Source organism: Balaenoptera physalus (genome assembly GCF_965194825.1).
Source record: "Balaenoptera physalus genome assembly, chromosome: 7".
NCBI classification, from domain to species: domain Eukaryota; kingdom Metazoa; phylum Chordata; class Mammalia; order Artiodactyla; family Balaenopteridae; genus Balaenoptera; species Balaenoptera physalus.
In genome coordinates, this window is record NC_138886.1 from 20359218 (window position 1) to 20625790 (window position 266573).

General features: G+C 49.3%; 4 protein-coding genes and 2 long non-coding RNA genes across 29 annotated transcripts; 2 read left to right on the forward strand and 4 right to left on the reverse strand.

Moving 5' to 3' along the window:
- Positions 1-622: 622 nt before the first annotated feature.
- On the reverse strand, positions 623-21182 carry LOC309664668. Its single transcript, XR_014265974.1, has 3 exons — positions 13271-21182; positions 10649-10677; positions 623-6652 (listed from the first exon to the last, which is right to left on the reverse strand). It is a non-coding gene; the product is annotated as an uncharacterized lncRNA (long non-coding RNA).
- An 11180-nt stretch (positions 21183-32362) lies between these two features.
- On the reverse strand, positions 32363-45118 carry LOC309664595. Its single transcript, XR_014265949.1, has 2 exons — positions 34969-45118; positions 32363-32560 (listed from the first exon to the last, which is right to left on the reverse strand). It is a non-coding gene; the product is annotated as an uncharacterized lncRNA (long non-coding RNA).
- Positions 45119-76198: 31080 nt separating this feature from the next.
- Positions 76199-206976, reverse strand: RGS3 (regulator of G protein signaling 3). Of its 14 annotated transcripts, none has more exons than XM_082470257.1 (23): positions 206714-206867; positions 190220-190270; positions 187502-187560; positions 186330-186424; positions 185288-185356; positions 177309-177369; positions 176042-176132; positions 175422-175477; positions 168876-168957; positions 168010-168115; positions 166879-167230; positions 165937-165976; positions 160921-161117; positions 158408-158491; positions 153027-153138; positions 146726-146769; positions 141038-141160; positions 92668-93636; positions 83334-83398; positions 79489-79590; positions 79061-79122; positions 78262-78428; positions 76199-77167 (listed from the first exon to the last, which is right to left on the reverse strand). In XM_082470257.1, exons 1-23 carry the CDS (start codon positions 206814-206816, stop codon positions 76982-76984), a joined length of 3276 nt encoding a protein of 1091 aa, XP_082326383.1. In that variant the 5' UTR covers positions 206817-206867; the 3' UTR covers positions 76199-76981. The 14 variants fall into 14 exon arrangements, with proteins under 14 accessions (XP_082326383.1, XP_082326390.1, XP_082326389.1 ...); XM_082470264.1 differs by lacking the exon at positions 206714-206867 and adding an exon at positions 205048-205206; XM_082470263.1 differs by lacking the exons at positions 186330-186424; positions 187502-187560 and having other exon boundaries at positions 206714-206976.
- Positions 206977-222318: 15342 nt separating this feature from the next.
- On the reverse strand, positions 222319-239114 carry LOC309664661 (uncharacterized protein C9orf43 homolog). 8 transcript variants are annotated; one of them, XM_082470312.1, is made up of 14 exons: positions 238876-239114; positions 236244-236443; positions 235990-236140; positions 232466-232523; positions 230762-230853; positions 229079-229145; positions 228168-228322; positions 227343-227493; positions 226901-226961; positions 226571-226629; positions 226253-226340; positions 223952-224031; positions 223204-223270; positions 222319-222991 (listed from the first exon to the last, which is right to left on the reverse strand). In XM_082470312.1, exons 2-14 carry the CDS (start codon positions 236392-236394, stop codon positions 222780-222782), a joined length of 1392 nt encoding a protein of 463 aa, XP_082326438.1. In that variant the 5' UTR covers positions 236395-236443; positions 238876-239114; the 3' UTR covers positions 222319-222779. The 8 variants fall into 8 exon arrangements, with proteins under 8 accessions (XP_082326438.1, XP_082326442.1, XP_082326441.1 ...); XM_082470316.1 differs by having other exon boundaries at positions 226280-226340; positions 238752-239114; XM_082470315.1 differs by having other exon boundaries at positions 223213-223270; positions 238752-239114.
- Positions 239115-239415: 301 nt separating this feature from the next.
- POLE3 (DNA polymerase epsilon 3, accessory subunit) lies at positions 239416-242105 on the forward strand. Its single transcript, XM_082470327.1, has 4 exons — positions 239416-239620; positions 239721-239806; positions 240158-240276; positions 240549-242105. The coding sequence occupies exons 1-4, from the start codon at positions 239555-239557 to the stop codon at positions 240719-240721; spliced, it is 444 nt and encodes a 147-aa protein (XP_082326453.1). The 5' UTR covers positions 239416-239554; the 3' UTR covers positions 240722-242105.
- Positions 242106-248405: 6300 nt separating this feature from the next.
- ALAD (aminolevulinate dehydratase) lies at positions 248406-258272 on the forward strand. Of its 4 annotated transcripts, XM_082470325.1 has the most exons (13): positions 248427-248547; positions 250817-250936; positions 253723-253913; positions 254851-254901; positions 255367-255463; positions 255833-255968; positions 256075-256158; positions 256259-256347; positions 256567-256622; positions 256710-256797; positions 256886-256972; positions 257338-257467; positions 258120-258272. In XM_082470325.1, the coding sequence occupies exons 3-13, from the start codon at positions 253801-253803 to the stop codon at positions 258176-258178; spliced, it is 990 nt and encodes a 329-aa protein (XP_082326451.1). In that variant the 5' UTR covers positions 248427-248547; positions 250817-250936; positions 253723-253800; the 3' UTR covers positions 258179-258272. The 4 variants fall into 4 exon arrangements, with proteins under 4 accessions (XP_082326448.1, XP_082326449.1, XP_082326451.1 ...); XM_082470322.1 differs by lacking the exon at positions 250817-250936 and having other exon boundaries at positions 248406-248547; XM_082470323.1 differs by lacking the exon at positions 250817-250936 and having other exon boundaries at positions 248413-248547; positions 253687-253913.
- The last annotated feature ends 8301 nt before the right edge of the window (positions 258273-266573 follow it).

Below are 266573 nucleotides of genomic sequence, written 5' to 3' on the forward strand. Positions count from 1 at the left end.
GATTCCAAGCTTGTGAAAGAGGGTGGGCATCTGGGTTTGGGAGCCAAGTCAGTTCACGTTGCTCACCCTGTAAATAAAGGCTGTTTCTGAGAACTTCTCCTCACACCCGCTTTTTTCCTTCCAACCGAGACCCCCGCGCAGTTAGCTCAGTGGATAGAATGAGCTCTGGGGTGTTGCACTCATACAACCATTTGACAATGTTTATTGATCACTATTCTGGGCCAGACCCTGTGCAGGCCCCTAGACAGACATAGAGACTAAAACACAATCCTTGCCACTCAAAACTCATGGTCTAGACTGGACTGGACACAGATAAGCAGGCGATACAAAGCATGCTTTGATGGGAGAAGAACAGGCTACTGTGGGAACCCGGAGGCTAATCCTGGCTCCACCACTCCTCAGCTGCGTGACCTTGATACAAGCAGCCCCTCTCTGAACCTCAGTTTCTACATCTGTAAAGTGAGGATGATAAAAGTACTTATCTCATTAAGTTATGGTGAAGATTGAATGGCGATCAAGTACATGTGTAAAACACATAGCACACAGAGCATTCGCTTATTAAATGCTACTTCTCTCCATCCACACTAAATTCTCCTCTCCATCCATACTAAATTCTTCTCTCGTCTTCAGACTCTGGAGAGGAAACTTGACGGCAACCCCCTGTTAAAGTCTGGATGCCTGCTGGGCTTTGAGGAAGATCATGAAATTTTATCTGTAGTCAATTCTAGAAAGGGTCCTAGAAACCAGCCATCCAAGCCTTCTTATTTTAGAGAAGAGGAAATTAGGGCCTAGAGAAGGGAGGGGATGGACCCGAGGTCACAAAGCGATCTGTGCTTGGTCTTCGAGATCCCAGCCTCTGCAGGGAGGAGGCTGCACTTGAATCCAAGGCTCCACTGCTTGCTGGTTTGGGCAAATTAGTTCAACTCTCCATGTCTCAGTACCCTCATCTATAAAATGGGCACAACAACAACCTTCTTCTTAGGGCTTATCGGAGGATTACATGAGCTGACTCCTGGTCCAATGCTCAGTCCACTATACCTAGAATTTACGTAGCTCAGAGTTTTAGGAAAGCAATTCTTCATTCTGAATCTGCACATTTTGCATCCAGAATTCATGGGTCAGGACGTGGCTCAAGCTCTTCCCAAATGTAAAGGCCTCTTGGTGGGAGCCTTGGGTGAGCAGAAATAAACTCCTATTCCAGGCGACTGAAGGGTAAATTGTGATCAAAGTAAGTAAAGAGCAAAGCAGTGCCACGTCCCCATCCCCATCCCCCGGCCCCCAATGACCCTTACTCAACATCATCTCAGTGAACATGGCTGGGTCATAATTTAAGAAAATAGATTGCGTCTTGATCACTGATAGTCCATTGCCTCTCTTGTCATGCCCAAGATGAATTATACTGGTTTAAGGTCAGAAACAAAATGCCAACAATTACATCAAAAAGTCAGATTAAATAAAAATAAAAACAAGCAAACATCAGAATAAGTTAGCATCTGGGTGAACTATTGTTAATCGTGGCCGCCCCTCAGCGTTTCCTCTTTTCTTTCAAAAATAGTCATATGCTCGGGAGCCTTTCAGGGGTCACCCAAATAGAAAAGAAATCCCCTGAGATTGGTTGCAGACTCCCATTTATCCATTTCTCTTTCCATATCACGATGGAAAATCACCAAGGCCACATGGAGATCTGTAATGATTTTTTGTACACTCGTGTAAACAAAAGAACATACAATTTTCCTTTTCTCCCCAGCAGAGTGTTCTATTTTTTTATTTTTCTAGTTCAGGGAAAATGCTGAGATCCTTTAGGGGGGTTGTTGAAATATCTTGAAATCAAAGACATAGTACTAAAGAAATATTTAGAGAAGAAAGAAGTGAGTTGAAGGGGCTGCTCTTTGTGGTGAAGCCAGGTTTATTTTATTATAAGGTTTCGATGTTCTCAGGAAGCAAGTGCATGAGGGAAGGGCTAAGTGGAAAATTCCAGAAAGAGAAGGATGCCAGGCTCTCATGGAGGTCAGGAGCCCCCACTTGAGGTTGTTAAGGCAGCCTATGTTCTTAAATGATTGGCTTATGGACTATTTTCAAGAATAGTAGTGGCTCACAAGCTGATCGCCTTGCAGCGTGGCAGGCCGTGTGAGGCCGTAGGAAGAACTCAGCTTTCAGCTCAGACAAGCTAAGGTCTCTGCCATCACTGGAAAGTGACCCTGGGCGAGCGGTTTCACCCCCGTGGGCCTCAGTTTCCTTGTCAGAAAAATGCCATGTTTATTATTGCAATAATGTTTGGGAAGCCCCTAGCACAGGGCCTGGGCCATAAAGTTAATGCTGTTGTCAACATTCTCTGACAAAAAGGCATCTCATTTGATCCTCCCAAACCTTCTGAGGTCCTCAGAGCTGGAATCCTTGTTCCTGCTTCCCAGATAAAGAGTTTCCTAAAAATCATTCACTTCTTAGTGATGAGCGTGGGTGTTGTGAAGGGACAGGCAGACCTGGGTCCCAGTCCCAGCTCCACCAAGTGATATCCACTGATGACATCGTGCAGGTGACTTTACATCTGTGAACCTCAGTTTCTCCCTCTGTGCTGCAACATATCTGCCCGGTGGCCTGCATGGAAAACACCCCTGGACATTGCAAGCTCTTAGAAGATTCTAGACACTAAACACAGTGCCTGTACTTCAGGGAACAGACTGGGGGATGTCAGAGCACCCAAGGATGTCCACAGAGGAGAGTGACACTGTAGGTTTCATCAAGAAAACAGACAACTTTCCCAAGCACCAGGATGTTGGCCTTTCCCCTAACAATCTCACTTCTCTTCCCATGTCCCAGTTTGCCTCTTTTCCCCAGGGACAGGCACAGTGGCTCCTATCGGCGGGGCTGGGCTTGGGGAGAGGTCACATGACCAATGTGGTTGGAGGTATGACATCTCCACAAGACTCCAGTCCCGGAGGCCCCGAGGAGGGCTTGGGAGCGCCCAGCAATCTTGATCTCAAGCATCTAAGTTCATCGGAGCCTCCCAAATCTCAGGCACTCTAAAGCCAGGTTTGGCCTTAAAAAAAAAAGAAAGAAAGAAAACATAAGATCAAGGGGAAAGGATGTGGAAGAGCACTGAGCAGTGAGTCAGGAGACCATGCTCCAGCACCAGCCCTGCCTGGGTGACCTTGAACATGGCCTCAGCTTCCCCATCTGTACCACAGGAGGTTGGACTGGGTTAGTGTTTCTCAAAGTCTATTTCACAGAACATCAGTTCTGCCAGTGCCCCGCAGAACAAGAGTTCCAGGGTCCGGTAACCCTGGACGACACCGCATGCCTTGTCCTCTTTGGGTGATGCCCCTTAGTATATTAAAGGCTCTGAGAAGTCCTGCAGAAAAGAAAACTCTTCAACCTTTTTACTAGACTATAATCCCCAAGCAGGGATTTTTGTCTGTTTTAGCTTTATTCACTGATGTGCTCCCAGGCCCTAGAACAATGGCATATAATAAGCATTCTATGAATGTTTGTTGGATCAATGAATAAGCGAACTTTCTTTAACCCAGCGGATCCCAAACTTATTTGCTCACAGAACCTTATTTTATTTCTCAGTGCACCCCTGACATCCCTGGAAGGTGGCCCTCTGAGGAACACGCTGACTGGAATTCTCAGACACATGAGTGGGCCCAGCCAAGATCAGCCCAGCCTGGCTTGGATCAGTTGAACTTCTGAGCTATCCCAGGAGTTCCCTGGTGGCCCAGTGGTTAAGACTCTGCGCTTCCAATGCAGGGGGCGCTGGTTCGATCCCTGCTGGTTCCTTTTTGTTTGTTTGTTTGTTTTGTAGCTTTATAAACATAGTTTTATAAAACAGCAGGTTTATAAAATGTAATTTTTCATGGTTGCTCTGGTTTCCCTGTAGGCCATAAACAAAGGGACCCCACTGGTTTGGAGCCAGAGAGAAAAAAATCAAGAGGCAATGCCATGATGTTTGCTGCAGGATGGCTGTGTACTTTGAAACCAGCATTCCGGGAAACCAGAAAAGTAACCAGCATTATCTTGGAGGTCTTCCAAGCATCAGGAGACACTCCAGGTGCCCCATCTCTCACGTCTAAGTGCCTCATTCTGTCAAGCCGTGTCCCACCCTGCCCAGCAGAGTAGAAAATTAAGACACTCACCAGAAGGGTTGGACTCTGCAATCCCCCACTGTTTCTTCCAAAAGGCCAAATGACTGACGGTTTTCTTTTAACCATCTGTACCTTAGTTCATCTCCGGGAAACTTTCTGTGTATGGCTCAGAGTAGGAGCTCAGAAAATGTGTCAAGTGAAGGAAGGGACAAAAGAATTGAGCACTGTGCCCTCCCCCAACCCCTCCCTCTCCCTCCCCCTCCCTCTCCCCACTGTTTTGTGACGCCCTCTTTTTCTACCATTCTCCCCTCCCCCTCCCTCTCAGGCACATGGAGAGACAGATGAGCCCCAGGCCCACAGCCGGCGCTTCCCCCATGCTTCTGGGAGCGAAATATGGCTCACTTACCAAACCAAGATTCATCAGGCCTCACCCTGTGCCCAGCTGTGAGCTACACGTAGGGGGTGAATTGGAACAGGACGCACCCCTGCCTCGGAAGAGCCCACAGTCTGGCAGGAACGCAGCTGTGGACAGATGATGACCACCCAGTGGTGAGGTCCTCAGTGGAGCGGGCGTGAGCAGAGGGGCAGCTGCAGGGGGTGAGCGGGGGCTGAGTGTAGACAGGCTGACCTAGTTCCCACTAATAGCCTTGAAAGAAAGACCTTCTTCTATCCACAGTGAAATCCTAGGGAAGGACTCTGATTGGCCCACTTTGGTTTATCGGCCCATCCCTGGGCCAGGGGAAGAGGCAGTGGTTTTCAAACTTGGCTACCTTCTAGAATCACCTGGGGCGTTCTTAAAAATCCCAGTGCTCAAGCCGCCCCCAGACCAATTAAACCCTAATGTCTAGGGATGCCCTACCCAAACCACATCAAGTAAGGAAGAGGCTGCTCCTGAAAGAAAGTTGCTGAGGGGCTGCTATCATCCAAGAAGGAAGGCTGGGGGGCCGGCTGCCACCCCAGCAGGAGACGGGTTCAGGAGCTGCTGTGATGATCAGTCGAGGCGACGGTGAGACTGGCAGGTCAGGGATGGAGAAGGGTGCTGGCCTCGGTTTCCCACCCTGCCAGGAGGGGGCCTGGCCATCTCTTCCTGCCTGGGAGGCGGCTGGGGTGGCGGCTGTGGCCCACACCTGGCTCTGCCGCAGTGTGGTGCGCGCACCTCACACTGTGTGCACCACGCTGCACGCAGTGGCCTCAGTCTCTCTGCCACAAATAAGGCTCTTCCAGCAAAGGCAGCCTAGGACCCGCACTGGGTCCAGCTGGGCCCAGCCCCCTCCAGTTTGGAGCAGTACCCAGTCTCTGGAAGAAAGAAACATGCATGTCTCTCTCTTACCACCCCAGGGAGTGGCCCAACTAAAATCTTAGATGAATGGAGACAGACTATTTGGAAAAACAGGACAGTGAAATAACCCAGCAAAGGTTTTGGGGGGAAAAAATTCAAAATTCTGTGTAATTAGAAGGTAATATTTATGCCAGTCATTAACAGAACAGCAATAATAGGTCAAGGCACCCAGGTTTCCTTTAATAGGGGTGAAAAAGGATGAAATCAGTAAACTGCCAGGCCTAAGGGGTGCTGGGCAGAGGGTCTGGCACTGCAGGTCTTGTCAACTTTGAGACACTGCAGGTTCCCATAAGGGCCCAGTCCTTATGGCACCAGCACTGGTATTTGGGGGAGTTCTGGAGTCTCTTGGCCCGGGCTTTTATAATCTTGCTGGACCAGAAGACAGATCCTTTTGCTTATGGGGAATAGCTGAGAGGTTGGGGGCCCTCTGCAGATGCAGATGGCGGCTGACACTGTTTGTTATTTAAATTAACCGTCAAGCGTCTTATTTTAATCCACCTGAAGGGGCATCTGAGGCGTGTTGTGATTAGCCCAAGGGAAACTGGGCAGAGGAAGCCTGTGTTGTTGGAGCGTTTGTCTTGTTTCTATCTAACAAGACCTAACAAGGTCATCCTTGTGTGGAAATCAAGAAACACCAATGGCTGCTTGGAGGGAACTTGCAGAGAAAACAATTGCCATGGTGACGAGTTTATGTACAGGAAAAGGGGTGCATTGCAGCCAATGAGCTCCCCTCCCAGTCTGTCTGTCTGCACCGTAAACACTAATCATACCTTCCAGCTCGGCAGCTCACACTTAATTTTTGTATCTTAATAAGTCTCAGCATTCAGATCAAGAGCCAGAATCTAGCGGCCTCCCTGGTGCCCGTTATCAGAGTTCTCTGGACAGTGGACGGTGAGCTGAGGCTTTGCAGATTCACTGTGGAAAGCCACAGACCTAATGCCGTCACCCACAGGGACCTAATGCATCAAAGGATGACCTTTTCGTTCCTTTGAGAGGCATTATGCCTTCCAAGAAATACGTGCGTCTCCCCAGAATGACACAGGATACGACCTACTCTTCAAAGATGCGAACTCATCCATTTGCTCATTATTCGTTCATTTACTGATGTATCTGTTTGACAACTAATTATGAGCACAGTCAACGAGGCAGGGCCAGTGGGGTGCGAGGACCCAGCAAGAAGTCAGGCAGGCTTGGTCCTTCCATCAGGACACCGACAGGTCAGCGGGGGAGCCTTAGAATGAACAAGTAATTACAACTGAGATAAACGTTGTGAAAGGCGAGCAAATCAATGGGCCGAGTAGGTAGACTGGAGGCAGGTGGTCAGGGTGTCCACCACTTTCCCCCTTCATACTCATCAATTTGTGGAGGTGCCATGCTGCTCTATAGTGCAAGGAAAGCAATGCAGCAAGCTTTTATTAGGCCCTGCTGTTTGCAATTGGTAGAAAGATACATGACAAATAAATAATTTTCCATCTTCAAGAGGCTCACAATTTCCCAAGCTGAGCAAAACATGTGTCCGGGGCTCTCGGAGGAGAAAAGAAATGATGCCCAGCCCTTGAAGGAGAAAAGTGTGGGCTCATCCACAACAGACAGGGTGGATCATGCTTTTGTATCAGTTTTGTTGTCTTTACACTTTCATCAGACTCAGGTGTGGGGAGCAAAGGCCCTCATCTCCTCACCCCCGGCACATTCTCACCATTGAACTGACCAGGACCCTGTCCACGGGTTCACGTTTCTGTTTTTTAAATTTTTTTCCTCCTTCATCCCTGATCCCCACTATCATCCCCCTTCCCCCATAGACATCCTTACTGATATGGTTGATATATATTCTTAAGTATGTACGAATCCTTGGGATGTCCCTGGTGGCGCAGTGGTTAAGAATCTGCCTGGCAATGCAGGGGACATGGGTTCGATCCCTGGGCGGGGCAGATCCCACATGCCGTGCACCAACCAAGCCCGCAAGCCACAACTACTGAAGCCTGCGCGCCCTAGTGACCATGCTCTGCAACAAGAGAAGCCACCGCAACAAGAGAAGCCCACACGCAGCAACCAAGACCCAACACAGCAAAAAACTTTTTAAAATAGATTAATTAATTTAAAAAAATATATATGTATGAATCCTTACAGAACATGTCATGCTGTTCTGTGTTTGTATATGCTTTTAATTAACATGACTAATTCTATGCTAAAGCTCTCAGTCTGATTCTTTTTTTCTTTTTTGTTCCACTCAGCACCAAAGTGTGTTCAGTGGTATGTAATAGTTGCTTCTAACTGTGCACAGTATCCCATGGTGAGAATCCACTGTGTTTTTCTCATCCACTTCCCCAGGGATGGACACCTGGGTGACCTCCAAAATCCCTGACCCTCCAAACTCTGCAGCCGTGGCACCTTATGCGGGTTCCCTTTTGTCCTATGTGATGTCTCTGGGACGGACATCCAGGAGTGGTCTTGCTGGATAAGTAATTTCCTTAAACGTGGACAGATGGCTTTCCAAAGGCCAGGGCCCTGTAGCCCAAATGGCGGCTCTGTGTGGACCAGAGGAGGGCACCCCCTCCAGGTAGATGCTGCCCCACCAACCTGCCGGCTGGCAGGAGGTATCTTGCGTGATTTGGAAGGGGATCTCCTTCCTCCAGGCACAGCCAGCCCTAGGCCATGGGCGTGGCTCGTCCTGGTGCACTGACTGGCCTTCGGGATGCCCTTGGTCTCTCAGCCAACTGCCCTTGTGCTGTGGTCCTCAGCGTTCCTGAGAATGGCTCCCAACTGCATCCCCTTCTCCCTGCATCCTTGGTGTCACCTACCTTTCTACGTGTCGCCCTTCTGAGGCTTAGAAGGTGGCTTCCATGTGTCTTATTTTCATGTGCATATCTTGGATTTTAGCACGTTTGTGCATCTCTTCATGAGCTTGTTGGCTATTTGTATTGAATTTACTGGGGGTTTTCCCCTATTGGTCAGAAGGAGTCTTTTGTACATTACAGGTAATAATCACTTTTTGTTTTAGACGTAATACAGACGTATTACGTAAGCCCAGCTTGGCATCTGTTTCCCTATTTTGTCTATGCTCTCCTCTGCTGAACAGGAGTCCTTAATTATGATAGTCAAATTTAACAATGTTTTGGCTCATTGTGCCTTTTTGGTCTTGGTTAGGAAGTCTTTTCTGACCCCACCCCCCAAATCAGAAACCTATTATCCCAATTTTCTTCCACTCCCTTTAGAGTTTTAAGCTTATGTCTTTAACCTATCTGGAGTCCAGCTTTTGTGTGGGGTAAGGCAGAATTAGCTTTCTTTTTCTCCCTAGAGCAGGCCAGTTTTCCAAACTCTGTCCTTTCCCCGTTGTCTTGTGGCACCTCTTTAGCAAAAACTATGATCAAGTCTGTGCCACTACCTACCAACTTTTCTATATCCTTTACAGCAGTGTTCTTATCACTGTGGCTCTATGGTCTGTCTTAACAGCTGATACGGCAGGTCCACACTTTAAAAACTGGAAACAGGAAAAGGGCAGCCCCGGTAGATAATAGCACACAAGCCAAGACCTGAAACCTTCTGCCCTGACACTTCACTACCCCAGCTGCTTCTTACCCTTCAGATCTTGACCAAAATGTCACCTCCTCAGAGAAATGGCCCTGTCCCCCTTATGTGAGAAGCCCTGTCATAGCACCCTATCACTCCCTATCATAGCACCTTCCTCATTCCATATGTAACACACACAACTTGTAATTTTAAATGAGCTTGCTTATTTACAGTCTGTTTCCCTCACCACTCAGCAAACTCTTCAACGACAGAAACTCAGTCCATCTTAAGCAGCACCCAGTATAAATGTCAGGCTCACAACCAGACTTAGTGTTTATTGGGTGCTTAGGCTCTGTGCTAAGCACTTTATGTGTATTGGCTTATGTACTACCCTTGCACGCACACACGCACACACACACACACCAGCCCTACGCAATAGAAGCTATTATTATCTTCATTTTATATGGAAGGAAAGTGGGGAACAGAGAAGTTAAGCAACTTGCCTAAGACCACACAGCTGCAAAGTAGATGAGCTTGGCTTTGAAGTCAAACAATCTGGCTCTAGAGTTCATGTTCACATCCACTGGCTAGACCACCTCTCCGTACACCACAGAGTGGTGTGCATGAATGGGAGAATGAATAAATGCAGGGGAGAAAGGGAAGGGTGGTCAGGTGATTACAACAGCATTAACAACCATACTTGATGCAGCTTCCTTTTCCCAGTTATTACGCTCCTACTGAGAGTTATTTTTTCTCTAAGATGATGATTTTCATAAATTATGGAAAATTCTTTGGCCATTGCTTTTTATGTTACGGCCTGGGGTGGAGCACAGGGGGGTGATGAATGACTTTTTAAATTCTCTCACATTGAATTCTCAAAGACAAGACCGCATGTAGAATCTATAATTAATTATTATTCACACTTAATATAGTTAGATAATGTGAACACATACTTTCCATTAATTTATGTGGCTGATTCCTCATCATTTTCCCATAGGTATAGTTCACTGATTTCTCAAGTTATTAAAAATTAAAATTCATATTAGGGAGTTAGAGGAGCCTGGTGTCCCTACACCTATTTTTAGTCTAAAGTCACAAGCTAGGTAGGGGGAGTTCATTGCAACTGCTTCCTTTGGACAATTCTAAACTAAAATGAGTGGATGCATTTATTCTTTGATTTGTTAATTCCTTAAATATTGAGGCATGATGACTTTGACAGTCTTGGGCCACGTGCCTGGGGTCTCTGTCCCCAGTGGGCTGACCACCTCCTGGGCTTGCTACCTCCTGGCTAGCCAGCTAGGTCCAAGAGGACGGGGGATGAGGCTGCCTGGTCTTGCCGGGGTGCAGGGCAGGAGGAGGTGACATCTCAGCTGGCCCATGAAGGAAGAGAAGGAGTTAGACATTGGAGAAGAGAGAGAAAGACATTCCAGGGCACAGAAACAGCACCTGCAAAGCATGGAAGACAAAAAAAAAAAAAAGGCAGGTTCAGCAGGTTCCAGAGGGCCAAATAGCTTGCAGGTTCCAGAGGGCCAAATAGCTTGCAGGGGGAGTGTGAACAAGGGGTGGTGGTGAGGAGTGCAGGAGAGAGGTAGGGGCAGAAGCCTCATAAGCAGAGTATTGAAAAGAAAGAGAGCAGATTGTCCTTTCCAGAAGCCTCGACACAGGATTCTGAAGACTCGTAGTTATCACAGGACCTTAAAGATCATTGAGACCAACTTACCCATTTTGAAGGCGAGGAAACAGGCCCACCTATTTAAACACGAAAACAAGAACTTTTCAGATCAACTAAATTCATTCCTGCCCAAATATCTGGGCTTAATACTGTGTGTATGGCAAGGGCGTTTACATTCCAACTCCTGGACACAACTCTTATAGGGGACTTGAGAGCACGTGTGACTTTGTGGAAAGCAGCCCAGGACCCTTCCCACTGCCCATGCCACCAGGAAGCTCTGCAGGCAGAACTTTTCAGATCAGAAAATCACAGGTGCTGCACTGGTAACAACATAACCAGAGCCACCCCTGATTTGCATATTCTGCATAACTTTGCATAAAGCATTGACAAGTCTCAGAGCCTGTAATATAAAACTAATTAGAGCAGCATCTTGCCCTGGTATCCAGACTTCACATCTAGGAGAAGGGGAGGGGTTATCTTTGCCCTCCTAACCACTCACTCAAGCGTAGCTATGGGGGCTGGTTTAGGATACTGAAGCGAGAAGCTGGGTTTGAACCCCTACTCTGCTACTTCCTATGTGTGTAACCTTGGACAAATCATCTCACCCTCTGAAACTCAGTAAGAAGGAGCCACCAATCTTAGATATACAGAGTGGGCAGAGTCACATGCATTTGTGTGCCCAACATGCCTGCCACAATGTCCAACACATATTCAACACTCAGCAAATATTTAGGCACATGAGTCTGATCCAAGTGCAGCAAAATTTCCTGCTAATATTCAATGCCAAAAAATTTTTATCTCACTTCTGAACTGATTCCTTGCCTAAATCTCCCAGAACAGGAAAATTTATCCCTTAAACAGAAGGGAAAGCCCAGGTCCCCAGAAAATGACTTTCCACCAAGGAGGTCATGGCATCAGACAACATTTGCACTGAATATAAAAATCTAACCCAATGAGAAAACTGAAGCCCAGGAGAGGGAAGTGAAAATCAAAGGCTAGGACCCAGGTTTCCCAACTTCCTGCTGGAGTTCCTGCAACTGCCCCCCGTGGACCTGGATTTAGGACATTTCCTCCTCTTTCGACAGGGTCCTTGGGATGCCAGCCCTGTACGGATAAATCTGGCTGGAGTTTCCAAAGATCAATGCTACTTTCGATATTCTTTCCCTGCGGCAAGCTCACGACATATTTTTTCACAAGTAATAATTAGCGACAGAAATATCTGACCTACTTACAACTCCACAAATACACGCATTTGGCGGCTTCCACATCAGCTCTGAGGCCATCATAAGCAGCCTGTTTGGGAATATCTTTTTTTAACCTGGTTAAATGACAATTTTACAGAGGGCAGTTTAGGATGCTAATTTCTGCCCACCTTACCTTGCAAGGCTGGCACTGCCCCCCTACAACCAATCTCCTCCCCATCGAGGTGGCATTCAGACCCCAAAGCTGGTGATTATTTTTATATTCTGTTCCCAACAGCAGAGGGGGATTGAGTTTCTGTCTTTGGAAAGACAGATTATGCATAGGTCTTTCCAGATTTCTAAAGCAATTTAGGTAATGAGGTTTTTGTTTTTGTTTTTGTTTTTAATGCTAAACCAAAAAGGAATAGTTTAGTAAATGTGCAATTGCATGATATTAGTTCCACCCTTGCATTTCCTAAACACAGCCCTTGAAGGTTTAGTCCGAGCCTTTTCCTCCCCCAGGAGAAGGCCCCTCCCTTTCCTTGGCCCTCACATGCTTTCCTGGGTTTTAAAACGTTCTTAACAAAATTGAACTAGATGGGATGTGTGGTCCTGGGACAGGCCAAGGGCATAGCTGAAGGACCTCGGTCAGAAGCCTGGGACATTCTGGAGCTGCCCGGCTGGAGGCTGTGGGCCCTTCTGACTGCCCTTCCCCGAAGCCCAGCACCACCAACTGTTGGAACTAGGTCTCAAGGTGACATTTGTGTAGTGCTGCCCTCTAGTGGAAGCATGGCTCAGGTTTGTGATGGTAGTGTGGGCTCCTTTGTTAAGTTTTGCCAGCACTGAATGAGTTACGGACTGCTGGGCCCTGGGGACACAGTGAATGAGATCTGTTCCCCCACAGGACAGTGTAAGAAGGGATGCCAGAGTGTCTGAAGCTAAATCGGATCCAGGATATGTGTAAGGAATGACTGGATGAAAGAATGCAGCACAGGGTGGGAGTTGGGGGACCTCATCTATCAGGAACATCAGAGCTGGGCTCCTGCAGGAGACGTATCTGAGCCCTATCTTATTAGTCAGCTCCAGGTAGAGATGGGGTGGGGAGGGGAAGGCCATTGCCACCAAGGGAGCAGCTTGTGTAAAGGCACAGGGGTCTGTGGAGAGCGTGGAGGGTTCAGGAAGCCACATGAAGTTCAAGGGCAGTGAGGGGAACTAAGGCTAGAGAGGAGGCCATGAGGAGATTAGGGAGAACTGTGAAGCCTATTAAGGAGCTCAGACTCTAACAGGAGGGCAATGGGGAGTGGATCAGTTGCTTTAAGAAGGGAGTCACCTGATTCAGTTTGGGTTTTTAAAAGACCGCTTTATAGGTTCCCAGTGCAAAGAACCATCTGGATGAAAAAGACAGGAAGACGCTTCACAGCTTTCCCACCCTCTATTCCCCGACCCAAGGCCTGTGCCAGCCAGGACTCTGGTAGCTGTCCTCTCTTACCTTCAGACGTTGCGCAGAAGTTGAAGAAAGAGGACAGGGTTGGCAACGATGTGGTGCTTCCCAGAGGACGAGTCCTGTGCAGGGCAGCAGTGGGAGGCATGAGAAAGTGCCCGTGGCAGTGGGGGGCAGCTGGGGGGCAGGGACAATTCTGCCATCCAACATCGCTCAGGATGATAGAGAAGCAGACAACAGAAGGGAGAAGAAGTCACAAAGAAACTATGTGAAAATTCGCTAGAAACAAGAAATTTGTGCGGAATTAAAGAAACCTCAGCTAAAACTGGAGTCGGGACAGGCCTGGGAGCTCTCACCCTGCAGTCATGCTTTGTCATTTACTCCAAACAGGAAGCCACCTATGCCTACATCTCCCACAGGAAGGTGTTGCCTACTTTACCACCAGCAGGAAGAAGAAAGCGCCTCTCTGCCCAAAGGTAGCCCAGCCAATCAGAGACCATAGTAGTCCAACCAATGAGAAACCTCCATGCTATGGACTCTCAGTTTCCTCCAGTGGAAACTTTGGTTATTACAGCCCCTCTCAACTCTCCCCTTTTCCCTATAAAAGCAAGTTCCCTGCCTCGTTCGCTGGATTTGCCTGTGGTCCGCCATAGTTCGCACCTCCCAGTTTACAATTCCTCTGGCTATTCCTGAATAAACTCCCATTTGTTAGTAAAATAACTGGCTAGGATATTATTAAAGTTGACAGCTGGTATCTACAAACATCAACTTGCCCTCCTGCTGAAGGACTGGAGGAGTAGATCACCAACCCAGTAAAAAGAGAGCAGATCTGTTTTCTGGCTTCACTTGAGGGTGAGCAAAAAGGAAAAAAAAACAAAACCCAAAAAACCCCAACATGGAAGTCATGAAAAAAACAATTGTACAGGAGATATGGGGCAGTGTCCAGGAGATGAATAAACCTCCAAAAATGACCCACTGCAAGTCATTTCAGACATCTTCCTAGAGCCTAAGAAGGCATGGAGCCTGCAGAAAGCAACAAGATGAGATACAGAAGGAGGTGGGTGAGACAAGGGAGTCGGCAAGGAAACTAGAAACACAATGGCAGGACCCAAGCCATACTGGTGGCAGTGAACATTGGAATTGATGCCACAGATAGTTGAGTTGGTGGTTCAGAGAAGAACACAGAAGAAAAAGACAAGTAAATAAAAATTACAATTGATAATATGATCATTTTAGAAAAATGGGGAAGAAGAGACAGCAGACAAATGAAAAAAAATGGTGTTCATGAGTGAGAAGCCAGAACAAATGAAACAAACTCTAGAATTAAAGAAGCAACACAAAGAAACTCTTCTGAGCTGCAAAAAGAACTGTGTGTACGGAGCAAAAGGACCCAGGACGTTGTAAGCAATGCTACAGCAAAATTTTCAAAGGAGGAAAAAAAAAAAAAAAAAAAAAAAGGAGAAATCCTAGAAAGTATCCAGGTAGAAAAGGCAACTTCGTAATGGGGACCAGGGGGAATGGGATGGAGACCAAACAGAATTGTCTATGCAATTCTAAATGTCCAAGTGATAGGAGCTAACATGTACCCAGATGGTGCTGCACTATAGACCTTGTTCTGTTCGTTATTTGTTCACTTAACCCTGTTTTAGAGATCCATTCCAACGTGCCGTCCGTCCCTCTCCTTGGTTGCTGCTGTTTGCCAATGGCATGCCAGAACGGGTGTCCTCCATGTTGCCTCATTCCTTCTCATAGGGATGGGCACCTGCAGTGCTTCCTATTTCCCCTTTTGTCCCAAAGCGTGCACTCCTGGATGAGATTTTCTCCAGGTTATAAATCAAGGAGTGGGGCTGCTGGTTTTAGATTGTTCTCCAGAACGGCCGTTCCATTTGTATAGATAACCCTCCACTGCTGATGCACCGTGGCTGTCTCCCACATTTGCTCCTACACTTGGTACCATCCAACTTGCTATCTTGCTCATCCGACGGGCAGTATTGTTTTTTTGTTTTTTGTTTTTAATTTATTGAAGTACAGTTGATTTACAATGTTGTGCCAGTCTCTGCTGTATGGCAAAGTGACTTGTTTTAATGCGCACTTCCTGGACTTCAAATGAATCTGAACACTCCTTCATACATTTATTTGTGAGCGATCCAGTTTCTCTACTGGAGAATCGCCTGGCCATCTCTCTGACTGGTTCGAGAATTGAAGTGGCCTCAGTCAGTCCTTTCAACCCAACCACCTCTTACATTTGCCTGGGATGCAGTCTTCCCATAACCTGTGTCTGCCGCTTTCCTGATGCCCACCTCTTGTGGAAAGGCCAGGACACAGCAGGAGTCACCAACTCAGAGTCACGTGGGGGCCGGATGACATAAATGACTCCAGGAAACCCGTGTAAGACAGGAACGCCCAGGGCACGGTTGGTCTTCGGCTTAAAAAAGACAACCACACAGTTGGTCCAAAGTACATTTCTCAGAGACAGGATAATTCAGTCTTAAATTGTATCCAGTGTAGACACCTAGAGGAGTCCCCACTCCAGGCGTGTGTATACCAGCAGGTAAAGCGATTATGAGCCTTTTTCTGGTTTACCTGTACTTTCAAAATTGTCTGTAATAAACCTAAATTACTTGTGTAATTTTTAAGAATTAAAAAAATCAAAATATTTTATTCAGGGTATACATCAAAGTGTCCTGCCTTCTTGCTCACTTGTTTTAGGTGGATTCATATCTGTCCCCTCCTCAGAAAGGCCTCTTTTAGGCCATGTACCTAAAACTGTGCCCTTGTCACTCTCTGTCCCCTCACCCTGCTATATTTTTCTTCATGTCCTCATCATTACCTGGCAGGATTTCACACATCTCTGTTGATTTGTTTACCCTCTGTCTCCCCTTCTGTAATGTAAGCCCCATGAAGGCAGGAATTCTGTCTGCGTCATTCATGACTCTATCCCAGCACCTTGGAACTGGTGCATAATGGGTGTTCAAATAAGATTTTTAAATTAATTCTTGGCCAAATATCAGAGAAGATGCCCTTCTTCTTGCCAGACTTTAAAAAGACCTAAATGCTTCTCTTTAAAAGGTAGTGAGAGACAGTTAACTCCAAGAGATAGACATCAGTTGAAAGGGGTTTTCCACAAAGTTCCTTCTATTACCTACTCAGAATCATATCAAATAGTCATCAGATGTTGCCAGCACTGACTTCTCAGCCCCCACTAGCGAGGTTTCTCTCACTGTTTCAAACGTTCACTTGCAAAGATCACCCCTCCCCCATTACAGCTTAAGTGTCTCCTCTTCCATGGAGGTGACAGACATAGGTCACATCCAATAACTTTTGCCTTTGGGGAGCATTTAGAGATGAGCATTTATTTCTGATAAAAATATCAGGAAGCAAGTAAGAACTTAGAGCAAGATAAAAAGATTGTGAAAAAAATCTCAGGCTTTTGTTCTCTCTCCTTGTTAAAACTTGGATCATTTGTCTCTTGGGGTGGGTAACAGTGTATCGAGCCCATCTTTTCCCCCTTCCTTCCTTCCCCCTCCCTCCCCTGCTCACCCAGCACTTGTCTGTTCCAGAGGCCACATGAGGTCCCCAGATCCGGAGATGAGCACAACAGTCTCTGCCCCCAAAGGGCTCACAGAGCAGCTGGGGGAGATGGGGTGAGGGGTGCCCTAAGCAGAGGGGAGAGCACCGTGGAGACCTGGAGGTGGGGGGCATGAAGAGGATTAGAGGGTAACGGGGAGAGTTGGGTCATCACCCCGCTCCAGGCCCCACTAATCACCCACAGCAATTGGCAAAAGCAAGTGCTCCAGGGTGGGCAAGGCTCTGGGGCAGCTGAGAGTTTCCCAGGACTGGGTCTCGGGGCTTCATAGGGACTGGAAACAGGGAAAGGCCTGAGCCTCCTATCTGCTGCTATCTGAGAAGTGGCCACAAGGTGGCAGCAGAGGCTCATTAGGGTCACCCATTCAGGTCTGAGTCCACAGATACCCAAGGAACCCTGGCATGGCGCTGTGGCCAGAGGAGGGGGTCAGAGTCAGGGTGTCAGAAGTGCATGTGTATGTGTCTGTGTGTGTGCGCGTGCACATATGTATACGTACAATGTCTGTGTATATATCGTGTGTGTGTGTGCTCACGTATGCATTGTGTGCACATGTGTGCATCTGTGTATACGTGTGTATACGTATGTGTGGGTGTGTGTATGTATATGAGTTCTTTTGTGTGTAGGCACACGTCTATATGTCTGTATGTGCATATGTGCGTGTGTGCCTGGTCACATATTTGAAGACGTTTTTTAGCAAAGGATCCTAAGTCAGTCTAGCAAGAATCCCCCTACCCTTGACGTCCAAGTCCTTGGCCTGCCTTTAGCAGAATCCTGTTAGGCCAGTTTAGCGAGCACCTCCCTACCCTTGAAGCCTGCTCTTAGTAACTTGCTGTCCACCGACCCCTCATTCTGCTCCTTGCTTAGGAGTCCCCAGCTGTCTTTGCTGCACTCAGAGTTGGGCTCAGTCTCTCTCCCCTACTGCAATAGTCTTGAACAAAGTCTTTACCATTTTAACAAGTGTCAGAATAATTTTTCTTTAATAAAGCAAGAGCAAAGAGTAGAGTGAGTGGGGGGAAATTGGAGGAAAGGAAGTCAGAGAGATGGGAGGAGGGGGCAGGCCAAGTCATCCCAAAACTCACCTTGGCTTCAGCCTCTGTGAGCCCTTCACCTCTCTCCCCTGGCTGTCCCTGCCCCTCTCACCTGGACGCCTGCAAGAGGCCCCACCTGGTCTCCCTCTTTCAGGGAGACCCCCAGCCCACCCTCCACTCTGCAGCCAGAGGCTCCTCCAAAGCCCAGACCTGACCCTGTCCTTCCCCTTGAGGGCCCCCAGCCAGCAGGCGGTCCAGCTCCTTGGCCTGGCGGGCAAGCTCTGAAGCTCAGAGCCTGTGGGCGGCTTCATGCTTCCTCCCTCTGAGCCTCAGCTCACCCCATTCCCTCTTGGAAATGTACATCTGAGTCCTACTCAGTTTTCTAGGCCCAGCCCAGCCCTCACCTCCTCCAAGAAGCCTTCCCTGTTCTCTGCACCTGAGCTCCTTACCTCATAGCTAAGCAGGGTTGGTTCTGCTCCCAGAGCCAGACCATCAGGCTCCCTGAGAGCAGGGACCATCCGCGACACCCTCTCTTCCCCACTCTTTCCAAGTCGTGGGTCAAGAGGCTACTCAGCCATCTTGGATGTTTTGGAGACAGAGGACTGGCCAGGATGGGCTCTTCTGATCCTTCTTGGCTGGGGTGGGAGGAGAGGGTGGCACTGGGTTTGTGGTCACCATCACTGAAGCCCTGGATGTCAAAACTCTCAGAGTTTGTGTAGCACAGTGTTAAGAAGATGGGCTCTGGAGCCAAAGTGCCTGGGTTCAAGTCCTGGTTCAGCCATTTAGCAGATAAGTGACCTTGGGCAAATTATCTAGCCTCTCTGTACTTTGTTTCCCCATCTGCAAAATGGGATAACAACAGGGTTGTTGTGAGAATAAAACAAATTAACACATATGTAAAGAACACTGACTTCGGCACGTGGCAGGGAGTTAGGGTTGTGCAGTTACGAGCTATGATCGTTACAACTGGGTTCAAATCCAGCAGCATCTCTGTGACCTTGGACAAGTCAGTTAACATCTGGGCCACCAACGTGCTGTCCACATACACACACAAATACACGCACGTATATGCACACGTGTACATAAACACATACACACACATACATGCATACACGTGTACACCCACACAGTTCTGTGTGTTTCTTTATTTACTGTCTTCCTTCCCCATCACAGACCTAAATGTAAGCTCCGTGAGGGAAGAAAGTTCAGCAGTGAGGCACCAGCTCCTAGCAAAGTGCCTGGCAAATAGTAGGTACTCAATAAATATTTTTCAAATAAACGAACAGACCTCCATCTCACAAGGCTGCAGTTAGGAATGCACACAACAAGGCAGGGAAAGCACGCAGACAGTTTCCTCCGCAGAGGGGAGGGTCTGGGACTGTAATCTTAGAGGTGGACACCAGGGCGGCGCAGCACAGGACCAAGTCACTTAGGCCACGCTTAACCCTTGCCAAGGGAGCTGGAAGACAGGGACCCTCCTGCAGCTCCTGGGAGGGGTGGGCTGGGCACCTTGAAACACCACCCTCCATCCCTCCATGCCCAGGCTGCCAGGGAGGCTCTCACAGGTCAGATCCACACACGTCACTCATTCCTTAGCCAAACCGATGGAATCACAGATTGTCACTTTCATAGAGCTCAGAGCCTAGTGGGGAGGCAGTCTCTGAACAAGTAATTAATTACTTTAATTAAAGTAATTAAAGCAAACAAGTGTGTGCTCTAAGGCTGCGAGCATGAAACACAATGCATGGAACACCGTGACCCTGTGTTTCAGGCTGAGATGTGATGGCCGAGCAAGAGTTAAGCAGGTGTCAAGGGACGGAGATGGTGAGAGCTCTCAGGCAAAAGGAATAACCTGTGCAAAGACCCTTAGGCAGGAATCCATTTAGTCTTTGGCCCAAAGAAAGGAAGAGACTCCCTGAGATCACACAATGAAAAGCAGAGCCAGGGCTGGAGCCCAGGCTTTCTGGCTCTCCGTCCAAGGCTCCTTCCCTCATCCCTGGTTTCCCTTCCAATAAGCTTCATCTCTGATGCAGCTGCAGCAGCAGCTGTGCTGGAAGCAGAGGAATTTTGGCCCTGATACTGCCTGACCCAACTTCCCCAGAATACGAGCTGATAAGAGATTTTAATTCTGATGTCTAGACTAAGACAATGACCAAATGTCCTACAGCAGATAGGGCTGATAAGAGCCTATATTTGGGGAAACGAGGCTGCCCTCTCTGTGATCATGTTTCAGGGGCCCTCGGCCAGGGCAAAGGGACAGCCGGGGGCTGCAGAACTGAGCTTGGAGGCTTCTAACAGGCTAAGAACACTGGCTGGGAGTCAGAGACGCTTGGGAAGGTCCAGTTAAGACTGACCTTCCTCTAGATGAACATTCCTGGGAGACTGAGCCGGGGACAGGGCAAACCAGTTTTATCAGAAGGGATAGATAAGGTTGTACTGGAAACAAAACAACTTCTACATCCAAGAGGCTTAAAACCACAAAGATGTATTTCTTGCTCATACAGAGTCCACCATAGGTGCAGCAGGACCTCAAGCTGGCTCAGCGTGGCCCCTGCGTTTCAACATGGGAAGAGAGCACAGGGAAAGAGGAGCGGCTGCAATTAAATGCCGCCACCTGGTGGTCACAGTGAGGCACGTGGCAAGGCCCAACCTCCAGAGGGCGGTCCTGCACAATCATCCCACGTGATCTGGTCTGAGCAGCACTCATGTCGGCTGCCCACCGTGGGATGGGCAGTCAGAGACACCTGCGAAGCCACCATGGGGCCAGCCCTCACTTAGCTGAGCATCCCAAAAAGGCCATGGACAACCTGCCATGGGCAGTCACGTCATTTACTGAGCTCTCGCTATCAGCCGAGTGCTCCCTGGGCACCATGATAACATTTAATCCCCATGACAATGCTGCAGGTAGGTACCAATATTCCCCCCCCCATTTTACAGATGAGGAAACTGAGGCACAGGCAGGTTTAAGCAATTTGGCCAAGGCCACACAGTATGTAAATGCCAGAGTAAGACTTCACACCCAGTCATCTAACCTTTGAAAAGGGGGATTTAAAAAGAGAGAAAAGGGGATTTTATGAGGAGCAGCTTCCATAATAAGTGAGATTTTGAGTGGTGGATGGGTGAAGAGGATATTTAAGACATTTTTCTGTCATGTAAGTCCTGCCTTTATGTCTCTTAGAGAGATTTCAGTAAAGATGTATGGCTTTTTGGTGACTTTCTTCTTTTATGATTATTTGCATTTTTTTAATTTCGAAACATTTCTAACCCACCAAATAGTTGCAAGCATACCCTTCATGGAGATCCACCAACTATTAACATCTTGCCATACCCAGGCCACCTCTCTCTCCTCCTCCTCCTCCTCCTCCTCTGTCTGTCTCTGTCTCTGTCTGTCTCTCTCTTTCTCTCCCTCTCCATAGGCACACACATCTCATGTTTGCCAAACCATCCAAAGGTAAGATGGGGCCTCATGATACTTCATCCCCAAACCCTTCACCGTGCCTCTCCCAGGAACAAGGGCACACTTCTCCTACACAACCCCACACCAAAGATAATCAACACTCTTTAGGCAAATCACCCAACACAACGTCCACACTCCCATTTGTTTATTTTTCCCGATCCAGGATCCAGTGAAGTGTTATGTGCGGCATTTGGCAGTTACGTTTCCCCAACTCTGTTCCTCATGGTTCTAGACCCTTTGAGGAACCCTGGCCAGATGTCCTGCAGAGTGTCCCACGAGGCTCCCAGGTCAGCTTCAGGCCAAATGTTTCCATCAAGGGCGGCACAGGCCGTCAGCCCATCTCACCACGGCCAGGGCCCAGCCTGAGGGCCCCCTGGAGGTGGTGACAGCCAGGCCCCTCCAGCATCAAAACACGCTCCCCTCTATCGTTAACAAGTAATCTTTGGGGGGATGCTTCAAGACTGTAAATATCCTGTTCCCCCAACAACTTTCACCCTGTGCTCTCAGCATGCCGCCATGGCTCCTGCCTGCCTCGCTTACTACATTGGAGGTTACACTATGTTAATTTCCTAATTCTTCAAGCAGACAGATAGAGCAGGCCTGGTCCTTTTGGATGTGGTGCCATCTGAGCCTGTCCCAGGCCACCCAGTGCTTTCCAGGTCACACTGAACGGCAGGAGGAAGGAGCGTATGCAGGCTGCTGCAGGGAAGGAGGCTGGCGCCAGCCCCAACTTCATGCCCAACTGGCCGTGGGGTCCGGGGGTGGCCCTAGGACCAGCAGCATCTCTCACCTGGGAGACTACCGGAAGCTCGGGTATCTGAGTCGGAATTTGCATTCCAGCGAGGCCCCTGGGGGATCCTTGTGCCTGTGGATGTCACGGAGCTCAGTCTCTTGGAGCTTCAGCCTTTCCAGGTGAGAGCAGCACTGCTCAAGTCTGGCCTTTTCAGAAAAGCAAAGTCTAATACCTGCCTGTGCAAGACGGTGATGATGGCAATGATGATGATGATGGTGATGATGACGGTGACAACAACTAACATATTTCTTTTTTTTTTTTTTAATTATTTACTTATTTATTTATTTTTGGCTGCATTGGGTCTTCATTGCTCGGGTGGGGGTTACTCTTCGTTGCAGTGCACAGGCTTCTCATTACAGTGGCTTCTCTTGTGGAGCATGGGCTCTAGGCTCATGGGCTTCAGTAGTTGTGGCACACAGGCTCAGTAGTTGTGGCACACAGGCTTAGTTGCTCCGCGGCATGTGGGATCTTCCTGGACCAGGGCTCGAACCCGTGTTGCCTGCATTGCAAGGCAGATTCTTAACCACTGCACCACCAGGGAAGTCCCCATATTTCTTTTTTTGTTAAACAACAAACGTCTGAGCTCATTTCTAAGGAACGGAAATGAGCTCAGGTATTTAACCAAGACTTCTGAATAGCATGTTTATAATAAATAAGAAGAGTGGAGGACTTTCTTCGTGGTGCAGTGTTTAAGAATCCACCTGCCAATGCAGGGGACACGGGTTCGAGCCCTGGTCCGGGAAGATCCCACATGCCGTGGAGCAACTAAGCCCGTGTGCCACAACTACTGAGCCTGTACTCTAGAGCCCACGGGCCACAACTACTGAGCCCACGTGCCACAACTACTGAAGCCCGCGCACCTAGAGCCCGTGCTCTGCAACAAGAGAAGCCCGCGCACCACAAGGGAGAGTAGCCCCGACTCGCCGCAGCTGGAGAGGGCCTGCGCACAGCAAAGAAGACCCAAAGCAGCCAAAAATAAAAATAAATAAATAATATATTTAAAAATACTTAAAAAATAAAAGAGTGGAATTTGATGGAGGAAGGGGTCTGAGGGGTATTAATCAGAAATTCCATTGGTTGGGTTGACTTGGGCGGTCCCAGGGCCACACAGTTTCTCCCTCAAGCTCCTCTTCTACAGAAGGAGAGTGAGACACGCACCAGCAGGAGGGTGGGGAGAGGGACAGAGCCAGGCAAGGCAAAGCCTGCCATTGCCTTGAAGTCTCCCCAGCTTGTGTTTTATCTTCAAAACGCGAGCCAAATTCTCCTTCTGTTCCATAATATATCCATGTTTGTTTCAACATGTTAAAAATGTTTTAAATTGCCATCAACAGAGAATATCCTTCCTACCCATCCCATGGCTTTGTCCCCCTCTGCCTGGTACAGCCCCAGGACCCAGCGGTTTGTGAAGGGTGTGAAGCAGGCAACTTAAGGTGACCTGCACACCTGCCTGAGGACCCACCCACGACTGCAGAAGGGAGCGGAGAGGCTCAGATTTGTCCAGAATCGCCGCTGGGTGAGATGATGTCGCTCCGCACAGCCCTCACCATGTCCAGTGCTTTCGTCTGCAAAGGTTTCACTTCAAACCGCACCCCCGCATTGGGTTTTATACAAACCCTGTAGGCCCTGCTGGTCAGGGATTATGATCATCCCCATTCTACGGATGAGAAAACTAAGACCGGGAGAAGGAAAACAACCCACCCAAGATTACCCGGCAAGTTACTGGCAGAAATGTTTCACAGACTCAGATGTCGTGACTTCCAGACCACTGAGTCTTCCTGCTGGCCTGTCCCTGGAGTCTGGGCCCTTCCCCCATGAGGGTCCAGCAGAAGAGCTGGCAGGGCCAGGAGCCCCTCTGGTGTTGCCAGGGGCAGAGAGAGGTCAGCTCCCACCTGCCTGGGCGAGGCAGCCACAGCCTCAGGGTAGGGGCGCTTCTGCCATGCGAGCCAGGTGAGCAGACGGGGAGGGCCTCAGAAAAAGGCAGCAGCAGAGGGGCACATTTCCAGGGCCTGCTGGATCTCCCCAGGCTCGGGAGCAGCCTGTGTACGGCTGCGGGGGGCGGGGAGGGCAGGCAAGACCTTGATAAGGAGTCAGGTCTCAGCCCAGGTGGGGGACGCTTTCTCACAGTCGGGGCTAACCTTGCCCAGGGAAGCCAGGAGCTATCCCAGCAGAGGCTGGCTGACCTCACTCTCCAAAGGGGATGCTGAGGGGGTTCCTGGGCCAGGCACCGTGTCGAGGCTCTGAAGCCCCTTCTGAGAGGAAGGTGAAGCCAGCTTCAATGCTGTGGCCCTTACCATCATTTTCAGTTTTTCCATGAGAGATGGTAGAGGACCCCAGAGCTGCTGTCCCCATGTGGCCTGGCAGAAGGTAGTGGGTCTCCTGAGGAGGAGATGACCACAGAACTAGAAACCAAGAAAATTCCATCCAACCCCACAGCGTTGCTTCACAGATGCTGTGTGTCATTGAGCAAGTCGCTTCACCACTCTGAACTCTCAATTCCCTTCCAGGGAGTGAGAATACTGCTCTTCCTATCTCAAAGCACTGATTTTGGAAGCTCACAAGAAATGAACAAGGGGCCAGATTTTCAAAATATACTCTCTGCTGCACAGAAGACCTTAGTTTACTCTTATCCCATTTTTCAGATGGAAAAAACTGAGGCCCAGAGAGGAGAAGCAGCTTGCTCAAGTTCACACAGCACATCAGAGAAAGTCTCAGGGTTTGAACCCAGGATTCCCATTCCCAGTTCAGAGCTGTCTCTCTCAAAAGACCCCAGGAACTGGGTCACTGAAGTAAGGCAAACACTCCTTCCCCTGGGGAGATGGGTCCGTTTGCCAGTAAGTGGTTAAGGAGCCCATTGTGGTCTTGGGGCAGGAGTTCACCTGACTGAACATGTGGACACTGGCTATCTTCCCCTTCCTAGAAGGTCAGGAGTGTCTCTTGTGTCACTCAGGCCACACAAGAAAGATGCCCACGAGTCCTTGCCACTGGAAGGCTGGGGACCCCAATCACCACCTTAAGTTGTATAGCATGTCAGAGTTCACAAAGGACTAGGTGACCTGGGGTAAATCCCTGCCCTGGACCTCAGTTTTCCCATCCGTAAGACACACCAGAGGTCGGGCTCCCTCTCTGATTACCTTTGGCTTAGAACACATAAATGAAGGCTTGATTTTGTTCTCAAACCGAACAGATTAAAATATTCGGCTCTGAGGCAGCTTCTTTCGGAGCCCAGCCCTCACCCAGCGCTAGCATCCCAGCAACCTCCCGGGTCCGAAGGCTCCCCTGGCAGTGGTCCAGAAGCGGCCCGGGCACATCTGCTTCCACTCAGCGTCCTACGCCTGCCGCTCTGCCGAGGACTTGGCCCATGGCTTCATGGCTCTCAGGGATTGGAGAGACGGTGGGACCCAATTAAGGAAGAGACAAAGGCCCCTGACAGGGTGGCCCTTCCAGTTCCCACAGGGCCCTCCCTGCCCTGGAGCAGCAGCCAGACCCAGGGGCCCACTGGGCGGTAGCTGAGTGACCAGAGGCTCAGCTAGTGGGGAAGAGGAGATGCTAAGAGGCCTTGGGTGGTTTACTCAGACACAGACCCTGCAGGGGCTAAGGGGCGGGGAGGGGGGACAAGAGCCAGAGGTCTGGTCCGGGCCCTGGGTGCTGGAGGGGAGACAGAGGGGCAGCTGGGGCCTGGTGGTGGACCAGGTCACTGGCTCCAGCCATAGACAGACCTGAATTCAAATCTGTACTTTGCAACCTCAGACACACTCCGACGTGCTCTGTTTCCCCATCTGTCAAATGGGTCTGAAATGCTACCAGCCACACAGTCATTGTGAGACTTGAATGAGCCAAGCTATGCAAAGTATCTTACACACTGTACATGCCAAGGAAACTGTAGTTACTATTTTACTACTATTATGGTAGCCCCCCTGCCCTTATCCGCAGGGGATAGGTTTCAAGACCCTAGTGGATGCCTGAAACCACAAATAGTACCGAACCCTATATATACTATGTTTTATCCTATGATAAAGTTTAATTTATAAGTTCGGCACAGTAAGAGATTAGCCACAGTACCTAATAATAAAATAGAACAATTATAACAACATACAGTAATAAAAGTTATGTGAATATGGTCTCTCTCTTTCAAAATATCTTATAAATTGAATACCTTTCCCATCTTCACCAAGCATGTATCATGCACTGTGGCCCTAATTTTACAGTTTGAGGTACACCAGCAAAACTGGCAAGAATTTCTTATTCCTTCTTCACAATTTCACGAATAGAAGATTAGTTCTTAGTAGATCTCAGCAACTTCAGCATATGATTTTTTTTTTCTTACTATGTTGAGAATTTTCACCTTTTTACTTACGGGAAGCAATTCACGGCTTCTTTGGCAGATCCAAATTGCCGGCGGCATCGCTACTCTTGAGGTTTGGGGCCATTATTACGTAAAATAAGAGTCTCTTGAATTCAAGCACTGTGATACCTCAGCAGCTGATCTGATAACCAAGAGGTGACTAACAGGCAGGTAAAGGGGTGATTCACGTCCCAGGCAGGACAAAGATGGACGGGGGTAGATTATTTCATCACGCTACTTAGAACAGTGTGCAACTTAAAACAGATGAATTGTTTCTTTCCGGAATTTCCATTTAATATTTTTGGACCGTGGTTGACCACAGGTAACTAAAACCGTGGAAAGCAAAACGGCAGATAAGGAGGGAATGCTACACTATTATTAACATTAATGTTGGAGAGAATGAAGAAGGTCCAGTTCAATATCTCACTTCCAATATGTTGCCCCAAATGGTGAGCTGGGCAGGCTTCCGAATGCCCCTATGGCTACAACGTAGAGGGACAGAGCTGGAAGTCCCATGGGGATTTGATGGGTTGAATCAGACCCGGGAGTCAGAGGCAGGCTTGGTCCTATGATGTCCCACCAAGCAGGCACTGCGGCCTCAAACCCACAGGGGACCAGGGCCCACAGGCTCTGACCTTCCAGTTCTGAAACTCCAGAGGTCCTCACTCCACAGAGTGGGTTTTTAAATCTATTTTAAGAATGAAGGGCAGTAGAGCAAGGCCTGTGAGTCCCTCGGGGCAGGATGACCTGCCCTTCTAAGCAAGGAGTGTGACTTTCCAGCCAGGGAGTGGCCACCAGTTCAGCCTGGCTTGTGAGCCTCATTTCGAACGCCAAGGGCAGCCTCGGCACCCAGGTTGAGTGTGGGAGCTGTTTTCTGTAAGGCCCCACTCCTGGGACTTGGCAACTCAGGGTAGGGGACTGACTGCCCCGAGGCAGTGCACGAATATTTGCGGAGCACTTACATTGTGCCAGGCCCTGGGCTGAGCCTGGGGCCACAAAGGGCACACAGACGTGGTCCCTGCTCCCCTGCCAGGCCATGGGAAACACACACACACGCGCACACACACACACACACGAGAAAGAATTACAGCTGAGGACTGTGAAGGAAGCAAACCAAGACTGTGACTGAGAAAAACTGGGGGACGACTGTTGCCCCCAGGATGGTCAGAGAAGACTTCTTCAAGGAGGAGATAGAGCGTGAGAAGGTACTAGGTAGAAAGAGGGGGCAGGGATGAAGATGCTCCCGCTTTTCTCCTTTGCAAGGTCCTGTGACCTTGCAGTTCTTCCCACTAAAGATGCAGAGTCTATTTCTCCACCCTTGAATCTGGGCTTGGCCATGGACTCGCTTTTCCAATAGGCTATTAGGAGACCTGACCTACACAGAGTCTTGAAAACATGCTTGCAGGAGTCTACCTTCCCTTGGACTCCTGCCTTCACCCCCAGCAAGCCTACTGGAGAGATGAGAGAGGCACATGGATGACAGCCAAGTTGTCTCAGCCATTGCAGCCAAGGCCAGGCTAGACCAGTCAACAGCCCTCGGATCACCCACATGTAAGGGACCCCAGCCAAGATCAGCAGGGCCACTATCCAACCCACCAGTGACCCAAGATGTATTAGTGGCCCCAACCAAGGTCAACCAAGCCCCAACCAGACCATCAGAGCTATTTGGCTGACTCACTGCCTCCTAAGAAATCATGAATGATTGTTGTTTTAAGTTACTAGGTTTGGGGATGGTTTGTTAACTGATACAGGGGGAGAGCATTCCAGACAACGCGAATGGCATTTAAAAAGGCTCAGAGGCAAGAAAGAGCTTCATGAGTTGAGAGAAACAAAAAAGAAGGCCAGCACAGTTGGAATGCAGTGAGGGACCAGATAGGAGAGAGAAAATGAGATCCAGGAGGTGGATGGAAGCCAGATCATGCAGGGCCTTGATAGGGGCTTGGATATTTTTCTAAGTAGAGAGGGAGCCAGTAGAAGGTTGTAAGAACATGGTAAACTTCTCTCTGGCTGTCCTGGGGAAATGAATTAGAAGGAACAACAGTGGAAGTGAAGAGGCCATTTATGGAAGGCTCCCCTTTGCAAAGCAGGGGCTGGTCACGCCAAGCCTGTGAAGTAGGCATTCGGGGTAAACTGAAGCCCAGGGAAGGGGCTAAAATGAGTGGGATGCAGCTTAGAAAGTGCTTAAAGGGAAATTTATAGCTTCAAATGTTTATATTAGAAGAAAGATAGGTTTCAAATCAATGATCTAAGCTTCTACTTGATGAAGCTTGAAAAAGAAGAACAAATAAACCCAAAGGAAGAAAAAGGGAGAGAATACTAGGGAACAGAAATCAATGAACCATAAGAGAAAAAACAATAGAATAGAATAAGTCAATAAGATCAAAAGATGTTTATTGGGGAAAAATTAATAAAATTAATAAACTTCTAACCAGATTGATCAAGAGCAAAAAGAAAGAAGACACAATTACCAATATCAAGAATGCAGAAGGAGCATCACTATAAATCCTAGCAGGACAATAGGGGACAATACAAACAGCATTATGTTAATAAATCTGAAAATTTAGATTAAATGGACAAATTTATTGAAGGACATAAATTACCAAAACTAACTCAAAAAAAAAAAAAATAGAAGATCTGAATAGTCCTATATCTATTAAAGAATTAGATTTGTAATTAAGTTTCACACAAATAAAACTCCAAACCCAAATGATTTCACTGGTGAATTCTATCAAATATTTAAAGCAGAAATAACACCAATCTTACACAAACTTTTTTAAAGAATATAGGAGGAGGAATTTCCCAGCTCATTTTGTGATACCCATCATTCCCATGATACCAAAATCAGAGACAATACAAGTTGAAAGAAGGAAAGAAAGAAAGAAAGAAAGAAAGAAAGAAAGAAAGAAAGAAAGAAAGAAAGAAAGAAAGAAAGAAAGAAAGAAAGGAAGAAAGAAAGAAAGAAAGGAAAAAGAAAAAGGGAGAGAGGAAGGGAGGGAGGGAGGAATTACAGAACAATATCCCTCATAAACAGAGAGGAAAAATCCTTTAAATTTTAGCAAATTGAACACAGCAATGCATAAAATGACCAAGTACATTTATCCCAGGAATGCAAAGGTGGTTTCACATTTGAAAATTAATTAATATTATCACAATATTGACAGAATAAAGGAGAAAAGCCACATGATTATCTCAATAAATTCAGATAAAAATGGACAAAATTCAATACTCATGCATAATTTAAAGCTCTCAGCAAACTAGAAATAGAAGGAAATTCTTCAATTTGATAAAGAATGTCTATTAAAAAAAAAAGCTAGGGCTAAAATCCTACTTAATGATGAAGATTGAATGCTTTCTCACTAAAACTGGGAACAAGTCAAGATGTTCACTCTTAACATTTTGATTCAGCATTGTACAGGAGGTTCTAACCAGTGCAATAAAGCAAGAAAAAAATAAAGTACATGCATGTTGGAAAGGAAGGAGCAAAACAATCTTTGCTGGGGAAAAAACCCCAATCCCATATACACAGAAAATCCCAAGGAACCTCATAAAAAGCTACTACAACTAATAAGTGAGTTTAAAAAGGTTGCAGGATACAAGGTCAATATTCACAGATAAATTGTATTTCTATATAATGGCAATGAACATCTTGAAGTTGAATTTATGAAAATGCCATTTACAATAGCATCAAAAAGATATCAAACACTTAGGGATATACTTAACAAAATATATGCAACACCTATATGAGAAAAACTATACAACATTGCTGACAGATATTAAGAAATTCCCAAAGAAATGGAGAGATATACCATATTCTTTGACTGAAAAATCTCATTGTTGTTAGAAGTGATCTACAGATTCCCCCCAAATTGAACTACAGATTCAGGGCAATTCCAAACAAAATCCCAGCAGCCTTTTTTATAGAAATTGACCAGGTGATTATAAAATGTATATGGAAAAGAAAAAAACCTAGAATAACTAAGATCATGTTGAAAAAGAAGAAGAAATTTGAAGGACTTAAACTTCCTGATTTCAAACCTATTATAACACTGTAGTAATTAAGACAGCATGCTACTGGCAAAATTGTTGACATAAAGATCAACGGAACAGAATAGAGTCCCAAAATAGACCCAAGCATATATGGTCAGTTGATTTTGATGAAAGTGCCAAGATAATTCAAGGAGGAATCAATATAAAAAATAAATGAACCTGAACTTTACCTCTTGCCATATACAAAAAATTGTAAAATAGATCATAGGCTGAGACATAAAAGCTAAAATTATAAAACTTCTAGAAGAAAATATGGGAGAAAATCTTTCAGCCTTGAATTAGGCAAGAATTTCTTATAAAGGACACAAAATGCACTAAATGTAAAAGAAAAAAAATTTTAATTGACCTTCATCAAAATTTAAACTTCTGCTCTTTAAAGACATTGTTAAGAAGTGAAAAGACTAGCCACAAACTAGGAGAAAATATTCACAATACAATATTCTGACAAAGAACCTGTATCCAGAATATATGAAGAAATCTTTCAAATCAATACTAAAAAGATAATCCAATTTTTAAAATTTAAGTTTGAATAGACACTCCACAAAAGAAGATACACAAATAACCAATAAGCACATATGATGCTTAATGTCATTTGTCATTAGAGAAATGTAAATACAAATGACAATGAAATTCTACTACACACTCACCAGAATGGCTAAAGTTAAAATTACTGACAATACCAAGTGCTGATGAAGATATGGAGCAACTAGAATTCTCATATATCACTGGTGAGGATATAAAATGATACTTTGAAAACAGGTTGGCAGCTGCTTATAAAGTTTAGCATGCATTTACTGCATCACCCAGCAATTCCACTCTGAGGTATTTATCTTAGAGAAGACTTGTATGTGAATGTTCATAGTAGCTTTACCTGTAATATCCCCAAATTGGAAATAATCCAAATGTCAGTCAACTGGTGACTGTATAAACAAACTGGTACATCCATGCAATAGAACACTGATCCACAGCCAAAAGAAGTGAACTACTCATATACACATGGGTGAATCTCAAAAATGTTACACTGAGTAAAAGAAGCCAGATACAAAATACTACACACTATATGATCCCATTTATATCAATCTCTGGAAAAGGCAAATCTAGTCTACTGTGACAGTAAGCAGATCAGTGTGGACTGAGGCCAGAGGTGGGAGGTATTGTCAGGAATAGGTCATGAGGAAACTTTTGGAAGTGACAGCAATGTTCTGTATCTTGATAGCGGTGGTGGTTACACAGATCTATATATCTGTCAAAACACATCAAAATATACATTTATGGATGCATTTTATTGCATGTAAGGTATATCTCAATAGTTACTTTTTAGAAGAGTTCTTTAAACAAAACATTTGTGGAAGGCAGGTAAGACTGAAGAGTTAGCAACATTTACTAATCATAATTACAGCATTTACTAAGGACCTACAATGTGCCAAGTACCATGGAAAGGCACTTTTGCAGTAAACAGAAACAGACCCTGCTTTCAAGGAGCTTGCAAAAAAGTTGTTACTGGGGAGGTTTGTGCCATAGAAGGTTAGATGGAGTCCTGACATATGTGGAAGTTGGTTCTAAGGTCAGCACATAAGGAGAACACTGGGAATAGTTAAAATCATCTTTTAAAAATCCTGTATGGGACTTCCCTGGCGACCCAGTGGTTGAGACTCCGTGTTTCCACTGCAGGGGGTGCGGGTTTGATCCCTAGCTGGGGAAGATCCTGCAGGCCACACTGTGTGGCCAAAAAGGAAAATTGGGACCCTCAGGGTGTCCTAAGTTTGAAAATCCTTTATGGAGGTGCCATGTTGGAGACCAATATCCTAGAACATCCTTGGTACATTCAACACAGCGAGCTCCCCTCTAGCATGAATTTGACTGTAGTTTCATTGGCTGAACTCAGGATGAGACAGCTGCCTTGCTGGGGCCTTGTGTTCAAGTTGTCTTGCATCCTCATTCTCCTCTTGTTCCAACTCTCTGGGACCTTTTAGATGATTTTGTGCAAGATGAGTATATCTTCCACTCCATTCAACAAGGAAGGAAGGCCTTGGGATGTAGAAATGAAGTGAAGTCAGAGTCCTTGCCCTGAGCAACACTTACAGCCTGGATGGGGAGATAGACACATAAACATCTATAATCCAGTGCTAAGTGCTGTGAAGGATGGATACAGAAAGTTCAGGGATGAACAGAGGGGTGTGTGTGTGTGTGTTTGTGTGTGTGTTAGTAGAACTTGAAAGGCTGATTCTATTTTTTTTTTAACATCTTTATTGGAGTATAATTGCTTTGCAATGGTGTGTTAAGTTTCTGCTGTATAACAAAGTGAATCAGCTATACATATACATATACCCATATCTCCTCCCTTTTGCATCTCCCTCCTGAAAGGCTGATTCTAAAATGTATATAGAAATTGAAAAGAGCAAGATACTCAAAGACTATATTGATATAAGTTGAATGAGTTGCTCTACCAGCTGTCAAGACTTATATAAAGATATAATACAGAAAAGTCAAGCTGTAGTAAAATGTGATGTTGGTACAAGAATGGACACACAGTCCAATGGGACAGAATCCAGAAACAGACCCACACATAGATGGACACTTGACTGAAGACAAAGGTGATGTGGTGAGGAAAGGACAGTGTTTACAATAAACGATGCTGTTTAGGGATTGCCATATGGAAGGAAAAAATGAACCTTGACCACTATCTCACATCATACCAAACAAAAAAATTCCATGTAGATTGCAGACCTAAATATGAAAAGCAACTATAAAACTTTGGAAAGATATTATGAGCCCAAGCTAGGGAAGGACTTCTCAAAAAGCACTAAACATAAAGGAAAAGTTTGATAAATTTGATACATTAAATTTTAAAATGTCTGACACCCCAGAAATGCAATTAAAGGAGTGAAAAGATAAACCTCAGGGTGGGAGAGGATATTTACAACATGTATCTGACAAAGAACCCATATCCAGAGTAAATTCCAACAATCGAATGAGAAAAAGAAAGGATAAATGACTTCAAAAGACACCTCCCCCAGAAAATCCAAATGGCTAATAACAATGAGAAAAGGTGTTCAAGCTTACTGGTAATGAGAGAAATGCAAATTTAAATCATGAGATGAAATAACATACCCACTAGATTGACAAAGATTAAAAATCTGGCAATAACAAGTGTTCACAAGGATGTGGAGCAATGGGAACTCTCATTCACTGCTACGAGAGGGTAAGTTGGTACAAACACTTTAGAAAACAGTTGGCATTGTTTCATACAATTGATGTAATGCATATCCTATGACCCAGCAATTCCAGTCCTAGGTATATAGCCTGAAATTTGAGTGCTCATGTGCTACAAAAGACAAAAAGGAAAGTTTATAGCAGCACAGTTAAAATGTCTATTGGCAGAAGAATGAATAAATAAATGATGTCATATGATAAAAAACTGTACTCAGAGAAAGTTAATGAACTGCAATTATACACCCCAATGTGGACGAGCTTTGCAAACATAATATTGAGCCAAAGAAGCCAAGCCCACACAAAAATATGTGCAGTATGATTCTGTGCACATGAAGTTCCAAAAAGTGGGCAAAATGAAACTCTGTGGTTTAGGAATGCCTTTGTAGAAACAAAACTATAAAATAAAGCAAGAAATGATCAAAACTTAAGGCCATGGCTAACTCTAGTGGGAAGAGAAAGGCACACAGGGAGTTCTGGTTGCTGATTATGTTCTATATCTCTACCTGGGTGGTAGTTAAGTGGGTGTTTGCTTTAAAATTATTTGTTAAACTGTACACATATTTTGTGCACTTTTCTATATGTATAAATATTCCAGAATAAACAAAGTAAGACAAGAAAGAAAGTGATGAGAAACATGCAGACAGGAGAGAAACAGTGCCTGAGGAAATCAGGGAAGACTTCATGGAAGAGCGGGTCCATTCAGCAGATGCATACAGAGAGTCCTCCACATACCAGACCCAAGATGACAAAAGTAAACGAAGACACACACTCCCTGCCCCCGTGGAATTTATATTACAGGGAGGGAGACAGACAGGAATCAAATAACACACTGTAAATGCTTAACTGACAGAACCCCTTGGGGATCTTGAGCATCTTTACCCTTTGAGGGTAAAGTCCAGGGGCCCTAGGTTCTGAAGAGTGAATATGGTTCGCTCGGGAATGGTGAGATCGGAGCGGGCAGCACCAGTGAAAGTTCTCAAGTGGGAGGAAGCTTGGCCCCAAAGAGCTGCTGAAAAGCTCGCGTGACCACGTGCAGAGAACCACTGAGGAAGTGGCATGAGATTAATAGCATGGAGAAATGGAAGAGGATATTGGAACTGGGCTTTGAGGGTGGATAGGAGTTCACCAGGCAGAAATGATAAAATCCTTAAAGACTGGGATTTTGCTACATACGCCTAGTACATAGATGTGCTCAGTAAATACATGCTGATTTCTCTTGGAAAGTAAAAAGTCAGCGAATAGAAGAAGAATTTAGAGGTTATAAAACTGGGGCCACTGACCTTGGCCTGGATAAATGGGGGTGCAGCAGTTGCAGGGCTGGGGGAGGGAGTTTTCTTAGCATCCTGCACTCTATCTCATCTGTCAGCAGCTTTAGTGGTCCATGAAATCACCAACAGAAGAAGGAGGGATCTGGAAAGGAAAACTTCGAGAGACAAGCCATCTGCACCTGGAAGCAGCTGACACACTGGCTGCCACCGACACCACGAAACTGGCTTGCACCGCCTCTTCCACACCCGTACCCTAAACCCCAGGGTCTCATGAGGGTGACAGCAGCAGGGCCTGGGGACACTGGAGCCAGACGCAATCAGAGAGAGCAGCTGCGGCTGCGGTAGCTTCAGGAATCTGGTTGTTAGTGGGCAGCTGAGGGAGCCTCGCTGTCTCCCCTGTGTTTACTTGGCTCCATTGAGGGGTTGGAAATTTGATCTCCGTGGGGACCAGGCTCTGGTCAGCCCCTGCCTAGAGTCTCTGACAGAGCCCTGGCCTCTCAGAGCTGCTCAGAAGACGTCCTGTTATCTGGGAAACTGAGACCAGAAAGCAAGCAGAGGCAAGAATTGCCCAATCATAACCGAATGATAGCAGCCCCCATAGATGGGGTGCTTATAACGTGCCAAGCACTGGGCCAACCCTTGCAAGGAAAGTATTTTTGTTTAACAGTTGGGGAAACTGAGCCTCAGAGAGGGCAAGTTACTTGTTCAGGGTCACACAGAGCTAGAGCTGGGCTGAGTCCAGATCTGCCCAATTCCAAAACCTGTGCCCCTAACCACCTTCCCATCCTGTCTCCAAGGGCAGTGTTCGCTATATGCCTGGGATGCTGGAAATCCAGGCGCTACAGCCAGGGGCTCCTGGAAGTTCTGCATCCACGGTGACCTCCCCTCCGTGAATAACCCTAGAGTTAGGGACATCTGTCCTCACCTAGCCTGACCACCTTCCCACAGAAAGCTTTGGTCTCCTGGTGACCTCTCCGATCCCACCTTCCTCGAGCCCCTGCACCCCTGCCTGGGCTTCTCACTGCCTTGAATGCCTCTGGAATGGGTCTGCAGACACCAAATTTCCAGTAGCAAGAATTCCTCCTCTGAACCAGCCATAGAGGGTAAACCCATGAGGATGGGGGCCGGCCTGTTGTCCCTAGGACCCCCACCATGGGGCACAGCACCTGGCACAGAGAAGGAATGAGAAGTGAATGCCCAGCTCGGGCATCTAGCATGGGAATATATGGCACATTGAAGAAAGGCAGTTCTGCTACTTAACAGCTGTGTGGCCCCAGCCATGGGATGCAACCTCTCTGAGCCCACTTCTCCCTCCACAAAATAGGGTTATTTTTTTCATTCATTCCATGATCTCGTGAATGCAAAGGGCTTAGCGCCCAGCAAGTGCTCGATAAATATTACATCCTGGATTTGAACTTTGATTTTTTTTTTTTTTTTTTTTTTTTTGGCTTTTGACTGGTTTTCAGACTCTTTCTTCTAGCAATGTGCTACAAGTTTCTGGGGAATAAGGACCATGTACCCATTGCCAAGACATCCAGCACAGTACCAGGAATATGGCCGATACTAAAACTCCATTGTTGATTTGAAAACTTACCTTTCCCATACATCTCCATTTGTGTGCAGTTTCTGTGGATTTCTCTAAGCCTTGTTAAACCTGTTTACAACTTCAGACTGAATCCCTCCCAGAGTAAACGATCCAAGTGACTGCTTTATCTGGTTGAACTAAGTGTCTAACCTTAATCCCTCCTGCTGTAATTCCAGCCCATTTTCTCACACTCTGTCCTGAGGTGGGAGCAGCTGTTCTTTTTCCCCTGGAGAGGTCACATGCCCTAAGCAGGAAGAAAGTGCCCCCCATCTCCACTCCCAACCTGGGAATGTTCCCGGTACCTTTCCTACCGGAAATTTCTGCACCGAATTGCTTTCCTTTTCTTTGATGCAATAATGCTTCTTTGGGCTAGTCATTCCCCAACCAGGCCTTTTAGGGGAATACTCCTGAGCCTTCCCAGCTTGGGGAATTCCAAGGATGTCAAGTCAGACATCCAGGACCCTCCCCACTGCCCAGGAGACTGGCCTAAGCCCCTTCTTGTCTGGATGGGGGAAGCGAAGGTACCCCAATGGGTTGGTGGCACAGCTGGTCCTGACTTACTGTCTCCTGCTCCCAGGCCTCTGGGCCCACCCGTGGGGCTCTCATGCCCACTGTCTCCTGAGGCAGTGTTCCCAGCCCAGGAGAACAGAAGGGTTACACTTTCTGCATAAAGAATGTCAGGGACACAGTGGTCACCAAGCCTCCAGCCCGCCCCTGTCATTCTTCCTGGAATTTTGTGCCCATATCCTGCACCTGCGACCCAGAGTGCAGACTATTCCTTGTGAGGTGACCACACCAGCAGGGCTGGCGCTCTTGGTGAAGAAAACAAAACAGTGTCAATTCATCGTGCATAAACACTCACACCACCTCCATATGTGTTAAGGGCAGTGGCCTCCTGGGTCTGCAGGCCTTCTTAGCACACCCTGGCTCTCAAACCTTGTGACTAGGCCTGGAAGCTCACCAGCAATTCCCACAACCCTTCCCAGAGCCTAAAACTGAGTCACAGCGTTGAGTCCTAGAGCCAGAAATCATCTGCGCTCCTGCCCAGAGCAGAAAACCCTCTTCCAGTGCCTATTGACAGGGAGCTCATGATCTATCAAGGCACCTCCCCTCACTGCTAGACAATCCCGGAGGCTGCCTGGAGGAAAACAAGGAGCAGGGCTATGGGGTCAGAGAGACCTGAGTCCAAACCCGGACTCCAGTGCTTGTTAGCTACGTGGCCTCAGGGAAAGTGGCTGCACCTCTCCGAGCCTACATTTCTCCATCTGTACAATGGGGAATAGAGCATTCGCCTCATGGAACTGATGTGAGAATTAAACGAGAGGACATACGGAAACCTGAATGTCAGCTGCCGTCTCCCTGCCCCTGGAGTTAACGGAGCAGTGACCATTGTCACAATAACCACTGATTCTACTGAGAAATGTATGCCGTGGACGGTGCTCTGTGCCTTATGTGGGTTACATAATGTAATCGATTTAGACCGATGAAATAATATAGGCCGGGATTTAGACCCAGGTAACCCAAACTGGGAACTGCTTATTTAACCACAGTAATACATGCCTCTTCAAACCTGCTGACGGTAAGCGTTCAGTAAATGCTAGTCATCATTAGGGCTATAATTACTGGATTGCCAGGCATCTTTCACTCCAGTCTAAAGCCCTCTCCAAGATTTCAGCATGAGGGTTTCACCTTCTTGTAGTCTCTCTGCTTCCAAACTTCTCAGAGTTGATTCAGTGTGGATCACTCAGTATCCCCAGAAGCACTCTCTCAGTTCCTTGGTGCCTCTACTGAGATGCGACACTCAGCCCCTTCCTCAGTGGCCAGGAAAAACTCATTCCCCCAAGGCATCTGTGGGTGTGCCCTAGATTTAACTGAAGATGGAACGTGGAAAAATGTTCAGACTGTGGAACACAACTTTATACTGGACATCTGACTTTGCCATTTTTAAGCATCCTTTTCTCCCCAACCCCACACCTCCAAGAATTTTTCCCTGTTCAGCTTGCATCATAGGGCTCCTGCCCTCAAGGGCCCAGCACTCCACACACGAGGGTCTCCTCTCTCCTCCGCCCCATCACACCCCCTCACCCTGCCCCCAACTCCAGTGTGTCAGGGATAGGAACTCTGCCGCCTCCAGCCCTTCATCCCAAACCTTCCCAGAGTCACCCCCATCAAGGGGCTTTCCAGTTAACTAGACCCCCCCCTCTTCCAGGGCAAGGGGGCCTTTGACGTGTCTTCATTCTTTGGCGCCATAACCATAATAGCGCAAGAAAATTCCTCCTCAGGTTAAGTAGCAACAAGCTTTTTTTTTCCAACAACGATCCCAAAATATCAAAAGTTCCAGACCTTGGAAGGTATCTTGCCTAGAATTCCTATGAGATACAACCAGCCCTCACTGCACGGGACAGTCCTGTGCAGAGCAGGACATTTACGATCCCCGGCTTTGCAGCACTATATGTCAATAACACCCCGTGTCCATCATTGTGACAACCAAAAATGCTCCCCCCACATTTCCAAAGCCCCCTAGCTCTCACTCATACTCACACACAAGCACACAAGCATGTAAACACACACCCACACACACACACAAACACACACACGCAGTGCAGAACTACGTCCCTCTTTTTTGGTGAAGGGTAACAGAATGTGCCACCCCAATATATGTCTCTTTGATATATCGATTATTGTGAGTTGTAGGCACTTAAAAACAGCAAATGCAAGGAAAGGCTTCCTCTGAACTCTCTTTATCTGCCTCCAGATAGATCCTCCAAAAGGAACTCAGTGGTCATCAATCTCCTCCCCTGGAGTGTCATCAACCAGGGGAATCGAATCTAGACACAGAAGAGACCAGACGTCGATGCCACACCCACACAAGCTTCATCACAAACCTAATTTATTGGCCTGTCTGCTCGCCGCATGACAGGCCAATAAACTGGGAGGCGAGGTGCTGAGGCAAGGAATAGCGACTTTATTCGGAAAGCCAGCAGACCAAGAAGATGGCGGACTAGTGCCCCCCCCAAAACCTTCTTATCAGCGTCTGGATGACAGTTTCTTTTCTAGAACAGAGAGGGTGAGGAGCTGAGGAAGTAAAGTAAAAAGGCCATTAGTTTTGCCTGGCTTGGCCAGCATTGGGGAGGGAATGTGTTCATTTCTTCTTTTCTGCAGCCATTTACAGGTGAGCAGGGTCAGATTGTGAGCTGAACAAAGGCTCTTTAGTTTAACATTCAGGCAGAGGGGCAGGGTTCCCTGAGGCAGGCCATTATGTGTGATTCTAATAACAAAAGCAAAGGTTAAAGTAAAAGAAACAGATCCAACATGGAGTCAGATTTTGCTCTTCCCTGTTACACTATCACGCTTCCCATCTATTCTTCTAGGAGCCCATTCATCTTTCCTAAAAATCATTTCCTCCACCCTAAGAGATCTGCATCCTCCCACCCCTTTCCCTATTAAGATGGTGCTTCAACCTGAATTCTAGGCCGTCTCAGGGAGTGACTCTTTCTGGCTATGGCCCATGTGTTCATGAGGGATACATGTTCATAAACTTCTATTTTTCTCTTGTTAATGTCTTTTATTACAGGGGTCTCAGCTAAGAACTCAGAAGGGTAGAGGGAACATTACTTTTGTCCCCTACATACACCTGGGCTCACAAGGCTGAGAGAGGCAGACAGCTCTGCCTGAGGTCACACAGTAAGCGAGGCCAGAACGCAGGACTCCTGCCTCCAGAAGGAGGGCCTGGCCCAGGAGTCCTTGCCCCCTCGCTGCACCACTGTGGAGGCTGAGGCCATTCTGCCCCCAGGCCGGGAGCGGGGCATGGGGTCCCTCATTTCCTCCTGCTCCAGATCTCTGCAAACCCAATTCCTTGGCCCCTCTGGAAGGGCCAGCAGGGTGCCAGGCAGACAGCAGCAGAGAAAACCTCAGCCTCTCACATGTTGAGGGCTCACGGGTACTGCCTGGCTCCCAGTAAACCAGAAACATCGACGTCAAGTGAGGTTAGCAGGGGCTCTGGCCTGAGGGAGGGGAAGCCGGCCAGACCTCACCCTGGCAGCTCTCAGAAGAGGCAGCCGTCCTCCCCACAGCCTGGACTCCCCCGTCCTCACCTCCCCGCCAGCCTGGCTGTGGGATTCCTGCTGTCGACTGCCTGGAGATGGAGGATGGGGGACAGATGCGGGGGGTTCCAGAATCCAAAAGCCAATACGTGCCAGCAAAGCTGTGCTTTCCAGATGTGAGGACCCACCAGGCTAAACACACAGCCCTGGCCCCGCCTAGAGACACAGACCTGGGGGATGGGGCGGAGGGTAGGCCCCAAAAGGGTGTGACTTTACTGCACCTCCTGCGGTGGTACCTCCACTCACCTCTGAATGAATCCTTGTGGTGACCCTGCCAGGTAGCCCACTGCATCCCCATTTCACAGATGAGGCTGGTCAGCCCAGACAGGGTGTCACAGAGACCCTCAGGTCTGCCACATACCTGCTGTGTGACAGAGGACATGTCCTCTAACTGCTCCAGGCTTCAGTTTCTCCTTTGGGATCATTAGGAGGGCAGTGCCTGCCTCTAGGATTATTCTGAGGCTAGATGGGCATTTACTTTTGTTAGTAGCTCCATGCCTGGCTCGAAGCGACTGCTGAAAATAATGCTATTGGAACTAGCAAGTTGAAGAAGTCAGACTGTGATGTAATTAAAAACACAACTTGAAAATAGGTAACGAATGAGAACCTACTGTATAGCACAGGGAACTCTACTCAATGCCCTGTGGTGACCTTTGGGAAGGGAATCTAAAAAAGAGTGGATATATATATACGTATAACTGACTTTCTTTGCTGTACAGCAGAAACTAACACAACATTGTAAAGCAACTATACTCCAATAAAAATTAATAAAAATATATATACCTCCAAAAAATCAATTTACATATAATGCAACCAAAAGTATAAAAGCTGATAATCACAAACCCTTAAAAACAAACAAACAAACAAAAAAAACACCCACAACTTGGGACTTCCCTGGTGGCACAGTTGTTAAGACTCCACGCTCCCAGTGCAGGGGGCCTAGGTTCAATCCCTGGTCAAGGAACTACATCCCACATGCATGCCGCAGCTAAGGAGCCCACGAGCTGCAACTAAGAAGCCCACAAGCTGCAACTAAGAAGCCCACGAGCTGCAACTAAGACCCAGAGCAACCAAAAAAAAAAAAACCCACAACTTGATTTTTGCATCTCACTCTCTTTAAAATGCAGTCAGTGGGATGACTCTGGGGAGGGGAAACTTTTCTGCTCAGTCTGAGGTAAGGACAGTCCTTCTGAGACAATCATGAGAATGCCCAGACCCATGTAGAATGTTCTGGTCCAGAAAAAGGGGCAGAGGTCAGCTTCTTCTCTCCCCAGCCCCGTACCACATAGTCCAGGCTGCCATTTCTACCCAGCCAGGCTTTGAGCAGTAGGGAAGGAAGAGAGTTAAAGGGAGGATGGGGAAAGTTCTGACCTCGCTGGTTCCATGGTGAGCTGGCTTGATGCTCTCTGAGCCTGAAGCCGTCTTTCTTGTGGGCAGATTCATGGGGGTGTCTGAGGCTCCCAGGGGGGCCAGTGCTCTCCCTCTGCCCTCCCACACAGAGCCCTCCCCCAGACCCCACCCTCTTCCAGAATATTCTCTTAGGCAGGTACTGGACGGGCTGCCTATCAGTTCTCCTTGCCCACATGGGCCTCAGGAAACACCCTCTGGGATGACGGTCATCCTCTCCCCTGACAGAGGCCCCTTGAGCTTCCTCCAGCCCCCAGTGTCCCCCACCTTCAGGGATCATGTGTCAAGCTCTCTTCATTAAGGTGACGGAGGTGGCAGGCCTCTCACACCCTGGGCCCCCTCGTAGCCCACCCCCCACACAAAAGCTTTCTTCAAAGAAATTTCCCACAGATCTTCTCTCCCCTTCCCTTTTCTCAATGTCTGACATTCAAGGGTCATGGCATTCTCTGTCATTTTCTTGCAAATTTCAGCGACCTTGCTCAGCCCATGAGGGCTTTGCTGTTGTCCAAACAGGGCTGAAGAGTGCCATTTTAGCATCGCTTCCACTCTGATTGCAACTGGCCAGGGAAGGAGGAAGGACTAAAGAGGACCTGGCTTTGTGGAGAGGAAAGTTTGGGTTTTTTTAGATGGTGGGTGGTGGGATTTTTAAATCCTATTTTAAATCGATAAAGTTATATATGTTCAGTGTAGAAAATTCAAACAAGCATAAAGAAAAATAATGAAAATTACCCCTCATTCCGCCCCCAGAGACAAATGCTGTAAAAATGTAAAGTCTTGTTTTCTGTTCACATATATGGCAGGATAATTTGTTTTTCCTTCTGCATTGCCTCTGCCCCCCTTCTCCATTGTAGGAGGTAGCTTGGTTACCATAGTATCCCTGGTGAGAGACCCGGGGAAGGTACTTTTTCAGAGCTGAGTGGCAGAGTTTCCTAAAGAGAATCTCTGCTTCCACCTTTTGAGGATGTCTGAGCTCAACGAGGAGTTCGAGGAGTTCGTCCTAAGCGTTCTTGGGGTATGGTGGGGGGAAGGTTGTGGCTTTAAGAACTGCGAGAAGGAAGGGGGAGGGAGAGGGGAGGGGAAGGGAGAGTAGAGAGGGAAGGGCTTCCCAATTGGGAAAGAGGCAGGGCCTGGAGGGGGTGGCTGTGAGGATGTCTAGGGAGGCTGAATCCCAGACACCCCCAACTTCCCCAACCCCCATCCCCAGGGAAGCGGGGGTTGGGGCCCTCTGGCTAGTGTGGACAGAGGGGAGAGGAAAGGAGCCCCCAAATGAGACTGAATTTCCCACTGGTCCACTTGAAAAATTGAGACAAACACGATATTTCTTACATATCTAAGTTTGTGGCTGTGTATCTGTACATGCTACCCTCTATCTTTCTCTAATAATTTTTAGAAATTGCGGTATATACTGACCATAGTAGATTCTGTAGCTAGACTAAGTACCCTGTGTTCTCCCTGTAATACATCATGAGTACTCTCCTCTACCATGGAATATACTCTTAATTTTTTGAGATATAATTCACATAACATAAAATGCACCATTTTAAGGGGTGCTATTCAGTGGTTTTTACTATATTCACCATGTTGTACAGCTATCGCCACTATCTCATTCCAGAACATTTCCATCATCCCAGAAAGAAACTGACCTATTAGTGGTTAGTCCCAATTCTCCCCTTTCCCCTGTCTCCTGACAACCACTAATCTACTTTCTATCTATGGACTTGCCATTCTGTATAAGTCATATAAATGGAATCATATAAATAGAATTATGTCTGGCTTCTTTCAGTTAGCATAATGTTTTCAAGTTTCATCCATGTTATAGCGTATAACAGTACTTCCTTTCTATGGCTGAATAGTGTTTTATCATAAGAATATGCCACATTTTGTTTGTCTCCTCATTAGCTGATCAACATTTGGGTTGTTTCCACTTCTGAGATATTATGAATAATGTTGCTATGAGCATCTGTATACTACAAAGTTTTGTCTGGACAAATGTTTTCATTTCTCCTGGATATATACGTAGGAGTAGAATCGCTGGGTTATGGTGATTCTATATTTAGCTTTTTGAGGAACTGCCAGGCTGTTTTCCACAGTGGCGACACCATTTTACATTCCCTTCAACAACGTATGAGGATTCCAATTTCTCCACATCCTCACCAACACTGGTTATTTTCCTTTTTTTTAAATTATAGCCGTTGTGGTTTTGATTTGCGTTTCCCTAATGACTAATAATGTTGGGTATGAATATGCTTTTAAACTGTGATTTTAGTGGCTGTGTAAATTCCATGGTACATTACTATAAGTATTTTTTAATTGGCTACTATTGAATATTCAAGTTGTTTCTATTTTTCTAATTCATGCAGATATATAAGCCTTTGTATATCATAATTATCTCTGACGCAATTTCATTCATTCATTCATTCAACAGCTATCTACTAAGCCAGGCCTATTTTAAGTGCTGTTGTAACGGTGCTGAACAAAACAGATCCAACGCCTGCCTTCCTGGAACATACAGTCTAGTGATTTGGTAAACAATCATACAAAGCAGTTTATCACTACAAAGACTGATGAGTATTATTAAGGAAAAGTTCAGGGGACACATGTGATAGGAGCGTGTCATTCAGAGCAGGAGGCCAGGCAAGGCCCGAGGAGGGGGAGTTAGCCAGGGGCTGGATGGAGGCAGGGAAGGGCATTCCAGGCAGAGGGAACAGCATGTGTGAATCCCTTGAGATGGGAAAAGGCTTTGCCTATTTCAGCAACTCACTGTAGACCTGAGTGGCTGGGTAGACACAAGGCAAGAGGGAAGAGGGTGTGAGTTGGAAGGGATCCAAGTGGAAGGAGGATGGACTGTACTGATTGACAGGCAGCTGTGGGATGGCTAAATATGGAGACAACTGTTTGGGCTCTGGATTTGTGTCCCAGTCCCAAGTCTCTCCCCCTCCACCTGCTGCTGCCATGGCACGGCCCACTGGGGAGGGATGCTGACTGGGGTGAGGGCTGGCCTGAGCAGGCTTCCTTCTCTCCCTGAGAGAAGGTGTGGTCATCTCGTGAGGATCGGGGTCAGCCAGGAGGGTCCAGCTCAGTGAGCAGCAGAGCCAGAGCTGAAGCTGAGCCGTAGATGAGCCGGTGGAGCGTGAGGAGGGCCAGGCCCGGAGCGGGCAGGCGGAGCAGCAGGTCCCGGCCAGCGGGAAGCCGAGGCGGGCATCCATGTGGCGTGACCTGGGCGCGGCTGGCAGTGGGGAGCCTGTAAGAGGCAGGGTAGGAGCTGAGGGCCCCCAACGGGGATGAAGCCTGGCCATGCCACGGCCCTACTAAAGGTCCTTCCAGGGCTCCGTACTGCTTGGTCATCTGTCCCCCACTAGACTGTGAGCTTTCTGAGGGCCCAGTGCTTTAGAATAAGTGAGCAGATGGGACTTTTGGCCCGGGACCCCAGACAACACTGACCTTTCCTAGAGAAGGACTGGGGGCCCTGAGGGGGACGGAGAAGGACGAAGGTCCAACGTAGTCTGCTCAGGGACCTCTTCGGCTCCTTGGCAAGGAGAACACTCAGAACTCAGAAAACCCTGTCCCCTCCCCTGACCCTCAGGGAGAGCCATGCCCAAGGAGGGGTGGCCACAGCCCCTGGCCGGAGACAAATCAAGAGATAAAGTTGGTGGCTGTGCTCTTTCCAACTTCCTCAAGTTCGATTCCGCGTTGGCCCAAAGTGGGTTTGGGGTGGGGAGGTGACCTTTAGAATTTGGGGAGTAGAGGCCTTTGGAACTTTGAGAATCTTGGAAACTTTAGAGCTTTCAGAATCTGTAGAAGTCTTAAAATCGTGGAAATTTTAGAACCTTTGGAATCTTAAAATCTGGAGCACTTTTAAGATCTTGGACTCTTGACATTCTGGAATGTAGAGGGATTTAAACTGGGGGGTTCTTCTTCTTTTTTCCTTTTTTTTTTCTTTTTGGCCATGCCACGCGGCTTGTGGGATCTTAGTTCCCTGACCAGGGATCAAACCTGGGCCCTCAGGAGTGAAAGCACGGAGTCCTAACCACTGGACCACCAGGGTGTTCCCAAGCTGGGGCGTTCTGCTCTTGGAGTGGAAAGTGTCTTTTTGGTGTAGGGATGGACACCCACCCGCAGACCTGGTCCCTCTCTTCCCAGCAGTCCTCGGAGCCCAGTGTTTCAAATATCCTGGTCTTGTGCAGCCAGGCTGAGTAACCCCCAGTTGCCCAGCCGCTTCTGTCACCTGCCATGTCCATTCCCAGCCTGAGCAGCTTACACATGGGCCACCACACACTACCCTGAGCCATCCTTCCACCTTGGCCAGGGCTGTCTGGGCCAAAGTGGGTGTTTGACCCAAGAGCAGCCAATCCTGAAGTTGGTAAGTGGCCGGAGAAGTGGTCAGTATGGTATAATAAAAAAGTTAATATTTGGTCTTAGTCTCTGCTTCCTAAATCCTAAATTTAGGACCCAGAGGTCCTAAATCCCTTGAAATTTATTGTCTTTTGTATGCTAATGAGAGGACCCATGGGGAGACCCTAGATAGGTTCAGGATGGGCTGGCTGTCCTCACACCCACTTCAGCCTCCTGGGAGGGGAGGGAGGCTGGAGATTGAATTCAATCACCAATGGCCAAGGATTAAATCTATCATGCCTATATAATGAAACTCGAAGAAAAACCTCCTAAACAACAGAGTTTGGAGAGCTTCTTGGTTGGTGAATAGATCGACTTGCTGGGAGGGTGGTGTGCCCTAAGAGGGCTGGATACTCTGTGAAATCCCACTCCCCTCCCCTGTCCCCGCCATATTTCGTCCTCTTCCAGTTGGCTGCTTCTGAGTTGTATCCTTTATAATAAACCGGTAATAGTAAAGCATGTTCCCGAGTTGTGTGAGTTGTTCTAGCAAATTATGGAACCTGAGAAGGGAGTTGTGAGAACCCCAGAATTCATAGCCTCAATCCCAGGTTGTCCCTGGGTCTCATGACCGGCATCTGAAATGGAGACAGTCTTGTGGGACTGAGCCCTAAACCTGTGGGGTCTGCACTAACTCGGCGAGTTAGTGTGAAATTGAATTGCTGGACACCCAGTTGGTGTCAAAGAATCAGAGCCTGTGTATGAGAGTCCATTTAATCCAGGGCCTGTCCTAGTGGGGACTTCCAAACCAATCAAGTCCTCTCGTAGGGGGACATTGAGTGTTAAGCTGAGAAGTTGGGAGTGAGAGCCAAAGCTGAATACACGAAGGAAAGAGGAACTCTGGGGCTGCAGAGGGTGTGCGCTCACGGGAGCCATAGGCAGGAGAAACCATGAGGAGGCAGAGGCCACAAAGAAACAGAAACCCTGAGACGGAGAGGATGCAGTAGGCGACAGTGGCCGGTGGAGGAAGAGGCAGAGAGGGGCTGAGAAGCCTCCACGGGCGGCCACCAGGGCAGGCTACTGCAGGAGACAAAGGACCCGGATCCAAACAACCCTCCAGTTCTCCAAAGAGCTTTCCAGACCCCAGAGCCCTGGCTGAGCTGCAGTGGAGACGCTGTTTTCCCCATTTCCTCGTGTACCCTGATTGCTGGAAGTGACCTGGCAGGGTCTCTGCTCTTTACATGCATCTCACGTTCCAGGCACGTGGGCCTCAGCCTGGCTCAGGAATCCCTGGCCCCATCTTGTAGAGAGGAAACTTGGAAGTGGGAGAAAGCTGTGGAAAAGCATGGAAAATCCTCAGCCCAAGCGGACGGGGCAGCTACCAAGAACAGGGGAGCTGGGTGGGCACAAAGGGAGGTGGCGGGTACAGCTCAGATGCAGGAGCCAAGAAGGCCAGATCTGACTCTGAATCACCAGAGGACCCTGAACAAATCCCACACCCCCTCTGGGCCTCAGTTTCCCCATCTGAAAAAGTAGGTGATTTCTACGCCCCATTCCAGCGTGAATGTTTGGTGAATTGGTGACACGAGAGGCAACAATCATCTTAAAAAAAAAAATCTGAATCTTAAAAACCCAATTAGGCAATAAATATTGTCATCATTTGCTTAAGAAACACAACACCGAAATTTAAGATGATCAATACAATTTTATTTTTTAAATCTGAAATGAAAAGCTGCACAAGACCAGGATATTTGAAACACTGGGCTCCGAGGACTGCTGGGAAGAGAGGGACCAGGTCTGCGGGTGGGTGTCCATCCCTACACCAAAAAGGCACTTTCCACTCCAAGATCAGAACGCCCCAGTTTGGGAACACCCTGGTGGTCCAGTGGTTAGGACTCCATGCTTTCACTCCTGAGGGCCCAGGTTTGATCGCTGGTCAGGGAACTAAGATCCCACAAGCCATGTGGCATGGCCAAAAAGAAAAAAAAAGGAAAGAAGAAGAAGAACCCCCAGTTTAAATCCCTCTACGTTCCAGAATGTCAAGAGTCCAAGATCTTAAAAGTGCTCCAGATTTTAAGATTCCAAAGGTTCTAAAATTTCCACGATTTTAAGACTTCTAAAGATTCTGAAAGCTCTTAAAGTTTCCAAGATTCTCAAAGTTCCAAAGGCCTCTACTCCCCAAATTCTAAAGGCCACCTCCCCACCCCAAACCCACTTTGGGCCAACGTGGAATCGAACTTGAGGAACTTGGAAAGAGCACGGCCACCAACTTTATCTCTTGATTTTTCTCCGGCCAGGGCTGTGGCCACCCCTCCTTGGGCATGGCTCTCCCTGAGGGTCAGGGGAGGGGACAGGGTTTTCTGAGTTCTGAGTGTTCTCCTTGACAAGGAGCCGAAGAGGTCCCTGAGCAGACTACGTTGGACCTTCGTCCTTCTCCGTCCCCCTCAGGGCCCCCAGTCCTTCTCTAGGAAAGGTCAGTGTTGTCTGGGGTCCCGGGCCAAAAGTCCCATCTGCTCACTTATTCTAAAGCACTGGGCCCTCAGAAAGCTCACAGTCTAGTGGGGGACAGATGACCAAGCAGTACGGAGCCCTGGAAGGACCTTTAGTAGGGCCGTGGCATGGCCAGGCTTCATCCCCGTTGGGGGCCCTCAGCTCCTACCCTGCCTCTTACAGGCTCCCCGCTGCCAGCCGCGCCCAGGTCACGCCACACGGATGCCCGCCTCGGCTTCCCGCTGGCCGGGACCTGCTGCTCCGCCTGCCCGCTCCGGGCCTGGCCCTCCTCACGCTCCACCGGCTCGTCTACGGCTCAGCTTCAGCTCTGGCTCTGCTGCTCACTGAGCTGGACCCTCCTGGCTGACCCCGATCCTCACGAGATGACCACACCTTCTCTCAGGGAGAGAAGGAAGCCTGCTCAGGCCAGCCCTCACCCCAGTCAGTATCGCTCCCCTGTGGGCCGTGCCATGGCAGCAGCAGGTGGAGGGGGAGAGACTTGGGACTGGGACACAAATCCAGAGCACAAATTTGACTGTATACCCCCCTGACTGTGAACTCTGAAAACTTCCGTTTCCTCCATATCAAGGGAGATTTTCCTTCCTACCTCTCAAAATTACAGAGAAATTGGACCCCTTACCTATTAGAGGACCCACTACTGCACTCCTCCCCTCCCCGAGGCCCCTCCCTGACCACACAGACTCCCCCTAACCCTGAGTAGTCTCCCCCAAGCAGCAGCACAGAAGGGGCAGGGCTGAGGGTCAGGGCCAGAGAGTCTGAGACAGGGTTTTTAACACAAGTGCTAATTGTGGGTCCCAGAACGGCCCTGCCTGGCTCCATTCATGAAAACACTATTTTTAGCCCAGGACTGGCTGCCTGCGGTCCCAGTGGGGGCGGCCAGGCCATGTGTCACATCTGAATGACCATGGACTCACTCTGACCAGGAAACAGGCCCACGGGGACCAGCTGCTGCATCCCAGGGCTGCCACCGCATCTGGAAGGAGGTCGATGTTCAGCAGGACTGGAAGTTTAAACCTTCTCACCCCCAAGAGTGTGGGTGCGGGGCGTGGAAGCAGGAACTAACACACCTGGAAAACTTACTAGTGCCAAGTGCTGCTCTGACTGTACGTGTATTGACCTATGTAATCCTTACTATGGGGTAGATACTATTATTATCCCCATTTTATAGATGAGGAAACTGAGGCTAGAGCCATTCATTTAACCTCCTTGAGCCCACATGGTAGTAGTGGGTGGAGCAGGGGGATTTGAAGCCAGGCTGTTGGGCTCCAGCACCCATGCTCTTGCTGTCCAGTCCCTTGGAATCTGGACCATGGGCAGTCTGTCAGCTACTGCCTCTAGGTCTCTCCGATTCAGGCTCCAGAGCCTAGCCCCACTCTTAGCCCACAGAGTTCTCTGGGATCACAGGGAACATCCAGTCCTACCCTCCTTTGGAGGTGAGGGAATTGAGGCCCAGAAAGGAGTCCAAGGTTATGGAGTCAGATGGCTCTAATTCCGAGGTCCAGACAATTCCTGCTGAATGATTCTGTGAGACAAGTTCACCTCATAACCTGCCCGACACCTCAGCCTATCCTTGGCTCCAGAACTCAGTACCTGTGCTCTTTCGAGCAGGGAGCCTGGGCTCTGGAAGCAGATTTGAGCCCTGCTCCTGACTTGCTGTGTGACCCTGGGCAAGTCACCTCACGTCTCTGAGCCTCAGCTTCCTCCCCTGTAAAATGGGAGCGATTGGGCTACCTTCCTAAGGCTGTGGGCTGGGTATAAGTTGCCTGAGGTTTCAATAAGTGTGAGTTTCCTTATCCTGGGCTTTTCAAATCATTAATTAATCTTTCCTGTGAACAAGATGCATGGTGTGCACTTGCCCAGGGCTACTTCTAGAAATGGAAGATGGTGGGATTGTAGACACTGTAACCAGCTGTTGGGGAGACATTTGGAGCAAATCATGCCATGCCGACATCTGCCTCGTCCTCAGATTCCCAGCAGAAGAGAATGTGGCAGAAGAGACAGGGGAGACATGGCCTGTCCATCCTCTGAACCAGTTGCCCAGATACGAAAGCAGAACAAGCATGGCAGAGTTCAAGTCCACCTTAGCCACATCCCCTCTAGGTGACCTTGGGTCAGTCTCTGCCTCTCCCAAGGTCTCAGTCTCCCAGATGCAGAGAGAGGCCAGGGTTCTGTCAGGGCCCTGGTTTTCTGTGACGTGACCGGAGCAAGCCCCCCTTTCAGGGTCTTGGGACCCTTGTGTTTCACCACCACTACCACACACACACACACACACACACACACACACACACACACAGATACCTCACACCCTGCATCTCTGCTCAAGGGATTTCCACAGCCTAGCTTCTGGGCTCACTCTGGACTTGCCCATGACCCACGTGAGCAGCTCCCCATGACGGGCTCAGTCTCTGAGTCCCATAGCCTACAAGCTCAGCTCCCCACAGGTGACTTTTTCCAGTTTTGAATCCTAGTTGCAAATCTCCTGGCCAGAGAACCTGAGTGGCCCAAGCGAGATCAAGTGGGACAGTGAGCTGCGTCATGTGTCACAGGCTAGGGGTGGAGCAGCTGCTCCAAAAACAGGGTGTGGCTAAGGAGGAAATCAAAGCATCTCTAATTCAGAAGCAAAACAAATACACCTGGAATGTAAATTCGTTACATGGAAAAATTTATCTACACGATCTCCTCATTTATCCAGAAAACTATCAGAGGCATCTGGAACTGGGCTTTAAATTACAAAGAAAAAACTACCCCCATCTCCCAGCTGCCAAAATAAAAGTAAAAAGTTCATGCCCTTAACTCATCTGAGAATCTTCTCATTTGTTGTTTATCAACTCTAACAATACAAACAATTTTAACACACATGGGTTATCGGTTTTCCACTAGAGGGCATCATCATGACCATGCTGTGAAGAAGAAATGTTTTAAAACATAAACATAAAAGCAAAACAAAACTTTTAAAAGCAAACACAGAGATTTAGCATCTTGGGTGACTTTTTGTGGCCCGGCCAAGCAACTGCACAATTTAGAAGGCCCTACAAGCATCATGCATACAATAGTTGAAGCTCACAGTGACAGCCCTTGGGCATCAAGAAAGAGTAAAATTATGTTCCCTCAATGGTTAACACACTGGAGCTGGATTACCCAGGTTCAAATCCTGACTTCCCCCCATCCTAGTTGTTTGACCTTGCCAATGTTTTTCAGTCTGAGCCTCTGTTTCCTCATCTGCAAAGTGAGAACAATACCAAAACTACCTTCTTCGGAGGATTATTGTGAAGCTTTACATTGTGGTAAATGTAAAGCTCTTGGAACAATGGTCAACACTAGCTAATATTAGTACTTTCATTGTATGGTCAGAAATTGTTAATGTGGACATATGTTCCTTGATACTAAATAAATGAAATTTTAAAAGCAAAAAAAAAAAAAATTTATGTTCCCTGACCTCCATTTAAGATGGTATAAATAGGTAACACATTGTGAAAGACTTCCATTTAATATAAAAAGAAAGGAAAATTTTTTTTTTTAGTTTTTCACAGAAGGGATAAACCTCATCTGGAAAATGCATTCTTATGGAATAATACAGTTATAATTGATGTATGACTCTACAAGGGTTTACAAGCCAATCCAATGAAAATAATAAATGGAACAATTTTGAAACCAAACTCTATAACTAGCAGCTAGAGTTTCATCATTGTAGGAATAAAGTGCTTTAACAGTGACTTTAGTTGGATGGAGGACCTCAGGGACCTTGCCAAGAGCTTGAAAGCAGATAATTTTCAGGAGCGATGTCCAGTGCCGAACCACTACATAATTTTACCCTCTCGCCTCAGGCGAGACCCTCGTACCTGGTTATAAGGGGGAAAAGGAGACCATGCAAAACTGTAGTGTGTTCAAATTTAAGACTTGGAGGGAAAATCCCTTGGGTCTTTGGGGCAGTGGGTCCCAAAAAGTAAGCACATTGAAATCAATTGGAAGCTCATAAAACTTTAGGACATCTGGGGGAGGAATCGTAAACACATTCTCTAAGTGATTCTGATGCATGTGGTCCGTGGACCACACGTTGAGAAACACTCCTCGTCCCACTTCACAGATGGGGAAGTCAAGGCCCAGAGAGGAAAAGAACTAAGACTTGAAGTCACACAGCAAGTCAGAAGCTGAGCTGGCCTCTGGCCTGTCCAGGGCTCCTTTCCACCAAATTCCGCCTGCCCACGGACTGCCTCCCAGGGCTGCTAACATTCCAAGGAAACTTGTAACAGGAAAGGAAATGTCAGCTGTGCCTGTTCCGATGTTCAAGCGCCCATTGTGACTCCAGGTTCTGCCAGACACAGCCCTCAGAGTTCGGGCAGCCAAGCTCCGTGAGACTGATTTTTCCAGATGGGATTGGGGATGGGATTACAAAAGCCAGCATTTATTTTTATTTCCCCAAGAAAATAAATCGGCAGTTTTGCTCCAAGAAAAGTGATCAGAGGAAGCAGTGTTCCCAGCCAGGAGGAGGTCCTGGACCCCGGCCAGCCCCTCGCAGCCTCCTCCAGTGCTGCCTTAACATCCTGAAGGTGTCTCGCATGGAGTCGGGGCCTCAGACAAAGCGCCTTTTGGGCTTCGGATTCAAGAACACTCTCCTGCCGACAGTGGTGGCTACAGGGCTCTGGAGGTGGAGGGTTACTTTCTTCCTGGGAACAAAAGGAATTTTCCCCAGCGTCTCCTATTACACCACCTCCACCCCCCCCAAAAAAAAATCTAAAAATGGAGGGTGGTGGAATAAGAGCTTGCTGCCAGGTACCACAGTTATGACAGTGGTTTTCAAAAGAGGACAATTTTGCTCTCTCCTGGGGGTGGGAAGGGACATTTGGCAATAGCTGGACACGTTTTTGGTTGTCACAGCTTGGGGGAGGTGAGTAACTGGCATCTAGTGGGTAGAGGCCAGAGACGCTGCTAAACATCCTACAACACATGGGACAACCACCCCTCACCTCTTGCCCGAAATGTCAATAGTGCTGAGGTTGGGAGACCTTGAACAATGGGCAAGTAGCTCAGGATGTTAGAAGTCTGGATGTGAGTCCAGGTTTGCCTCAAAATGCTGTGTGAGCTTGGGCAAGGCCCTGCCCTCTCTGGGCCTCAGACTCCCATCTGTACAAGGAAGAGGTAAAGAGGCCCCTCTCTGGGGCTCTCATAGTTTTGGTCATTCAGGACTTGGGAGACCAGGAGGCCTGAGACCACGGGTCTGCCTTCGGCAACTTAGACGTGGCTATGGGAGGATTGAGGGGGTCTACCCAAGCCCCCCCATGCCTGAGGGGTAGACAATCAGCTCCCCTGAGCCCCTCCTCCAAAGCGCAATATCTGGAACTCCTGCTCCACCAGAAACGGAAAAACCATTATCTGCAGATGACATCACTTTGCAAAAATGCAAGTAGTTGCCGAGCAGAGCTCCAGGGAAGGGGGGTGGGGCCGGGGGTGGGGGTGTGAGAAAGGACTCAGAGCGTGCCAACCACCAGCAGCGCTGGCATCCGGCAACTTCATGCATCTCAGGACACCCCCGGACAAGTTCCTCAACTTCTCTGGACTTCAGTCCTCCCATCTCTACAGTGAGAGACCAGACCTGGGTGTTGCCAGGAGCCCTTCCTGTTGGGAGAGTCCAAGACCCTGTGACTCTTCCAGCTCAAGTCTCAGGGGGCCTCTGGGCTGCAGGTGCACAAGGGAGTTCCCCATATCCACAGGAGCCCAGGGCTGGGGGCTGGAAGAAGAGGAAAGTGGCCACCCTGCCCAACTGGGCCACACAGAGGCCACGGCAGCCACCAAAGTGTTTGAAAACAGATTCTCTTCCTGCAGGACCGGGCACCTGTCTCACCCACCAACCCAATTTCTTTCTTGGTCTGGAGTTTGGTAGAACATCCTGAACCAGCAGAGTGCTGGAAATAGCAGTCCAGGGGAGCCTGCTTTATGCATGGATGAGAATGACCCACGATCCAGCATCTTTCCACCTGTGGGTCCCCGGGAGGTGAGGGAGCCGTTAAGAGCAGCTCTGATGAGCAGAGTGGGCTCGGCTACCCTGGAGGAGCCCAGGGACCACAGTCAGGAAGCCTGGGCTCTAGGCCCAGCCATGAGGACAGGGCCTCAGCTTCTTCTTCTGGACAAGGAGAAGTTTCATCCAGAGAGCCTGGAGGGTCTCTTTCAGCTCTAGGATTTGGTGGCTCCAGAACAAGCCCAGGTTACGACCCCACGTGGGGCAGAGCTCGGCAGAGCTGGGTGTCTTTAGCCGATGACAGTTCCCTTCCTGCTCCCACCTCCATCAAGAACAGAATCAACATTCAACCCTGTTGCTTTCTCAGTGGAAGAGGAAGGAGGGAGAAAGAGCCAGATCAGCCTTGGTCAAGCTCCAGGGAGGGTCTGGTACCTTGGCTGAAGGAGCACCCGTCCCCTAGTGCACTGAGCCCTGCTGGGAGGCAGTGCAGTCTAATGGTTAGAATACTCAGGCTGGCATCACCTAGACCAGGGCTCACATATTGGTGTGACAGCCTCCAAGCTGTGCCACACTTGACTCAGTTTCCTCAACTATAAAATGGAGTTAGCAATATATACCTCTTTGGGGTCGGTGGGGCAGTAACTCGGTTTGCCCTGCCCTTTGCCCCCTAGATTCATTCTCCCCTCTCCCCGCACTGTTCCCCAGGAGGCTGACCCCACCAGGCTAGAGATCCAAGAGGGGGAAGGAGGAGAGAGAAATCAGGGGATGTCCACGCTCCCTCTGCTGGGCCACAGTCCTGGCTGTGGCTGTGTCCCCCTCCCAGGATCACCACTCCTGTCCACACCTCCTGCTCTGGTGGGTTATGGTAACACGATGCCTGCCTCTTGCCCCTTCAGGCCTAACGGTGCTTCCGGCTTCCTGCTGTGGCTGGTCTCTGAGTTGTCACCATCCCCTACTGGGTCTTTTAACCTCTTGGCCACACTTCAGTAAAAAAATCCTTACATTATTCTCCCACGATGATATACAAATGCCCAACAAGCACATGAGAAGACGCTCCACATCACTAATCGTTAGAGAAAAGCAAATCAAAACCACAATGAGATAGCGCCTCACATCCTTTAGGATGGCCACTGTCAAAAAACAAAAACAGAAACAGAAAATAACAAGTGCTGGTGAGGATGTGGAGAAATTGGAAACTTTGTGCACTATTAAATGGGAATGTAAAACGGTACAGCCACTATGGAAAACAGTACGGTAGTTCCTCAAAAAATTCAAGATAGAATTACCATATGATCCAGCAATCCCACCTCTGGGTATATATCCCAAAGAATTGAAAGCAATTTCTCAGAGAAATATTTGTACAACCATGTTCATAGCAGCATTATTCACGGTAGCCAAAACGTGGAAGCATCCCAAGCGTCCATTCATGGATGAACAAATAAGGAAAATGTGGTGTATACATACAATGGAATATCATTCAGTCTTAAAAGGAAGGAAATTCGGACACGCATGGATGGACCTTGAAGACATCATGGTAAGTGAAATAAGCCAGTCACAAGAAGACAAATCCTGTATGATTCCACTTACATGGGGTGCCTAGAGCAGGTAAAGTCACAGAGACAGAAAGTAGAGTGATGGCTGCCAGGGGAAGAGGGGGTGGGAAATGGAGAGAAGTTGCTTAATGGGCACAGAATTTCATTTTTGCAAGATGAAAAAGTTCTGGAGATTCATTGCACAACGATGTGAATATACTTAGCGTTACTGAACTGTTCGCTTAGAAATGGTTGATGGTAAAAAAAAGAAACAAACTTATCAAAGTATATATTTTAAATATGTGGGGTTTAGTGTGTGTTTACTACACCTCAATAAAGCTCTTTGAAAAAAAGAGTCCCTTCACTAAACCCTCCTCACGAAAACTGTTGGTTCCCATACTGGTCTGTACATTAGACTCTTCTGGGATCTTTTAAAAATTCCAAAGCCCAGGCCGACACCCCAGACCAATTAAATCACACCCCCTTCAGGTAGGACTCGAGCACCAGAGTTTTGATGCCTCCCTGATGATTCCAATGTGCACACAAGTTTGAGACCCACCGAATAAATCCTTGGATTGGGCCATGTGTTTCTTGCAAGGAGTCTGCACAATTAGCTAGCTCTTAGGCTTATTGTGAGGATGAAAAGGAATAGCGAGTGCAAAGCATTTAGCGCAGCTCCTGGTACTTAGTGCTCTGTGAAATGTACTGAAAATATCGTTGGCTTTATCATTATTATTTCTCCGGGACTCCAGGTTGCCGTGGGTCTCCGAGAAGCTGCAGAGGAGGTGAGAGGGGTGGGTATCAAGACAAGCCCAAGTCTTGGCAGGTGGGAGGGGTCCCGGCTAAGACGTCCCGGCTAAGACAGAGGAAGGTGGGGATTCTGTGCTGGCTGGGGGGCTTCGGGGACAAGACTGTGAGGAGCCCAGGCCAGGAGGATGGCAGACCTCCCACGGTGCCAGGAGGCACCCGCCTCCAGGGGCTGCTGCTGCCAGGCAGCTGGCACAGCTCAGAAGCTCCGGAAAACATTGCGGTCAGGGGGCACCCAGGGCCAATGGGAGAGTTGGTCCAGGAAACAGCATGGCCTGCAACCAACAGACTTTTAGCTGATCTTCTAATTTTTCAGGGGTCCTCAACCACTCTTAACAGACCCAGCAGCCTTGAGGTAACTACTGACCACCACCAAGTGTCTGCCCTGGTGTCCACTCACCTCGCTGGGCTGGGCATGGAGGGCGAGGGAGAGCAGGCCTCCCTTGGTCGCTGCATGGGAACTGGGGGATGTCGAAGGGCCATCGCGTTGGGGCTGCCTAAAGAGGGGCATCTCTCCTGCCCAGGAAAGCGCTTTGGATGAAGAGGTGCTGGCCCAGCCTGTATTTTCTCCCCAGGCCATCCATCCATCTAGCCATCCAACCATCCAGCCCACAAGCATTTCCTGAGCACCCACTGTGTGCCTAGCTGGGGCCCTGAGATCCGATGGTGAGCAAGAGCTTGAGTCTGGCTGGGGGAACAGGGGGCGGGAGGAAGGAGAGGGTCCCGTGGCAGAGCAGCCCACGGCAGACAGACAAGGGCTCAGATCCTAGCTCTGCTCTGTATCTGCTGTGAGTCTGGAGGAAAGTCGGTCCACCTCTGGAGCCTCAGTTTTGTCTTCTGCAAAAGGGTGACAGACCCATCCTCACGGGGTTGCTAATGAAGGAAATGAGACGGAATGACACGAGGGTCCCTGTTTGGCACCGTTTGAAGCTCTTTCCCCAGGATGGGAGGGCAGGCCCCTGAGCCCCGACCCTAGCCCAGGCCTCTTACCTGTGGCAGGGCTGCTGAGGGTGGCAGCTTTCTGGGGACAGGAGCCAGACCCAGTGGAAAAGCCACAAATCCACACCAGGAAGCCCTCCTCCAGAGCCTGGAACCCAGGAGCCTGGGTGCCTGGGTCCCCCTCCAGCTGCCATGCTGGGGGACTGTGGGCAACCTCTTCCCTATCTGTCCCTCAGGGCATCATAAGCCTGCCCAGCACTGATATTCCAGGGAAAGGTAAAGACTTCACAGTCCCCTTGTGCAGGTGGGAAAGTAGAGGCCTAGGAAGGACAAGGATCTATTCAAGGACACATGAATCTACATCAGAGTCAGAACTAGAAGCCAGATCTCCCGGCCCCAAATCCCTAGCACCTCTCCACACTCTCCTCCAGAGGGGTCTGTGCCCTGGGATGGGCAGGATACCAAGAAGTCCAGTTAGAAGATTCAGCTCCCTCTTTAAGGGACTCCCCAACAAAGCCTCAACTCCAATTACACAACCAGACTTCCCCTCCAAATACCCTCCAAGCAGGCCCCCCTCTAGACGAGTCCCTCCTCTGCTCAAGCACCTTCCATGGCTCCCTATCACCCCACAGAACACCTAGCATTAGGTCCCAATCTACCTCCCCAGGCTGATCTCTCTGTGTTCCCCCACCTTTGCCTTACATTCTGGTCACCACACAGTAACCACTGCCCCATCTCCAGGCCTTTGCTGATTCTGGTCCCTCCTCCTAGAACACCTTTGCTTGCTTCCTTCCTTTAAGGCCATCCAAATGTCACGTGCTCTAGGAAACTTTCCTTCTCCCCAAATCGGACACAGCCGCTTCTCCTCTAGGCTACCAGAAGACTCCCTTAGATTGACTCTGGGTACCGCGAGTGCCCATCTGTCTCCTCCGGGAGATGCAGAGGTAGCTGGGAGCAGACTCCAAGTCACACCCACCTCTTGTCATCTTCCCAACCTCAGCACCAAGCATTAAAAGAGGAAGGGCTAAGTGATCCCCGGTTCCCTGAGCCCACACCAGGAAGAACAGACAGGGACGCTTCCGTGCCCATTTGAGACCCAATTCCAGGTGGGAGGTGGCTGGATTCTGGGCCTGGCGCCTGGACACAGCCATTGACCCCGCCTCCAGTGGCTGTTTTTGTTTTCCTTCTCCCTAGGCAAAGGCTGCAGGGGCTGTTCTGAGCCACAGCTGGTTTTTATTGCATCAAGGCTCAAAAAAGGCCTGGGCATATTTTTAGAGAGAAGGGGAAAAAAGAATATTTTCTTCCCTGACCCGAGATGGGGGCTTGCTCCAATTTTCCATCTGCTCTGCCTTCTGGGTGGAGCTGGCGGGGAAGTTTCTCTGCAGGAGGATCCTGCAGGACAGTGGTTTATGAGCTCATAGACATGGCAGCACTCACACACGCATGCGCACAACCTTGAGCCCGTGATGTGGCGAGAGGGAAGCCATGCCTCAGACGAAGGACAGTAGCGGAGCAAGAGGGACCCAAAATCCCACTGGAAGAGGGTGACTGAATGGTGGCTGAACCAGGGGTCCCCACGCTTACACCCCAGAGCCTGGGGTGTGCAGCGTTCCCACTGGGCTGCCTGGAGCCACAGGAACTGGGACCAGAATGAAGAATGTGTTTGATGCATCTTTCAATGGCTGGTTTTCAATTGTCGGAAGATACTGTCAGGATGAACAAAATACAAATCATTTCAAAGCATCACTGAACTCATAGAGCTTTTGTTGAAATGCGCTTTCTCAATCAAAAGATGCTAAATGCACCGGAGTTCTCCTGGTGTATGTGTGTGTTTGATGTGTGTGAATATGGTCTCTGTGTGTGACATGTGTGGTGGAGTGTGTGTATGTGTACTGTGTATGTGCTGTGTTTGTATGTTCATGTGTAGTGTGTATATTTGTGGTATGGTTTGTGTGGTGTGTGTGTGATGTGTTTGATGTGTGCTCTATATGGGGGGGAGGTGTGTGTGTGATGTGTGTGCTTGATACATTTTGTGTGTATTGTGTGTATTTGATGCTGTGATCAGGCCAGAAGCACATCTGGAAGGGGGACTATGCTGGGGAGGGGTTCCCCTGGCACACTTTTCAAAGTGACACCTTTTCGAGATCTTTCCAGGGCAATTTGTTAGGGAAAGCACAACACACAGAGAAAGCAGCTGAAAGGAAAGGGGTCATGTTACAAACTTACTCCCCACCAGACCCTGCCCCTAACATCCGAACTAAACTTTGCCTCTGGTGACACCCAGTCCTAAAACCCCCAGTCCAAAGAGATGGAGGCAACACAGCTCAAGTTCAGAGAAGCCTGCAGCCCAGTGTCACCCAGAGAGTAGGAGCCGGAGCCCAGCCTCCTACCTCTTCCCCACAGTGGGCTGGCCTTCAGTGCCAGAGCCAACAAGCAGAGCCCACAGCGGTCCCGGCAACTGTGCCCAGAGCGGGCACTCAGGGACCTGGGCTCTCTACAAACATGGCCTCGTTTCCCTCTCATACCCACCCATCAAAGGAGCATGATTACCCCATTTTATCAGAGGAGGAAACAGGCTCAGGGGGAGACAGAAGTGAAGGCAGGCTCCTGGCAGCCATGAGGAGAGAGGAAGTCCCTGGAGACAGGAAGACAGGCTCTTGACTTTGGGAATCAGGCAGGGCAGTCAAGAGCGGCTTGCACACTTGTGGGCTTTTAGCTCCATGAGAGCCACAGCCTCTTCTTTCATGTCTGCAGAGGTGTAGGCCCAGAATTGGCGCCAGGAGTGGGTGGACAGTGGATGGGCCTTTCCCCGACCACCTCTCCATCCTTCCCTGGCAGCTCAGCCAGGCCAGGCACCCTCATACCCATGTAGCCCCTCTATTCCCAGGCAGCAAGAACTGCTAGAGGCTCACCCCCTACTTCTTAGAAACTGAGGTGCCCAGCTGGGGCCGAAGGGAGCTTCTTGGGTGATGGGCTTTTCTGGCAGAAAGTCCCAGATTCAAGGCCTTCCCAGCCTAGAGGCCTTGGGCAAGTCCTCCTCCCTCCCTGAGCCTCAGTTTCCTCCTCTGTAAAATGGGGATAACAACGGCTGCCTCCTGGGGTGGTTGGGGCCGCATGCGGGTGTGTGAGGCGCTTGACAGAGGCCTGGCACAGGGAGGCGCTTGACTGACATGCGTCCTGTCCCCATCCCTGGCTGCCCTGGTCAGAATGACTTATAGCGGGTCTTGACCAGTCCAAAGTTCCCTCCCCTCCTGGCCCCAGGAGAAGCTGCAGAAGAAAGAGAAACAGCAGTTCTTGAAAGCCACAATGGAGTCCTCCCTGGATCAGGCAGGTCGTTTATCAAGATGCCACTGGACGGCCACACCAACCACCGGGCCTGGAGCGGCCCTCCGTGACCTCTTGGCTGCCTCACTCTGAGTTCCATGGTCCTGTTCTCCACTCTGTGTCTACCCCTACACCGGCCACCGCCATCAGACATCTCACTTGACCCTCCTCTGCTCAAAGCCTCTCCCTTCCCCACCATTGGCATAAAGTCCTTTATGCCACCCAGCATTCCAGGCCCTCTCAGTCTGGCCAGCACCCGCTATTCTCTCTCCTGCACCTCTTCACCTTGCACCCCTCACACCAGCTACAGCCAGTCCCACATGGCCACCTGGTTTTGTTACCTGTGGGAAGAGCTTAGTCTGGGCCTGGCCCACAGGGGACTGCTCAGCAAGATGTGATCCAGAGTCGGCAGACACCAGGCTTATGTCCCCGCAGGATTCTGTGCTTGAGATGCCATTGCTCTCCTCTGGCAATTTCTGACTCACACTTAAAGACCCCCCTTAGTCTTCACCTCCTCCAGGAAGCCTTCCTTGATGCCCACTCCTCCAGGCCAGTGTAGGTGCCTTCTTCCCAGGTAGAGCTGCCTGGTGGCCCCCAATCCTCCTGTCACTGCCGTCCTATCTAGGTAACTTTGGTCCCCACCCAGCAGCCTGGAATGTCCTCCCCCCAGTCCCCATGGATTTCGGTAGGTCTTATGTCCACTCATTGGTCCTTCTTGCTCTCAGCGCTACGGCTGCCCTCTGTCCCAGCTGCAGGCACCTTACTCCCACCTTATCCCAAAGGCCTTGCAGTGCAGAGTCAATTTGGAAAACAGTTTACTGACGTTTTGGAGGTAGCAGAGAGCAATTCCAGTGCTGAGAACAAAACAAGTCGACATTCAGAGTCAGGCAGCGTAATTCTCAGGAATTTGTCAACCACCCCTCACCCCAGAGAATGTCTCACCAGCTGGAGGGGGTTGGGGGGGAACCTGACCTCTGGGAGGGTTCTGGCAATTCCTCCCTCTCCCCACTCAGAGCCCCTCCCCCTTTTCCTGTTATGATGAAGAACTTTGCCTGGTTGGCTCCTTGGAGACCCCGGGGGGCCCCCCACCTGAGACAGATTCACTCTCTGCGGATGTGCAAAGGCGTCTGCCATCAGTTATTTCACATGGCCGTTGCTCTGGGCTAAATTGTGACTCCCCAAATTCCTATATTGAAGTCCTAACCCCCAGGACATCAGAATGTGACTGTGTTTGCCGACAGGGCCTTTGAAGAGGTGATGAAGTTAAAATGAGGTCATTAGGGCGGTCCGAATCCAGTAGTACAGGTGTCCTTATCAGAAGAGGAAATTTAGACCCAGAGGCACACAGAGGGAAGACCATGCGAAGACAAGGGGAGAAGGCTGCTGCTGTCTGCAAGCCCAGGAGAAACAACCCTGCTGACACCTTGACCTTGGACTTCTGGCTTCCAGAACTGTGAGAAAACAAATTTTTGTTGGTTAAACTCCCCCAGTCTCTTAGGGCAGCCCAAGGAAGCTGACACAGATGTTTTGATGCCCCTCTCTCATTGTGCTCTCATCGCCTGTTCGTGGGCCTGTCTCCCCTTTCAGACTGTGAATTCCCCAAAAGCACTGGACAGAGCTGACCTGTCCCTCTCGCGGGGCCTCGTACCCACCAGACCCTGAGAGGTTTGGAGGGCATTTCCTGGGCGAGCACCTCCCGAGATAAACAGAACTATGGTTCATAGGTTCTTTCAGTCAGCAAATGCTGGCAAGCGGAGAGCGCCGAAAATGCACATCTCCTCCCTCCTTGGTGCCCACCTGTGGCGTGCCCACCTGGCCTCTGTTTCAACCCTCAACAGCCCTGAGAGAAAGGTTCCCCTCCATTTTACAGATGAGTAAACTGAGGCCCGAGGAAGGCAAGTGACGTGCGCGAGGTCATTCATGGAGTCAGAGCCATTAGGCAGGAAAGCCCACGGGGCCCAGGGAGGGTCTGAGACCGGGAGGGCTGGGAGTGGAAGGCTCTGCAATGTCCCGCCCTCTGGAAGGAGAGACAGAGAGGACCTGGGTTTGAATCTCGACTGCTTCTTTTCATTGCTGTGTGTGAGCAAGTTACTGACCTCTCTGAGCCGGGCCTCAGTTTCCACATCTGTACGACAAGGCTGAGAAAGAGGAGATGGCACACCTGGTGCTTAGCGTGGTGTCCGGCCCACAGAACAGCCTCAAGAAAAGGTGGTGGTGGTGCTCATGAGGACAGTCTTCTGGAATCACCCAGCTGGCCCCGCACCTGGCTCCGCAGGAAGTCTGACAAATAGCTTGCCCTAGAAGCTTTTCCTGCCGGTCGGCATGGGGGGCAGGCAACCTCTGTTCCCCTGCCTCTGAGGCCTGTCATTCGCCCTCCGCCTGGCCTCAGTGGCCCATTGTTCTCCCTCCAGGCCCAAACCGCGCCAGGCCTGCCAGGAACCAGCCGCTAAAAATAGCCCCAACGGAGTGCTGGGGTCCAGCTGCTTATCTCCCTCCGGGGATCAGGAGCTGCCCCCCTCTTCCTGGCCACTACTCTGGGTGAAGTCCAACTTGGCCAGCTCCCAGCTCACCCTCAGGGAGGTCCAAACTCACACCCACAAAATATTTCGTGGAAAATTTGAGGCCGGCTCTAATCCCCAAAGGGCAGAGGCTCAGTGCAGACTTGCAGACTTGGCTTGCGGTGGGCTGGGAGGAAGGGCCTGGAAGAACAGGCAAAGCAAAGAGAAACAGGGAAAGGCATTCCAGGTGGCAGGAACAGCAGAAGCAAAGGGAGGAGGGCTGAGGCTGAACAGAACAGTGAGAGGCTCTGGGGAGTCTATTTGGGAGAGCAGCAAGGGAGTCTCAAAGGGAAGCTCAGGCTCAGTTGAGCAGATCCCTGAATGCCAGGCAAGGCTTTCCTGGCCTTCAAGGCCACGCCTTGCCTGGGGCAGGTGCCCTGGATGCCTTCACTTCCAGGGTCTCCTCTGAGTTCTCCTCCCTAAGGGATAGTCACAGCCCTGAGGGAGGAGCTGAGGGCTGGCTAGGACAGAGAGAGGTGCCTTTAGCACACCCCTCCAGGCCTCAGGAAGGGGGTTTCTCACCCGCGACACATCATTAGGTGGACTCCGGAGGCTCTGCCTGTGGGCTGTGAACACCAAGCCTGCAGCCATTCAGGCCTTCAACTGTCAGCTTCGGAGAGCCTGCTCTGGGCTGGGCCCTGGGCTGGGTGCTGAGGACCCAGACAGCCACTCAGTTCTAGCCCTGCAGGGGCTCACACTCCAGGGGAGAAGGGGACAAGTGAAGAGGCAAGTCCAGGATTGGGTCACCGGAGCGCAGTGCTGGGACGGCCCAGAGAAGAGCCCTCCTCCAGACTTGGGATGTCAGCAAAGGGTTCCTGGAGGACACACCCCCTGAGCTGAGTCTCAAAGGTTAAGGAGGAGATGGCCATGTGAAGAGGTGGCGGGAACCGAGTTCCAGGCAGAGGGCAGCATGTGCAAAGACCCCGGGGTGCAAATGAGTCTACCTGGTATGTATGTGTGGGCAGGGACAAGGCTGGAGATGGAGTGAGAGGGTAATGAGGCTGGAGAGGTCTTTGGGGGGAGGTTCTAAACTTTTCTGAGCCCCCCATGGACATAAACATAGTAGTCACCCTGAGGCTGGTGAATGAAATTGTTGGAAAAATGAAAATTAACCAAATTGAGTAGATTAAATCCTATCTTTTAAACTCAGAGTCTGGGAATTGGATCACTGATTATTCGGTAAGGAAGGCCTTGTATCATTTGTACGTTGGGAGTTTGATTAATATGCTGTGCTTAAATCAAGTATATCAATGTTATACAGACAGCATCTTCAAAAGTCCTTCCCGGGAGGGCCCAGTCAGGCAGACATGGGTTCTAGAAAAGCCCAGCCTGCACTGGCCTGTGGGTGCCTGCAGCTTGGAGTGAAGAGCTTAGTTCTGGTGAAATATACAGAAGGTAGATCATTCTTCCCCACGCTTGACATCAGGCACAGCCATTTGACTTGTTTTGGCCAATGGGATATTAGCAGACAAGTTTCAAACAGAGGCTTAAAATACACTTGCACCTGAAAGAAAAATTAATACCAATTCTACACAATCTCTTCTGGAAAACAGAAAAGGAGGGAGCACTTCCCAATTTATTTTAGGAAGCTGGTATTACCTTGATACCCAAACCAAACGAAGATAATACAAAGAAAGAAAACTACACACCAATATCCCTCATGTATATGATGCAAAAATCCTTAACAAAACATTAGCAAATAGAACACATCAACATATCTTAAAAATTATACACCATTACCAAATGAAGTTTATTCCAGGGATGCAAAGCTGGTTCAATATTTGATTGGTTCAAAAATCAATCAGTGTAACCCACCACATTCACAGGTTAAAGAAGTAGTCATATGATCATATCAACTGATTTTTTTAAAAACCCGTTTAACAAAATTCAACACCCACTCATGGTAAAAATTCTCAAGGGACTTCCCTGGTGGCACAGTGGTTAGGAATCCACCTGCCAGTGCAGGGGACACGGGTTCGATCGCTGGTCCAGGAAGATCCCACATGCCGCAGAGCAACTAAACCACAACTTAGTTGTGCGCCACAACTACTGAGCCTGCGCTCTAGAGCCCGCGAGCCACAACTACTGAGCCCACGTGCCACAACTACTGAAGCCTGCACACCTAGAGCCGTGCTCCGCAACAAGAGAAGCCACCAAAGTGAGAAGCCCGCATACTGCAACGAAGAGTAGCCCCTGCTCGCCGCAACTAGAGAAAGCCTGTGCACAGCAACAAAGACCCGACGCAGCCAAAAATAAATAAATCAAATAAATAAATTTATTTTAAAATTTAAAAAATATACAGAAATCCTCCCAATATTATTTTTTTTAATCTCAAAAATTAGGAATAGAGGGCAACTTCCTATATAAATAAACTTCCAATATAAACATATATGTACATATAAATATATGCAAATAAACATGCTATATAAATAAAGCAGCTTCCTAAATGAATAAATAACACCTACAAAAAACCTACAGCTGATACCATATTTGTTGGTAAAGACTGAAGCCCAATAAGGCAAGACAGGGAAATAAATAGCATACAGATCAGAAAGGAAAAAATAAAACTGTCCCCATTTGCAGATGACATGATTGTCTATATAGAAAAACTCAAGGTATCTACCAAAAAAACCTCCTAGAACTATTAAGTAAGTTCAGCAAGGTCACAAGCTACAAGATCAAGGTACAAAAATCCATTGTATTTCTATGTGCTAGCAATGAACATGGGGAAACTGAAATATAATATCATTTACAATCACCAAAAAAGAATGAAATACATAGGTGTAAATCTAACAAAACATGTACAGGACTTGTATGCTGAAAACTACAGAATGCTGACAAAAGAAATCAAAGAAGATTTAAATAAATGAAGAGACATACCATGCTCATGGATTGGAATATTCAACATAGCAAAGATACCAGTTCTCCACAGATTGAAATACACGTTTAACACAATTACTATCAAAATCTCAGGAAGACTTTTTGCAGATTAGGCAAGATTATCCTAAAATTTATACAGATAGATAAAGGAACTAGGATAACTACCACAATTTTGAAAAAGAATAAAGTGGGAAGAATTACTCTACCTGATTTTAAGACTTATATAGGTACCGTAATCAAGACTATGTGTCATTGATGGAAGGATAGAAACATGAATCAATGAAACAGAATAGAGAATCTAGAAATAGACTCATACGAGTATGGCCAACTGATTTTGACAAAGATGCAAAAGGAATTCAATGATAGGATGGCTATAAAAAAAATTACAGCAAATCTTGGTAAAGATGTGGAGAGATGGGAACCCTCATACACTGCTGGTGAAAATGTACAATGGTAGTCTGGCAGTTCCTCAAATTTTTAAACATAAGAGTTTATGACTCAGTAATTCCAAATCTAGGTATATACCCGAGAGAATGTAAAACATATTTCCACACAAAAACTTGTACATGAATGTTTATAGCAACATTATTCATAATAGCCAAAATGTGGAAACAACCCCAATGTCCCTCAACTGATGAATAGATAAATAAAATGTGGTGTAGTATGTGATATTTGGAATGTGATATATACAATGGAATATCATCAGGCAATAAAAAGAAATGAAGTACTGATCCATGCTACAAGACAATGAACTTGAAAACATTATGCTAAGTGAGAGCAGCCAGACAGAAAAGACCACATATTGTATGATTCCATTTATATAAAATGTCCAGAATAAGCAAATCTGTAGAGACAGAAAGGAGATTCATGGTTGCCCGGGACTGAGTAGGAAGGGGTATGGGGGAGGGAGTGGCTCCTAATAGGTGTGGAGATTTTTTAGGGGATGATGAAAATGTTCTAAAATTGATTGTGGTGATGGTTGTACAACTCTGTGAATATACTAAAAACCATTGAGTTGTATACTTTAAATAGGTGAATTGTATATGTGATTATATCCCAATAACGCTGTTATTAAAAAAAAAATCAATGGATGAACGATATTCTTTTCAACAAATGATGCTGGAGCAATTGGACATCCTTATGCAAAAAATAAACTTCAACCTAAATCTCACATGTTATACAAGAGTTAACTCAAAAGGGATCATAGAATTTAAATGTAAAACTACAAAATTTTTAGAAGAAAACGTAGGAGAAAATCTTCAGGACCTAGGGCTTGGTGAAAAGTTCCTAGATATAACACCAAAAGCATGATCCATAAAAGAAAAAAAAGGTAAATTGGACTTGATCAAAATCCAAAGCTTTTGCTTTGAAAAAGATGCTATTAGGAAAATGAAAAGAAGTTACAGATGGAGAGAAATTATTTGCAAATCACATATCTCACAAAGGATTCATACACAGAACACATAAAGTGCTCTCAAAACTAAACAGTAAAAAAGCAAACATTCTGATTAGAACATGGGCAAAAGACATGTCACCAGAGGATATACAGGCGGCAATAAGTACGTGAAAAGATGTCCAATATCGTTAGCCATTAGGGAAATGCAAATTAAGGCCTGGATGAGATAGCATTACATACCTATTAACAGCTAAAATAAAACATAGGGGCAACATTACATGCTGGCAAGGATGCAGAGATCTCTCACAGTCATCTAGTCAGAAGTAGTTTGGCAGCTTCTTAAATATTAAACCTATACCTAAACCATATGACCCAGCAGTGCCACTCCTGGACATTTATCCCATAGAAATGAAAACTTGTGTCCACACAAAACTCTCTACACGATTGTTCATAGGCACTTTATATGAATAGCCCCAAATTGGAAACAACCAAAATGTCCTTCAGTAAGTGAATGGTTAAACAAACTACTGTGCATCCATACAAAGGAACACTACTCAACTCGGCAATAAACAGGATTGAACTATTGACACACACAACAGCTCGTGTGGATCTCAAGGGTATTATGGTGAGTGGAAAAGACAATCTCAAAAGGTCACATACTGTGTGATTCCATTTATATAACATTCTTAAAATGACAAAATTATAGAGATGGAGAGCAGATTAGTGGTTGCCAGGAGTTAGGGATGGTGGAAGTGGAGGATGAGTGTGACTATAAAGGGATATTGAGGGAGACCTTTGTGGTGAAATCGTTCTGTATCTTGACTGTGGTCGTGGTCACATAATCTACACATGTGATAAAATGACACAGAACTATACACACACATAGTACCAATGTCAGATTCTGGTTTCGATATTGTACTATAATTAAGTAAGATGTAATTGTTGGGAGAAACTAGGTGAAGGGCACATGGGACCTCTCTGTACTATCTTTGCACAATTTCCTGTGAGTACATAATTATTTCAAAATTGAAAATTGAAAAACAAAAACCGCTTTCATGTCAGGGAGAACTTGCCCCAGGTAGGTGCTGACCCTTTGGGGGCAGGTGGGGGGCAGGTGGGGGGCGGGCTGGGAGGGGCGCATGGAGCAGAGCTGAGCCCAGCTCATAGTGAAGAGCCAAGTCCAGCCCAGCTCCTCCTGGATCAGTTGACTCTAGCCGACTTGTTGAAGCATAAGGGAGAATAAATGATTGTTGTTTTAAGCTACCGAGCTTTGGAGCGATTTGTTTTGCAGCATTAGTCAGACAATAGCTGACTAATACACGCCAGCTTGCCATGTCTCCTCTCCACTGCCCTAAGAGGATGGATGTCTGTCACTGGTGACTGTGGCAGAGACACCTACTTGTTCCCCAATATCCACTCTACCCTTCTGTTACCCCAAAGTAATAGAACCTCTGGTTTTTATCTGGTCATATGGCTATCTGGACTCAGGCTACATTTTCCAGCCTCTCTTGTAATGAAGTATGGCCCTGTGACCAAGCCCTGACCAATGTGATATAAAGGAAAGTGTCATATGACAGTTTATGGGAGCCTTCTCTAAGAAATAATTGACATCCACCTTTTGCCCTCTCTTTCTTACCCCTTCACTCTTCCCACATGCAGAAGTGATGGCTGGAACTCAAGCAGCCATTGTGGACATGAAGTGGAAGTTACAATATGAGGATGGCAAAGCAACAAAATAGAAGGAATTAGGTTCCTGATGATCGTGGAGATGCCATACTAGCCCTGGTATATATCAATTTCCTTTATGTGAGAGAGGCTACAAACTTCTATCTTATATTCTCTGTCACAACAGAACACAATCTTTACTTATACAGTAGCTTCTTAGCTGTTTTCATGAGTTTATTTTGTGTAACTACTAACCATGCTAAGGACTACTATATGCCTCCCATCCATTGAATAAGTATTTATTAAGCACTTACTACGTGTCAGGCAATGTAATAATGCTGGGAAAACAGTAAGAAGCAGCACAGACATGGTCCCTACCCTCAAAGCCTTTATAGTTGAGAGGAAAAGACAGCAATGAAGTGAATGCATATGTATAAGTAATTACCATCTATAACAAGGGCCATGAAGGAGAGCCACAAGGCACTTTGTGAGCAGGAAGCAGGGCCCTCCTCTAGTCAGGACTATCAGGGAAGGCTTCCCTGAGGAAGTGACATCTAATCTGAGCTCTAGGGGAAGAGAGGATAGGAATACAGCTTAGTGCTTAAAATCATGGGCTTGGACCCAGTCAGCCTGAGTTCAAAACCCATCCCCCTCTTGTTAACATGTAACCTTGAGCAAGGCACAACCTCTCTGTGCCTCAGTTTTCTTGTCTGAGAAATAGGGTTTTATTTAATAAAACACTTATATAGGATTTACAATGTGCTAGGCACTGCTCTAAGTACTTTACAGGTGTTAACCCTTTAAATTCTCATTATAGCTACCTTATGGTACTAGTGCTATTCCTATCCCCAAATACAGATGGGTAAACTGAGGCCCAGAAAGTGAAGCAACTTGCCCCAGGTCACACAAATGAGTGGAAGAGCTGGGAGTTACCCCAAGTGATCTGGCTCCAGAATACGTCCTCAGGACACTACACTGTAGTGGTTAATAACACTGGCTCTTAACTCATGGGGTTGTTGTGAGCATAAAATAAGAAAGTGTCAGTCAAATACTTAGCACACTGCCTGGCAAATATTAAGTGCTCAATAAATGTTAGCTATTATTATTGTCATTATCATTAGCAAGTACGGGAGAAGGGAAAGAGTGTTCTAGGCAGAGGGAAACGCACATACAAAGGCCCTGAGGTGGAAGGGAGCATGGTGCGTTCAAGGACCTGAAAGCAGAGCAGAAGGGCTGTATGCAGAGAGCTCACAGGCTGCTTTTATCCTTCACAACAACCCTATTAGTGGGAACTATTATTACCCCCTGTTTTTAAGTGAGGACACAGTGGCTCAAAGAGGTTAAGTGACTTGCCTGAGGTCACACAGCAAATAAGCGTCTGAGCCTGAACTCAAACCAGGTCTGTCAGCCTCCAAAGCCCACGCTCCTAGCCACTGCTCTCCACTGCCTTGCAATGGACAGGCTCCAGGGATGGAGCCAGTCCTCCTGCAAGAACACTTCAGAGGGAAACGCAAATACAGCCCAAGATGTCAGAGTCAGAGGGCTCCTGGTGGGGACTGATCTGACCTGGGCTCAGTGTGTGTGTGGCAGAGGCAGGGTGGGGTGTGGACCTTACCTCAAGGGAAGGAGCATAAATAACCAGCAGATCCTTCCTCAGCCCAGCCTGGCTAGAGGATGCGGAGGGCATTGTCCCGAGGGGCGTGAACGCACGGAGACTCAGGGACCAGTGGTCAATAGACTGCGCCATCCAAGCCGGCCCCTCCAGTGTTCTGGAGAAGTGGCTAAACCCTGTTTTTAGAATCATAACACACACACACACACACACACACACACACACACACACACACACACACACACCACAGACACCAACACACTTGGCCTGAATCCCAGCCCTCACATCACACAAAGTGCCATCTGCCCCTTCAGAAGGTCCTCAGACAGGAGGAAAACCAGAAGAAAACAACAGGAGAGGGGAGGGGCCTCATCCAAGGTCACTCGAGAGCTTGGGACAGATCTGGAGGTAGGGCAGCTGCCTGGCAGAACCCGTGCTATTCAGTTGCCCCTGAAACAGCAGGTAGGACTCTGCTGAGCCCACTGGGGCCTGGGGCCCAACGCCATCCTCTTGGGGCCTTGCCCTTGTCTTGAGTCACCAGCCATCTAGTTAAAAACTGGCTGTGGAGTAGAGGTGGGGCCGCTTCCCCCTGCGCAGCTGGTGGGGCTGGGGCTGACCTCACCTCTTGGATCCCTCAGTCGCAGCCCCAGGCCTCCCTCCCTCCCTCCACCCACACGTGGGCCGCCCTCCCTGGCTGACCCTGTGCTGAGGGTTTACACATATTCATTATCTCACTGAGTCCACGAGAGTCCCATGAGGTGGGATTATCATTCCCATTTTATAGATGAGATGACTGAGCGTCGGAAAGGTAAAGCAACTTCTCACACAGCTCTACTGAGAGCTGACATTCAGGACCAGATATCCCCACACACTTAAGCTCCCGCCATTCGACGACCTTCCTGAGAAAAGCTCTGCCCTCAAGCCAAGGAGAATCTGAGTTAAGAGCCCCCGAACCAAGCCACCAAATCGCGCAGGCTGCCTGGAGGTGAGGCTGCCTGGGCGTTAGGGTTGGGGTCCCAGTTCCTACTCAGCCACCACACACTTATCCACTTTCTCTGAACCTTAACTTTCTCACTTGTAAAATGAAAACAATACTCAGACCCTCTCCAGGCCTGTTGTGAGGCCTGGTGGAGATGAGGCATGGAATGCCCTTGGCATGCAGCCACAGCCATCACTCACTTTTTATCTGCAACCTGGCACTGCCCTCTCCCAGCCCCAGCTATGCCTTCACTCCCATCGTGCTGAGCAGGCCCAGATCAGCCCCACGGCTCTTCCTCACCCCCCTCTGCTCCCCCCCGCCCCCTCCTTGTCTCCTCCAACCCAAGGGAGGGGTCCCCCGGCAGCAGGGGGCCCAGGGTACCCCCTTCCCTCCTGCCTGACCCAGCCAGGGAGAGGACAGGCAAGGCCAGATGTTTCACAGATGTTGCAGATTATAAGCAAAACAACAGCACAGGAGCGTCTTCTCTGAGGCCCAGGGTCTGTTGCTTGAGGGCCTGAGAGCACTGAGGAAGAGGCAGGGGCGAAGGGCAGGCTTCCGCAGGAAGAGAGGTAAATCGGAGACTTTCTAGGGTAGGATGTCAGTGGGAGGGATGCAGGGAGGAGACATTAGGCAAAGGGTCCAGGGGGAGCGAGGCAGGGAGGTGGGGGTAGGGAGCTGGGGGGAGTCTGGTGGGAGCAGGGAGGAGCGGAGTGGGAGAATTGGGCAAGCCTTGGGGGGGCTGCCTGGGCAGGAGGCCTGCAGGGGCTACTGCTGACCTGCCTCCATTGCCCCACTCCACCCCAGGATCCCTACTTCACCAGGGAAGAACTTTAGAACCCCCAAGAGGCTCCCAGGCCCTCCTGAGCTGCCTCAGGAGGTATTAAGCTCCCCGTCACAGGAGGGATGCAAGTAGAAACCCAAGAAGGGACCCAAGCACCAAGCAGCAGCTGGATCCAGATGGTCTCTTCCATGCTGGAGAGTCTGGGAGGCCATATCTGCCCCCAGCCAGGCCAAGAGGCCAAGAGCATGAGGGACTTGACGGGTCCATAAGGAAACGCCTGAAGTTGCCACAGGCAGGCCAGTGCTGAATCTCCTCCCACTGGCATCCAACCGAGTGGCATCACTGTGCCCTCTCCCCTTTCCACCCTTCACACCGTATTTGCCAGCTGACCCCAACTGCTCGCAGCCAGGCCAAGACTGGGCAGTGGTTCAGGGACAGACTGTTTCTGACTTACTCCCTGGAACAGGCTGGCTTTGTCCTCCAGCAAAACCATTCCTGGAAGGACAGGGATCTGGGGTCTGAGACTAAAGGCTCCCTGTCCACTAATCAGGGTAGACAATGAGCTTTGCCGCCTCCCTGTGACCCTGAAAATGATGTGGCTGACGGCCTCTCGTGTTGGAGGAGCACGTCCCTGTGCCAGGCACTGAGCTAAACTTGCTGCAAACGACCTCGCTGAGTCACTGTGACTCTGAGGTAGGTGCCAATATGCACAATTTATAGATGAGAAAACTGAGGCAGAGAGGCTACAAGATTTCTTTTTTTTTCAAAGATTTGTAGCTAGTAGTAAGTGGTAAAACCAGGGGCTGAATCCTAGAGCCTGACTCCAGGGCCTGGGCCTTGCACCTCTACACAGTGCTGCTTCCCTGCCTCTGCCTCGGTCTTCCCATCTGTGAGATGGGAAGGGAGCTGGACATGATGACCTCACAGCTCCCAGATCCCACATCGACCAGCCTGGGATTGCCAGATGGAGACCAAGGGGGCTGCTCCTCCCTCACGTATGAAAGAAGAAATGGGGAGCAGTCCAGATAACATACAGGTAAGGGGACTGTGGCCTAAGGTGGTGAGGGCTGTGCCTAAGGCCCCCAGGAGCCCAGGCGGGGGTAGGGCAGGCGGATCGAGGCGCCTTTCCAGGCTGCTCTCCAGCTGTTCAGTGTAGCCAAAGCAGCTTGGAGGCCAAGGGCCCCATGTGTGAGTAATGGAAACCAGGCAGTGGGGCCTTCCGAAATGGGAATTCCATCTGCCTGACTTGGTTCTCCTGGATGGTGGTTTCCATGGTAACTTGGGAATGGGAAGGTGGAGGGCCTGGCCCGAGGCTGAATCCCTGGAACCTAAAGAAAGGGGAAGGTGAGTCTCCTCGATGGCCCAGTGTCTCCTCCAAGCAGAGGATGCCACAGCGAGGCCAGGCGGGCTGGGACCCGGAAGTCCCAGGCACTGACGTCAGCTCTGCTGCTACCATTTTGGGGAACAGGAGTGGTGTTGCAGTCCTCTGTGGGCCTTGCTTTTTCCAGCTGTCAGGCCCCCAAACCTCAGGCTTGGACACCTGAGAGGTTCCCTCAGTCTGATCGAGGAGCACATCTCTGTCCCCCGTCCTTCCAGAGTCATTGAGGCACTGGCAGCTCTGCCGTGAGAAAGCCCTTCACCATTTACAAAGCCAAGCAGGGTTCAATGGCCAGGTCCAGTGCCAGGGCCTTGGTGCCTGGAAGAAGACCCAGCCCCACTCCTGGAGGAGCTCACACGCTGGTGCTAGGGGAAAAGGCTGTAGCACCTATTAAGCACCTATTGTATGCCTGGCCCCAGAGACCACCGTTTCTGATGCTCTCCTTCTACAGGGGGGAACCTGGGGCTGGCCTTGCTCAGGGAGACCAGCAAGGGAAGGCAGGGAGAAGAGTGGCTGCACAGCCCCGTATCCTTTGCATCTGCAAGTCCCAGTGGGCAGAACTGAACCCAAAACCCCACGCAGGGAACAAGCTCCAAGGAGATGGGGCCCAGCCCCTCCTGCACCCACTCTGTCTGCCTTCATCTAAGTCAGCCCAGCTGAGCCAGTCCCCACCCCAGGCCACACCCTGGTCCCTGCCTCCGGACCCTGGCAGGTGGAACGTGTGGGCATCAGGGGCAGCTTTTGCATCAGCTTGGCTGGGCTCTCTTCTACCCCTCTAAGTGAGGGGGTCCAGGGCCTCCTCTGAACTGTGGCTTCGAACAAGGCCTTTCCTAAATTTGTATCTCCTGTTAGGCACAGAGGGGGAAGTCTCCCCCAGGGCCACAGAGGGACTCTCTGGGAACCCTACCCCCCGTCCCGACCTCCCCAGCTCTTCCTCTGTCCTAAAGGCCTCCATGAGCCTGCCTGCCTGCAGCTGCCACCCTGCCTGAGATTCTGGCCCCATCCACCTCCACCAATCACCCCTGTGCTACCTGAAAGTTCCACTAGAATCTCAGGGTGTGGCAGGGCAGAGAAGTGAAGGAACTTGCCGAAGGTCACGGAGCCAGTTAGCAGCCCAGCTGGGACTCCATCCAGTAGCTGGTAGAGGACGACAATCCACAGAGCAGGCTTTGCAGCCAGGTGGGCTTAGGCTGAACCGTCTCTGCCACTTGCCGGCTGTGTGACCTTGGACAAGTCACCTTACCTGCCTGGGCTTCACCTGCCTCATGTGTAAAACGGGGATAACCCCCACCTCCCAGGCTCGCAGTGAAGATGAGATGGTAAGTAGAACAAGCCTGGCAGAGCACCTGGCACAGAGGAGGCAGTTGTCAGGGAGCAGCACCAGCTCCGGGACGGGAAGCAGGTGATGGCAAGAGAGAAGAAGCTGGATTGAGGGCCCACCTAGCAACCGTCCCAGCCCCAGTAACCCTGGGAAGCCTTGAAACCAGGAACACACAGAAAGGGTCAAGAACAAAAAATAACACAGGGCTTTTATTTGCTTCTGAACTCGGCCGCTGTGTGGTCTGAGGGTGCCATGCTTTCCCAGAGGCCCCGGGGGACCCCTCACTCAGGGGTGCTGGATTTTGGTGTGAGGTCAGACTGCAGCCCCCGCCCCTCTGGGCCTTGTCAGTCCAGCAGGCCCAGCTATCCGCCACTGGGGCTCGGGACCAGCAGATCCCCTGAAACTGGAAAATGGTGCCCACCTTCTCCGCAAGGTGGCTTTTCACAAGGCGTTGGTTAAAATATTGCACTTGTAAATTAGGAAAACTGATGAGGCAAAGGTTTCCTATCACAGGACGAGGTGCCAAGCATCCAACTGCTGTTTAAATAAATAAAACTCAAGGCGGGGGTCTGAGCTGTGAGTCCGAGTGACCCCCCCCCCGGAGAGCCCCAGGGCCCAGGCCTCGGCCCCCTGCACATCAGCCAGCTCTTTAAGGAACTTGGTCATTGCGAAGTCTCCGCAGCAGGGAGCAGCAGCTCCAGATCCGGCTCAGCCAGGGCCCCTAACCTGCCAGGGCCCTTGGGCCCCCTCGTACCAGGGCAGTGGGGGCCCAACGGGGCCAGTCCCTCTACTCCTCCAGTGGCCTGGGCCTCTCTTGGTCCAGGCCTCTCATCCAAATGCCCGTCTGTCTGTCCGGACACAGCCTCTGGGGGCTCACTTGCCCCCTCTGTCGCAGGGGGTAGGGAGGCAGGTGGGGAGGGGCCCAGCCCGCCTGGTGTGAACGTTGAGCTCTACCCTGGTGGCCCCTAAAGCGGGGGACTCATCTTCTTCTGGTTAATGAGGTCCAGGTAGAGGTCCGAGCGGAGGAAGCGTGGGTACGAGTCCTTCTCCATGAGCCCGAAGATGCGCTTCTGCGCCAGGTCGAAGCAGCCCCGCGTGACGCTCTGCAGGTTGTCCTTGGTGTGCTCCCGTGTGTACGAGTCCAGGTTTACCTGTGCAGGCAGAGGGTGACGTGGTCAAGGCTGCCTGCAAGAAGCTGCTCCTAGGGGCCAGGGGCCGGGACAGGACCTGCCCAGCCTCTCACCCCTAAGCCCTTCTGCTCCACATCTTAAGGTTCAGAGGGGAGGCCCGCAGGTTAGCGGAATCAAGTCCTGGCTTGGTCACTTACCGTAGGGGTGGTAGAGTTTATAGGGCCCGAAATCACTGCCTCTAGGGTCAGGCTGCCCAAGTTCAAATCCCAGCAGTGCCACATCTAGGTGTGTGCCCTTAAGCAAATCACTTAAGTGCTCTGAGCCTCAAATGTCTTATGTATAGGGTAGCATAATAGTACATTCCTCAGACTTCCCTGGTGGCGCAGCGGTTAAGAATCCGCCTGCCAATTCAGGGGACACGGGTTTGATCCCTTGTCCGGGAAGATCCCACATGCCGCGGAGCAACTAAGCCCGTGCACCACAACTACTGAAGCCCGTGCGTCCTAGAGCCCACGTGCCGCAACTACTGAGCCCGCATGCTGCAACCACTGAAGCCCACGCGCCTAGAGCCCGTGCTCCACAACAAGAGAAGCCACTGCAATAAGAAGCCCGCGCACCACAACAAAGACCCAACGCAGCCAATAAATAAATAAATAAAATTAATTTTAAAAATTAAAAAAAAAATAGTACATTCCTCAGAGTTGTGAAAATTAAGCATGATCATCCATATTAAACAGACACAGCTGGCACACAGGAAGCACTCAACACATGTTAGGCTCTCTGAGACTGTCTCCTCATTTTTAAAATGAAAATAATATTAAAAATTATTTTACAAGTTGTCATGAGGGTTAAATATGAGAGCTCATACGTGAAGGGCTTAGCATGTGCCTGGCACCCAGCAGCACATTGACGGTGGCCATTTTTGTTATCAGTCAGGATTCTGTTCTCCCTGGGGCCCCAGCCTGCTTCCTCTTCAACCTGGGCACATGGTCCCTAGAATCAGTCTGGCCTCTCTCCTTCCTGAGCTCCTCTCTTTGAGGCTTCCAGGCACCCCAATCACTGAGAGGCCACTGGGCATGGGGATGGGGGCCCGAGGGCCCAGCCCAAAGCCCTACCTCCTTGCACGCCTGGATCGCGATGTACTCAGCAAAGATCTTCTTGGCCTTGGCCGCCATCTTGGACTGTGACTTGACCTTCTTGAAGTCCTCGCATGCCAGCCAGAATTCCAGGTTCTCCTCACTAAACTCAGTGCGGAGGAAGGCTTGGAACACCGCTAGCCCATCTGTGAGGAGAAGCCCAGATCCTGGGGTGAGAGGCCAAACCAGCCCCTCCTGACCTCAGGCCCCCCAGCTTACCCTCCTGGGGCCTTTCAGGTGCAACTGCTGGGATCTTAGTAAACTGACCCACTCCTGAGAGCCAGGAACCCTGGCATATGGTCCCACCCCTGCCATTGCCTCTTTGTGGGCCTTGGCCAGGTCACTCCCCATCTGTGCCTCAGTTTCCTCATCTGTCAAATGGGATCATCAGCCTTATTTCCTGGAGCCCTGTGAGGATCAGAGGGGTTCCCACCCACGAGATGGCAGGCGCATCTGGCCCAGTGTTAAGCCCTCAGTACATGGAAATGTTTATTGTTATTCTGGGAATATGGGTCTGAGCACACAGGTCCCAACGGCCTCTGGCAGGCAGTGCCAGCTCCCATGGACAGGGAAGGGGCTGGCAGCAGCCGGCTCCAAGGCCAGACCAAGGGCCTCGGCCTTTCCCAATGGTAGGGACACCTAACTGGGTGTCCTGGGCCCAGGAAAGAGGGAAAGGTAACCTCTGCAGAGCCAGACGTACTCTCTGGGCCTGGGAGAGGAGGAAAGGAGGAGGGGGGAGAGACACAGGGAGGGAACAGGCCGGCTGGCCCCCACTTACATTTGTGGACCAGCAGCTTCTCCAAGGACTCGCCCCACTTGAGTGCTTCCTCTGAGGTGGGCCTGAGAGGTGAGGCAAGGGGCACAGTGAGGGAAGTGGGGCGGCTAGGGCTGGGTGACCTCTGTCAGCTGCCTTGGCCCACAAAGTAGCTTAGCCCGGCTGGGGAGCCCAGGAGGGGGCCCACCCCCTTTCTTGGGGCCAGCATCACTTCTATCCCCACCTCTGCCCCTCCCTGGTCATCCTTCCCAGGACAGCATCTCCCCATGAGGGCTGCTCATGCCGGGTACCAGGCTTCCTCTACGAGAGCCTCCATCGCCCCAGAGCTGGATCAAGCCAACAGTCTTCTCTCTTAACCCCACTGCTAGCCCTGCTCCCACAGGGACCAGTAAGTGTCTGAGGGGGGCCCAGGGGTGCCAGAGAGGACCTACTTGAATGACTTCGTCACTTTGTCTGCCTTGCCCGCTGGCTGGGCCCCAGGGGATTCGTTCCGCCGCCTGAAGATGCCCAGCTTGTTCTTCATGTCCTTGGCTCTGGGGACAAAAGCAGAAAAGGGGGTCAGTCAGCCTGGCACACTCGACCGCTGCAAATTCAGGGTCGGGAGGGTGAAGGCTGGGGTGAGGGGCACCTACTCCTTCATGGTGTGCCGCCTCTGGAGGTTCCCGTTCCGAGTGAGGTACATGCCTCGGAGCATCGCTGTAGGGCCCCCCACCTTGTTGCCTGGGACGGTCTGCTGGGAGCACCCCAGGCTCTTGTTCCCAACCCGCGTCCCAGGCGGCAACGGTGCGGGCTGCAGCCGAGCGCTCGCTGGGATCCCAGCTGGAGGACTGGACTCCCAGGCACAGGCTGGGCTGGGACTCAGACAGGAGGAGCCAGGAAATGGGAGGGACCAGGACCGGAGCAGAAAAAAAATATCCCTCCTGGCCAACCCTGAGAGGGAGCCTGTGAAAGGGGCATGTGTCTGCAAGGGGCGGCCTCTGGGGCCCGCCCAGGCAGGAAGCCAGACCCATTATTTGTGACTGGCCTCCCCGTTGCCATGGCAGCGCCCTGGGAAGGAGGAGAAAACAAGTCAGCAAATTGCTGGGAGGGAAGGCGGGAGGGAGGGGAGGCTCTGCCCACCTGGGTGGCAGGACTGGCTATTTTTAGCCAAGAACCATTTTTAGCCCTGCCATTCCCCCAGGCAGATTTCAGCCCTGGGCAAGCTGCTGGCAAGAAAGGGGTTAAGTGTCTCATGCTCATGTTTGCCTCCCCCTTGTCCCTAGACCCCTACTCTGGGCACCTCCTAGAGAATAGTTCCTGCCAGAAGACAGCTCAGCCTGTCATTGGCTTTGGATACATCCGTCCATGAATATGCAGAATGTCCCACAAAGTTTCAGTAGTTTTAAGCCTGAATAACTTCAAAAGTACAAATCCTATAAACTCTCAAAAACATGATTTGAAATGAATTAATTTTTTCATGCATATTTAGTCTTATGACATTTGAGTAATAAATTTTTTGTTTTATTTTTGATCTCTGCCCTTCTGATTACAGATGAAAAATGCTGACTTAACGAAAAATTAAATGCGTAAGATTAAAAATGTGTTATCAAAATCACAAAGCTAAATAAGTGTAAAAGAAATTTGAATAATTGAACTCTCAAATGTGTTTTATAAATTGGGAGCATACTTCTGAAGTTATTCAAGCTTCAAAGGGCACTAAGACCTATGGGACACCCTGTTTAATGAAGGAAAGTGGTCCAGGGTGGACGTTAAAAGCTACAGTGCGGCAGCAAGACCGTCTTGGGTTCAAATCCCAGCTCCAGCAGTTACCAACTGTGTGCCCTTTGTCAAGTTACCTGACCTCTCTGAATGTCAAGTTTTCTCATCTGTTAAACACAGATGATAATAGTACCTACCATCTGCTGGGGTTGTTTTGAGGCAAGGAGAAAATGCACAGAAAGCTTTAGCACAGTGCCTGGGACAAAAGCGCTCAGGCTTAATCCATACTTGTCCTGAGGGTCTGGGACAGCTGATTAGAGATTGGGATCCTGCTCTAGCAGATTCCAAGCCAATGAGATAAGGCCAAGGAGTCCAGGGACTGGACTGGTGAGGACCAAGGCCCTCAGAGAGCCCTGGTGTGGCTAGGAGTGAGAAAGCCTGGCTTCCTGGGGCACAGTGCTCTGTCTCAGAGCCCCTGCTCCTGGCCCGCTCCCAGGGAGCAGGGGAAGCTTGCCTGAGGTCCAACCTGCAGGCTGCCACCATCCACCTGGGCTCCTTGCTGGCTCAGAGACCACTGTGTTTCTCTGTGGCTGGAGGAGGCTGAAGCCCCTGCCCAGCCAAGCCTTTCCTCCCAGATGCACAGCTGGGCAGACTCACAGCTGCAGGGCACAGCTGGAGAGGTCCTCAGAAGTCCCTGGTTGCCACACGGGCAACTCGAGAAAGGATGGCAGAGCTCAGAGGTGCCTCATGTGTCCCCACGTGGGCCCAGAGAGCAGAACAGGGATCCACAAGAGGAAGCTAAAGGAACACTTTCCTCCAATCAGAGCCATGAAAAGATGGAATGAGTGCCCTCTGGGGAATGGACTCCTGTCACTAGAGGCTCAAAGGCTACTTAGCTGGGGTGCTGTGGACTTCCTTCAGGGTGTTCTGCACCAAGCTTAAAAATAACAGGTTCCATGGGAATTCCCTGGTGGTCCAGTGGTTAGGACTCCGTGCTTCCACTGCAGGGGGCCCGGGTTAGATCCCTGGTCAGGGAAGTAAGATCCCATAAGCAGCGCGGCAAGGCCCAAAAAATTAATTAATTAATTAATTAATAATAACAGGCTCTGAATAAATAAATAAATAAATTTTAAAATATATGTATATTTATATATACTTTTAGAGCCAACATGCCAGGTTTCAGATCTCAACTCTACCACTTCCTTGCTTTGTGACCTTGGACAAGTAACTTAACCTCTTTCTGCCTCAGTTTACTCACTTGCAAAATAGAGTAAATAAGAAAAAAGAAATGTAAAATAAAAATTATGGTAAAGGTTAAATTAGATAATATATGTAATGCACACAGAACAGTGCCTAGCACAATAAACATGAGTTATTTTTTATTATCGTCCCAGATTCTAAGAGTCCTTGACTAAGCTTTTAAGAATGTGAACTTCAGGTGGTCAAAATGCAGCGCCCGCTTTGAAAGAAGGCTAGAGTTGGTGGAACAGGGCAGCTCCAGCACCCTGGATGCCCACCCTCTGCTGCCCTCCACTGCTCCACCCCTGGGAGCACCACCCACGGCAGCTCTGATGCTGCCTGGACCGGATGGTTGGTGCAAAGAATTATTTTTGTTTGTGCATTTTACCTTCCCTAGAAAGTGTGACTGCTCCTGGCTGCAGAGTGAGAGAAGCCTACAGTTGCTGCAGGAAACTGGAGGGGGCAGGGGAAGCTGGGGAAAGAGTTTCTAGGGAGTGGACCCCAGCCAAGGTCGAGGTCAGGGAAGAAGGTTGCAGGAGGCATCCGGGAAGGACTCCTGTTCTCCACACCCCCGGGCCCAACTGGTGCATAATGGTGGGCACTACAGGACCTGGAGGGGGAGGGGTTCCCTCTGTGGGCCACCAGGCGCCTCACTGCCTCCTCTCATCCCTGCCCCCCACAGTCTCCAGGGCCCGAGGTACAAAGAGACCCGAGAAGAAACCACTCACTCTCTGCTAATGAATGAGCGCCTCTAACAAACCTCCGAATCGAATCGAAAGTATAAATAGTCGCGGGATCGGGGTAGGGGGGAGAGGGGCGTGGCCAGAAAGGTACCGGATCTGCTCTCTGAGCCAGCAGCACCCCCTTCTGGCAATCCCCAAGACTGCTAGCATTCAAGAGCTCGAGAGGAGAAAGGGGAATCCCATGACCAGTCTGGTCAGCCCCTTCTCAGAGGGAGCAAAGAACTTGTCGTGGTCACTTGGCCGCTGCTTGCCTTAGCAGCTGGACAGGGCCAGGGCAACCTGGTTGGTTGCTTCTGCTTCGTTCCCTGTGGCTTCCAGATACTAAATCAGCACCTTGCCTCACTCTGAGTGGGTGCTGAGGGCAGTGGTGGGTGCTCAGGACCCTGGTGACCTTACCCTGGGGCCACTGCTAAGTCCCAAGATCCTGTTGTTCACGGGTGTCTGTCTGGGGCAGGACTGGGTTCAGCCCCTTCTCTCCGCCTCTACCCCTAGGCCACTGGGCATGGGGAATAAGCCAGAGGGCAGAGGACGAAGTGGGGTGCAGGGAGCCCCCCCCCCCATCACTAGGGTGAGGACCAGGGATCTTTCCAACGTACAGGTTTTTGCTCTTTCTCTTCCGGGAGGCGTCATCATCGTCCCCAGCTGTGTCAGCCCCACTCATCTGCAGAGAAAACACAGACACGTTGCAGTCTGGGTACGCAGGGGCGTCTGCCTGAGCAAAGAGAGGCTCAGGGACCCAGCAGCTCCTACAAACCACCCCCACCTCCATGCTCCCACCCCTTGAAGAACAGGGGAGGGAGGAAGACCCCGCTACAGCGAGCAATATGTTCATGGAGTGCGGCTGGCTTAGCAAAGCCTCCACCCAAAGGAGCCTCCTCCTGATACACGGCTTGTGCGGGAGAAGCCAGAAACACAGCATTCATGGCGGTAGGGCAGGCCAGAGAGGAAGCTTCAGTGAAGGTTCTACTGTGTGACTTAGCCAATTGCTGTCCCTCTCTGAGCCTCTAGTGCTTTTAATTTCAAAATGGAGATCATAATGACTAACCAACTCAGGATTCTGAGGTTTTAAAGAGACCTGGGATTGGTCAGCAGTGTGTTAAGTAAATTATCACACAGGAGAGCACCTCTCTTGCCTTAAAGCTTTCCATGGCTCCCGAGTACCCTCGGGATAATGTCCAAACTCCCTGACATGACATGCAGGGTCTACCATCTTAGGAGCTGGTCAGAAAGCTCCATAACAACCTCAGTTACAACTCCTTTGGTTATCTCTCTGGCCCGACCCCTACTCCAGCAACCTCTTCAAGCTGCCCTCTAGCCAGAAGGAATGTCTTCACAGCCCGGTCCCCTCACCTCGGGCTTTGCACGTGCTATTCCTTCCATGGGGGATGCTTTTATGACTCTCCCTCTCCTCCTAAGACCCAGCCTCAGGAAAGACCTGACCTCGAGTAAGCTGCTTAAATGCCTCCTCACCTGGGAAGCCCTCCTTGACCCCTAGACCAAGGGTGTGCCCCCTTCACCCCTTGTGAGTTTCCCACTATAACCAACATGGCTTCTTCCAAATCTGTCTCCTCTACTGGACTGTGAGTTCCCAAGAGCAGGGCCTCTGTCTGCCTTCACCTCTGTCTAGGTCACCTTGACTGGGCCCGGTATACATTAGGAGCTCAAGAAATACTTGTTAAATGAATGAATGAATCAAGAGAGAGGGAAAGCAGGCTGGGGATGATGTGTCTTGAAGGCCTCACTGCTTGATCCAAGGCCTGCACCTTTATTCCCCGGGGCTCCATTGAGCCCACCCTCACCTGCTTGCCCTTGCCTGTGCTGTGCCCCCTTCCTGGAACGCTCTCTCCTCTTCTGCCCAGTCTCTACCTCCTCCCAGTCTGCTACTCCTCGCCTCCTCCAGACCACTCCAGGCTCCCACCAGCTCTACTGGGGCCGCCCTCTGTCGCCCTGCCTGTGCGTGCCCAGCCTCCTCCAGGGGAAACCAGGGCCCCCACAGTGCCACTCCAGAGCGGGAGCACAGGAAATGCTCTGAGATATTGGAGGAGGTAGAGCTAAGGGTAGGCTGGGCTTGGACACTATGTCCTAAGATAAGACAGAAGGCCCCCAGATGTGAATCGCAGCTCGGACTCCTCATGAGCCATACCCTGGGCCTCAGTTTCCTCATTTGTAAAATAAAGAAGATGGGCTAAACCTTTAAATACAGTGTTCTCAATTCTGGCAAGAAAAGTGGCCTTAATCCAGATATAGCCAGCAGGGGGAGCTACCAGCCTCAGTGGTGCAACCACCCGCGGATGGATGGATGGATGAATTACAGCTTCATTCATGGAGCTCATGCTACAGGCCAGACCTCAGAATGGGCGTTATCCAGACACTATCTCATTAATCTTCAGAGTAAGTCCATAAAGTAAACAGAACCTCAGAGAAGTTAAGTCACCTGTCCAAGGATTTAAGTGACAGCCTTTAAGTGACAGCTGGAATCTAGATGTGTCTGAATTCAGGGCCTGTGTTTCTCCGCCAGAGGATGCTGCTAGTTAAATGCAGAGGAGGGGGCACATTTTGAATGCCTTCAATGAAAGACTCAGGGGAAATGCTGCCTCTTTCCTGAGAACGCTGCCCTACCGAGGTTGTAAACACGTGTGTACGTGCACACACAGGCACACGCCCGTCTGTGGTGTGGGATTCCGGATCTACAGCTTGCAGCCAGGCCTGGGTATAGATCCTGCTGCCATTGACTTTGGAGAAGTTTCCTGGCCTCTCAGCTTCAGCTTCTTTAGCTCTAGCAGAGGCATGGTGACGGCCACCCAACCCGCTGTTGAGAGATTCACCAGGATAAAGTCTGGGCCCCCAAGGCCCAACCTGGCACACAGGGCGCCCTCAGTAATCGGGGACCACCAGCATTCACAGCCCAGTGAACGCTGTCACTGTTACCCCATGCACGCAGGTCACAGTTGTGCTGGGCTGGCTGGGCCGTGCCTGAAGCCCCCATCCGTGGGAAAGGGCCGCCAGCACTGGGCTTCCTCCCATTTAACCTCAGCTTCCGCACTTTATCGGCCCCACACAATGGGCCTGGGGACCACTCCCGCCCCGCCCGGCACCCCCAGCCTCTGCACTGCTGGGAAATGGGCTCTTCCTTCCACTGCTGGGAGGGGGTCATCTTCTCCAGGGTCGGGCCTTCACCAATCTGCCTGACAGAGGGGCCAGGGAACTCTAGCCCAGGGAGTCGGCCCCCAAAGCGGCTAGCGAAACCCACACACCAAGGGGTGCTGTGTGCCAGGAAGAGAAGAAACTGAGACAGAGAGTCAGGGTTCTGACTTCCAGCCTCAGAGTGGCTCCCAAGCCTCCTGTCTCCAAGAGCTGCAGCGAGGCCTGCCCAGGGCCCAGCACGCAAAGGGGCCTCTCCTTCCCATCTGCTCCCCACTGCCTGCTCTGCTCCATGGCCCTCCCTGCTGAAAGGCGAATGGAGGCGAACCCAGAACCACTCAGCCCTCCCTTCACTCCAGACAGAAATCCCTGGGGCCTGCCCAGCGCCCCGGCCACCTCCAGGGACTGGAAGAATAATTATAATTCGTATTGTAATTATAACTATAATAATAGTCATGGTTAAGAGTTAAATGCTAAACTGCCTGGATTTGAGGGGCTTCCCTGGTGGCACAGTGGTTAAGAATCTGCCTGCTAATGCAGGGGTCACAGGTTCGAGCCCTGGTCCGGGAAGATCCCACATGCCACGGAGCAACTGAGCCCGCAAGCCGCAACTAGTGAGCCTGTGTGCCACAACTACTGAAGCCTGCGTGCCTAGAGCCTGTGCTCTGCAACAAGAGAAATCACCACAATGAGAAGCCCGCGCACCGCAAAGAAGAGAAGCCCCCGCTCGCCGCAACTAGAGAAAGCCCACGCGCAGCAACGAAGACCCAACACAGCCAAAGATAAAATAAATTTACTTTAAAAAACAATAATAATAAAAAAATTAACTGCCTGGATTTGAATCCTAGCTCAGTCACTTAGCTAATTGACCTTAGCCAAATTACATCCCTTCTCTGTGCCTCAGTTTCTTTATTTGTAAGATGAGGATAATAATTGGACCTACCTCATAGGGCCGCTATGAGGATTAATGAACACATGCGAAAGTGCCTGGTACTGGAAGTGCTCAATAACTATAAGCTATGGTGGTTATTGCTGTTATTTACTATATGCCAGGCAATGTGCTAAAGTGCCATATCATACTTTAATTTAACCTTCTCAACAATTGTAAGAGCTATTTGCTGTTATTTTCCCCAGTTTACAGCTGAGGAAACTGAGGCCCAGAGGAGTCCAGTAACTTGCCTGGGCTCTCCGAGCTGGCCAGTAGCAGAGAATTTCAGGTCTGGCTCCAGAGCCCACCCATGACTGAGGGCTTTTCTGTGAGCAGGGCCTCACCTGATTTCTCCTATTGGTCCTGATCCGACTTCTGGGGCCACCTGGCCATGCCTGGCTGCTCTCCCTGACCCAGACTATCCTGACAGACCCCAAGGAACCTTGTAGAAACACTGGAGCTAAACTCTACACTTATTTGTTTAGACAGAGGAAACAGTCCTTCAGGCTTTTTAAAAATAGGAGGCTAGAAGGTATTACCACGTCTTGGAGCTGGAAGGCACCTCTTGTCTGACCTGCAGCCTAGGTGGTAAGCTTAGTGCAGCAGGGCTGGCACCCTCGGCTGACAGCCTCTGCCCAAGCCAGTTTCCTGCAGGAGGGGAGAATGAAGCACAGCCAGGGAGGGGCCACGGCCTCTTCTCCTCACTGTCAAAGCATGACCCGTGATCCTGGGCCAAGCCAGGCCAGGCTGGGGTGAAATTCAATGGCAGCATCGTGGGCTGAGACACAGATACTCTTGGAGCTCCCCCGGCTCCCAGGAAAAGGACAGAAACAGGCCCGTGGATCTGCTCTGCCAGACCTCCAGGGAGCAGCCGGCAAGGCGGGGGTCTGGCAGCAGAGGGCACTGTGAGACAACTCAACCCAGCACAAGGGGCCAGCTTCAGGGAATGACCCGCGGGATAAGCCTGGGGGATCTTTTCCTCTCTAGACCTCAGGCAGCCCATCCATAAGATGATCGTGGCCGAGTGGACCATCTCTCAGGTCTGTCTGGTTCAGACAGTCCTATACACAGCAGAAATCACTCAGTGTACAAGAGGGAGGAATGACAGGTGAGGCGAGGAGTAACATAGGGACTGTCACCCCTGTGATAGGCAGCATGCTCTCTGGCCAGTCTCAGCTTAGCCACACAGCAGCACAATGACAGGCCTGAGGCCACGCCAGCTCTGTCTGGCCCTCCTGGGTCTCATTCTATCACAGGATCACTACTGTGGGCACAGAGCTGTCAACACGCTGCAATCTTCTTGAAGCCCTGGGACAACTCCGTGAAGACTTAGCATTCCCATTTTATAAGAGAAAACTAAAGCTCAGAGAAAAAAACATAACTTGGCCTAGGTCTCAGGACCAGGAGGGAGGAAACAGAGTTGAAACATCAATGCAGCCCATCTGACTCCACAGCCTGAAGACCTCACCCCTCTCCTCTTCACCTCTTGCCTGGAAACTGTGATCTGTTGGCATCCATGGACCGCCCCCTGGAAAGCCAGGCCCAAGCCAGGAAGATGGAAGTCACAGGAAAACCCATCGCCTCCCCCGGCTGCCATCCCCCCACACCCTGCCCCTCACCAGCAAGAGGTGTGCAGGGTCTGGGGTAGAGCCAGAGACAACTGGACAGGGTGAGGCCACTGTCCAGCTCCATCATCACGTGGCCTGGGACAAACCCTTCTCCCTAGGCCTCAGGCTCCCCACTGTAAGATGAGTACAACTGGTCCCAGCTCGCGGCAGTGTTGTGAAGGCTAGAACGGGGAGCTGGAGGCGCCTAGTGAATGCTGGGAGAACCGTTACTACTCTTGCTATCCTCTTCCCCCTCCTCCTCTTCATCACCATCATCATCACCATCATCATCAACACGATTCCCACTTATGGAGCACCTAGCAGGTGCTGAGTGCCAGGCACTGATCTGAACACTTTACCCGAGTCAGGCTCTTTAATCTTCCCAGCAACGCTATGAAGGAGGTATCAATATTATTTACTGATAATACCTATTTTACTGATGAGGAAACTGAGGGACAGAGACGGGCAGGGACTTGCCCAAGGCCCACTGCCAGTGAGGGATGGAGGGAGACCAGGGTACCTGTCCAGCCTAGACTTCACTTCCCCCTGACAAGGGTTAGCTTCTTACTGAAGGTGGCTGTCCGGAGGGAGCAGGATATGAACGATGATGAGGGACTTGAGGCCTGGCAAGCAGAAGCCACTTGGAAGGGTAGCCACCAAGGGGCTAGTGGCAGCCTCTGAGGTCCCTGCCAGCTTAGTTACTCAAGCCCAAGAAAGGAGGCAACAGGCCAAAAGAGGGTGGGGGAGGGGAGGATGCCAGTGGGAACCTTTGGCACTCAAAGGAGGAAGTGGAGACAGGAGAGAGCTGGCCCAGGCCTGCTGGACTACCAGGTGGAAGTATCTGCCCCAAAATAGGAGCTGAGATCAACGGATTTAGGGAACTAGAAATGTACATGAGAATGTATGTGAATTTATCTGTCTACAAATATTTGTATTGGAGCAAGGGGGGCAGGGGACATAACTTGGAAGGGTCTGGTGGGGGCACTGAAATTGGGAGGCGCAAGGTAGGTGGCAAGCCCTTAGACTTCAGCCATCCTCCAGAGGAGAGTGTCCAGGCCTGGCCTGAGTCAGCCTGAAGCCTCACCTCAGTAGGAGAGTTCTGGACTCTTTCCTATAGAAGCTGCCTCAAGAAATGGCCTAAGATGGTGATACTCAAACGATGGGGAACGTTCCAATCCCTGAGGGGCTTGTTTAAAATGCAAGGTCTGGGACTTCCCTGGTGGCGCAGTGGTTAAGAATCTGCCTGCCAATGCAGGGGACACGGGTTCGAGCCCTGGTCCGGGAAGATCCCACATGCCGTGGAGCAACTAAGCCTGTAGGCCATAACTACTGAGCCTGCGCTCTAGAGCCCACGAGCCACAACTACTGAGCCTGCGTGCTGCAACTACTGAAGCCCAGGAGCCTAGAGCCCGTGCTCCTCAACAAGAGAAGCCACCACAGTGAGAAGTCTGCACACCGCAACAAAGAGTAGCCCCCGCTCGCCTCAACTAGAGAAAGCCTGCGCACAGCAACAAAGACCCAACGCAGCCAAAATAAATGAATAAATAAATTTATAAAAAAAAAAAAAAAAAAAAAGATCCTGCAAGCCTAGCAGCGTGGCCAAAAAAAAATAAAAAATAATGGTCTGGGCACCACCCCCTGGAAATTCTGATTCCAGAAAATCTGATTCCAGATTCTGGGGTAGGGGGACTTAGAAATCTATATGTTAATAACCTATTCCCCAAAGAATATATACAGATTGCCAACAAACACATGAAAGAATGCTCAACATCACTAATCATTAGAGAAATGCAAATCAAAACCACAATGAGGTATCACCTCACACCAGTCAGAATGGCCATAATCAAAAAATCTACAAACAATAAATGCTGGAAAGGGTGTGGAGAAAAGGGAACCCTCTTGCACTGCTGGTGGAAATGTAAACTGATACAGCCACTATGGAGAACAGTATGGAGGTTCCTTAAAAAACTAAAAATAGAACTACCATATGACCCAGCAATCCCACTACTGGGCATATACCCTGAGAAAACCATAATTCAAAAAGAGTCATGTACCACAATGTTCACTGCAGCTCTATTTACAATAGCCAGGACATGGAAGCGACCTAAGTGTCCACTGACAGATGAATGGATAAAGAAGATGTGGCACGTATATACAATGGAATATTACTCAGCCATAAAAAGAAACGAAACTGAGTTATTTGTAGTGAGGTGGATGGACCTAGAGTCTGTCATACAGAGTGAAGTAAGTCAGAAAGAGAAAAACAAATACCATATGCTAACACATATATATGGAATCTAAAAAAAAAAAAAAATGGTCCTGAAGAGCCTAGGGGCAGGACAGGAATAAAGACACAAACGTAGAGAATGGACTTGAGGACACGGGGAGGGGGAAGGGTAAGCTGGGACGAAGTGAGAGAGTGGCATGGACTTATATACACTACCAAACGTAAAATAGCTAGCTAGTGGGAAGCAGCCGCATAGCACGGGGAGATCAGCTCGGTGCTTTGTGACCACCTAGAGGGGTGGGATAGGGAGGGTGGGAGGGAGACTCAAGAGGGAGGAGCTATGGGGATATATGTATATGTATAGCTGATTCACTTTGTTATAAAGCAGAAACTAACACACCATTGTAAAGTAATTATATTGCAATAAAGATGTTAAAAAATAAATAAATAAATAACCTATTCCCCTGGTGATTTTGGAGCACATCAAAGTGCTTACAGATGAGGAAACAGATCCAGTCCCCATTCCTTTGGGATTTAGTTCCAATTCCTGGACACAAAGGCCTTTTCTGGAGGGCCCCAACCGGCCCTTCCAGCCCAGCCGCCTTTCAGCAGAAGGTGTCCTCCCACGTGCCCAGCGGCCTTATTGCTAGTGGCTGAGAAGCTAAGAAGGTTTCTGAGGCCGTGTCCCAACTTGGCGGGGAAATGTGCTGGAATCCATTAGTCATGTCTGCCATGGGTTTGGAGGCAGAAATGGCAGAATGAGCGCCACCCATCTACCATCCCTGCACTGTAAAAATCCCTTGTTCTAGCTAAACTGACTTCTACAGACAGTTTTGTCTCGGTCATGGTCTTTCACAGAATGCCTACCTCATCCTCTTTGTTTATTCTAAACCTGCCCAACCTTCAAGGCCACACTGAGGAGCATCTTTTGCCAGAAGCCTTCCCTCGTGCCCCTAGGCCCTTGGGGTCTCTCCTCCCTGAATCTGCACCTGCCTGGCCTCACAACAGTTGTCATAACCACACCTTGCACCACACTGGCTGTGAGCACCTCCACAGCATTCGCCTGGCGCCTGCATGAATGTCATCAGGCACTGGACCCTTTGGGTTCACCCTCAGCCACCATGGGATGTAAGTGCTATTAATCTCTGCTTTTCAGAGAAGACACTAAGGCTCAGAAGAGCTGAGTGACTCACCCAAGGCCACACAGTTAGTAAGGGACAGAGCCCAGGCTCAAGCTGGCTAACGGGCTTCAAGGCCATGATGCAATCTTTTCACTGTTAGGCCACCTTCGGGGCCCACACAGAAAAAGCATTCCTCACAGGCTGAGATCAGCCTCACACATTTCTATGGCCCCCGCTGTGGCACAGAGCACAGGGCCTGGCACACAGCAGGAAATCAATAAACACTTATTCATCTAGTTATAAATATTTGCAAGAGGCAAAGAGCACAGTGGTTAAGAGCTCCAGCCCTGGAGCCACATTCTAATTCTGATTCAGACTTTTACAAATCGTGCGACCCAGTGCAAATCAGATAACCTCCCAGTGCCTCAGTTTCTTCACAACAGTATCTACCTCACGGGGCTGTTGTGAGAGTTAATGAGTTCCTGTAAATCGCTTAGAATAATGCCAGCACAGAGGAAATATGTGCTGTCATGCTTGTTGGCTGATACATTTCTAGTCTGGCTAGGCCTGGACCAAGTGTAAATTATAACTATTTCTCCAGTTATGATGTTGGATCTTTTAGATCCAAATACACCTGCTCTACTTTCTGTGGGTTCCCCCAGTACAACAGAGCTGTAAGGATATCTGGAGTCACAAAGTCTTGGGTTTAAGTCCGGGTTCTGCCTTCTTGGTCCCTCTGACCCTCAGTTTTATCCTCTGTCAAATGGATGGAAGGCTCATTGGAAGGCTGACAGAAGAACAGAGGTGGGACAAAGCAAAGGCTCATTCCCTGCAGCTCCTGGACGCACGCTCCCTCCAACCCACCTTGTCATGTACCCACTCCCCCTCCACCCTTGGCCCCCTTACCTTCCTGTGTCCTGTGAAGAAGAGGGAAAGGTGGTGCATTGAGCCACCATTGCGGCCCAGTTCCTTCTTGAGGGTGCGGGGCGAAGGCATGGCCCAGGTGGACGCGGTGCCCTCTCCATCTGAGCAGTGCAAGGTAGTGTCGGAGGCAAAGCAGGGCCCGCGGGCCTCCTGCAGCAGGCTGCCCTCGCTGTGCGTCCGGCGCCGCAGCGAGTTCTGCACGCGCAGCGAGAGGCCTCCCTCCGCACCCTGGCCCGTCTCGATCATGCTGCTGCGCTTGGCCTCACCACGCTCTCCGTAGTTGTCATCACTTGTGTCCTCGTCCTCGTCCTCCTCGCCCTCCTCACCCTCCTCAGCCTCTTCTGCATCCTCCTCATCGCCCGAGCTGCCCCCCTCCGCCCCTGCCTTCTGACTGTAGGTGCTATCCAGCCGGACCTCGGGGATCACGAAGTTTGGCCTGGAGGCCACAGGCGAGTCTCCTGTGGCTGCTGGTGGGTCCCCAGAGCTCGTGGTCTCCTTAGCAAGGGGCTCAGCTGCCAGGGGGTCCTGGCTGGGGGGCAGGTCTTGACGGGGAGGAAGGTCCTGGGCAGGGGGGTCCTGGATGTCAGGGAGGTCTTTTCTGATTAGAGGGTCTTGGCTGGGAGAGGGTTCTTGCCCAGCAGGAAGGTCCTGGCATGGAGAGAAGGCTGGGGCTGTAGGGTGTTCCTGGCATGGTGAGGAGTCCTTGCTTGGCAAGGGTTCCTGGCCCGCAGGAGACTCTGTGCAGGAAGGTGAGTCCTTGCTGGGTGGTGATTCTGGGCCAGCAGAAGGTTCCCGGCTGGAAGAGGAGTCCTCTTTGGGTGGAAGGTCTTGTCCTGGAGGAGGACCCTGGCCACGAGAGGGGTCCTTGCTGGGTGAGGGGTCCTCGGCACCCGGCCCCTTCCTTTCCTCCAAGGGCATCTCCCTCTTCTCATCTGCCTCGGTCTCAAACATCTGTGAAATAAAGAGAAAATGAGGAAGGCTCACAAGCGGAGGCTACTGTGCACAAGCCAATGTCACAGAGATTGAAACAAAATCAAGCAGTGACCCAAACCCCACACCCTACTGTGCACAAGCCAATGTCACAGAGATTGAAACAAAATCAAGCAGTGACCCAAACCCCACACCCTACACTGTGAAAGCCCAAGTGCCACATGGAAACCTGACAGTCCCTTTGGCGTAACTGAATATGGGCTCCCACCCTTATTTCCTTGCTGGAAACTTCTGCTCCATCAAAACATGGTTGGTCATTTAAGGGAGAAGAGGGAGAGGTTAGTTACCATTATCTGGCTCCTACCATATGCCAGGGGCCATGGCAGATTAAACCCCTCTTATGTAATCTTCCCACTGGCCCTCTAAGGGAAATGTCATGGTCCCTCTGTGAGTAAGTCACTCTGTGAGTAAATGAGGAGCCGGACAGCCTTTGCCTTCATGGGCCAGAATCAAACCAAGCCCCAAGCCAGAGCAATCACCAAGTGGGAGAATCCTGGACCCAGCCAAAGGATATCTTCTACCTGAACCAAAGGTTTTAAAAAACCTTAGTGAGTCATTCAAATTAGAACTTGCTCTGAATGTTTAGATCTTTCTGAAACTAATAAACTGGAATAAAACCCGAACTTCAAAATATTTGCTCACACCTGGACTAGACAGATGTCACAGACACACGGAACCTCACTGAGGGATCATCCGTCCAGTGCTTTTGAAACTGTGTTTGGAGGAACCTCAGAAGTTCCACATACAAAAAGGGAAGCATTTCCTGCCTCACACACAACCCTCAGAACCCTTGGAGTTTTTGCTGGGTTCCTGCAGATTTCATTTGCAAAGGGAAAAATGGTGCCCTTGATGGGGTATGAAAAGCAGCTATCTCACAGGAAGACTGGGGCTCAGAGAAAGTCAGGGGTGTCTCAGTGTCACAGCCACATGGGAAAGTCGGTCAGGCCTGGGCTAGGTTGGGTCCCTCATCACAGTTAAGGACTTGGAATGCTGGACCTAGAACTACTCAGAGCCCAGGTTTCGTCTATGAAGAGGCCACAGCACCTAGAACTAATGAAAGAGAAAGATGCCACACATCCCTGGGAACTATAGAGTTACGCACGCACGCGCGCGCACACACACATGCAGAGGTGGAAAATTTCAGGGCTAAATACCTCAGCGCATAGGTTACGAGGTCTTACTGTAGGGCTTCCCTGGTGGCACAGTGGTTGAGAATCTGCCTGCCAATGCAGGGGACACGGGTTCGAGCCCTGGTCTGGGAAGATCCCACATGCCGCGGAGCAACTGGGCCCGTGAGCCACAATTACTGAGCCTGAGCGTCTGGAGCCTGTGCTCCGCAACAAGAGAGGCCGCGATAGTGAGAGGCCCGCGCACCGCGATGAAGAGTGGCCCCCGCTTGCCACAACTAGAGAAAAGCCCTCGCACAGAAACGAAGACCCAACACAGCCATAAATAAATAAATTTTTTAAAAAAAGAAAAAAAAGTTTAAAAAAAAAAAGAGGTCTTACTGTAAAGACCACAAATGTCCATTTGATGGATGAGGAAGATGAGCCCAGAGAGCAGTGACTTATGCACCACTGCACAGCTGCCAGAGGCTGAAAGGCTATGCCTGCAGCTGGGAATTCTTTTAAGCCCTGGACCAGCCAGGCCTCACATCTGGGAATAAGTGGCCCAGCCACAGGTCGGGGCAGCTGCAGGGTGCTGCACACACGTGTCAGAGGTCACAGTGGCGTCTGGGAGCCCCAGAGCGGAGGTGAAAGCCCGGTGCGGGTAAGAGCACCGCCTGGGAGGATGACAGTGAAAGGTCCTCCCCATCCACCACCCTGGGCGGTGGGGTGAGGAGAGAGTTGCTGAGCCAGGAGGGGAAGCCTCAGAGGACTCTAGGACCATGTGGCCAGGGTCTGGTTCCCAGGCACAGACAAAGACAGGTGCCCACTCACCGGGAGGACTTCCTGCCCTGGAAATCCTGCCTGCAGCTCCAGGATGAAGACAACTCCACCCAGGAACCCCTTGGACCTCATTGCCTCAGACCCTGGAACTTCAGCGAGCCCAAATCTCCGCTGCACAGATGGGGAGGCTGAGGCCCAGAAAGGAGCAGGGGCCAACCTAGAATCACACAACGGGGCCAGGATAAGCCAGTCCCTAAACCCTCTGGGGCCTCAGGCTCTCCACCTATGAAATGAGATAACCAATGTACCCAAGTGACACACCAGGAGAGTAGACTATAAAAAGTCCAAAGCTCTGAAATGGGATGATGGTGGTGGTAGTCATGGTGATTAAAACAATGGTCATGAACCTCAAACAGTGACACATCTTTCCCATGGACCCCTGGAAGCAAACTGTCAAACTCCCAGAGTCGAAGTTGGCAATTGTGATGCCAGGAGCCCCAATCCAGGAATCTCATCTGGGAACCTTAGTTTGTTCCCAGGGGGTCAGGGAGACCCTCCACTGCACTGACAGGAAGACAGAGGGCCCAGCCTGGACAGTGACCTAGGGACTTGCCCAAAGGCGCCCATAAACCCAAGGCTAAAAACAAACAAACAAACAGAAAACCCAGGGCTAAGCTGGGGTTAAAGCCTGGCCTCTGGCTCCTTCTTCCCAAGCCCACTTCGGATCTCAGTCCCCAGAGCAACCCAGTGCCCCGCCCGTCCCCCACCCACCAGGGAGCCTTCTCCCTCAAGAAAAACAAACTTCAGCAGCCAGCTCCCTGGTGCCCTACATTCTCTCACCTCCCCACCCCGCCAGACCCCTCCATCTGGAAGGATGGACTAGGGAAGTAGCAATCGGTGCCCTCGGGGCCTGGCACTGGGCCCTGAGAGGGCAGCAGGCTGCACTTCCCCTTTCGGGGTGGGGGGGGGCTGGGGCCTGTACCAGCAGTGACTGCGCTGAGCCCGCCCGCCCACCCCTAGGGAAAGTGCAGCAACAGATCCAAAACCAGAAATGCAAGTCAGCCTGCCTCTGCCAATCCTGCCCTAAACCGAGGCCAAGCCAAACAAAGCCAGGAGGGGAAGTGCCTCTGTCCCCAGAGGGCCCCCGCCCCAGGGACGCCGAGAAACCACCCAGGACCGAGGGCTCTCAGAGCGCCCCGTCGGTTCCTGCTCAGACCGCCCGAGGTGGACTTTGGTTTTGATTCCAGCGGTGTCATTTCCCAGCCGTGCAAGAAAATGGCCAAGCCTCCCGACTTCTCCGAGCCCAGCCCCGTTTCCTTACCTGGAACAGAGCCATGATATCACACCAGACTCACAGGACTAAGTTAGTGTTCTTCACAGGGCCCAGCCCCAGAGAAGCATCTGATAAAGTGGGAGCTATTATTAGTCTAGGCTTATCTTAGAGATAGGGAAACTGAGGTCCCAGGGGCTAAGGGAATTACCTAAGAAATCCGAGGCTGATTCAGTATGAGGACCCCTGCCTCCCGGCCAACGGTCTCTCCCCACTTCCTTGGACCCTGACACACAACGGTTTGGGGCCCCAGGGGTCTAGAGGGAGGGGGAGCAGGCTGTGAGCACTGCTGGAGGCCCCTCACCCAGGCCCATCTGCCACAGGGCAGACACTGGCAAACACGGACCAGAGCTCATCGGTTCCATCCTGTGCTCCTGGACGGGGCTTGTGTGAGCACCTGAGCCGGTGTGGTCAGGCCTGTGTTCCTGGGAAAGCTAGGGTGGCATCAGGTACGTGGGGGGGTAGGGGGCCTCTGAAACCTTGGGGGAGAGGGTGGCAAGTGGGAGAATTAGGACAGGAAAAGAAATAAAGATGAGAGCCATAGTACAGACTGGATGCCGGGCGCGGGATCGTCCTGTGAGCAAGGGAATGACACGGGCAGACCCGCACTGCGTGAAACTGCCCCGGGTGGTGTGAGCAGGACATGGGGGTGGCGGGAGGACTGGGACATGCGTGTATACACGCAGTCATTCATTCTCCAAGTACCGAGTTAGGCCCTGGGGTCGGGGTGGGGACCGCAGAGGACAAGTCAGACACAGTCCCTGCCCTCAGCTGAGCAGAAAAACAGAGGTTAGACAATTGGTCTTAATGAGCGTGGTGAGTGCTCTCATGGAGAAAGTGCAGGCAGCTGGGGACACCCAGTTAGGCAGCTGTTACAGCAGCTTGGAGTGACAAGAATCCAGCCAAGACGCCCCAGAGACCAGCCTGCTGGCCCAGGGCCCCAGGTCCGAGCGCTCCATGCAGCTGCCCCTCTTCTGCGGGGAGTGCGTATCTCTCCCATCCATCACTTCTTTGGCTTGGCTGGACCAGGGCTAATTCTGTGCATGTCTCGCCCGCTAGAAGCACTCAGGAAATGAGCCAGGCCCTCTAAATGGAGCCTCTGTTTACGACATAATCAAATCCTCTCCCCAATCCAATCCAGGGCTCGGAACGGGCTGGGGAAGGGTGACAGGTGTGACATCCAGAGGCCTGCTCACACCAGCTACGTCCCCTGGGCCCTAGACCCCCACCTGCTATTGGGGCTGAGGGTGGCGGCAGACTGCTGGAAATAACTTGCCCAATGTCACACAACTACTAACCGTGGAGCCGGGTCGGCTGACCCCAGAGTCAACCAGCAGCTCGCACTCTGAGATGACGCATCGCATCTGCCACAGATGCCGCGCTCCTCATCTGCCCTCAGAAACCACTTCCTGCACTGGGCTGGGCTGGGCTGGGCTGGTGGAGGTCAGGGGGTGGGGGGTGAACTGGGGTTTCCCTCCATCTCAGGGTGGCCCTTACAAAGGATTTTCGGAAAGAGCCCTGGACATAATGCCGGAAGACCTGGGCTGGAATCCTGACCCCATCATTTGCTAGCTGTGTGATCCCAGACTATCACTTCTGGGGACCAAGCCTGAGAAAGGACAGGAAAGTGCTCTGTGAAATGGAAAGTCCTCGGAGAAAGGGAGAGGCTACTAGAATTCCCACGTGGCCATTTGACCTCCAGGCTTGCCTTTTGAGACGGGGTTGCTCTTCAAGTTCGGCATGCCTCTGGGTCTCTGGCTGGAGGCCGGCTTCCAGGAACCCCTGCCCAGCCTCCGTCCAGCTCCTCAGGCCTGGCTTCTTGACACCCAGAGGCTGAAGCCACCGCCCTGCCACAGGGGCCTCCAGGCTGTCCTCCTTCCCTGTCCCCACTGCAGCAAGTTTGGCAAAGTCCAGGAGAACAGAGGCAGCACCTTACAGTGGGGAGAGCGCTGGATACTGATCCCCACTTCACACTTACTGGCTAGGTGACCTCGGGGGGAACCTGTCTGGGCCCCAATCTCCTTAGCCGTAACACAGGATGCTGTGCGAGGAGTGAATGAGCTGATGTACACCCAGAGCTCGGCACCGTGCTGGTACACAAGCACTCCACAGGCGGCAGCCGCAACCACCGCAGCGCGGCCCCGCTTTGACATTTCCTTCCCTGGGTTTCCTCCGACTAGCCAATGACCCCTCTTCTCCGCCGCATCGCGGGCCTCTCGGCCTGTGTCCTGTTCGCTGGAACCTGCCCCAGCCCCCTCTCTCACCTCAGGCCCGCACGCTCCCTCGAGCACTCATCCACTCCCCAGGCAACAAAAGCACCATCTGTACCATCTGGTCATGGACAACACCCAGTCCCCGCTGCCAGCCCAGACCTGTCCTTTCTCAGAATGTTCTAGGCTCTGTGGATACAAGAATAAGAAAGACGTGATCCCTGTCCTGATGGAGGTTACAGGCTGGAGAGGAAGGCCTGGCATGAGCCAAGTCATCACCCACAGAAACAGTATGAAAAACACCGATCCACAGTGAAGGAAAACTGTAAGGTCCCGTGAGAGAATAAAGGGGCGTGTGGGAAGGGCCACCCTGTGGAAGGACACTGAGGCTGAAATCTGCTCAGTGGGCAGGGACAAGCTCATGAGGGAGCAAACAGCACAGGCAAAGGCCCCGAGCCAGGAAGGCGAGCACACTGGGGGACAGACAGGACACCCGTGCAGCTGGAGCCCAGGCACGGACATGGATACCTCCTTCCAGGTATCCCACCAGTGCTCCTGAGTCAGTGGACCCCAAACTGAACTCCTGACCTTCCCCCAAGTCCATTCCTCCTCTCGGAGTCTCTGTATCAATGATGCCACTGCCTGCCCGAACCAGAGACCTGGGTATCGTTCTCTCTTCACTGCCACCCCACGGCTAATCACCAAATCCTCCTTGATTGTCTCTCGTAAAATCTAAAGAATCTTTCCACTGGGGGAGGTTATGTGTGCGCAGGGACAGGAAGTATTGGGAACTCTCTGTACTTTCCTCTCAATTCCTAAAACTACTCTGAAAAATAAAGTTGATTAAAAAGGAAGAAAAGAATCCACTCTCACCGTCTCCACTTACCACCATCTGCCTCAAGACCACGACATCTCGCACCGGGATTGATGCTGACCTCCCAGCCGTGGTCCACGCCCCTCTGCTCCTTCTCTGTGCCCTGTCAGAGGAGTCTTCTAAATGCAAATCTGACCCTGTCACTCCTCGGCTTAAAACCTTGACGTGGCTCCCCAGTGCCCTCCAGATAAAGCCCAAATTCTGTAGCCCTGGAAGACGCTGGGCTTTGTCTCTCCCTCTAGCCTCACCTCTCCCCACTCGCCATTTTACGGGTTGATGATGAATGAATGAATGAATGGATGGATGAATGAATGGGCAATGCAATGAACTTCACAGACCATCTAGATTCTTATTACTCAAAGTGGGATGTGTGAAGAAGCAGCAGCAGTACCGAGGAGCTCCTATGAAATACAGAATCTCAGGCCTCAGTCCACACTTACTGGATCAGAACCCACATTTAACCAAGATCCCAGGTGATTCATTTGCATATTAAAGTTTGCAAAGTACTGATCCAGACTATCGGTTCTCAACAGAGAGATATACTTTAGAATCTGTGGAACATTTAAAAAATATCTATATCTGGGCCCAGTGCCAGACCTACTGGATAAGAGTCCCCAGAAGTAGGGCCCAGGCATCTTGACCTTTTTTTGACTCCCCAGAAAATTCTGGGAGTTGCCTCCATTAACAGACGAGGTGACTAAAGCCCAGGGAAGGGAGGCAATATGCCCAAGGTCACAAACAGAATCAGGACTAGAATCGAGACCAGAACCTAGTTTGGTACCAGTTCCAATACATGGCGCTCCCTCTGTAATGGAGCCCATGCAGAAGAGGCAGGACCTCGGCAGCCCCTGGTCCAGGCTGGGCAGCTGACAAGCCTGCTAGAGTCAGCTACCCGTTCATGCTCCCTATGAACAGAGGCCCAACTGCAGGAGGAGAGAGTGGAAGGAGGAGGAATTTGACTGCAGACTGAAAATTCTCTGTCCCTAAAGAATCACACAACAACTCACTGATCTGTCAGGGGCTCAGGAAGGCAGGCAACACACCACAGCAGGGAGCATACCCATTGTACTGAAAGCAGTACTGAGGCACAGAGGAGAAGCAGCTCACCTACATGCAGGGAAGAGGAAGCCCTGAGGAGTGAGAAGAGAGGGGACCCCTCTTAGAAACCTTCCCTACTCTTGGCAATGTCACCTGGCTAAGTCAGAAGAACATGCCCTCAGGCCTGGCCTTTGGAGCCTGCTGAGATGCCCACCACCCTCCTGGATGACCAGCTTCTCACCAGGCAGGGGAAGCAGCTCCCAAGGTCTGGGTTTCCAGTACTGTGCCCCCCGTCACCACCTCGCCAAGCCCCTTCTCCTCTCCGGTCTTCCGTGTGCGTGGGGGGCCTGGACTCGCAGTCTCTGCCCCCAACCCCACCGCCCCAAAGACCCCTTCTACACCTCCAGCCTTATTCTCATCTGAAAGCCATGCGAGTGGAGAACAGAAGTTTCCCCAGTCTCTTCCTGCCCCTGTGGTGACTGATGCCTCCGTCAGAAAGTGAGCGCAGCCCCATGGGCCTCTCCTACCCCACCCCGGGGCTCTCTGCTCAAGATCCAGTTCTCCTATGAGTTCCACCACCACTCCCTTCCCACTTGACACCCTCTTTCTCTCCCTGATCCAGATGTGTGCACGTACACTGTCTCATTTCCTTATTATCCCAACCTTATTGTCTCAACCTTATTATCTCAACCAAGTCCACTTCCTGCCCATCTCTTGGAGCCCAGTTAAATGCTCCCTGGGATACCCTGGCTAGAGGGCTCTCTGCTCTCCTGCCAATGCCTGGCCTGCACTGCTGTCATGGCCCTGGGCAGGCTCTGCTTTGGCTCATTAGGATTGTGTCCCTGGCTTACTCACCTCCACCCCCACCCCAACCCCCAGAGATACTCAGCAAATACCTACAGAGCCCCAGTCCTGTGCCAGGGCCTGTGTGGGGCACCGGAGCCAAACGGTGGCAAGACACATGTCTTTCCCCGAAGGCGCTGGGTCTCTGGGTGAGAGAACCAGGTAAGGGGCCCATGTCAATCTCCCACCGACCCACCACCACCCCAAGGGGCTATGGAAGCACAGAGACAGCAGGAAAGACTGGGATGGCTCTTGGAGGAGGTTGGGAAAGGGATGGGAGAGGGTATCCAGGCCAAAGCCAGAGACAGCATGGAATATTTGAGGAAGTGCAGGTGGTTCCGTGGAGCAGAAGCATGGCTATGTTAAGGAATTCGAACTTTACCCTGAAAGCAACGTTTACTTAGTGCTGTAAAGATAAGGAAGGCGGAGCTAGAGATGCTGGAAGCAGAAAACAGTGAAAAAGATGGGTGGAGAGGGGAAGAGAGAAAGCATTAACTGAGCATCTACTAGACAGCAGCCACTGCAACAGCTGCTTTACCTACACTTTCTCGTGTCTAGCAACTTTATGAGGTCAGTAGCAACACTGGCCCCATTTTACAAATAAGGAATCTGGGACTCAGATAAGTTAAGTAACTTACACAACGTCAAAAACTGAGTAAGTAGAGGACTCAGAATGTAAACATGGTCTGCTGGCCCTAGAGCCCTGCTCCTTCTCCTGCCCCATGATCTTCTTTCCTGCCCCCTTCACTGCCCTTCCTCTCTCCCTCCCTCTCTGTCTTCAAAAGACCTTGCCAAGCTCCCAGCCGGGCCCAGGCACTGTGCTAGGCAGTGGTAAGCAATAGCAGATGCAGGGTCCCTGCTCTTACCCCAAATTAGTGGCGACTGAGCGGCAGGTGTCTGACTCACCCGGTGAGGGCAGGGCTGCTACAGAATTACATACACCTGGTGACCCTCCCAAACCACCTCCGCCCAGGGACCCCTTCACGGGCGGGAGAGTCAGAAGCGTGTGCTTTCTCTATGATGTTCTACACTAGGCTGATCAAACAAAAAAGCTCTGCCAAGTTAGGAGGCCCTCAGGGAAGGGCACAAGTAGCGCTGTGACCAGGAGACCGGGTTTGGAATCAGGCAGCCCTGGGCTGAATCCCACTTCCTAACCGTGTGGCTGAGTCAGCGATGCCTCCCTCGCAGGGATGCTATGACAGGGGGCAGGAGGCAGGACCTGGGGCACAGCAGTGCTCAGCCCACGGCCATGACCTTCCTCTCGACTGCTCGACTCTCCGTCACGTCAGGCACCGGAGACCAACCCCAAAATCTCAGGCTTAATTGCAAGCAACAGCTCGGATAACAGGGAGCACTTTCAGAGCCAGGGATGGAGGAGGGACGCCTATTGCTGGTGAAGAACAGGGGTCTGGAGACAGACAAATCCAGGTTCAAATCCTGGCCCTGCCACCGCCTAGCTCGGCGCCCTTGAGCAAGCTGCTTAACCTCTTCAAGGCTCAATTTTCTTATCTGTGAAATGGCGACAGAAGTAGCAAGTACCCAGACCATGATACTGTTGGGAGACCATCCAGATAGAGGGGCCTGGCACGTAGTGGGTGCTCAGTAAACATTTGCAATCCCTGTAATCATCATCATCATCACCAGTCCCTTCCCCTGCATCCACTCCAGGAGAAGGCACCTGACATATTCGGACCACAGCCCTAGGGTGGGGGCACTATTATCTGTACATTTCAGGGGAGAAAACTGAGGCCTATCCCAAGGGCCCTCTCCTGGAGGAGGTCTGTCCAGCTCTGAATCTCAGCCAGCCTGGAAGGGTCTGCTCTCAGGGCCCAAGGTGAGGCCGGGATCCTTGTGGGTGCATCAAGGGCGGGAGAAGCAGAAAGCACCCCCTTTCCAGAGATCCACCCCCCCCCCACCTTGTCCGTCTGCTCCAGTTCCTAAACTATTCCTCCTTCAGGGCCTGCAGGGCTGGTGGCACAGGGTGGCGGCTGGGGTGGGAGTGGCGGGAAGCTTTTCCACTCAAGGACACTGGAATGTATATCTGGCCACCGGACTCAGCCGCAAACCTGCAGCCAAAGGCCACCCTCCAAGGCCCCAGGCACACTGCTACCTCCGCCACTGCCTCCCTGAAGAAGACATGCTCTGTCTCTGCTGAGGGGGATGTCAAGGCTGGGTTTGTCTGGGTTGACAGCAGGCTCCAAACTCATCCTCCGGTCATGGGACCGTCTCTCATCTCTCTTATACCAACCTGACTATACTCCCCTCCTGATTAAATCCACCGCAACCCTCTGGTGTCCCATCTCCTTCCCCTGTGTGTCCTGTCCCTGCCAACCGGCCTCTCCACCACACCACTTCTCCCCTCTTGCCTCCAGCCAGGCTGAACTGTTGGTAGTTCCCCAAGCACACTCTCCTCTCATGCACCTCTAAATCTGTGCTCACTGTGCTTCCTCCCAGAACGCTCTCCCCTCCTCTGTCCATCTGGCGAACTCCTATGCATCCTTCAAAACTCAGCTCACCCTATTGCCCCTTGATTTCTGACAAAGGTGTTAGGGACCGACAGTGAGAAAGGATGATCTTTTGAATAAATTGGATATCCACCCAGAGGAAATGAGTCTTGACCTCTACGTGCATCCTACGTAAGAATCTATTTCAGGTGGATTTCAGAGCTAAATATGAAACATAAAACAATAAAACATCCAGAAGACAACACAACAGAATATCTACAACCTTGTAATAGGCAAAGAAACAGGATTCAATTAGCATTCTCCACAGAGACGAAGAATGATAAGTTGGCCTGCGTTAAAATGAAGAAATTCTATTCTTCAGAAAAGAGTGAAAAGGCAAGCCACTGAGTGGGAGGAGATATTTGCAATGTACACATCCAACAAAGAACACATATCCAGAATATTTTTTAAGCTCTCTCAAATCAATAAGAAAAAGACGATCCAATAGAAAACTGGAGAAAAGACTTGAACAGGCACTTCACAAAGAGATTATCCAAACGGCCAATCAACATACGAAAAGGTGCTAAACCTCATTAGTCATCAAGGAAATGCAAATTAAAACCACAATCAGATATCACAATAGCTAATGCCAATTCTGTTGGTGAGGAGTGGAGCAACAGGTGCTCTCCTGTGCTGCCTGAAAAGGGTGTATTGGTGTCACACTTTAGAAAATTATACAGTGGCCTCAGAATGGGAGAAAATATTTGCAAATGAAGCAACTGACAAAGGATTAATCTCCAAAACATACAAGCAGCTCATGCAGCTCAATATCAAAAAAACAAACAACCCAATCCAAAAATGGGCAGAAGACGTAAACAGACATTTCTCCAAAGAAGATATACAGATTGCCAACAAACACATGAAAGAATGCTCAACATCATTAATCATTAGAGAAATGCAAATCAAAACTACAATGAGATATCATCTCACACCGGTCAGAATGGCCATCATCAAAAAATCTACAAACAATAAATGCTGGAGAGGGTGTGGAGAAAAGGGAACCCTCTTGCACTGTTGGTGGGAATGTAAATTGATACAGCCACTATGGAGAACAGTGTGGAGGTTCCTTAAAAAACTAAAAATAGAACTACCATATGACCCAGCAATCCCACTACTGGGCATATACCCTGAGAAAACCATAATTCAAAAAGAGTCATGTACCAAAATGTTCATTGCAGCTCTATTTACAATAGACAGGACATGGAAGCAACCTAAGTGTCCATCAACAGATGAATGGATAAAGAAGATGTGGCACATATATACAATGGAATATTACTCAGCCATAAAAAGGAAAGAAACTGAGTTATTTGTAGTGAGGTGGATGGACCTAGAGACTGTCATACAGAGTGAAGTAAGTCAGAAAGAGAAAAACAAATACCGTATGCTAACACATATATATGGAATCTAAAAAAAAAAAAATGATCAGAAGAACCTAGGGGCAAGATGGGAATAAAGATGCAGACCTACTAGAGAATGGACTTGAGGACATGGAAAGGGGGAAGGGTAAGCTGGGACGAAGTGAGACAGTGGCATGGACATATATACACTACCAAACGTAAAATAGATAGCTAGTGGGAAGCAGCCGCATAGCACAGGGAGATCAGCTCAGTGCTTTGTGACCGCCTGGAGTGCCGGGATGGGGAGGGTTGGAGGGAGGGAGATGCAAGAGGGAAGAGATATGGGGACATGTGTGTATGTATAACTGATTCACTCTGTTATGAAGCAGAAACTAACACACCATTGTAAAGCAATTATACTCCAATAAAGATGTTAAAAAAAATTATACAGTGGAATCTACTAAAGCTAATTATATACAACTTTATGACTGAGCAATTGTAAACCTTAGGTGTTTACCCAACAGAAAAGTATATTACAGTGCATCAAAAGACATGTATGAGAATATTCATAGTAGTACTGTTCATGATAACCTCCAACTGGCAACAACCGAAATGTCCATCAATGATAGGATGGATAAATTGTGGCACCTATATTCACACAGTGACATATCATACACAGTGGGGGTGAACAGAATTAAACTGAGTACAATAATACTGAAGGATTCACCATCAAAATGCTGATGCAAAGAAGTCAACATAAAAGAATACATACTCAATGATTCCACGTATACAAAATTCAAAAACAGGCAACACTACTCAGTGAGAGAAGGCAAGAAAGGGGTTACCCTTTGAGGTGGCAGTGACTGAGGGGCGGGGCGCGGCCAGGGGCGGGGTAGGTTCCCAGGGTACTAGAATGTTCTGTTTCTTGACCTGGAGAGTTTATTCACTTTGTGAAAATTCATCGGCTACATACTTCTACGCTTGCTGTCTTTTACATTTCAATATAAAAGTTTATTTCAAAAGCAAATAAAAGTCCTCATCCCAGAGCCTGATAGCACATTCCAACTGATTCCTCCCTCCCAACCCCAAAGCTGCTGTGCCACCTCCCGTTCAGCAAATGCCCGCTCAGTGTCAGACTCCATGCTGAGCACCTCACTTCACCCACAGCACCTCATTCAATAACAGCCACCAGTAAGGGAAGGTGCCAGGGGTACCCCCGCTGCCCCCACGCCTCAGTGTCACCATGCACGCAGCCCTCTGCGTACACACCTCATCTCATTACCCCAGTGAGGTTGGGCCCTTCCTTGAGGAAATGCAGGCACCGCGAGTTTCTGTGTCTTACCCAAGCGCGCCCAACTGTAGAAAGGGAGAGCCTGCCCTCAAGTCCAGAGCCCATGCACCTGCACACAACATTATTCGGCCGCCCCTGCGATAAGCCGCAGCATGGGGATGGACACACATAGGCAATCTCTGTGGTCAGGCAGGAATCATGTCTACACCCTAGAGTGGTGGGCAGACTGGGACGGAGATCTCCTCCTTCGATGGACAAGCGTCTGTGCATCCGGATTCAGTCTCACCTCCTGCAGGGGCTCCCGGGCTGGGTTGGAAGCTTCCCCAGGGTTCCCCCTCCACGCGTCTCCCTAGCAAAGCTGTCTTGTTACCATCCATTACACGCCCATCCCTGGCACTAGATTAAAGATTGGACCTATACCTCCAGTACCTGGCCAGTGCACCGTACATAGTGGGTGTTAGACACATGTGGAGGGAAGGGAGGGAGAGAGGCAGAGAAAGCAATTACAGAGCCGCTGTTTGAATCAGCTGGGAACTTCATTAATCGAGGTGCGAGCAGTGAAGGCTTCAGAGCTCTGCGTGGACACAGTTACAACCCTTGACTAGCGGAGTGGGACAGGCACACCACCTTCCATTCCAGGGTTCTCCCCGTGGCTGCCTCCAGCCTTTTTTCAAGGTTGTGGCCAGCCATTTGGCTCCCAGAGGCTCTGCCAAGCTCTTCCTCTGCCTTTCCCCATGCCTCCTACCCTCTGCCACCCTGCCCCGAGTGTCTCAGTTCTGCTATCAGCCCGAGGTTAACCCCACCAAGAGATAACCAAGGACACCACAGAGAGCCCTGGCCAAGTAGGGGAGAGCACGCCCAGTTCCAAATAACTTTCTGCACTCCCCACCTTTCTAAGTTGGGTGCCGCTGACAGTTTTCCGGCAGCAGCCTGAGCCCCAGTGCCAGGTGCGGGCAGGCCAGCCCGTGGCAGAGGGAGAGGGGAGAAGCCCAGGGCCATCTGGAGCAGAGAGCACACCTGGCAACTCTCCACACGTCTGGAGTGATGACCTCGGCCCATTGCCGGAGGAAGAGGGTCTCCTGGGACCCCCTTCTCCTCTCCTCCGTGCCTGGAAGCTCCAACCTCTCAAGCGGCTCGTGGCCCCAGCACCCCTTTCCCAATCCTGCCCCCACCCAGCTGGTTGTTCAGGCAAAGGTGGCGACTCCCGGGGGCCGAGCCTGGCTGGCCTGCCGTGAGTGGCTCCAGCCTCTCCAGGCTGAGCCGGCTGAGCCATAAGCAGCCTCATTACCCCTCGGAGGAATGACGGTTTTCCCTGAGCAATGACATCTTGGAAACGGCCTGGCTCCACAAACAACAACAAACCTCCCAGCCTCAGCCCAGGCTCCAGCTTGCAAGAGAAGGCTTCTGACCAGAAGGGCCTGAGGAACAGGTTGGGGGCCGCTTCCCTGAGAAGCCGGACCCTGGCCTTGATCGATGACTCTCGGAACCCAGGAAGAGAAGAGGGTCTGCAGAGAATGGAAGATTCTCTGGATGCCTGGAAGGGGCCGGGCAATACCTGGTCCAGTCCCTGGTTGCTCCAAAGGGGAAACTGAGCCAGAGAAAAAAGCAGATTTGCCTGAGATCATCCAGTGAGCAGGGACCAGACTGCGCCTCAGTCTCTAGCCTGTTGGCCAGGCCAGGGCTTTCTCTACTGCACACGCTGCTTTTCCAGAGGAGAGCCGGGCTCTAGCGAGTAAATGCGGGGGTCCTGGAAAGGAATGTGTCACTAAGGGAGTCCCCAAAAAGGGAGCACCAAGGTGAAAGCCAAGTACTCTGAGTCATCCAGCTGGTGTGATGGAGAGAAACCTGGGTGGGGGACCCAGAGACCTGGGTTCTTGTCCCTGCTGTGCTGCTGAGTCGCATATAACCTCGGGCAAATCCTTCCTTTCCTGCCTCAGTCCCATATCTGTCCAGAAGGCAAACAGACTCAGCTATTCTAGGGCCTTGGGAGACTGAACGGGAAGAGGCTCTCAGCGGCCCTAGGAACCCAGCGGGGTGTGGGCATTCCCTCCTCAGCTGCGCCTCTTCTGGGGGAGCCAGGCAGACCACTGGCTGAGAACCACACGCTCCCCCAACCCTCCAATCCACCACCCTGGTTGGCACCATCCCAACAGGGCCCAATCTGAGCTCCAAGCTGCTGCAGTCTGTGCAAAGGACCAGGAGCATTGCATTCAAACCAGCTGGGGCTGCCCCTTCCACCCTCTGTGGCCCAGGCCATGGTGTGGACACCACACCACCCAGCCCAGCATGATCCCAGCCCAGCTTTCTCTGTTGCCTCAGCCAGGCTGAAGCCAAGGTTCTCCCTGCCTTGTCTCCTATCAAAAATCCCATCCCCCAACCCCTTGGCTCTGTGGGAGCAACCCTGCCCTGCAGAAACTAGGACCCTTCCAAAGGGACTCCTCGCCAGGCCTCAAGTTGGTAGTGCCCACTGTCTGCCAGGCAGAACTAGGAGATGGGTAGAAAGAGCTCACTTGGACGTCAGAGCTTGTCCTCAAGGAAACCCATCTGAGCCCTTTCCTATCATGCCCCAGGCCCCAGGCTGGGCCCTTGGGACCAAGGGATGAATAAGGCTCAAATCCCACATTAATAAGACATGAAGCAACCACAGTGGGTACCACCACCAAGGGACAGACAGATTCTAACTGCAGTATTTGCTCTAGTCATGGAAGTCTGGGTAGGATAAGACCTGGAGAGAAGAGAAGAGACGGGCTTTCCAGGCAGCGGGAACAGCATGTGCAAAGGCAAGAAGGCTAGGGGGTAGGGTGGTTTCACTGATACCAAATACTTATAATCAGAAGCGCCATCAACGATCTCTGGTTCAAAGTGCTGGAGACTCCCCAACAGGGGGTCACTCACCTCAGCTGCCTCCATCTTCACCATCCCCCTGCTGCAGCAGATGCCAGCCCAGGCCTGGAGCAGGCCCTGCTGCGGAACTTCGCTCCCCAAAGGGCCCGCCCTGGGCTAAGCCTTGCCACGTGCTAGGGCTGGCAAAGAGGGGAGGTGCCCCTTGGCTGGGCGTGGAGGACTCAAGAGGCCCTGGTGGAAACTTTGACTATGGCCGCAGTGCCCTGGCTGGGATCCCGCGGGCCCTCGCGGGTCAGACAGTACAGCTCCTTCCTTCCAGGAGATATACCCACTCCAGCCACCTCGAGAGGGGAGCCAGATAGCCCCCAGCCGTGAGGCCTGAGGGCAGCAAGGTGCTGCAAGTTTTTGGTGAGGGGCCCAGTGGCCCTGTACTTAGCTAGGCATCTCAAGCCAGGAGCGCCAGATTCAGAGCTGAGCTCAGGGTAACGGCACCCACATATCCTGTCCTCACTGTTCCAGGAGACAGACGTCCTCCATCCTGGTCCTGGCCAGAGATCTGCTGTGTGAACTTGGGCACAGCCCCTCCCCTCTCTGGACCTGGGCTTTCCTCAGCCCTGAGGTCCCAGGGCACAAGGGTTCTTCTTGGACACCCCAGGACAAGCGTAGAGATGTAGGGCCCCCAAGCTGATAAAAGAATTGGCCTCTGTCTGCTTACAGCGGCTTGCTCTGTGGGGTGAGCAGGTCCCTAACAATTATCCCCTTCCTTACGGGTCTCAGCAGGAGCCAAAGGAGCAGGTGCCAGACCTTCCCAAGAGGCTCAGGAGGCAGAGCATCTCTGCTTGTACTTCCAGTGAACATCACAGCAGAAGCCTCAGGGATCAGATGCAACCCCACCCCCAGTCCAGCCCCCGAGACCACCTCCCTCCCCTCATGGAACTAGGCAAGAACAGCCATCCTGGTGCCTCGTGTGGGGTCAGCATCCCTGACAAGATCGTCAGCACCGCTGGCTGAGCGCTCCCTCCCTATGCAGCGTCCCGACTTCTGCTCACCAAACATTCATTTCCCTCAGAAAGAAAAGCCAGCTGACCAGCCTTGAAGTGGGAGCAGCACACAGCGGAAGCATGCCCCTAGCCCTGCAGGCTCCCACCCACCCACCCCGAGACAGACAGACAGACAGACAAGCGCGCGCATGCGCGCGCGCGCGCACACACACACACACACACACACACACACACACACACACACACACACACACACACACACACACACACACACACACACACACACACACAGCTATCTCAGAGCGGAATACACATGGTTTGGTTGCAACATGCCTACCAATGGCTGTCCTAGGGAAGAAACAATAGAAACAGGGGCACGGGGTGGCCTGGACAAGAGCCCCCCGCCCGCCATACACACACCCTGGCACCGAGGCACCTACCCAGCACACTCCGGCAGGGACCCGGGGACTCCCGGCTGCCGCTCCTGCCAGCCCGCCCGCCCGCCCGCCCGGGTCTCCGCCCAGCTCCTCCCGCCGGCGGGCGGGCGGGCGGGCAGGCGGGCAGCTGTGGCAGCTCCTGGTGGCGCGTCAAGCGGCTGCCTTCCGCAGACAGAGCTCCTTTGTGTCCGCAGGGCTATTCATGGACTTACCCAAGGTCCCCAGGGGAGCGATACCTGCCGGGAAAAGCCGAACCAAATGACCAGGTTCCCCCTCCCACATCTAGGTAGCGTTTTCAAAACCCTTGCATCACTCGTCCCTCCTCCTCTTCCTCCTCCTCCTCCTCCAGCGCCCTTCCCAAACACACACCCTGTCCAGCCCGTTGCCGCCACTCTGGAGAGAGGTTGGACTTCTTTCTTCCATCACATAGAAAACTCTGTAATTTCCCAAGACACTTTCATCTGAAAAGGAGCCCGGGATGTCTCGAGGAAGAGTCTCGGCCACCCCGTCCTTCAGCCTGCCAGGGGCCGGGACGGCTCCTGGATTACAGGCTCACATGCGCCAGCCCTGGCTCCCCTGCCATCAGTCCCCAGGCCCGGGGCTGGCCCCCCGGAGTGCCGCTCTGGAGGGAGAGGCATCCATGGCTCACAGCAGCATTCCCTGGCACTGCTCCCCACACACATCCCGAGGGCTCCCCCAGCTGGGGCAGCGCGACCCCACTGGCCACAGCTCCGGCTCTCCGGCAGGACCAGGACGGAGCCAATCATGGAAACCTCCCGGCGCCCTCCCACCCCCACGTTGCTCTCGTCCCAGTGGGCGGCTGCAATTTAACCCAGGGTCCTGCAACCAACACGCACTGACTCCAAGAATGCCACCGCCCCTGGGGCGGGGGGGAGCGGCTGCTTCAGTCATCTCCCAGCAGCACCATCAGCACAGCCCAACACACATGTTTTTATTTAGCACTTTTGTGTGCCAAATCCGGGCAAGCAGAGATGGACAGAGAGCTTGGGGCTTCCTCCCCCCAGGACGGTGGCTGCGAGGAGCACATTACAACAGCCCAAGAGTTAGGCTCACAAGTGAAGGAGAGGTCCCTAACAGAGGGACCGCGGGGGGCAGAGGAAGAGCACTGGCCTGGGAGGCAAGGGTCCCCAGTTCAGGTTCCAGCTCCAGCCCTGGTTGACTGGGTGCACTGAGCAAGTCCCTGCCCATCTCTGAGCCTGGATTTCCTCATCTGTAAAATGGGGCTGACAACCCTTGACCTACCCACCTGGGGGGTTAATAGAGGATTCAGTGATCCCGGGCCAGGCACTATTTTGAGAGTTTGGCCTTCGTTAATTCATTTAATCCTCATCGGCACCTTGTGAGGCAGGTACTAGTATTACCCTATTTGCAGATGAAGAATCCAGCGTAGGGAATGGTAGTGGAAGCTGCCCACAGCTTGCTGTTTGAAGACCAGTAGGATTTGAAGACCGGTAGGTCCAACTCCAGGGTGCCCACTCGAAACCACTGTGCAGCCCCACAGGAAGCTGTCTTGCCAGCGCAAAGCTGTTTGATGCTGAGACTACGGCTGCTGCAGTTGCTTGTCTGATGTCAACAAACACACCCTGGGCTGCGCCTGGGGCTCAGGTCAGAGGTGTCTGTCCCATAGCCAGTTCCAGCCTGAACATGCTTACCACCCAAGTGGCAGGCAACCTGGATGTCAGCCCAGAAAAAAATGGGGCAGGAAGAGCCCCTATCCTCCTTTCCCACCTCACCCTGCCTCGGCCACCCTAGGCTGAAGTGCTGTCCCTCTGCCTCTTAGTCTCCTTGTACTAGTCTCAAAGTCTCTGAATGTCTGTCTCTGCCTGCCTCCTTGACCCTGTCTCTGACTCTCTATTCCTGTCTCTCTCACACATACCAGCATGTTCATGCATGCTGACATAAGAAAACATCCTTTATTAGGGTCAACTCGGAACAGCCCTCATCTGAGCTGGGCACTTAAGCACTCCGATCAACACTTTGCCTTGTCCCTGGGGGCAGATCCAAGGCAGTCCTTGCAGGGCCCAAGAACCCTCCAGATTGGAAGACTGTCATCCTGCAGGTTCCTGGGAAGCAGGGCCCATTCTTGTCCTGGGAAACTAAGGAGGTGAGTCTCAGGAGACGGCCAGTTCCAATGGGAGGCTGACAGTTCCAAGGGTGGAATTTCTGGTGCTTAGGATAAGATTCCTTAGGGTGGAGAGCCTGAATATAGGGTTCCTTGAGATGAGAGAAGTCCTTGAGTTCAGCTGAGTCTTCACCTCTCAATCAACAGTTTCAGAGCACCAACTACCTGCCAGGTTCTGTGCTGGGATGTGGTGGAGAACAGGCAGAAAGGGGCCCTGCACTCGCCAAGCCGACAGCTTAGTGATGGAGACAGACATCAGGCTCACAGTCAGACTAGCCAGCCCATCATTAGACACTGTGCCAGAGCAGCCCTGCCAACCCAGGGCACTGAGTCCAGAACAGATCCAGAATGCATTCATCAATACTCTGGACCACAAGGATAATGAGGAAAGGGCACAGCAGTTCAGTGCCCCAAGGCCCAGGAGCAGGCCAGGCCAGGCCAGGCTAGGAGAGCATCTAGTGCCTGGGGAGCCCAGGCGGCCACCGCCCACTGCCTCTCCATAGCTCCAGACACAAATCAACAAAGCATGTGGACCCTCCCAGTGTACAGCCTGGGGCAGGATGGGAGAGTCACTGTCAGTCAGGCTATCTAAGCCAAAAGGGCCCTTGGAGATCTTTCACTCTATAAATATTCCCTATTGACAGCCAGAGAAACTGAGGCCCAGAGAGGGTTAGTGACTTTCCCAAGGAAACAGAGCAACTGAGTGGCAGGGCTGGGACCAGAGCTTGCTAACTCCCAGTCCAGTGCTCCTTCTGTTGCACCCCAATGCTTCTCAGACCTATGTAAATGATGGTGCTATTCAGTACAGGAGGACTTGGGATCTAGGGAACAGCGAGATCCAGGTGGCCCACAGGCCACAGGATCAGCACCTGGGCCCTCAGAGCCTGGGCCCCATTTACTGATCTCCATATTTTATTTAACAAACACTTATTTGACAGTACGTGTCAGCACTGTTCAGAGCACTTCCCAATTACTGACTCATGAAATCTTCATAACCCTATCAGATATGATGTCTACTGTCCCCATTTTACAGATAGTTAAACAGAGGCGGAGAGATAATGAAACCTGCTCAAGGTCACCAGTAAGTGCACAGCTACAGATCAAACCCAATCCACTATCCGCTGTGCCCTGCACCACTGCACAGGGCGGCCATGGAACAGAGCCCTCCAGCTACATACTGAGAAGCCAGTTGGCTATACAGCCCAGCCATGCAGGCAAACGTCTCACTGTTCAGGCAAGCTGGCAGCAGCTTCCAGAGCTAGGACCAGGGAGGGTTAGCAGGGAGCCAGTGTATGTGCACCTCCCATTTTAAGAGAAGCAGCACCCCCAGGCAGAGCCCAAGGCTCCAGAGAGGCCCCTAAGGAGATGCAGCAGCAGCAAGATACAGCCCAGACACCCCGGACAGGCCGCTCCCCGCAGCCGCACCGCAGCAAGGCTCCGTCTGTCTTCCCTCACCGCCTCCACTGTGTTAAGCCTGGTCCGCCCGGAATTGTGTTCGCAAGACCCCGTCATGAACCCTGCACAGATGGAAACCCACCCACCTTCCTTTCCCATGCAGACTCCACCTGGGGGAGACTGAGCCTTGGCAATACCCTCCTCAAAAAAAGGAGGGTACCTGCCAAAAGTTATTTAATGAGCTTCCCTGTCCTGCCTTCTGATCCAAAATCTACTGGGATTTTATTCCAGGGTGGGGAGGAGAGTGATGCCGCTATGGCAGAAACTGGGCACAAAGCCAGGGAGGTGTGGTCCCAGCAATTCCAGAGCTTATGACAGACTAAGACCACGCCCATACCCCACCAGCAGCTGCTCAGGCTTTCACTGCCTTGGACAATGAAAGGACCAGGCCTGTGCTTGGGTGATGGGGGTAATGAAAGCCAGGGCTGGGACACACTGGCCCCGCCTTCTACAGAGCCCTGCCCCTGCCCCACCCTGTTACAGAATAGGGCAAAGGCCCTGGGTGGCCCTGGGGAACTGTGCAAGTATCTGCATATGCCTCTCCAGCCCAAGCTTTAAATCTGCTAACCCACTTAGGAAGTTCTGGGCCTTTACTCATTGGGTCTTACAGCCTTGGTTTTGGGGTCTATAGTCTCCATGCAGAAATGCCATCCCCACAGAAGAGTGGGCCAAGAAACATTTATTGGTTATTTCAATAACTACTGAATCCCTATTACGTGCTGGAGCCTGTACTCGGAACTATGGACACAGGCAGGGAAGCAGCCTGCTCCTGGGATCTGACTTGGAGGGTGGGCACAGCTGACTCTGGGGCTGATGCTTAATTAGGAACTGTCCTGCCATGTTCTGGCCTCTAGGACCCTAACAGCAGGGCAAGGGACACACTCTCCCACCACTTGCTAAGGGCATGCTCCTGGCTCTTCCTGGGGGCACCTGCCTTGTTCTCGGGGGCACGTGCTGCAAGTGGAGCGCGGGTGAGCAGGACAGAGCAGGCATCCATCCTCAGGTTCAAACCCAGGGGGAGTTTTGGCCTGCGGTCTGCAGAACCCAGGGCAGGTCCCTTCCCCCTTACTGGTCTCAGTCTTCCATCCCAAAATGAGGCCAGAGATGGGTGTCCAGTAGCCCCCCAGTTTCACTCCTCCCCTTCAAGAGTCAGTCCCAGGCCCCACAAGGTCCTCTCACTAAAGGATTAGGTTCTGTCAGCGGTATTTAGAAAGAGCACAGACTTTGCAGCCTAAAAAAAATTTGAATGTGAGTCATCTTTAGCAAGTCACTTTAATGTCTCTGAGTCTCAGTTTCCTCCTCTGTAAAACGGGGCTATTACCATCTGCCTCAATGGGCCCTGCAGAAGACTAAATGAGATAGTGCATACGGAGGGCCTGTTGTTGTGTTGTCATTGTTGCTGCTATCATCTGTCAAAGGACAGGATTGACCTTGAGTGGGTTGGTGAAAAGAGTAATGTTAGGACTTCCCTGGTGGCGCAGTGGTTAAGAATCCGCCTGCCAATGCAGGCGACACGGGTTTGAGCCCTGGTACGGGAAGATCCCACATGCCGCGGAGCAGCTAAGCCCATGTGCCACAACTACTGAGCCTGCACTCTAGAGCCCACGTGCCACAACTACTGAAGCCCGCACACCTAGAGCCCGTGCTCCGCAACAAGAGAAGCCACTGCAATGAGAAACCCACGCACCGCAACAAAGAGTAGCTCCCGCTCACTGCAACTAGAGGAAGCCCGCGTGCAGCAACGAAGACCCAACGCAGCCATAAATAAATTTATTTATTTAAAAAAAAAAAAAAAGAGTAATGTTAAATGTGAAAATATCTGTTGAGGGTCTAATAGATGAGAGCCTAACATGGTGCCCAGTTCTACTAATAGCTGATAATCACTAACATTTATTGAGCAACAGGCTACTATCATCATCCCCATCCTACAGATGGGAAAACTAAGGTACAGAAGGGTTACATGGCAAAGACAATGGCAAAATAGGCAGCATGGCACCAAGGTGTATGCTCTTAAGCTGTATGCCCTGCCCTAATTCATGTTCCCCAAATGTCTCTGCCCTTGACGTGTGCCTCTTCCTCAGCAACTTCAGGCAGCAAGGACAATCCCCAATCTGCTCATGGGAACTGCATCTCCCAACGACAGCCAGGGGAAGCCCACCTGCAGCAAAAGCCAGTAGACAAAAGTCCCCCCGGAGAGCTGGTCCTGAGAACTGTCGCTGGCCTGGGGCACGCATCACAGCCACCAAGCATCAGCCTGACCTTGGGTGCTGCAGTGGCACAGGATGGCCAAGAGCCACGACCGGCGCCTTTCCTGGCTCCAGTCCAACCAGCCATTCACTGGCCTGGGATTTCAGGCTTTGGGGAGCAATCCTCGACCCACTGTGCTTGTGCCAGCTCCAGGGTCAGGCCGTCTTGACTACTGGAGTTCCTGGGAAGTCTTCGGCACAGATGTGGAGGCCAGCCCTGTGACCTTGGCCGCTAAATGCAGTTCATCCCCGGACTCCCCCGAGTTCACCCCTTGCTTGGACTGTTGAGCCTAAGCCCGGGTCACCAAAAACAGAGGGTCAGCAGATGAAAAGACTGGACTGAAATGCTGGCTTTGCTGCTGTTTTCTGCAGGACCTGGGGCAAGGCCAGTCCCCTCCTTGGGCCTCAATTTCCCTGTCTCTAAAATGGGTGCTAGGGTTGGATGAGATCAGTGCCACCCAGCATGTGGTCTGCAGGATGCACTGGTCCATGAACTGCTTGTTACTGGTTTACAACAAGATAAGCAGCAAAATCACGAGTGTTTGGAAACTTCTGTAGCAACTTGACATTGCCATGACATCCAAGTGCAAGACAATGGAGTGGTCTGATTGAATACTTATAAGGCTGGTTCGGGTGCTGTCAAACCAGCATGAGATATCATATATAGTGTGCGTCTTAACAAAAGTATAAGGCTCTTCACCGCAGGTGATTTAAGAAGCCCTGGTCAAAATGTCCTTGTTTCTACGAGAACTCACTAACTAGGCCTCTAACACAGCTCTCACACCTGCAGTGGGACTCATGATCCTGTCACCCACATGCTTCCCTCTCCACTGCTCCCAGCTCAGAGAACGGCACCACCAATCACCTGTTTGCCTGAACCAGACTCATGGGCGTCATCCCTATCCCAAACTCTCCCCCCATGCAATTAATCACCAGATTTCGCAGATCCCACCTCCTCCACATCATGCGGATCTCTCATCTCTCGATCCCTGCTGCCTGCACCCTAGTCCAAGGCACCAGCACCTCTTCCCAGGGTGAGGGCAACAGCCTCCTAACTGCTCTCTACCTCTCACCTTGCCATCCTCTACGCCATTCTCGTCAACAAGGCTGTGAGCTTTCTATGACACACATCGAACACAGAGCTCCCAGCGCCCCAGGATAAAGTTCAGCCTCCTTACACACCCTCTCGGACCCTGAACACTCCTCCAGCTCATCTCGTGCTTCCTTTTCCCCTCCCTCATGCCCCCACGCACTCTGGTCTACCTCAAGGTCCTCACCTAGAGTGATCCTTCCTACATCCCAGCTCCTGCCCCTTGCCTCATGTCCCTGACCAGATCCTCCCAGTAGGTGCCCTCATTGGGCCTTCTGTCACAAATGTCATCTTTTCATTATATATTGTTCATACTTGGTTGGGGTCTGTCTTTCCTCCTATTGTCCTCCACCACACTAGACTATTAATTAGCCCTATGGAGATGAGAACTATGTTGGTTGATGAACGACAAAGTAGAGAACATTTGCCTGACCAGCTTCTATCTGTGCTTCTTTGCCATCTGAGGAACCACCCATCCTTCCCTCACTCTCAAACCAGGTGATTCACGTGGAACTGACCCATCTCCCATTCCAGGGATGGCCATGTGACCCAGGCCACAGCCAGTCACTTTATCCCATCCTATTGTCTTCAGTGACTGGGATAGGCACATGATCCAGCTTGAAACAATAAGACTCAGACCCAGGATTATTGCTGAAATGATTGAGGGAGTCAAACCGTAAGGCCTTCACCCTGGTATTTCTGGCAACTGTCTGCCATCACTAAGGGAGTGAGCCAACACATAAGCAGGTAGAGCCAAGAGATAGAGCAGGTGAAGCCAGTTCTTGGTGATATTGCTCAAGGTCTTGAATCCAGCTATGCCTGAAGGCTACCCTCCTAAATCCAATAAATTCCATTTCTTGGCTGAAGCTAATTTGAGTTGGATTCTTGTCACTTGCAACTGGAAGATTCTTGACTAATGTGTGCTGAATCACCAGTGTTTAGCACAGTGTCTGACATACAATAAGTACTCTGGAATTATTTTTTCATTCATGCAGTCATTCAACAAACATTCAGCAGTGAGAAGGTGACAGGGTCTGCTTTATAGGAAGAATCATCTTGGCTGCTGTTTAGAGAGGTGACTAAAGGAACAGGAGTACGAACCAGGAGATCCACCAGGAGACCATGCAGTAGTACCAGGGACAGAGATGAGGCCTGAAGAGCATGGCTGAACAGAGGGAAAAAGGGGGAGGGTAAGATTCCCAATTCTGAATTCACTGGAGAACCTCTGATGATCTCTGCTCCTCTCTGGTCCTCAGTTTCTCAGTCTCTTTCAGCTCCTTCATTCTAGCATCCCTATGTTTTCTCCTACTGCTTATAGAGTCCCTAGCTGTCAACACTCAAATTTTCACTGAAGGGTATTGAGGTCAGGGTCAGGGTCAAGTCTGGAGGTTGGTTCTGACAGGCAGGGCGTATAGCACAGTAGCTAAGAACACAGGTTCTGAAGCCAGATGCCTGAGTTTGGATCATGGACTATACCTCCTAGCTGTGAGACCTTGTACAGTCTATTTAACCTCTCTGTTCCTTTGTTTCTTCACCTATAAAGTGGGAATAATAACAACAGTGTTAAGCAGATTGCATATTACAGCAGAAGGAAAGTACATTTGATAAATATTAGGTGGTATTATTATTATTATTTGTAGTAGGAAATCCAAAAAGAGGAAATTTTAAAACATAGAAAATAAATTATTCCAAAAATCAGTAAAAAATTTCCCTGAACTAAGGGAAGACTTGGGTCTTCAGACCGGAAAGGCTTACCTAGTTAGTACCAGGAAAAATTACCAAAAGAGAGCAAACAACTAGAAATAATCTGGGGAAATTTCTAAATTCCAAAGATTGGAAAGAGAAATCCTGCTTGCTTCCATAAAGAAACTTTAGCGAATCAAGTGAGTACTGCACTTCTTACAACACCAAATGCTGGGACAATAGAGCCTTTCTCTCAGGTTTCTGGGGGAGAAGGACTATTAACCTAGAATTCACTACTCAGGCAAAAGATGACTCAAACATGAGGGCAAATATTTTCAGACTTACAAAGACTAAGAAAGTATGCCACCCACAGATCCTTTCTGAAAAATTTACCCAAGAAAGCTCTCCAGACCAAAATGAATCAAAATCCAGAAGTCAAGAAAAAGATGCTGTGGGATACAAGAGCCTGGCAAGCAATGAAGCCAGAAACATTTATACACTTAACTACGGATGACATAATTGATAAGTTAAATGTAATTTTAAGTAAATGATTCTCAAAATGCAATAGAACTAATGTTTAAGAATAATAACAATCAGGGCTTCCCTGGTGGCACAGTGGTTAAGAATCTGCCTGCCAATGCAGGGGACGTGGGTTCAAGCCCTGCTCCAGGAAGATCCCACATGCCGCAGAGCAACTAGGCCCGTGAGCCACAACTACTGAGCCCATGTGCCACAACTACTGAAGCCCACGCTCTTACAGCCCGTGCTCCGCAACAAGAGAAGCCACCGCAATGAGAAACCTGTGCACCACAATGAAGAGTAGCCCCCCTCTCCGCAACCAGAGAAAGCCCGTGCGCAGCAATGAAGACCCAAAGTAGCCGAAAATAAATAAATAAATTTTTTTTTAAAAAAAAGGAATAATAACAATCAGAAATAAAATTTCAGATGATTTCAGCAATACCTAGGAGTCATGGAGAAAAGCAAAGAGAAGTATGGGCCAGCTGCCATGCTTATTATGGGTTGTAGGACATGAGGACACGCTATTATAGATCTGGTGTCATTTTTTTTTTTTTTTAACATCTTTATGGAGTATAATCGCTTTACAATGGTGTGTTAGTTTCTGCTTTATAACAAAGTAAATCAGCTATACATAAACATATATCCCCATATCTCCTCCCTCTTGCATCTCCCTCCCACCCTCCCTATCCCACCCCTCTAGGTGGTCACAAAGCACCGAGCTGATCTCCCTGTGCTATGCGGCTGCTTCCCACTAGCTAGCTATTTTACATCTGGTAGTGTATATATGTCCATACCACTCTCTCACTTCGCCCCAGCTTACCCTTCCCCTCCCTGTGTCCTCAAGTCCATTCTCTAAGTCTGCGACTTTATTCCTGTCCTGCCCCCTAGGTTCTTCAGAACCATTTTATTTTATTTTATTTTATTTAGATTCCATATATATGTGTTAGCATACAGTATTTGCTTTTCTCTTTCTGACTTACTTCACTCGTATGACAGACTCTAGGTCCATCCACCTCACTACAAATAACTCAATTTCGTTTCTTTTTATGGCTGAGTAATATTCCATTGTATATATGTGCCACATCTTCTTTATCCATTCATCTGTCGATGGACACTTAGGTTGCTTCCATGTCCTGGCTATTGTAAATAGAGCTGCAATGACCATTGTGGTACATGACTCTTTTTGAATTATGGTTTTCTCAGGGTATATGCCCAGTAGTGGGATTGCTGGGTCGTATGGTAGTTCTATTTTTAGTTTTTTAAGGAACCTCCAGACTGTTCTCCATAGTGGCTGTATCAATTTACATTCCCACCAACAGTGCAAGAGGGTTCCCTTTTCTCCACATCCTCTCCAGCATTTATTGTTTGTAGATTTTTTTTGGTGTCATTCTTGATATTGAAATACGTCAGTAAAAAAGATATGGGTAAAATCACCAGCAGACTAGAATTAGGGTGTGTAACTTCAGAGGAAATTTTGCAGAAGAATAATGAGAAGTTAGCCTTGGGATATTTAATACTACTAAAACATATTATGAAGCTACAGTGATTAAGTCTCAGTATGATGTAGAAATAGACGAATAAATGAGGGAAACAAGCGAATTCAAAAATCAACCCACCAATGTGTGGAAATTTGGTCTATGATAAATGAGTAAAGGAAGGATAACTCAAAAAAATAGGTTTGGAAAAACTGGTCAACCACTTGGGGAAAAAATTAGTAAGAGTTCCATCTGACACCAGGCACTAGATTAAGTGCAGATGAAGTAAAAATACGAATGTAAAACATAAAAAGTTAAAAGTACTGGAAAAATATACAGAAGAATATTTGTTATAATTTTGAAGAGGAAAAGGCCTCAGAAAGTATAGCCCCCTACCCTCAAAAAACAGACTTGACTACAAAAATATTTGATTATTAAAAAATGTTAACTTCTGAATGATAAAAGATACTATAAATAAAGTTAAAAGATAAGTGATAAACTGGAAAAAATATTTGTAACCTACATAATAAGCAAACGGTTAATATTCTAATATTACAAGTAAAACAAATGCCCCAGTAGAAAACTGGGCAAATGATATGAACTGATGAGCCGAAGAAGAAATATAAATGACTAATAAATGTAAAAAGAAGCCCAACCTCACCAATAATCAAATAATTATAAATTAAAATAAAATATAAATTTTCCCTTTTCATACAAACAAAGAATTAAGAGCAATGACATCCAATATTAGGTTGGGTGTAGGGAAATAGGCACTGTCATTCACTGTGATGTAAATTGTACATCTACTTAACCTCTCTGTTTCTTTGTTTTCTCATCTGTAGAATGGGGATAATAACAATAATGTTGGACAGATTACATGTTTAAACAGAAGGAAAGCATTTGTAGAGCACTTTGGTAGTGTGTGTCACGCTCTATCCTACAGAAAAGTGCAGCAAGATGTAACATTCTCAGGATGTTTATTGCAGCAGTGCTCATAATGTCAAAACATTGGAAACAACCTGATTGCACATCAGTATGGGGGGCAGTTAAATAAATTATGGCCCACTGGCTACTAAAAACAAAGAGGGATACAGCCACTATGGAGAACAGTATAGACGTTCCTCAAAAAACTAAAAATACAACAACCATATGACCCAGCAATCCCACTCCTGGTCATATACCCAGAGAAAAACATAATTCAAAAAGATACATGCACCCCAATGTTCATTGCAGCGCTATTTACAACAGCCAGGACATGGAAGCAACCTAAATGTCCATCAACAGAGGAATGGAGGGCTTCCCTGGTGGCACAGTGGTTGAGAATCTGCCTGCCAATGCAGGGGACACAGGTTCGAGCCCTGGTCTGGGAAGATCCCACATGCCGCGGAGCAGCTAGGCCCGTGAGCCACAATTACTGAGCCTGCGCGTCTGGAGCCTGTGCTCCGCAACAAGAGAGGCCGTGATGGTGAGAGGCCCGCGCACCGCGATGAAGAGTGGCCCCCACTTGCCGCAGCTAGAGAAAGCCCTCGCACAGAAACGAAGACCCGGCACAGCCATAAATAAACAAATAAAAATAAATAAATAATTTAAAAAAAAAAACAGAGGAATGGATAAAGAAGATGTGCTACATATATACAATGGAATATTACTCAGCCATAAAAAGGAACGAAATAGTGCCATTTGCAGAGATATGGATAGATCTAGAGACTGTCATACAGGGTGAAGTAAGTCAGAAAGAGAAAAACAAATATCATATATACTATTGCTTATATGTGGAACCTAGAAAAATGGTACAGATGAACTTATCTGCAAAGCAGAAATAGAGACACAGATGTAGAGAACAAACTTACGGATACCAAGGGGGTTGGGGGTGGGATGAACTGGGAGACTGGGATTGACATACATACACTACTATGTATAAAATAGATAACTAATGAGAACCTACTGCATAGCTCAGGGAACTCTACTCAGTGCTCTGTGGTGACCTAAATGGGAAGGAAATCTAAAAAAGAGGGGATAGATGTATATGTATAACTGATTCACTTTGCTGTACAGCACAAACTAACACAACATTGTAAAGCAACTATACTCCAATAAAAATTAATTTTAAAAAATTTTTAAATAAAAATAAAAGGAAAGAGGGAAAACTTTAAGACTGATGTGAAAGGTTTATATGATATACTAAGTTTATGTGTATGGAAAAAATATTTGGAGGAACACACCAAACTTACAGTAGTGGCTATCAATGGGGAAAGGGCTTGGAGAATGGGAGATTTTCTTTATTTTATTCAGCTCAGCAATGTTTAGGATATATTTGTACAAGTTTTGTACAAGTATATCAAGGAGTATATGTAATGCAAATAAATAAATATTCCCATTTGTAATATAAATAAAAATTTTCAATTTCCTCAAATAAGTTTAACAACAAATGTACAAGACCAGTATAGAAAATTTTTTTTCAAAACTTTACTTTGGAAATCTTAAAAGAAGATTTGCATAAATGAAGAGACATAATCCTATTCCTGGATGGGAAGACAGTGTTGTATAGACTTCAAAACTCCCCTTTTTGATGTATATTTTTAAATGTAATTACAATGCAAATCTCAATGAGATTTAGGGGGGAGAGGCAGGGAGGAGGTGGGGACTGAATAAAATTATATTGAATTGCATTTAAAGGAACAAATATTCATTAATCATTAGAGAAATGCAAATCAAAACTACAATGAGGGACTTCCCTGGTGGCACAGTGGTTAAGAATCTGCCTGCCAGTGCAGGGGACAGGGGTTCGAGACCTGGTCTGGGAAGATCCCACATGCCGCGGAGCAACTAAGCTCATGCATCACAACTACTGAGCCTGCGCTCTAGAGCCCACGAGCCACAACTGCTGAGCCCATGTGCCACAACTACTGAAGCCCCCGTGACTAGAGCCCGTGCTCCAAAACAAAAGAAACCACCGCAGTGAGAAGCATGTGTACCGCAATGAAGAGTAGCCACCGCTCGCCACAACTAGAGAAAGCCCACGTGCAGCAACGAAGACCCAAAGCAGCCAATAAATAAATAAATAAATAAATAAATAACTACAATGAGATGGGCCTCCCTGGTGGCGCAGCGGTTGAGAGTCTGCCTGCCAATGCAGGGGACAAGGGTTCGAGCCCTGGTCTGGGAGGATCCCACATGCCGCGGAGCGGCTAGGCCCGTGAACCACGGCTATTGAGCCTGCGCGTCTGGAGCCTGTGCTCTGCAACAAGAGAGGCCGCGATAGTGAGAGGCCCGTGCACCGCGATGAAGAGTGGCCCCCACTTGCCGCAACTAGAGAAAGCCCTCGCACAGAAATGAAGACCCAACACAATCAAAAATAAATAAATAAATAAAATTTTTAAAAAAAGAAAAGAAATAGTTACTTTAAAAAAAAAAAACTGGGGCTTCCCTGGTGGCGCAGTGGTTGAGAATCTGCCTGCCAATGCAGGGGACACGGGTTCGAGCCCTGGTCTGGGAAGATCCCACATGCCGCGGAGCAACTAGGCCCGTGAGCCACAATTACTGAGCCTGCGCGTCTGGAGCCTGTGCTCCGCAACAAGAGAGGCCGCGATAATGAGAGGCCCACGCACTGCGATGAAGAGTGGCCCCCGCTTGCCGCAACTAGAGAAAGCCCTCGCACAGAAACGAAGACCCAACACAGCCATAAATAAATTTAAAAAAAAAAAAAAAAAAAAAAACTACAATGAGATATCATCTCACACCAGTCAGAATGGCCATCATCAAAAAATCTACAAACAATAAATGCTGGAGAGGGTGTGGAGAAAAGGGAACCCTCTTGCAATGCTGGTGGGAATGTAAATTGATACAGCCACTATGGAGAATAGTATGGAGGTTCCTTAAAAAACTAAAAATAACTACCATACGACCCAGCAATCCCACTACTGGGCATATACCCAGAGAAAACCGTAATTCAAAAAGAGTCATGTACCAAAATGTTCATTGCAGCTCTATTTACAATAGACAGGACATGGAAGCAACCTAAGTGTCCATCGACAGATGAATGGATAGAGAAGATGTGGCACGTATGTACAATGGAATATTACTCAGCCATAAAAAGGAAAGAAACTGAGTTATTTGTAGTGAGGTGGATGGACCTAGAGACTGTCATACAGAGTGAAGTAAGTCAGAAAGAGAAAAACAAATACCGTATGCTAACACATATATATGGAATCTAAAAAAAAAAAAAAAAAAGAAAAAAAAGAAAAAAAATTGGTCAGAAGAACCTAGGGGCAAGACGGGAATAAAGATGCAGACCTACTAGAGAATGGACTTGAGGATACGGGGAGGGGGAAGGGTAAGCTGGGACGAAGTGAGAGAGTGGCATGGACATATATACACTACCAGATGTAAAATAGCTAGCCAGTGGGAAGCAGCCGCATAGCACAGGGAGATCAGCTCGGTGCTTTGTGACCACCTAGAGGGATGGGATAGGGAGGGTGGGAGGGAGGGAGATGCAAGAGGGAAGAGATATGGGGACATTTGTAGATGTATAACTGATTCACTTTGTTATAAAGCAGAAACTAACACACCATCGTAAAGCAATTATACTCCAATAAAGATGTTAAAAAAAATAAAAGAACAAATATGTGAGAACAGGATTATTTTTTTAAAAGAGTAATGAGAGGATACTTATCCTAATATAATGTAAAAGCACTGGAGCAAATAACTGTTTGGAAAGAATGAAAAGCATTTTTGCTCATAGCATATACCAAAGTAAATTCCAGATAGACTAAATGTTAAAAGTTGAAAAATAAAACCATAAAGTTCAAGGTGTGGGGGGAAGTGAATATTGTATAACCCTGGGGTGGATATCACAACACTAAAGGCAAAAAAATATTTTTTTTAATTTATAAATATGATATTAGTCATCAGAAAAACACAATTCAAAACCACAATGAGATGCTATTTCACACCCACTAGGATGGCTATGATTTTAAAAAAACAGGAAAATAACAAGTGTTAGAGAGAATGTGGAGAAATTGGAATACTTGTACGCTGATGGTGGGAAGGTAAAATCATGAAGCTACTTTGGAAAAGAGTCTAGCAGTTCCTCAGAAAGTTAAAAAGAGTTACCATTTGATCCAGGAATTCTACTCCTATGTATATACTCAAAAGAAATGAAAACATACGTCCACACAAAAACTTGTACACAAACATTTATGGCAGCATTATTCATAATAGCCCAAAGGTGGAAACAACCCAAAGATTCATCAACAGATGACTGAATAAATAAAATGTGGTATAGCCATACAATGGAATATTATTCCACCATAAGAGGAATAAGGTCCTGATACATGCTACAACATGGATAAACCTTGAAAACCTCATGCTAAATGAAGGAAGCCAGTCACAAAAGACTTAATATTACATGATTCCATTTATAGGAAATGTCCAGAACAAATCTATAGAGACAGAAAGTGGATTAGTGGTTGTGTAGGGCTGGAGGAGATGGGGGAATGGGTGGGTGATAGCTAAAGGGTATAGTTTCTTTTGGAAATAATGAAAATGTTCTAAAATAGACTGTGGTGATGGTTGCACAAGTCTGTGAATATACTAAAAAACCACTGAGTTGTACACTTTAAAAGGATAAATTGTATGATATGTGAATAATACTTCATTAAAGCTGCCACCAAAGCAATTTACAGATATGACTACCTATAAATCAGAAACACCTATAGTTTAAAAAAATAAAAGGTTAATATACAAATATCCTTATTTTATAAAGAGCTCTTGTGAATTAATAAACTATAAGCAGCCCAACAGAAAAATGGGCAAAAGATCTGAACAAGCTACTCACAAAAGAGGTAATGTAAATAACTAAAAGGCATATAAACATCCAACATCTCTAGTACTCAAAGAAATGAACCTACTAAAAAATGTAACAATGCACAGTGTTGGTGAGTGTGTGGGGAAATGGTCTCTTACCCAGACTGTCTCAATTTCCTTGGGACTGAGGGGTTTCCCAGGAACAAGAATTTCCATGTTAAAAAGGGAGAGTCTGGGGCAAAGCAGGACGAATTGGTCAATCTTAACTGGGATTATAAATTGGTACAATCATTCTGGAGAGTAATTTGGCAATAGGTATCGAGAGCCTTTTTTACAAATATATACCCTTTCATCTGGAAATTCTAGTACCAGGAATTTATTCTAACAAAACGTTCATTTATCAACAAGTATTTGTGGTGGGTCAAAGATGTACACTGGACGCTGGGGATATAGCTATAAAGGTTTTTATCTCAGGTTTTTGTAACAATGAAATATTGGCAACAACCTAAATGTTGACCTACTGGAGATTTTTTTAAATAAAACTTGTTTCATCTACACAATGAAATACTCTATAGGCACTAAAAATGATGTTGTAGAAGCACATTTATTGACATGGAAACGTGGATACACTACATTGTTAAATGGAAAAAAGCAACTTAGAAAACTGTGGGCAACCCCAATTTGCAATTTGTTTATACACACAAACCGTATATGTGTGTATAAACAAATGCCTGACAGGATACACCCCAAAATGTTAACAGTGGTTATCTCTGGGTGTTGGGATTAAGGGTGAACTTCATTTCCTTCTCCTGTTTCAACTGTACTAAATGTTTTCTTCATAATAAACATGAATTACTTTTGTAACAATACAACAAAAGTCAACTGCATTCAAAAAAAAAAAAAAAACCCACACCTGCCATGCCCTCATGGGTGAAGGGCCAAAGAAGGGGGCTGCAGAGTCAAGCACATGTTCACACTTGATCTGGCAATAACAGCTGCCACTAAGCACAGTCATCCCTTGGTATCCTGTGGGGTGGGAGGTGGGTGGTTCCAGGACCCCCAGCAGATACCAAAATCCAGGGATGCTCAAGTCACATATATAAAATGGCATAGTATTTGCATAGAACCTACACACATCCCTCCCATATACTTTAAATCATCTCTAGATTACCTATAATACTAATACAATGTAAATGCCATGTAAATAGTTGTACGACGGAAATACTATGTAAATAGTCGCCAGCTCAGCAAATTCAAGTTTTGCTTTTTGGAACTTTCTGGAATGTTGTTTTTTTTTTTCTATCTGCGGTTGGTTAAATTTGTGGAAGCAGAACCCGCAGATGCGGAGGGCTGTCTGTACCTACTACACGCCAGGCACTTTGCACAGACCATTCCCCTTACTCCTCAGGAGAACCCTGTGAGAGAGATGTCCTTGTCTCATTTGACAGAGGCTAGGTGACATGCCAGTAATCCCATAGCCAGTGAGAAGCAGAGCTGGGATTTGAACCCTGGCCTGCCTACCTCTGAATCAGGCCCCTGCCTCTACCTTAGCTGCCCCTGCTTGTTCCTGGGGATGGGCAGAGAAAGGTCCCAAGCCACTAGGCCCTCTGTCCTGCAGGCTGGTTCTATGCGGCCCCTTGTCCTCCCTCCCTGCAGACAGTCTAGGGGGCGACAGAAGGACAAATCAGCAAGGGTGGGGACAACGGCAAGGGGAAGGCGTGGCGCTGGCAGGCCAGTTGGCTGAGGTCAGGGCTCAGGGCAGACTAGCCAGGGACTCCTCGCCTGCTGGGCGACATTCAGGAAGCCTAACCACATCCGGCCCCAGGAGTTCCCAGGCCCTGTGCGCTCCCAGTGGCAGGGAGAGAAAACCTCGCCCGGCCTGCTGCCGCCCTGCTAAAAGCAGGAGGAAAACAGCCTACCATCTGAGACCTTCCCCCTGGGCTGGGGATGGCTGGCCAGTCCTTTCCCCACTCCGGGCCTCCAGGGTCTCCTCTTCTGTGTGAGGAGGGGCCGTGAGAGCTGGTGGCTCCAGGACCCTCCCAGATCTAAATTCTCTGAATCGATGGCGCTTCCTCACAGAGGGCCCGGCAGGAAGAGGAAGGGGGTGAGGCGTCCCACCCAGCTCCCGAAGGAGCCCCTTCCTCTTCCCCTCAGCTCCAATCCCACTACTATTTTTAGAACTGGGAGCGTCTCCGCCAGCCCTGCCCTGCTCAGAGCTCCAGGTAAAACACAGCAGCCCCATTCATTCCGCTCCAGCAAGAACGCGCTGGGAATTTATAGACAAGCCAGCTGACTAGACAACCTCTCCCCACACCATTAGCAGGGCTATTTCTCACTATTTCCATTACAGCCCAAAGTGGTGACTTACTTTTCCTAATGACAACACAGCCGAGTGAGATGACAAGTGTCTCTAGGACAGTCTGTGCCCCGCCCCGTCCCTAACCTTGCAGACTCTTCAAAGGCCCCTGAAGGGGAGCGCTGAGCGGTGGGTCCTAGTTCCAGCTCTAGCACCAACTACGGGCCCCTGGCCAAGTTCTTGCCCCTCTCTTGGTCTTGGTTTCTACAAATCAGCTTGTTAATCGATTGATCCTGGTGGGGGAGGGAGGAGGCTTTTCAGTTCCACACTCAAAGATTCTGTGGTTCTATCAAAATTCTAGTCACTCATGAAATAAATATTATATTCTCTGCTTTGTGGTGTGTGTTGAGCTGTATTCCCAAATCATCTGAGAGTTGATGACGGGTCTCAGAATGCATTTTCCCATTGAAAATTGTGTTATAAATGGTGGTCAGCTTCCTAGGCTAGCCTACTGAACACTTAATTTTCTCCCACGAGGAGAAATAGCAGAAACCTATATTGTGATAGAATTTAACCAAAATGGAAAATGACTAACATTTAAAAGACACTGTTTTAGAAAATTTACCCTGAGTAGTGTTTGAGCAAAAGAGGATATACATTAAAGGCAATGAAAAAGTCAGTGGCAACTTCTGGGGAAGAGTCTGAAGGAGACTTCTGACCACACTAGAAACTAAAGGCACTGCACACAGATTCTCACTACTTCCACTGAAAGTTAGCTTTATGCCATAGACCAGGAGTCCAATTAAAGAACATATGTGTATACCTATATATGTGAAGTTAAAACAAGAGTCCTGTGAGCAGGAAAAAAGAAGGGCCAGGGGAAGATTCTAGGTTTGAAAGCTCCTTGCCACTTTCCCTGGGGCGAGCCTGAAGGAGTCACATTTGGGTGGAAGGAGGCAGGGTTGTGCTTACAATCTGAGTGCCTGTGATGAGGACCCCTTCCTGTATAAGGTCCATAAGTATACTTATTTGTCTCAAGTACATGATGAATATTAACCACGTACAACATTTGCATATATTCACACACATACACTCTTGTTTCAATGTGAAGACCAAAATGTCTGATTTCTTTTTTCTTTTAACCTGTTATTAGAGTCCTGAGGCTTTGAAGATGACTCCTGGAGATCACCTAAATTCAACTCCCTCATTTTTCTTGGTAAAGAACCAAATGACCAGAGAGGTGAAGTAATTTGCCCGAAGTCACACAGTGAATTACAAGCAAAATCAGGATTTGAACCAAAATCTTCAGAATCCTATTCTGGTTTTCTCTGAAGGCAAGGAGCTCAGTGAGAAGGGAGCTCCACAAACCCAGGGAAGAGAACCATAGGAGCAGTTCTGGGTCTCAGAAGGGTCTCCTTCCCTCTGAGGATGCCCAGAAGTCAGCGTGGATATGGTGGCATCTATAACCCTTAAGTGAATCTGGCCAGATTAGATTGCTTAAGGCCAAGTGGGGATCCAGGCTCTGGTCTTACAAAGCCGAGGTGCAGTGGAAAAAGCTCTGAGCCAAGAAAGTCAGGAGACCTGTGTTCTAGTCCTGGCTCTGCCACTACCTTGTCCCGTGAACCTGGCCAGGTCACTTCCCCTTTTTGAGCCTCAGTTTCCTCGTCTAGATTCCAGAACGTGAGAGGCTTGAACTGCATGGCCCAATCCAATTCTACAACATCTACTGAGCACCTACCAAGGACCAGGCAGTAACAGAATCAGAAATAAATAAACTTTGACCTCCACTGGCTCCCAAGGAGCTCACGGTCTTGCAGGTGAGACATATCTGCCTAACGCACTGTGCTAAAGATGAACAAAATACTGTGGAACACAGAGGGGGAAGCAGTGACTTCTGATGCACGCCTGAGAAAGGTGTCTCAGGGGAGCCTTGAAGGCTGAGGACTGTATGTGTCAGGAGCAGCAGAGGAGGGCAGGCAACATGAGGCAGAAGAAACAGCCTAAACACGAACGTGCATGGGGAATTCAGAGAAGGAAAATAATCCAGTACGGCCGAGCGGTGGGCACAAGGCAGGAGGGCAGAGGGAGAGCCTTAAGAAGCAGGCTGGGACCATGGCCTCCCACGATGGTCTTGAAGCGGGAAGTGTGACTGCTCAGCTTCCCCACCCCTCCCAGCTTGGATGGTCCGTGACTGCTGGAAAGTAGGAGAGCAGAGCAATCCAAAGCCAGTGCTCTGGAGCTGGGCATCCAGGTTCCAATCCAAGCCACCCACTGGCTGTGTGACCTTGGGCAAGTTTCTTCTCAAAGACTCAGCGTCCTTACCTATATCAATTGGGTATAATGAGAGTAAATGTGTAAGGACCACAAAGAACCTCGCGAGGCTGTAGTGAGGATTAAAGAGACAATGTAGGTGAAGAGCCTGGCATTGCTCCTGGTTCACGGTCTAAGCGCTCACTTATAAATTACCTACTGTTATTATTCTACTCTTAAACGAAGGATCTGGGAACAGTTTGGAGGACAGTGGCCCTATTCAGAGAAAGGCTTGAAGAAAGATGAGGTCAAGACAAGATAGAGGGTAAGGCTGTGCTGTCTTCTTTAAGAACAAAAAAAGATAGCAAGATGACTAAGGCGGGAAGAAGGCAGTCTCTCCGCAGCCAGACGGGCAGCAAGCAGGAGAGGGCGGAGAGCTGGAGAGGCTGGAAAACAGGTTTTTGGCGGAGGTGGGTGGGTTGGGGGGGTTGGTGGCGGCGGGTGGAGAATATCTGAAATCTAGTCCATTTGACACCCAGTTACTTAGGGTTGAGATTCCAAGTCAGTCAACTGGCAAAATCTGGGCCCAAAACCTGGAGTAGGCTCTCTCCTCACCCTCAACAGGGCAGAGGTCAAAGGCCTCCTTCCTGTACTCATGCTCAGTGCATCTGGGCCTGAACCTGAGCCATCCCCTTCTGCCTTCGGCCGCTGTTCATTGCAGCCAGGTACCCCAAGACTGTGCTGCTGGTCCTCTTGAATGCCAGACTCAAAAGGGGGATGGGGTGACCCCACCACCCCAGTGCTGCTGAGAGCCTGTCTTCAGGACTTCCACCTCGTCTTTCACATCAGACCTCTTAAATCTTGTGTGAAGCTATTCATCTTTTCAGCCTGGGCCACCCCTGGGCCATATGAACTCGAAGTTTATTCTCCACTGTGTAGAGAATAAGGCATCTCATTTTTATTAGTCCTAAAGCATCCCCTCTAGATCTTAAAGGGCCACGATTTCTGCATGCAGGATATCTTCCTCCTGGCTCTTCCTGGAGGAGATGATTGATTTCTCTTACTTCCACTCCTAAAAGGCAAACCTTTCATTTAGAAAGAGCAATGGATTAGGTTGCAAGGCCTTGGCTTGAGGACTAGCTCGGCCTCTTACCAGTTATGTGACCTTGGATAAATCACTTAACTTCTCTGAGTCTTAGTCCCTTCCATCCATAAAACAAGGCTGCTGGGAGGTCTAAGGGAGATAATGCCTGGGGATCCCAGTTGCCATCTCTGAAGCCCATGCTCTCGCTGTGGGGAGCCCTCCCACATTGTGAAATTGCCTGCTCCTTCAATCTGCAGAATGCTCTTGGTGCCGTGTATGAGAAATTCAGGCTTGGGTGGCAGAATTTATGAAAAAAGAATTTAAACTAAAGAATAAAAAAAAACAAGGCATACATAAATAAATGTCATCATTATTTCCAACAGGTTCTAACTCCCAAAGGGCCAAAGGACCCAGGCAGCAGAGACCAGAGCATGACTGCTTCCAGGAGAGACTGGGAGATTCAACAGACCCAGAGCCTGAGACAATAAGAAAACAAAAAAATGGGATCAAAGGATGTGTGGGGAACTTAAAGAATCACTTTGTATTCAAATCGCACAGATGGCCTTTTCAACAATAAATGGTTGTGCTCCCGTGCTCCCAGCTCGCCCCGAGACACACACCAAGACAATTGGCCCATCAGGAAAGAGACCATTGTGTGAGCTTCTTAGAGTGATTTATGTGGAGGGAGGGGCTCGGCCATGTTTCCCGTGATTATGACTCTCAAATGCGATTTCGATGCGTTCATCATCCTGGACGTCTGGGATGGACAGGGCCTCTGAGGAGCAGTGGCCACCCGGTCATATTTCATCTTCTCGAGCCCGTGGAGCCAAATTAATTGTCTCATCGATTTGAGAGGCAGAGCAGCGATGGCACTGTGGCTCACGACAGTCACTGGAAAGATGGGTCCAGGGCCCTCCAGGAGCTGATGTCTGCTTTCCCAGCAGCCAGCCAGGTCTAGGACCCTGACGGGAGCTTCCGCTCCACTCAGCAGCTTGTTGGGACAAGCCAGAGGAAAGTGCTGTCCCCAGGGCTAAGTGCCGCATTCCGAGTCTCTGTTTTCCTGCTGCCAGAGCTCCCCCGTCCTCTGCACCTGTCTGGTGGACAGAGGTAGGTCCCCAGGTCCGGGAGAGAAAAGCTCGCTGTCTTCCCAGACGGGCAATTCTCCTGTGCCTCCCACTCCCCTTAATGTCATTTTGTAAGGGAATCAAATGAAATCATGGTGCAGCTTGCTGTCTGTGCAGACTCAGCTGCTCAGCCTCTCAGAATTAACCCTGCAGGCGGAGTCTCGGCTGATAGACACTGCGGATCACTTGTCCCACTTCAGGCCCAGGCTATTCCCCTGCTGGGCAGGGCATTGGGCTGATCCCGTTAGATTACTGACGCGACGGGTCTGATCTTTCCTAGGCTGGGAGGAGGGGTGATCCGTGGGAGGTAAGGGGCAAATTCTCTTCTGGGCCACCCTTCTTAGGGGTCAAGTAGCCAAAGCAGCTGAGCAAACCAGGGCACAAGACCCCTCTCTAAAGACACGGAGAAGCTCTTACAAGACACAACACGGAGTGTCCAAGCTCCAAGGGGACTTCTCTAAGCTGAAGTCCGGCCTCTCTGACGCCCTTTCTATGCAAATGATCCTGATCCTACACATACCCTTTGTGTGTGAGCTATGTCTGCGCAGTTAGAGAAGGGTGTGAAAGCTGCCCAACGCTGGGCTGCACCAGAAAGTGCAGCAGGCAGTGAGCAGGCTGAGCTCTAACCGCTGTCCCCTGGTAGGCCTTTTGTCAGCCTCATGGCAGGACGGCCTCCTCTAAGTGTGCTGAGCCACACTTAGCCCCAGTCCCTGACCCTCAGGAGCTCTGCAGAAAGCAAACCCAGTCAGTTTCCAGAGGGCTGTGTTCACAGGATGGAGGGACAGCATAGGCCACCCCTGCTGAGGCTGGGGGGCTGTGAACTTGACCACCTTGGCCAGCTGAAGCACCCATAACTCCCAACTCCCAGGGACATTCTCGGAACTCAGCACTGGTCCCTACCCAGGCCTCGCCAGGAGGGGGCTCCGTGAGGAAGGCCCCATCCTTACTCGCATCGACTGAAAGAGTGAGACACAATGGAGGATGAGGGTGAGAGTGGTGGAGGGACAGGAAACTCTCTCTTCTCATCGCAGAGCCTCCCCTACCCGAGGGTCTGGGCATTCATATACCCGCCTCCCCAGCCATCATCCAGGACGGGCCACCATCACCCATCACCTGGAGGACTGAAGGGACCCCCCCTCCAAAAAAAAACCTGATCTCCTCACACCCACTTGGGCCCCTCCTTGGGTTCTCTCAACATCTAGAAATGTCCCTGAGATTCTGTGACTCCCTTTCTCAAAAGCCTTCAATGGCTTCCCACTGTGTCTCAAATGCAATCCATACAACATTAACCACCAAAGCCCTGTACGATCTGGCCCCCACCCACTTGGTCTTCCCCCTCACTAAGCTCCAGCTCCAACGGCCTGGCCTCCATTCCTCCAGCACGCCATGCTCCTTGCTATCTCAGGTACTCTTCGCAGGCTGTTCCATCTGTCTGGAAAATTCTTTCCAAAGTCCTTGACTGGCTAACTCCTTTCTTGGCTTAAAAGTTATGCTCTTCCCCTCCCCCACCCCACACCCACACACCCACACACAGCAATCTCTAATAATATTCTCTCTTAAAGGAATCCTTTCTTTTCCTTCATTGATGATCACAGTGTGTAATCCCGTGTGTGTGTGTGTGTGTGTGTGTGTGTGTTGGTGTTTACGTAATGCTCTCTCCCCTACTAAGACTGAAATCTTGATAAGAGCAGAGACCACGTCCCTCTCATTCTCCATAGTATCTCCAGCTCCTAGCCCAGAGCCTGGCATAAAGTAGACGCCTTAAAAATATCTGATGAATGAAGGAATGAATGCATGAGTTCAGATGAAAACTGAGCGAATGGGTGGAGATATCTTCTGGCAGCAGCAGATCTTGGCATTGTTCTCCGTCAGGGCTGACCTCTCCCAACTTCTCCTGCTGCCCCTGAGGCAGGCGCTGGAACCACGGGTAGCCCAGATGCTATTTCACCTCCTTCTTCCTTGTAGGGAATAAGTTTCTGGGTCTTCTCCATCTGGGGCTTTCTGATCCAGTCTGCATCTGCCCACAGGGCCTCTCACACCACTGTGGCCCTTCTGACGCCAGTCCACACACCCGTGGCGCCACGCCCTTCAGATGACCCTAGGCCCACCATCTTGGTCCTCCGTTTTGGGTCCAGTTGAGGTGAGGTTACTGTGTGGTAGGGGATGCCCAAGAAAGGGTTAAGTTGCCAGAAGCAGAGTCCTGCCCTTGGGTTTGCTCAGCCAATCAGAGTCTGTCCTGATGAGGTAAAGCTTCTATCCTGGGTAGCATTGGTTGAGTTGGCCGGCCCCATCTCCTGCTGGAGAGAGCCATAAGGGTGCAGTTTCTGTGGAACCAGACAGAACTGGAATTAGCTCGCTGTCGACTCGGGCCAGGGCTGCCTGACTCCAGGACCTGCCCCTGCTGCTTTCTAAGGTGCTCAGATAGACCCTGGCATCTCCAGGGCCCCATCTCTAGCCGCCCTGGTGGAGATGACGAGGTGGCACGCACCTTGGTGTCACACCCGGGAGAAGTCTTACAGCCAGAGCACACCCAGGAGGCCTCAGTTTCCCTGCCTGGTCTCAGGAATACAGCAGGTGGCTACCAGGAAGTGACATGGAGCAGTCGTTACATGTGCTCAAAGCGGCAGCGTTCAGCTTCAATAAGCAAGGTCACTAGATGAATCTTCCTATATAGACATAACTTTAATAATAATAATAATTCACAGAGTTCTTCTTGTGTGCCACTTTGCTAAGCACATTACATGAGTTTAATCCTCACGAGAACCCTGTTCATCCATCTACTTTACTAATGAAAATCTTGAGTCTCAGAGAGCCTCGGTGCCTCGCCTGAGGTCACAGAGCGGTAAGAGCTCACGCCTCCCATATCACTCGCTATGTTATTTTTGAACCGTCTGTTGGCATATCGGTCTCCACCGCTGGACCGCAATTTCCCAAGGAAAGAATATGACAGATTCACCCGTGCATTCCCAGCACTGAGCTCAGGGTGCACCCCAAGAAATGTCCATTGCCCAGGCCAGCGCTGTGCATGTGGTGGGAGCTCGTGGAGGTTCACTGACAATGAATGTACAGCCAAGAGCCCTCCGCCCACCCCCATAAAGGACCTAAACTAGTGTCCGGCCCCGAGCAGGCATTTATTTCTATATTTGATTGAATAACCAGCACAATATGCATTTGTCTCTCCCTATTAGCTTAGCCTTAACAACCACAGATAGGACCACCTGTGAGTTATTCTAGATTAGCAGCATGGCAGCGTTCCCCATGGCAGGGAGTTTAGTAGAAGTTGTCCCAGGTGAAAGAAGACAGGTAGTTTCCCTCCAGGGATAGACAATGAAGCAAGAAAGGGGGCAGAATGCTGATGAGGAAGAACGGGGTGGTGAGAAAAAGGAAACTGGGAGAGGAGAGGAAACCGGCCACTTATTTCTACAGAAAGAGGGAGCACGCAGGCCCACCTGGAGCAGCCTTCCACCTGCCGCGGTCAGCCAGGAGTGAGCCAGAGAAAGGCAGTGGAGCCCCAGAGAAGGGATGCAGTCGGCTGCTGTCTGCCTCGCTGTGTCCTTGTCCCAGCCGGGACCCCAACACTGCAACCCAAGGTCACAGGCACCTCAGACACAGCACAGAAAGTCTATGTCTGCCCCTCCCCCCCACCAGGAGGGGAGTAGACCTGGCCCCTAAGGGCAGCACACTCCACAGGCAATCAAGTTATACAGAAATCTTGGAGAACTGGACGACTCCAGGTCCTCAACTTTCATGAGAATCACAAAGCTTGAAGAGCTGGGAAGAGCCACCTGACCAATGCATAGATGGGACCACCATGGCAGGAAGTGGTTGCCAAAGGTCACACAGCAGGGGGTGGCACACCTGCCTCTCTACTGTCCTTTGAATCCATCTTCCTCCAATTCCCTCTGTCTTTCCCCAGAAGCATTTCATGTTCAGGGCATATCACATTTATCATGTTTTGCAAATTGGGGAAGAACTTTTGCATTTTTTGAGATGTTTGAAGAATCCCACATTCCAAGTGTCAGCAAACACTGCTGAAAGGAACAGGGTTGAGAAGTGGCAGCACAGGAGTTTGGGGAGCTGCCTTGCAAAGCCCTCTTCCCCCAGAGAGGCACTGGAGTTGGGCAGACAAGGAGTGGCTTAGGCCTCGGTTTCCATTCTGCAGCAGAAGGCGGAACAGTCTCAGAACAAAGAAAAGGCGTTTTAAAAAAAAAAAAAAAGGCGTGCTCCTCAGTGAGGGCTCCAAACAGATTTCAGGCAGAAGTGTTCTGCTTGACCAAAGCAAGAAGCCAGTGTCCAAGCTCTGCTTGACCTTCCCTCTTCTCTCTCCCCTGGAGGACAGCAAGCCTAGTAAAAGGGCTGTGGCCCAGCCCTTGGCAAGGAGGTTCACGGTCACCTCGGAGGCAGCTAGGACCTGACGGAGCCGAGCGCAGGTGGATGGCCTGTGCCGGCTGGACAGCCACCTGGGCCCGGTGGTTAAGGTTTTTTTTTGCTGAAGCACTCCTGGAACCATACAGGGCTGGAGAAAATCCTATATACGGGAACTTCTCTCAGGAAGCATTCTGCACGCGACTAGAAGGAATGAGCTGCTATGACTCTTCCAGTGGGTGTGATGGGGGTAGGGAAGGTTGGGCAGCGAGATCCCCAAGGGGCCTGCCTAACAAAAAGTGGTTACTAACTGCCTTTCAAGGAGGGTGAGCCAAGTGGGGTGTGCCAGCTGGGCAGGGCCCGTTCCCAGGTGAGGGGGCAATCCTGAGGCCTCCCCAGCGGTCGGGCCCTCCGTCTTTTCCCTCCTCCCGCCCAACACAGAGCTTCTCCATTAAGCACACGTTTAAAGAGTTTTGATTTGAAGACGCGTCCAGCTGTTGCCTGCCCAGGCTGCCCATATATTTTGGCGTGGCCCGGAAGCCAGGCCCCAAACCCTCGGGCCCTTCCAGGGTCAGTCAGCCAAGCCCGCAGCCCTGTGGCAACCAGCGCCTGTCTCAGAAACCCAGCCTACCTTCAGTCACTCAAACTGTCCCCCTCACCCCCTAACCGAAGATGGAGAGACTCCCCAGGGCATTGAGAAGGCTGTTGCCAACACTCTCCAGAGCCGGCAAACTCTGAAGTTGAGGCAGAGAGAACTTTGTCCCCAGATCAGGAGGAGCTAAGCCTAAAACACAAGAAAACCAAGGAACACAAGTGCAAGCATGCCACATCCCAGCGGCCACCCCAGTGAGGAGGAAGTGGCCTGGTCTCTGATTGTGACCAACCCAGGATCAAGGGGGCCAGGCAGCCTACAGCCTTGGCAAGTCTCTGTTGAGGAGTAGAAGCTGAGACTGGGAACCAGCCAGTGTAGCAAGAGCACCTACTGAATACCAGGCACTGTGCTATGAACTGTGTATGCACTGTCTCATTTAATTTGCACAACAACCCTTTGGAGGAGAAACTACTGTCCCCAGATGGGGACACCCAGGCACAGAGTAGTACAGTGACTTGCCCAAGGTCACCTGCCAGCCAGCAGCAGAATGTGACTTGGAAGTCCATGCTGTGCCCGCTGTCCTCCCTCATCACAGTTATTCTTGCCCCTGGCAAGTGTAAAACGAGGTAACTGTCGGGTCTGAGATCACGTAATTCTCAGACACGCACTATTTGAGGAGCTGCCGTCCGCCACCACCAGCAGGGGCTGCGCAGCCGCCTCTTCCCCACCTCCCGTCCTCAGCAGCCTGCCCCGCTGCCCCGTTGGGCTACGTATGCGTGGCGCGCAGGGCGGCCCTCAACGCAGCAGGAAGCAGCACGAGGCCTGCGAGTTGACCAGCTGGCGCTCGCTTTCCTTTACCCTCTTCTCCCTGGTTCCGGCCGACCAACCACCACGGCTCCCTTTGCAGCAAATCAGACCAAATCCCAACACGGCCAACACGTTCAGCAAGAGAAGGGACCTGAGTGACTCACAAATGGGGGAATACAACTGTGCCTTGGGCTGGCATCCGGGGGACCAAGGGGAAGGCTGTAGTCCAGCTCCGATCCCAACGCCCTCCACAGGCACAGGACCAGCCGAGGGGGTGCCTGCCCCAGATCAGCTTCAGCTGGGAGTCTCTAATCTTCCCTGATGCTCCAGCTGGCCGGCTCCCAGTCCCCAGAAAACTCCACTTGGCTCCACCTGGCCGTGGCCTGCATCGTACCAGCACGGCTTTTGCCGCAAACGTCCCCTCCCAACTCTGTCTGCTTCGGGCCAGTGTTAAACACCCGTGTGCTCGCTGTCCCTGGGCACGACCTACACCCAGTAGCAGAGGGGGACCGCATGCCAGGCAGCAGCCGGGAGGCCGGCCCGAACTAGACCTTGCCGTTGGCAAACTAGAGAACAGAACCGAGAATTGACGGGTCGTGCTCGATTTGGCTCTGTCGCTCTACCTGAGCACCGTCAAACTCGCTCAGTAGATCCAGTGACACGCCAAGGGGGAGAGTCGTTCGAGCACAGGCCTCCTTGCCAAGAGCTTGCTGCCCAGATCCAAGTCCTAAGCCAGGGCTGGTCCCAAGCTCAATTCGGAGGCTCAAGGGTGCAGGCTGGCCGAGGGGGAGCCAGGCAGCCAGGGCTGTGGCCACCAGCGAGGCCCTTACCTTGCTCTCAGGGGACGGAGCCGCCAGCTGTTGCTGCTTCGCAATGTTCTCCGACAGGCACCAGCACACCCTCTTCTTCTGCTCCTGCGAGTGTGCTTCCAGAGTGAATAAGCACTCTGCCTTCTGATGTCAGGGCAAACAGAGAAAGGGGCAGTCAGCGCTGCTCCCGGGTTCAGGGGGCTCCCAGGACCAAGCCCAAGCCCATCCCTGGGCTCCAGAAGGTGAGGCTGCAGCAGGGACGGGAGTGACCGCTAAAAGCCACAAATGCACACTAATCCCCGGTGACATCGAGGCAGCCAGACGAGCAGGCAAGCTGGCTCGGGGGCCAGCTGGCGAGCCGTGTGCCCACAGGTTGGGGGAAGGGAGGGAGGCAGTGGTTCCCAACACAGTGGAGTTCTGTGGAGAGCCACCGACTGTGATGGTGAGGTCACCCCCGGGGACAGGCAGCACAAGGCAGCGGCTGGGGGAGCACGTGGGGGACCCAGAGGGCCAAGGTCTCCGCCCCTCTGATGCTCTACGGACCCCTCTCTGGGCTCACAGAACCCCTCTCCCCCACCTCAGCACACTCATCTGATCACAAGGCCAAGGTTAGATGGGTGCCCAAACAGCGACTCGGTCCCTTCGGAAAGTCCTTGGAGAGCAGTTGTGTGGCCTTGTACAGCCACACTACTGCCTGACACGTGAGCTGGGTCTGATCAGTGACTGTTCTGCTCAACTGAGTGCAAGGCTCTACCACTGCTGTCATTTAAATCTCACTTTGCTATTTAACCTTGTTAAATGCTGCAGTCTTGTCTCCCCAACTAGACTAGAATCTCCCTCTAGGAAGGCCTTTTTCAGCCGGGCCTAGCGCAGTGCTTGGCAAGTGAAGGCCTCAGTAAGCTCTGGCTCCCTGGAGGGACTTCCGGGATGAGGTCAAATCCAGGCCAGCTTACAGGCACCAGGGAGCGGCTGGGACCCAGGGAGTCGGCCCCGCCCCGAAGGAGCCAGAACGTGCTGGGGGTGGGGAGGGGCGGGAGAGCACGCCCAGTGTTATCATCCTCTCCAGGACGCTCTGAGCAGGGGATGGCTAGCTCTTTCTGTCTCCACTGGAATTTGATTATAACCCCACAGGGCTGCGATTAGATGAACTCATCCAGGGAGCTAAGAGCGTGAGCCGGATGGATTGGAACAGAGAAAAACACAGTGTTTCTACGCAGTCCTTCCTTGTTTTGCAGTTGGACAGGCCTGGTTTGAATCCCAGCTTTGCCACTTCCTAGCTGTCACCTCAGGAAAGTCTGTAAAACGGGAGTGACAGTGATATCACCTACCTCTCAGAGCCATTGGGAGGGCAAGCAATAACCCAGGCCTCAATAAACAGCAGCTATTGTTGTTATTAGTACTTCATTTGTTTAAGAAATATTTATTGAGCACCTATTTTGTGTCAGGGACTGTAGTAGGCCCTGGGGGTGAAGAGGGAGATAAGAGAGACTGAGTTCTTGCCCTCAGGATGGGGGCAGAGACAATAAACCAATAAACAATTAAACAATGTAGTTACAAATTGTGGAAAGGCCAAAAGGGAGAGGTCCTATCTGAGCCTGACGGACATGGAGAAGGCCTTTCTGAAGGGGCAGCACTCCAGCAAAGGCTGAACAAGAAAGAGCCAGCCAGGAAAGTGCTAGGGAGAAACTGTTCCAGGCAGAAGGAACAGCAAATGCAAAGGCTCTGAGCTGGGGTGGTTATCAGCATCATCTAACAGCATTTGGGGACACAGTCTACCCTGCCATCAAACCCAACCCTCAGGGATGCTCCCCTTCAGGGAAGGGCCACCTCCCATGCTAAGTGTTCCCAGGGTGCCAGCCATTCCTCTCCGGCCCCAAAGTGCTCAGAAGCTGTTCTTCCTAAAAGCATCAGAGGAGAGAGGGAAGAAAGCCCCACCTCTTGGTTTCAGGGAACTGAGTGGATGCGGTGAGGCAATCCTCCCACTTAATAACCGATTCCCCCCACTTCCCAGAACCCCCAGCCCACTGCAGGGGAAGGACACACCCAGCAAAGACCCCAAGATGCTCCAGGGAGAAGTCGGGTGGGGCAGGAGCTGACTAGAGGGCCCTCTGCTCCCTGTCTCACTGTGTTCCCCCTGCGAGGGGAGAGTTGGGGCAGGGACTGTGGTCCCTTCCCACTTGGAAAGGCCATCACTCCCCAGATCTGGTCCTGGCCCGAGCCTCCCAGGCCTGCCTCTACCTTTATCTCCCTGAGCCCCAACTTCCTCCTCTCTTTCTGTTCTGAAGCAGGATTCTGCCTTAATAATAATTCCCTTGATCTAAGTATCAATTTTAAAAAGCACCTTCCCATCCATGATCTCAAGAAGGCGTCTGAGGCACCAAGGACCTAACCCTAGGCCTGGATGGGGGGTGGGGCTGGCTGTTTTAGATGGGCACACATTTTGGGGAGGGCCTTGCTCCCAAGGCTCCTCTCTAAGTGTTGCCTGGAGTTTCGGAGGCTGGCCTGGCCAAGAGAGGGAGCATGGAGACAGCTCCCTCCAGGGGAGGCTGAAGTCCCATCTGCCTAAATCTGTCTAAATCAGGGGCCCCCACTGTCCGCCTGGCTGTCCCTGCATGTGAACCGTCTCTCCTTGTCCACTCTGTGATCCGACTCATCAGTTTCAACACTGATAGACACTGTGCCCTCAAATATCAGGCTCCGAGGTCAAGGTTGTAAGCTGCCCTGAAAGCATCCTCACGAAACTCACTCAGAGGCAGGGCTTCCTTGACTGCAGGGTGGTTAGCTAAGCACAGAGCCCGCCAGATGCGACAGCACTGGGCCCAGACCTCTGCATTCAAACGTGAGCATCCCCAAATCCAACTAGAAACATGGCTCCCCTTGCCTTCTTTAAAACCCCCATCTTGCCTCAACCTCCTTGTTCCTGAACTAATATTATCCTTGTAAAAACCAAAACCTCTTCTACTACAATTTATGTTTGCTCGCTTGCTGTGACAAATGTTCTCTCATTTTATTCAATTCTCCCAATGACCCAATGACATAGGGAGGAAGGAAAAACACAGCTGTTACCGTTTTTCAGATGAGAAAACTAAGGCTCAGAGAGGTGAAGTCAGCAGCCCCAGAAGGTCTCAGGAGAGGAGGGATTCAAAGTCTGTCTTCTGCCTCCTCCAGAGCCTTTGATCTTGCCTCATTTGTTTAACAGTATATGTACTTTACAAAGAATGTGAGATATTCCTCTTAGCTTTTATTTGAAAGGATCAATAAATCATTGGTGATGTCTCTAATGGAGAGTAAATGAATATGAAAAGCTCTCCCCCTGTTAGGAAGCTGACAGAAATAATAGCTACCATTTATTGAGCACTCACCGTGTGGCAGGTTCTGTGCTAAATGCCTTGGACACAGTATCTTACTGAATCTCATTTAATCATTACAACAACCTTACAAGGTAGGGCTCATCAGCCTTGGTTCAGAGATGAGTATGTGACTTGCTCAAGATCACTCAGTTAGGAAACGGCGGGGCCAAGATTCCAATCTAGGTCTTCCTAACCCCAAAGAGCAGACTCTTAAATTAATGGAGCCAGGATCAAATTCCAAGTTAGCGGATGGTCCCAGACCCGTGTGGCCTTTGACCCGATGCCCCTGGTACAGCCAGTCGTGGGCTGCATCTGTCCCATGGATTTGTAGGGGCTGAGGGACACCTGTCCAGGGAAATAGAGGCCCCAGGGTCAAGGACTGCTCAGAACAATCCCACCCACTTGATAACTAACCAGGACCTACTGCTGGGGGAACAATCAGAGCTGCTGCCCCCCAGGCAGTTGGGGCTTTCTCAATGCAGAGTGGAAAACTGTCCCCAAACCCTGACTCTCTTGCCCTGCCCTGGTTTTTCTCTGGACACTACCTGCCTGTTAGGCAATGAAGAGAAACCACTTGCTGGGAGTTCCAACTAAGACGTGAGTCTGGGGTTCCCCATGGGTTCCCAAACCACTGTTGTCAAGCCTATTCCAGGCCACAGGGCAAGCAGGGATCTTGCCTTCCCTGTGATACAGACATGCCTCTCGTAAAGAGCAGCCCATTAAGAGAACAGAGAGGCTTCCAGCTGCCTGTGAGCTTCAAACACCCAGCCCCTTGGGGCCAGATCACCTGACACTTTACTGAAATAAAAGGCCCCAGATCAATATCCCTTCATCAATCTTTGGAGGGGTAGGAGGTCACAGCTCCCTGGAAACCAAGGAGCAGAAGTGCTTTTCTCTGGGAAAAATAACCCCAGCCTGGCAGGAAGCTGTCTTGCATTAAAGAACCTGGAGCCTCATTTCAGGCCCCGCTGGAGAGAACTGGAATCCAGATGGGTGAGGGTGGGGAGGCAAATGCTCTGACTCTTCCCAGCCTGCCTCACAGCTTCTCCTAAGCTGCTCGCTCGGCTCCGGGGAAATGAACTCACGCCGGCCCTGACGGGTCTCCACCAGCTACTTCCTGCGCCCGGTGGGGATATGCTGACACAGGGGAGGACATCAATGCCTTCTTGGACCTCAAGTGGCCATTCTAGGCTGCCAGGGGTCCCCGGCTCAGCTCCAGCAAGGTCCACTGTCCTTTGGACTCCCTGCTGTCCCCTGAAGCTAACTTCTCATCAACTGTCTTGTCCTCAGGGGTCTGTGTTCACCCAAGACACTCGCCTGAAGCCCTGCACCTCCTATCTTAGCCAGGAACTGAAGGAATGATTTTCCAATCACAAACAACATGCAAATTCCTTCTCAAAATGGTGTACTCCTCTTGGCCAGCCAGTGTAGACCAGGCCTCACCCATAACGTGTGGCCAGTGTAGATTCTCCCACAGAATAGGCAGTTTCCCAGGACTGTTACTGGGTAAAGGAAAGGGTCTAATAAATCCCTGCTTGGAACTGGTAGCAGACTCATATGAGCAGAGGTACAAGGCTGGGATTAGAAAATTTGCTGAAAATTGAAAAGATTTGTATGGCTCAGTGGCTCTCAACTTTTTCATCACCAAGGCCCTCTTTGATTAAACCCCTGGTAATGATATTTTATCTCCCAAACCACATCAAGCGATAAGCTGTTTGCCCCCATTTTGCTCAGCAAAGGCGCACCGTCTAGCTGAGCTTCTGATCAGACTGAGATAACCAGTCTGAGGAACTGAGGAACACCAGTCACACTGAGTGGGTATCACTCCAACCCAAAACACAGACGCTAGATGGCTTCTTTCACCTGTATTATCTGGCCCAGGTAAGGGTACAGTTACCTTCAGGCCTTTTGAAACACTGACAAGACCCTGCAGGAGGGGACATAGGTGGTACCTTCTAGAAAGAGAGGAGGAAAGAGGTGGGCACAAGAATCAGGGCACTCTCTAGAGGAAGGACTACCAAATGAATAGGGTGATGCCTGGCTCTCAGGCCACACCCTCACTGTGGCCCCTGCAGGGGCTGGAGACCAGGAAGTCCTAAGCAGGAGACCACAGTGTCCTTCTGTCCCCTCTAAGCACCTTCACGTCCACTGCTCTTCTACACAGAGGTGAGAGACACAGGGGCAGGGGTTGCTGCTCCCATTCCACAGAGCAGGACACTGCCACTCTGGACCTGCCCGGAGCCACGGCAGGAGTTGGTGTGGAGGCAGCGTCAGAACCTGCACTAGAACCGGGCCCAACATCTTCCTTCAAGCACCAGGACACAGACCTCTCTCCTCAGATTCAGGGGGAAGGACTCACCTCTGCTAGATACAGCACACAGAACTTCAGGTCTTCTGAAGAACCTTTGAGGGAACAAAAAGTAAGACTTGCTTTAGAATTGGTTACAGAGTCTCAACTGTTTGCTTAAGCACAGCCAGCTGTCTCACCCAGAGGGCTGTGTGTGGTACTTCCTGTAAAAAGAGGAAGAGAGGGGCAGGGAAATCTCTGGAGGAAAGCCCACTTAATATCTAATTAGGTTGAGACACAGCTGTAAGGCCTTTGCCTGCAGGTCAGCCTGACCCAAGGAATACTGAGCTCTCACCCCATGAGAGGTAGCCAGGAGCACCCTCTGGGCATCAAGCAGTGGGGTACAGGGAGCTGCCATCCATCCCAGGAGGCCTCTTCCTCTCCATGCCCCCTGCGATGAGGGACACGGAGGCAGCACACACTTGGGTTTTCTTTTAAACACTCCAACTGCCTTTGCCATTTTGAAATTCAACAAGGAGCCACCAAGGAATGCATGGGCTATGCAGGGGGATCCCCAATCACGGGCTGGGTGGAGCCCAGAGATGGCTTCCCAGCCCAGGCCCAACCCCTCAGTGTGTTTTCCTAGAGCCTTCTCACCCCTGGTCTAGAATCCCAAACTCAACCACTCACCAAAACCTCTCCACCTGGGAGGCAGCTGGGAGGGCCTGTCGGCCACTCCCCGCTCCTCCAGCAGAGAAGCTGAGGCAGGATACCTACCCTAAGGCGGAAGATGATTTGGTCAGCCTGCTTCAGAAACACAAGAGCCAAGAGACGACCCACAGCTGTCAGGGAAGGCTTCCTGACAAAAGGGGGACCCTTTTGAGCTTGAACTCAAGATGGGAAGAGAGGGCACTCCGGGAGGAGGGAACAGCATGGGCAAAGGCATGGAGATGGAAAAGCACAAGTTGTGCTCAAGGGATGGCAACTGTGAGGAAGCCCCGCCTCCTCCTCCAGGTGGCCTTCCCTGACCGCTGCAGGCTGCTCCTCGGAACCTGGCAGCACTCCCCGTGGGCCACTCATCTGAGCACAGGCCAGGGCTGGTTAGGAACTTCCTGTATTTCAAGCACTCGACCTCACCAGGCAGGTCATCCTTTTTGAGGGAAGCAGTCATACAGCACATATAACAGCAAATGCTTAAACTGCCATAGAGCTTTAGAGTACCCAGTGCTGTGCGCCAACCACAGCGCCAAATGTTTCATGTGCATAAACTCGACACTCACAACAACCCCTATGAGGCAGGGGTCACTATCATCCATGATTCATGTGAGAAAACTGAGGCACAGGGGGTGAGTAACATGCCTCAGGTAGAAGGGGGAAGAACCCAGATTTACACCCGGGAAGCCTGGTCCCAGAGCTCACACTCCGAACCACTACACACCTGCCTCTCAAAAGCTCACCACGTAGGCCCTACCCAGCCCCCTGTCCCCTCAAGGAAACAGGACTAGTGCTGTGCTCAACGCAGAACCCTCAACATATACTTGAATCAAAGAAATTGTCAAAAAAACCCAAAATGCGTTGCAAAGTAAAGGTGGCAAGGGAAAAACAGAGACGGTGGGTCAAGGCTATTCCTGAGAAAAGTAGTGAGTGAGGTCCTCATGTGGGTGGAGGCCAGGCCCCCTTGGAGCAAGCATATGGGCAGTTTCCTGGGCAAATCTATGCCTAAGGCCAGGGATGCCAGCCAGGGCCAGATAAAAATAGCTCATAAGTAAATGGGGGTTTGCTTTGGAATTAGAATAAATCCTTCTGCTTCTCCCCACCTAGAGATGGGTTGGGGGGCAGGGGGCAGCCCTGCCTAAGAAGTCCATCATGTTTAAGAAACCTCTAATTTCAAAGCTTCTGCCAGTTCCTTGCGTTGCTGAGGGTGGAGACAAGGGGAGGTGGTTTCTTTTGTTTAAGAAAACACACTGGGACGTTTCCTTGACTTTCCAGAAGCAGACTTTAGTGCCAAGGGAGAAACAAAAAGATCTGTGTAAGAAAATAACAGAATTTTGGGTTTTAGAAGCTGGCAGTGAGAGAAGAGCAGGTTCTAGAAGGGAGGGGAAAGCCAGGTAGATGGGATCCTCAGGGAGACAGGAGGCCAAGGTTGGGGGATGCAGTCTAGGACATATTCCCAGTGGCGAGGGATCGCTGACAGATCGCCTGGAAACTTTTCTGTGCCGTGACACCCCACCATCGCACCCCTGCGTTACTGCACACCTTCACTGAAATCTGCACACCTTCACCGAAATCCACGTCATGGCCTTGTGCTGGCAGCACTTTGGGAGAAGGGCAGAACGGGGGCAGCGCTCAGCATGGCTCAGAGCCTCATAAAAGGACAGCAAGGCTCAGGAGCCAAGGGTGCCTGTAAGGAGCTGCAGCTGCAGAAAAGGAGGCTGCAGCATGGCTGACCCAGGAGAGAAACCTCAGCTCCACCAGAAACCCTTCCAAAACACTGGACTGGGCTCTGGACTTCCCAGAGTGTGGAAATGGGGGCGGGTGTAAAGGAAAAGGGACAGTGAGGCAGCACACATTCGGGCTTTCCACCCAACACTCCAACCACTTTCACCATTCTGAAATTTAACAAGGAGCCATTTGGTTCCTGGGTGAACCCTCTTTCCCATCAAGGAATGTGGGCCACGGACCATGGGCTATGCAAGGGTGATCCCCAGTCATGGGCTAGGGGGAGCCCAGAGATGGCTTCCTGGCCCAGGCCTGACCCCTCTGTCATTTTCCCAGAGCTCTGTCAAGCCTGGCCTGAGATCCCCAAATCAACCAGTTACCAAGTCCTCTCCACCTGTGAGACAGGCCAGGAGGGCTGTTGTCTCCATTTTCCAGATGCAGAAACTGAGGCCCAGGGAAGGAAAACAACTTGCAGAAGGCATGCAGTGGGCAAGTGACAGAGCTGAGACTTGAACTCAGGACCGCCTGCCTCCAAAGCCTGTGTTCTGACCACTATGTCACACTTCTGTCCCTCTCCCGGTTTACTCATCTGTCATTTCACCTGGCCATGCGCTCCGGAGGTGGGAATGTATGTGTCTCATCCTCTGCCCTCACCCTGGCGGCCAGCACTGAGGTGGGCTCTGACGAGGTGCTCAGAAAATGTCAACCGACTAAATTTAACTCCAAGTGTTCCAGCAGCCGGGACCTAAGCAGCTGAGTTTCCAGGATGGGGAGCCTGGGCTCCTCAGGGTGGATGGTGAACCCAAGAATCAGCTGGACATTTCCAGGCCAACCTGAGAGACCACAGCAGGTCAGGAAGACACACTGTGGGTGGGATACTGGCCACCCGGGAGGCAGAAACACAAAGAACAGCAAAGCCAGTGGGCGGCAGAGGCAGGAAGAGACCACAATGGGCCCCGGCTGACCGGAGATGTCCCAGTTGTTAGCGCCAGCTCTCCGCCTGTTCCCATTACACTGCCATTCAGCCCTGCTGAAGCTCGGGGGAAGCTGGGCAGGAGGAGGGCGGGCAAGGTTTAAGTGGCCACCAGCCGGGAGCCCTGAGGGAGGAGTGCACCCCAGCCCCCAAGCTGAGGCCACGCTTCCCATCTCCCTTGGGTCCTACACTCATTCACCCAACAAACAGTCATTGGGCACCCACGATGTTCTGTGCCCGTGCCCAGCTCTGGGAGTAGGCTTGGCCAGCAGAGCCAAGCACACATCAGGCATGTCACACAAGGGAGTCCTTGGTCCCTGGGTGGGGCAGATCCTCCTCGGCCAGGGAACAGCCCTCGCCAGCCCCAGCCTGCAGGAAAGGCTGGGCGTGCTCCTTGTTCACCATCTTCTCCGCCCCAAACTGAACTTTCCACACATGTTGATTTGAAAGAGACAAGAAACCTTAGGAGTCATGAGCAATGTTAATCAGAGACCATCCTGCCAAGAAAAGCTCCAGCTGAGGCCCCAAATGCATCTCTTAAAAGCCTCGCTCAGGCCCTTGCTGCTGCAGCGAGTCTCTGGGGGTGTGGGGAGGCGGGCAGGAGTGCGGGCGCCAGGACTCAGGACACCGGGTCCTGCGGCTCCAACTCCGACAGCTGGAGAGGTGGTCACCGGACTTCTGCAAACCCCGGGACCCCCAAGACTGTCTCAGGGAGCGGGGGCAGGGGAGGAGGCAAGGGCTCCCCACAAGTGCCTGAAAAGACATCTAAGCATTGGAATGTGCACCTTGAGTGCTCACTGTCTCTGAGCCATTTCCTTCGCTCCCAGCAGCTCCTTGGCTCCATGGAAAGCCACACTCGCTGTGTTTGCTGACTGACACTGCTGGAGAAAGGCAAGACAGTTCGCACCAGAACAACTGCCCGGCCAGCCAGGACAGGCGCGTGCACGCGCACGCACACGCACACACGCGCACGCGCACGCACACACACACACACACACACACACACACACACACACACACACACACACACACACACACACACACACACACCCTCAGGTGCCAACCCAATAGGCTCCAATGGCTGTGTCGTCTCTCCTGAGCAGGGCTGGTCTTGGCCACCCACAGTCTCCGGCCCCAGGAGGCCATGCCCGCACAGGCTGGCGCTCAGATGCGACCCGGCAGGCGGGAGGTTTCTCTGCCACCCCCCAAGGCCTCACGCCACCCACCCTGACCAGCTGCCGCCCAGTGGAAGATGGTGCTTACCCTGCCTCTCGCTTCAAGCCTTAGGTTGGGGCCTCCAGGAGAGGAAGATCCAACCAATTCCCAGCGGACTGCCCCCACCCGGCCTAGGGGTGGGGACCAGACAAATGAGCACTGTCCAGCCTCTCAGAGCAACCTCGGGGTCCATGTGGGCACGTCAGGTCTGGGACGGAACACAATGGACTGCCCAAGCCTGCTTTCACAGTCAGAAAAACCGCAGCCCAGAAAAGGGAGAAAGGAGCAGCTGAAGCCACACCACACGTCAGCAGCAAAGCCCGCCCAGGCCCTCACGCCCCCAGCTGCTGCCCTCAGCTCTTCCTCTGCCCTGTCGCTCCCAACCCGCACCCAATGCTCAGCCAGTTTGAAAGCCCTCTTCCCCCTCCCTCCTTTCAGCAGGAGGCTGAGCAGCCCAGGGTCCTGGGCTTGCAGGCCCCAGACTTGTGTGATGAGCCCGACTTGTGTGATGGTTCTTATAATCAATCAGCGTGGATTACCGAGCACAGCCCCCCACCAGCACCCCTCAAATCTGACTGGGTCCTAGATAGTGGGAGCTGGGGGTGGGCAGTGCATGTGTGTGCAGAGGGGTGGGAGGGACGGGAGAATGGGTGTGTAGGGGAAGCTGGGCGTGAGGGACAGAGGGAGGGGCAGGGCAGCGGGGAAGCCAAGGGCAGAGTCACTGCAGCTCTCGCCCGCCCCGCTCCCGCGGGTACTGGGGGGCTCCTTGGAATGCCAGGATCTCAGCTGAACTTGCTCAGAGGGCTGCTCCTCCCCATGACCTTGGTCAGGCCCAGCCCACCCTGCAGGAGAGGCTGGCCCCAAGCAAGGTGACTTGCTTTTTCCCCTCAGTGGCCGCCGTGGTCAGTGGGCAGAAGAAAGCCAGAGGCAGAGAAGGAGAAGTTGTAAGCGACTTCCTGTGGGGCTGCGAGAATGGAGGTTCTCACACGGCCTGGGTTTCTAAGGAGGAAGAACAGCGGGGGCACCGAGCACGCAGGCCGGGTTTGCAAACAGGCAGGAAGTTTTCCTGGAGCAAAACCCGTCAAAACAGAATTCTTTCACTGGGTAATATTTTCCTCCCTGCCCCTGTCACCCATGCTCAAACAGGTCTGGTGTTGTTTTCATAATCTGGGAGAGGAAATTGAGCCCCTTTCAGCAGAGACCTCAGGCGCCAAACCAAACCACTCGACAGATACTCCCGCTGGTTTCCCATTCCCGAGTGGAGGGGAGGGCACCGTGGCAAGTGTGGGGTCGAGACTCGCTTCACCCTCCCATGTGCTCCTGTCCCAGATGTGTTGCCTGGGCACACAGTGTGGGCCAGCCATTTTGCATAAACGACCTAATTTAATCTTCACAAAAACCTTCTGAGATACTATTGGTGTCCTCACTTACACATGAGGAAACAGGCTCAGAGAGGTTGAGGAACTTGCCTGAGGTCACACAGGTAGTGAGGGGCGGAGCCAAGATTTGAACACAGGTCTGTCTGAACCCAGCGCTCTTCCCACTCCACTCCCAAGCCTCCCTGAAACCTCACTGGAGCAGAAGCCTCCCGGCAAAGCTCAGGGTGTACGGGGGCCTGCCAGCCTAGACTGGAACGCCAGTGTCTGCGAACCAGACCTAGGGGCACACATCCCATCCATGCTGCCCAGAGCAGGAGGACTCAGGGAGAGTGCAGAGGAGTCCAGGGCATCTCGGGCATGCACTCACCTTCCTGCAGCTTCACGCTCTGGAGGTAGAGGGGGTTCCTCAGGACATTGCAGCGGCCTGGCTCATCCTCCTTGGTGAAGAGCAGCAGGTCAGAGTAGGCAAACAGCGTCACCTGCACAGGGAGAGAGCAAACAGAGCTCGCTGTTCTGCTGTCCCAGAGGCCAGAAGCCACAGCCTCCCCTGGGAGTCCAGGTAACAAGTCTCCATCATCTCGGGCATAACCAGGAGCAGATGCTCAGCGTGGCCTAAGCCAAGGGCAGAGACCTGACCTGCAGTCAAGACTGCCCTTTTGCCTACTCCTCACAGGAGGAAAAAATAACAGAACAAAAATCAGCCCTCATCCTCATCCTCCATGCCAGACGGCCTCTGCCAGCCTCTCAACAGCCCGACACCCGACAGGCCCACCTCTCTGACCAAACGCCTCTGGAATCTCCAGCCCAGTGCCCTTGGCTTGGAGCCACCCTTGAGCTGCAGGATGTGCCACATTTGCTTGCATTCTCCTCTAAATGTCTGGCTGAAAGAGCACTGGCCTTGGAGTCAGAAGTCGAAGCACCTGCCCCACTAAGTAGCTGTGAAAACTTGGTTAAGTCTGCTGAATCCTTTCTGCCTCAGTTTTTTTCATCTGTGCAAACAGGGGGGAACATCCCTGCCCAGCTCCCTACAGGCTTCTTTCACAAGGTCTGTGTAGACAGTGAATTTGAAGCATCATGCAATGTGAGTATTCTTACCAAATTCCTTGCAGATAATTTTAACTGCGTTCATGCACAATCAGTTCAAGAAAAAGCCAGTTACTTATGCTCCAACACAGACATGCACAGAACTTTAATCTCTTTTATGCACTAGCTGCTCCAAAAATAAAGGAGAAAGATATTTTTAGACATTATAGGTAAACCATCAGGCATGCTCAGCATATTTTCATGCTAAAAAAAAAATCCACTTGATCCTCTAATGCCAGTAAAGAGTACACTGTTCTTTGTTTTGTAAATCCTGCGGTGGCCTTTAGTCAAAAGCAATAAAAACCCTATTTTAGATTCTCCGAAGAAAACAAAATATTATTAATTATGTGGAATTCCCTTTGAGGTGTCAAAATCTGACATTTCATCTCATCTGGGGTAAGAAGAGTCCGCTGGAAGGTCGGCATGCACTACAAAGGGCCACAGTGAGCGTGTGCTGGATTGTTGCCTAAGTTTAAAAAGCCAACATGTTGACATTTAGCTGTCAGACTGTTAAAGATGACCTAACAACTCCACCTCTATGACTCTAGCCTATAGAAATACTTACAAGGACATATAAATATGAACATGTAGGGATGTTCTCAGCATTACAAATTTTTGTAATTTTAAAAAAGAACATAAACACCCATTAAGAGAGGATGGATAAACTAAATTATGCTACCTTCATGTGGTAGAATTTTATGCAGCTATTGAAAGAATTAAGTAGAGCTATGTGGGCAGAAATGGAAATCTGTCCATCATAAATCGAAATAGTGCAATGTCCAAAAAATACCTAGTGTATAATCCAACTTCGTAAAACCAAACTGTAAATCTGTCGGTATTTATACATTTTTTAATGTCTAAAATACTCATCACAGTCTTCAATGTGGGGAATGGGACTTGACTTTATACATTTCTGTTTAATTTGCATTAGTTTGCAATGAGAATCTGTTACTTTTATAATTTAAAAATACATAAGTGTTTTTCAAAGGACTAAGTGGCACACAGAGGTTTGAGGGAATCTGGGCCACAGAGACGATAGAGGGCATTCTTGAGCAGGAGGCATTCAGGGGCTCTGGCTTATCTAACAGGGACCAAACACAAGGGCTCCTGAACCCTGGGCTGGAAGGCATCCTGGCAGTGTCTCTCTCCAAACCCCTTCCCATCACAGCCCTGACCCAACATAGCCCACAGAAGCCTCCATTTATTGAGCACTTACTTTCTGCTCAGTAGATCCTCACTTGTACCTAACATCATTGCCGTCATGTATAGGTGAGGACCCTACAGCACCGAGAGGTTAAGTGACCTGTCCAAGGCTACACAGCCAGAGACCATTGCCCAGGTCTGGCTGACCCCAAAGCTCTCACAATATGGTGAGGTAGCAATATGCCTACAGTTGTCCTGTCCCTGAATGTGAAAGAATCCAAGCAGGGACCAAAAATGAGGAACAAAGGAGACAGAAACATGAAGTTAAGGGAAGGGAAGAAAATGATCTCAGAGTTCAGAAGGAGTTGAGGGGTTGGTTGTCTGAGAAGAAGACTTCAACATCCAATGAGTGGAAAGGAGAAAGCTCTACACTAGGCGAGCACAAGACAAACCCTCAGGCTCCCCTGACCCACTCAGTGGAAACCTGGAAGTGGTCTCTGGACCCACAGGGAAGCTGGCAGAGGAAGGGTCAGAGGAGATAGTCTGTCAGGAGCCTAAAAATTCAAAAAACAACCCAGGCCCAGAGAGGGCTGGATGGATGGCAAGTGGAGAAGAGGCACAAGCAAGGTGAGAAAAGACCCAGGTCGCTGCTCTGGCCCAGATTCCCAGAGCTGAGAATGTGGTCTAGACAGGAAGTGATTAAGGCCTGAACGAAGAATTTCCCCAAAAGCTGGGTCAGGGAAAGGACAGAGCTGGCGCACAGCGGGAGACAGGGCAGAGAGGCAAGGGTGCCAGGGGAGGGCAGGTGGGCCCCTTTCCCGTCTCACCAGCACCCTGCGGGCCTTGCTCCCGGCGGGAGCCACAGCAGCCCGCAGTGCAGAGACGCCCATCTCCACAGCCCAGTTACCTTCTGCTTCCCACAGCAGGCCCTGGGGGCCTCCAGCTGTCTTCCCCACACTTGCTCCAAGGACACAGCTGTTTTCCCAAAGGCTCAAGAGGAGAGGAATCGCTTGGTTAGGAAATCCTTGCGACTTGAAGGATCACTAATCCCACGTGGTCCTAACCAAGCTTCCTCGGAGGAATCTTGCCTGAGGGCAGGGTTTGCAGCAAAGGCCTTGGTGCCTGAGTCAGTGTGTAAAGTGAGGGCATGTCTGTCTTGTGCCCCATAGGACTCCTGGAACCTCCAGCACAGGGCCTGGCTCCATCGTAGACGCTCAGTAACCATTCTTTGAATGTAGAAATGAGGCTGTACCAAAACGCTGATTTGATCTCAGGGCACGTTAATCAAGTTGGTGACTTCCGGGAGGGCGTGTGATGAGGACAGTTCACGTGTGGGATTGGATCAGCTCACGGAGCATGCCCAGAGAAGAGAAGGGACAACGAGCCAAGGGGGAACGTTCCACGAACAAAGATTTCTGTCGAGCACCAGGGAGAACTTTCTACAATTTAGGGCTCTCTGGTAATAGAACCACTGCCGGGAGGGCTCCCTCAGCAGACTCAAGAACAGGCTGGAAAACGATCAGCTGGAAAGTTACAGGGAAGCAATTAGAATGGACGGCTCCTGAGGGCCCAGCCACGATGCGATTCTCTGAACTTCTCCAAACCCCGCTTGAATTGGTTTATATTTTTGGCCTGAATAACACGACAGGCTACTAAGAGCCACATATTTACTTCCTATCATATTTCAAGAAAAAGAAATGCACTATTTTTCCTTGTCTTCAAATCATTTCTTTCAACCGTCAAAAGGGGTCTCCTAGTTCTAGGGCTCCAAAGACCCACTAGGCAAAGAGCTTTTGGACAGATTTTAACTATCATCAGGCCCTGGCTTCAGCTTGTGTTTGTTAGTTTGTTTTTAAACAAACACACCAGAGCCGGCATGGGATCCTGGAAAGAACTGCTGAGCCAGAGAGATCCCAAGTGCTAATCATGGCTCCATCTTTTAGGAGTCTTGAGACCCTCAGGTCCTAGTTAATCTCACTGGAGCCTCGGTTTCCTCATCTACTGAGTCGGGACAAACGTGCCTCTCCTCGGGGAGCTGCGAGAGTTAACTGGGATCAAGTATGGAAAACTTGCACAGTGAGGACAAATAACAAGTGCTCAAGGTCTGCAGCCTTAATGGTGAGTGAGTAGGGGAAGAAAAGAGCACATTGAGACATACGAATGTGTTCCACGGTGGCTGCCATTTCTAACTGCCTTCTTCTGAGTCTTGTGAGTTTATAGCCACACCTCAGTTTCTGACCTTTGGCTACCTGACTGAGCTCCACCACACACTTATTCACCAAGCATAGCTCCAAAGGACTTCTCGTTCCTAAAACTCAAATCCCCCGCAACAGATGAAGTTTTACTCCCACAGAGGCAATTCAGAAGTTATGCCAAGGTTCTTAAGAAAGTTCCCGAAGAGGAGGTCCAGAAATGTGGTAAGCAACACCAGTGTGGTAGAAATAATCCTGCAGTCTCCCCGGGGAGCGCCCCTGAAAGACAACGCTCATTTGGAAAATATGAATTCTGGTCTGCTTGTTTCACAAACAGAACAAAAGCAGCCTGCTTTAGCCACGACTACACAAAATGTCCCGGAATGCTGAGGCTGAAAGGGCCCTTAGAGATCAGCTGACCTCAGACCCTGCCCTTGCTGCCTCAAACACACACACACCCCCACTGTTCTGATGGGAAGACTGAGGAAGAAGGAAGAAGTCGTAAGTGAACCAGCAGCGGAGCAAGAGCTGGCTACATGCCTTCTGCCTCCAAGTTTCCTGATCTTTCCACCACCCCAAGCTGCCACTCAACTCAGCCAAGCCACGCTGCCAGCTCTGAATCAGGGCCTGATTGAAGGCAAGCCCCCTACCCTCTCTTCAAGCCTCCCAGGTAGCCCAGTCAGACCCCAGGGCTCCAACTTCTGTTCCCAAGTAGATTTAAACTTGTGAGACTGAGCCGGAACCTGGCCAGCTCTGGGGATGGTGTAGGCGAGTGAAATCCCCCCAGTTAGAGATAAGCCGGGGCCAGCTCCCAGGAAAAGTAGCGTGACCTACACACCCAGGCCTCTGTTGGCAGAGCTAGAGCCCAAAGAGAGATCACAGACTTATCCCTCAGAAGAGGATTTGGGATTTGGGTTAATACACACCCAAAAACCCAGGTAACGGGTGCTCTTCTAAAAATTCTCTTTGGCTAACAGCTTTAATCTTCTCACCCACAAAGTCGTTCATCACAGCTGGGGTGAAATGCCATCTCTCCTGCTCCTTAGAGGAAGTTGGGATAAACAGTGGAACGTCATTAGGGGTTGGGAAAACTCTCTAACCATCAAAGATGGACTCTGTCGCTTTGAGAGGTGGCGAGTTCCCCATCACTGGAAATATAGCAAAAAAAGCTGGGTAGTCATTTGGTAAAGAGGGCATGGAGGCCTTTTCCGGTCTTTTCTACCCCGATTGTACAATTCTGAGACCATCAGGAAGAGAGGAAAGTTAGGGGCCTGGAGGATGGCCGATGAAGCCCACCAGAAACCCCACCCGGGAAACGTGAGTGTCTTACCTCGACAGCCTTGTTTCTCCCCTCGTACAGCAGCAGCTCCTCCGACAACAGGAGGGTCCGGGCAGGGTTACAGAGATCTAAAGGCTGAAAACAAAGAGGACAGTTCAAAGAGGCCTGGTGGAGATGGGGGGGGGGAGGGGGAGGGGAGGGGGAGGGAAGGGGACGGGGAGGGGGAGGCAGCCTGCCAATGCCAGCCACAGAAGACCGCTAGCCCTGCCCCAACACCCCCAGAGCCCACACGCCCCCTCATACACAGACAGAAACAGAAAGACAGAGACGCTCATCCTGGGCGGAACTGCTGCTGCTACCTTCCCCACCAGCCCTCACACACTAGCTGCAGGAAGTCCAACCACATGGTCGGCCTTTGCCATCCTCCCCACCCCCTCCCGACCCTACCACCCGCGCCCGCCCCAGCTCCCCCACTGCACCGAGCTCCTGGGCGCTCCCGGCCCCCACATTCCCCCATCTGTCCTGTTCATGCTGTCAGGCCCAGGCTCTCAGGACGCCTCTGGCAGTATCCTGAGAGCCTCATGCCAGATTTGGTCACCTGAGTCCCTTCAAGGCCAGGCCAGTCCCCGCTCTACATTCATAACACACTTGAGTTCACTGAGTCCTTCTCAGCTGTCAGTTCCCAGGGACCAATTCTCACCCAAACCTCTCACCCCACCACATGACCCTGCCCCATACCCACGGTGGAGCCCTGCCCCCACGCAGCCTGAAGAAAACTCCCTAAGCTCTGGACTACCCAGCAGGGCTTATCCTCGTGAATGCACATTTATAACATGGTTTCTGGGCACCTGACACCAAGCAAGGTGCTGGAAGAAAGATAACGAAACAAATGTCAACTACTCACAACAACCAAGATGGATCTTACAAGTAACGTGAGGCAAGAGAAGCAAGGCCCAAAAGAAGATATGAGATATGGTTTCATTAAGCAATATTCAAAAAGAAGTCATTTAGGAAAGCACATATAGGTGGTAAAACTAAAGGAAAGCTAGGAAATGATTATCATAAAGTCAGGCTAGTGGGTACGTCTCGGGGGGAGGGGGCATCGTAATCAGGAAGAGAGATACACAGCCTATGGAGTGGTGGCAATGGTCTAGTCCTTTCTCTTAGTCGATATCGGCTTTATAATTACCCGTTAAACTCTGCATTTAAGTGTTATGCCATTTTTGGTTTATATATTTTACAACTCAGAAGTTTTTTATAACTTTTAAAAACGAATTTTTAATTTTTTTTGTAAAAATTTAAAATGAAACTGAAAAATAAGTCCCGTGGATTCCAAGACCTTTGTGGTTACATCCCGAGAAAGAAAAGAGACCCAGAGAAAGGCAAAGGGCAGACCCTGCCCACGGAGTTGTCTGGGGAGAGGCGCGTCACCTGCCAGAGTTGCGTTGTGAGCGTCCTATAAAAGTATGAGTTCTAAGATCCACTGGCCAGTGACAGGCCCAGAATGGGACACCAGAGAAGGCAGGCATGGTCAGAAATGAAGCTCTTGGGGCCATGTCCCCTCTAGGTTGCTGATGAGAGGATAAACTAAGAGTCTCTCTGGAAAGCAATTTTTCAAAATATGCATAAAGAGCCTTTAAGATGTTTATGACCCATAGCCCAGTCATTTCGCTTCTTGGAATCTCCCCCAAGGAAAATAATCCAAGAGGCAATTCATGCATGAGGATCTTCGTCACAGAGTTATTTACAATAGCAAAAGAGTAGACATAACACAAGTGTCTGAACAGAATAGAGAACTGGTTAAATAAATATGGTACATCCATATAGTAGTGTCCAACCGGTACAAGACACAGACTCAAAGAATTTATTTAATGATGTAGGAAATGTTCATGCTGCAATTCTTGTTTAAAAAAGGTAACAGGATATAAAACATACAATAAGATCTGTCTGGGTTTTTCTTAAATATGTATATGCACAGGAAAGATATCTAAATGCTCACATTGGTTATAACTGGGTGATAGAATAAATAAAGGTTTGGAAATGGGGAGGAAGAGAAGGAAAAAGAGAGAAAAGTAGGAGAAGGGAGATCTAAATAATCTCAGGCCACCAGCTAGTACCGGCCAGACATGTTTGCTAAGATGTCTGATGGCCAGACAAGATGCCAGACCTCGAGGCTCTCTCCCTTGGTCATCTCCAAACAACAAAGCACTGGAGGAGCCAGGAAGCAGAACCCTCAGCACACAGGCCCTGTGACAATACAACCAGCAGCTGTAGCGTGTCTGCAATGGCCCCAGAGAAAGGGGAGAGGGTGGGGGAGGGGGAGGGGAGGGGGGGGGACCCGCTTGTCGCTGAGCTTCCCTGCCCCCACTCTCCTGTTCCTCCTCCCGGAAACCTCTGCTCCCTCAGTATAACCCCCAGAATCCTGAGCCCCTAAAGCTATTTGTCTTTCCCAAAAGGGGGTCCTCAGTCCTGGAACGAGGTCCCATCTCTGAGTCCCGGAGTGAAGGACCCTATTCTTTCTCACCTCCTCCAGAGGGAGCCCTTGGGGTCGGCCATCAGCTCACCTGAACGAAGATGGGGAACACCAGGACCTTGGGGGCCAGGGTGACATAGGTGCCATAGCTTGAGTGCGGGGCGTGCGGCCTCATGACCGGGCAGTTCTGGTAGTTCCCATGGCCCTTCATGGTCTGCACCGTCTTCATCAGCCGACACTTCTTCCCCAGGCCCGTGTAAGACTTCCCTTTGCTGGGACTCCCTGATTCTGTGGAACAGAGGTGGGGGACCGTGAGGCATTTCTATCCCCCCTGCAGAGGCATGCCTCTGCAGAAACAGGGAACACAGGCTCAGTCCATTAACAGCCATTAACAACAGCAGCTACCATGTGCCAGGCCCTGAGCAAGGCGCTGAGAAGACAGGGAGACCTCGGAAGGAATCCCTTCACACTCTGTGAGAGATACTAACGTGTAAACCAGCAACTCCAGGGCAAGGACAGAGCTGGGAACCGCCAACTACGATGAAGGCAGCATTCCTCATCTGGTGACCCAGGACCTGAATCAGACCTATCAGTTTGGCCTCGTACACTTAAAGATCAGAAAATCTCTCAGATTCGAAAAATCAGAAGATGTGACCTCACCGGGCCCACAGTTCCACATGAAACAAGCAATCAGATGGAGCGTCCCGGGTGGCAGAGCACGTGTGCTCCCCCTCGTCCCCATCCCCACTGCTCCCTGCGCACACCCAGCACTGCTGGCCCGTTTCATTGCCTCCCAGGTCCCCTGAACAAAGGGACTGGAGGTCATGTCTCTGCAGTGATAGCAGAGACAGTGGGCTTTCTCAGGATCTATGGGGGTCTGCCTTCTACTAGCCAAGGGAGCTGGAGCGGCCTGGCTCACTGAGTCAGTCTGGAATAAGGAGGGGCACCTGCCACTCCAGTTCCCGGGGAAGAGCACCAGTCCTGAGCCAGAGGGCTGCACCCAAATCCCACTCCTCTGCTCCCCAGCTTGGTGACCACCAGAAACTCACTTCCCCCCTCAGAGTCTTGGTTTCCTCACTGCAATTATAGTACCAAGCTCATGGGGTTGCTGTGAGGATTAAATGAGACACTCCAAGTAAAGCCCCTAGAATAATGCCTGGGACCTGGTAAGTGCGCGATAAAAGTGAGCTGCTAACTTATTGTGGTTTTGTTGTTGTGATTTCTCCACTTGGAAAAGCAAGTTAACCAGATACTCCAGGGACTCTGGGAATCCTAGGCTTCATCGCAGCCAGGAGGTATTCCCCGGCTTGGCTATCAACTCACAAATTATTCTCATCAGAAAAGGGGGAGAGAGAGAGAGAGAGAATGAATCACCCCCAGGGAAAAGAGCAGAGAGCTGCAGGGAGTCCCTCTATAAGGTGACACAGCAGGACACGCACCCTCACACTGAACAAGGGGTGGCATACAGATCTTTATCATGTCTCATCCAATGGGCAGAAAGGCAAAACACAGAGTAGCTAAAAAGTCAGGAATTCTTGGACACAAGCAGGTAGGAGACAAACTCCAGGGCATTCAGACTCCGCACACACCTGGGCCCCCTCCGAGGGTCCCTGCTCTCAGGTGGGCAACTGATCAGCCCTCCCTGACCTGCATGCGCAGCCCACTGGGGCCCAGGTCTCCTTCCGCCACCCCCAGTCCTGGCAGACTGGGGGTGAACAGGTGGCCTGACCCCCAGCTACATCTCGGGGAAGCTCCCCACCAACGCGTGGTCCACAGCCTCAGGGGAAAAACTCAGCTTGGAAGGTTTCACACTTGCTTCCTCTACCCACCCCATGCCCCTCCTCACCGAGCAGGGTGAGAAAAACAAGTCAACCCACACACACAAGTGACCACCGATCACGGCAGTATCTTGGGGCAGCACTCGAACCATAATAACCTAAACCACTTCCTGCTTCTTCAGGGAATCACTTAGAGAAGAGTAAAAAGAGCGTGAACCCAGGACAGGGGCGGGGGGCAGATGCCTGGACGTACCTACCCAGCTCCTCGTCTGCTCCGGCCCTGGACATCCGCCCCAGAGGGCTCTGTGCTGCCAGGCACTGGCCCCTTTGCTGAAAGAACCCATCCTGGCTCGCAAGCTCTGCACTGGATTTGAGTTGGACAAGACACCTGAACTTGAGCACTGGCCTCCGCAGAGACTGGCTGTGTAACCCTGACCAGGTTCCTTCCCCCCTGAGCCAGAGTTTTCTCCTCTGCAAAGCAGAGATAATATAGACTGCTGCCTTGCCTGCCCCAGGGCAGGTGAGGGCACACACGAGAGACCTGATGGAAAAGGGTTTGGTGAATGGTACCAGGGTGTGAGGGCACGAAGATTATAAACCCAAGCCAACGAATAATCCACCCGTCAGGGCTGGCGTTAGGACAGGGCTGCTGCGCCACAAACTGTACCATGAACAGGGATCACAGGGTCTGTCTGGAACTAGACAGTCTAATTTAACACAACCGAGCCTAGACCAGAGAAGGCAAAACCACACAGGACTGACAAGCAAGGCAAAGTAGACCAAACTTAACGAAGGGGGCTGTTTGCTAATGCCAAAATCTGGGCCTTTGCCCGCCCCCAGTCTGGCATTTAAAGGAATCCACTTCTTCCCTGCCCTAGCCCAGCTGCATAGGGCTTTCACAGAATCTTTGCCTTGGGCCTAGAGAGTCATGAATAAGCCACTTGACATACACCTCTGCCTTCAGGTGGGAAGCAGCCCCATTTTATAGACAAGGCAACAGAGGCCTGGAGTGATTGGGGGACTTGCCCAAGGTCATCTGGCCAGTAACTGGTACAAAGTGGAATCAACCCAACCTATGTGGCACGCCCTCGTGCCCCATCTCCACATACCCTGGATAGTGTGTAGCAAGTGGGCTTGATTTTTCAAAACTAATTTTTTAAGTATCTTTTTTTAAAAACAATCCAAGTTATAACCCAGCTACTGAGCTCTGTGAAGGCAAACTCCTTAACTTCCCACCTGCTACCACTTACACCCTCTGGTCCAAACCCCCATATCACCCCTTAAACACCTGCTTCACTGACCAAACAGTAATTACTAGGCTTTGCTCCGGCTTCCAAGGTGAGCCCTGGCAGCCATCGCCCCCCCACCGGCCGTGGCGAATCTGAGGCTGGGCTGCTTTCACAGGGCAAGGGACAATGCCAAGGGCACCCTCAGCCCTGGAGAACACGCCGACGACAGGTGGGCAGGCACCCCAGGCCCCAGAAGGGCACCAGACCCCATTCTATTCAGGTTGGCTCAACCCACCCACCCTCCTGCAAGGAGGCCGAGCAGCTCAGCCAGAGGAGGAGACAGAAGTCGGCACCCTGGCGACAGCTTTAGCCTCTGGAGAACCCTGAGTGCGTTTAAGGGAAGATTTGTACCCTGAATTCCACCCCTTCCTCTGAACCCGCGGACCAGGAGCTAGGAATATTTGATCCCTGGTAAAGAGCAAAGACGTCCTTGGATACCAAAATAATTATCACCGTGAAGAATAAATGAAGTCAGGTCAAGTTCTTAATATAATGCGTTCAAAAGTTACCACTGTTATTAACAGCAGCAGCATTTCCTTGCTTGTCCCTCTCCCACAGCCTGCGTGACTCTGCCCTTCTTGGTTTACTAAGTACTGTATTCTCAGAGGGGAACCAAAATGTGGACACGAGTTGGGAGAACACCAAGAGGCATCTCTCGGCCGAGAAGGAACCACACCAGCCTGCGTCAACCCACACACCTCTCCAGCTCCCTTCCCCCATGAGCGGTCTGCAAACCTTGGAGGCAACCAGAGTCATTCCCCTTCAGTCAGTCACTCAAATAAAATTCTGTTGAGTACGTGCTGGCTGTCACACCCTGGGACCAGCATCAGACACACGGAGGTGAGCAGGCCTAGGCCCTGCCCTTAACGGGGTCACCATTTAGCAGTGACATCTCCACTCTAACCCGATGCGGCAACTAAAAGCTTTTTTAAAACTCAGTGTTGAATCACCATCAGACTTTTCTCCGGAAGGAACACAGATTCATTTCCAACAGACCAAGCCCTAACACCCAAATGCCCCGGCCTGGAGAAAATAAAGACGGCTTCCATCCACAACTCTGAGCCTGATGGGAGCCCTTTTCTCTCCAAAGGGCACCTGCTCTAAGCAAGCATCGTCTTCATGCTACTGACAGAGGGGGACAGCAAGGAAGCAAGTGTGCAAGTGGTTGGGAAAAGGCCGTTCACAAAGAAGAAGGTCAAAGGGCATTCTGTGAGCTCTGAAGGAAGGGTTCAAGCATATCCAAGGTCAGCACCATGGACCACCAGGCAAGGCTGGTCTCAACCTTCCAGATACCATCTGGACTCCAGCCAGCTAGACTCAGGCCAGCGCAGAGAGGGCCTAAAGGAATGCCCAGCCAACTCCAGCATCAACACTGATACCGCAGGTTTCCTGGGAGAAGGAACTGGTTTTGAGCCCAGCTTCTCTCCCTGGCCCTTAAAAAATAAGGCCAGGATTTGAAGGACAAAGGGGAAAAATCCCTTCACACAGCAGAGACATCTGTGCGCTTCAAAGACAGCTAACTTCTGTGTAACATCACTCAGTAAACAGGCTGCTACTCAAAACCATTATCTCCTTCAATCCTCCCAACAACCCTCTGAAGTGGAATTATCAGCCCTGTTTTATAGATAAAGAAACTGAGGCTCAGTGAGGGGACATGAGTTGCTCAAACTCACACAACTCCAATTTGGAACCTCCCAGTTCCAAATTCCGTGCCTCCCTCCTGAGCAGGCCCAACCATGGTGTCTCAGTAACGTTGGTTGAACCTCAGCTGAATGCCTGAGTCCTGAACACCGTCTGTTAGACTGCTCTGGGAAGATGCCCTCTCTTCCTCCTCAGTTCAGGCTCCAAGGAAGAGAGACACTGGTTCAGTGAGGGAGAAAAAGGTCCCAAGAGGAGACAGAGTCTGTGTCAATATGTGGGGGGATCTTGACTCTGTTGGGAAGGCCTCCCAACTCAGAGGAGGAGGTGGGGCCCGGTCTCGCAGCTAACCTCGCCATCTCTCCGGGGCTCAGCGGGCACAGCAGCAGAGGAGAGACTCACCTTCGGGGATGGCATCCTCCTGGTACACAGGCCGCAGCAGCTGCGAGGGAAAGACAGAGAACTACCTCAGCCCCAGGAACGGGGCCAACCACCAGGCAGGCTGCTCAGCCCTGGCCTGGGGAGAGGAGGGGAGCATCTCAGGGCACGAGGGCAAAACAGCAGTCCCGCTGACGAGCTGAGAGGGGGGCCTGGAGGGATCACAGAATCTAGAATCCTCCAGAATGTTCGAGTTGAACGAGGCTTTAGCTGTCATCAAGCCTAACCCCTTGGCCAAGTCCCCAACTTCCTTGACAGCAGCTTGTTCCAAAGTGTGTTCTGTGAAACACTGGCACTTGGGACGCTAACAACCCTGCCACAAAGGGTGCACCGTCAGGGGAGTGTGAGAAATGCTCGGTTAAACAAGGGTAAACCACCTTCTTCACTGCAGGTGCCCTCAGAGCCTCAAATAGGCTAATATGCATTGGGAATCTCCCAGAAGAGGAAGAGAGTATAAGGTGTTTCTCAAACTTATTTGACCTCAGGAAACTTTCTTCCCAGAGTATCTCCTGGGACCAATATTTTGGGGCACACATGCCGACATCCCATTACGCCATCTTACAGCTCCTATGACGGGCTCACTGCCTACCACGCAGCCCATTCCGCTGCGGAAAAGTGCAGACTGGCAGAAAGCTCTTCCTTCTTTTGAGGTGAAATCTTCTACTGTGTGACCTCCCCTGGTCCTGGATCTGTGCCCTGAGGCCACAAAGACCCACCTGCTGTCTCTGCCCAGGACAGCCCTACAGGACAGCCCTATAGAGGCTGGCGCTAACACACAGCTCACTTCCCTGCTCCCCGCTCCAAGCCCCTGGCAGCCTCCTCACAACACAATATTGAGTCTTCGCATCTTCCTGGCCTCACTCAGGGACCCATGCCCTTCACCTCCCCTGAACCAGCTGTCCATACCTGGCTCCCAGGGTTCAGCGGGGCCAGGATGATGTAGTTGGGGTCGGCGGGGGCAGTGGCACGGGACAGTGCAGGCAGGGTGTGCTGGCCCCCACGCTTGGTCACCTCAGTGTAGCGCTCCCAGCCACCGAGCAGCAGTCCATCCGAGCTGTCACACACCAGGTGACAGCTGTGGCGCTGCTCTGGCCGTGCCTGGGCCCCGTGGGTGCAGTTCTTCTCCCGCTTGTTGGGGGGCGACTGGAGGTCATGGGTCGACTTGCAGGACGCCCGCCGCAGGACCCCGCCATCTGGCCCCGGCTTGACCTGGGGGACCATGCGCCACACGAGCAGGATGATCTCGCTGGGGCAGCTCCTGGAAGTTGGAGGAGGCAGGGAGTCACAAAGAGAAGTTGAGTCAGGGGGAGACCAAAGTCAGCCACGGTAGGGGCCTGCGGGGGCAGAGAGGAAGAGAGGGGAAGAGGGCAGGAAAGCCCCAGTGCCAGAGCAGGAAGGGATGCAGAGGCCATCTAAAGTAGAGACAGCAAAGGGGTCCCTTAGGTCGACTCTAGTTGACTGGCAGAGGCTGGGAAGGATACTGAGGCCAAGGCCAAGTAAACAAGAAAGAAGACCAAACTCAACTAGTGATGTGCCTCCTGGACACAAAGTATTATCAAGGAGGAGCAAGAAAGCCACGGCCTGTGTACAAGCCCTCATCCGGTCATTCTAGAAGCAGACCTAAAATGGGCCACGAGGGCTTTAACCCAGAGGGTCAAAATTTAGGGGACCCCAAAATTTAAAGAATAACTGTTTAATTGTGCAATTGAAAATGTTGGCAACATCTACGCATCCTTAGGAAACCAAGGGCTTAGTTCTGAGGTAGCAAAACTAATGAGCTAAAGTAGAGAGCGACCCCCTGGAGCTGCACCACAAACCACAGGGTCTGTTTGAGAGCTTCTTCCCCGCTGTCTGCTCTGGGATGCAAAATTGCTCAGAACCTGAACCTTCCAATTTCAGGCCAAGAAACTGATTCCCCAAGGAGCAAAGTGAATTGCTCACAGCTGGGAAGGAGGGACGGGCGAGGCGTGTGCCCAGGTCTGGGGAGGGGAGGTGCGCCTCAGCCCGAGGCCCCAGGCTGCCCGCCGCCCCTGTCACCGGATCTCGTGTGCCAGCTCCACGCATTTCCAGTGCTCCACGGGCCTCTCGTTCAGCTGCAGCACCGTGTCCAGCTGCTGCAGCCCTGCCCGCTCTGCCGGGCCCCCTGCAGGGACAAAGAAAAGCCACTCAAGGGCTCCTAAAGCCCACAACCCCCTCGAAAGCCCCGGGGTCCTTTGCTTCCACAGTGACCTTGGACAAGGACCGCTCCCCTCTGTTTCTTCATCTGTGAATGAGGGGCCAACCTCGGGGGCTCTCGGGGACCTTGAAGGGAGGCTCCCCTTTGCCCTCACTTCCTCCCTGCCCGCATACCCAGTACTGGCTGACCTCTCTGCTGTCCACCGCCCCGCCAGGCCCCCCTCCCTCCCCAGGGCCTCCCACCCCTTGAGAACCCTTCCTTGCTGCCAGGCTCACAGGCAATGGGGGCACCCAGATCACCATGTCCCAGCTTCTCCACTTTGGATGCTCACTCTGTGACTAGAAGTCTTTTCTTTGTGAAAAATAGGGAGGGAATGACTATTTTTAAGTGCTAATCAGGCTGGAATAGGATAAAATACTGGTTCCAAATCGAGTTCATAAATGACTCTCATTTTCCCATGCAGCCATTACTGAAAATATAGGTTTAGTTCCTGTTTGAAATGATTGGGAAACAAAATATAAAAATCTATTTTCATTTTGATTAAAAACAAAAAAAAAAAAGAGTAGGTGTATTTTCATAGACCTCACTTTCATCTGTGGTCATTTAAAAATATTATTCTTTTCGTTTTGAAAAACCAGGACACTTTGCTCCATTTAGGGCTCCCCTTTCAGTTCCAACATCTTGTTTGCAAAGCCTCGGGCTGGCATCACCCGAGACACTCACTCACCGGAATCCACGGCCTGCACTCGGACCGGAGAGTCGCAGCAGATGGTGAAGCCGAAGCCGTCCTTCCCCCTCGGGATGGTGATCTAGGACACAGCCCTGCCCAGTTACTCCCAGAAGCCATGAGGCTGCTGCCTCTGCTCCAAGGTCGCGAAGACCACAGTCCCCACCCCAGAGCCACCTTCCTCTCCAAGGTTGCTGGAGCCAAGAAGGAGGCTGGCCGGCCCCTCGCTGTCCCTATCTTGGTCCAGGCATCTTGAGCACTGGGTTGTGGGCCAAGCAGGAAGGCTGGGAGCTCAGGAGGTAAGCCAGGCCCATGTGGAAGGGCCCAGGCAGAGCCTTGGAAGGGTGAATCTCGCCTTCCTCAGCCCTGGCAGACATGTGGCCTAGCCCTTTACCTAAGGGCCCACTGCGCTGCACGTCTCCACCTCACCTGTGACCCACTGCCTGCTCGGTCCCTTCCTCCTTTCCCCAGGGGTTCATGGAGCATCGGCCCAAGGCTGGCCCCATGCTGAGGGCCCAGAGACAAAGCTGGCCTGTTGGCTGCCCTCCCAGAGCACAGGGGAGGGAAGACAGGGATGCACACACTCACCACCTCAGGCCAAGGGGCAGGGGACACGTGCTAAGGGGTCTCAGGGCCGTCCACCGCCAGGGCCTCAAGGTATCAGTGAGGGCTCCCGGGTGAGGAGGCAAGTGAGGGCACAGATAGGTTTCCTGGCTGAACCTGAACTAGCCAATGACTTCACTGTGCCTGCTGCAAGCCTGTGTGCGTGGCAGGTGCACAACCCCTACTTTCAGAAGTCCCCTGAAAGGGCCCTGCCATCTGGATGCTCTTTTCAAAGCAACATGCAATTATTGAGCTCCTACTGCATGCCAGGCTCTGCTGAGGTACCAGGTCATGAGGCCTTGGTCTCTGGCTCCCAGAGGAGCATGAGGGTACACTGATCTCTCCAAAGCAAAGCAGGTCATGATAAGCATTACAGCAAAACGTGAGGATGGTGCTGGGAAGAGTCCTTTGTGCTTTGACTTCAGATGACAGGCCTGGTGCACGGCAGGAACCAGCAAGTGCTCCGCTAGCGAGGACAGCGCTGCAGCCTCCCACCAGCAGCGGAAAGCTGGCAGGGTGCGGCGCGGTCTGCTAGCTCAACTCAGTTCTACCTTGCTGCATGCCCTCTCTGTGCACCCCCAGTTAGGCTTTGGGAGGGGTGCAGAAAGCCCAGCCCCTGCCCACTCAAAGAGCAATTCCAGGCTGCTCAGAGCAGGTGTATGAGAGCAACAGCCTAAGGCAGCTAAAGTCAGAAAAGGGGTCTGGCTCCCTGGATGTGGCGTGGGCCCTGGTGCAGCGTGGGGTAGGGCACCCCAGGCAGGCTGAGGAAGAAGCCAGCTCAGCAACCCTGAGAGAGGTCAAGGGCCACCGCCTCGTTAGGAGACTTCTACCTCCTTCCTTTAGGGGTTACCTCTTCCAGGCTGGGTGCCCGGCATTCACCTGTCAGCTGTCCCAAAGGCCAGGCATGGGAAAGGGGAGGGCCAGGGAGCCCGGGGTGACCCAGGCCCTTGGATGCTGCTGGGGAGGCCCCTGAGGCTCTGCTTCCCACCAGCCCTGGGCCTGGATTCAAAGCGAGTTTGTAAAACAGGAAATCTGACAGACAAGGGGAAGGGGGGGGGGGGCAGGAAAATACCCTGTTCCCATAAGAATTCTGGGAAAACACACAGCTAAGACAGGAAGAGAAAAAAAATGGAAAGAAAGAAAGAAAAACAAACTCTGGAGTGAGCGCGGAAAGCCCAGACTGAGGCCAAGGGACGATGACAGGAGCCCGGTCCACTCCATGCGGTCAGCAGGGATTTTAGGGACCTCACAGCCCACCCTCAACCCAGGCAGAAGCTGGGATGCCAGCATCTTGCTAGCACTTCCCCAGTCCTACCCCACCAAGAGCCACGGCCCCTCCTGCCTGGGGCGCGGCTCTGGAAAACCGGTCCCCGCACCCAGGGCTAACGGCCTGGGGACTGGCCCCAAAGCTGAATCTGGAGAGAAGGAAGGTGCTCCAGAAAACAGCCTGTTCCCCGCATCCAGGTGGGGCTGTGGACAGGAGACCCCTCTGCCTTCCTGGGCACCAGCCTAAGCAGAGCCAGTCCAGACAACAGTCCAGGCCAGCTGGGGGCTGGGAAGAGGGGAAGAGGAGACAGTGTTGGGAAGCAAGCCCCTCTCCTGCTCAGTGTGAGGGCGTGGGACTGCGTGAAGGAAGCAGAATTATGCTCTGTCCATCGTGACCACGACCACGTTGAGAGGACAATGTCCAAAGAACCTGATCATCACTGCAGCCCTGAGGGAATGCAGGGCTAGTTTCAGTATGCCCATTTTACAGAGAAGGAAACTGAGGCCTGAAGCAAGTAAGCTCTCAGCCCTCCTCTCTGACCTCAGGCCTCAGGGTCAGGAGGCAAGGGGAGCAGCCCTGCCCTAACTCTGGGACCTCCGCGACTCCTGGCAGAGGCCATCCTTCCTGGGGTGCTTCTTGCTCTTTCCTGTCCAGCACAGGAACTGCTACTGCTCTCAGATCTCACCCATGCCAGCATCTCACTTCTGCCCTCCTGCTTGACTTCTGACCCTCTGTCATGCTTAGACTTCAATCCCAATCCCTAAATGTCACAGTTATTGAACCCCCTGCACCAGGCACTTCATACACATTCCATTTACTTTCACAGCATCGTCACATTATCACCCTATTCCACTGACAGGAAGACTGAGGCTCAGGGAGGTAAACTGCCATGCACAAGAGTCAGACCTCAAGAAGGGCAGAGCTGGATGTGAGCCCGGGTCTGGCACAAAGCTGGTGCTCTCAACCTCGCACTACTTTCTAGCAGGGGATCCGTTTTGAACTTGAGTCCCAGAGCCCCAGGCCCAGACCACACGCATGCCTGGTCCTACTCTGACTGCCAGAGTGTCCCGGTCCTCAGGCCTGTAGTCCCAAGTGACCGAGGACTTCTCGACCTCCCACCCAGTGCCCTCTGTGCCTCACCACCCCGCCATCCAGTTGCCAGTGTCGTAGGGGCTGCTCTGCAGGCTCCAGGAGGGCAGGAGGGCCCTGAGAGCTGGGGACTGGAGAGGGAACACACATGTCCCACGCACGGTGCAGGAGGCCCCTCTGAGCATCTCCCTGAGACCTAAGTCTGCCTGTTTGAAGGAGTTCAGGACCCAGATTCCAGGCTGGTCATTAAAACACAGAGGGACTTTTCTATACTTTTAAAATCAGAACCATTCCAGAGTCCCATCAGCTTGGACATTCCCAAAATCTGGACATCCCTTGCCTTCACCCTGTCTGACACCATGCCTTTTTTATAAGAAAAAACAAATGTCCCTCACAGTTCTAGAGGAGTCTTGGGGGCTAAGGGATCATCACTCCCACTCTGCCCCATATCCTGAGACTGGAGGCTGAGGGTCAAGCCCCCTCCGTGAAGTTGGGCTCTGAAGCCAGAGGACTCCGGACCCACCTCAAGGCATCACAGCCACCCGGGAGGAAAATCATGTGTGCGCACATATACACAGACACATCCTACCTCACTCACAAGCACACACCAACACACGCTAAAACACAATCACACCTACACAATGCAGGACAGGCACTGCCGTCCCATCAGAAGTAGGGAAAGTTAGCAAAAAAACACAAATCCAGCTGCTCAGCAACCTAGCCACTTACAATCTCAGGCTCGGGATGCTCTTTTTATAACCCACACTCCTCCCAAATAAAAATGACAGAAAATCAACTAGATAATCTCACCATGGACACCACCCAGTCAGTGGTTAGGATGGCGAAAAGCTGGCCTCGTCTGCCCCTAGAGAGGGGCGGCAGGTAAAGGCCACCTCGGGGCCAGTTCCTGCCTCTATCCTCCCCCCAGATCACAATGAACCTGCAGGGGCAGGAGGAGGCAAGGAAGGCCTTGTGGGGAGACAAGTCCTGCTCAGTGAGCCCACACCCCTGACCCCCAACAACACCCCATGCGCCCCCCCAAGGGGCCAAGCACCCACCTGGCGGTAGCGGCGCTCCGAACACACCTTGCAGAGCCCATTGAAGCGGTTCATGGCTGCGGGTCCTGCCTCGACTGCCGACCCATGGAAACCCGGCTCTCCCCCCCAGCAGTGGGAGCCCGCACTGCGCCCCGTCAGCCTGGCATGACCGCCCTGGGAAGCCCGCCCCGCAGAAGAATGGCAGGAAATCACCTCTCACCTCCCCAAGCCCTGTCTGTGCTGTGTGCCTCTGCACGATAAGCCCGAAGGCTTCCTGAAACCTCCAAATGACAAGGAAGAGGGAGAGTTTTATATTAAAATTCCTGTCAACTAGTTAGTATTCCCCGGGCCCCGGCGGGGAGAGGGCGCCTTTGTTCTGGCTGCATTCTCCGCCATGGGCCACTTTGTGATTCCAGTGTTCTCACAAACACCGCTGGCTGGAGGAGAACCCAGGCAGAAAACACGGCCCACTCTGTCACAACGCCGCCTCCCCCTGCAAATCCCAGGATCCCCGGTACAAATGCAGGGAACTAACTCAGCCTGAGAACCTAAGGATGCTTTGCACTCACAGACATCCCACGTCAAGACAGGGAATACAAAACATCTGGAGTTTGCCTGCCACTCAGAAGCTCTTAAAAGTCAGTTTCCTCATCCATGTACGTGGGCTGCTTTAAGGATCTGATGACAGACCATAAAGTCAGGTTGGGAAGGGATTTCCAATCACTAGATAATCCAGCCTCCTCTTTTTACTGGTGAAGAAGTGGGGGCCTTGAGCAGTTGAGATCACACAGCAGGGTGGGATGGAGCTGGGACCAGAGCCCCAGTCTTGATTCCTGCCTTGTAGAGCAGTGCCTGGTGAGCCTAGAGCCGCTTCCACCAACCTCGAGCCCCTGAGGAAAACTACCCAGCCACTCACATCCTTCATGCCAGACAGTGTCCCTCGGTCCAGCCCAGCTTTGGTTACTGTACAGTGGTCAGGTCACCCAGGTTTCTAATCCTCCATCCCTCCATGCACACGAAGAGGGAGTTGAACAGGTCACCTCTTGGGGTTCTCCCCCTGCCCCAACCAAGCCTCTGACAATCACCCACACCTTGCTGAGTCCTACGGACATCTCTGCGTGTGCAAGCCGAGTAAAATCAAACACACCTCAGAACAATGTCCCCAGAGGCCAGGGCCTGTGTGCAGAGCCTAGCACGAAGTAGGACTCTCCCAGGCCACCTAGAAACCTGCAGTGTTGATGCCCGGGCAATTCCCACAAATCCCCAGGGAGACTCCCTGGTCACTGTCCTCTCTGTGCTCGGCATGTACAGAGAGAGGGAGAAAGGCCTTTGCAGCTCCCCCACTGAAGCTGCAAGAAAGCTTTTAAACTTGTAATGAAGCCACAGAGAACAGAGACCCAGCAAGTTACTCTAATACTGTACTATCCAGTATGGTAGCGATTAGACACAGGTGCAATTTAAATTTAAATTTTTAAATAAAATTTAAAATTCAGGTCCTCGTTCATACTAGCCACATTTCGAATGCTCAGTAGCAACCGATGGCTAGTGGCTGCCATACTGGGCAGTGCAGCCCTAGCCTGTACGCGCTGTGAGGGCAGGGATCTTTGACAGCTATATCCCGGCACCCGGCACAAGGCCTAGCCCATGTAGATGTTCAATAAATACTTAATGAATGAATGAGTGAATGACTTGAGTGAATGAAAGGGGAAATGTCTTGTAGATAATAATACACCTAAATGTCATATATTATCATGGAAAATATCACTGTTGTATCTTCCCAACTAGGCCACTTGCAGGAGACAGGCATACCTGAAGCCATATTTCAGATCCTCCCTGTGCCACTTGCTGGCTGTGTGGCCACAGAGAGTGACCTAACATCTCTGAACCTTACAAGTCCCACTCATCTGTGAAATGGGTAGTAACAACCACCGCAGAGGTGGGAGTGAGGGTCATGTTAGATAACAACCGAGGGACTACTCAGCACTGGGAGCTTGTTTCTCCCTCTCTTAGTGGTTACAGCAAACCAGAGATCACCTGCCATGGCCTGCAAAGTGACAAATTTGGATGAATTCCCCAAAATCCCTATAGGAAGGTTCCTCTCTAGCTTCAAAGCCCTAATGAAGTGAGGACCCATTGGTCTCGGGCTCAGACTCACAGCTGCTCCCTGACATCAAGGGGGCCAAACCTGAAGGCGAATTGGGCCACAGTGGCAGGGGAGGCAAGGGGCCTGAGGGGGCCTGCAGGAACGGGAGGACTCGGCTTCAAGAGCCCGAAAGTCAGTACAACCCAGACTCCTCTACTTCCAGGGGCCAGGGCCCGGCTCTCTCCCCACTGCTGCCCCAAGCTTGAGTAACCCGAGAAAAGCACCAGAAATAACCTCTTAAAAATGCACAACTTGCTGAGTTTCCAAGCACCAAGTGAATCTGAGTCTCAGGCACCGAATGCTGCCCTGTTTAGGGGTCTCCTGGGCCAAGGGACTGACCAGAAGCAGGTTAGAGCCCAGAGCAGTGCTCAGGGCCCGTCAGTCCTGCCCAGGTTGTCCCCACCTACCTTGAGTTTCTCCCTGTTCTCGGTGTCCTCACCTCCCAACAGTCTCAACAAAGGGTCTGGAAGGTGACAGAGCAGAGTCAGAAAGTTTCTGCTGGCATCTAAGTGCCCGTTCCACAGCCCACCCAGAGGATGAGGCCAGGGTGCCAGGCCCATGTGGCGGCCCAGGTCACTGCTGGCCTCCAGGATGTGGGAATGCCCAGGCTCGGGCCAGGCAGGGGCTCAGGAGCCAGATGGGTGCGTGGGAAGGACAGAGCAGAAGGGGAAAATCCTCAGGACCCACAGCAGGGCCCACATGGCCTGTCTGCAGAGGTGGGCGCCCCAAGGTCAGCCAGGCAGCCCAGAGGGGATCCTGAGACCACGGACCCTGAGGAAGGGCCACACGGGAAGGTCCAAAAGCCCAGCCCTCCATGAGCTAGATAAATAAAGGAGTCATGGGCACGAGGCTGCCTGCAGGCTGCATTCTAGCAAGCACTCGTGAGAAGTCCCTGGACCCAGGGTCTGATGGCAGCCTAGGGTGACACATGCCACAAAACACAGGGACTGAGGCTACTACACAGTGGAGTGGGGGGAGCCCTGGGGGTCGGCATGTCTGGGCAGAACTGAAGGTGGTGGACATGCACCTCTCAGGGGCTGCAGTCTCCGCCTGGCCACCTTCAGGTGCTTGGTCCGGCCCAGGTCCTCGCGCAGCAGGTAGTACCAGCCGCTGGTCTCCTGTCACAAGAGAAGGCGTGACATGCTCAGAGGAGGCAGAGGGCACAGGTCAGGCAGCCACCAATCCCCGTCAAAAAGCAGCAGCTGGAGAGCCTCCTCAGGAGCAGCATCTCTGCAGACACACACACTCCAGCCTCCCTTCCCCAAAGGGAGCTGCCATGCCTGCACCTCCAGGAAGCCCTCCTTGATGCTCCAGGCAGAGCTGATCCTCCCCTCTGCCGATTTCCCACGCCTCTTGTCCCTAGAGAACAAGTCTACTCACAGGCTTGCCTCCCCCACTAGGCTGTACACAGGCTCCTTGATGTGCCTAGTACCTAGCCTGGTACACAGCAGGAGCCCAATAAATGTTGACAGAACAGAAGGGAGGGAGGGAGGGAGAGGCCAGAAAGCAGGCATCCTGAGGCCCCTGAGCAGTCCCCAGGGGCAGACATCTTCTCCCAAGAGGGAATAAGGCCAAGACTGCAGTCAAGACAAGATAGTTGGGACCCACATGTAGGATAAAGGGTCCTCAGCCACCTACCCCAGACTTCACTTCCAGGACACAGAGCTGGGTGGCAGGGCCACCTGGCAACTCCTTGCAGCAGGCCACCAGAACATCTCCAGGGATATGCAAGAGGAGCACATCCCTCCCTTGCTCAAAAGCCTCCAACGCGGGGAGTGCCATCCAAGTAGAGTTGGGTAAGGGTCTGGCCACCCACAGGGAGGGGCCTCTAGGTCCCAGAGTCCTCACCCAGCCTGAAGGAAAGCACCACAGAGGATGCTCACTCCATCCCTGAGCACCTGCTAGGCCCACAAGCCTGAGACCTGGCAAACAACGTCAAGGCAACCCCTGGAACAGACCACGAGAAGCACCCGTCCCTCAGCCTCCAGGGCAGGCAGTGCCCTGAGCTCTGAGGGACCTGCCAGTGTCCTTAAGGGAAGACACCAGACCTAGAGCCTTCTGGGAAGACTTGGAGCCACCTAACAACTGGTCTCTGACAAGAATGAGCCAAGGCAGGAACCCAGACCCTTGGTCACGCAGGTAACAGTGTTGTTATCAGGCCAGGGGGCACCTGTCTCAGTGGGGCACCATCTCACAGACTGAAGCCCCGCCACAGGGCTTCCAGACAAAGGCCCCTGCCTGTACCAGCCCTGGCTAGGTGGCCTGACACTGCCAGAAGCTTCCCTAGGACCCACCTTGTCCGGAGTCAGGAGGGACTTCACCCCGAAGCTCATGCAGCCAATCAGTCCACTCTGTCTGGGAGAACAAGAGAAGTTCGAGTGAGCACCTTTTCATTGCGCTACATCAGGAGGTCGATTGTCAAGTGTAACATAGGTTTGCCTGATGCACTGCGGTTTACGAAGCACTCTTACCTGCATTGTCTCATTTGATCTTTCCAACTTTGTGAGTGAGGCTGGAGTGGAGTTATTCTCTCCATTTCACAGAGGAAAAAACTGAGGCTGAGTTGATCCCCTTCCCAAGGTCACAGGACTCATTAGTAGCAGAGTCCCATGGGAAACCCACCATAGAAGCTCAGAGTTACCTCGGAGGTTTGAACCGTTCTGGTGCTGGTAGGTCTGAAGAGCCAGTCCCCAAAGGGAATTTCAGCTCCCACATCTGCTGGTGATGCTCAATCCAGGAGAAAAGTTATGGGACCTCAAGCTCAAGAAGCTTTGTCTTAGGTCCAGGCAAGACCTGGGCAGTGCTTGGACAGTTCCAGATCAAGGTCCAAACCAACCTGACACACAAAAGTTGCCAAGACCAACCTGACCTGGCTGCCAGTGGGCCAGTAGACATGAGCCAGGGTCAGGACTCATGGAAATGTCACGCTGCGCAGACAGGCTGAGTTCAGTTGGGTCCTACTTGACTAAGGGTAATTCAAAGTTCCTGAAAAATGTCCATCATTGAGTTCCAATGTGCAACACTGAGGGACTGATTGATGCTTGGCAGCTTTCAACAGTGATAGCATAGATTAATATTAATGAAGTGACAAAAATAATATTGCTATTATGAGATAAAAGCAAGTTTATAAATCTATAGTTTAATGAGAAAGATGTCCACCAAAATATTAACAATGGGTGTATCTGGCAGGTGGGAATAGAAAGGTTTTTCTTTTCTCCTTTGGGTTTTTAGTGTTTTTAAATTTTCACTGGGAACAAGCGCTACTTTTGGAATCAGAAAAAAAAAAAAGTAGTATAAATGTATTTGAAAGTACTTCTATTCTACCACATCTTTCTCCACCCTAACACTAGAGTTGCTTTTTTTTTTTCTACCTCTTCTCTCTTAGCATATCCCCAAAACTCAGGCCTCTTCAGAGATTGGTTTAATAGCTATTAATCAAGAAACAACATGGGTATTAAGACTGGAGCAGAACCCTGATGGTTGACTTCAATATGTGAGGGACCCACATAGACGAGGGATTCAGCATGTTCTGGGGAAGGCACCATATCAAAGCCAAGGATGTAATGAGCTGCCTCGATGGGTAGTGAACTAACTCCCTGGAGATGTGCCTCCTCGGAGCCTGGTCTAAGGGGGCCTGAACAAGTCCACAGAACACCCTGAAGAGCCTGTCCAAGTCCTGTGCCCCAGAGCCTGCTCCTGAGATCCAGACCCAGTATGTCCAAGGTGGGGTCTGGGCATGGGAGTCTGGAGAAAGCTGCCCAGGGGATCCTACAGGGCACCCACCCGTGCCTGCCCCAGTCGAGGACCGGTAGTGTACAACATCTTTATAAATACATTTTGTTTGGATTCTCCAGAAAGGATGGCAGCCTACCACCTGACAGTCCGAAGCAAAATAAAGCTGGCTTCTTGCCGGCAGCCAAGCCGATTGAGGGCCAGGGATGCAGAATGCTGGGGACGGATTCTCAAAGCTGGTACCCCGCCCCCACAGATGCACACTCTGCACCAGGCCGTGTCTCACCAGCTACTCTCACTCTGCTACCCGCCCCCCGCAGCTCTCTCTTCCTGCCCCCGCTTTCCCGCAGCCCGGGCTGCACCTGCTCTCTTCTCCTTCCTTGTCCCCTCCCATCATACCAGGCCATATTAACCATCTACCCATAGAGAACAGTGTAGTCACTCCATTAAAGCGACCCTTCCACATCCACCTGCCCACCCAGCACCAAAAACAAATACTCCTCCCTCCTGGCAAGTGGCCAAGTCAGCACTAATGGAGGGGCAGCTGCAGTGGCCAACATGAGTGGCAGACACTGACCTGAGCTGACATCCCAGAAAAGCCTTGTCAAGCCTTTGCCAAAGTCCTCATCACTGATTTAATTTTGTGTGTCAACACATTCAAAAGCAACCCAGCTGGTATCTAGGTGCCCACACTGCCTTGCTGTACACTTTTCTTTCACACTGAGTATGGCTGTAACTTTCTAAATCTCTAGGCAGGATGCTTTAGCTGTAATAAAGGCTGCCTCTCCCTGCTCTTCAGTAAGTGGAAATTTCATCCCCTGGTGCTTAGAGAATACTAAATGGTTAATAGCCTCTCGTGAGCTTTGCTTCCTGCTAAGGGGCCTCCAATGATTTCATGATAATTTAGGCCAAGCAAATGGTCACAATTAATGTCCATAAGCAGGAACCTCTAAGTGTTCTTCAATTAGCTACTCCTGAAACCTGTTTTCAAAAACCTTTGGAAGAAGAAAGACTTTTTTTACATGCAGCCTGAGTACACGGCAATATACTGGTCAGGTAATAAACTTGGGAGACCGCCTGAAATTTCTCTAGGCACAAAGTCTCAGGGGCCAAGCCTTGGGTACTTCTGAATGCCAAACCCTAAGCTCAGTGAAGCCTTGACAAACGGATGAATCCATCACGCCCATGTTGGCAGGCACTGGGCAAGGAACTGCAGCATTAAGGAAACAAGACAAACATTCAGGAATTTAAATACCAGTTCAAGACAGCAATACAAGGGATGTCACTAGACAGAGTGAGATTGAGAGTTGAACAGTGCAGGCAACAAATGCTGAAAGCTTAGAGAGGCAAGAGGTAGTTTAGGACTGAGATGCTCAAAGAAGGCCTAAAGAGTTAAGCCAGAGAGAAGGAAAGGAAGAGCATTTCAGGCAGAGGGAATAGCTGGTACAAAGGCTCAGAGGTAAGGCTTCATGAAACATTCAAGGGCAAGAGTACAGCCAGCCCTCCGTATGAAAGGATGCGGAACCCATGGATACGGAGGGCCGACTATACTATACCACTTTATATAAGGGACTTGAGCATCCATGGATTTTGGTATCCACAGGGGTCCCGGAACAAACCCCCCAGGGACCCAGAGGGATGGCTGTACTTGGCTCAGTTTACTTTTGAGCACAGGGTAGGAGAGCCGCTACAAAATGAAAATGCATTATTTTAAGGGAATGCACTTTAATTCTCTCTCTCAGGGGCTTAAACTATTTCTGTTACAGACTTATCCCATTTAATCTCAATTTATTTTTAATTTGATGGCTTAAATCGCACAATAATTTTCCAATCATTTTTTCTTTCCTTATGCTCAGTCCCCATCTCTGGTCACAAGCTTTCTAACTTTATGGCACTGCACTTGGCACTGAGGTTGTTTATAAAATAGTTTAAAGGAAAGAGCACAGAGTACCCAGGATAGTGTGCGACACACAGCAAGCAGCCTCTCCATATACTTAATTACTGTTAGCATAAAAGATTCCGTTTTTCAAACATATGCTGTGTGTGTTTTGGGGCTTTTTTAACTTGGTGCATAACATTACAATTCTCTCTAAGATTGTTCTCTGACCACAAGTTCTGAAAACACTATGATTGACACTAGAAGCTTCAGTTTGGCTTTTACCATATCATCAAACAAAACTTTTAAGTAGTTCAGTTCCATAGTCGGTGATATTAAGGAGTTACTGTTAATTGTTAAATGTGATAATGGCATTGTGGTTGTTTTCTTAAGCCATCTTTTAGAGATTTATATAGCTGAGATGAGATGATGTCATGAGATGGGATTTGCTTTAAAATAATCCACTGGAGGAGGGGAAAGTGGGTGAGGGCATAAATGAAATAAAATTGGCCATATATTGATAATTGATGAAGTTGGGCTATGAGTATGTGAGGGGTTATTACATACTATTTTCTAACTTTGCATATGTTTGAAAATGTCTATAATTTCTTAAAAACTCACAGAACCTGCAAGCCAAAAGAAATCTTTGAGATCACTGCATTTTACAGGTGAAGAAAATGAGGCCCAGAGCAGGGAAGGGACCTATCTACAGTCTCACAGCGAGTTGGAGCTAAGCCAAAATCTACTGCTCTGAGGCCTGGTTCTCCTCAGCTCCCACCAAGAGCTGAAATCACTGTGTGAGCTGAAATCAGCCAGCACCCCCAGAACTTCCTTGCAGATCATCTTGCTTCTCTAATACAAATTTACAGCCATAACTGGAAGGATCATGAGAATTCATGAAACAGATGTTCCCTTTTCATTTCCTGTTAGTTTCAAAATGCAACCGCCCGGACTTCCCTGGCAGTCCAGTAGTTAAGACTGCGCTCCCCGTGCAGGGGGCAGGGGTTCGATCCCTGGTCAGAGAACTAGATCCCGCAAGCCGCAACTAAAGCCCACATGCTGCAACTAAAAGAGCCCACATGCCACAACTAAAAGAGCCTGCGTGCCGCGACTAAAGATCCCTCATCCTGCAACGAAGAGCCCACACGTGGCAACAAAGATCCCGCGTGCCGCAACTAAGACCCAGCGCAACCTAAATAAATAATTTTTTTTTAATGTATCTGCCACATATTCAGCTGGATGATTTATATAAAACTACATTATAAATGCTATGAGAGGTAGCCTGAGGCCTGAGGCACAAGTGTACTGACACAGAAAGGGTGTGGCTTTGGAGCCTTTGTCACCTGGGTGAGCTGGTCAAGTGTACTATAATGTGGTTTGGCACCAGGCTACCTGGATTTGCATCTTGTTTTCACCATGTGCTGGCTGTGTTACTTTGGGCAAGTTACTTAACCTCTCTGTGCCTGTAAAAGAGAGACATCAATAATGCCTACTTTATATGGTGTTGTGAGGATTAAATTAGATAACGCATGGAATATGCTTAATGTCCACACACTTAGTGGACATTAAGTGATTAATAAATATGAGGTATTATATAACCTTGGGCAAGTTCCTTAGCCTTCGTAAATCTCAGTTTTCTCTTCTCTGAAGAGAGAGACAATAATAATTCCTACCTCTCAGGGTCGCTGTGAGGATTAAATGAGATAATGTATGTAAAGTGCTTGGCACAGAGAAGAGTTCATAAATGTTTGTTTCCTTCCTTCGGTAATTGTCTTTCATGTTGTGAAGTTGCATGTCCGTCCTTCAGAGAAGCACAGTTTGATCTGAGAGTGTTCGGCAGGGCAGAAGTTTCCGGCAAGCGCCCTGTCTGTCTCCTCCAGCTCAGAGGCCTCCTCATTCAGAGATGGATCAATACTCTGCCTCCCACCCGCTGAGCCGGTCACTGCGGTGCTGGCACCTTGGGCAGGGCCATCTGTTGGGAAAGCAGGTCTGCCTGAGCCTGCTCTGTCCCTCTTGAGCTTCGGGTTGGGACTGTGACCACGAGTTTGCCTGTGTTTTGTTTAATAAGGAATCTCACTTTCCCAAAATAGGCAACAAGTGGAGACACTGCCTCTGTCACGCTGCCTCACTGGGTGCTGACTCACTTTCCCCAGCCTCACTTTCTTTTCCAAAAACCGCCAAGTGCACTGCTGCCACTTCTCCAGCAGGCTCCGCCTGGCCTGCTCTGCTCTGCTCTCGCAGGAGAGTGGTCACAGCAGAGGGAGCGGTGACTCCCAGTTTGGTGTCTGCTTCCATCCAGAAGGCTCGTCAGGCGTCCTTCCGTGTCTCCGCCACTCCTCCTCTGTCTCCTTCAGGGCTTTCCCTTCCTGTGTCCATCCCTTCAAGACGGGACTCTGACCCTTCGTCCTTGGCACCCACTGTCTTCCTGGGTGGTCTCACCTGCTCAAAATTTCACCCACCACCTTGGCGGGCACGGCTCCCACATCTCCACAGACCTCTCTTTCCCCTGAGCTCCAGGTCAGCAAAGGCAACCCTCCCACACAGCTCTCAGCTGGCTGCCCTCCAGGCACCTCCATCTCACCATATCCACAGCTGCTCCCCCTTCCCCTCCGTACACTCTGGCTTAGCTGGAGACGTTACCAGCTACCCAGGAGTTATCCTTGACTTCTCCCACTGCTCTCACAGCCAGATCACTGCTAAGTACCATTGGTTTAAGCTCCTAAATATATCCTGGGTCTGTTTCCCTCCTCTCTATCCCTAAATCATCTCTCTCACAGAGTCACCACAAGAATCTCCCAGCTCCTCCCCAACCTCCAAAAGACCTACCAGAGTGATAGATCTAGAATACACACCTGTCATGCCCCTGCTCAACACCCTTCAGTATCTCCCCATCACCAGATTCCCAAACACCAAGCTGGCTGCATGAGGTTCACCCTGAGAACTTGGGTAAGTGCAGATTCCTAGGCCCTGCCCGTGAAAATTTGGACTTAATCAATCTGATGTGTTACCTGGGAACCTATGTTCCCCACCAGCATCCCAGGTGATTCTGATGCATAGCCAGGACTGAGAACTACTGGCCCTTCTGAGAAAATTCACACTCCAAAGAAACCCTACAGAATCATCCGATGTGGTTTATGCCAGCCTCTTCATCTTATCTCCAGTCAGTCCCTACTTTGTAATTGACCCTCCAGCAACACCAATGAGTTTGCAGATCCCTCTCCACTCCTGCCCTGCCCTCTGTACTCTACTGGCTGAGACTGAAGACTCTAGGGTCTAAATACCTGGGTTCCCATCTTGCCCCTACTGTCCACTGGCCAAGCGACCTTAGGCAAGTAACTCCCTTTCTTAGCTTCAGTTTCCTTTTCTGAAAACTTAAGACAAAAACATACTTTCCTTAGAGTTGTTTTAAGAACTAAATGAGATAATGCACTGTTAAACCCTGGCTTGTGGTCAACACCCAGTAAACGATTGCTCTTGTTTACGATACCAGTAAACGATAAAGTATCAGTAAACGATACTCTATTGAAAGACAAATCTTTCATTATGAAAGTTGAGGAAGGCTCAACTTTAAAAGCATACTAGCTATCAAATTTAGGGTACCAAAAAGCACTGAGCCCCAAAATATTTTCTGGGTCTAAGCTGGTGAGTTGAGCTGATTTTCATTCACCTAGGCCCTTTTCCGGTCACTATTCTGTTCTACGATTATTGGACAAATGTTACTGGCCACAGAGTCTCCCAGATTTCTTGGGCTGCACCAGCTAAATGAGCCCCTGCTGCTCACAGCAGGCCATGCAGTCAAGTGCTCTCACCCACTTCCATTCCCTTCCCTTAGCAGCTGATTCTCACCCTTACCACCCAGCACTCTTCCCCTGCTCTGTACTGGCCGCCATTACTAACGACTACATCCGCCTCCTGTGTCCTGGGCTGCCTGAAACCTGTTAGGTTTCTCCTACACAAAACTCTGCACCTCCTAAACTGGCCTCCTCATGGCAGCCTGAGCCCCCCGCACGTGTTCCTGCCTCTTTGCCTTTGCTTGTGCTGTGCTCCTGCCTGCAATGCCCTTTCCAGCCTACTCTCCTTGTCTTATTCTTGAGCTCTGCCCCAAGTTCAAAATCCCACTTTTTGCATGAAGCCTTCCTCGATCGCCTCAGCCCATGATGAACTCTCCTTCTTCCCACACTTACTGTCTTATTACTCATTTTGTTCTTTTATTCCTTCAGCCAATAATCACCAAACATCTACATGCTAGGCACTGGGTACAGTGGTGACTAAGAGAGAAATGGACCCATTTTTCATGGAGCTTCTACTCCTGTGGAACTGAGCCTGTGTGTATTGTGACTGTAATTTGCCTCCATGCAGAGCCTGGTGTCCTCTTCTGAAAGTAGGTCCCTTGAGAGCAGAAGCCAAATGTAGGCTCGTTGGCATCCCAGTGGCCAACACAGTGTCGTGTTGATACCAAGGGCTCAGCAAATGCACGTTGGTAACATGATCCTTGGCATCACCTGGAGTGACGGGGACTCAGGGGAGTGGCAGCCTCTCAAACTTAGCCACCACCATTCATTTATCCACCAAGCACTAACTGAGCCCCTTCTGTACGCTGGCCACCTGGCTGCCACCCATGAGCCCAGAGCAGGATCTCCCCTCCAGCTCAGCAGTTCCCCTCACCTGGAGTCACCTGCCCTGTTCCACACTGTGACCAGAAGGCGCTTCTGTTCGTCTTCCTCTGGGACGGGACTGCAAAGCAAACCAGACAGTCAGTGTGTTAGCAGGGCCGAGCTCCAGTCCAGACCCACGGAGTCCATCATCACGGCAAATTCTGGAAATAACCTGAACATCCAACCATAAGGAGCTGGTTAAATAAACTAGAGCACAAATAGTGTGGGAGATGAGTATTTATATTCATGAAAGAGTTTACATTACATTGTTAGGGATGAAAAGGAGGTTACAACACAATACTATAGAACAATTCCATCTTTGGAAACACACACCCGCACAAATTCAAAGATCTGAAAAGAAATACCACAAAACATATCCGTGAGTAGCAGGACTAGGAGTGTTTTCTCTCTTCTTCTTGTTTACCTATATTTTCTATTTTTCTACAATAAGCAAAATTACCTTGTGTAGTAAGGAAAATAACAAAATATGATTAATTTTCACTAATAGGAAAATACAAAATGTCCATTACCTTCCCATTGGCCCCAGAGCTCAGGGATGAGGGGAAGAAATAATAATAATAACACCTGACACTCTGTGTTATACTGTCTCATTTACACCTCCGCTCTCTGAGGTTGGTACGTTATTAGCCCCATTTTACAAGTAAGGAAGCCAAGACTCAGAGAGGTTAGCAAGTTGGGGACGGGCGGGAGGGGAGGCAAAACATCCCTCAGCTTGGAAGATTCCTGCTGCTAAAGGAGAAAGTTTGTCCCGAGGCACAGTGGGAAATTGCCAACTTTTTTCAGGGGCTGCCAGCCTCAGGCTGGACATTTTAGTTATGAGAACCAGCCACATGATACCGTATCACTGTGGACCTCGATGCTGGGCCAGGTGCCAGGGATGCAAGGACACAAGTCAATGAGAAAACAAAGACATCCTTTAGAAGTCACTGTTTTTCTGCTTAGATCTGATTCTAGATTTGGCAAACAGAGCTGTTTCCAGATAAACACTCCTTCCCTCTGCTCTCGAGGGCCCAGCTGCTCCAGACTCTTACAAGAAGAAGTGTTCGTGGAAGACTGGGTCTCTGCAGTCTGGAATGGTCTGCGTCTTCTGACAGCGTAGTCGATTATCTTCGGGGACCAAAGAAATCTTGAATTGGAGAAAAGTAAGGGTTAGCCGATCTCAGAGCCATGTAATCACCTAGTGGCTGACTCTGCACACCTCCAAGCTAAAGGCTTCCCGAGTGTTCTTCAAACCAGCTTCTGCAGAGGACAGAGTGGAGTCCTCAGTCAAATGCCAGGAAAGAAAGAGGAGCCCTGGGCTGGAGGCATGGCAGTCAGATGCCAGGACAGGGCCTCACAGGGGTGGTACCCAGGAGGCAGTGCCAGGCCCAGGCAGAGATGGGGTGCAACTTGACCATCTCTGCTCTTCCTCCAAGCAGAGAGGTTCCCCCAAAGCACAAGGCCTCTTCTCTTCTAAGTTCCCAGCAGCTGCTGAGTGCTCCCTTCCCAGGAGGCTCCAGGCCAGCCCCTGCCAAGGCCCCCAACCCATGCTCTCATCCTAGTGCCATGCATCCCCCACCGCAGGTTCCCACCCCGCTCCTGACCTTGTCCCAGCCCACAGGGGCCTCTGAGCAGCCTGGCGGCTTCGGGAAGAAGGCAGAGTGGTGCATCAAAGCCTGCACCTGACATCTGGCTGCCACACTCTGGGAGGCGCCTGGCCTTTGGCTCCGGCTGAAGTAGGCCCCCTGCCCCTGTGGGGCCTCTGTCTTCACCCCAAGGGCTCCTTTCAGATGGATCCTCCAGCCCTCAGAGACATTCCCTCTACCCCACCACCCAAACTACCATCCTGCCTCTAGTTTTGGGGAAGAGAGGGGTGAAGATGTTGCTTTTCACCAGAGGGCGTGGGATTGCCTGTGGATTTCCGTCAACCACACGCTCACAGTGCTCACCTACGGGGTGATGCCTAAGATCACCCGTAAGATTCCAGAGCTTGCAGGAAGCCCTAGAGACCAAGCCGGGCTAAGGGAAGGGGGTCCATCTTAGCTCAGGGCCTCGTCACTAGGCTTAATAAATGCCTACTGACCAAATGATGTAACCGCAGCTGCCACCTCGAATGACCCAAGGCCCACAGATGTGCTGGGACCTTGGAACTCAGTCCGGTGATGTGGTCCCTCACCACGCCCTACACCACCCATACCCACCCCACCTCCAGCTCATCATATACCTTCACGTAGGAATCACAGACGCCAGGCTCCTTGCTCATCAGGCCTTTGCCTTCTATGACTAAACAGAGAATTAAAATGTTGGGGTGGGTGGGTGGGAAGGATCGTTACCAGGCTCTTAATCTACATACCAACCACTGGATATTAACCCCTCTCTGGTCTAGCCCACTCCCACCATCTCCCACACTCAGGCAGCACCTTCACCGAGGCATTATAGGATGCTTTCAATTCCCTGACTCCCTGAAAGGGAATGTAACATTTATGGAGTCCAACCCCTCATTTAATGGCGAAGATGAGGCTATGAGGGGCATCCAAAGGCAGTAAGAAATGTGCCCAAAGTCACAGAGCAATGGGAATGACAGAGCTTGCTTTAGATCCCTGTCTCTTGACTCCCAGTGCAGTGCTCCTTCCACCGCACAAGACTGCCTCCTGGGACGGAAGGGCCAAGTTGGAGAACATAGTCATGTGAGCCAGAGCAAGCTGCTTCACCCAGGAGACTGAATTTGCCATTTTGTAATGGGTCAGTGATAATAATGGGTTAGTGATAATAATATCCACTTCACGTGGTAGTTGTGCAGATTAAACGAGATCATGTGTCTAAGGTGCTTAGTAGAGTGCCTGGCAAGGTAACTGCTCAAGAAAGGTTTGCTAAAGAAAACAAGAATAAATAAAGGCAAGGGATTGGGGGGTGGGGTGCGGGGTGCAGGTCTGGCCACGAAAGCAAGTGTGGCTTGTTTGCCTGAGGTCTGTAGAAAGCAGACAGTGGACCTGACAGAAGCTGAGCCTCTTTTCTATTTTCTTTCTGTTCGGTTTTAATTGAGCCCTAGGGCTTGGCTCAGACGGAGCCCCTGTAGTCTGAGGCGTGAGGCCTGGGAAGCCAAAGGAGAGAGGGGAACAGGCTGGAAGTGATGAAGGGCCTAAGACTGGGGTGAAGCCAAAGCAAACTGTGCAGGACAAATGGACCAGGGGAGGCCAAGATGCACTTGGCAAAAACTGTTTGCACAGCTGGAGTCAGGCTCTGGCAGGCAAAGAATCCCCCTCTGCTGGTCCTTGGGAAGTTCACCTTGGGCCCCCCAAGGCCAAGACTGGAGGACCCCAGGCGCCTGCTGTCTCCTCTGCCTGGTATCCTAGCAGCTGTTCCTGCGTGAGACCTTCCTGTGGGTGTGGCTCTTGAGGGCGGGATCCAGGCCCGATGAACCCCTTGGTCTACCTGTCCCCCCGTGGAGTTGAGGCAGACATGGTCCCCACCCTCGCTACACTCCCCGTCTACTGAAGGAGACAGATCCTGGACACACCAGGGTGACACAGTGTAGTCAGGACCGTGATGAGGACACAGAGGAGGAAGCAACAAACTCAGCCCTGCAGGTGGGTCAGGGGGTGATTCCTGGAGGGGAAAAAATGAGGCAAAATGAGCCTTCCTTCCTGAGTCTTAATGAGATTAAGGCAGGCGAATTTCTTACAAAATCAGAGGAAGGGAGACTTGTTCTTCAAAAGGAGTTCAAACAGAAGGCAGGCTCAGACGCAAGGAACAGTGGGTGCGAAGGCAAGGGCATAAGCAAGCATGATGCATTGGGGGGCGAGGAGGGCACAAAACCGGACAGAACAGGGGGCGGAGGTTGCCTTGAACAGCAAGAGCCAGGGAGGCTGGAGAGACAGGCAGGGCCTGCTGGGTCAAACAGAAGAGCCGGACCACGACAGAAGCTCAGTAACCATTTGTGTGCTGGATGGAAGGACAAACAAATGGATAAATGGCAGGTATAAAATCCTCTGGGTGGCACATCAGACCTTCATGGCCCGGTCCCAGCTCACCCCTGCACCCCTTCCTGTGCTGCGCCGCAGGCACGTTAGACAGTCCTCAAGGGCATGGTGCTCTCTCTGACCCCAGGCCTTCGCACCTGCAGCTCCCCCAGCGTGCAGTGCCCGGCCCTCCTGCTCCCCTCTGCCTGGCTCAGGCTTGGTCCTCCTTCAGGATGGAGTGTGGGCATCGCCCCCTCTGCCAAGCCTTCCTGCCATCCTATCAGCACCACCCAGACAGAGGTGGGTGCTTCTCTCCTTGGTGTCCCCAACCCCTAGCACAGGGCCAATGCTCAATCACTATTTTTGGAATTGATGGTTTTCTATCTTATTTAACAGACACTAATATAGGGTTTACCACATGCTGGGCGCTGTCTTAAGCGCTTCACTGATAGTGACTCCTTTAATCCTTGTCACATCCCATAAGATAGGTACTTTTATTGCCATCCAGCAGACGAGAAACTAAGTTTGCTTAAGGTCACTTGGCAAGAAAGTATCAGAGCCGGGATTCAGACACGAGCAGTCTGGTTCCAAAGGTGGTGACCTTAGCCGTGACACTGCCATCAGTGAACGAATGAATGGATGAGAAAAACAGAAAGAGAGAGGAAAGGAAGGAAGAAAGACGAGAGGAAGGACAGGGAAGCTCTTCTGTGGCCCTGCTCCACCGGGGCCAAGCAGGATGCTGAGGTGCCCGGGGACAGATCCAGCCTGCCGTGGACTCCACCTGCATCGGAGCAGGACCAGGGAGATGTCTCTAGGAGTCCCAAGTGAATACCCGCTTTTTTTCAACAGACACATGGCACGACACTACACAAAGATGAAAAAGTAGCCTTGGCCATGGTAATACCTCCACCCGGCCCTGGCTCCATGCGGGAGGCCAAGTAGCCCAGCCTTCCCCGGTGAGCCCGGCACACAGCCATACTCACTGTGGAGCAGCAGAACCCGGTCCTGGGCATCGATGGACAGCTTCAGCTGACCTGAGGAAACAACAAGAGAGACAGCTTCACCTCGTTTCCTTGCCAGGTGAAAAATGGAGTGACGTCGACGAGAATGTGCTTCTGTTCATGTGAAGCGATTCAAAGATTCATACAGTCTCTGGGTTGGAAGGGAGCTCAGAAGCCACCTAGTTAAGCCTCCTCACCACGTCAATACCTCCAGCGGTATTGATTTCCATCCTTCCTCCCCCAGGTGATGGGGAGCTCACTACTTTACAAGGCAGCCCAGGTCAATGCTGGGGAGCTCTCACTGTTGGACAGTCGGAAAAGTTGTTGCATCCACACCTCAGTGAGGCTAGATTGGAGAGTTAAGGATCCTGGGTCTCAGTCAGAAGTCCATGCTGGAGGGTTGGCCAAAGCTTTCCAGCTGTGACAGACAGCTAGCTATGTTCTGGGAAGGCAATAACAATACAAGGACATATGATGAATGAGTTTGGGGAAAAGCAAAAGGAAAGAGATCAGCTGTGGGCAGAGAGATCCTTCAAAGTCAATGCTACTGCCCCCAGTCATTCCACAGAATCCTGACCTCCCTAAAGAAAAGCTAAGGAGGCTTTCTCTGACCTTGGCTTAGAGCCTTGCTACTGAAAGTGAGGTCCAAGAACCAGCAGCACAAGAAGCACGTGGAAGATAGTTAAAAATTCAGCATCTCAAGCCCTGGCCCAGGCCTCCTGAATTCAGAGCTACAGTTTAACAATATCCCCAGGAAGGAGAGCCAGACGCCGCCTCGCATCTCGTGTCGGCCAAGCGGGCCTCGCAGGCCCGACAGGTTCGCGCTGCTCCGCCTCGCAGCCCCAGGGACCCCACTCGCTGGGGGATGGCCTTCTCCCCCAAAACGAGAGTGAAAACCAACTCTAGTCACCTGAAGCAAGAGAAGGCTTTGATTTCCATCGTGATGAGAGGTACAGGTGAATGTAGGAGCTTCAAGGACGCCCTAAGGAATGCTGCTTTAAAGGGCATCCAAGATAATACGACTGACTCAGAGAAGCATGCCATATATTGGAGTTATGAAATGTCACTTCAAGGATCAAGAATGTGAGCTGTAAGTGAATGTGATTTTTCAAGCTATAGTGATGTTTTCTGAGGGGCTGTGATATTTTAAAATAAAATTGTAGTTTAATCCAAAAAAACAAACAAACAAAAAAAACCCAATATCCCCAGGAAGTTGCATGCACATTAAAGGTTGAGGAGCCCTAGACCAGAGCACACTGAAGAGTCTCTGAACATGTTTCTAAGCTTGGAGATGGCCCTCTTAAGCAAGACACAAAAAAGCAGAGGCCACAGGGAAAAGATAGATAAATCTGACTCCATAAGACTTTTTAAATGTCTGTTACAATTAAACATATCATAAACAAAGTTATGAGACAACACAATAGAAAAACAAGCAAAGGACACTGAATTGGAAATTCAGCAATGACAAAATGGCCCATAAACATGCAAAAAGATGGTCAACTTCATGGAGATCTGAGACATGCAAATTAACAGTAAAATACCACCTTCCCCCAATCTGATCGGCAGATAATCTAAAAGACGATAATGTCAAATGTTGGTAAAGATGCAGGAAAACAGATACCCTCATACCCCGTTGGAGGAAGTGTAAATGGAGGGTAATTCCTGACAATATCTATTAAATATAAATGTCCTTATCATTCAGCCTAGCAATTATACTTCCAGGTAACTATCACAGACAAAAACTCAAGTGTGCACAAAGGCTGGCACCACAGCATTGTAAAAAATTGGAAACACCTGAAAAATCCATCCATATGAAAATGGTTAAATGAACGAACTATAGCTGTGTTGTGGGATAGTATGGGCTGATATAAAGAATGGGGGAGCAGTATAAGTCCTGGAATAGGAACATTATTGAGACATGTTTTTAAGCGGAACAAGCAAATTGCAGAACAATACACATGGTATATATTTCTGTGTGTGTGCTGTGCTGTGTGTGTGTGTGTGTGTGCGTGTTCTGAAAGGATGCCAAATTAAAAACAGTGATCACCTCTAGGGAAGAGACTGTGAATTGGAGGGAGGGAAGTCAAGAGGAATCTCAATCTATCACTACTGTAGTTGTTATAACAGTACAGATATATCCATGACCTATAGCACTTTTATAATTAAAAATAAACTAAAGAGGAAACACACAGACATAGAGAACAGACTTCTGGTTGCCAAGGGGGAGCAGGGGTAGGGGAGGGAAGGAATGGGAGTTTGGGATTAGCAGAGGCAAACGATTATATATAGGATGGATAAACAACAAGGTTCTACTGTATAGCACAGGGAACTATATTCAACATCCTGTGACAAACCATAATGCAAAAATATGAAAAAAAATATATATATATAACTGAGTCACTTTGCTATACAGGAGAAATTAACACAACATTGTAAATCAACTATATTTCAATAAAACTTTAAAAAAAACTAAAGAGGAAACAAATAAAGAAGGAAAGGGGGGTACTTCCCTGGTGGCACAGTGGTTAAGAATCCGCCTGCCGATGCAGGGGACACGGGTGGGACCCCTGGTCCGGGAAGATCCCACATGCTGTGGAGCAACTAAGCCCATGTGCCACAACTACTGAGACCGCGCTCTAGAGCCCACGAGCCACAACTACTGAGCCCACGTGCCACAACTACTGAAGCCCGCGCACCTAGAGCCGGTGCTCCGCAACAAGAGAAGCCACTGCAGTGAGAAGCCCACGTACTGCAATGAAGAGTAGTCCCCGCTCACCGCAACCAGAGAAAGCCCGCGTGCAGCAACGAAGACCCAACACAGCCAAAAAATACATAAATAAATTTATAAAAAACTGCAAAAAACAGAACATCAGGTCATCCTCACAGACACTCAGTGGCTCTCCAGAATGGATAGAGGAGAGATAGGACCACACTCCTCCTCCTCAATGACACGTGGAAAAATCTTCTCTCCATCCAATAGACTCCTCCTAGAACCTCAAGAAACCACTGAACTGGATCTACCCAGTGGACAGAGGGGAAGGGCAGGGCTTCCCAGCCTGCAGCAAACCAGCACATCATCCAGAAAGTCCTGCATCTGCTCCATCCATGACAACGCTGTCTAGAAGTTATCTGCCTCTGCTTGATCACCTCCAGTGATGGGGAGCTTGCTTCCCGCAATGAGAGCCCTGTCCCTTTCGAGATAGATCTGATTGTTCCGTGCTGCATCTTTATTGAGCCAAAAGTGGTCTCTCAGTACCTTTCATTGACTGGACCTCACTGTGCAGTCTCTGGGCTCTCTCCTTTACACCAAAGTCTGAAGTCCCTCCAGCATTCCTCATGGCACAGTTAGACATCCCTCATCATCCCAACTGTTCATCTCTGGACATGCCCCGTGAAACCGGACTGGTGGTTGAGGCTCGCGCTTAGTTGCTGGCTGGCAGAAGGGCAGGCATAGCACAGAAAGGAGGGAAACTCCACGTCTCATAGCTCTACAGCAGTCCACCAACCACTATGATCTTGCCCCTCATACTTTGGGGTGTTTAAGCTACAGTCCCAAGCAATTCAGGCTCCAGCAAACCCTGGTCCAGCTCTTCATCCATCAGAAATCCCTGCCGCTCTCCTGCCCAGGACACTGATCTCAGAAGCCCAGGAGGTCTGCTCCAGCCCCAGACCCAACTACTCTCCTCTCTCAGAGCCACAGTGTCCTCGGCCGTGAGGTGGAGCTAATAATAGGGGTTATCGCACTTTCTGAGCTGTGTGGGGATCAGATAATGCTGGAGGGCAAGGAGGTCCTTGGATGAAAGGCGCCAGGAGAATCCATGGTATTATTAGTTCAAGGTCTGAGCAATTACCACTTTGGGGCTCCCTAGAGCTGAGAAACCTCCTACAAAAACCGGGCCCGGATCCAGCGTGGGGTGGGAGAAGGAGGCTGGGAACAGATGAACAGGGCCAGCAGACATGGACTGGATCTCATCAACCCAAAGGCATCTACAGTTAACACATTTTTTCTGAAACTGTTACCAGTGCAAAGCCAACTCGGGCCCCAAACACATCTGGCTTTCCACAGCCGTGGGAACCACTGTGCTGCCCAACACCTGTCACCTTCCAACGGCCCTTTCCCAGAAATCAGAACCGAGAAATCTCCCAACACAAATGGTCACTAATTCCATTTGGCAAACATCTGCCGGGCACCTGCACAAAGGCCTGAGGGAGGAAGGGCAGATCTGAACAGTGCCTACCCTCAGGGAACTCAGAGCCCAGTGGCTAGGACAGGGGCGTGAGCAAGGTCAAGGGTGGAGCTGGAGCAGAGGACGGGCCTGGGGTGAAGACTGACTCAGAAATCAGATGAGTCTGCACAGCTCCACGCAGCTCCTCTTCTGGGCCCTGCCTAGACCCTGTAACAGCAGAGAAACCAAACCCAGCAGACCAAGCTCCAAGTCCCCAGGGCAGTACACACCCTACCCCAGCCCACTGTCAGGCTCACAGATGAGGGACGGCAAGATGAAGAATGGGAACCCTTCCCTCGGCCATGACTGTCCCCTCTGTCCTCCCCCTTAGTCCATTCCATCGAATGTCTAAGACTCCTGAAATCACCTTGCCCAACCTCCTCATTTGGCAGCCAGAACAGTCCTGCCCAGAGATGAAAGGTGACTTGCCCTGGACCCAGAGGGACCAGGGTAGACTGAGCCAGAACTAGAGACCAGAACTCTGCCCAAACCTTTCCTGTGCACTGAACTGGTTTTCCAGAACACTCACAGCCCTCTAACTACGCACCATGGCATCTGCCAATGCAACCCTGGGGTCCAGGAGCAGAGAGAGCCATCAGACACAGGACAAGGTTTGTCCTTTGCTTGAGAAGCCAAGAGGAAGCCCAAGAGAAGGCAGGCTCCAAGAAATGTCTTCAAGTCTAGAGAAATGAACCACCAGGAGGAGGGGAAGTCAGGTTGAATCCCTGGGGGCTTCAGCTGGTCTAGGTACCAGCTAATCAAGCCCCCCAAATCTCTGGTCTTGTCAATATCCCTACTTTCTCCCTAGGCTCAGGGTGTGGCCTGAGAATATGCAGGAAGTTCAGGCTAGAGGGCCTGAAGCCATCCTCACCGGGTGTTCGGGAGCCCTGGAGAGGGCACATCCCCAGTTCCCATGGGGCTACAGTTGGGCACTGACTCTGTCTGCAAAGGGTGGTGGTGACAGGTGCCCAGAGAGGCTGCAGAAGGTCACCAGGGAGCGGGGGCCGAGAAGTAAAGGGAGAACAGATGGGCCCCATATGGCAGGAAAAATACCGGATGAGAGTGAGCTTCAGAAAGTGCAGAGAAAGCAATGAACCCATGTTCTGCTGGGTACAGGACTTGGGGGTTTCGGACTCACTGGACACTATGGGAAAAAAGTTATAGAAGCCAGCTAAAGAAATTTAATCCGGCAGACCTTCCTAAATAGAGGGCCACAGGAAGATGAGCTCCGACTCTCAGGACACAGTCAGGAAGAGACCTACTTAGAAAATGAAGCAAGAAGATGGGGGCTGCACACCACTGCTGGACACAGGGATCAGCAGGAATGTGTCCGAGAAAGAGCTCACACCACCCAGAGGAGTGCGGAGACTACATTTATGAGGGACTTGCCTGGCTAGCAAGGAGCACCAGTCATCCCCAAACTCAATTCACCCCAAAAGCAATTCCCCATTTAAGAGCTGTCATGTGTTGAAAGCCACAGGAAGGTGGATGATAACAGGACTAACATACAAAGGAGGTTGGGTCTACGTGGAGCCTGGCCAGCCGCTAACACTCAGAGAGGGTTATGCCCTGTTCATGCATTTCACTCTCTCTGCCTCTAAGGGAGAAACGGTAGCGGTGCTGGGGAACACAGCTCTTAGGATGTAGCCCTGTAGAATTTCAAGTGTTTTGTTTTGAGGAGGGAGAACCTTGAGTTCCATTTGGAGAAGCGGCCCTGGCTTTTGATGGTACGTGCTGGCAGAACAAAAGTGAGGAGGGGGCTGCCGTGGTGGAATAAAAATCATGATGGGTCAATTCAACCCTGTTCACTTGACTCTCTGCTTCCTGTGAAACCTCATGTTCATGTGGCTTCCCAAGCTGTTTTTCCTTCCAGAAGTAGATTGCACTGCCAGCATAAGTCTGCTAACATCTTGACTGCAACCTACGTGAGAGACCCTCAGCAAAAACACCCAGCTAAGCCATCCCCAAACTCCTGACTCACAGAAACAGTGAGATAAAAAATGTTTGGTTTTTTAAGCCAATACGTAGTGGGATCACCTGTTATGAAGCAGTAGATAACTAATACATACCCATGTTGCCTCCACAATTGGGTGACATAAATCTGATCTCAATTCTGAAACAATTTTTCAATTTTAAAAATTGTTAAGAAAATACAGTTCTAAGATAAATCAGTATAGTATGACTAAGGATAAAGAAGACTCCCAGTTTTTGAGGTCCATCATTTTCTTAATAAAGAATTTTGATAGATTTAAACCGTACTCACTATCACCAAACTGCAAAATCTGGAAATGTCCCACATTAACCCAAGGACAGCCCAGCACATTCAAGAAAATGCTTTACCTGCAGAGCAAATGGTTTTCTTTTATACACATTTGTGTACAGTACTATAATATATAGAAAATTCACATTATCCTGCCTTTTCCAATTCTCCTTTAAGTTTTATTATAATAATTTAATCATATCTATAAATTCATACAAGTTTAATTCCAGAATTGTCAGTTTTATCACATTTTATAAATTACTCAGCATCCTTATCCATTTCATATTACAGGCTTCTCCAAAGTTACGTATGTTATTATATAATGATTAGCACCTGTTATGTGCTTGCTAATAGCTTTGAGCCATACAATGGAGTCAATCATCTATTTTCATTATGCTTTTTAAATATTTATTTATTTATTTATTTATTTTGGCTGCACCGGGTCTTAGTTGCGGCACACAGGATCTTCATTGCAGCATGTGGGATCTTTAGTTGCAGCATGCGGACTTCCTAGTTGTGGCATGTGGGCTTCTTAGTTGTGGCATGCGAACTCTTAGTTGCGGCATGCATGTGGGATCTAGTTCCCGACCAGGGATCAAACCCAGGTCTCCTGCATTGGGAGCATGGAGTCTTACTCACTGACCACCAGGGAAGTCCCCTATTTTCATTATGTTTTACATTTTCATTATTTTTTTTCACTATCAAATGAAGTTTTCCAGCAGAATAAGTCTAATATGAAAAACACAAGAGAGGAAGCATGGATCTCTAAGCAAAGCATTTTGGAATCATTAAGACCTAGTTTGGGTCCTGGTTCCACCACTGATGATCCTTAATCACTACATCCTCAGTTTTCTCATCTGTACAATGGAAAGAATAATAATAATACAGCCCTAATAGAGCTGTTGTTGGAGATGTAACATGATAGAGAGGAACTACGAAGCAGGATCTGGGGGGATGGAGGTCCATGCAATTAAGTTTACTGTTTTTCTGGGCTAATTTTCTCCTGGGGGTATTTACAAATTCCAGAGGTAACAAAGTCTGATAGTCTGAGCAGAGTTTCTGCTTGCCTCTTGGGGCTGGAGGAACAGGAGTTGGAGACCAGGGCCTGCCAAGAAATGGGGTCCTTCTGCACCCCTACATTTTGGGTTGGAGCCCCAAAGGGTTGCTCCTTAGGAACAGAGTAAACCATGGTCAGACACAGTTCCTCAAGGGACTGCAGCTCACCTCAATCTGAGTCCCTAACATTGAATTAAGATTATTCCAGATGCTAGTGACCTCCAGCACCTGACAGAAACAAATAAAGATCTTTTTAAAGAAGGTATCATCCCAGGTCTGCATTAAGAAGAAAAAAATAACAAGTCTGTGCCTGCCGTTTGTAATAGACACAGCACACCTAAAATATAAAGAAACAGAAAGATTGAAAGAAATAGGATGGAAAAAGATATGCCAAGCAATTATTAACCAAAAGAAGGCTGGGTATCTATGTCAATGTCAGGAAAAGTGGACTTTGTCGCCACTAAAAATGAAGAGAAGACTTCAAAACAATAAAAGAAGACCAGAATAATAAGAGTTTCAACTCATCAGAAAGATAATGATTCTAAATTTGTATGTTCTTAATATTGCTTCAAAATATATAAAGGAAAAAAATGACAACTATAATGAGAAATAGATAAATTTATAATCATAGTAGGAATTTTAACACACTTCTCTCAGTAACTGATGGGGGGGGGAGGAAATCATCAAGGATATATAATATATGAACAGTATAAGTAGTAAACTTGACCTAAACCTGACATATGCAAAGAACACTACACCCACCTACTTCAGATCTTTTCAAGTACACACAGAACATTTATAAAAGCTAAGCCATCAAAGGACTAAATGGATGAAGAGTACGTTCTCTGCATAAAGGTAAAATTAGGAACAAAAAAACTACTAAAATCCCCAGTATTTGGAAATTAAGAAATATAATTCCAAATAACCCATGGATTCAAGAAGAAATTACTTGAAAATTAGAAAACATTTTGAACTGAATGATAAAGAAAAAAACTATTTACATATCAAACATGAGGTTTCTGGGTATTGGCAATCCAGAAGCCAATCCCCAGTGAAAGTTACACAGTATGTGCTCCACAATAAATCACTGAACTGCACATCATTTGGAGGGACACTTTTCTGTATGTGTGTTATATTTCATAATAAATAGTGTTTTTAAAAAGTACATAGAGAGCAGAACTGGAAAAGAAAACAAAGGGTTGTCAACAGGCCAGACTCTGAGAATTTCTGAAAGCTCCCAAGCAAATGGACTCCAAATGACAGGAAAGCCAATAAATGCTGAGGCCCCTGACCAGCAAATGACAAGCTCTTGAGAAATGGTTGGATGGTTTTCCCCATCGGTCTGGGCTCAGAGCAGCCGGGCGAGCCAGGGGCAGCTGGCAGGGACATGTCGCAGGCCTCAAGTTCAGGGCCTGACTTCACACTGCCCAACACATCATCCTGCCTGGCATCTGTTCCCAAGCTTCATTCTCACTATAGAAAATGGACTTTTTATCTCTGTGGCTTCTAATGAGAGGCAGAGAAAGGAGAGGGACAGGTCCCAGCTAATATTGTACTATCACAACAAACATAGAAAAACAAAGAAAATGCCCACCAAATTAACGACATTCCTTAGTCTACTCTGCCTGCAGAACCATATCTTTCTGACTTCCTTCTAGCAAACCCAAGATTCCAGGCACTTTCTCTAGAGCTTACAGGCAGAGCTGCTACCCACAGCTTTCATCTTGCACGTTCATTTGGGTATAACCGTTCTAAAGAGAGTTGGGTTGTGTCACTGAATGGCCACAGCTCCCTGCAGCCCTCAGAACGTGTCCAGCCTGCCTATCACCTCCTGGCTCAGACACCCTGGAGAAAAGGCAAGCTTTTCTCTCCCATGACTACTCACCACATTCAGGCCCTGGACCAAATCCCAGGTAAGTTAGTTATCTGTTGCCTCAGGCAAGCTAATAAATTGGTATCCTTTCAAGAAGATATGCTTTAAATATTTATCAAACATTTTTATGAACTTGGTTTTATATTTTCTATATAAAATATTATGCCTAAATTCATATGGAAAATCAAGGAACCCGAGATAGTCAAAATAATCTTGAAAAAGAAGAACAAAATTGAAGGATTCACACTTCCCAATTTCAAAACTTACTACAAAGCAACAGTTTTCAAGACAGTGTGATACTGGCATAAGAACAGACAAACAGATTAATGGAACAGAATTAAAAGTCCAGAAAGAAACGCATGTATGTATGGTCAATTAATTTTCAACATAGGTGCCAAGACCATCCAATGACGATATAATAGTATTTTCAACAAACGATGCCAGGACAACTGGATACCGTATACAAGTGAATGAAGTTGGATCCTTTCCTCACACCATATACAAAAATTAACTCAAAATGTTTTTTTAAAAATAAGCTTTTAACTCAAAGACCTAAATCTAAGAGTCAAAACTATACAACTTTTTTTTTAATAAATTTATTTATTTTATTTATTTTTGGCTGCACTGGGTCTTTGTTGCTGCACACAGGCTTTCTCTAGTTGTGGCAAGAGGGGGCTACTCTTCGTTGCGGTGCACGGGCTTCTCATTGCGGTGGCTTCTCTTGTTGCGGAGCACAGGCTCTACGTTCGTGGGCTGCAGTAGCTGTGGTGCGCGGGCTCAGTAGTTGTGGTTCGCGGGCTCTAGAGCACAGAGTAAGTAGTTGTGGCACACGGACTTAGTTGCTCCGCAGCATGTGGGATCTTCCCGGACCAGGGCTCGAACCCGTGTCCCCTGCATTGGCAGGCAGACTCCTAACCACTGCGCCACCAGGGAAGCCCTCAAAACTATAAAACTCTAAGAAGAAAACATAGAGGTAAATTTCTGTGATAGTAGATGCTGAGATTCGACACCAAAAGCACAGCAACAAAATTAAAAATGGATTAATTGGACTCCATCAAAATGAAAAACATTTGAGCTTCAAAGAACACTATCAAGAAAGTGGATCAAAAACCCCACAGATTGGACTTCCCTGGTGGTGCAGTGGATAAGAATCCGCCTGCCAATGCAGGGGACACGGGTTTGAGCCCTGGCCCAGGAAGATCCCACATGCCGCGGAGCAACTAAGCCCATGCGCCACAACTACTGAGCCTGCGCTCTAGAGCCCGCGAGCCACAATTACTGAGCCTCAATGCCACAACTACTGAAGCCCGCGTGCCTACAGCCCGTGCTCCACAACAAAGAGAAGCCACCACAATGAGAAGCCCGCGCACTGCAACGAAGAGTAGCCCCCGCTCACCGCAGCTAGAGAAAGCTCGCACACAGCAACGAAGACCCAACACAGCCAAAATAAATAAAATTAAATAAATTTTTTTAAAAAAGACCTTGAAGGCTGCACTCAGTTTAGACTTTATCCCAAAGCAAAGGAAAATCATTAAAGCATTAAAAAAAAAAAAAACCCACAAATTGAGAGAAAATATTTGTAAATAATATCTGATAAGGGACTAGTATCTAGCATATATAAAGAACTCTTACAACTCAAAAATAAACAAATAGTCCTTAAATTGGTTATTTAAATTAATTTTAAATTTTTAAAATTTTAAATTAAATGGGCAAAGAATATGAATAAACGTTTCTCTAAAGAAGATATACAAATAGCCAATAAGCACATGAAAAGATGCTAAATAGCACTGGTCATCAGGGAAATGCAAATCAAAACCACGATGAGATACCACTTCACATGCACTAGGATGGCTAGAATCAAAAAGTCAGATAATAGCAAGTGTTGGTGAGGTTGTGGAGAAAGCAAAACCCTCATGCCTTGCTAACAGAAATGCAAAATGGTGCAACCACTCTGGAAAAGAGTTTCGTAGTTTCTCAAATAGTTAAACATAGAGTTACCATTTGACCTAGCAATTCTACTCCTAGGTGTATACCCAAGAGAACTGAAAACATCTGTCCACACAAAAACTTGTGTATCAGTGTTCATAGCAGAGCAATATTCATAATAGCCAAAAGACAGAAACAATCCAAATGTCTATCAATGAATTAATAAACAAAATGTGGTATATCCATACAATAGAATATTACTCAGCCATAAAAATGAATGAAATACTGATATATGCTACAACATGGGTGAACCTTGTAAACATTATGCTAAGTGAAAGAAGCCAGTTACAAAAGGTCACCTATTATAGGATTCCATTTATATGCAATGTCCAGAACAAGTAAATATATAAAGACAGAAAGTACATTAGTGATTGCTTAGAGTTAGGGGACAGAGGGGATTGGGAATTGGGGGTAATAAACTAAAGGGTATAGTGTTTCTTTTTGAAGTGATAAAAATGGTCTAAAATTGACTGTGGTAATGGTTACACAACTCTGTGAATGTACTGAAAACCATTTAATTGTATACTTTAAATGAGTGAATTGTATGTATGTGAATTATATCTCAAAAAAGCTATTTTTTAAGTTAACAAATATACTAATAAAATTAAAATATATAATCCTGAAGGGAAAAAAACTTATGTGCACCTGTAATGGCTTCTTCAGATTATACCATTTCTCATAAATATAAAATCCCTCTGGAGTAGTTGGGTTCGAGCTCTAGTTTACTTACCCCCCTCCCTTGAAGCCAGTTCACCTCCTTAGAAGGCAACATAATGTATGGCCAACTAACGTTACTTGAAGGTGCCCCTTATTGGGGGACAAGGAGCTGTACTCATGCGCACAAATACACACACACACACACACACAAATACATAAATCATGACATATTCCATACAGTATTCTCCCTGAAAAAAATTCTGGTCAAAACAATTTTGTTTCTTTTTAGTTCCAGAGATGCTGGAAATTTAGCTCCCTTTACCTATTTGTGCTCAGGAAACCACCAGCTAAGCAGCAGCTTCCTCTGGTTCCACCAGGGCAAAGCCCACTGCTGAAGGCCAGGGGCTACCTGCCATGCTGGGGAAAAGCCAGTGAACTGAGGAAAACTTAGCAAAGACCTTCATTTTAAGGGAGTCCAAGTTGGCTATCAAACTGAATAGTTGATAGCCAACTGACTCTGAATCCATAGCTTCCAAACCTGGCTCATCAACAAAATACTTCTGTGGCTTCTTAAAATTACAGATTCTTTGACTCCACCCCAGACCTATTAAACCAGGATCTCTGGGATCTCTAGGTGCTTCTGATAACTGGCCACGTTTGATAACCACCGGTAAAACTCTTCATTCCCAAGCAGACAAGCAAAGATCACTCAGTGTACAAAGAAATCAGCAGCCTGGAAGAGGGGCGGCATTTGTCAAGGAAACAGAGCTAATGAAGGAAGCAGGAGAGAACTCTTCCAGTGTCAGTCCACGGAGAGATGTAAGAGGAGGCTGCATACGGGGAGCGGGAGGCTCCCCACCCCACCAGGTTCCTGCCCGCCCCGGTGCACACTCAGGTCACATCACTGGTTCAAGCAACAACCCTCCCTGATACCCACCCAACGCAGCCCTGAGGCCGTGGCTGGGCAGGTCATCCACTCCCTGCTGGGTTGGATCCTCCCCAACTTCCCAGATCTGGCAGGGAGATTAACTCAGTACAAGAATATGGGCTGATACAAGGAAATAGTCACATCATACCAGTAAGGAAAAGAAACAGGTTACAAAGCTGTACATACAGCAGAATCTCAATTTTGTTAAAGTTAGGCACACACAAATACACACACACACACACACAGAGAAATAAGTCTGGAAGGATATAAACCATGTTAACAATGGCCTTCTCTGGGGAGTCAGATTACAGGTGATTTTCGCTTTCTTCTTTTCAGTAAGTTTTCAACAATGAATACATCTTACCGCGATAATGAGGAGAAAAAACAGTGAAACGTCTTTTACTTTTTAATCAGGACGCGGCTAAGGTAACAAGGCCTCACAGCTCTCTGCCACTCTTTCCTGACCACCCCAGTACCACCAGCTCAGAGCATCCCGGGAACCTCCCCTATCTGGTAGAATCCTACATCCTCGTGGGGCTAACAGGAATTGCCTCCACCGGTTGGGAGGATTAAATGAGATGATGCAGGGAAAGCACCTGGCACACGGCATGGCACACGATAAACATGCAACAACCGGTGTTGAGTTAATAACTCGTTACCCTCTACCAACTGGACTCGTGAATTCCAGGATGCCAGACCACAGGCCATTTCTAGGGGCCAGGCCACTGCTTTTCCATTACTCCCTCTGCCCCTAGAGAAGAAGGCAGGTTGTGAAGAGCCAAGCGTGCTGATAGAGGTAGTAAGCCTGAAAGTAGGAGACCCGGAACCCCAAGGAGGGCATAACTCCTTAGGTGCTCTGTCTTTGAAATGTGGGCAAAGTCCACTTATGTTGCAATAACTGCCCCAACTTTCATGAGGAAAATTGTATAAAAGTTTTTTTTTAATGTGCTGTACATGTCATCTCAGAAGGCTTGAGCTCAGGTACCAACTCTGCAGCTGGCTCACTGGGAGACCTTCCTCTCAGGATCTCAAGTCTTCAGAGAGGAGATATAACTCCCTCCCCACAAAGAGTTGCAGAACCAGTGAGGAAACAAGGGCTAGGAAGAGCTGTATCCTAGGACAGGGCTATTTATCTTTACTGTGGGGACTTGGAAGGCCAGGTTTGCCCAGACCACTGGGGCAGCTGCTGCCCAGCTGTTATTTGGGGGAACCCACTCCTGCTATCTAGGGGCTTGGAAGCAGGAGCCTATTGCCCAATTCTTTCCACCTCAAGCCCCCAGGGCAGCCCTGGGACCCTGCTGAGAGCACAGTAGCTCCTGGAGGAGAGAATTCTCCCATCTCTGCTGCAGGTCAGGCATCCACTGGAGCCATGGCGCTGCAGCCTCTCCAAGGTGAGCCCACAGGAAGCCAAGGCCATCGGGGCTGACCCAGCACCTGTCCTGTCCCTGAGCCAAAGGAAAGAGGACTGAGGAGGTCTGGAGATGTAGTAACAAGACCTTGACTTAACCCTGAGCTGCTTGTTAATGGGAAGCTTAGTGGTGGCAAACCCCATCCCTGAAAGATTAACTGGGGCACGACTGTTCCAGCCAAGTGAGGCACAACCAACTGCACTTGGCACCAGTGGCCAGGCAGCAGGTGGGGCCCAGCGGCTTGCGCGGCCTGAGCCTGTGCCCTGAGCCCCTCCTGCGCGACCACGGGGGGCAGGTGTCCCCAAACAGAAGGATGGCTGCTCCCTGCCTCACCTGCCACCACGAGGGGTTGCCCTCTCTGGGCGCTGCGGGCAGGGTGAAGCAGCCCCTGGCGGCAGCCGCCGCGGGCACTTACCAAAAGTGGTGAGGTAGAAGGACAAGCCCGGGTGGGCGCGCCGGCTCCCGAGGGAGACGCGGTGCAGGGAGCGCTCCATGGCAATGGCCCCGCTCCGGCCGGGCCGGGGCGCCTGTAACTCGAGGCGTCTGTGTTGCTCCCAGTAACCGAGGCAGCAGGTTCACCGCCCCCGCGCCAGTGTCTCGGCGGCGGGCGCCGGAGGCCGGCTGCAGCGCGCGTTTGAACCGGCGGGCGCGCCAGGCCCTGATTGGCCCGCGCCGGTTTGAATAGGGAGATTTCCACCGGACCGCGCCGCCACCGGCCGAGGGGAGGAGGCGCCCGCGGCCCATCTGCTGCCGGGACGGTGGTCCTCCCTGTGGAGCCGGCAGGATGGGCGGCCCCACCAAGGCTCGGGGCTCGGGGGCCGCTCTGGGCTGCAGGTGCCAGCCCCATACCAGGCCCGCGGCTCCTGGCGCGCCCACTCGGCGGGCTTGGCCTGCTCGCCCAGCTGCCCCAGGCCAGCAATTAGCCAGGTTTGCAACATGCTTTGAAGCTCAGACCTGTACTCACCAGACCCAAGCAAGGGCAGGGGAGCACGCTCCTGGCCCAAGGCGATGGGGTTTGGAAAAACGTTCTCCACCCTTGGACCTCCACCCCCCACCAGCTGCAGGGCCCTTCCCTGACCCTGGCCCCTCCATCTCTCTCTTGAGCCTTCTCTTGGATGACAGCAGCCTGGCACAGGTCCAGACCAGAGCAGGTTCCTCCAGCCAGCCTCATGGCCCCCCATGGGCAGCCTGGGGCCATGAGACAGGAGCACAGGCCCCCAGCATCATCTGAGGGGACAGAAATGCACAGTATAGTATGTGGAGGAGGCCGGCACTTTCAATCTCCAGAGCTTGTTGCGAGGAAGCAGAGCTGGAAGGAAGGTCAGCCCCTGCGCTGCTTTGTCGGCAAACATTCACGGGATGCCTCCTGGGAGCAGTTTCAAAGACATCTGCTCTGCAGCTCTCTGTTGATGCCGTGGGGAAAGCTGCTGGTCTTATGTAAATCTAAAAATGGGAAGTGTCGGCAGTTGCCAAATGGATATCTGTGGCTCAGTGATCCACTCAAGACAAGGTTGGGGGATGCAAGAAAGAAAGTGGGGAGAAAAGTTATATGTATGGAGTACCAGGTGCCAGTGGCTGAGCTGGGCAATTTACACACGTCTTCTCATTTAATCTTCACAGTAACCCTAGGAAGTATTAGCCCCAATTTACCAGGGATAAACCTGGTAAATCTCACACAGAGAGGGCAGGTGACTTTTCCAAGGTGGGCAGGGCTGAAATTTGAACCCAGGCCTGGTCTGCCCCAAAGGCCATCCTCCTTCTGTTCTTCCTTGGCCTCCACTCCTGCCCCATGGCCAATGGCAGGTGGAGGGAGAAGACCTGCCTTCTTGAGACAGGTAAGGAAACTAGATGCCACAGGGCCAGCTGGCCACCAGAGGGGAGCAGAAACTGGAAAAGGAGCCCAGAAATCAACAAAGCAGTGATCAAGTGCAAATGAGTCACATAAAGGCCAGTGGGTTGTTCAAATCCTGGCGCATTGTGAAGCCCTGCTCTGCTCTTCCCCCACCCCAACTCCTTGAGCACTGCCCTTAGCAGGGGCAAGCCTGCTCCCTTGGCCCCAGCCCAGTGACAGACAGACTTACCTGCACCCTGGACTTGAGCAGGCCTGATCCTTATCCTGGCTGGGGAAGTCTGAATCCAGGCATCCTTTCTGGGCAGGGAAGTATCCCGGCTCTGCCACTCCATCCAGCCAAGGAAAACAGGCAACCTCAGGCTCAAGCCACAGGATGCAGACAGGACACGGAGGCTGGAAGTGCTGTAGACCTGCGGGACCAAGATGGGAGCATGAGTTAGGCATGGCCTGAGGATGCCCCTTGAAAGGGGGGTCCATCCCAGTAGGAATTAGAAAGTATGATGTTCAGGAGTCTGAGCAAAGGGAGGCCCACAAAGGGAAAAGTGATGTGCCCAAGGTGACAGTGGCCCCTTCACAGCTCAGGGACCACTATAGCTCAGGGACCACTGTAGCACCTGCACTAAGGGAGATCACCTTGGACTCAGGAAGCTGTGAGCAACCGGCAGATAGATACACATTCAGGAGGGTAGAAGCCAGCAGGAGAGCTGGGTAGACTTGCATTATCTGTTTGTGGTCTGGGGGAGAAAAGACTGAGGCCCACACTTGGCACTTCACCCCTACTCGGGACAAAGGTCCTGCTGCCTTGCAGGTTCCCTCCTGACTCCTCCTGCCCCATCAGTTGGGGACCCCAGTGCCACTCTGATACTGATCTGACTCTTGGGGTGGCACCACCTCCACCGCCCTCACCACCAACAGTAAGGCCCCTTTACTTAGTAGAGCACTAGAAGCTTCCTTCTCTTAAAGGGGCAGGTCACTCTTTTCTCAGGAGGGGGAGGACAGAAGTGAGTGGGAGCCTGGGCAGTGGCACTGCAGGAGACACTGGCCCCATTAACCCACACTACTGTCTACAGCGGACATCCAGAAAGGGTTGAGGTTTATGGCCCTGCTTTCTCCAAAAAGACAAGGGAGTTTGAGGACCACGCCTGGCTTTCTGACATGCCCTGAACACTCTAGCTCCCCTGGTCATGGGCCTCAGTATCCTTCTAACACTCACACACACTCCACACATACATAAACAAACTACACATACAATATTAACACGCTCTGCACACACACCCACGTGTACCATAACACTTCCCACATACATTCACGAATACACCAGATACACAAACATACCATATACATACACCCCACACACAAATAAACACACCACATACACACCTCACACATATATACAATCACACAGATTTAATGCATCCTATGCACATACACAAGCACACAGACACACGCTACACAGACACACACACACCAAAAAAACCCACTTAAATGCACTATATACATACAGCACATCCACATACAAAGATTGATTGATTATATTTTTTAAGACTAACTCTGTTTCAAGAAGAATAAGGACTACTTGTGTTTGGAGGGAAGGAACTAAAGAGGTTTATTTGGGTGCATTTTCACATTAGCTATCAAAGAACCTTAGTGCCTTTAAGATATCATCTGGCCCAATATCCAAAACAATTTTGAAAAATAATAATAAAGGGGACTAGGACTACCAGATGTTAAACAGTCTTATAATAATGTAGAAAGAAGACAAACAGATCAATGGAACAGAATAGAAAGTTCAGGGGAAATATGATTTTACTTAGAAAACAAGACAATGTTCAAAATTCTTTAAACTAAAGACTCATTTCAAAGAGAAGTGGAACAGCTAATTCAGATGAAAATTTTAAAAGGAAATAATAAGGTTAAAGTTGAAACTTATTTTTAAAAAACAGACTTCAACAATAAAACCATAGCCTGGTTCTTTGAAAAGACCAATAAAACAGAACTCTGGCAAAACAAAGAAAACTATAAATAAACAAGTTTAGGAAAGAGAAAGATAGCCAAGATACAAAGGTAATTCTTTAAATTATGAGAGAAAACCATTGCAACTTTATTTGTAAATTTGAAAATCTGGGGGGAAATTGATGCTTTTCTAGAAAGTATTAATTATTAAAATTGATACAAGAGTTTAAAATTTTTAATAGATCACTAACCATAGATAAAATACAAAAGGAAATAAAAAATCTACCTGACAAAATTACAGAAGACTCAGATAGTTTTACAGGCCAATTCTATTAGACCTTCAAGAAACAGATAATGCCTAAGTAATTTAAAACTGTTTCAGAACTAGAAAAAAAAAAAAAACTGGAAGATTTGTCAGTACTAGATACAAGGCTAGGCAAAGACAAAACCAGATAAGGTTAGCAACAGAAAACTACAGACCAAAGGTCAAAGATAAAAATAAGAGTAGAAGTTAATGAAATAGAAAGCATAGATAAAAGACCTATTAAAAATTTGACAAAACTAGGCCCACATTCCCCCAGTTTTGCCACATTCCTTTTTTAAAAGAAAAGCTAGAAATGTCTAATTTTTCATATGACGTCTCCCAATTTTTTAATATTGACTATTCATTCAAATTTTTTAAAATTATGTAGGCCAAATAAAATATACCTCTGCCCTATAACTAGTTTGAAATCTCTGCTAGACCAATCTGATTTATGAATATAGACACAAACATCCTAAATAAAATATTAGCAAATCAAACCCAGCAGTATATTCATGATACATTCAAATGGTATATATTCCAGGAATGCAAAGACGGCTCAGATTTAATGAACATACTAGTGCAGGGGTTGGCAAACTCTGCCTACAGGCCAATCTGACCAGCCACCTACTTTTGTACAGCAAGTAAGCTAAGAGTGGATTTTACAGCTTTTAATGGTTGAAAAAAATTTTTTTTAATTTTAAAAAAAAGGTTTTTCTATGGCCATAAAAAATTAATTTTTAAATTAAAAAATGAATGTAAAATATTTACAAAATATATGGCAAATGTGTATATATGTACAAAGAAGTCTTACAAATCAGTACGAAAAAATAATTGTACCAAAGAACATGAATAATCATTGCACAAGAGAGGAAATGTAATTGACTAATACATAAAATACTAGTAACCAGAAAAAGAAAAAAATCATCCCACCATTTGCCTTCAGGAAGTTCAAGCATTTGTATTTACAGATGAGACAACTAAGTTTCAGAGTTGTTAAATGAATCAGGTTGCTAAGGTAGTAAATAAACAGTGGAGAAATAAGAATCCAGCCAAAGAACCACTATAGAATGTCATCTTTCACACTAATCTTCAACTAGTAGTACTAAGACCTCCATGGCTTCTAACACATTAAAATTCAATTCAACAGATGTTTGCTAAGCTAAGCACCCATGTTGTGCTGAGCCTTACACTGAACACTGAGCACACAGAAGTGAACAAGATGGAGCTTACAATCTGGTGGAAGATTGGATGAGTGTTACAATGGAGGAAACATGGCAACCTGCAGAAACACAGATTAGTATCTCACTTAGCCTGGGGATCCGGGCCAACCAAGATGAGAATGGAAGTCAGAGAAGACTTCTCAAAGAAAGTGACCTGAAGGATGATTTAGCCAAGCCAATGAGGTGAAGGAAGGGTTATAGGCAAAAAGAACAAAATTTGCAAAGGCCAGATAATGAGAGAAGCTTATACATTTGAGGAATGGAACAGTGGGACACATGGTAGGGAGGGAGGAACATGCAAGAAGGTAAACATCATACAGGGCTTCACATATTATTAAAAGGAGCTTGGGCTTTATCCTAAATGTAGGGCAGTCGTTGAAAGACTTTGAGCGATCCCAAAAGGTTTTGTGTTTTAGAAAGATCACTCTGGCTAGAGTATTAAAAAATGGACTGGGGGGACTTCCCTGGTGGTGCAGTGGTTAAGAATCCGCCCGCCCTGCTGCCACGGAGTGGAGACTTCAGAAGCAGGAGAGCTCCTAGTGCCTCCTTGCCTTCCTCAGCTGCCTCCTCCCGAGCCCAAGAGGCCTGTCCCCAGCTCTGCCTGCTGAGTGAAGAAGTGGGCTCGACTGCATTGCCGCTGTATAAAGCATGTGGTCTTAATAGTGTGTGGACAGCTGACAAATTTAATCCTTTTTTGTAATACTTTCTATGTGACATTTCCCTTCCCTTTAGAAACACTGCACATTTTAGCTTTAGGCATGATCTCTTCTGCATTGACTGGACTTCGTAGGGGTGGGGGAGGATCAAGAGGAAGTGGGCAGCCAGAGACCCTGAAGGGGGCCGCTTCCATGACTGCTTTATGCAGAAGTCATAACAAATGCTGGTGTCTTTAGCTCCAAATGTGGCCGGAAGGGGGGTGGGGGGGTCGGGGGGAAATCGGGAAGCGCAGGGGGCGGGATCCATAAAGAGCGGTGTGGGGGTGTACAGCCTGAGCCTGACTCCACGCCACCAGGTAATTTATGTGGTCAAACTGCTGTTCTTAGTGAGGAGGTATTCAGAATGTCACAGAGGCCAGACCTATGGCCTCCTGGACCCCTGGGCCGGCAGGGCATCTTGGAAGAACAGCGCTTGGTTTGATACTGCAGCAGAGGAGAGGAAAGCGCAGGGACATAGTCTGAGGAGGTGACGCATCGTGTCCCAGTACATCCGGGACTAACTTTCTGAGCCCCCTATCCAAAGCTGGCTTTATTTCTGTTAACGCTGGTGCTCCCGCATCTCATGAGTACACCCTGTGTGTCTGTCCTCTCCTCTCTGCACTTCACTGTCACCCCCCCGACACCCCCTCCGCCCCAGATATGGGGAAGGTCAGCACTGAAAGGGTTAAGCAGCAAGCTTTGGTTCATGGTTTTAATTCCTTGGTAAAGTAAATTAGGCAATGCCAAAGGCTGTGGGTTTGGTCCTTGGAGAAAATGTGGGCCTTATAAGATAGGAGAGTAAATTTTGGAGGGATGGACTATTTATTGATTGATTGATTGATTGATTGATTGATTGATTGCTGTGTTGGGTCTTTGTTGCTGCGTGTGGGCTTTCTCTAGTTACGTTGAGCGGGGGCTGCTCTTCGTACCAGTGTGCAGGCTTCTCACTGCGGTGTCTTCTCTTATTGTGGAGCACGGGCTCTAGGCCCATGGACTTCAGTAGTAGTGGCTTGCGGGCTCTAGAGCGCAGGCTCAGTAGTTGTGGCACACGGGCTTAGTTGCTCCGCGGCATGTGGGATCTTCCCGGACCAGGGCTCGAACCCGTGTTCCCTGCATTGGCAGGCGGATTCTTAACCATTGCGCCACCAGAGAACCCTGGAGGGCTTTACTGAAGAAATAAAAGACATCTTTTGTATCTTTAAAAAAAAAAAAAAAGGAATCCGGCTGCCAATGCAAGGGACATGGGTTCGAGCCCTGGTCCAGGAAGATCCCACATGCCGCAGAGCAACTAAGCCCGTGCGCCTCAACTACTGAGCCTGCACTCTAGAGCTTGCAAGCCACAACTACTGAGCCTGAGTGCCACAACTATGGAGCCCGCATGCCACAACTACTGAAGCCCGAGCGCCTAGAGCCCGTGCTCCGAAACAAGAGAAGCCACAGCAATGAGAAGCCGCACACCACAATGAAGAGTAGCCCCCGCTTGCCGCAACTAGAGAAAGCCCACGCTCAGCAACGAAGACCCAACACAGCCAAAAATAAATAATAAATAAATAATTTTTTTTTTAAATGGATTGGGAAGATGGAGGGGTGGCATGAGGGTTGGAATCCAAAAGTGCTGTTAAGTGAACTCTTTTCCAATGGCCCAGGTTAAAAAAAAACTAGTGTAGTAGCAGTAGGGATAGAAAAAGGTAGAATCAACAGGACTTGGTGGTTGATTGGAAGGTAAAAGTCAAGAAATCCTGGCCTGAGAAATTAGCTATTCAGAAGTGACCTTTACAGAGATGGAGAACATGAGAGGAAGGGCTGGACCGAGGGGAGACTTGATGAGTTCACCTCTGAGCCTGCTAAGGTTGAGTTACTTACTTGCTGTCCAACTGAATATGTCAAGTGAACTGTTGAATACACTGGACATAAGTTCAGGAAAAAATACTTAGGCTAAAATATAGATTTAGGAATTCCCAGTGAAGCCATGGCATGGATAAAAGAGCCCAAATAGAATGTTTAATGTGAGAAGAAGGCTCAGGAAAGAACCAAGAAGAATACCAACTGAAAAGACAGGCAGAGGAAGAAAGGGAGAAGGAAAGCCAGGCAATGTATTAAGAAAGAGACAATAGTCAACAATCTCAAACACTGTTGAGAGGTCAAGTAGGTTAATAACTGAGAAGTGTCCATTGGATTTAGCAACAAGACAATCATTGTTGACCTTCCATCCCAGAATAAAATGCTGGGAGGCAACAGCTCCACATGAATGAAACTGTACCAAATTCACTCCAAAAGGAAAAATACCCTGGGCTCAAAGCCAGAGAATATTCTTGGGTCAGGTTTTTTTTCTTGTCCTAAATTTAACCAGCTGGAATGTTTTGTTAAGTGGTATTTTTTTCACCCTTGAAATGAAGGATTTGCCTTTTAAAAGTATGTATGTCTGCAATTCATCTTCAAGGTAAAACACAGTATCTTGGGTTAGTGGTTCTCTACAGGAGCAGGTGCTGGTTGCTGTAAATACCACTGAGAAACTTCAATTTGCCTCAGCTATAGGAGCCTTTGGTGACCTAAATACACAAATAGGGTCTAAGTGGGAACCAAGCAAAAAAAACTCAAGATTTCAAGTAAGCTGAGAGATATTATTTCAAAATAGAAGAGAACAAAACCTTCCCTGCCAGAGGAATGTGAAATAGTAATTTGAGTCCAATGATAAGGGCCAAAGGCTTGACAGAAAAGCTGAGTCACCTGTCTCTTCTAGAATGGCTCAGTTTCCTTGTAGTTATGTTGGAAGCCCTTTTAGCCTCTTCAGTAAGCACCCGTTTTCCTGACCTGATAACAAGCAGCTTGGCTTGGCATAGTCAAGGGCTCCAGAGGCCCTCAAAAAGTTTTCCAAACTTAAGGAACAATATAAACTTCTGCCTTCTGCCAAGATGGAGTAACATCTTGGGACTGGACCAATCCAGGGACTGGATTTTCCCTCTCACCTGAAACAACTAAAAGACTGGACAAAATATATGAAACAACAGTTTTCAAGATACTGGACATCAAGCAACAAAGGGCGGTGATCCCTGGGAAACAAAACCAGCAAGGTGAGCCCTATGATTGCCGCAGCTCCTTGCCTGGAGAGACCAACTCCAAACCCTCAGTTGAGGAGGTCAGGAGGCCAAGGCAGCTAGAGCTCACAGGATAGAACATCAGAGAGGAAAGAGCTGCACAGAGTGCTTCAAAGATCTGCAGAGGGTCTCCCTTCAAATCTTCAACTAAGTGCTAATGAGCTCATAGGTGTTAGGAAAGTACCCTGAGGCTGGGGAAGGAACCACCAAAAAGAACTAGTGGGAATAATCTTTCCCAGGCTCTCACAGGACCAGGATTAGCTCTTATTCTCATCAGCCAGAGTGGAAAGACCTTCTAATTCATGGGGCATTGGGTAGGTACTCAGAAGGGTTTTACCCCAGTTGTGGGGAATAATTAGCCCTAGACTAAATGATGCTCTGTTCTCATCTAAAAAACCCTAAAAGCAAGACCCAAAAAGATCAAAAGCTTTCTAAGTAACCAGTGACAAAGAGAAAAATCTTGAAAGCAGCAAGAAAAAAACACATTATATACAGAGGAACAAAGAAAAGAATGACATTGGACTTACCCGAAATATGTACCTGAAGACAGTGAAGCAACAACTTTAAAGAAAAAAACTGTCAACCTAGAATTCTATACCCAGCAAAAACATCTTTTAAAAATGAAGGCGAAAATAAAGATTTTCTCAGACTTACAAAAGCTGATTGAATTCATCATCGACAAACCTGCACTACAAGAGATGCTGAAGTCTTTCAGGCAGGAGGAAAACAATACCATATGGAAATCTTGATCTACAAAAGGAATGAAGAGAACACCAGAAATGGTAACTATGTGGGTACATATAAAAGGGTTTTTTCCTATTATTTAAATCTCTTTAAAAGAACACTATAGATGGACCTAGAGACTGTCATACAGAGTGAAGTAAGACAGAAAGAGAAAAACAAATACCGTATGCTAACACATATATGGAATCTAAAAAAAAAAAATGGTTCTGAAGAACCTAGGGGCAGGACAGGAATAAAGACACAGACGTAGAGAATGGACCTGAGGACATGGGGAGAGGGACGGGTAAGCTGGGACGAAGTGAGAGAGTGGCATTGACATATATATACTACCAAATGTAGAATAGATAGCTAGTGGGAAGCAGCCACATAGCACAGGGAGATCAGTTTGGTGCTTTGTGTCCACCTAGAGGGGTGGGATAGGGAGGGTGGGAGGGAGGGAGATATGGGGGTACATGTATAGCTGATTCAATTTGTTATACAGCAGACACTAACACACCATTGTAAAGCAATTATACTCCAATAAAGATGTTAAAAAAAATAAAGTGAATCAAAACCATTACTGTTCTTATGCTGCAAAAAATAAAAAAAATTTTAAAAATTAGAAATAAAAAAAAATAAAAGAACACTATAACTAGGATAATAAATGATTAACTAAAAAAAACACCCAGAGGGCTTCCCTGGTGGCGCAGTGGTTAAGAATCTACCTGCCAACGCAGGGGACAAGGGTTCGAGCCCTGGTCCAGGAAGATCCCACATGCTGCGGAGCAACTGGGCCCGTGCACCACAACTACTGAGTCTGCACTCTAGAGCCCGCATGCCACAACTACTGAGTCCACACGCCTAGAGCCTGTGCTCCACAACAAGAGAGGCCACGGCAATGAGAAGCCCGCACAATGCAACGAAGAGTAGCCCCACTCAGTGCAACAAGAGAAAGCCTGCGCGCAGCAATGAAGACCCAATGCAGCCAAAAATAAAATAAATTAAATCAAAAAAAAAACACCCAGAGCTCCCTGCATCCTGGAATAAATTGTTATATGTTGCCTTGTCTAAATTCTGATGAGGTAATTGCAAGAAGCAAACTCCAGGGAAGCTATTAGCAACTTAGCATTTGCAGTCAGGTGGGAATGTGGATTCTACTTATGGAAGAAAATAATATGGATATATTTAGTATAAAATGCAACCACCACAGCTGAGATCTGTGGCTCAGATGGATGACACTCAAGCTTGAATATAAAGCTTATGTAGACCAAAGCCTTTTTCTGGATCAATGTAAAGTGATGATGAACTGTCTTCCAGTGGACAGTAGCAGATCATACAGGGACAGAGGTCATGGCATCTAGAGATCCCGAACATTCTCCAAGGGAATTTCCTTGGGAACTAGGGAATATATCTGGGTTGGTTTAACTAGAACTGTAACTGAGAGCAGTGACATGTATTCCTTTTGCTTCCAGATTCTTACCAATCACTCTTGGACCCCTTTTTCTGCTCCCACCACTTACTGAAACTGTTCACTCAGAGGTCATCATTGACTTCCATATTCTGAATATCATTTGCCTCTTCTCAGTCCTCATCCTCCTTGCCTTAGTTTTCCTCCCACTTCTCTGAAAATTCCTCTATTTTATGGCTCTTCCTGCCTCCTAGTGAGAGTATGCTACCCAGTTGTGCCCTTCAGTCTCCCTCCTTCCTCAATATTCTCCCCCTCTGAGATCTCATTCACTCCTATTTTTACTCTCAGCTACCTGTTCTGATCTGACTCCTGGATCTCTCTGCCACGCCAGGGCCCAGGGCCACCTCTGCTTTGACACACTAACCAAAAATCTCCTTCCTCTCTGCACCCACCCTCTCCCCGACAGCTCACCTAGACTATAGCCCTAATTGTCTGCTTTCATATCTTTCTACCCAGCTAACTGTGAACAACTCTAATGCAGTGACTGAGATGTGTCTTCTTAGTAGCTGCTACTGCCCAGCCTAGTCTGGCACACATTTTAAAAAGGCAAATCTTGCCAGGGAATTCAGATCTAAATCAGCATATAAAGCATAGACTGTGAATAGTCAAAATTACCCTCAAATAAGCCCTCAGTCACCCATAAAATGCACATGGTATTGTGAATCAAAAGGGGACCGGCAAATTCACCTTCTCCGTCTTGCACTCCCTCCGGGATGTATTTTCACTGAGTGCAGAGCCAGAACAGCCCCCACCAGCTGCATTATAGTCTGTCACTCCCTCGCACTTGTGCTTCATGTTTTAGCCCCACACGCTGACTGAATTTCCGTAAGTGAAAAGCATAGATAGCTAGAACTCCACTGAAAGGTTTGATGAATGAATTCCTTTATCTTCCCTTAAACTGGTTCTTCCTTATAACTTCACAATTTCTGATGACAGCACCTCACTGTCAGGCTGAAAATTCTTTGACTCCTCCCTCTCCCTCACTCTTTCTTTCCACTTTCCAGCTTCTTAATTCTTCCTCTGCACAACTTCCCTTTGTCTCCATTCTTATTGCCACGTACATGATCCAAGCCCTGGTCACCTCCCATCTTGACTTCTATGACAGCCTCCTATGACACAGAGCTGGTCTCTCTCCAATTCTTGTTTCACTGCCATTAGATTAACATTTTCTAAAGCACTGATTTCGTTCTATCACTCCTCTGTTCAAAAGCCATCAGTGTTATCAGATAGAGTCCATTCTCTCCAGGCTGGCATTCAAGGCCCTAAACTATCTAGTCACAAGTCATCTCCAGTCCTACATTCCACTCTTCCCAGACAGGAACACTACACCCTCTGCCTATCCCCCAAACTTTTCCCACTTCCCTCTACCTAAAGGCCACCTCCACAAACATCTCCACTTGCCAAAACTTAATTCAGCCTCAGATGGTAGCACCCAAAGTACCCCTTCCTTCTTACCACTATGGCTCCTTCTTTGTACCACTCAACTCACACTGCTACATCAAATGTACCCCAAAGGAGGAGATATGTCACTGTGTTTTTTATTCATTCACTCATTCAGCATATGTCATTGAGCATTTACAATGTGCCAGGCAGTCAACCAGGTGGTAAAGATATGCAGTGAAGACAGATGCCAATCACAGAACTGATAGTCTGGCAGTGGAGGGTGGCAACGGACAAGCTGTGAGGAAAGGGTATGAGAGGAAAGGGGAAAGAGTGGAACCTCACCATGACAGTGCTCAGAAAAAGCTCCCCAAAATAATAACACACAAGCTGAGATCTAAAGAATGAGTAGAAAGTCGCCAGGCAGAAGGAGGAAGAAAAGAATTTTATAGGTTAAAGGAAGAGTATGGGGGAAGAAAAAGTCTGAAGGTAAGAGAGGACAGGGCTTATTAAAAGAACCAAAAGAAAAAGTCATGACTGGAGCACACAGAACGAGGTGAGAGTTGGGGGAATTGGGGCTAAGGAAAACAAGTAGGGCCCAACCAGGTCACAGCCCTATCTTGTAAGGCTTGTAAAACAAGCAAAAGAGGTTGGGTTTGACCCTGAGGGCAAGGGAGAGTTTTTTTGTTTGGTAGGTTTTTTTAAATTATTTTTTTTATTTATTTATTTTTGGCTGCTTTGGGTCTTGGTTGCCGCACGCAGGCTTTCTCTAGTTGTGGCGAGCGTGGGCTACTCTTTGTTACAGTGTGCGGGCTTCTCATTGTGGTGTCTTCTCTTGTTGCGGAGCACAGGCTCCAGGTGCGTGGACTTCAGTAGTTGTGGCACGCAGGCTCAGTAGTTGTGGTGCATGGGCTTAGTTGCTCCACAGCATGTGGGATCTTCCCGGACTAGGGATCGAACCCATGTCCCCTGCATTGGCAGGCAGATTCTTAACCACTGTGCCACCAGGGAAGTCCCCAAGGGAGAGTTTTAAGGAAAGGAGTAACGTGACCATATTTGCACGTTGGAAAGATGGGAGAATGGATGGGAGCAGTAAAGATCAGGGGTTGATGCAGTGACCCAGATGAAAGAAAATGGAGGCCTGGACTAGGGTAAGAGCAGGAGGAACAGAGAGGAGCATAAATTTGGATTCTACAGCTAATAGGATTTGGTGATTCCCTGAACTCAAAGGGGCCATGATAGGAGAATGTCAGAGATGATCACACAGCCTAGACCAGTGCTTTGCACATAATAGGTGCTCAATTAATATCTGTGGACTGAATGAACAACAAATAAACTACTGAATGAACAACTGTACCAATGAATGAGAGGCAGAGAAGAGTAAGTTATTTTTGGAGATCCTTTCCAAGGCAGAGCCATCATTAGAAGTAATACAGATGCAAGAAAAAAATCCGAATTTGTTGGTTTACACCCTCCCTATATTAAACAGGTGAAATCTCATCAAGATAAATTTAGGAGACACAAAGCAATACAGGAGCCTCAGATAGCTTTTGATGTTTCTACCTTCCCAAATGCTGCCTCCCTGAGTCTCTGCCCAGCTGATGATCTGTCAGGACCATCAATAGCCCCCAACTTTCCCAAATCCTAGGCCTCTGTGCATGTTCCAGAATTTTCCACACTCTTGAAATGGTTCTTCTAATGAGAATCTAAATTGTTCAAAGACTCATTCATTCATTCATTCACTCATTTACTGAGCGCCTACTACATGCTGGAGCTATAAGCTGGGCGATAAGCGTGACACAACAGACACAGCCCAATCCCTCCAGGAGATTCCAGTCCCCTTGAGCACTTAAATTAGATCACTTATGTAAAGGTTGAAATGTAGCTTTTCCTCCGTTTACTCACAAAGAAGTCTCTTTGGCTGTGTATACAGACGGTCTCAGAAACCACCAGAGGCCTCCAGTCTTAGAAGAATATCATTTTCATAATGTAATATCACCACCTAGTGGTCTCAAACAACTTTACCATTTGCTCCAGTGAAACTTCTAGCTATATTCCTATGAATGACTCCCCACCATCTCTGCAGAACATTTCCTTTTCTATCAAGATAATCTAGGGGTTGATCCTCTAACATATAATAAGTACTTAACATTTTTTAAATAAATGTATAAACAGACGAGCAAATTAATTTCATACCTTAGTACCTTATGGCAATTGAAAATTTACAATTTTTTTCTCCTACATTCTTCTAGATTCCAAAGAACCTCTAATCATTTTAATCTAAAAGCGAGAGGTATTTCTGTCCTTAATTTAGCGAACAATTCCTTTAGGCACATTTGAATACACTGATTTTTTTAAGGGTCACTGCCACGGCGAATGAAAACCCTGACTCCCGCCCTCCAAAGGGAGCTTTCTGTAATCCAAAAACAATGAAGAACAGAATCTGTTACCCCAGATGTCAGGACCAAGAGCAAAACAAAAGACAGCTGGCTCTGCAAGGATGAGAGTGTGGGCACAGAATGTCTGAAGATGCTTTCACTGACTCTGCTTATGCACACAGGTCAAACTGGGCCAGGTGTCATTGGGAAGTATGCTCAGAAAACCAAGGTGAGCAAATAAAGTGGCCTATCCCTAGTAGAGATCACAAAGAAAGTAGAAAAGAACAACAACAACAACAAAAAAAAAACAAAATCTAGTTTCTTGGGAACAAAAGGCTCCCCAGACAGTATTCCAACAGACCAAGTCTTAAGTCGTCCTGTCTGCTCAAGTGCGTAAAGCAGATCTTCAAGCGATTCTGGCTGGAGCCTCCTGGCTATTAGGCCTCGATTCTCCTGATTCCTATGGCCCAGATGGTGGGGAAACGGCAGTTAGCAACAGTTACCTGGCTCCTTCTCTCTCAGAACATTGGGAGGCTGAAACAAAGGGTTCACGAGGGCTCCTCCCCATCAGTCAATTCTTTTCTACAGGGCCTCATCCTTCCTTTCTGATTGTCAGCTGTGCATAAAGAGAGGGAATCAGAGAGGCATCAGAACACACTGGAACAGACAAGGGCTCAGGTTCTAAGCCCAACCCCCTTCACTTGCTGGCCTTTGATTTCTGGCAAATTACTTAACCTCTCCAGCAAGGCCAGCAGGTACTGTTGTGCAGTGGACCAACACTAGGGGTGTTGCTCAAATTGTAATCACCGTAGATTTGTATATTCATTGAAATAATTTTTTAGCAGATAGTAGTAAAGTGTCTTAAAGGGTCCCTTTTTTCTAATTCACCCAAAGGCTCCAAATGGGCTATCATCAGCCCTTTATTCTGAGCCTGAGTTTCTTAAACTATAAAACAGAGACAATCCACACCTACCTATAGAGTTGGCCAGAGAACCAATCAAGATAGTGGGTATAAAGTGCCTTGAAAACTGTAATGTGGTATGTAGATATTTCCCTAAATTCTGTTTATGATTATCCAAATTTGAGGGACTGGCATAACAAAGGTGAAACAAGTTTCAGCCTACAATATTTTTTCTCTCTTTGAAAATAGAAGCAAAGGCCAGTATTCAGATAGCAAATATCTTCTCACTCAAAATATGTCATGATTCAAAAGGTAACTCTGTACTAATCATCACGACTTAAACGAATGTGCCAATTTCTGGGAGTTGCTTTACTATAGTTAGACCTTCTCTAAGTCTTCAGATAAAATGAGCAAATTAAAGCTAAGCCCTGCCCATCCTCAACCCCACTAGTGCCCATTGGAAATCGGGTTTGCTCGGGAGGACAGGTCTAAGGGTAGGCTAAGAAGAAGTGGAAAAAGTTGTAAATTTTTAAGTTAGCGCACAGGAGTCATTCTGCAATGTAATGTACATTTGAGAAATAATTATTTTCAGAAAAACAGCCTATATAAGCCTCTTGGATTCCTCTCACCATGAAGATTCAGCTAAATATAGTTCAGTCTAGTAACACAAATGATGTCATATAATTTTGATTTGGCTTGGGAAAGATGAAGAATGGACAGGCAGCAGTTTTAGCTTTCTAATTTGGTCTGTTTTGAGACAATGTTAAAAAAGGGTAGAACATTTAATCTGCCTTTCTTGTACAAACTGTACTTAGGGTAACCAAATTAATTGATGAGGGTTAAGTTCCTCTTTACAAAAAGTTCACAGGCCCAGTCCAGAATTCCACTTCTTGCCTCACAGTGCAAGGAGCTCCACAAACAGCTCTCCAGTGAAACTAATGAAAATTATTTTAATTTATTTAAGTCTCTGGAAATGGCTCTAAGTGCATACAACAAATGAAGAAACGCTTGTTCAAGAAAATCTACAAAACCTCGGTAAGAACTCCAAGAGTCTACGGTATATGACCCTAGGCCCACTCCCCTGCCCTTTTCCCCCACTTCACTGGGACAACTCGACTCCAGACTGCTGCGCCCAAGGATGCAGGGCTCCCTCGCTCTCTAGTTCCAAGTCAGAGGGCTACTTTCCAGGAGGAACAGAATGTCATCATTTCTCATCCTGCCCCTAGCTACCTGTCGCTGAGACTAATTTCTGTGAGTACAGCCCATAGGTGGAGTCTCTCTTCTACCACCCAGCCCCTAATTGTGGGAGGGAAGCTCTACCTTGGGTACAGAGCTGCTGAGAATACTGGGGCCCCAATTGCCCTTACCTCAACTCATGGGGCATGGGGCCCAGGCTTTTATTACCCAAATCTAAGATACTGGGTACATGAGAGTTTCCTTATATTATTCTCTTTTAGTATGGGTACATGAGAGTTTCCTTATATTATTCTCTTTTATGTAATTTTGAAATTTTTCTGTACTAAAAAGTTTAAGGACAAAAACATTTTTAGAAATCCTTCCAAAAACCAAGTACAAGCAACCATGAGACTCTGAAATTCTGCGTCTTTATGAACATCACTGGAATTTTCCTGCAGACTCAGTAACTTAGGAACTGGATCCTTAGACTCTTTTAGGTTAATATGAGTCCTCTACCACACAAAGAATACTACACATAACACACAGCACAATGAATGTTATTTGATAATGATGCAGATGCCATCCTCAAAATAAACCATTTCCAGGGAATAGGAGGAAAAGCAACACAGTAGGGGTTCCCACAGGCCAAATTCATCTTCCTGTAACTAGAAACCTTTCAGTTTCAGAGAGGAGATAAAAGTGACCCAGAAACAGAGAAATGAGTCTTTTGATAAGCAGCAGCTGTATTTAATCACTAAAATTATCCTGGACCTAATGGAAGAGAAAAGGTCTAAGTTAGAAAGGGGTGGGGCTTTTTCTCCCTCGCTTATTTTAGAAGCAAGTAGAAGTGAATGAAGAAAACAGAATCCCTAAGGTCAGACCCCGGTAGAGGCTCCAGGAAGTAGAAGTCCCCTCTCCTTCCTGCCCTTATGTCCAAGGTCACTGTCCTCAGGAATCCAAGCATGCTGCTCTGGAATAAGGCTGCCCCATGATGCCTTCCGCCTATGCCTGCAGAGACTCTTCACTCTGTGCCCCAGAGGGTTGGTTCTCCTCGTCCTCTTCATCAGTGGCCTGAAGAATCCTCAGCAGTTTGAGCTCAGGGTTCCAGCCTGTTCTAGAAGTACTGTTTGGGGTCCTCTCTTGGGCTTCCAGCAAAATCTTCATCTGAGTCCTGATGTCCTTGTTAGTGCATTCTATTGTGGAAAATTCAGGACCTAAAAAAAGACCCAGCCATTAATTGCACCTGTAGCCTTCTCCCAACTAACTGTGAAAAATCAAGACAGAAAGGAAGGGCTGGAATATCTTTAGGACCCTTCTGAGGGATGAGAGCTCTGCCCTCCAGGGAGGTGAACCATCCTGGTCAGCACAGGTTCAGCTCTCCCTGTCCTCAGTCACTTACTAAGGTTCCTCCACCCCAGTATCTTACTCTTCCTACCAGGGAAGGAATCCAGGATTTTCTTAGTGCAGTCCATCTGTGGTCTCTCTGTGGAATCCTGAAATTCATACGTGTAAGGAAACTTGAATCAGGACTTTAGGAAACAAAGGGCTTTTCTAAAAGATGCTTTTCTTGGAGAAAATAGTATCTAAGACAGGACAAAATGCCACCTCCTGAGATTGAAGAGAGAAGCTTGTGTCATGCATTCTTTGACCTCCAGGCTGACCAGATGAAGGCATAACCCAGTTTTCCCCCATTTCCAGCTGTCAACTAAGGGTAGACTGCCTCCAAAGGTGGCTGCCAACAATCCCTCGCATTCCTGTATGTGCATGCTGTTCTTTCCATCAAGAGATGGAGTTGATTTCCTCTCCTCTTGAATCTGGACTAGACTTGTGATTTTTTTGACAAATAAAATGTGGCAGAAGTGATACTGTTCCAGTTCCAGGCCCATCCCTAGGAAAGTGCTTTCATGAGATTACTATGCTGTCAAGAAGCCCAAACTAGCCACATGGAGAGGCCTCATAGAAGAGAACTAAGACAATTTGGCCAAGAGCCCCAACCCAGCCTCCAGCTGAATGCAGCTGCATGAGTGACCTTAAGCAAGACCAGAAAAACTGTCCAGTCAACCCACAGAACCATGAGAAATAGCAAACCACTACGGTTCTGCTTTGGGGTGGTTTGTTATACAGTGACAGACAACTGAAACAGCCCTAGCACAATGGCACTCAGACACTCTCACCTGTTTCAAAGTGGGGCCTTCTATCTTCATCTGCTGCTGCTGTGTTTTATCACTTTCCCGACCTGGTAGAGTTCTGTGACCTAGTGACCACAAAATCAATGCAGTTCTCTTCTTATTGGTATTTCATATCCCATTGTTGAACTTCTAGTTGATCTCTAGTCTACAGGTGACTCCCCATCCAGGACAATACAGAACCTTAGAGGCAGGTAAAAGGGAGTTAAGCCCTCTGAGTTCTACGTGTGATTCTGTTCACCTGGGACTGTGACCACACCTATTACAGAATTAGTGATTAAGATAAAGTCTGTATTAAAATATCCAGGATTCCTCCATGAAACCTAAGGGGCAGGTGCCTGTACATCATAGCAGCAAAAGAACCCCTAAGTCTACCTGTTCAGTCTATGAACACTGCTCTTACTTTCTGTGCCATCCCTACGTACCTATATTGGCTTCTGAAAATGAACATCCTCCCTCCCAAAAAAACTCTAGATCTATGATTCTTTTGTATCAGATGTTTCCCCAAATAGTCCCTAAATGCACTTATTCTTTCCTTTCTCAGTTTCCCTTTCTTTAAATGAACATCTTCCAATCTGCCACCAGAGGTATGATGGTAAAAGGGAACGCTAATCAAGGAACTCCCTTGCTCGGCACGTGTGTTGGCTCCCTAACAGAACTAGCCCTCACCTTAGCTACACACTGGAAGCACTGGGGCATTCTAAAAACCACCGAGGCCTGGATACTAACACCAGAAACTCTGATTTGACAGGTCTGGGGTGCAGCCTGGGTTTTAGGGTTTTAAAAGCTCCTCAATTGATTTCAGGGCACCGTGAAGGTAGAGCATCACTGACCACCACTGAGGATAAAGATCAAACATCTCAGCAGGCTCTTCGGCCTGATTTACCTCTCTCCCTTAAATACCTGACCCCACAGCCACGTCAGACTGCTCAGTGCTCCTCCCTGCAGCCATGCTCCTCCAAGATGCCTTTACCCAGCCTATTCCTGTTTCCAGGAATTCTCGTCCATACTGGGAAAACTCTCACACATATTCAAGATCCAATGCAAAAATAACCTCAGGACTTCCCTGGCAGTCCAGTGGTTAAGACTCCATGCTCCTAGGGCAGGGGGCACGGGTTCGATCCCTGGTTGGGGCACTAAGATCCTGCATGCCACACAGCGCGGCCTAAAAAATTTTTTAAAAAAAGAAACAAAAAATCATCTCTTGCGTGAGGCCTTTCTCAGCTCAAGGAAGACAAGCCACCGCTCTAAGAACACAATTCAAAGGGCCCCCCAGTCATCCAAGCAAAGCTGCTCCTATTGGAGGCATCAGGAAGAGGAACAGAAGGCACCAGAATGAAACTCAGGGGACTGGCGATCACCCTGGATGCAGGGCTAACCTTGGACAAGTACCTCTGCCCCAGTTCTGTCTACCTCCCATGTGAAGGTCAGGAGCCTTCTTAGATCTTCAGGTTAGAAGACACTTTAGGTATCAGAGAGCTCAGTGGGATGGGAGATAAACTAAGAACAGCATCCTTCTCAGGAAACATCTTACCCGAGCCCTCAGTGCCCCAGGGTTGCAGAGTGAATTCTGATGATTAAACAGTTATTTTCACATTACAGACAGCAATGTCCAGTCTATTTAAGGCAGAAAAATCTTCCAAGGTTTAGGGGGATTCTTTCTCCCATTCTGCACTCAAGCTGAGAAACGTCAGAGGGACCAGGGCAAGTATATCCTTCAGCTCAGACATGATAAGAACTCCAAAAAGAGGAATCTCTTATCTCTGGCATGAACACCACAGGAAAAGGATCGCCTGTCAAGAATTAGCCCCCTGACTGCTGGATGGGGCTAGATAGTGTGAGCTTCCTGAGACTTTTAACCTATGGCTGAGAAGCGGCTGACTCTGCTTCCTTAGAACTCTCATGGCCCTCTGGTGAGGGACCCTGTCTCTTCCCTGCCTTACTGGCTGATGAGCCCTCAGGTCTCTTCTCTTCAATAACCTGGGCTAGCTCTTCATCCTCAAACCGCTGCCTTTTCTAAAGTAGGACCTGAGCGGAAAGTGACTCTGACTCATGTTCATGGTCATCTCTCAAATCCCCATGTGAAGCAGACATCTGGCCCAGCTCGCTTGCTTAGTAAATATTTGATGGAAGGATGATACATGGTAGACCAGCCAAACCAAAGCATTCCAAGGGGAACTCCGAGCGCCTGATAAAGGCAGGTCCTCAAATGACAAACATGTTCAGCTTTTCCTGTCCTCAGCTAGGTCCTGGGATTCTGTCACTCCCAAACCCATACATTCTCCTTACCACAGCGTGGGTCATAAACCATGGCACCTGAACGTTTATGCGAGGTGTTGTGGCTCCCTGGTTCACTCTTGGATTTCTTTTTAGCCTCCTGAAACCCACATGAGGGGGAACTGAATTAGGACTTTTGGAAGTGAAGAAACCTTTTCAAAAAGGGTTTAAAGGAAGGAAGTTAGTATCTATAACCATACAGGAACTTTGTATCTCCAACCAGCAGACAACAGGGAGAATCCCATCTCTCATACATCCCTTCCTGCTCCAGGCTTCACCCACTTGCTCCAATCCCAGGAGGTCCTAGGGGTCCCCTCGCTGCCACTCTACCTGTTTCCTAGTAGCTGTCTTCGCCTTCCCCTGCTGCTGCCGCTGCTGCTTCCTGTAACCTGGTGACCAGAGAGCCAGCTCAATCCTCTTCTCCCTGACAGCTCCCACCCTTCCGCAGGGCTGCTTGCTGTGCTCTGCTACCCAATGGTGACACTCTCTCTCTGGTCAGGACCAAGCCGGGAGGGGGTGCTTTTTGAAGCTGCAGTTTTCTGAGTTCTACATGTGACCCTATAAGACTGTGGCCACAAACATGGGACCAAGATCAAGTATCAGAAATGTGGGCTGACGGGGAATGGTACCTGGAGATCTAGCAGCACCAGAAAAACCTACCTTCTGTTGTCAGGTTATAATATAGTTTCTTCAAATGTTCAGGATATCTCAATGCTGGTCTCTAGAGAAAAAAAAAAAAGAAGAAGAAAAGCTCTACTGTAGGTCTTTCCCTTTCCCAAAATGTATCCCCAAATGCATTCATCCATCTAGTCAACAAACATTTTTTGAGAAGCCAATGTGTGCAGCATTGTACCAGGGGCTCTGGAGAGAGGAAAGGTGTGGGAAGCAAAATGCAGAAGAAATAGAGAACGCTGTTCTTCTTAAACCTCTCCCTGTACATTTGCTTTCACCTACATACAGCCCAGCCCTTCTATGGGGCCTGGATCCAGAGTGGAAGGATAGAAGAGAAAGAAGAAATAGAACGTTAACTCCTCCAGCCTTGAGGAGAGATGAGTTTGGACTTGCATACAGACATCTTCCTCTGAGGTTCCCTGGCTCTTACTTGCGGGGTGAGGCAGTGTACAGATAAATACATCTTAGCAGAAATGGCACTGTCAGGTCGGCTCTTTTCCAGGGGAGGTTTCTTTCTCATCATGGCCAGCTGTGTCTGCATCTCCAGATAAGGTACGGTTTTCCCTTTATCCAGCAAGAGGCTGCAGGGAACAGAGACAGCAGAAAGTCGGCAACAGCTCTTCTTGGCTGAGGAGAAAGAGATGAAAAGGCTCCACATTTGAAGACATGTCCACTCTGGGCCTTAAAAGGCCTGTACCAACAGGTGCTCGTTCGGTAATGGCTTTGAGATGCAAGTATGATAATTCTAGCTGAATGGATTAAGTGTTTACTATATGTCAGGCTCATGTGTTTTATACCACTGAATCCTTACCACACCCTAAGGACAGGTATTATTATCCTCATTTTGCAAATGAGGAAAATGAAGATTAAAGATGCTAACTAAATAGTCAAAATTCACAAAGGCGGTAAATTTCAATACAAAATTCAAAGGTTGTCTCGCTCCAAACCACATATCCATTCTGCCTCCCACTTACCCGTAACTCATCTACAGAAAGAAGAGCGTGTCCACCTCCCAGTGGAGGTTTAAAGGAGAGAAGATATGCAGTGTGCACAGGGCCTGGCAGATGGCAAGTACTTAATAAATGGGGGTGATTACTGTCATCACTGCACACTGATAAGTCCAAGAACTCAGTGACCAAGTAGAGTGGCAGTTTTCTCCCCTCCCTCCTCAGAAAGAGCACGCTGCTTAGACCCTTCTCAGCTTCTGAAGAAAAGAAGATGCTCTGGCTCTCCCACAGGCTTACGTGGTACTTACTCCTTCAGTAGATCCTGAGGTAACATGTCATACTGGTTCCATAAAGGTACGCATTCTGAACTTAGTTGTTCAAACAAGTGTACTGGGGAGGGAGGAGGCACAATCATCCCTGGAGGTCCCAACTGTGTTTGTGGGTCCCGAGATGACTTGTGTTTCTGGAAGAGAAATGATGGAAAGAACTCCCTGAAGCACTCTTTTCAATGCCACTTCGTCCCATCAGCATTCCAGCCTCCCAGTACAACGGTGCCATGGGAAACTCTTGTTTCCAGACCTACTCCAGCATCCTCGCCTCCTCTACACTACCAGACCCACCATATTTTTCCTAATCTGGCTCTCCAACCCTACTGTTGAATTCAGATAATATGGGGATTAGCTGTTTTGTGTCATTTTTTCCCCAAAAGGTTCTGAACAAATACTTATTGGCCAACTATGTGCCAGGCACAGGGCTAGGGCTGGGGATTCAGCAACAAACAAAATGGGCCAAGACACTATTCTCCTGAACATAGCAACCTGCCAGCTCTGTGACTTACCCAAGGCTACATTTATCCAATAAATGGCAGAATTAGAATTAGAAGCACAGGTCCATTATAACTTCTAGTCTGTTGAAATTCTATTCCCATCACAATGAAAATTAGCTTTTAATCAACCAAAAATTCCCTCTGAATACCCAACAGTTCCTCCTAACATCTCTTCAAGGTGTTCTTTTACCTTCCTACAAGGAGGAGGTAGGGGAAAAGAGTCTCAGAGTAGAAGATGGTTTGGTAATTATTCCTTCCTTAAGAGGGGTTTTCTTTGGCAGATTTTGTTCATTTAAAGAGAGAATGGGGGGAGGGGGAAGATACCTGAAAGGAAAACAAAAATAAACTCTGCAGAGTAATATCATGAAGGTTTGGCCAAAACAGCAAACTTACCCCTGTAGATTTCTTTCTTTTCATCTCCCCATCCTGGCTGCGAATAATATGCTTCTTCTCAGCTGGACTTGAAATAAGAATAACCACAACTTATTCCCAAACATCTTAAACAGAAACATCAGGGATATGTATGAGTGACGACCATGAAGATTTCCATCCTCCATTCAGTACTCTAGGACGGCTGGCTGGGAAGCCAGGGGTGCCTGCTTCCCAGAGGCTGCTAAAAACAAGAACCCCACTCCCATCTCGCCCTCACATCTGAACTAGGTTCCCCACCGTTCTCTCATACAATCCAGTTACTTATTTTCATAGTATTCATCCAAACTAGTAATTATATACTTAGGTGCAGTGATGTCTATAATGTCTGAATCCCACCACCACCATAAGACTGCAGGAGGAAGGGACAAAGTATTTAGTTCTCCACTGAATTCCACTGCTTAGCACAGAGGTGCTCAAATATTTTTTGCTCTGTCATCTCCCTCCTCCTTCTTGCCTGGAACACAGATATGATGGCTGAAGCTCTAGCAGTCAACTTAGACTTTGAAAGCCCCTAGAAAGCACCTAAGAAGATGGAAGCCATGGGCTAAGGATGATGACCCAGAAAGCTAGAAGGAGCTCTGGCTTCTGATTACCTCATGGAGCTGACATACTAGCCCTGGCCCACCCAACTCTGGGCTTCTTTTACATGAAAGGAAATAAATCCTTAGGGGTTTTTTGTTTACACCATATATATTCGCACACAAAATGCATATATAAAGAAGCATTCACAGGATTTTTTTAAAGAAAATAAAGTCTCATCATCTCTAAACAGTCACTCAAAAAGAATCTGAAAGCCTCAGCAGTCACGAAAGGAAAACCAATTTCTTCCAATGATTGTCAATATTAGCAAGCCTTTGGACCTTCGACAAATGATCTTCGTCACACTTGCTTTGTATACAAGTTCTATATATCTGCTATTCATTTTGTACCAGTGTGCTAGTCCTTAGGGTTGAGACCAAAGATTCACAGGCTTCACTGAAAACTTTACTAGTTGCTGATGGCTAATAAGAAAAACTGATAGTCAGAAGGCATTTGTTTCTTAATCAAACCTCATAAATACATTGGGCCCTATCTTATATGCTATTTACTGTCAGGTAGAATTTTACGTAGAAAACTCCCAAAGCATGAATCTCAAAGTGTACTAACAAGAATTCCAGTGTAGCAAGAGGCAAATACAAGAGACCACAGCCTTCTGCTCTGCTTGACCTCCTGCTTCTTGCAATGAGGTAGCTAAAAGCAAGGTCACAGGGGACTTCCCTGGTGGCACAGTGGTTAAGAATCCACCTGCCAATGCAAGGGACACGGGTTCGATCCCTGGTCTGGAAAGATCCCACATGCCGTGGACCAACTAAGCCCGTGTGCCACAACTTCTGAGCCTGTGCTCTAGAGCCCATGCTCCGCAACAAGTGAAGCCACTGCAGTGAGAAGCCCACGCACCGCAACGAAGAGTAGCCCCTGCTCGCCGCAACTAGAGAAAGCCCACGCGCAGCAACGAAGACCCAACACAGCCAAAAATTAATTAATTAATTAATTTTTAAAAAAGAAAAAAAAAAACGAGGTCACAGAGAGAAGGTCTGCAGAGGACGATAGGCATTTGTAGAACACAAGAGTTGAAGACTCCCAAGTTCTCGACATGATACTCACCTCGTATGCTTCTCTGGGATCCAGATTACATCCATATTTCCTACATCTTGAGGACAAGGAAGTTGTGTCTCATTCAAATTTAGCACTGATAGCTAAGAGAAAGATATAAAGCCTGTGTATGGTTTGAAGTTACCCACTCCTAATGGTATTCAGTACCAGGATAAGGACTGAATCATCATGCTAACAAAAAGGTATGGTGGTTCAGAAGATGGTAAGAAAAAAACATTTCCCATCCCCAAAATATCTTCATACTATTCCTCCGAGAAACTAGGTATCAGTAAAGGTACTCTGCAAGAGTGAGCACTGGTAAGTGTATAGTCTCCCCTGCCTCCCTGCCACATTAGGGTAGCATTTAGCAACTCCCAACCCCACCTCATAGGAGGATACCTTGGGGCTTACCTAAGGGAACACTACTCATTCTGCCCACTGCACTCCAGAGACTTAGATCCCCTGAAGATAAAACAACACAGTCTGGGAGCAGGGAGAGAACCGATAGAGGCAGAAGCAAGTTTTCTACTTTTACAGCCTGTCTGCAATTATAAGCAACTACATAAAAGTTAAAGTCATAAATTTTTTCACATTTCACTATTCAGGATCCTAGATTTATAAGGAAATCTTATAAATCATCTAGTCTATACCCCTGGCAGGATTCAGGCAGGGAAAAAGAAAAACTATTAAAAATAAGGTTGTCCCCATGAAAAGGAACTAACTGGCTTGGGGGAACAGAGAAGACCTTTTTTGCACCATAAACCCCTTTATGCATTTTGAATTTAGAACCATGCGTGTGTATTATCCCAGACAATTAACTTAAAACTAATTGAATCTAACCCTCTCATTCTGAAGAGGTCAAAGAGGTAAGTGATTTGTTCATTCATCTTTTCAAACCCATCTACCCTCTCTTGGTCCCTTACACTCTCCACCACATGAAAAGTGAAGGATCTTATGGAAAAAAATACAAGGCATCCAGTAGGACTGCAAAAAATAGTAAATCTCTATTGTAGACAAGTAGAAGGGTTTTTTCCTTCTTAAAATTTAGCTCTTCTCCTAACTAGCTGTGCTTCAGCAAATCACTTCCTATCTGGGCCTCAGTTTCCTCAACTGTAAGATATATGAGATAGACCACAGCAATATTCTTCAAACTGCATTTGCAACTTATTCATAGGTCATGAAATCAAATTTTGTGAATCACAGCCTACACTGTTCTAAAATGAAACAGAATAGGATAGAAAATTTCAGAGGCTATCACTCATAGTTAGGGTAAAGATTGTTCCATGATATTTTGTTGTAAAGTGTATCTCTTACCATAGGTCATAGCTAAAAAAACTCTGAAAGTCATGAGTGTAGACGATCTTGAGGCTTATTTTAGATCTGACATTCCGGCATTCTAATTTCCCTGTATTATGAGATGACAGTGTTTACTTAGTAGCTGAACATGCTCTATGCAGGACAGAGGTAGGAAATTCTCACCTATGCCAAACTGCCACAAATCAATCCCACTGTGTCTGGGATTTCTAGAAACAGTATAACATGTAAAGGCATTAGCACAGAGCCTAGCACATAGTAAGGGCCCAATATTAGTGATCTTCATCTTCATTAGTGATCTTCAGATTATAGTCATCCTGAATGTTAAATAAAGGCAAATATTTTATTCCCACTAGTAAAGAGAAAATGCTGAGGAAGTACCTTTTTTAATCTGTGACTTACTTTGGGAGATCTGTTAGTACGGCATATTAAGTCTCTGTCAGGTAAATCCTTCCAAGGCCTAAAAAATGAGAGTTTCCAAACATGAAACAGAGTCACAAAAGACTTACTGGAATGATAAAATTAGTGCTATGAGGAAAAGCCTCCTACTTACCTACAGAAACCCTTGGGCTTAATTCCTACCAAATGAATGTAGGGTCTCAGCATCGCCTTAAGTTTTGTTTGTTTTTCCTGGAACAGCTTCCAGACATTGCACACTGCAAACACTTCACAACTATTTGTTGCATCAAACTGAATTCATAGCCTATGTGCTTCTCTCTCCAACTACAGATAGTTACATCACCATCAATAAAAATTTATTAAGTAACTTTGATGTAGATGTTCAAAAACATGCTAAATAAACAAAATGTGGCACGGACATACAATGGACTATTTTTCAACCTTAAAAAGGAATGAAATTCTGAAAAATGTGACAACATGAATGAAGCCTGAAAACATTATGCAAGATGAAATAAGCGAGACACAAAAGGACAAACGTTGTATGACTCCATTTATATGAGGTACCTAGAATAGGCAAATGCATAGAGACAAAAAAATTGAATAGAGATTACCAGGGGCCACAGGGAGGAGGGAAAAGGGAGTTATTGTTTAATGGGCACAGAGTTTCTGTTTGAGATGATGAAAAAGTTCTAGAAGTGGATAGTGGCGATGGTTGCACAAGACTGTGAGCGTACTTGATGCTACTGAACTGTACACTTAAAAATGGTTAAAATGGTAAATTTTATGTTATGTATATTTACCACAGTAAAAAAAAAGAATATCAACCCTTTACATTTTCATATCATTTGCTATTTTATTTTTTTTAAAAACATGTTAAATGTATAAATGAATGAATATTGCAAAGAGGTGTAAGATAAAGACCTAACTCCTTGGCCTGATTTATCAAGTCCTCCGAGACACAGGCCCCTACTTTTTACTCCAGCTCCCCAGCCTCATCTCTGACCATTCCTGCTCTCTGTTCTAGACACAATGAGCTACTTTCCTGATATGTAAACAATTTCCTCTTGCCTCCAGGCCTTTGCATGTGCTATAGTCTAGAACTCTCTTCCCATGCATTACCCACTTATAAGCCCCACTTTACTAGGCTGCTCTGCTTTCAGGTCTAGGCACAGATACCATCTGTACAGAAGACAGTGCCCTGGGCTAGGAGCCCTACCTGTGTGCTTCCACATACCAAGGGGGCACTTCTCTCACCACACACATCACACTGAATGGTTCTTTGTCTCCCCAACTAGGCTGAAAGCCCCTTGGAGGTAAAGACCGTATCTTGTTTACCGTCGTATCCCCAGCGCACAACAAAGTGGCCCCGCTAAGATATATTTCTGAATTCAATGAGCAACTAAGCAAATGATGTCATAGTCTGCTTTGACAGGCCCTGACTGCAAGAAGCCACCATTTTCTCAGCGTTCAAGTCTCAGAAAACCAGAAAGTAGTCCTACCCTCTCCTATACTACCTTTTAGCCTAACAGAAATCATCAAGGGCTGCTTAAATCAAACAGGAAAAAGAAACCACTATAAGGGCCCTCATTAGTGTTTTGATTCCAGGCAACAGGGCCTTTGAATTTTAAGTCTACGTTTTCCACAGACACGCGTCCCTTAGCTTCCAACATCAGCAAGCTCTAACTGGGTGCCTAGACTCTATAGGAGATTCAAAAGGAAACCACTGCTTCTGCCTTCGAGAGCTTACAAATAATTTCATACTTAAAAATAAAAGATAAGAAAAACAGTGTATATGGACACAGTTTTCTCAAGACCCACAGAAGCTGATGAGATACTCCCTGTTATGAGTTGAATTGTGTTCCCCAAAATTCTTATGTTGACGTCCTAACCCCCAGTATCTCAGAATTTGACTGTATTTGGGGACCTCCCTGTGGTCCAGTGGGTAAGACTCCGAGCTCATAATGCAGGGGGCCCAGGTTCAATCCCTGGTCGGGGAACTAGATCCTGCATGCATGGCGCAACCAAGAGTCCGCATGCCACAACTAAACAAGTCCGTGTGCTGCAACGAAGATCCCGTGTGCCACAACTAAGACCCGGCGCAGCCAAAATAAATAAATAAATAAATAAATATTTTTAAAATCTTTGTTTAAAAGAAAGGAATTTGACTGTATTTGGAGATAGGGTTTTTAAAGAGATAATTAAGGTAAAATGAGGTCATATAGGTGGGCCCTAATCCAATATGACTGGTGTGCTTGTAGGAAGAGATCAGGACACAGACACACGGAAGGAAGACAATGTTAAGACAAAGGGAGAAGATGGCCACCTACAAGCCAGGGAGAGAGGGCTCAGAAGAAAAGAACTCTGCCAATACCTTAATCTTGGACTTCTAGCCTCTAGAACTGTGAGAAAATAAATTTCTGTTGTTTAACCCACAGTCTATAGTACATGTTTTATGGTAACCCTAGAAAACTAATACACCGCCCCCCCTTTTTAACCAACTCCTACAAGACAAATAAGAATACTTTCTTGGACTTCCCTGGTGGCGCAGTGCTTAAGAATCTGCCTGCCAATGCAGGGGACACAGGTTCGAGCCCTGGTCCGGGAAGATCCCACGTGCCGTGGAGCAACTAAGCCCGTGAGCCACAACTACTGAGCCTGCACTCTAGAGCCCACGAGCCACAACTACTGAGCCCATGTGCCACAGTTACTGAACCCTGCATGCCTAGAGCCCGTGCTCTGCAACAAGAGAAGCCACCGCAATGAGAAGCCCATGCACCACAACGAAGAGTAGCCCCCGCTCGCCGCAACCAGAGAAAAGCCTGCACATAGCAACGAAGACCCAATGCAACCAAAAATAAATAAATAAATAAATTTCTATTAAAAAAAAAAAAAAAGGTCTTCCCTGGTGGCGCAGTGGTTGAGAATCTGCCTGCCAAGGCCGGGCACACGGGTTCAAGCCCTGGTCTGGGAAGATCCCAAATGCCGCGGAGCAACTAGGCCCGTGAGCCACAACTACTGAGCCTGTGCGTCTGGAGCTTGTGCTCCGCAACAAGAGAGGCCGCGACAGTGAGAGGCCCGTGCACCGCGATGAAGAGTGGCCCCCGCTCGCCGCAACTAGAGAAAGCCCTTGCACAGAAGACCCAACACAGCCAAAAATAAAGAAAGAAAGAAGCTTTCATTTAAAAAAAAAAAAAAGCACTAGTGTTCTCAACAATTAGTTTAAAAAAAAAATACTTTCTTTCTGTTTCCCACTGACTATTCATCACTCCTTTAAGTGAGGTTTTTTGTTTTTTGTTCTTTGTTTTTTGCCACGCCATGCAGCTTGCGGAATCTTACCTCCCCGACCAGGGATTGAACCCCGGCCACAGCAGTGAAAGCGCCGAGTCCTAACCACTGGACCACCAGGGAATTCCCATTAATGTTTTGTTTTTAACCTAGCTTTCTCAAAGTCTACTACATGGGCAAAGGAAGTTAACCCAGAATTTTGAGGTCGTAAGCCCTTTAAGGAAGATTCCATGATAATTTACCTGCGTTGAAATTTGGAGTAAAACTTTGAACGTTGAGACAATAAAGAGTGAGCCTTGGGGAAGGTAAATCCTGATAAATGACCACAAGCAAGTCTCTTGGCCTGGAAGCAGGAATCTGCCATGTTTACAATGGTGAGCACTGGGAGTCTGTCTGAAAGACCAGACCAGAGGAAAACATGTAACATGTCAAAAGGGAGCCAAACAGAAACAATTCAAGGATCTTGTAAGGAAGGAGACAGGGCTGGCTAATTCACCTTCAGCATCCAGAGGAGATCTGCGGGAGGAGTCCAGAATTCGAGGGTGGCCACTCTCGATTCGGCGGAGAGTTGCCCAGCATTGTGGGTGCTGACAAACAGCCAGGTCACAGGTAGTTTCATCCCACCGGCTTTTATCTGGCAAGTCCATAGCTACAAATGCTTTAGGACAAAAGCCAATCTTGCAGCTTTCTAGCCCTCTGGAAAAACAATCACCACATAATTAGGGAATACTATACATTAGCCACGCAGTCCAGATATTAAGTTGCACTCAAAGCATGAAATATTTCTATTGAACCATATAGATAAATGGTGGTCACGGGATAATTAGGAATTGGGTAACAAGCAAGTATAAAATAATCTCAGCATGGAGTAGAGTGATAAGAGTTTGGGTTCAGACTGACTCCAGAAGGTCTCCTAACTGACCATTTAAATTAATAACTGAGTGACCTGATATTTAACCAATCTGAGCTTCAGTCTCCTCAGCTGCAAAATGAGGATAAGTCTATTTCACAGGGTCACCACAACAATTAATTAATGGACATTAAAAGTTCTGGCATATAGTTCAAAATAAATATTAGCATCCTTTCCTTTTCCCCTTCATTAATCATTAGGGAGAAGATGCCACCATCTCCAAAAAGCCTTATCAAATTATAATTAATGTACATAGGACTTGAGTATCCTCAGATTTTGTTATACACAGGGGCTCCTGGAACCAATCCTCTGTGGATACTGAGCGACGGCTGAGGCGCAGAAGTACTTTAGATGGCTCAAACTTTTGGAAGAGATGCTTCAATTTTCAGTATGCTCCAGTTCTCACACAGGCGGCTAAAATACCCACCAGAAATGAATGGGTTTGCTCAAACAGCAAATCAGTCGACCCACAGTCGCATCAGAAGCCACTGGCTTTTCATTTACTGGCTGTATGCTCTTGGGCAAGTTACTTCACCTCCCTCAGCCTGTTTCCTCATATAAAGTAGGGAAGGGGAAATCCCTAAGTAGCATCATAGAAGCATTAAATAAGATAATGTACTTTTATGTATGATATATAACAGGTGCTCAATAAATGTTATCTTTCTCTCTCTAGAAATGTTTTAGGCAATCACTACCACTTGATCCCTAATAACTTTTTAAGGACAGTGTCCATTTCTTTTTTCTTTTACTCAACACATTTATTGACTACCAAATACGTGAGGGGAACTGTTATGGGCATAGAGAACAATAAAGAACAAAATAAGTCCCTGTTCTAAAGAGCTTATAGTTTAAACCAAAGATAGCAAACTATCGGCCTGGGATTGAACCTGGCCTATGATTTGTTTTGTTTGGCCTGCACTTTGAGCCATTACGCAAAGATGGAAATAGTCCATAATGTCCAGATTGCTGGCTCCTCTTAAAGATTAAAATATCTAACAACACAGGGGCCCAATTCCAACTAGATAGCAACTGGCTGGAGCTGAGCACTTCCTGACATCTTTAAACCAGGTGTATTCTAGCCAAGTGGACAGTTCTCCCACCAAACCCTATAATCTCTAACTGAAGCAGTTTCAGTTGCCATTTATCATCCCATTTGCTGTTGTTTTTTTTATAATAGGGAAATATTTCTCCGTGTTCATGTCTCTGTCAAAAACAGGAAAACTAAGGGTGACCTGAGACAGCAGATTTCAAGAAAAAAAAGCATTTCTGCTTTGCGGGAGTGAGGACAATTGCTACAAATGTAATAGGAAAATGGTAGAACTTAAAAAGCCACTGCAGGGACTTCCCTGGTGGTGCAGTGGTTAAGAATCCGCCTGCCAATACAGGGGACAAGGGTTCGAGCCCTGGTCGTGGAAGATCTCACATGCCGCAGAGCAACTAAGCCTGTGCGCCACAACTACTGAGCCTGAGCTCTAGAGCCCATGAGCCACAACTACTGAAGCCCACACTAGAGCCCACACTCGTGCTCCGCAACAAGAGAACCACAACTAGAGAAAGCCCACGTGCAACAATTAAGACCCAATGCAGCCAAAAATAAATAAAATAAAATAATTTTTTTTTTTTTTTTTTTTTTTTTTAAAAGCGGGGTTCCCTGGTGGCGCAGTGGTTGAGAATCTGCCTGCCAATGCAGGGGACACGGGTTTGGGCCCTGGTCTGGGAAGATCCCAAATGCCGCGGAGCAACTAAGCCTGTGAGCCACAACTACTGAGCCTGCGCGTCTGGAGCCTGTGCTCCGCAACAAGAGGCCGCGAGAGTGAGAGGCCCGCGCACCACGATGAAGAGTGGCCCCCGCTCGCCACAACTAGAGAAAGCCCTCGCACAGAAACGAAGACCCAACACAGCCAAAAATAAATATAAAAATTAAAAAAAAAAAAGCCACTGCAAAACCATGGAAATGTTTTTTTACTAGGAAAGATGCACTATGAACAATTCGATGAACTAAAAAGCAAATACAATTGTAAGAGGGTTTGTTTTTGAATGCGAATATAATGTTACATTATTCTTACAACCGGCTGCGTGTTGCCCTTTTGTTACCTGACCAGCCCGAATTGAGCCCCGAGGTCTAGTCATGCCCATCTCTATGTCGCCAGCCCTAGCACTGTGCTGGCAAAGTAGTCTGCGTTAAAAACAAATTTTAGGTAACAGTTATTCTTAATACCATTACTACAAAGTCGAGAGGGCTAAAAAGATTAGAGGTGGCCATTCGCGCCGGCAGAGTTGAAAAAAGATTTCCCGCTTCGTTCCGGAAAAGGGAAGTGGGAGAATGCGGCCTCGGACGGCCGCGCTTCCGCGAAACCAAAGCAGAAGCCAAGCGGCCTAATCCCACAGAAAAACGCCACTCTTCGACGCGCGGTGAAGTGAACGATGGGCCCAGCCTCTCATCGGGAGGAGCCCCGCCCCGCCAGCTCAGTCCACGCCTCCGTCTCCCACGCTAGCCACCAGGCGGCGACGTCGCCAGGCAGCGGCGCAGAGCACTATGGGAAAGGGACGGAAAGCCCAGTGAGCCATACTTCATTTGCTAAGCAAGTTCCAGATACGGTGGTGGCGTGAAGCAGGGAAACGAGCCTGGGAAGGGACGCCAGGTGCCGGTGAGGCCGGACGGAAGCCCCTCGAGCCAAAACCATGGCAGCGTGGAAAGCTCGGAAGCACCGGCCACTGGAGGCGGAAGGGGGGCTGGAGGAGGAGGCAGGGTATGGCGCGCGGGGAACTGTGGGACACTGTGTGGGCAACGCGGGGCGCGACGGAAGCCTCGTTGGGTCAGACCGTGGCGACGCGGGAAGTCCGGACGCCGTAGCTGCCTGAAGAGGAGGTCCGAGGCCCGGGCCCCGGCCGCGGCAATGGCGGAGAGGCCCGAGGACCTAAACCTGCCCAATGCCGTCATCACCAGGATCATCAAGGAGGCGGTGAGGAGCTCCGGCTGGCGGATGGGCCAGGGGCGGACGAGCGGGCAGGGGAAAACAAGTCCTGGGCCGGTAGGTTTGCTCACCCCCGCTTTTCTCACAGCTCCCGGACGGTGTCAGCATCTCCAAGGAGGCCCGGAGCGCCATCTCCCGCGCCGCCAGCGTCTTCGTGCTGTACGCCACATCCTGGTGAGGCGGACAGAGCTAGCCGGAGCTTAGCTGGGCATAAGGGAGGCGTAAAGAGACAACCTCCCCCCCACTCCGTTTCGGAGTTCGTGGCCTGGAGCGCGCACACCCCAGTTAACCCCAGTTAATTATGTTCTACCTCAGTGGAGGGAGGTTCAGAGCCCTCGTCCAGGGCTTGCAATCTCTGAAACAAAATAAGACAACCGTAACTTTGTACCGCTAAGGGAGGGACTTACCGTGTCACAAAAATCCATGCATGCAGGCTTTCTCATGCCACTTCTGGGTGCTCCTTTTCCCACCCACTCCGTACGCGGCAAGAGGGCATCTGACAGCCCTTAATCTTTCTTCTTTCAGTGCCAACAACTTCGCGATGAAAGGGAAACGCAAGACACTGAATGCCAGCGATGTGCTCTCCGCCATGGAGGAGATGGAGTTTCAGCGGTTCGTGACCCCGTTAAAAGAAGCTCTGGAAGGTAACTACCCTTTCGTTTTCTCATCCAAGTAGATGTTCATCCTGTATGACCTGCTCACCTGGCCCTGGGTCTTTATCAGCTTGGGTGCCTTTAAGTCTGGTAAGCAAATATTGGATGTGACTCCGATGGCAGGCACCACCGCGTAACTGTTTTGTGGTGCTGGGCGGGTTATTTTTCCTTCTGTGCCTCAGCTTTTCCAGTTATGCAGTGGAGTTAGCTGCTGCAGTCTGGTTCAGCCTTGCCTCCTAACTCCCTCCCCTTCATCCTTACAGCTTACAGGAGGGAGCAAAAAGGCAAGAAGGAAGCTTCAGAGCAAAAGAAGAAGGACAAAGACAAAAAAACAGATTCGGAAGAGCAAGACAAGGGCAGGGATGAGGACAACGATGAAGATGAGGAAAGGCTGGAGGAAGAAGAACAGAATGAAGAGGAGGAAGTGGACAACTGAAGAGGATGGGGAGACGCAGCTCGGAAGGTACCACTCTGAAACGCCGTACACGTTTGTGTGAAGCTTTTTCGTGCTGGACAGAGTAGTCTTAGGCAGAAGATCGAAATAAAAACTGAATTATCATGAAAACCAGCGCTTCCCAGACTCGGAGCATCTGAGTAGCGGAATCCTGTTTTGCTTAATCAGTCTCAAGGTTATGACTTTTTGGCAAGAGAGATTCTGAACAGCTAATTTAATTGGTCAATTTGATCTCTCTTGTTTACTTACACGTATAGTTAGGCAGTTGTTGATCCCCAGTTCCCTCCCCACCCCCCAAAAAAAGTAATAATAACTTCCATGCTGCCGACTGTGTTCCAGATCATAGAGGCAGTCAAGGCTCAGGAAAAATTGGGGTTTGATCATGGTCAGCTATTTGATTGTACAGTATTTGGTAATACTAGCTTATTTCAGGTGATCAGAATGGCTTAGCTTTAGGAAATTACTATAAGGGTTCGAGAGAACAATGAAATCTGTTCTATTGTCTCCTCACTTGACAGTAACATTAATTGAAGTTTGGTTTCTACAGAGCCACTTGGCTTGGACCCCTTCTGTATTGCCTATAGGCATGTTACCTGCTTGGGTGGCTATGTTCTTGGCACATAACGCTTTTAAATCAACAGAGTAGAATTAGTCAAGCAAGGTTGCCAGTGTCTTACTCTTGTAAAACAGATGGTTTAGTCTTAAATGCACCTCACTGCCTGCGACTGTAGAGCTTCAGGATTTGTTGTCACCTCCTGGAAGGTATACAATTCCAGGCTTTCTCTTCTTGTAGTTCATCTCCTAGACTAGTGACTTGGCTTATCATTATTCCAGTTCATGACAAGTTCCAGACTTTATTTCTTCTAGGCACAACTTTCTCCCACTGTGCTCACCTCCTGTCTCTGTTCTGCCTCTCCTCTGCTCCCCATTCCCACTTTCTCTGTCCCTCTTTTTCTCACTTCTCCCAATCCAGGAACTTGGATGACCTGCTTAATATCCCAAAGTGTGGTTTCCTCTGATTCCCTAGTTCTAATCTCATGTCTTTTAAAAATGATTTTGTAAACCTTTCTGAACCATAAGGGAAATCTGATGGTGCTCAGGAATCTAATTCCTCCCCTAACCCATCCCCTTTAACTGCTTCTGAAGTATCTCTGTTGACCCTTCCTAGTTTTCTTCTCTTTCCATTTGGTGCTTCGAGCACTTTTTTGTTCGTCTCTAAATTGAGTGCTTGGAGGTTGAAAGGTAGTGAAATGTAGTGTGACACTGTTAATTTGTTAAATGAATACAGTGGAAAGTTTGTTGATAAGTGAATGAAGAATATTGAGAAAATTATAATGCTTTGTATAAATAAAAATTCCTGTTAAAAGTGATGACTCCTCTTTCATCCTTCTTGTTTGTAAGTGTGCTTTTGGGGAGGACCACTGATCATGCTCTATACAGTTCTTGGGGTGTGGACTGAGCCAGACCCTTATAAATATGGGATCCTGTGTCACCTTGGATGACCAGCAGATGCTGCTCATTAACAAGCAGGGGCGCTGCAGCTCTTCAACCACAGTGAGAGCTTCCCATGGCTCTGCTGGGCACCCCATACATACTAGATGCTCAACAACTCCAAACATTTATTGAGTCCCTGCTGTGTTCCTGGCACTGTTCTAAATGGTTTCAAGTATTAACTCTTAAATCCTATGAAGGAACACTGCTGTTATCTCCATGATTTCAGCTATGACACTGTATTACCTCTAGGTTACGTAACTGTTTCAAATCATATTTCACAGATAGATACACAACCCCAACGATCATTAGGTCCAGTGGCTTTTTCCTTCTCCACAGCAGAAACATCGCTTTTTTTTTTTCCTGTCTCTCACATTTATATTTGTATGAAAGACAAAGCTATTCAATATATTTGTTTCTTATTTCTCCCTTGAAATTTATATTGATGCTATTTCTACAAGTTAGTTACAATGTCACAGTATTATGTCTCTGGGAAGACAGCATACACTGAGTCCTTCATAGTTGGTTATTGTGCAAATGATTTTTTTTTTTAATACACTGAACTTCAGTTTTAAATTGGCAGTATTAATACCTACCTTAAAAGGAGAATTTTGAAAGATAACAGAAGACTTTTAGCACAGTGGCGTGTACACAGCAAGGCCTTGTTTTTATTTTTGTTTTTCTCTTCCGTACATATTTTCATTTCCCTTTGAATTAACAGAACAGCTTCAGAATAGGAAAGAAATCATTTTTATAATCTTGTCGAAGATAATCTGTTTTCTTTCATAATAGTAGCCTAAGGAGAATGTAAAGTCTGGATACATACACAGCATAACATTTGTACTCTGTGTGATAAATTAAAGACTAATCTCTATGGCTTCTACTAGACATCATAGGCACTGTTATCAAGTATTTGATTGCTTTTGGAGCAGAAGAATATTATTTAAGGATTACCAAAATAGTTCAAGTTTAACTTCAGTTTGCTCATTCTATATTAATATATTCATTTCTAATTGTATAATTTAAAATTTTTTAATTTACGTAATATTGATTTATAACATGGGTTTCGTGTGTACAACATTCTGTTTCTACTTCTGTGTACTCTACAACATGCTACCCACCAAAACTTTATTGTCCATTCATCACCATACTGTTGGTTCCCTTTACCCATTTTTCCCTCCCCCTTGCCCCTCCCCCTCTGGTAACTCCTGCTCAGTTCTCTGTAGGTTTGGTTTGGTTTGTTCATTTATTTGGGGTTTTAGTTTTTTATGTTCCACATATGAGTGAAATCATATGGTATTTGTGTTTCTCCACAGGACTTATTTCACTTAGCTTAATAACCTCAAGGTCCATTCATGTTGTCACAAATGGCAGGATTTCATCTTCTTTTTTATGGCTGAATAGTATTCCATTGTATATATACACCACTTCTTCATTATCCATTCATTGGTGGGCACTTAGGTTGTTTCCACATCTTGGCTATTGTAAAGAATGCTGTGCCACGATGAACATAAGGGCATATATCTAGAAATATATTGTTTCCTTTTTTTTTTTTTGGCCGTGCTGCACGGTATGTGGGATCTCAGTCGAACCTGAGGCCCCTTCAGTGGAAGCGTGGAGTCTTAACCACGGGACGACTAGGGAAGTCCCTAGAAATATGTCGTTTCTTTTTTTTTTTTTTTTTTTAACGTGTCGTTTCTTAATTCCCATGAGCACCACTCAGCCAAGCCCTCAAGTCCCATCTGGACTTCTGTGGCTTCCTTTGAGCTCAGTTTCCTGCCTCATCTCTGCTTCCCCTAGCTTCCTCTGTGTACTGCTTGCCAAGTGGATCTTCCTGGAACATTGCTATGTTGCAGTCCCTCACTGCTTTCTGTTAAGTCAAATCCATACCTAGACCTGTTACTCAAAGCCTGCTTAAGGTGGGCTCACCTGACCTTCTGTAACATGCTTCTACCCCAACAGAAGGCTCCAGTCAAGAATGAATCCCCCAAAGAACTCTCCTTCCACACGACCTTAGTTCTTACCAAACTTTGACTCCCTAAGAAAAATCATGTTTCCTGCGAGTGGGGACTATAACTTAAAACTATAGAATTCAAGAACTGGGGATTTCCCTGGTGGCGCAGGGGTTAAGAATCCGTCTACCAATGCAGGGTACACGGGTTCGAGCCCTGGTCTGGGAAGATCCCACATGCCGCGGAGCAACTAAGCCCGTGCGCCGTAACTACTGAGCCTGAGCTCTAGACCCCCAAGAGCCACAACTACTGAGCCTGAGTGCCACAACTACTGAAGCCCATGCACCTAAAGCCTGAGTTCCGCGACAAGAGAAGCCACCGCAATAAGAAGCCTGTGCACCGCAACGAAGAGTAGCCCCTGCTCAGCGCAACAAGAGAAAGCCCATGCGCAGCAACGCAGGACCCAACGCAGCCAAAAATAAATAAATAAATAAATTTATAAAAAAAAAAAAAAAAAAAGAATTCAAGGACTGGGAAGAATCTTTGAGGTCATCCGTCAGTTTTTCCCAACCACACCTCTCTCAATCCTGTAGTGGTATCCGGATTTTGAAGTTTCCTTGCTAGGCCAAGGTAATGTTTCTCACCTGTTTTTAACCACAGCCCTTCATGCCTAGAGATTCTGATTTGGATTTGGAGGGTGGGAGGATTACCATCCTTACCCATGCAAAATTACAAAAAATCTCCTATTTTCACAGATGGGAAATTGAGGCTCATCAGAGAGAAGTGACTTACCACTAATTTATAAAAGCTGGGATTCCGTTCCAGTGGCCCACTGCCTTGCTTCTATTTTTTTTTTTTAACTAAACTTTATTTTTGAACAATTTTAGATTTACAGAAAAGTAGCAAAGAGTATAACCGTCACCCAGTTTGCCCTCATGTTAATCTTACATAACCATGGTACATTTGTCAAAGCTAAGAAAAAACCCATATTGCATTTGGTGAACCAATTTTCTTTTTTGATTGAGATAAAATTCACAGAACATAAAATTAACCTTTTTTTTTTTAAATAAAGTTATTTATTTATTTATTTTTGTCTGCATTGGGTCTTCGTTGCTGCGTGCAGTCTTTCTCTAGTTGTGGCGAGCGGGGGCTACTATTCGTTGTGGTGCGCGGGCTTCTCATTGCGGTGGCTTCCCTTGTTGCGGAGCACGGGCTCTAGGCACGCGGGCTCAGTAGTTGTGGCTCGTAGGCTCTAGAGCGCAGGCTCAGTACTTGTGGCGCATGGGCTTAGTTGCTCCGCGGCATGTGGGATCTTCCCGGACCAGGGCTCGAACCCGTGTCCCCTGCTTTGGCAGGCAGATTCTTAACCACTGCACCACTGGGGAAGCCCAAAATTAACCATTTTAAAATGAGCAACTCAGTGGCATTTAGCACATTCACAGCCACCACGTCTATCTAGTTCCAAAACATGTTCATCACCCCAAAATAAAACCTCATACCAGTCAAGCAGTTATTCCCCATGTTTCCCTCCCCTTGCCCCTGGCAACCGCTAATATCTGGTTCTTTTTATGCTCTTCACAAGCATTCAGCCCAGTGCCATGTACCTACCTGGGAGACACTCAATAAAGTGGGAGTTTGGGGTGTTTTTTTTTACTTTTTATTTAGTAAGTAGAATATACATACTAAAAGGTGCAAATAAGAGTAGAGGTTGGTAAATTTTCACAACTAAACACATCTATGAAGGAATTCCCTGGTGGTCCAGTGGTTAGGACTCCACACTTTCACTGCCAAGGGCCCGGGTTCAATCCCTGGTTGGGGAACTAAGATACCACAAGCGGCACAGATGCAACCAAGAAAAAAATTTAATTAATTAATTAATTAAACATATCGATGAAAGTCACACTGAGATCAATAAACAACATGACCAGCACCCTAAAAAGAACCTTCGATCTCCCAGTCACTTCCTATCTCCCCAGTAGTAGTCACTATCCTGACTTCCAGCACAGGTAAATTTTGCCTGGGTTTGCACTTCATATAAACGAAATCATACAATATGTTCTCTTGTGTCTGACTCCTTTTGCTCAGCGTTATATTTAAGATTCATGTCGTTGCATTCACAATACTTTTTATGGATAAGAGTGACAGATTAAGGCAAAATTATATTTGGGGGGGTGCGAGAAGTGGGAACAGGTCTCTCAGTCAAGAATAAGAGTGACATGGGAAAAATAGATTACACCAAACAGCAACATTCTTAAATTTTCCACCCTGTTTGGGATCTTGGAGGTATCCAATGGTACTAATTATTTTTAGTTATCAATAAACTCAGAGATAGGAGAGGTATTTTGTTGTTGTTGTTTTTGGCCATGCCATGCAGCATGCGGAACTTCCCCACCCAGGGATTGAACCCATGTCCCCTGCATTGGAAGCATGGAGTCTTAACTACTGGACCACCAGGGAAGTCCAGGAGAGGTGTTATGAAAGACCTGCTGGGCAGGGGATCTAAACTGGGGGAAAAAATAAATAGTAATTACCTCTGTGAGTTGAAGGAATATGGTTCGCAGGCAATGAAGAGAAATCCCAGTGTGGCACGGGGCAAATTAATCTCCTGGCAATTGTTTTCCCAATCTATAAAATGAGGATAGTAACATAGTTGTCATCAAAATTAGATAAGTGAATGTAAAATGTATGGTACTGTCCCTAACTCTTTAATGCACAAAAAAGCATTACTTTCTTTCCACCACCTTCCTTATTGGAACACAGATCAGAACTCTAGCAGCTGGGAACTAAGCAGTGTCATATTTTCCCAGCATTAAGCCTCTCTGCCTCTTAGACTTGGAATATAAAGAGGTATAAAACAGGCTTGGGGTACAGATTTTGAGAAATAAAATCTGAGAATAAGTGTAATACAACCCTCTGACATCCTTCACAGTTCAAAGTCGACTTTTCAATAATCCCCCTCTCACTTTCACAAAGCATTTCCTGGGACTTCCCTGGTGGTCCAGCGGTTAAGACTCACACTCCCAATGCAGGGGGCCCGGGTTCGATCCCTGGTCATGGGTTTGATCCCTGGTCACGGGTTCAGCCCGTGGTCAGGGAACTAGATCCCGCATGCCGCAACTAAAGATCCCGCATGCTGCAACTAAAGATCCCGCGTGCAGCAACTAAGACCCGGCATAGCCAAATAAGTAAATATTTAGGGGGGAAAAAAAGGAGTTAATTTGCTAGGGTATTGATCCTGACCCCTATTTCACTCATCTGATGCTACCAGTTCACCCAAGCCCCATAAGCCTCACCAGATCCCTCCTGCCCCATCTTTCCCCCCCAGACTTTTGGTCAAATCTCTCATTGTACCCGTAATAGATAGACAGGGCGAAACCCTGTCAGACTTGGAGCCTTTCCAAAGTGCCCATGTCTTTCACATCACATCTCCCAAACTATGGCACAGAGTAAGTAAGCCCTGAGAAATTACGCTGAAATAAATTTTCTCTGAAAACTTGGAGGGCAGCCTGGTGCTGAACTCAACAACTTTAAAATGCTCAGTCCGCAAAAATGGACTTAGTTATTGTGTTAGGCACTATGGTGTTGTTTTAATGTCCTTGACATCTAATTATTCTTTCAATAAACAACTAGTGCAGGCTTCCCTGGTGGCGCAGTGGTTGAGAATCTGCCTACCAAGGCAAGGGACACGGGTTCGAGTCCTGATCTGGGAAGATCCTACATGCCGCGGAGCAACTGGGCCCGTGAGCCACAATTACTGAGCCTGCACTTCTGGAGCCTGTGCTCCGCAACAAGAGAGGCTGCGATAAAAGAGTTGGCCCCCACTTGCCACAACTAGAGAAAGCCCTCTCACAGAAACGAAGACCCAACACAGCCATAAATAAATAAATAAATAAAACCCGAAAGTTAAAAAAAAAAAAAAACCCAATTTTTTTTTAAAAAAACAACTAGTGCCAAGTATGCGCTAGGCTGGGAAAAGAGGGGCTATAAAGAAAACCTCAGGCCTCTAACCACCTTCGAGGCCGGTTCACACGCAGCACCCTTGCCGCGCCGCTCCTGCGCCCCCAAGTGGGCTCCCCCGGGACTTCCGCAGCTCAGGAGCGAACCTCAGCGTAGGGAGGGGCGGGCCCTCCAGCCTTTCGGCACACCCGATTGGCAAGGCCTACTGACGTGAGTGGGCGTGGTCTCGGCCGGAGCCGACCTCAGGCCAAGTGCCCACAGGGGGCGAGGCCTGCATGCGGTAGGGGGCGGGCTGTGAGAGAGGCAGCTGCTTCCGGGAGAGCCGCCCCGCCCCCACGTGGGACTTGGGAGACCAGAGCGCGCGGCAGCGGTGAAGGGAGTGGCGTCTCAGATTCCTTAGGGAGGCAGGTGAGTGGGGACTGGACCCGGGGAGATGGCGGACTTGGAGGCAGGGGCTGTGGCATCAAAGTCTTGTGTCCCCAGACCCAGACTCTGCTGTAATCCACAAGCGCTGGCGGTGCAGCCGAGGACGGAGTGACTCTGGGACTCCTATTTAGGCTCTTAGAGGTAGAATGTCCTGCTGCAGCGAGGTTGAGGTCTCTGCGTGGCCGTTGCCCTTGGGGACCCGGGTCTGGGCTCCGAGTCTCCTGTCTGGGGTCCATTCCCTTGGAGACCGCTTGGGTAGTCTCCATCAGTGGAGAGCCCGAGGTGCCTCGCAGGATGGGGGAGGGAGGTGCAAACAATAACAGCCGCTCTGTGCTAGGATTGTACATAAGTTACATGCATTGGCCCATTCAGTCTTACAACAGCCCATTGAGGTCTGTTCAAGTCCTTATTTACCAGATGAGGATTCTGAGGTCAGACAGCTGGAAGGTGACAGACTCAGGATTTGAACCCACATCTACAGACTCCAAAACCCACACCCGTAACCCTCATGCTGCCAACTGCAGCCAGGTCCAGAGTCACCGTTCTGCCTCTTTCCTTCCTCACCCCCTTCACCCAGAGCTCTCCAGGAGTCCAGCTCTGCTGATAAGCAGCTTTGAAATCTGTACTTAAAGTATCAAGGAGTAATGGTGGAAATTGAGGACTTCTCTGCTGGAGACCTGGATTCTAGCCCGAGATATGCCACTGACCCCCTGCACGATCTTGGACCAGTGTCAGCCCAGTATCACCATCATTTCAATGATGTAGTCAGCAAGCTTTAAGGAACCTCTTAATCAGTGTGTTCTAGGAATTTGTGGAACTGGCTGATTCTCCTTTTAGCTCCAGAGGAGATTTGGGCTCTTCAAAGCCAAGTCAAGGCCTGGGTCTCCTTCTTCTCTTTCATCCCTGTTCCTAGCACTGGGGCAGGCCCAGAGTAGATATTCAGGAAATGCAGTTTGAATAAACAGGTAGCCAGTCGGCTCCTTTTCAGAACTGCCTGACAGCTGCTGTCCTGGGCCCTTCTGGGGGTTTGGATTTCTCAGCCCTGGCCACCTTCTACCTAGCTGGCCCTCCCCTGCTAGTGGCAGAGCCTGTCATCGCTGGCAGCAGCTCACAACCCTCTGTGCCAAGACCACAGCCTCTGGAATCCTCAGTGGAGTACAACATGGGGGGATCAGGCCCTGCATTTCTTCTCAGCCCCTCCGGGTGGTAGTTCTCAGGGCCCAACTTAGGTTACTCCCAAGTTGAAGAAGTTACCTTCCAAGGAAGGAGATACTTTCACAAACAATCTGAAATTTTACTTATCCCTCAGTGTTGCCTGTTCCATGAAGCCATCCATCCTTGATTCCAAGAGACACAGGTCCCTCCTATAGCATATAGTCCACCCCTCTACTGTAGCATCTGTATGGTGACTATTTCTCCTTCACCACATAAGCTGCTGGAAGGCAAGGACCCCACCTCAGATATCCTGGGAGACCCTGTGGCCCATCCAGGTTTGAGTGAAAGTTCTCCCTTCTGGGTGTGGTGCAGAGGGCACAGCTGTGATCCACTCCAGGAGGTCTAGTCAGCCCACTTCTACTCCTAATGATAGTAAAAGTAGCTGCATATTTACTGAGTGGCTACTGTGCCAGGCATGTACCTCTTCACTATCTCTGATCTTCTCTGCAGCTTTGCAAGTTTGATAGTATCATTCCCATTTCATAGATTACGAAATGAAGATTCTGCAACCTTGCCCAAAGTCATACACAGAGCACAGAGCAGACCTGGGACTGTTTGACCCTGAAACATTACTCTTTCTACACTGCCTGCTACAGCCTTCCAGTTAAGCTAACCTATTCTGCATCCCATGGTGACTTGCCCTTGTCTTCAGTGTGGTGTCACAGGATTTAAGCTGTGGCTTACAGGCTCCCTTGATTTGGGAGAAGTGCCCCTTCCAAGTATGTGAAAATCTTCCAATTTTTTAGGGACTTTTGGCAAAGCAAAACCTCCACCTGGATTTGGCTCTGCAAACAGAGAAGCACCTCTGTTCCTCAGGGGCTGTTGTTCTACTGCACAGATCTTTGTTTATTGGGGCTTCCCTGGCGGTCCAGTGGTTAAGACTCCACGCTTCCACTGCAGTGGGCACGGGTTCGATCCCTGTTAGGGGAACTAAGGTGACACGTGGTGCAGCAAAACAAACAAACAACAACAACAACAAAAAACAGATGTTTGTTTATTAAGCACGTATGTAACAGAATGACTACTTGTGGGGCAGGCAACAGGCCCTTGAGTAGAAGCCAGGAGACCCATGGTCAAGCCCAGCTTTGTACCTGACTCGCTGTGGATGTCAAACAACTCCTGTCTCCTTTCTGCACCCTACTTTCCGCAGCAGAATGTAAACGATTAAACAGGGTTGGTGATTTTCAACTTTTTAATTTTTTTCAGCACTAATACCCATTTCTCCTAAAATTTAAAAAAAAAACAGATAAAAGTGGAACTGCCCTAGTAAGGCCTCCCCCTCACCACTCTCTAACCCCCAGTCTCCTCCGGGTGAATTGGACTGCAAGGCCTCTAGGCAGCTGTGCCCTTTTGCTTCTGATAAGCAGAAGGCATTTGCTTCCTCAGCCTTCTAAAGTAGATGTGGGGTTGAAGCCAGTGGAATGCAGCTTTGGATTCCAGAAGCTGGGGGCCTGCTGCTCTAAAGGTTCTCTGGAAAGTGAGTTAGAGACCTAAAGACCTGCCTTCAAAATATGATGTGACTCTGCAGAATGACATTGAGCAAGTCAGTTAACCTCTCTGAGCCTCCATCTCCTTATCACTAAAAGTTAGAACAATTCTCTGCAATTAAATGGGATAATATATATGTGTAAAGTACCTAGTGCAGTGCCCAGCACACAACATACACTCAGTATATTTTTCTCTGATACCCTCCATCTCTCCAAGGCAGAGATAGTATAGGCAGAGCAACGTCTACTGAATCAAGTGTTTATCAGTAGTATGGGGTATGGTAGGTAAAACCCTGCACTCATTGTCTACAACAAACTCAAATTCTGGCTCAGTCACTAGCTGTGTGGTCTTGGGCAAGTGACTTAACCTCTCTGAGCTGGGCTAATCCTTAGCAGACCTAAGAGCAAAATCTTGTACAAAATGGGCACTCAGGACTTTGTATCTGCTAAATGATTGTTCATATGGGGGTTGGGACATCTTTGGGGAGGCCTGGCTTGCCCCTGTGTCAGATGTTGTGGCTGGCCCAGGGGTGTGGTGGTGGAGTGGATCCTCTGTGGCTCCTGATAACCCCAACCCCGCCAAGGAGGAGGATCAGATGAAACAGGCCCCTGAGCTAGTTGGGAGGGAGCCAAGGGGCCTGGGAGGCTGGAGGGCAGGGGGAGGGGAAGGCATCATCAGTGTACTAAAGGACCCCCCAACCAGACCCAGAGAGTGTGCAGCCGTGGGTAAGTCCCTGCCCCTCTCTGGGCCTTGAGGTCCCATTCATACAAGGAGAGATTGGTGGCTCTTTGTTTTCCCCCTACTTGGCTGTTAGGCACCTCCAAAAGGAAGCGTCTAAAACGGAGCTCTCCACCTCCTCTCTCTCCAGGCTCGGCTCCCCACCGCCCTCTTCCTGCCTGTCCCTGTCTCCGCTGCCCTCCAGGTCAAGCAAGCTAGCGCATCTGCCCCAAGAGACTGCCTCTTGGCCGCCTTAGGATGGCCCCTCCTCCCCACCCCTCTCGCCCCACAGCCTCTGTCCTCCTCTGCTTCTAGTCAGCTCTGCTCAGGCTGCAAGAATTATCTTCCTAAAGCCAGGCTCTGAGCAGGCCCCTGCCCCGCCCCCTGCTCAGAAATCTTCCCTGTCCTCAGTCTGGCCGCCCCTCCCCTCCAAACACACATCCTCGATTGCCTCTTCAGTCCTCAGAGCAGTCCGCAGCCCGTCCTCCTGGCCCCTTCTTTCCCCTCCGGAGGGAACATTCTCCCCTTTCCCTCTGCCGAGCCGAACCCACTCATCCTGCAAAACCGAGTTCTAGTCCTGTCTTCTTCCAACAAGCTTCTGACCTCCTAACTCATATTGGAAGTCATGGTTCCTTCATGGTAGGCTCGGCCTCTCCGAGATGCGCTCAGTCAGCCCGACCCCCTGGGACTGCGGTGCCAACTGGATGAGAAATCGTGTGCGAGTGCCCAGCGTGGCCTGGCACATAGTAGGTGCTCAAGAAACAAACAATGCCCCAGCTTCCTTCTGTCTTACACCCCTTATTTGGCATTTAGGGCATATTGTCTTGTACTTCATGTGGGTAAATATATTTACTGTGTGGCAGAGTGCTGTGCAGGAGGCAAACATGAACTAAGTGTGGACCCTGCCCTGCAGAAGCTCCACCTACTGGGACGAGATAAGATAAGGCCACAGAGAACTGGTATATGAGAGAGACTGTGATCTGGGCAAAAAGAGATGCTGCAAGGGAGAGGGAAGGAGGGGCCGCCTGGTGGAGAACCTGGTAGGATTTGGGGATGGGGAAGTTGTGGAAAGAGCACCAGCCTCCTAGGGAAAGAGGGTGAGCCGCACCCGAGTGTGCTTGGGGAGCAGCAGGAGGCGGGCTGAAAAAGACAGCCTCCATGGCCACTCCACAGGCGTGTCTGTCTGTCTGTCTGTCGGCACGGTGCGATTTAATCCTCTTAAGTGTGTGTCCGTGTACCAAGGGGTTAACAGTGTTTTCCCCTAGAGGTAGAATTACAGGAAATTTTTCTCTTTTTGCTTATCTGTACTTTTCTAAAATTTCTGCCATGGCCATGGACATTGTTCATGGAATAGGCAAAGTTTAAGTGGTGGCTAGATCAGGGCTTCTCATAGTAAAGTCCAGTCCATCCCAGACTGATTCTTTGATAAAATGCAATGAAAATGAATTATTAGAGACATGTTGTTTTAAAAAAAGAGACCAAATAAAATACAAACCCAGATTTTATATTATTAGATTCAACTTGCTCTGGAAGTTTCTGAAAACTTTCTGAAAGTTTCTGAAGTTTCATGAAAGTGTCTACTTATCTTGGTGCACACCGGCAGGGATTGGTGAACCCCACTAGGAGTAGCACTGGGGTAGAGAACAGGGGAAGCAGGAATCTGGAAAAGCCTGCGGGTATGTGACTACCTCCCGGTTCCAGGGACCACGTCTCACACGCCTCTCGTCGCCCTCACAGAGCTGAGCACGAGGCAGACGACCCCCCAGGAACCCTCAGTTCCAGCCACCCGGCTGCCCTGTGTCCCCCCTGCCCACCATGCAGCCCCAGTCGGTCCTGCACAGCGGCTACTTCCACCCACTACTTCGGACCTGGCAGGCAACCACCGCCAGCCTCAGTGCCTCCAGCCTCATCTACCCCATCTTTGTCACGTGAGTCCCCAAATGAGCCAGGTCTCTGATCGGCAGGGGGTGGGTTGAGTGTGTGTGCAAGCTCGTGAACAGAGCAGGTGTCTGTGTTGCGGGGATAAAGTGGGCTGTCAGCTTGGAGCTCAAGGTATTGGACGTGGCCTGCTGGGTTAAGGACAGCCATTAAGAGAAAAACAAACCTTGAAGAGAATACAGTCTTCCCATTTGGAAAATAAAAATAACCCTTGCCTGTCATCCTGAGTTTTTGCAACAAGACAGAAGCCGAGACGATGTTTTGTTGGCTGTAAAGTACTATGTACGTGTCAGAGGTGGCAGTCATGATGAGTCACGATAGCACAGCTTACTGTGTCCCGGGTACTGGTATGCTAAGCACCTATGTATATTATCTCATTCCACCCTGACAGTATTCACATGAGAAGAATACGGATATTATCCCTTAGAATGTCATCTCCACGAGGGCAGGGATTTTTGTCTGTTTTGTTCACTGTTGTGTTGCCAGAGCCTAGAACAGTACCTGACACATAATAAGTGCTCAATAAATATTTGTTGAATGAATGAATGAATCGACCCAGGATACAGATGAAGGCCCTGAGGCTCAAAGAGTACCATTTGGCCAAGGTCGCCCAGTCAGTAAGTGGCTGGGATAGCAAGCAAGGACCTTCTGATCTCAGTGTCCAAGTTCTTAACCACTTGACTCCTTCCTAGGAGTACTGTTCTTTGAGTACAGTTGCTTGTTGTCACTGTTATTCTTGTTGTTCCTATTATTATTTCAGGCCCTGGGCTTGGCCAGGCAGGGGAACCAGACACTGGATCCCATCTTCCTCCCACCATCTCCACCTCCATATTCCTTCCCAGTTTCCCAACCATCCCTCCCAGTCACCCCCTCACCACTGCCCCTTCCCACAGCTACCAATCCATAGCCCATCCCCCACTCTTGCAGGGATGTTCCTGATGACAAACAGCCTATCGCCAGCCTCCCAGGAGTGGCCAGGTAGGAGACGGAGTGGGGAGGGCAGGGTTATGATGGAGGGAGCAATTTCACAGGTGGAGGTGCCAGGAAGCAGAAGCAGACCCAGGAGGTAGAAGATCCAGAGAGGCTGACTTCAGCTCAGAAGGACTGTCTCGGGGGGCAGAGTTGTTCCACAACAAAAGAGGCAGCCTCGGGCAGTAATGAGCTACCTGTCACCAGAGGCGCCGCAGCAGAGGAATGCTGAACTTCAGATGGGAGTTCAGTAACAGAATCTTGAAGGGGCCTTGCACAGCTGAATCCCATAGCTCTGCTACGTGGGGCCTCGGTTTTCCCATCTGTTTGGTGGGTGCTTTCCTGCCCCTCCGTGTACTGTGAGGCTTGAGCCCTCCTCGTGCCATGTGCACCTTGACTCTTAACAGAGGCACAGGCCAGAGGGGTGGGGGGACCCTAGCCTGGGACCTGCCTCACTTCAGCCCCTCCATGCAGGTATGGTGTGAACCGGCTGGAAGAGATGCTGAAGCCCCTGGTGGAGGAGGGCCTGCGCTGTGTCCTAGTCTTCGGCGTCCCCAGCAGAGTTCCCAAGGTGACAAATCAGAGGAGGGGTCAGAGGGAAGGGGAGGAGGAGGCTGGGTGAGGATAAGCTGAGCTTCCACACTGACCACACCCTCGCTCCAGCCTTGTGCTGGCCCTGGGGCCACCGGTGAACGGACACAGCCCCTGCCCTTGAAACAGCAGCCATGTAGGATCGGGAAGCTAAGTAGGGCTGCAGCTCTGAATGGGCAAGTCAGGTTTCCCTCTGCAAAATGGGAACGGTCCTCCCCGTGCCTCCTCGTCCAGGAGCGGTCATGGTGATAAAGGAGAGGGCCGGGGCTGTGCCCTGGTGGCTGGCCACTGTGCCTCCCAAAGGCTTCGTGTGACTTTGTCCTTCTGCTTTGTCCTTCCCCGTCCCTAGGATGAGCGGGGCTCTGCGGCAGACTCCGAGGACTCCCCGGCTATCGAGGCCATCCGTCTGTTGCGCAAGAACTTCCCTGGCCTCCTGGTGGCCTGCGACGTGTGCCTGTGCCCCTACACCTCCCACGGTCACTGCGGTGAGCTTCCCTCCTTCCACCAGCCCTGCTGCCACCAGCACTCCCACTGCGGTGGAGACGGGCCAAGGCCCGGGATGCTCCCCAAACCCAGCTGTCTGTCCTGCAGGGCTTCTGAGTGAGAATGGGTCGTTCCAAGCTGAGGAGAGCCGCCAGCGGCTGGCAGAGGTGGCGCTGGCCTATGCCAAGGCAGGTGAGTGAGCCACCAGCAGGGATGGGCACCCCCGGGTCGGGGAGGTGGCAGGGTGGATAGGAGGGTCCCAGAGTTCTGAAGGCCACCCTCTGCCCTTTAGGATGTCAGGTGGTGGCCCCGTCGGACATGATGGACGGACGCGTGGAAGCCATCAAGGAGGCTCTGATGGCACATGGATTTGGCAACAGGGTAGGGGTGGGGGGTGCAGGCAGCACGTGGGGAGGTAAGAGAGCCTGGACCAGATCTGCCCCCGTGTCTGCACCTCACACAGAGAAAGCAAGGCCCAGAGCTCCAGTGGGACTAGGACACAGGCCTCTATTTCCGGCCTGGGTCCTTTCTCTCCCTGTCACTTCACCCTGGGACATCTGGAGGGCTGGCTGAGCCGAGACCCCTATTATCTGCCCGTAGGTATCAGTGATGAGCTATAGTGCCAAATTCGCTTCCTGTTTCTATGGACCTTTCCGGTGAGTGGGGATGGCCAGGGGTCTGCTGTTGAATCCCTGACCCGTTAACCCAAAGCTGGAGCCCACCCTGGTGTCTCTGCTTCTCAGAGACGCAGCTCAGTCGAGCCCAGCTTTTGGAGATCGCCGCTGCTACCAGCTGCCGCCCGGAGCACGAGGCCTGGCCCTCCGCGCGGTGGTGAGTGATCAGAGCTCCAGCCCCACCCGGCCTGTCCCCCTGTCACCTCGCCTCCCAGGCACTGCCCACACCATAACTCATCCCTTAGGACCGGGATGTACGGGAAGGCGCTGACGTGCTCATGGTGAAGCCAGGAATGCCCTACCTGGACATCGTGCGGGAGGTAAAGAACAAGGTGAGCACAGGGCAGAGGCCAGAGGGGGCTCGGGGAGATGAGAGTGTGTCCACAGATTCTGGGCCCTTTGATCGAGGGACTGCAGAATCTCGGAGTTGAGCAATCTGCCCGGGGAACAGGAATCCCCAGCACCCCCCACCCTTCCCGTCCCGCCCGGGGAACCACTGTGGGCCTCTGCGCCAGGGCTCGCAGGAGCCTTTGAACAGCTCAGCTTTAACAGCTCGAGGATGGGCCAGGCCGGCAGCAGCAGTGACTCAGGGCTTGGGGCTCAATATGGTCACACATTGAGCAGGGAGGAAGGGATACTCCCAGAGGCGTGCCCACCTCCCACTTCAACCTGCCTGCCCCCCGCTGCTTCTCCACAGCACCCTGAGCTCCCTCTCGCCGTGTACCACGTTTCTGGAGAGTTTGCCATGCTGTGGCATGGAGCCCAGGCCGGAGCGTTTGATCTCAAGGCTGCTGTACTGGAGGTCATGACTGCCTTCCGCAGAGCAGGTGAGCAAGCAGGGGTGGGAGTCTTTGACATGTGCCGCAGGGACTGATAGGCACTTTGCCCAGACAGGGAAATAAAGTCATGAGACAGCCTGGAGTCTCATGCCTGGAAATGCCAGAGATCTAAACAGACAGGCTGGGGAAGAGACATGAAACCACAGGACAGAATGTGGAACAGTGAAGCACGCAGAGCCCTCTATTATTTTTTGGTTTTGAGACCTTGGCCAAGCCACTTCTCTAACTTCAGTGTCCTTGTCTGTGAACTAGGGACAAGATAGCTGGTGCGTGGTTGTCAAGAGGATTAAATGAGATCCTACATGTAATTGGCGTATGCTTGTCACTTCATAAATGGGAGCTGGTTTTGTTGGTTGAGCATACAGCATTGGGAGGGAACTCACAGCTCACCTGTTTCCCCCACTGTGCAGTTTTATACATTGGCAAACTGAGGCCCAGAAGGAGAAAATGCCTTCCCCAAGGTCACACAACGTACAGAGCTAGGACTCACCGGAACTGAACTCAGTCTTAGGTTGTGACACCCGTGGGCTGTGCCTCTTCACGGTAGCCTTCTTCCCACCCCCGGCCCTCATCTCCCAGAAGGTATTCCCCGAGCTGATGCCCTGCCCTTCCCCTGCTTCCCGCTTCTCTCCCAACACAGGTGCCGACATCATCATCACCTACTACACACCTCAGCTACTGCAGTGGCTGAAGGAGTGATGGAGAAAGTGTGCAAGACCCAAGAACTAGAACTTTTTAATTCCTGAGCCTTGGAGAAGTGAAAACCAAAGTAAACGATGCTTTTAGAACTGTGTGCTCGTGCCCTCTTCCTGCTTACACACTGGCAGGCGCCCAGAAGCCCTGGGTGGTTTCTGCCAACGTGCCAAATCTTCCCACTCACAGCCACATCCTCATGGGCTCTCCCAGGCTTCCCTACCCCTCCCCTGGGTCAACCCTGAGGCTCACCTCTGCCACCCCAGCTCCTTCCTCTGGGGTGGCTTCAGCTTGAAAGCCACCAGGAATCATGGACCTTGGCTCAGTGGGGCCTGGGAGAAAGGCTTGAAGCATTAACAGAAAAGGAGGGCAGTTGAATCTTGGACCCTCAAAAGCTCTGGAAAGCTCGAGGCCTCTGGCAGCAGAGCTGGGCACACTGGGACTGAGGCTTAGATTGACACCCCGGGTTTAGAGTTGAGATTTGCTGCGCTTCCACTGGAAGGCAATTCCCATACAGGCCAGTGGTTGCCAGGCTGCCTGAGATCTCCTGTTGTTCTCTGAGCCATAAACCCAGAGAAGAATTACTCATTAACGAGCAGAAAAGAATTATTCATTAACAAGCAGGAACGCTGCGTAAGGATCAAAATTCAGAAGCAAAGAGAGAGTTCCTGACTGTTGGAGATGCCACCACCAAAAAGGATTTTTATTGAAGAGGTATTTTTTGAGAAGGTCTGCTTTGTGCCCACACACAATGCTGGGTCCTGGGGGTATAGCAGGACAGACCTCGGCTTGTCTCTGAGTGGAATCTATACAAGGAGAACAGGGGTGACAGAAAACAACAAGAAAACAGACAAATAAGGCAGTTACACATTGTAATAGTGCTTCCAGGGAAAGAAAGGGTCTGAGACAGAGAATAACAGATGATGGGCCTTGCTTGAGAAGCCCTCCATGAGGTTGAGGGACAAGGAAAGACCCTTACAGAGGGCAGAGGGAAGCAGACACCAGAAGCTGCGAGAATGACGGAGTGTATAGGCTCCTGCCGTGGGAGGGGCTTGGCAGGGCCGCTGGGAGCCAGATGAGGAAGAGGAAGGTGGGTTGCAGGACTGGAGGTTGGAAAGGTAGATCCTGCACCTTGTAGGAAACTTGGGTTCTATTTTGCATCTGATAGAAAGCCATCTGAAGGATCTTAACCAGGACTTAACATGTGTTCCAATTTCCCCCATTCTGCTCCTGTGAAAAAAATGGAGGGGTGAGCCAGAAAAAGCCTGGTCGGGAGACTGTAGCTGAACCCCCGGAGCAATGACAGTGGCCTGGACCAGGGTGGTGGCAGTGGCGAGAGAAGGAAGCAGAATATATTCAGAATACATTCTGGAGATAGAATAGGAAGATTTTGCTGATGCTTTCACATTGCGGGGATTGAGGGAGGGAATGGGAGGAAACAGATGCCTTCATGGGTTTCTGGCTTGGGCAGCTGGTTTCCATTCATTCTTCTGAGGGTGACGCGACGTAATGTTTCCCCCCAGTGAAGGTTCAGGCCCAGCTAAGGAGGCGCCAGTTTGCAAGTCCACCTGCCTGTCTGCAAAGTGACAGAGAATCCCAACTCTAGAGTCAAAGCAAGGTTAGTTTGGATGTTACAGCAGTACAACCTGTTTTAAAATTTGGAATTATATGAGTCAGAAGCAGCTCCCCTCTGACTCCTGGTAGTTTTCCCCAGAGCTGTGGCCGACTTAACTGAAGACCTGATCTCATTCTGTCCTCAGCCTTTGGGACTTGAAGAGTCACTTAGAGGCCCGAAACATTCATGGGAGATCAGCCATTGATGGGTCTCAGGGCTTGGGCCACACCAGAACCTTCCGCCACCTTAGTTTCTTGGCTTCCTGGCACCTGGCCCCTGAGCTCATTTCTGGTTAGTGTGGAAGGGAACATCCTTCAAGGCCATCCTACATTCATCATTGGCCAAGCACATATGGGGGCCTGGCTCTGTTCTAGGCACATGGAGATGGGAGATAGATAACGGCAGTGACTCCCTGTGCGCTCAGACTGGCCTGTCCTGGGCAGGCACCTGCGCTCCCCTGGGCAGCGCAAAACACAGGCACAGCGGGACCCTCAATAAAGTTGCCGATTCTTAAAAAAAAAAAAAAAAAAGACACTGCCCTTTAGGTACAGACAGTCCTCAGGGAGCACATAACTGTGTCTAGAGCCCCCAGGGTAAACTTTGAGTGGAGTGATGATGAGTCTCCCTGAGGAAAACCAAGAGGCGGACCTGTTACCAATGATGTGACAGGTGCTGTGAAGGCCACACCTGGGCCTGACCTGGTTTGAAGATCAGAAAATACTTCCCTGAGGGTCTGATATTTAAACCTAGACCTGGAGAATGAGCAACCAAGCTGAGACATGTTCAGGGAAGGGCATTCCCGGCAGAGGGAACCCTGGGGCTAAAATGAGCTGGAAGGCTGGGGTGGCTGGAACACAGGGAAGGATGGGGAAGAGAGGCCTGAACTGAGCAGAGAGACACCAGGGCCAGACCGTGCAGGGGTTCAATAGCCATGCTGAAGGAAGATGGAGAGCCTTCTCATTATTCCCAGAGAAAGGGAAGCCATTTGAAGGCTATTAGTCAGGGGAATGACTGACTCTTGATTTGCATTTTATAAAAGCATTTTGACAGCACTGTTGCAAAGTGCAAATAAGAAATGTGGCCTAGACTGAGTGGTGACAGTGGGGATGGAGAAGGGAATGGATTTAGAAGGTAGATTAGATGTCAAAAACGAACTTGGCTTGAGCTCCTGGGTGGCTGATAGGCCATTTACTGAGGTGGGAAAGCTTGGAAGGGGAATCCTAAATTTAGCTTGGGTTTGCAATGAGGAAGCTCTGTCGACAGTTTATGTGACTCTCCCAAGGCCACTCAACAAGTTTGTGGCAGAACTGGGCCTAGGACCCCCAGTCACCAAAAACAGCAGAGCTGGTATTTGAACTCACATAGCACAACTCCAAGGCCTCTACCCTTACCCACTGTGCCATACCACCTCCTAATAAACAGTAACAAAATTATGGCTCTAACATTATGCTATTAGTAGTTCCAGTAATGGGGTTGCCTTCAGGCATCATGGTCTATGTGAGCGGCACCCTCTGGAGTCAGGACTCGGCACCTGAGGTACCAGCCTACCGTCTGCTCCACCCCCACCCCGCTATGTTTTGTCTACAAAGGCAGTAATGACCAGGCAGGCAGCTGGAGGGATCTGGGTAGTCCTGGAGGGCCTGGCTCCTCCACAGTCCCCGTCTCCTGCTGTGTGCCTTCTTCTTGCTAGTCGTAATTTTATCTTTGGGCAGAGAACTCAGTCAACAAGGCATTTTATTCTCAGATTTCCGGGCATCTGGTGAGCATTAAGGGCCGCTCTCAACAAGATTTGATTTTATTATTTCCCTCTCAGATGTGCCAGCCTGGACGGTAGCTTGTCTCTGTGGGACATCCTGAAGGCCACCACAAATAGCCATCACATTCCATCGTCCTCACTTTTTGTTTCACTAAGATCCCTTAAACTGGGCTTCCCTGGTGGCGCAGTGGTTAAGAATCCGCCTGCCAGTGCAGGGGACACGGGTTCGAGCCCTGGTCCGTGAAGATCCCACATGCCGCGGAGCAACTAAGCCCGTGCACCTCAACTACTGAGCCTACGCTCTAGAGCCCTTGAGCCACAACTACTGGGCCCGTGTACCACAACTACTGAAGCCCGCACGCCTAGAGCCCGTGCTCCGCAACAAGAGAAGCCACCGCAATGAGAAGCCCGCGCACCGCAACTAAGAGTAGCCCCTGCTCGCCGCAACTAGAGAAAGCCTGTGCGCAGCAACGAAGACCCAAAGCAGCCAAAAATAAACAAATAAATTTATTTTTTTAAAAAAAAGGTCCCTAAAACTACCTCAGTGGGCCTATGGTTGAGGGTCCCCAAAAACAACAGGCATTTTAACCAAACATTTTACTACCAATTTCCCAACTAGGGAAGGGGGAGTCCTGACCTATTATATGCCCCATGTGGACTCTGCCAGCCAATTCCACACATCAGGGCCTGTGACTTACAACACCCCATATTCTGCATTGTTCTGGGTACTCTTGGTTGCCAGTGACAGAAACTTAATTCAGTAACAAAAAAGGAACTAATTGGTTTCCATAATTGGGCTGTAATAAGGTCAAGTGTAGCTGGATCTAGGGTCAAAGGCTCTCATGGAGACCTCTGTCCCTTCCTAGCTCTCATATGTGTTTGCCTCAGCTTGGCTTTATTCTAAGATGGGCTTTTGCCACTTGACAGCAACATGATCCTTAGATGGTCCTTAATCCCAGAGAAAGACAGATCCTTTCTATCCCATTATCCACATAGCAAATCTCTGGAGGTCTCTGATTGGCCCTGCTCAGGTCACATAACCAGCCTCTCCGTTCAGTCCCTATAAACAATGGAATGGGAGATGTGGCACCATGATTGACAAGGTCTCCCTCCTTACACGGAAGGCTGGTGGGATCTCAGCCTATGGTGCACCTATGGTCCGCCCCTTTGCCTGGAATTCTCTCCCCCAAAATCTGTATGACTGTTTCCTTTTCATTGTTAAGATCTTGGTTTAAGTGTCACGTCCTCAAAGAAACCTGCCCTGACACCCAATTTAAAGTCATTCCCCCGTCACTCTGTGTTAGTCAGGATTCAAGTGTAGTAATTATAACAAAAGCCAAAATAACGGTAACTTAAGACGGAAATACGTTTCTCTCTAAGTAGTCCAGGCTATGTCAGCTATACGGCGTGGTGGGTCACGGCTCCTGCCTCGTTCTGTCATCCTCAACACATCTCGGCTTCTATCTCGTGATCATAGATGGTGGGTCCAGTTCCCACCATCAGGTCCTCTTTTCAGTTAGCAGAAAGAGGAGAAGGGCAAATGGAGGGCATGACGCTTCCTTACAAGGGCCCAACCTGAAAGTTGTACACACCATTCTGCCCTTGTCTGAACTTAGTCACATGGTCACACCTAGTTGTGTAAGGGAGGCTGGAAAACAGAGCCTGGTGGGGCAGCCCTGCGCTCAGCTAAAACTCAGGGGTTCCATTACTAAGGAAGATGGAGAGAATGGATATGCGGGCAAATGGCCATGCCCACCACATGGAGTTTCTTGTAATCATGGAAACAGTGCTCAGACTATCAAAGTAAAGAGGTCCTTAGAGACCATCTAAGTAATGGTCTAATTCTATAATTAGACCATCACTCTAATTCTATAGATGAGAGACAGACTCAGAAAGGGGACTTGTCCAAATTCACACAAGTCAGTGGCAGACCAAGGCTGGATTCAGGTCTCCTAACTCCAAGCCCAGTGCTCAAAAGTTGGGGAGGGATTGCAAGGGGTAGAGGTGAGGGATTGCTTTTAGAGGGACTTTCTCCTTTTATGTATTACCTTAGCTTGAAGTGCATTTTTATATTCATGTATTATATCATGTGTTATTCATGTAAATTAAGTCAAAACTTGGCCAATACACATGAAAAGGTGTTATCTTCACTAGTCAATGGAGAAATTAAAATTAAAACCGTAATGAGATACCACCATACATCCATCAGAATGCCTAAAATTTAAAAAATAATAGACAATGCGCATTTTTTTTTAATTAATTTATTTTTGGCTGCATTGGGTCTTCGTTGCTGTGCGCGGAAGTTGTGGCAAGCGGGGGCTACTCTTTGTGGTGCGCGGGCTTCTCATTGCGGTGGCTTCTCTTGTTGCAGAGCACGGGCTCTGGGCGCGTGGGCTTCAGTAGTTGTGGCTCACGGGCTCTAGAGCGCAGGCTCAGTAGTTGTGGTGCACGGGCTTAGTTGCTCCGCGGCACGTGGGATCTTCCTGGACCAGGGCTCGAATCCGTGTCCCCTACATTGGCAGGCAGATTCTTAACCACTGAGCCACCAGGGAAGCCCAACAATGCCAATTTTTGAGACTGTGGAGCAAGTGGAATCTCACACGACTGGTACACCACTTCAGAAAACTTGCCCCATCTACTGAAACTGGACATACGCATATGTATAGCCTAGTGATTCCACATCTAGGGATTTACCCAACAGAAATGTGTACACATGTGACCAAAAGATGTGTTCAAGAATGTCCATAGCAACATTTTCTAATATTTGTAATAACCAAAAACTGGAGATAACCCAGATGTCCATCAACAATAAAATGTGGGGTATTCATATAATGGGATATCACAGGAAGGAGAATGAATGACCTGTAACTACTCATAGCAACATGGATGAATCTTACAACTAAAATTTTGAACAAAGGAAGCAAGACAAAAGAGTGCATGCTGTATTATTCCATTTAGATACAGTTCAAAGACAAGTATAACCATGCATTTAGAAGTTAGGGTAGTGGTTCCCCTTCATGGGAGTAAGTGACTTGGAGAGGACAGGGACACCAGGGTTCTGGAGATGTTCTTTTTCTTGGTCTTGGTGCTGATTGCATAGGTATGTTCACTTTGTAAAAATTCAAGGACATATACACTTCTTTGCACTTTTCTCTATGTATATTTTAATAAAAGTTAAAAAATAAGTAAATGAAATTTGATTTTTTTTTTTTTTTTTTTTTGGCCACACCACGCAGCTTGCAGGATCTTCCCTGACCAGGGATTGAAGCCGCACCCTTGGCAAGCATGGAGTCCTAACCACTGGACCACCAGGGAATTCCCTAAATGAAATTTTAAAGAGAGAGAGATGTATGTCTGGTGGGCCCAGCCTGGGTTTACTTAGTGCTTTTGGGTGAGAATCTCAAGGAAAAAGCCCTCATGTAAGAAGCTTGGTTTCTCAAAGAGAAATAACCTAAGCCAGCAGCCAGTATTGCGACATGCCAGGTCTCTCCAGGAGCAATCACCAGGCCAGAGCCCACACAGGGTAGATCAAAGGATGAAACCCTCTAGGAATTTCTGTCATCTGCCTTAGGAAGGAAACTATACCCAGGAAGTGGACCCATTTTTGAACTGATGAATCAAAAAGAAGCTTGTTTCAAAATAGCAGGACCTGTCATTGGCCTTCCTGTGACATGCAAGGCTCCCTTTTCTCTGCTGAAAAAGTTACTCAGAAAAAGAGAAAGGCCTGGAGTCAGGCTCTCCCTTGCCAGCCAAGGTCTGTGACTCTGAACTTTGTATTTCCTCACAGGTCTGAGCCCAGTGAGGGTGAGGCAGTTCTGAACAAAATGAACAGACCAGCCTTGGCATATAGGAGGATGTTTTGTTTTTATTAAAAAAAAAAGGGGGGGGGGTGGAGGGAAGAAAGAAAGAAAATTGCATGCATATTTGTGTGCTCCTAGAAAAATGTCTGATAGCATAACAACCAAAACTGCAGCAATCCCTGGGAAGTGGTTGGGAAATAGGGAGGCCATTGCCCTTGCTCAGCTGTACTTGTCCTTAAGCTTCACCTGGCTGCCATTCAGATCTTTTGCTCCTCCCCTAACTGGTTCATCCAAAGATACGCCCGCCCCGGGCTTTCCTGGTGGCGCAGTGGTTGAGAATCTGCCTGCCAATGCAGGGCACATGGGTTCAAGCCCTGGTCTGGGAAGATCCCACATGCCGCGGAGCAACTGGGCCCGTGAGCCACAACTACTGAGCCTGCGCGTCTGGAGCCTGTGCTCTGCATCAAGAGAGGCCGCGATAGTGAGAGGCCCGCGCACCGCGATGAGGAGTGGACCCCGCTTGCCACAACTAGAGAAAGCCCTCGCACAGAAACGAAGACCCAACACAGCCATAAATAAATAAAAATAAATAAATTTAAAAAACAAAACAAAACACAGAGGCACCCCATCACTGCTCATGAAACCATTGTTTTCTACCTCCATAGCTCTTACCACTTCTGAAATCTTGATTTTTGTCTGCCATGCCATGTTGCATGAAGGCAGGAACCCCGTCTTATTTCTCACTATATCCTCCGTGAAGAACAGGGTCAGGCACAGAGTAGATGTTCAATAAGCAGTTAGTGAATGAATGAGGTTGGGCTTTTGCTTTTCACTTTGTACACTTTGTATTTTCAAACGTTTTTGAGATGAACACGACAACCTTTTTTTCATCAAAAGAAAAAAAAAATCAGCAGGTTACTGCAGAGGACTCTACCCTCACTCTACCCTCAGCAAATTGTCTTGGGTTAAGACAGGTTTCCACCTGAAAGCAATTCCCTCCTAGTACCGACTGGGGACTCAGGCCAGAGAGGGGCAGCGCCTTGCCCAAGTTTACCCAACACTCAGCAAGCCAGACCGGGACCCAAATCCCCCCCTCCTAAATCAGGCTGGGTACCTCCGGGGAGGGGGGGGGCGGTGTCCGGATCCTTGGGAGGAGGAGTGGGTCTTACGAAGGGGCAGAGAGGGTCACGGAAGGGACGGGGAGGGCAGAGGAGCACGGTAATGGGGGAC

Excerpts from the sequence above, each read along its gene's own strand:
- POLE3 (XM_082470327.1), top strand. The coding sequence starts at position 239,555 with ATGGCGGAGAGGCCCGAGGACCTAAACCTGCCCAATGCCGTCATCACC. Across the intron at positions 239,621-239,720 it reads CCAGGATCATCAAGGAGGCG|CTCCCGGACGGTGTCAGCAT; the intron begins GTGAGGAGCTCC and ends CTTTTCTCACAG. Across the intron at positions 240,277-240,548 it reads GTTAAAAGAAGCTCTGGAAG|CTTACAGGAGGGAGCAAAAA; the intron begins GTAACTACCCTT and ends TCATCCTTACAG.
- LOC309664661 (XM_082470312.1), bottom strand. The coding sequence starts at position 236,394 with ATGGACTTGCCAGATAAAAGCCGGTGGGATGAAACTACCTGTGACCTG. Across the intron at positions 230,854-232,465 it reads GTACTAACAGATCTCCCAAA|CTATCAGTGCTAAATTTGAA; the intron begins GTAAGTCACAGA and ends TCTTTCTCTTAG. Across the intron at positions 227,494-228,167 it reads CCTCAGGATCTACTGAAGGA|CCTCTTGCTGGATAAAGGGA; the intron begins GTAAGTACCACG and ends TGTTCCCTGCAG.
- RGS3 (XM_082470266.1), bottom strand. The coding sequence starts at position 205,376 with ATGGGCCGCGGGCGCCTCCTCCCCTCGGCCGGTGGCGGCGCGGTCCGG. Across the intron at positions 161,118-165,936 it reads GGAGGATGCCATCCCCGAAG|AATCAGGGAGTCCCAGCAAA; the intron begins GTGAGTCTCTCC and ends TCTGTTCCACAG. Across the intron at positions 146,770-153,026 it reads GAGCGTGAAGCTGCAGGAAG|GTTCTTCAGAAGACCTGAAG; the intron begins GTGAGTGCATGC and ends GTTCCCTCAAAG.
- ALAD (XM_082470322.1), top strand. The coding sequence starts at position 253,801 with ATGCAGCCCCAGTCGGTCCTGCACAGCGGCTACTTCCACCCACTACTT. Across the intron at positions 255,464-255,832 it reads TCCCCAGCAGAGTTCCCAAG|GATGAGCGGGGCTCTGCGGC; the intron begins GTGACAAATCAG and ends CCCCGTCCCTAG. Across the intron at positions 256,159-256,258 it reads GCTGGCCTATGCCAAGGCAG|GATGTCAGGTGGTGGCCCCG; the intron begins GTGAGTGAGCCA and ends TCTGCCCTTTAG.